This window comes from Dicentrarchus labrax, unplaced genomic scaffold, assembly GCF_905237075.1.
Source record: "Dicentrarchus labrax unplaced genomic scaffold, dlabrax2021, whole genome shotgun sequence".
In the NCBI taxonomy this organism is placed as follows: domain Eukaryota; kingdom Metazoa; phylum Chordata; class Actinopteri; family Moronidae; genus Dicentrarchus; species Dicentrarchus labrax.
Genome location: NW_026136710.1, coordinates 6,715,425 through 7,003,782, shown reverse-complemented (window position 1 = coordinate 7,003,782; position 288,358 = coordinate 6,715,425). Strand labels below are relative to the sequence as shown.

The following is a 288,358-nucleotide window of genomic DNA, read 5'->3' as shown; positions in this document are numbered from 1 at the left end:
TGATGAAGAAACACTCAAATCAAAATGTGTGTGTGAATATATCATGTATTTTTTAAAAGTTTAGATTGGTTTCTTTTTTTTTTCTCTTCCTTTTCTGGTCAGTAAGCCTCCCAGACTACAGAACACCTGTCACTATGATCATATGATGTTCTTTAAACAACCAGATGGGTCCTGAATAAAGACACACATACAGATATACACTAGCACGCACACACAGGCACACACACACACACCAATCACGGTCTCCTAGCAACTCCTAGTTAGTGGTCCTACCTTGGGAGTGATGCTCTTTTCACTTACATCAGGTGTTTGCGCACTAGGGAAACCACAAATAACCTTGGAGTGACCCAATGCTGAAACGCAGACACATTTCACCTCATTCCCACAAACCACATCTAAACCTTTTACCCAGTCAACCCCCCAAAAAATATGAATACCGCAAGATATTCCTCTTATATTTCCACACCCCTGTGTGCTACCACTACTACATTAATAGAGTTTTTAGGTTGACCTCTGACCTTTGTTTGTTGACCTTCTGTCCTGAGAAGTCAGATGGGTGGAAGTGGATGCAGTGGTTAAGGATCCAAAAGAAGTGAGCTGTAATGAGCAGAAATAACACCTGAGGGCTCATGTTTCTACATCACATATCAGTCACTTTATAAGGAGGGAGGACAAGCTGTCGACTCTGAGATTTAACAGCATCTGCGGAGGGCCCAGTTGGTGTCCTGTCCCACACTGGGCCAGCAGCAGAAACACTAATCTGCTGTGGTGTGTGTGTGTGTGTTTGTGTGTGAGAGAGATTGAGCATACAATAGAGGCATTGTAGCGGTGTGGAAGGTGAATCCATGTGTGTGGTGAACTACATTTGTGTGTGCAGGTGCTGTACAGTATAATGTGTGTGTGTGTGTGTGTGTGTGTGTGTGTGTGTGTGTGTGTGTTATGTGTGTGTCAAAGTCACCTCCAGAGGTTTGCATCGATCACTGGATCACATAGGGACACTGAGGAGGTTCAGTCATGCCACGGCCAACAAGCAGAAAGGAGGCCACACACACACACACACACACACACACACACACACACACACACACACACACACACACACACACACACACACATTTCTCCACTCTTCAGCACTGTAAAGTGTCTGTCGCCATTGAAGGTTACGTTAACAAACCCGGACCTCACCCTTTTACTCAATGGATCAATCAATTAGTCATTCACTTCCTCATCCCTCCTCACTCACTCACACATTTGCTCACTCATCAAATGTAAAGTTGCACTCACCATCGCCGGCACCTCCGGTAAATCTCATCGACATGACTGATGCGGTCACTCAAATACTCACACTGCTCACTTACTCATTCATGCTTTGAGTGAATGAGTGAGCTCATTGTTCACTGACTGATTCAGCGTGTTCACTTACGCTCATTCTCTCATTAGTCAATGGCTCTGGGATTTAAGGTCTGGTTTACATATGTGGATGGTTGTACTGCTGAGGAGGACGGTTTCTTGAGATGGATTTTACAGTTTGTTGGTGGTGGTGTACTTACATGCTGTTGTCCACAAGGAGCTTCTGTGAAAGTGCTTCAAAAGTCAGTCACACTCACTTTCAACAATCGTGTCAAGTCAATTTTATTTATTTATCCCAATATCACAAATCACAATTCATCCACTTTTTTTTCCCCTTCCTGCCTCGCTCTATCACTTCTTCTTTTATTAATGTTTGTTAAGTTACTCATTTTAAATCATTAACCAATTTTCCCCTCGGTATAAAATAGTATTCTGATTTCTGATTTACCCACAGGGTGACTTACTTCATTTCACATGACTAATTGCATACAGTATCTTCTATATACTTACTGTTTATCTGGTTTTTTTTTTTTTGTATATCTATTATATAGCTATATTTTTACCCATTTTATCTTTTGACAACAAATTATGCAAAATGTAAGGACTAATCAAGCTGCGACTTAGTTCTGTTAATTCACAATGAGAAAAATATAGTAGTTATTTTTGTTTTCTGATGTTTTCCTGGACCAATTTCACCACCATCCACAATTGTGAACAGCCTCAATTTCCACACTCAAAAGTCAAGTGTTTTTTTAGTACGCACATTTTTGAGTATTCTTTATTTTGCCACTTTTCTTGTGTGAATATACTGAAACCCTGCTTAGAAGTAATATGCTGTACAGTATCGAATTGGGACACAGACTCACTTTCTTGTTTTTTATCTTTTATTCACTGTCTTGCTCACTGACACTTCAGTAGAAAGATAAATTGTCTTTATTCACTGACTAATTCACATGGAAAGATTAGTCAAATTTCAAACATTTCAAACCTTTATCTATCTAACATGAAGCCGGGAGGCTAAAAAAAGGTTGGTCAAAATCACTGTCGACACTCAAAAACACTGGATCCTACATTTCCCACGATGCAACCGCATTATGAGGGTTATTTTTCAAACTTAAAAAGCCCCTCCAGACCCACAGAAGACAATTCACAACAAGTTGAGTAGTATTTCCCATGAGTTGACTTTGACATGTAAAATCAATGGAGCTTTTACTGTACAGACTAGGTCATGGGAGATTTTACAGACTAATAAATTAATGATTATTTTTTATTTAGAAATTAATTCATTATGTTTGCGGTTGTATAATCTCCCCCATCCATGCTTTTGAAGACAGAATATAAAACTCGGAAGAACCTCAAAGTGGGATTTCAAGCGAGAGAGGGTTGAGAAATCCTGATTTCACACTTTAAACTTTTATTGACTCTTTCCTCTTTATGGTGGTGTTTATTGATTTATTCTAACAGTCATTAGATCAGCATTATATTTGTTTTCTTTTCAGCATGAATGAATAACTGCATTGGAAATATTGAATCCCAAAAGTTCATGTAACCAAAGAGGAACACATTATTTGCCATGTGCTAGCGTAGCCACTTACATGCCATTTCAGATTTATAACTAAGGCTTAGCAGCAAATTAAAGTCAGGTCTAGAGGAGGATAAAAGATTTACAGACTATTCACCAGAATGGTCTGCTAACAGTCGTTCAGCCTGCTCACACCATTATATCCTTCATTAAATGAGCTGTAAAGGAGAGAATGAGATTTATCCTGCTGCTCTCAGGGCAAACAGGGCACAGTCTCTTCTTCACACTGACGCTCCGTGTTGACATTGGGGGGGATAAATCCAGCAGGATCAATACCAGCTTTTCGTCTCATTGATTTGCTCATACAACCTCGCCCTCGTCCCACCCAGAGGTTCTTCCTCCATGCTGACCCCTCTCCGTCACCTGTGGACGCCGTTCATTCATCTATCTACATATAGTGCCTATCCATTTCACCCACTGGAGAAAGTGACATTGTACAGCGAGAGCAGCTCTTAGAGGTCTGATGATGTCATGTTTAAAGGGGAGATTAAAGTACAACTCAATAGTGATTGTTGATCTTTTTATTCTATTTTTGTATGTATGGACAATGCAGTTAGTATTTGTAAAACTGAAGAGCTCTTCACCAAAGCTTGAAATCACAGAGCCAAAACTTTACATTAAATTGAAATGTGTTGTTTGTCCTTACCCTGTAGACACCTATGCATTTTCTGATCTGACTCCCCAAGACAAGATCGTTTGTCAGTGCCTTCCTTGACTGTTTTAAATAAAACAGTTTTCTGATCTTATACCACTAATGTGTGTTTATAGACTTCACAGCTTGGTTTTGGTAAAGAATGTAATGGAAGAGCGTTCTGTGCTCCTATTGGTCAACGTTTGTAACACATCGTGGAATATCTCGCGGAAGGCGTTGTGACTGCTAGATGATTGTCGTCCACTATGATACACTACAGGGGATAAAACGATCAACTCTTGTGCCCAACGCTCTGTCAGGTCGGGCCATTATTGGGCCGATATCGTGTAGTCTGAACCCGGCATTCGGGAACTTACATTGTCATGGTTATAATAATGACCTCTTGGGTAAGGTTTGGGAACGACCACAGCCAAGGTTAAAAGAAACCTACCACGACTTTCGATAGGAAACAGGAAACACAGGTCTCTTGTTAAAGTCCAACATTTTGTTTTCCTACTTCTCCTCCATTCTGTGGACTTTGTGGCCCGAATGTGACATTGTGCTACTTCCTCTTTTGCTCCCGACAGACAAGAGTCACTCAAACATAAGTATTTGTCGTTTTTGGGGCTTTTGCTGAAACGGCTGATGCTGTCAGAACAGTCTAAAAAAAACCCTGTTAAATCACTGTGAATTTGGGACTTTATGATTTCTAAAATGTCTAACCAGTTACACTCTAATGATGCAGCACTTGACGGGGATTCCTAGCTCGAAATCTTCAAACATTTAAATTCTACTAATCTTTGACTGTTGATGGCAAACTGTCTCTACCCTATCACTATTACCTCTTTGACACTGAACAGTTCGATATGATATAATGACATGTAAATGCTGTGTTAAGGTGACATTTCTTTCATTATTGAGACAATGTCACAAATGTGATTGTCATTGTGAGTTTTTTATGATTGAAAGCTAGTGGGCACTGAACAGGAAGACGGCCACTCTGACCTTTCGCTGCAGCGGTGTTTTGTTTCCATCACTCAAACCAACGGTGGTCTTTGTTTATTTCTGTCCTTCCTCGGGGGTAAAAAAGACCCCGCTCTGCCTGAGAGAGGAGCCTGGGTAATGAGGCTTGTGTCTTTGGAAGCTCTACATCCAACAGGTCATGGGTCAGCCTCGGAAATACAGGGGAAATGGATATGAGGTTGGAGGAATCTATTTATATTATATTATATTATATTTCTGTACATGCGTATGTGTGTGTGTTATATCCTGTAATAATATCCACGCCCATCGTTATCATCATTAATGCATAAAACAACTTATTTATAAAACAAAATAACAAAATCAACACAACAAAACCTTGTGACAAAGATATGACAAAAATTAGGGTGGGCTTTTACAATTTTTGTGCATATCTTTTCAGGCTATACTATACAGGAAATACAGTAAGATGACAATAAGAGTTCCTTGGTGTAAGTGACAGTAAAATTTCCTCTCAAGAAACACTTCTGTGAACAATATATTTATGATACCTTTGTACACCCCCAAACCTTGTAGCTGACTTAATGGTGCCTTCAAAGGAGAAGAAGAATAAGATGAAGAAAACAGGAAGAAGAAAAAAAGAAAAACATAATTCCCCTGTCAAAATGAGATGTAAACAACTTTTCATCTGACTGCGGTTTCTCTCTCCAAGCAGTTCCTTTAAAGTCTAAAGTCTGACTTAGTAAGCTCTGATGGCCTCGAAAGTTTCACTCTCTGCCAATTTTACTGTAACCTACCCTGCCGTGTTCTTATTGGCCTGTACTCTTAAAGTGGATTATGACCATCTAATGGATGCACAGTAAATTATCAACATCAGGCCTAATAATACTATGTACATTGGTAATTTGATTAACTTTTTTCTCTAATAATACTGAATGCACTCTGTCATTGGTTAAGCCAACATGAAAGGCCTCCCTTTGCTGTTTGGGCTTTTGATTGACAGCCCACTCACTAATCACTAATTATTCTCTTTGTTTTATTGCACAAAAATGCACTCTTTTTACTCTGATTTGTTTCAATCAAATACTGGTGGAAAAAGAAAGACCTAGGGAAGGATTAATGTCTATTACACCTCAGAATTCTGCACTTAGTTTTATAGTGTAACAATATTTATACATTTACAAATTATGAACAATGCTGTGCTTAAAGCTTGTACTGCTGGTAAAAGTAATATTGCTTTAAACTAACAAAAAATGTTTTGTCTTTTCTAAACAAATTATTTAAACTAAATTAAGTTAATGCAACAATTCCATAATGTAAACCCATTAAAACCAATGTCCTATCTGGTTTGGTTTATTTTAAAGATTAATGATTGAAAATAAAATAAAGAGTATTTGCACAAAGTAGTATTATACATCAATAGACAATGTTCAGTTCGACTTTGCGCTTGATTTTACACACAGATTGTTTTGTTGGATGTTGTGTTTTGCACCCCCTAGTCTGATCATGCAGGGTTTTTGTGGCCTTTTGCTTTTTCCTTTCCCTCTTACATCAAAAGCCTTTAAACACCTCTGTGAACATACATCAACAGCAGCTCATCAGGACCCAGTGCCACCAGTGACAGTCTGTGATGGAACCTCTGCTAATTACCAACAGACCCAGCACCCTACAGTAGCTGAACACTGCTGTGGTTCAGTGTATGTCTTCAGAACAGACCAAAGGTTTGCAGGATTTAAAAGCATGTCTCCTGTCACTCTCTGATATCTCCCTTATTAGACCCCAGACAAAAAATTGATTCTCACGCAATTATTTTTTCTGCACCACCACAACTGGATGATTTCCTTCATGCTTTTAAGTCTGTCTTCTGGGGTCATGGCTTGTCAGAGGGTGTGATGTGTTTTCCTGGGCATGAATGATCCTGTATGTGTGCATGTTTCCTCCCTTCATATAGCCTGAACACTTCCCTATATCCGAGTAGCTTCACTTTTCAGTGTTCACCTTTTCTGTGCTGTTTCTATATATTTACAGTCTGTGCTTGTTTGTATGTATGTATACTTTGATCAGTTGGAGGCATTTTCCCACAGCATGCAGACTTGGGGGTGATGGGGCAGAGGTGGTGGGTGTTAGCAGGAGTACCTCCCCTGTCCGCTCAGGATGGGAATGAAGCAGGAAGTGGGTGGAGGTCTGGCCAGAGATTAGCCCTCCTCTGTCTGAGTGATCCCAGGACTGCAGCAAAGGCAGGGCCGGCCTCTCCTCTGCAGCTCCCCACGTAGACGTTAATGCAAACACGATCAATATGTTTGTTGTGAGACCTGCACAACTAAAAGGAGAGAATGAAACCACAGAACCATGAGGTCGGGATCTTGCCTCATTTTCACGGTCTTTCAATAACCCATCATATCCCCATGTCCTTCTTGTTTCGAATGTATTTACTGTACTATATTGTATACTTTGGGTGTCTAAATTATTCTGTTTAAACACCTTTAAGCGCCCACCTGGCTCCCAAGATGCAACCCCTACAGCTATTTTTAAGCAGAGCAGAAGTATATGAAGTCCAGTTCCCTTAATGACTGCTAGATGTTTTAAAGTGAAGAGAAAACTTTTTTTCTCTGAGACTATGAAGTCAATAACAGTAAGAATTTTGTCTTAAAATATTTTTTATTTTACTAAAATTATATGGAAGATTATACCTTTCATAAAAATATGCTAAAGCTATATTAGCTTAGCTATGCAGTGCCGAAATCATGGCATCCTGGCTAGCATCTGTTTCACCTACTTCTGTAACTCCAAACTTTATTCTTTTATTTGTCTTATTAAAAAAAAATGAAATGTGTTCTAGAGAAGAGAAAGAGAAAAAGACCCAGAAATATACTACCCAAACAGCCCTATCTAGAGCTAGTGTTTGGTTTGTCCCTTCTGGGCTACTGTAGAAACAGTGGTTTCTATACAGTTCAACATGGCAACCCGCAGTGTCTGTAGATACAAAGGCTCATTCTAAGGTAACAAAAACACAACAGTTCTTTTTTTTAGGCGATTATGCAGTAATGAAAACATACTGTGAATATGATATTGCATTTCTGCTAATAGACCCTCCTAAATGTTACACACTGTACTTTATGATTTATTAGTTATTTAACTTTCCATTTGTAATTGGAAAAGTCATTTCAACTCCTGTCCTCTCTCTGCCTCTCTCTCTTCCTATAATTTCCTTTCAGTCCACAGCTGTTATTCTTTTCTGCCGTCTCTGACTTGCATGCAGTTCTGATAACCTCTCACCCGGATGAGTTTTCAGTATTTTAATGGCATAGTTTTTTGTCGTCAAGGGAGACCGCAATTCATATTTGATAAGCATTTCACTGTTGTGTCACTTCTGTAGCTCTGTGCTCAAGTTCACAGGATTTCTTTTCACCCAGAGAAAATCTGCTTTTGAAGTTTAGGAGCATATTTGAACCTTTAATTCTGAGCGAGGTTTGGTTGGCTGTTATTCACCCAGTGTGCCAGTTTCTGTATGTATTAATATTCTGTCAGTTCTCATATATATATATAAAAAAGCTAACACGTTTCTTGAAAATTCGTCATCTTTTCTGTTTTTCCGTGACCTCTGCAAGCTTTAAAGAACAGTTTTTGTTTATTTTGTGTTTTGATTAATACATTTGTTGGGTGTAGCTTTTTCTTCTTCTAGAGTAACAACATGTCAACTTAATAATGACAGACTAAAAGAATTTAATCCTGGTATGCTTCTTTTTGTTCTGTCAGACAAAGTGTACTCGGTAAGTTGAATGAGTTACATCTGTATGATTGTCATGGTCACAGCTGGTCTTCTTCTCTCCTGCGGCTTCTGTCTCGGCCATTCCTCACCTGTCCAGCAGATGCCCTCGGTGTGCTCCCTTGTCCTTCACACCTGTGACTCATCCCTAATCAGCCGTGATCCGCTGCCTGCCTTCCCAGCTGCTCCTCATCTCTAATTAGTGTTACAGCCCTTCCTCCTGTTGCCACTACCCTTCCTGTTTCTGACGTGTTACCTGTTGCCTTCCAGTGTCCAAGTAAACTACCTTTAATTCTACCTGCCCATTTGTCTCTGCACACAGTGACAACATTTCTTCTTGGCTTCGCTGCACACAGTTTATGTTTTTGTTTTGGTGCAAAGATTAACTGATGTGTCAGAAATGTATGAGATCTGTAATTAGCCTACACGATCACAGATTCGACTTGAAGTCTGTATGAAATTGAAAGATAACAATATAGAGCTGTCAAAAACTAATTTTGAAATAATAATTGAGAAAAATAATTACTTTTTTACACTTTTAAAATTAAAAAATGTGAAATATAGACATCACATAGTCAAGGTATATACATGCCTGCACTGCTGTTAGAAGAACATAATTACAGATCTCACACCTACAGTGTGACATCTAATAATCTAATACATGTTTCTCTCAGACATGTTGATGTGTTAAACACAAGTGTAAAAATAATTCAGATCCAGGGCCCTATCACAACTGAATGAGTTATTGTTATCACAGCTGTGTTTTTCCTTATGTGACAGGTCTCTTATGCTGCAGATTAACCCTGGCAAACAAATAATGTGCAAAAAGTATTAATCGATTTTCACCTAGATGTTCAGTTATTTCACAATAATGAAAACAAATACAAATTCATATTAGTTCATTTACTGTCAGTTTTATGTATGTATTTATTTATGCACATGAATGTGTCTGGAAATGTGTTAGTCTAGTATTCAGGGATTCTTTAATATGAAAATTCAAATGCCAAATTTATTTTTATAGAACTTTTTCAAAATCGAAAATATTGACATGTCATAGCAAGAGAACCACAATAATAATAGTAATAACATTAATTATGGTTAAACTTAATTAATTCATCGCAGTAAGCCAATATAGTGAGCATGCATGAATGATAGCAGGTTGCTGAAACAGAAAGGAACAGAACCATTATTAAAGTAACATAATGCAACTATACTAAAAACCACTGCTTTCAAATAATTTTGATGGTGACATTGACTTTACTATTACTATTTGGGGAAATTGGATCATATTTTATGAAGAAAACGTTGTCTGTTTTGCCTCTGATGTCCTCTGGCTGCTCTACTTCAATTCCTGGTGATTTATAGAGGTTTCTGATGGACAGATTGCTTTAATTGTCGCTAAAGTAACCGGTAACTGCTGCTAACTGTAGCTGTCATTTAGAAAGTTAGGTCAGTTAACTGTGCAGCTATCTGACTCTACCTGGAACCGACTGGGAACTCGGAGTACCAGGGAAGTGTTGGTGTTTGCGCTGCTAGCACACAAGCTTTGGATGTAAAATTTGCTGGTTTATGATCATACCTAATGTTTAATCACAAATAACGCACATGTACAGCTGTCCATATTAACAATAGTACTGTAAGTGAATTGAACTTGCATGATGTTGCTTTAATGTCAATAATTATACCTGTGCTTTTCCTGCAATTACATGTCAAAATGTCTGCTATGAAAATGGCCTATTGATGAGCTTTGTTGTCCAAAAATCAAACCAAGAAGACAATGAGCATAATGTTAAAAAAAAAAAGGTCAGGAGAATTTTGAATGCCCCAACAGAGAGACTGTGTGGGTGTGGGTGTGTACACAGTCCTTCGCAGTGACATTTATTGACATTTCCGTGACTCTGTTGGTTTTCTTATAAGGCGGGGAAACTAGGTGGGCACACCTGTTTGCATATGCAGTGCCTTTAAACTCAGCAGCATTACCAGTGGTGGAAATATAGGCAGCTTTATAATTGATTTTACTACAATAAATTCCTGGTTTGAACCTTTATCAGCTTTATAGTTCTGGAATCCTGAATTTAACATGCTTTCTGTGATGGAGTACTGAATGCAAGTTACTTTGAATGGCACACTGATATGAACTGAAAGCAATAGATCAGTACCTTCATTTAGGGCTGCATCCCATTTAGTTTTGACACTTCCAGGGTTTATTGCCCATGCTGGCTCATTGGCATTAGAACAAATAAGTCAAAATGTCTCCTGCTTATAAATGTCTGGACTCCAGTCCCAGCGTCCCACCACAACATCTAAGCAGTAGTCTGAGGAAGGGGAGACATATTTTCTAAAAGGTTGAGCTGCTTATCTATGCTCGTTCTCATCGCGTCTTGTGGGGATTGTGCTCTAACAATAGAAGCTCAGAGGAATCTGATGGAGCTGTGGCACGGTCCGATCTTTGTTATGTGACTTGTGGGCCCAGGAACATTTGTTCTCCTTCATCCTTCGATATGTGTGGGATGAACAGATCCTTCCCAGGAGAGTCCTAACTGTTTGTTTGCTTCAACTCTCTCCATCTCTAGCTTGCCATCATTTTCTCTCTCTTGCCAGCATTCTTATTTTCTTTATCTGGTTAATCTCTATAATCTTTGTTTATTTCTATTTTGTTTGATTTCGCTTTTTTCCCTCTTCTCTCAACGCTCCTTCCACCTCCTGTTAATACAGTTTGCCTGTAATCATGTGCGTTGAGTGTACAGAAACACACCCACATAGCAAAAATAATGAGCATTAATATACTCACACATCACAAGGAGATGCTTTCATGAAGGAGTGTGGAAATAAGTGTTATTACATGCCTGCCGTCTTGGATAACTTGCATGAAGCTGCAGAAACCTGAAACCTGAAGCTCTGGAACAATAAATTCTTTTGCCAGAATAGCTGTGTGGCTAAAGGATGATAACATTGGTTGGTCCATCCATCACTTTGGGAAACATGAATGTCAGCACCAAATTTAATTGTTCAAATAGTTCAGTATGGTCCGAACAATGTGCAATGTACTTTTACGATCATTTGACTTTTGATCTAGAGCCATCATCTGGTCAAAATCAAACTTTTCCCAATACAGCCACAGTTGTATGTAGTCCTAATTAGCAAATGTAAATATGTTAACATTATAAACTAGGATAGCGAACCCCGTAACCGTTACCTGCTAAACATCAGTATGTTTTTCAGCATTGTCACCTGGAGCATGTTAACATTCTGATGTTAGCATTTAGCTAACGGGGATACAAAACCAGTAGGTGATTTTAAAAAAAATGACTTTATCATATTTTCTGAAACTTTCAATTTATCCTGACAACAGTACATGATAGAGATTATCTGTGGAAAAAATCAGGTTTCTCTGGCTCCTCCTAGTGTTCCTGTTGGCATTTGCAAGAATCCATTGGGCCCGAACAAAAACAACCAATCAGAGCCAAGAAAGATAGTTGATTGTTGAGTCTCATTCCCAGCATCGATCTTTGACAACCTGGGTTTTTCCACAGATTATCTATTTTATGTACTACTGTCAGGACATAGTGAAAGTTTCAGAAAATATGATAAAAAGTTGCTTTCATAAAAGTTACCTACTGCAGTTTTAACTGCAGTGGAACTAAATTTGGGACATCAGTTTTGTGCTTGGTGAGGAAAGTCTTCCCAAATCAACTAGTTTCAAGTCCAAAATTTGTTCAAAATTGCAATCTTAAACAGAAGCGCACACACACACACACACACACACACACACACACACACACACTCCCCCTTGCTAAGCCAGTGACATTCCTCTGTGCATGTGGTTTTTCTCCAGAGTCACTAGATCACTGTCGGATTAGCCCCCTATTTCCCTGCAGGCAGTTGGGGTGCCCCAAGTGTGTCTGTATTTTTCATTGTGTGTGTGTGTGCGTGTGTGTGTGTGTGTGTGTGTGTGTGTGTGTGTGTGTGTGTGTGCACAGGCACGCTTGTGAGAGAAATGGCAGGGAACATGGTGATTAACACTGGATGTGTGGTTGCTCCGGGCGCTGGCACAGTCATAGGGAAGTACTGAGCCGTGTAAGCACCTGCTTTATTCCCCCCAGTGAGACGACAGAATAAAGACATCAAGCGCACCCCTGCACCCCCCCCCCCATCCGCCTCTCCCCCTTCTCCTTCACACACTTGCATACATATACACAAATATACACACACGCTGAGGTCTATGTCTGAACGGTGTATATTCAAGCTGAATCTCTGCCAACCTGGAGGACCACATTGGGCCTGTGGCTGCACCATTTTTCCAAACATGACCCCCACTGATGGCCGAGTTGTGCTGGAACGGAACTGTTGTACCACCTTAAATGCACCATTACTCAGATCTATGGTCAACTCTGTTCCGGCTCTGTCTGCCACTGGTCCTTGGACCCGGCCAGCAGACTTTCAGATCACAGTGCCTGAATCTTTGGCTTGTCTTGTGGAGTCTGGCAGTGGGTTTTAAGGAATGAGAGTCTGAATCAAACCAAACAAGCAGAGAAGAAAACACAGAACACAGGAAGAAAGTGGTAGAGTAAGACCAAGGGAGAGCTGTGTGGTGGAGCGGGGTGTAATAGCATGTATTCATTGCCAATGTTAGTGCCAAGCTTGTCTTTAATTTTGTGGGACATCAATTTGGTAATATCTACATTTTTAGGAATTTTTTGTAATTTCTTTTACACATATGTCCATCTTAGCTGAAAGGGGAAACATACTGTATTGCCTTCAGTGTCCCTTTCTTATGTTCCAGCTTTAAAATGTACATTCCCTAATCATAAATCTTGGTGCAAGAGAGAAGTCCATGCCAAGATAATTCCTTTCAGTTTGGGTGATTTTGAGTTCTGGTGCGGCTTACTTGAAGGTGATCAAATAAAGGACGTGGAGTAGTCGCTGAGCCAGCACCTCAGCTGGCAGCTTATAAACCCTGACAGTCTGGGATAGCCATTGCAGATTCCTTAACCCCCAGATAATTACCATTATTTTTATGACAAATTTGAGTCAGAAGAGAGAACATGATAGTTTCCCTTAAAAGAACCTTTCCTGATTTTGCCTTATACTCGATTGTTTGAACCGCTTTTACTCACTTATAACTCATGTCTTTTTTCCATTGAGTCAGCTTCCTGACTTCAGAAGCCTTTCAACCCTCATGTTTGGCCTCATTCTCTCTGTAAGGCCAGTGAGGCTGTGGTAGCATCTGGTGTCTGGGCTGCAAAGAATAGAAGGGTTGTACAGCCTTGAAGCTTTACAAGCATGCAATTTAAAACCACAGTACAACAAGGAGATGACATGTTTGAGACATGTATATAAATAAAGGTTTAATTTAAATCAATTGTAAAGTATGATTACAGTTGATGCACATTTCATTCTCTGATGTTAATAAGCTCTTTCTGACAACAGACAAGCAACCTTTTTACATTTGATATGAGATATCAAGAGTACCCAAGAGTATCCTAATTGCTACAGGAACCTTGGCTAATAATGTTATTCATGCTGCTTAAAGGAATAGTCCAACATTTTGGAAAAGCAGTGGTTCAGTGGCATCGGTTGGGTGTGGTCGGAGGTGTCCTCTGTTGCACCTGAAAACACAATTGACAGTGATGTCACCGTTACTGCAGCAAGGTGAGAAGTTTAATCACTGGAGGTCTGCAAAAATAAATTCCTCTAACTAGCCAGGTATTGCTCAGCTTAGCATTAAAACTGGAAACGGGGAAACAGCTGTCTTCTTCTTTCAGCTGCTTCCCTTAGAGTTCGCCACAGTGGATCACCTGTTTCCATCTCTTCCTGTCCCCTGCATCTTCCTCTGTCACGCCAACCACCTGCATTCTTTTCCTCTTACCTGGCAGCTCCATCTTCAGCATCCTTCTCCTGATGTACCCAGCACATGTCCAAACCATCTCAGTCTTGCCTCTCTTGCTTTGTCTCCAAACTGTCTAACCTGAGCCGTCCCTCTAATATACTCATTCCTAATCCAGTTCGTCCTTGTCACTTCCAGTGCCACCACTTTCAAACCATACAACATAGTAGTTGGTCTCACTACCATCTTGTTAACCTTCCCTTTGACTTTTGCTGGTAGTCTTCTGTCACAAATTACTCTCGACACTCTTCTCCACCCACTCCACCTTGTTTCGCTCAGGTCTGTCTGAAGCTCAAAAGTATACCTACCATGTTTTATCTTATTTGTTTCAACCCTACACAAACTGTATTGTAAAGGAAACATCAAGTTGTGGTTTTACAGGGATTTGTAGTGCTTATCGCAGTAACTGCCATGTAAACGAACACGTTTTTGTTTTTTTTTTTTTAGTATTTTTTTGTAATTATTAAGCTTTATAGTTGCTGGTAGGCGGATATTTTTACCTTTGGACAAAGCCAAGCTAGCTGTTTCCCCGTTTCTAGTCTTCATGCTAGGCTAAGCGAAGTTAAAAACATGAGAGTGTTATCTGTTTGCTAACTCAGTAAGAAAAAAAAAAAGCTTATTATAAGTTTATTCCCAAAATGATGAACTGTACTTTTAATTTTGAGAGTCTTGTTAGTGAGTCAAAAACGGCTTTCTCATTTCAACAAAGATAGCTACTCTGACTCTGTCTCTTTTGGGGAGAGTCTCTACTTTATGTTGTTAAAGGTGCTATAACTAAGATTTTACACTCCCAGTGCACAAAATTACCATAAAATATGCACAGGGTATAATACTGGCTATATCATATCCTTCTCATTAAATAAAGAACTATTACAACTCCTTCTTAATCTGAAATATATTGCTTCATTACGTTGTCCTTTTGGCTTTAGACTTCTTTATGCATCTATCCATCTCTGTTTATTTTTGGTGTGCAGATGTGAGACTGCACAAACAAAATTGGTGAACTGCAGGTTATATGACATGCTGAGCAGAGCTCTGTGCAGAAGCGCTGACAGTGACAGGGTCTAGCGGTGTTACTGGGGCACTGGAGGTCTCTCAAGTGTCGCCGAGAGCTATGGCCACATAATTTGATATAGCTGCAGTGGTGAGAATGAAGAAAAACACAAACAGCAACCTTTAATTATGCTGCCCCGGCTACTTCTCAAAGAGTGGAGTCTCGAGGTCAGTAAGTCTCATCATTTTGTACACAAGACTTTCAGGAGTTCATTTATCAGGTTAATTCTATGAGGAACTAGAAGCCCAGTTTTTGATCAACCTTCTCCCGTGTGCATCCTTGCTCTTTAATCAAACATAAGATCTTTCTTCACCTCAGATCTCTCTTTGTAACATTCCTTCAAGGGTTAATTTGCCAACAGCCATCACCGGACTTGTCAGTCTGTAGTCAAATGATCTCTCTTGCGCAGAAACGGTGCTTAAAATTCACTCCATCTCCCCTGTCAATCACTGATGGCTGCATCAGATCAGAGTTTTGTCTGAGCTGAGACTGAACTTGGTGGAGATCAGTGGTGTCAGAGAATTCCCCTGGCCTCCCTCCATCCCCAGAAGGTCACTTTGCCGCAGGCTCTCTTTTCCTTTCTTTTGGCTCTAAGAGTTGCAGGAAAGCTAATGTGCCCGACTAATGAGAGAGAGAAAGACAGGGATAGGCGCAAAAAGCAGCCAGCGGATTAGCTTTAGATTGCGATTTAAAATGTTAATCTGTTGTCTAAAGTTGAACTCTGTGTTTTACAGTTTGTGGCGGAGGACCAATGATCTTTCTGTTTTACTAAGCAGCTAAACATGTTCTTCCACTGTCTGTTTGTGAGGCTTTTTTGTGGACCGGCTTTCTCCTGAAAGCTGATCAAAAGATGTTTATTCGCCTGTGTGTGTGTGTGTGTGTGTGTGTGTGTGTGTGTGTGTGTGTGTGTGTGTGCTGTTGTGGCACCAGTGCGCATATTTCATCTTCATCTTTATGTGTGTGCTCACTCGTTTGTTTGTTTCTGCATTTGCGCACCCACACGCATGTTTCTCTCTGTCACTACTGGCTTTAATCATCTGTAGAGCGAGGCCATGGGCAGAAGTCAGTACTGACCCTCCCCCGCTTATTCGGTGCGTGTGTGTGTGTGTGTGTGTGTGTGTGTGTGCTCTTTATGCATCATTCCCCCTTGTGCTGCAGTCCTGCTCCACTGCTAATGACCCAGCAAAGCACCTTAATGACAAGGAACACATACTCCCTGCTGTTCTGTGAGCCACAACTAATAAGTTGGTCAGTCAGACACAGAAAGTATTGTAACCCCTTTAAAATCAAAAAAGAAATCAATCAGAACACAGTAAAGCATGAGCTGGAACGAGCCAATAAGATTTCACAGCTCAGGCGTTGAGTGAAGAAAGCTCCCATCATTCAGATCTCGGGTCTTTGATGGGCATGGGTGGGAGGATGGGGGGGTGAGGGAGCGTGGTGGACCACTGCTTGATGAGAGCGAATAGTAAAATCTGAATTTGTTTGTTTATTTTTTACTGCTAATTCCTCATTAAAACCAGTCAGAGGCAGCAGGAGCCCTTTGATAAGAAGCAGCACAGTGTTTGCTTTACTTCTCTAAGCGCTGTCATCTGGTAGGCCCACTGTGTGAGTTGGCTGCAGAAACCGAGAGACTGTGTTGATTTACCTTATTTAAAATGTATCGTTTTCATACCACCTTCATTATTATTTTGCGTGGCTAACTGTTTACTCAGTTGTAATCTGGTGAATCAGAGCATTGAACGCTGCCCAGACTTTGTTTTAAGACTTCGTTATTAAACAGCACCCTGTCCGCTTCTATCTCTTCCCTGAAATACTGTTCACGTAATTGCTCCGATGCTTGGCTTGTGCATGTGTGTGCGTAGGATGAAGTATGTGTGTGTGTGTATATGTGTGTGTGTGTGTGTGTGTGTGTGTGTGTGTGTGTGTGTGTGTGCGCAACCCACGCTCTAATTCTACATGTGTGTGACAAGGGCTGCATTGTATTTAAAGGCAGGGCTGTATTTCATAGGTCATTTCCCTTCACTCCTCCAGAGCACAGTACCCGGACCCCGTCCATCTAAAGCCGAGATTGAGTTCAGCTCATTTTTCAGTTCTGCCTCGTGTCCAGGTTTTAATAAAGCCAGTTGAAGGGTTGGGAGAATTAGGGGGCTGTTGGGTGGAGGGGGAGGAGGGGGCGGTGGTGTGAAAGGCACTAATTCCAGCGCTGCTTGGTGCTGGTTTGCGATCTCATTAGTGCCGTGTTGTACTGTCACACATACACGTCCACTTGCTCAATCATGGCAAGCAAAGACCTGTTTAAATCCAAAATGAGTTTCTGGCTACAAAGTCTGATTTATGGGGGGTTCGACCAAGGAAATACCACAGACCTCTGTCTCAGTGCCCCCATTTTTTATGTTTGGAGTTGTTGTTTTTTTTTTTTTCATCTGCTTTGTCTTTCTCTCTTTCTCCCACTATTTTTTCTGTTATCTGAACAACTCTGTCCAGATTTCTTTCCTTGTTCTTCATTGATAAAATCTGAAATTCCAATGACCAAAAACTAAATATAAAAACATTTTCTCACTTATTTACATGATCTAGATCAGTGGTTCCCAACCTTTTTCCTCAAGGGACCATCTTTCCATCATCACAACCCCTGACTCAGTGACATAACATTTTTCATATTATATTCAAAACTGTACAATTAACCCAAATAGTGAACTCAGTAACTGCAAAATGTTTGTCTAAAACAAGTGATTTGGTTTAATTTTGAGCAGATTATTTCCTGTTTAGGGAACTTTTTATACTTTTTCCAATTTTTAACAATCATACAGATTTACTAGGCTTCTTTTTAGTGTTTAGTGTTTTCTTATCACTGACACTTGGCCATTGTTCCATTAGACAATTTGCTTTTCTTCACAAAAACAAACCACATGCTGAGATATAGGCCTACCGTGTGTATTTTTTTAGTTTTCTTCCTTAAAATCAAGAATGCCTTGCGACCCCCAATAAAGCTTTGGCTACCACTGACAGGTCCCAAGATAAAATCTAAAGGGTCTTTTCTCATTTCTCTTTTGAAATACTGGATAGTTCCAACTCCTCAGGCCTCTAAAAATCTTTCAGATTATACAGAGAAGAAAAATCCCTTTTTGGTCACAACAGTTTGCAACTCATGTCAACACTAAGTCCATGGGTCAAGCAAAGAAAAAAAGTGGATAATCCATGGAACACACTTCAGTAGAAAGTACAGTCCTTCCAATGTTAACTGGAGTGAGGTGTTACCAGAGTAACCAGACCACTTTGTCTGAAGTATTTTTTTCAGTTTATTGGGGTGGCAATAGACCTTTTTTTAGACATTTTGACTAATCAAAGCAGGCCAAGCACAGGTGGAATTAACATTAATGATTGCTGCATTCCATTTAGCTGAGCCGGTACAGGTCTGGTGTTGTGCATGCTCACTCACTGGCATGGCTTACTGGGACACTTGGAATGGAGCCATCGTTATCCATAACACCTGTGCTTTTCCTGGTTTGACCGAGCAAAATGTCTGCCGTGAAAAGGGTCTAAACATTAAAGACGTTGACCTCAAAACCTGAAAGTTTTTTTGTGTGCCATAGGTAGCTTTTATTTTGTAATTGCTATATGTTGAAGCTATATCTTGAAGTAGTTGTATAGTAGCTGTAGTATCTTTTCTGTATGTTATCTCACCGTTTTTCTCATCAAATCATTGTAAGTATGCAGGAATTCCTCGCAAAAGCTACGCAGCCAGTGCAAACACTGAAAATGCTTATGCAACACATACAGTGTCCTAAAAAACAGAAAGCTGTAAGATACTGTAGACATTCCACTGCAAGCTTGTCAAATTCATATTAATAAGATGAACTGGGTTATTCCTCTCTCACTGTGAACATGATCTGCTGCTTAAACCATGAAACAGCCTCTCATTTGGCCCTCTCTACTGTACAGTGTGTACCTACAGTATCTCATTTCCCTGTGCACCAGTATCCTCCACACTCTCATGAAGGGGCCTGACTATCCTCTAAATCCGCCAGGGTTTGATCATTAGGACGTACAGGAGGAATCAATCCGGTGAGTGAATTCACATCACATACACCTCCAGCTCTCATCAAATGACCTTGACTGCTGCCTCCGCCGCCGGCATCGCTTGGTTTTAGATGAGAGGCTAAGTATGATAGTAAGATGTGTGATGTGCAGATGAAGTATAGTGCTGCACATTAGCCGGTTCGAAGAGGTAAATTCAAGCAGGCTAATGAATGTGCCATGCTGACTAATTTAAAGTTCAGCTCCCACGTAAAGGTAATGAGAGCTGCTGCACACTCACAGCAGCGTTTCACTACAGGCCAAAGTCGCTGATTCGAGGTTAGACATCTGCAGTGTGTGAGAGGAGGTAACTGTGGTGCAGGCTGTCTCAGAGCTGTTCGTTAACAGTGCATGGGTCCTGATGGTGATTACCTCTGCCTCGTCTCTTGTCTCAGCTCACAGAAAGCGGAGGCCTCATCCCCCAGACATATGGAATTACAAAGCGACACAACACTTGCTCGTGCTGTCACCTCACCGAATGCATACATAGACACTAAAACACGCTGTCACAGTGCGATACTGCAGGTCTCTGCTCCTGCCAGCTCGGCAGCTTTGTTAACATCTTTGCCTACTGTACTACACAAGCTCCCTTATCCATATGCAGTACATCCTGGTAACAAAATGAGTGTCACCTGTGTGTGACTGAGATATTTTTGTAGGTGAAGACGCGATATCCATAGCCAGCAGTTCTGAGAATGCAGGTGGTTCGGAGGTAGAGATGAATGTTCTTCAGACTGGGGCAAATGTCGCTGTTACACAACTGAAGAGTAATAACTGCGAAGAGGGCCAACTCGTGTTTTTTTTCCCTCCTGTGCTTCTCTGTGCAGGAGACTGGGCAGAGTTTCAAAGCCTCCTCTTTTCTCACTCTGACTCAGTCGGAAGGAGAGAGAAGGGAAAAAAAGTGTCCTTCTCCCACATTCACACAGGAAATTCATCATTCTGATTTCTGTATGTGGACTAAAAGATACCACAAGCGAAAGACTATTATGTCCTGTGTTCAGTACACTGTCATCCCCTGCATGTGGTGGCCATTGTCCCTTTCTCACTATTCGCTCACTCTCGACAAATACGCTTACACTGTTTGACATTCCCCAGAGACTCTGATGCCTTGTACGCATCAGTGTGACCACTGTACACACCGTATTCAAAGTACTTGTTTATCTATGCATGCACTCTTCTTATTTATTCACCTTGTAATTTATTTATCCGCACATTTTGTTTTTTGAGAATATGATCCAGGGTTCTCGAGCCGGGAACATGCATGCTGCAGCAAGATGTCAGGTTCGTTTTAACTAGGCTCATTAGCTGCAGAAGGCGGCACCGGTTAATTAAAATAATTCCCTGTTATCTCGGCTGCTTTGGTCAGCCAAACGATACCGGGGGACTGCTATGCAGCACAGACTGCTCTCACTTGGTGAACGGCGCTCCTCGACCACAGCTAGCACCTAATTAGCGCTGGAGGAGGAATATTTTACCGCAAATTAACATGCCGCGCTTCGGCCTGTGCTCTAATTGACGAGCCTCATCTGAGGGCCGGTGGAAGACTGCGGCTGTGCGGCGGCTCAACTCAAGCGCGGGAGAGAAACACGCATAGAATGTTTAACCATTTCATAATTAGTGAGAATCAAAAAAACTGCTTGTTTAGTGGCAGACTTAAGTTCATTTTTATGGGCGTTGCGTACTTACTCAGAGGAGGGCCTCCCTGTGTTCTCCCATGACCTCCGCTGAACTCATTCCAGCATGAAAGCAGATGGATGTTACACAGGTTAGAGGGCAACAGTGGTAAATATCCTATAATCCATGTTCAGATCAAAACTCAAAGGTCCAGCCTAATGAAAGCATTTCGAAGAGCCATAATCCAGAGTAATAGGAAGGGATCCCACAAACACTCCACTCATCAAGTCACTCTGTTGAATAATATTAAAACCCAAACAACCTTCAAAATACATATTTAAAACCCTGGGGGGAAGCTTTCACACATGGCTATGCCAAAAGGAAGTGTTCTGAAAGAAAATTTAACCACACCAATATTTGATTTTCCTGCTGGACAGTCGGATAGCTGCAGGGTAGTTGCTATGACTGTGGTCTTACAGGACAGGTTCATATTTTCTGCTCACATTCCCATATGTACATTAATAGACTCATCGATTGATGCAGTTGTTCTTCCTGTCCATACTGGCCACGAAGGAATCCCATCGTAATGCGATGGCAGTGTAAGAGATGGGGAACAAAATCCACAAAAAACATATTTTGAAATACAGGCAAGAATATGCAGTCAGCAGTCAGAGTTAGTCAAAGCAAGTGAATATCTTCCAGTTTCCAAAAACTTTTGGAGTTACTATCCCTCCACTACAGCTCACCAACAAAACACTGTCCGTGGAAACACTAGGAGCAAATGTTTCACTGGAATAATGAACTATGGAAGATACCTACTTGATTTGGCTAATTCAGCTGAACTTTAGAATGAATTTTATACAAAACAAGAACTGTAAATGTTGTCACCCATCTTTTACACTGTAATCGCACCAGGAAATCTTTTCACAGCCAACATGGAGGAGTGATCTACATGGAATGACGGAAGACTGTTTTTACTTTACTTTTCTAATAAGGTATACTTAAACAATTTTAATTCATTCTGCTCATTTATTAACACATAATAGATAATAATCCATTTGTAATAAACCATTTGTAAGCACAACGTTTGAGTAACCAAAAGGGTTGGGAAGGTATTCCTATATAGCTACTAATTAAAATGTAATCACTATATTGAAGTAATGTAACTTGATACCTTTCCCCTATTTTTGGATTACCTTAACACCAAATAAACATAGAAAATTGATTTTAAAAAAATCTGACCTCTTCTCACTGTATTTTTTTCATTAAGCAAATTCAGGGAGTAGCCTATATACCTTTTTTTACAACTAGAAGGCAGAACTTTATAGAGGATGATAGTGAATTGACAACTATAAGACGAGTTGTGGTTTCACTCGAGACTCATTGTTGTTGTGTGTGCTTGGTAAGTATATTGTTCTTTAATTTCAAATGGATTTTAGAATTGTAATCTTGCTAATAATCCCTATTTCTATTATTTCTTTCTGTAACCATAACTCTGTTACATGTAATCCTCCCCAGGCCTGGTTGCCAAATTGTGAAAACTCCCTCTGGCTGGTGTGTCTTCCAACATAACTTATTTTCACTTCAGTCCCAAATATGGCACAAGCTCCAAAAATGCTGAATCCTCCAATCCCCATAATGCCATCAATAACGTACGATCTCCAACTCTGGTGATATCACCAGTATTACAGTAGTTTTTTTTCTTCTTCTCAGAGTTGCCAAAGCTCCTCCAGAGCCACAGAAGACCTTTTGCAACAGCTGTACAGTACTAACCATGACTTTGGTGTGTACAAAAAGTTTCATGCAGCACAAACACATTTCACTGTGCGTGTATTATAGTGTTTTGTGCAGATTAGTGGATGTTATGCTGCTGTAATCAGTTCATAAAACTGGAAGCATTTGCCCAAAATTCCCTCTGATCATATTTGTATATCTGAGATAACTACTGTGACTAATACATTGCTCTTTCCAGCAGAAAAGATGTCTCTTTTTCTCCCCCTCTGTTTCTCTCTTTGCTTTTTTCCCTTTTGTCTCTCTGTGCAGAACTGTAACAACATTGTCACATTTTAACATATTGGTTGTGAGGAGAGTGGGTGGGAGCGCAGACTCTTCTTAAGAATGTTTTTTTATCTGTGTATTTGTATACAGATACAGTTTGTTCTCGGCATGCTAATCTAGCAGTCAACAGTGGTAAATCCCGAGTTGTGTATTTCAGAGACCCGGGGATCTTTTGATCAGACCAACGCTGCCTGCTGAGTCCCTTTGCAACCCTACCGAGGCTTGTTTGCAGCTGCACACACTGTATGCACAGGCTGCTGCTGCTGGAGTAGTCGCTGACACACAGGGGTTCATACTGTATGCTTTCACACGCACATTTCAAACAACAAGTCTTTGTCCACACTCTGAGAATGAAAGGAGAACCATGAAGGTACACACGGCCAGCACACCCACATACATCCATTCATAGTGGCTTGAAAAAACATACTACGGTTCAACTTTACCATGCACTCTGTGGGGTTGACACAAACATCTGTGCACACACACACACACACATTTGAGCCCACTCACTGACACATGAAAGCAGACACAGAGACGAGCAGCGTCCGTGGGCCTCAGGGAGCTCTAATGGCCTTGTAGAGTGCAGTCAGGGAGAGTGAGGGTGAAGAGCAGAGCAAGGTGAAGGCGCAGAGCTCCACTTCCAGTTAAACACACACACACACACACACACACACACACACACACACACATGAACATCTGTGTGCTTAGACACATTGTACACCAGCACCGTAAAAAGTACAACCACAGAGAAAGCGCACAACTAACAAACATGCCACTACAAGCAGAATTCAGTGCAACACACACTTTCTCTTTCTCTCTCTTTCTCTCTCACTCTCACACACTCATACACACACACACACACACTGCATTGCTACAGTCAAGCGGCCCTGTCCTGATGAAGCTGCTGTTTCTAAAAGGAGCTGAACATGAATTATGCAGGTTCGTCTTCACATGAGGGGGTTTTTCTCCTTCTTCACTGCATTCCTCTAAGCCAGCTGTTTTCTATTTCTCCTCTGACTTTCCTCCACTCTCTCTTTTACTCTTTTAGACTCATCTTCTCATCTCAAACACTTCTATCTTTTTCACTTTAAATCATGTCCCCCAAAAAACTGCAAGTCTCCTTCCTCGCCTACTGCATGCTGCCCCCCGGGCTCCCCATGCTTCTCCCTTTCTGCTCTCTGCTGCACCCACTAACCCCTTTTCCATCTCTTTATCTTTGTCTTGATGTTGCACACACGCACACAAACACTTTTCTTCTCTCTCGCCATCTCTCTGTATTTCTGCTCACTTCATCCCCTTAGTGCTGAGCAGTGGAAGGGAAGAGGGCCAGTGCTGCTCCAGCCGTATCGGATTCTCATAAGTGTGTGAAAGAAGAGAAAGCGGAAGTCTTACAGTTCACACGGCTCACATTTCCCTATTAAAGATGCCTGTGACAAATGTCAGAGTGATCCGCGACTAGGGCTGGGACGATTTGTTGACGTAATCAACGTCATTGATTATGGCAATACGTCTATTTGACACTATTTGGCACTGACGCACCACAATGCTGTCCGAGTGCTGTGCCCAGTCAGCATGGAGTCATTCGGAAAACAAGCTGCAGCTAAAAAACTTCAGCCACGATTATCTTAAATGTGGCTGTATTTTAGATAGAGACCCAACAGCGTACTGCTCTGTAAGCTCTGCAAATTGGAAATGGCTTATCACAGCAGTAGACTGCTGTGCACGAAAACTTCAAGCAAAAGCATCCCGAAGCGCTTTGTCAAAACAACAGCAGCAAGATAGCACTCCTGTTTATTTTTTGGCCTCATCCAAGCATGATATATTACGATTATCAACACGTAGAACATGTTTCTGTTAGTATTAGTCACTCAAAGCAGAAGTGTGGGCCTTGTACATATACATAAATGTCCGTTCCATTCAAGCCTTTGCCAAAGGATTTCACACAATGCTAAATAAGCCGCTACTAGGTAAATCTCTTTATTTCAAGTTTTTAAATCTTGCGTCTGGTGCACCAGTATGGGTGTGTTTCACACCAACCAGCAATGCTGCCATTTTAAACCAAAAAGGGTGCAACTACTCTGGACTGAGAGTGACTGTCAGTTAGCTTGCCAACCTAATTTAAAAATTTAGAAATCAAAATCAATATTCTAATGTGCTTAATGTGTGTCTTTTCCAGGATGTTGTTGATCTTTAGTTTGGGTAAATTAAATGTTATATTAATTGACTAATTGAAAAAAATGATTTTCAGAATAAAGTATAAATTAGTCATTAGATTAATCAATTAAAATAATAATCATTACATGCAGCCATATCCATGACCTTAAAATTGTGCAATGTTTATCTGTTTGTAAAGATGGTGTTTATTTGGTGACAGAGAAGGTGAGAGAAATTACATTTTTAACACCTTCAAGAAACAATGTCCCTGTTGCTCTGGATAATCTACAGAGTAACAAGGACATCTACACCGTGAACAATCGTCACTGGAACTATTTTCTTCAAAGAAATAGTTCCCTGAGAAAACTGTTCACACCGAGTTGTGTGGATTATCTAGAATTACGGGGACACCGTTTCTGTTTAATTTAATTTTAAGTATACGGCTGCCAATAGACTTTATTCTATATTTTATTATTGTTACTATATCCAGCCTTATCCTTAATTGTAGTTTTTTGAACCTGTGAGCTCTATGAACAAAATTCACCTCTGCTGTATTGAGTTGAAGGCAGAATATCTAGAAAGATCAGAGCCAAAAAGGTCACCTCTCTCCCCAGCAGTGTGGTGCGAAGTCACCAGTGGGCCAATCACCAGGGCCATTTTCATCTCTCTCTCAAAGCAGCTGCTTTGTCCTTGCGGGATCGATCCGGAGTGGCATTGTCGGGTCGGTTCTGCTGTGCCCCTGTCAGCAGGGAATCCAGGCGTTCCTAACTGGTGCACGTCCCCGGCTCCCCTTCAGGGTCCAGATCCACTCAGCTTCAGAACACATGTGGTCTGGCCGGCTGCCATCTCTACTGCAGTGGCACACACATGACCAGGGAAGCTGAGTCTGACTGTGTGTATTCATCCAAATTAAGTTTATGACCTTGTTTGTACCTGTGGGATGACAGAAGGCCCTCACATTGGGGAGCTTTTCTGTCACTACTTCCAGCAAAAAAAAGTTTGCCCCTTTTATTCCTCAAGGGCAATATTCGAGTTCGGACACTATTTTTATTCTGTCTGTGCACAGGGGGTTGTTGTTTTTACAACACAGAGGTCTTTTATACAAAGAATGATAAAGATGTTGAACAAAGAGTATCATGAAGAACTGATTTCTGCACTGCCTCCTTAAGCAGGGAGGGGGGTTAAAGGGATAGAGAGATGAAAGACTAGTGAGTGATGGTGAAGATCTCTGCATTGTTAACCTCACGGCACCCTGTTATCCTCTGCTTGAATGCCGACATGCTGCTTCGCACTCAATTGCATTACCTCCGATGTCCTCCTGTTGGCCCAACAATACCCCAACTCATAAAGTCTCAAATTATGGGGGAGACAACCAGAGGTGTTTACATACAGGTTAGGGCAGCTGCACTGATGTACAGATTTTGGAATTAACCCCAACAGATAAAACATTGTTCTGTTTTGTTACCTTTCTCCCCTCTGCCTCACCCCTCCACTGTCGCCCCAAGGCAGCCACAGAGCCTGTTGCGCAATGAGCCATAATTTTTCCAGCTCTTGTTCGGACATCTTTTTGTGTTTAATCGTGAGAGATTGAAGGGATTAAACTGGAGATTACGTATGGCGGGATTACACTGACCCCGTTATCGGGAGGCCTCTGGGAAGGGATGAGGGGAAAGAGGTGCAGTAAGGGAGGTGGAGGAGGGAGAGAACCATGGGACCTGTCGGGGCAGATGAGGGTGGATAAATGACGAGAGAGAGTTGGAAGGGAAAAGGAGAGAAGAGGGGGAGTTGGGAAGGGATTTGGGAGATAATTGTGTGGGATCAGAGATGTGTGAGGAATGGAAAAGATGGTAGGGTAACAGAGTGAAACATTTCAGTGGGTGGGGGCATGAGAAGGGAAAGGAGGGGAGATGAAAGGACAGGAAGTGATTTTTAAGGGGATAATTCTGGTTTATTAAGACTTCTTATTTAAATAGCCCTGGCCATATTTTCAATTGGTTATAATAAGATTATACTCACCAAGTTAACATCACAAACTTTTGACTAAATCCCTGGGTTAACAACATTTATGTAAACTTATTCCCCAAAACCCGTGTTCAGTTCTGGCCCATTCACTGTGTAGTATTGTAGTATTGTGAGCTGGTCCTGGATGGCACTATATCAAAGTTTAGGGAAATGTTAGCAGCTTTGTCCTGCACTATACTGGATCTCCAGAATAAATAAATATCTTTTCTTTATTCCATGTCTTCTACATGGTTCACCAACGGGTGAAGAGGTTAACTGTTTGCCAAAGACATGTTACATTAGCTTTTCTACAGTATTCTCATTTCAAATGAGTCAGCAAGAGACGAGTTAGACAAGTTAACTTATCTTAAAGGGGCTCATTCACAGCTCTATATTCTGGAGACTGAGACTCCACTAGAGTAGCTTTGCATGATTCACTCTTCAAATCATCCTTATTTTAAAGTTTATTGTATTATTATTATTATTAGTAGTAGTAGTAGTAGTAGTAGTAGTAGTAGTAGTATTTATTAAAGTTCCATCTCTAGCACAAGAGCTTTGGACTGCCGGTAGTGCCCGTGGCTCGAGTTCCTAGTCCATTAGCAGCAGCTAGTGGTTAGCCAATAGCAACTCGTGATGTCACCCATTGGTTTGTGGAGTACTGTTCTAAAGCCTCGAATTTGGCATTATGGTCCTCACCATGAAGGTTTGTCGGCGCCAGCAGAGGTGACGTACTGCGAGTTGACCTGCTGCAACACAGTAACAGAATCTTGATTCATATTTGATCAGCACTGCCTAGTTTGACTGTTTGGTGCGGTGCGCTGGATGGACTCACTGAGAATGTCAATCAAAAGGTAGCCAAGCCCTGAAGCATACCCTGCTTTATCGTCTATTTTACTCTATATTGGACGATGATTTACTAAATGAACATCATGCTGTATGGAAAAAGACTTGAAACTAGCAATTGCGACTACAAAAACTCATTAGGAAACTGTTTACTGAGCTAAAAAATCAAGTGAGAAGTTGGATAATTTCTCCATAAGACTGCATGGTATCGATGTGTATCGATTGCAGCCCATGGAGCTGCCCCCTGCTGGCCATTACACAGAATGCAGGTTTAAGACATTTCTGAGTTGGATTCACTTCACAACTTGGAAGCTCTGTCCATTTTATATACTGTCAATAGTTAGTCCTGAGTACTCAGCAGAGCAGTTGGATAACTTAACTAAACTGAGCACGTCACTGCACTTTGTAGGTGTCCTCAGCCTGGAACAAATAACCATATAAAGAAATCCTGTAAAGTAGAAAAAGACGCTGGAAACATTGCATTCAGAGGAGTCTAAATCCTGAGCTTTTTGCTCACAGGGATTATGTTTACAATATTCATTTATTAGTTTTCATTATTTGACATTTTGGCTTCAATTAATATCAACATTTGACATTGTAACATTATTTATACATAACAGAAAGCTGATAAAATCACTGAATAATTTGTCTACATCTGCTAATAGCCATATCATGTTTATATGCCCAATTATATTTTTTCTGCTGGTCTTTTTTCACAAATTACGGGTTGTACCATACATTAGCAAGATTGGTACACGCTTGAAGCCATTAATACAGTTCACATTAATTGTCAGTGCAGTTGGTGAATTTGTGCATGTTCTCATCACCAACACATGGAAAAACACATTCACGCTCTCATGTTCTCACGTAAGGGATAACGCATGCACAGACACTTACATGCACATACAAACACATACGCCCATGCAGAATGGCTTATTACAAACCCACATCCCATATTGAGGGATTTATTCATCAGATTCTGTGTCATGTCTGATTATCCATGTTTCATTCATTTAGAACTGCCAGTTTTGGTTTAACTGGAAGTCAGAACAGATTTATCGGAGTTATGGGAGAGAGTCATTATGATGTGTCTGGACAGTGAGAGGCAAATGGAGAGACACTACAGTAGCAGTGCATGGAGACCTTGAGTCTGCAGCATCATTCACTCACAATTGCCGCATCATGCCACAGTCATTGTTGTGACGATGAGTTAAGAGTCTATTCGTAAAAAGTGGCTTTTAAAAATCTTGTTTCTGTTGAATGTAGTGGATTGATAGGTCAAGTTCGTGTTGTAATTTTTTCCTGATCCAGTTAAAAGAAAAAACATCATCATACATGCATATGGCCATGAGAGAATGTGCACACAGAGAGGCCATCCAGGCACACTGACAGGCACTTCTTCTGCATCCACATCCTGTCCTCCTTGTTTACTCCAGAGGCTCTCTTTTGCATTGGCTACAATACCTTGATGTCACCCATCGATTGTCAGCAGTTAGAGAGACGCGCGCAATGCCCTGATTAGCATACAATTAGGATTGACCTGCTGCCCCTGGGACCGGACGGAGCGAGGGATGGATGGAGGGCTTTAGAGGGAGGGAGGGAGGGATGGAGGGAACAGCAGTCTGACACAGTGGCTTCTCTTTCTGCTGACACGTGCAGGACAGTGGTGGGGTCTCAGAGGGCACCGTGGGCCAAGGTGTGCCAAACCTGTATTGACATCTAGGAGAGGTGTCTCGGCCGCACTGACGGACGCCACTATGAGGGCTTAATGACCGTCCCAGCCAGGGAAAAGATGTATAAATTTGTGTGTGTGTGTGTGTGTGTGTGTGTGTGTGTGTGTGTGTGTGTGTGTATCAGTGTGTGAAGTAGTTAAGAGAGTTAGAGAAGTGATTGAGGACAACAACACTACTACAAAATATAGGTACGTGCTTGTGCACATTTGGAAAATACACTTCAGGTGAATCTAGGGCAGCGAGGAACCATTATTTTCCCTATCCATTAGTCTGTTGATTATTTTTCTGTTTATAAAATGTTAGAAAAAATGTCCTAGAGCTAGAGGTGACACATTCGCATAGCTTGTTTTGTCCCACCAACAAGACAAAAACCCAAATATATTCAATTTACAGTGAAAAAAACCCAGAGAAAATCAGTAAATCCTCACACGTAGGAGCCTGCAAACAGCAAATATGTATTTATTTCTTTATTTTGCTATGAAATGACAAGTCACCAGTTATTAAAATTGCACTTAACAGAGATTAAAAACTCTTTGTTTTAGCCTGTGATGATTAAAATTTTTAGCCATGCTAGTGTTGTGGATCGCAATGCTGGCGTGTCCGTCCACAACTTTAGTCCTGGATGGATCACCATTAAATTGGTACAGACATTCATGGTTACCAGACAGTGTATCACAACAACTTTGGTGATCGCCTGACTTTTCCTCAGGTTGACACACTGAGTGCCTCAACAAGTGCCAACATTATGTCCAATTTTTAATTTGTCTAAAACTTTGGTTTGTGGCCAAATATGTACAAATTAATGGCATCCCCATCAGCCTCAGCTGCACTATGCGTTTAGTGCCAATAAAAGATGGTAAGTTGGTAACCACAGTAAACACTACACCTTACAAACATCAGCATGTTAACATTCTCACTGTAAGCATGTAAGAGTGCTGATGCTAGCATTTAGCTCAAAGCTCTGCTGTGTCTCACAGAGCCACTAGCATGGCTGTAGACACTTTATCTTGTTGAAGAACACTCACATTATCTAAAATAGATACTTGAAATTGAGTTCTTGACTGAGGTGCCCAATCATCGAAAATTGCTCCTACTGTGCAGGCAGTAGTTTGAGTTTTTCTTGTACCAAAAAAAAAATTATTCTGGAACATCTCAGAAGATGCAGAAATATTCACTCAGTCATGTCATTAGAGAGAATTATTTGAACTTTGCCTTTTTGAACTGCGCGTAAAATGGTTGCAGGTGAGTCACTGCAGGGAAGATGTGCAGCACTGACATTGGTTAACTGTCCATGAATTCATATGAGTAGAGCATGATGAAATATAAAAATGTTCCACTAAGATGAAGCAATGCTTTGGGAAACTGTTGTAATTCTTTTGCTGGCCTCTTAATGACTTCCCATGCATTTTCTTTAATGGAGATTCATATGTTTGAAGATTTGACCTTTCTATTATCTCCTCTGGCATGATCTGTTGTCATCTCACTCTTCCCCATTCTTCTTTCCTGACACAGCTAAAGGCCTAGGCCAGCTGCCTCTGCAGCTGCAGAAGTGAAGCCTTAATCAGAGGTGTGTATCAATAATATTGAACCCAGAAATCCCCTTGTGTCCCATGGCGTTTGTTCTGATGCATTGATGTACTATTGACGGAAACAGGACGGCCAACGGTGACAAATTAAAATGTCAGCCGTGGCAAAGGTGAGCCTCGCCTCTCCTCGCTACGTCCTTAAGGTGGGGTGACAGGCCATCAGCTGAACGATTCCTGATAAAACGCTGACACTTCACTCACACACACACACATACACACACCAACAAGGACACCAGTGACAAGGGGAGTTGCATATTGAAAAGAAGTGAGTCAGGTGAGAGAACATGTACCCCTTACTTGACATAATGGTTTAGTAATAGCCTTCTGGTTAGTGATTGTTGTTGTAATGGAGCAAAAACTGTCTGTGTCTTCCGATTCACATATTACAGTCTAAATTAAGGATCTGTTATTTAGCCACTTCTTTACATCCCAGTAGAACATGATCACAGAGTACTGATGAACACTGTAATTACACAAATGAGTGCATTTTCCAAGAATTAGAGAAATTATAAAGCTGGTGCGCAGTTGTCATTTAGCATGAGTAGGCTTGATGCACATTGATTTCATGCAGTGTGTTTGGAGGAGTGAGATGAAATGGAGACAGAGTGACGGAGGACACGAGTGCTAGGCATGCTGTCAACATTTAAATATCATCAGGCATGTGCGTGCGCTCCCACCCGTCTGCCCACACACACGACACACAGATAGGGTATATGTTAACTGATGAAGCTTTGCGAGAACTCCTCGTCTCTCTTCTGACTCTCTTTTGACAGTTGGTCTGGATGTAATTGTGGCTACTTATAAATGTACTCCTCTGCACATTAATCTGTCAATGTCATTCTCCTGATTTTCCAGCTGTTCTCTGGTTGTAATGGTGCTGCATTGTTGATGAGCATAACTCTGACAGCCAACTGTCCAACCAACCCGGGACATCTATGGTAGCCCGGCCTCAAGAGAACCCTCATCAGCCAACCAGGGTCAAGGACTGCCACTGATTGACAGCTCCGTTTACGTTAGATCTACATTAAGCCATTGTGTTTACACGACATGCATCTTAACTTCCAGGGACTAACGAGTGCCTCAGCTGAAGGGGTGTTTGGTTTCCCAGGCCTGAAGACTGCTCTGATATCCTGCTGTTGTAAGTAATGGATGGAAGGAGTGGTACTGTCGGTATCAGGTTTGTTTTATTCATGTTCTCTGTTGCAATATTAAGCCTGCTATCGAGCCATCCTTGACTGACCTGTACTGCCTCTGCAGTATGAACAGACCAACTCCTCGCCTCGCTCCTGTGTAGCCCAGATTCAGCCTGATCAACATGAGCTGTAGTCTAATTTATGCATCAGCATGCGATTTACAGAACAAACATTAGCATAGTATCTGTCAACACAGTCCTATACGTCTTGAGAAATTTTGATTTATATGAGGATAAATCTGCATCATCCTGCCTGTAACTTAAAACTCAAAAGCAAATGGCATTCTAATATGCTTATGCATTTAAAAATAAAAATATGGGCAGTAAAAGGCAAACAGGTCAGCTACTCCTACCACACCCCCCCGTCCCACTGCTGCTCCAATCCCCTCTCTCGTTCTCCGATAGACAAACAACTCCGAGTTTCTGTCCTCTACTGAAAGTCACCTGCCGTTGAAAGTTTGGCATCATCCACATGAATCAATAAAATAAATATCTTACCATCATAGATCTTAAAAAAAAACCTCACTGTGCACATTTTACTGGACGGCCCTGCGCTACATTTAAATGTTTGTGTGCATATGACAATAAACATTTAAAGAACAGTTCTTTTTTCTTTTCAACTCCATGTAAATCAATTTTAAGAGCTCAACTTTGACTGTAATTTTACTGTCCTCACAATGAGCAGTCCTTATTCCAAAGCTAAATCGGTCTTCCAGGAAACACAAGGGGTGACTTTTCTTGGAAATGTATTGAAGACTTACCGCCTATACAACTGGAACAAAAGCACACACTGCAAACAACAAAGTAGGCAACAACATAGATGGATTGCAGCAGGATAAGCGTTGTGCTCTCCGCCATCATCTCTGAGGGGAATTCCCTCCACTAATACTATGATGAATGCCTAGGAGGGAACACTGCAGCACTCGAAAGTCTGTTCAACAGTTTTAAACGCATTTAAACAGAGGGCAGAACGGTCATGAATGATCGCTGTTTGGCCCATTAAGATCAGCATCTAAAATGCCAAAATCAGTGAATTTGCTTGTGGGGGGGCAAAGTAAATCTGCTTTGAATCCATAAATCCACTTCAACTTCGGTGAACCTTGACACCCGAACCTGTGCCGTTGACCATTGACCATGTTGACAGTGCTGACCTTTTAGAGATTGGAGAGCCAAAGAGTCCAAACAGGAGAAGCTCTCCTTGTTAGCTGTGCTGCAAAGTCCTCTTTTATTCAACCTTATCTGCTCCCCAACAGAGACACGGTTTGCAGACAGTTCAGAGACAGTTTATGGAATAAATATGTCTCTTGAATAAACTGTGTGAACTTGTCTCCTCAGCGTCACAGCAAACTAGCCGCTAACTGACATTTAACAAGCTTGCTAGCTCAGAGCTATTGTCACTGACTAACGCTTACATGTGTCCAGCGGGCCAGCTTGTTAGCGGTAAGCTCACCAGCTAGAGTTCACTAAGTAGCCCTGCGAGTAGTCACTATGACAACAAGCCTCCAGAGCCACCTTTATATGAGGTTGCCAGGCAACCAGCAGAGTATACCCCCACATTAAACCACAACATGTAATTTACACTTTGTTTTCTGTCCTAATTAAACAACAAGATGTAACATGTTAATTAGTGAGCTTTAGAGGTGCTGGTTGGAGGATGATGTCGTTGCCTTTGGACATAGCTGGGCTAACTGTTTCCTCCTGTTTCCAGTCTTTGTGCTAAGCTAAGCTAAGCTAACCGGCTGCTTGTAGTAGCTTCATATTTACCATATCCAATCCAATCCGATCCAACTTTATTTGTTAAGCACTTTAAAAATAACCAAAGTTGACCAAAGTGCTGTACAGGAGAATAAATAAGACATCATAAATGTAAACAGTGATGGTGATGATGAAGACCACTGTGAGGAACATAGACAGTGATGGCGACAACACTGGAAAGTTCCCATATGACATAAGAGTGGTATTAACTTTATCTAACTCTCAACAAGAAAGAAAACAAGCATATATTCCCAAAAGTATCATTGTTCCTTTAAAGATATTTTCTCTAAACTGCTTGTGCAAAACAATCATAGACATATCCACAGTTAGTCAGCTAAATCCCAAAACACTGGCTACGTGCAAAAACAACTTTAGGTTACATTGGCTTTTTGGTTGTTTTCCATTGATTTCCAAATGCAAAAATAGAGAAACACAATTTCCATCGCAGAATTGTGCTATCATCGAAGAAGCATGCGTCATCGTTTTTCTTGTGCAGCTTAAACTGTGTGCTTGGGTCTGTGCATTTATCTACACTAAGAAAACCTTCTAAACATTTGGGGTTGTGAAAATTGCCAGTGGGGAGAAAAGGCCAAAATGGAGAGAACATTTCAGAATGATATGGCTACACCAAAGGGGATGTGACCATGAGTCGTTCAGAGACATTCAAGTGTTTTTTATAGTACAAGCATGAACACTTTGATTTCTTGTCCATTTAAAGCACAAACTTCATTGTATGAATTAAGCTCTTCACGTCTCCAACACATTCTGTATCAATGAGAGTATGTGTGTAGGGACAGTCAACAGTTCCCTGGCTCATTTTGGACAGATGTCACAGCTGTGATGGGGACACCGGTCACTTCTATTTCTGTCTCTGCTCTTTGCTCACTTTCAGTCTTTCTCTCCTCCATGTGACAAATTGACGCCACGCATGTCTATGAGTAATTTTTCAACGATTAATTTACACTGTATATTTTTTGCAGTAATGTTTGTGTAACAGTAAGTCATTTTAGCATTTCATAGTGTTGACCAGTTTGTTGTTTTTTTTTTGGCAGCTTGCACACTCACACTCAATGCTGTAATGTCTCTCTGGGAAGCGTCTCAATTCTCATGATTTGATTTTTTTTTTTTTTAATACAGAGGAAAACAAAAAGATTGAACTGAGCGTGGATAAATTACCTGTCAAAACTGTTGTGTTGAAAAAAAATATTGAGCAATGTTTGATTAAATCAGAGCTTAGCTACTTGAAGCTGCAGATAGTATGACAACTTACCACAAAGTGCTACAGTCAAAATGCTGCACAAAGATGTGTGTTTCTTTGCTTGGTGAGGATCATTTGCATGTCTTGCCACAGTTGTTGGGAGTTTTGTATTCTGTCTTTGGTAGACCTGTGAATTTCCATCTTTATGCACTGCTTGCAATGAGGTTTCTGGATCTGGTAGCCTTTAGCATTCAGCATGTCAAACTGATAAAATAAAATAAAAAAAACTTTAGAACAAAGGTAAAACATTTAAATGACTGGCTTAAAATAACTCTACTATAATGTTCAATTATCCAAGAGATTTCTATGTTTCTGTGTTGAGTATTTGAGGTTATTGTTAAATCTTTTATGTATACACTCCTGACACCTCTGGTTGTATACTCTATGGCTGCTCCCTCAGTTGTTCTTGGAGATATGAAGATTAGCAGTAAATAATGGAGGCCTTAATTGTGAGCTACATAGAATTACACTCACAAACATTCACACTAAATAATTTGCAGTGAAGCTGGTCGTCAGTGGTTAGTCAAAGACCATTTCAACATGTCACAACAAAGTGTACTCTCAGCCTTGTTACAGAAAGTCATTCCTCCCTTATTTCCCTTCATCTCCATCATTTCTCATCTATTACCATCTTTCTCTCTCACTTTCTTCTTTGCCTCATCTTCATTATCCCCCTCCCACCTCACCACTTGTCTCTCTCTCTCTCTCTCTCTCTCGTCTGCATCTTTTGCTCTCTACCTACGTTTCCTCGCTGCCTTCCTGGTGGTGGAGCCGTGGCCCAGACCTAGTGGTCGTGAGGTTCCAGATGGTCTGGCTGGCAGAAGGTTCAGAACTGACCCTTCGGCAGCTGATCCTGTCCTACCTCAAACCCCAGGGGGTTCGAGAGGGAACACGTATCTCAAGCAAGATGAGAAGCAGAGGACAGGAAAGGGACCAGGGGCTGGGGGAGAATTGCATAACAGCCGAAACCTGTCGTTTACTGCATCTCATCCTCAAACAGTCTGAGCCTGTTTCTTTCAAAGTGCCTGCACTTCACAGTTGTTTGAAGCACAAGCAGACACACTTTGCTATCACTCAAGTGCTGTGTAACAAAAAAAACTGACTTGAATAGTAGAGGGAGGGAGTTTGGAAAAGAAAAAAATAGACATATCATATTACAGACAGAACTGTGAGAGAGAATTCAAGACAATGAGGGAGGGAGAGAATGGAAAGGAAGACTCAGCGAGGCATGGATGACAGCTTGTGACGCCACATTAGTCATTGTGCAAGAAGACAGAGGTGTCTACGCGGCCTCTTTAGCACTGTCTCCTCTAATGGCTGTGTGTGTGTTTGAGGAGGTGTGTTGCCCACAGCCCATGGTGCGTCCCGCCAATGCTGCTTGTGTTTAGACAGCGGCTGCAGCAGTGTTGATGGAAACACACAGGGGGAGGGAGGTGGGAAGGGTGTGTGTGGGGGGAGCAGGGCAGTGCTAATTGGGACAGAAGATCGGGGTCAGGAAGAAAGAAGGAGAAGAGAAGAGTAGAGGAGAGACAGGGAGTCCTCAAGCCCTCCGGTGGCTCACTCTGCTTAATGATGCGTCTCTCTCGTAATTAGCAGACGGTAATTAACGCTCGGATCACCTGGGTCTCTGTGGGTCACATTCCCTCTCTCCGCCACTCCACATCCACGCCTCGCTACAAACAAGCACCAGTCACATCCCAGTGGTCCAGCCCCGCAGACCTCGCAGCAACCCCTGTGGCTCAGACTTAGCTAATAAAAGCATTCCTTCCATATGGGACACGCATTTTATGGATTTATCTATGGCTCTGTCTAAACCAGCTTGTGTTTATTTTCTTGTGTTTGTGTATTTGTCGCTGCTTCAGCACTGCTCTGCTGCATGTGTGTGTGCGCGGTAAATCGAGTTTATATGGGAGGCAGCCAGTGTTTTGTACACACGGTCTGTCAGGCTGTGTTAGAGTGGGCCTCACCTCCAGGCTGGTTTAAATATTAAGACTGAGTGGTGGCTCAACATGCATATTTTAATGCAGCCCTTGTGTGGATGCAAGAAGTGGCACATTCCTGGTCATTCAACACAGCAAAACGTCACACTCCCAACTTAATTATCATGAGCTGAACCAGTCCGATTGCACGCATGCACCTACCTGACCTTAATGAGCCAAACGCTGTGCATGACTGAAACAGGCGCTTACACGCATAAACACACATTTGGTTGCACACAAACACATGCAAAGAAAAATACACACAGATGGTGGCGCAAGACACAATATGCTTTTGCTGGCTTGCTCCACGACCGTTAATAAAACATGGAGTTGGTGAGACATTAATTTCAGACAAACCCATCTCCAAACAAGGCTTTGTGCTTAATAATACAGAAATGAATTTATCCATATCTATTCTCATCTGTTTCTCCACTTGTGTGCCCTGGGATTGGGTCATGTTGGGTTTTGCCCCCCAGGGGTGGCGACGGCCCGTGGGATGTTCACTTTCTTATTAATTGAATTTTAAAGTGACCTTGCAGTGATATTGATCTCCATTTGATGAAACACACACTCAGACACTTACACACAGAGAGACACACACGCATCCATCCTGCCTTATGCATCCTTCACAAGCTCAAGGTTAGCGTAGAAGCAAAGTAAGCAGCGAGTTAGAGTGCTTCGTGGTGTAGAATATTTGTCAGAGTTCTGTGATGGCTGAAGTTTGGGAGTTGTGCTGATCCGTGCAATAAAGGCGAGAGAGGCCAGCAGAAGAGACAAGAGGAAGAAGAAGGTGGAGGAAGGGGAAAATGGAGTGAGAGTGAGAGAAGGAGGGGAGAGTCTGGGGGGGGGTCTCCAAAGTGCTCTGCAAAGTAAGTGTGATGGTGTGGTGGGAGGTAAAGAGGATAAAGAGGGAAAAGAGAAAGCAAAGAGTGTTATTGTGTTACTAGATTTAAAGGAAGTGAAGAGGAAGCAAGTGTAGGGTACAGCCAGGTGTGAGGGAGAGAAAGACTTCTCTGACCTATTTTAAAGAGTTTGGATGCTGCTTAGCCCCAGCTTCCCCACTAGCAGCTCCCTCTTCTGGTGCAAAATAAGTAGTACACCCAGAAACTAGCTCTATGAAGTGTTTTCATTCCTCATTAGTTGCAATGAAAGCTGGCTTTTTACAAATTGGTTGCTCTCAGCCATCACTTTGCCTGTTAACAACAGCTGTCAGATTGAATTTTGGTTTCCAACACCAAAACCGATGGATGCTGTCTGTGATTACATGGAATGGTTGAGAGATACCTAAATGTCTCTTATCTGGGATAAAGATCTCAAGTTTTCCTTGAAGAAAAGTACTGATTATTTATTCATTAATGCCTTGATTCTGTTGGATTACATGTGAAAACATGTGGTTAGTGTGTTGCATGTTGCTGTGTTACACTGTGTGAGAACGATCGAGCAACTGTGTGTGGGTGTGTACTCGCATGCCTGTATGGGAGGGTGTGAAGGAAGGAAACAGTGGAAACTACCGCATCTCAACACAAATTCAAATTCACTCCTTCTTTATACTTGTCAATCTGTGGAACTCTGTCCAGTCATCTCTTCTGTTCCCACTTTAATCGGACAGACAGAAATATGTCAGACTGCATGTGAAATATGTGCAAAAAAAGCTCAACAAGGAGGCTTTCTGAAGCAAAAATCTCGTCTTTTTTTAACCTTGACAGAGTTTTACTCAATGCAGTGAAGTTTTGTGTAGCGGCAAAATGTGTTGACAGTCATTATGTGCTATTAGTCAAGCCAGATATGTGAGTAGGGTTAAACACAGTGAATCACACATCTAAGCTTTCTGCTTGGTGACATTTACAGAGACAGAAGGATGTTAAAGAGGCTCCAATCATTTCTGGCGTTTATCACACGCATTGACGCTGATTGTCTGCTTAACTGCTACATGCAGGGGTTAATAGCAATTGATTGGATGCTGTTAATCACCGCGATTTGTGATTACCTGGCAGGGTCGTATTGATTGCTCATTGATTAGTGCATCTCGGCCACTTTCACCAGTGTGTCTGTGAGCTCACTGTCATTTAGCGCTTTGCTGGTGCAATATTGTCGTTATGACACCCCAGGCGTTGTGTTGCTCAATGACTCCCTGGTGGCAAATGTCTGCTGCGTTACAGAAGCACCAGTCGGTGGACCAAAGTTTGATTTACATGGAGTTGAAAACCAAACCGGAGAGAATGTGCTACATGTTTTGTCTGTGGCCCTCGGGCACTCCTCAGCAACTCCTTGCCGTGGTTAAAAGGTTTGTTCCTTCACTTCCTCAAAATAATCCAGTATTTGGTCAAGAGAGGCCAGGGTGTGGTGTGAATTAAGAATAGAAGTTTACTCTCACCTCACTCCCTTTCTCTCTCTCACTCTGTCCCCATCTCATTCATTTCTGTACCTCAGTGTGCCTGACTCTAGCCTCCATTAAAAACCTTGTCTAAAGTAATGAGTTTAAAGTCAGGGTACCTGTCTCGGTGAGGGAATAGAAACAGAGAGACTCTGTGTGTGTGTGTGTGTGTGTGTGTGTGTGTGTGTGTGTGTGTGGTGTGTGTGTGTGTGTGTGTTTTGCACCTTGTGTGAGCGTGTTACTGCACACCCAGGATTTTGAGAATAATTGCATGTGTTTGTGTGCATGCTCGTGTGTGTGCGCTAAGGCTTTGAGGTATGCTTTGACAGCTGCGAATTTAATAAGCAAACGTTAAAGGTAGGAGGGAGGGGGGGATATGCATAGGGCTCCTCTTATGAAATATGAATGACTGTTTCTGCATCTTCTTCAGCGAGCTTGATATCGTCTCTGGTTTTGCAATTCCCCTGCTTCGCTCAGAACAGGATGCACAGTCCAGCAGCCTTGTGTGAGGGGATGTTGTACTGTATATAGATATCTTTCTTCAACTTGTCAAACTCAGCTGCACAGATTTTTTAATAGGCTGTGTCATATTTTAACCTAAAGCTATATTTTAGTTTTAGGAGTTTTATATTTTAGCATGCATATCCTGGTGCAACTGCATGAGCAGTCAGTTGCCAATACTAAGTGACCTATCTCTTTAAATTGATGTCACACACTTTGTCTCAGTTTGAGAGCCTACAAACTAAAGCAAGATAATTCAGATGAGTATGTACTTTGAAACGTACCGCAACTTTTACAAAGCTTCTGATTGCTTATTAATCAATCAAAGGTTATTCTTCTTGTGTTTGTAAACCATTACAGCATTACTCACTGTAATCAGAGAATGTCCAGGATTATCTATCGCATCTTGAGGACTAATAAAAGTATGAGGCATGTGAAGTGGTGTGCACAAATGCCATCTTAACTAAATCTGTATGATATATCTGTCCATGGTATTCTTATTGTGTCCTTGACAGTGGTGGGATGTATTTGTGGTACTTGAGTATTTTCACTTTCTGTGTCTTTATACTTTCGACTTATTCTCTACATCTCAGAAACAAATATTGTTCTTTTCACTCAACTAGATTTGTCTGAAAGCTTCAGTTACTTTGCAGATTACAATTTTTCATCCTTCCTGTCCAATGAAAACCATGTATCTCCAAATACAATGATTTGTAATGTGAATTTTTCTGATAAACTGAAGGATTAAGTGTTCCTTTATGGGTTGAGAAAAGCCTCCTTCTTAAGCTAAGTAAACCATTTGAAACCCCTCTTGGATTATCTGGAAAATGCATTGTCATAAAGCTGAAAACAGGGCTGTTTTTCTGAGCTCATGAAAAGTCGACTTACAGAGATACGCGGTTCTCACATACGGCATATTGCATTCACTTGAAAAAAAAAAAAACTCTGGTTTTTCTGAGTAATTTATTTTTTGGTTTGTTTTTTGAATAATTTTTTTCTGTTTTTCGTGGTAATTTTTTTCCTCCTGTTTTTCAGAGTAATTTTTTTCTGAATTATCGAGATACTTCGAACTCCCGCGAGAACCTCCAACCTGCAAGTGACTCCAATGGACCTATGGTGACTCCTGCCCACACATACATGCCCCATCTTCAACTATCTACCGTACCGGGTCAATTTTGCTATTTCTATGTCTAGCAGATCTGAATGGGCTTTCCTTCTGAACAACAGCAAAGTCCTCAGGTGCCTGTGTAGAGTTGACAAACTAATGATAATACCATCTATATTACTTAAAGACAGGACTATCTCCCAGTGTCTGAAACCCAGATCAAAGTAAAACTTGATTTAACTAAACAAGCCGGTCATGTTTGTCTCCGTTAAATCAAGCTCTCAATAAAGGAATTAATGCATCTTTTGTTTCAAATGCTTTCTAAACTCAGAAAAAATGAGTCAGAAAAACAGGGGAAAAAAATGACTCCGGAAAAACAACCATAAAAATAAATTACTCTGAAAAACTGAAAAAATAATTTGTCCGAAAAACAAACCAAAAAATAAATTACTCAGAAAAACAGAAATAATTACTCCAAAAAACAAACCAAAAAATAAATGTTCAAGTGAATGCAATACACTTCCGTAAAAGCGATGCTTAATCAATTTAGTGTTTCCATGGAGTTTGGGGACTTGCAAGAGACAGATTAAAAGATAATGGTAAAAAAAACAGAAGAGGGTGATATATTCTGATTTATAAGGCATCAGCATGATTCAGACTAAGGCCATATTCATATTAGGTACAATTGCCCCTTTCCACTCCCCCACTCTGTCAGCTTTCCCATTAGTAATGTTGTTCCATACTGAGTACACTTGCATCATCATCTTTGTGACATTTGTTTTATGTTGTTGCTACAGTGCAGAAAAGCCCACCAATCACAGGACTCCAAGCCCATATGCCCGCTATTATTTATATTTTTGTCAAGAATGAGAAAGTTAGGCCAGGCGGAACTTAAGTTTCACTTTCATTTTCCGGCATAGATATAACAGTGGCACACCACTGAAGAGAGAGGAACACAAAACAGTGGAAAGTTGGCTCATTCAGTTACTGATGATCACAAGAAATCATTAACAAAGGCTAAGAACTTATGATCTAAATAGCAGTCCATTTCTATGTTTTCATATGGTTGTTGTGTACTTGATGTGAAAGCCAATTTCCACCAGACTTCTCCAGATCTACAAAAGACATGAAGCCTTTCACAAGTGAAGTATTCCTCCCCAGTACAAATAAACACACATTAATGTGTAAATGTAAGTATTATTCCTGGTTAGGCTGGATTTAAAAAAGAAAACCAATATTTAACATCAGCCTTTGCAGAATTGTTGTGTGAATCCAACTTTAGATGCAGAATACATTCCTCTGATCTGCTAAGTTTTTGTAACATATGATAATCAAGTTTGTAAAATAATCCAAACTTTAATAAGTTATTTTTTCCTGCATGTGTTTCTAAAAAGAGCCTCATCTAAGATGGATAAGGTTTTAGATTGCAATACTCCAAGGCGATGCCTATTTTCCACTCCGAACTGTAATAACTTAATGTAACCCCCTCTTTCTCTCTCTTTCTCTCGCTCTCTCTTTATTTCTTTCTCTCTCTCTCTCTCTCTCTCTCTCTCTCTCTCTCTCTCTCTCTCTCTAAACCCCACCCTTGCTCTTTCTACCAGTGTTCAGTTTGTTATCATTTCTCCAGATAATAAGCTTTAGTTGTGCTGTGCATACCAGACAACAACAGTCCTGCATAATGTCTCACTGTCCTGCTAACAGCTTGGTTCTATTCAGTAACATCATTCTTTTATTGACTCAGTATTTATTCAAAAGTTCAGAAATGCACCAAAGGAGGCTTTCTCTTTTTCAGCTGCGCTGGGAAAACTACAAAGAAACAGAAACATTAATACAAGAAAATACAAGTTGAAAATATTTTCAGAATGCTCTACAGTTCAAACTGAGTGTGCAAAGCACAGAGGTAAAACAGTCTTTCACAGCACAGAATACAATTTAGGAACCAGTCTTGAGAGTAATGAGCTTCAACACACACAAACAATGATGGTAATAAATGTGGCATCACATAGATTACGCGCCAGTGGTGGTTGTAATGTTTGTCAGGTAAGATAATAAAATAGCTAATCATTAAAACACTCTTCTTGAATTAGCCTGAGGCCTAAAGTAGATCCCAACCAGCAGGCAACTTACAGTGTAGAATAGCAATGTATGATACAGTTTTTTTTCCACACACACTGACACAGTAACGCAGAGGTTGGCCTAAGTTTTGGGAAGTAACCACTCCGAGTCTGTCTTTAAACACTTCCTCCACACAAGTGAAATAAAGGCAAACAAGGTCATCAGACAATTAACTTTCTTTGTTTTCCTCCTCTATTCCCCATTTCTAATGTATATTAATTCCACCCCCTCAATCTTAAGATTAGATTTCTTCCATCCCAACAGAGGGGTCCTCCCCTCCCTCCTCCCCTCTGGCCTGCAACGCTAAAAGGGTGATGAAATGCCAAAGAAAGGCGTAGAGAAAAATAATTCAGCCTCTGTTTCTGCGCATCACTGTGCAGAGAGAGAAGCCTTTCCTCATCTGTTCTCCCAGATGCCGTGGTTCTCCATAGTATTCAGTTTAACCCCTCCATCCCTCTTCTTCAATCCTAATTACACACACACACACACACACACACACACACACACACACACATACACTCTCTCACACACACACACACACGCACACGCGCACACACACACACACACACACACACACACACACACACATCTTTTACAAGTCCCGTAGCAGCAGAGAACTGACTGCAAGCTCACTAGGCTCAATAGGATAAAACTGATGGGGTTACAGGCGCATACAGCTCTCATTAGCAGTCTCTCACCGATAATATCCAGATGAAAAGACGTTGCACCCCTGTGTGTGCTATGCTGTTTTCTGTGAGCCTACAGTATGTATTACTGTACTGCTGAAGCCTTGAGAGACACACAACAGTGCTTGTGGCATTGTTTTACCTCGCTTTGTGGAGGGGAGAGAGCATTTTCATTCCAGCCAGGGGAAAATACTTTTGTTTCCTTTACAGTGAATGAACAACAGGGATGAATTAATGAATGTTGTATCAGTCTTTGTGAATGATTATTATTGCTTTTAACCAATCTACATATCTTTTCATTTAATTCTTGATATGACCTTTACATACCTCGTCTTTGATAAACAAAAGTTGTAGGATTGTAACTTATGAGTATTGTCTTTATTTATAATCTTATTATCTAGATTATTTAATCAATTGTTTGGTGTGTAAAATAAAATAAAATAAAAGGTGATGTCTTGTTTTTTTTTACTGTCTAAAACCATCAGATATCTTCATTTTACTATCACTTAGTAGACACATAGTATAGTATAGTCGCTGATACATAATTTCACATTCTACCATGCACACGTGTGGCTCCAATTAAACAATCCTTTTGTGAGGCAGAAAAGAGTCCGCTGACACTGTCGAGTGTCCCAACTTACACTAGGCATTACGACCTCTCCATACAAAACACCCCACTTCTATAAAACCTGCAAAAAAAAAAAAAAAACCTCAATTAAAACTTTCAAAAAGACAAGGCATTCCCAGTGGACCAGTGGTTTCAAGCACAGTGTTCAACCATGATGAATGTGGCCTGGGACCCCGTGAACCAGTCCAGAATGTGTATTTGCAAAGTCAAGTCACCTTATTACAGACCAGTAGGCCTATAGTAGGTAGCAGGACTGAAGGAGGCAGTGATTCCCAATCTTTACAGTTGTAAACATTTATAGTCATTTTGAAAACTTGGAAACTATTTGGTATATAGCTATATATCCATACATTTTGATGTAAAAATGATGTGAGGCTGATATTTAATGCAGTTATTGTCACAATAACCAATACTAAAGCATAACTACCAAAAGGTTTGTAGTTGCCATCCAGAACGACACATGTAAACATTTTCTGATCTGACACCTTCCAAAGCACTTGAAAAATACCTGTTGCAAAAATAGAACCAATTCCTAAACATCTATGGTTAAGGTTTGAGTAGGCTCAAGACGACTTGGTTAGAGTTAGGGAAAGACACTAAGAAAGACTGACTGTCGATAGGAAACAGGAAACAAACAGCAGCATCATGTGCCAAAGTCCCACGTCTAGTTGACCTGTCCTTCCACCCCGACCTCTTCCTTGCAGACTTTGTGGCTCTATAGTACCCAAACTTCCTCCTTTGCTCCCAATTCACAAGAGTCATAATTCATACAGCTGCTAGAGGACTGATTCTGATGTTTTGGGGTTTTTTTTACACAAATTCAACCAAACCCTGTGAATCCTGCGCGTCCTTTTGTGTAACTCTGCAAATATGACCAATCAAGTTACACAAGTTTCACCAATCATAGCAGTCCCTGCGCAAACCGCTGAGCATTATGTCCCCAAACTGCATACAATTTTATTCTCATGTGGAACAACAATGTCTTTGCAAAAAATACCTAAAAACACCAACCTGCATCGCTTTTTTTTTTTTTAAAGCTGTAAAATCAGACATTTTAGGCTGCAACAATCCCAAAAAAGGTTAAATCCTAGAGGGACTGACAGAATATACTGAATATATTTATTAGTGTTAAATGACATCCTCTTTATGAGGGCATATGTGGGCTTATCTGCTGGGTTCTCTATGCCCTCTTGAACATCTTTCTTTCTTCCCTCACTTTCTTTCTCCAGTTTGTTTTCTTCCCCTTGGAGATTTATAGTGGAAAAGGTGCTAAAAGCCACTGTGGTGTTGACAGGTTCCACTTTCATTATGGTAGAGAGTAACCTTCCAAAATAACCAGCTGATGAGGGTTTTGGTGGGTTTTTACGACGTGGTTAGGAGTCGGTGTGAGAGTGTTTGTATTTAAATGTGTTACTATAAACCAGACAAACAAATCTCATCATCTCAAACAGGGTTTAAGCAATGCTATAACAAATGGCACGATTCGGGTGTGTTTTATAATTTGGGTCCCTTTTCAAAGCCTTCCGTGGATGTGGGTGGAAGGCGCTTGATCTTCCCTTGTTCATATTAAATAAGTCAGATTCCAGCCCCCACCTCAAAAACCTATACTCACATTTACACTGGGGCTTATTGGATGTGAATATGAGCCTGTGTGTAGCTTTCCTTTCAGCTCAGGCCAGTGAGTTTGAGTCCTTTTGAACAGGCAGTAACATGAGGCAACTATGACAGACAGGACGACCCTTGATCACTGTTAATTATCTAAGTGGACGTGAGGCTCCCAAACCACCAGAGCGATGCAGCTACATCAGGGAGGGTCTGTGCATATGTGCTTTCAAACCAGTGTGAGACACTTTGTGTGGGTGCACTTGCGTGTTTGTGTGTTGCCATCATCTTCGTCATCCCCATATGACATATTGCCCTTCAAGTGTACGTTGTGCTCACAGGAAGGCAATCATTTTCTAGAGCATCATTCAAAAACAAAGCAGAGTCAAAGCTGTCAAACACAAATGCACACTAAGGGGCTCTTGAGTAGCATGTCTTTAATGAAGCAGAGGCCATTTAAGATTTATGAAACAGTTTTACAACCCAACTACAATGGACTGTCATTACACTTGAATTCAAAATGGTTGCATCATCTTTTAGGAAATGATCTGTACTTGGAGTGTGGAGACGTTGCTATGAATTCCCTGGTGATTAGAAGTAAAGAACAGGAGGAGTGCGCTATCAGTTTTATACGTACAACTTTTAGATCTTGTGACATGAAAAGGAAGGAAACTTGAAAGAAATTTGACATTTTACCCAAAAAAAAGAAAGAAAGAAGTTCTTCACTTCAACTTTAGAAGTGTCCTCAGTCCGGTGCACATTTGCAAAATGAGTCAATGTTGTGTGTTACTTAGTCATGACAGTCTAGTCAGTGTAGTGCCCACTGAAAAGCTAGAGATTAGAACATAGATGGTCAAAGCGTCCTTGGACGTATTGACTGGATTACAGCATATCACTGATAGACAGCAGATCTAATCTAGCTATTTCTCATTAGAGAGTATCTGCCAATAACATATAATAATGGCCTGTTTTTCCACATGAAACCAGCAACCTGTGGGCGTTTCATTTGCACTATAAATATGCTGACTGGCTTTGTAAAATACGTTTGTTGATGACTTCCTTTGGTGCCTTTATTTGTGGTTGAAACAGCTGTTGATGTGTATTCGCTTTGTCATTGTTGTCTTACAGCGGCGCTCTCCCCTGTTGTACTGACCATAAAATGCCATGCAGTTTTTAACCTTTAAATCCTCTAGAGAGTTCATGAATAAGTTCATGATAATCTGCTTACATTAAAGGCATGTATGACATTTAGGGAAGTATTAACTTTCTAGCTGACAGTTATTTTATTAATCACGTACAAGACCTCGCATGGCCTGGCCGCTGCATATATAACAGAGTTGTTGACCCCATATTCCAGCTCCCGGCCACTCAGATCATCTGATCGAGACCTTTTATCTGTTCCCCATTTATATTTTAAATCCAGAGGCAACCGTGCTTTTCAGTTGTAGCTCCTTAACTCTTGAATCGCCTTCCCTGTTCCATCAGATGTGCTGAAACTGTGGTTTGTTTTAAGTGATTGCTGAAAAGTAGGCTAGCCTTTGTATAAACGTTCTCTGATTATGCTTTATTGTATGCTTTGATCCTTGTTTATGTATTATGCATATGTATGTATGTACATTTTGTATGTATGCTGGTATGTACGTATGTTTGTATGGATACTTTTTCCTATGTGTATTTTATACTATATCTGAAGCACTTTTGTAACTGTGTGTTCTATTATTATTATTATTATTATTATTATTATAATTATTATTACTGTTGTTGTTTTTGTTTTTATGAGTTAGGTCCCTGCACCAAGCTAACCACTCTGTCAGCTGAATGCAGAGAGACCAAACCCCTAATAAGATAAGCCGACCCCTAAATTGCTGAAGTAAAGGATCATTACTGGGATTAGTCTTTTATTTTATTTTAGTTACTATGATGTAATTACTACATTTTGAATCCCTTACGCTACATGTTACTGAAAAATTTAATCACAATACTGTAACACATTACCAAGAAAGAGCTAGCCTGCACCAGCCCACTTAAATAGTCTAAGCAAATAAAATAATTTTTCTTATATTTCTATTTTTGAATATACTAAGAAAACAAGATTAGTGAGCATTAATTAGTGAGTTTTAGAGCTGCTAGAAATTGCCTTTATGAACTTTACAGATAACCAGACTTGTTTCCCCCTGCTTTCAGTCTTTATGCTAATGTAATGCTGGGTACTCTTTCCTTTAACTAAGCTTATAGTTACTAAATTGAAACTACCTTTGGGTCGTGGGTAAAGCTAGAGCACGGGGACAACTTTATCTGTGTCACCTGTTGCACTTTAATGTCTGCTTCAACAGAAAGACAAATGAATACTGACAGCAAAAGTGATACTTCACCTCACTACATAATATCACTCCACCAATCTTAACCATCAGTAACATTACAGTCATGGTGCATCATATTATGTAGTTCCTCATCTAAACTACAGAGCAAAATACAATATATATATATGCAGTTATAATTACGTAACTTCTGCACATTCTTTCAATAAACCTGAGAAAATATAAAGTAATCTACAAAATAAATATTCACAAAAATAAATCTCATCTCTTCCACTAAGCTAACCTAATTGCTTCCTGGCTCCAGCTCCATCAACAGATGAAATTGGTATAAGGCAAGAGAGTGAATAAGTGTATTTTCCAAAATGTCAAACTCAACTGGTTTTAGAAGCCATAATAAGCTTTTGTAAAAAGTTACAGTGGAATCAATGTGCCGCACTGACACTTTTTTAAGCCAACTTTTAAAGGTAAGAGATGTTTTTTAGTCAGAAAAGCAGCATCCTTGTGGATAATATGTTTGTTTAAATATCACAAAGAAGAAAAATAAAAGATAAGGTATTGTATAAAGTGGTCAATGTATTTTTGTCACCAATAATGCCAATGTATTAGCCATCTCTGGACCTCCCTCACAGAATAGACAGTTGATGTTTTTGGCTATATGTTGAACAAAAATTCCCCTTCAGTTTTCAGCTTATACATAATATTTTTCCTCTTTCGTCTGTGGAAAATCAAAAATCTTACTTTCTTTCTGTCAGCATTAAACAAAAAAAAAAGACATTTAACAAGTGGGAGTTTGTTGTCAGTTTTCCTAAGCAGATACATCCTTGCATTAGCTGTCAGACTGTCTGATATGAAGAAATAAGTTCTGAGTGCCTTTACATTTATTCCCCTAAGATGTGCTGAGGAGAGACCAGAGTAAATAGAAATGCTCCGTGACAACTTATATCTGCGCAGAGGATGCTGAAGGAAGAATAGGCTATTGCTGAGGGAAAATTACATCATGCCCATGGACTTTCCATCTGTCATTCTTTGGGGAAGGAGGGAACTAACTATGCTTCAACCTCACAGTTTCAGTTACAGCATCCACATGCTGGCAGGTGGATCAAAATACTCTCCTCATCTTATCTTGTAAAAAAAAACACGTAACGGGAGTAGTCCACCGCTTTTATTGGAAAATGAAATAAAGAAATCCGAACAAGTAAGTTTTAGGGATTCCTGTTTCCCCTTCAGTTTCCTTTTAAATAGCCCCTGTCCATTTTCAGCAGGTCATCGTTAATGTGTGTGTGTGTGTGTGTGTGTGTGTGTGTGTGTGTGTGTGTGTGTGTGTGTGTGTGATCTCACCATTGTGCAGATTAATGTTTGCAAGCTACATTGTGTGTGGAAAGAAGGAAAAAGCAAGTGAGAGATAGAGGGAGAGAGATGCAGGGGGAGCACAAAAAACAACACTATCAAAGGAGGGCTTCAAAGACTATCAGCCGCGTCTCCTGGGTAATTTGCGATCCTGCATTCTTTCGACTTCAAAGGGCCGCTGTGTGTTGGAATACTGCAAGTGGGAGAGTGGTGGTGGTGGGGGGCGAGGGATGGAGGAGGGGGAGAATCTGATTTCTCTAATAAATGCTGACACCAGGCCTGTTTGATATTAGATTCAGGGAACAGTTTGATTTGTTATCGCCTTTGAAACTCTTCGGACGTCCTTCAGAGAGGCAGGCTGACTACCACCACACCCCGAGTGCAGGAGAGGAGAGCAGGAGAGCGCCAGGCTGCTAGGATAACTGTCCAGCTATAAAGATGACCATTAAGGAGTTATTGATTAGTCTCCCTGTCTGACTCCTTGTCTGTCTCTCTGGCAAGACCCATTGTGTACACACCTTACTACACTATCAACAACTCAATGTACCTAAAAAACATTTTAAACAGCCAATAAGTCGGTTTGCTTAGAGTCCTTTAGAGGTTCAATACAATGTGACTCAACAGTTCTAGTTCGCTTCAGTAAGGCCACTGCTTAGAAAGATATGAACTTTTACATAAAACATAGGAGATTGAACGATCTTCCCATTTTAATGACCATGATAGCATTCTGTAATTAAAAAAAACAACTTAAAATTTGAAATATTCAATGGTCTCAAGAGACTTTTCTCACCGTGCAGGCTGTTAGTGAGCAGCAGGGAGGAACATTTTGATACCTACCACATGCAGGTAAAGAAGGGAAGCGAAAACTCTCAGGGGCTGTCAGAACAGCATTTGTATCAGGATAGTTCACAGCTGCAGTTTTGCATATTTTTAGGATGTTTTCAGAAAGTGGATCTATGCTTGCAGTTTGGAGATCTTTGGTGCAATGTGAACTTGGTGTCCATCATTCAAAATTCTTGACAAAACACTCAGTATAGGGGAGGATGCTAAAGCTCTTTTTGAGTGAGGGTTATATGTCCAGTGTGTAGGATCTATTGGCAGAAATGGAATATAATATCCATAGGTTTTTTTTATTAGTGTATAATCACCTGACAAATTGTAATCAGAAAAGTAACCAGTAACTAAAACTGACAGACAAATGTACCTTTTACTCCACTAAACAGAACAATGTTTGTGTCTGAGATGTAATAGAGTATTGAGTTGCATGAAATGGAAATTCTCAAGTAAAGTACAAGGACCTCGAATTTGTACTTAAGTGCAGTACTTAAATAAATGTACTTAGTTACATTCTGCCACTGGATCCGACCATGTAAATTAGTTCATCCATAATAAAGATGGAAACGTGATTTTTGGTTGCATCTTCAAACCTGGAGGTTGCGGTGGATGGATGGGTCAGCACATGACAACACGACATCGCTTACCTAACCAATCAACTATAATAACAAATATTTTGTCATTTAGTTTGGAGCACTATGGGCTTTTCAATGGAAGAACTTACCAAGATGACAAAGCCTATGAAAAAGGCCTTAGAGTCACCTTTTTTTTTGGACAACATCTCATTTACATTTCGACATTAGACCATAATACACACTTGAAACATGCCCCAGGCATGTCCAGAGGAGGTGGTGAGTGTGAGAGCCGCAGGGCACATTACCTTTTCACTGCAGCATGCAGACGTGTGAGTTCTGACATATTGTGCTCGCAACACACAAGAAAGAGGTAAAGATCTCCAGGTGAAACGTAAGCAGAATAGAGCTCTGCATCCCAAACCTTTCAGAAGATTCTAGCCAGTTTTTGCTTAATTTTTTCATCACATTTTCTTTAACAATTATTGGTTTGGGTTAGATTTGACACATTTATTTTATTTATCATATTTTATTCATATATACATAAATCTGTGGTGCTCCCTAATTTATAAGGTCATCCCTTAACAGCTTATATTACATCTGTCCTCATATTTACTTACAGAAATGTCAAACTACAGCCTGCGCTCTCAGGGCTCTCTGCTTCTGTCTTTACCAAGAGTACATACAGAGCTTGGTGAAAGGGCTTTTATGTGGGCAGCTCCATCTGCTTGGACTGAACTACAAACAAATTTAGATTATTTTAAACTCAAAGTCACAGACATTTTAAGGAGAGAAATAGGGTGTAAGTGTAAAGATTACATTTTTTTCTGTTTAATGCCCTTTTCCTCACTATTTTTCCTCCTGTAGATGTTGGTGCTGTGATGGTTTGTGTGACATAATTATGTTGCCATCTTGTCCAGATCTCTCTTGAAAAAGACATATTGATCTCAGCACACCATCATGCTTTAATGAAGGTCAAATTAAATGTTACATTATTTTAAAAAAAGGGTATTTTTGTCATTAAATTTGAGATGCTTTCATAATTGGTCGGGTAAATAAATCAGTTTTGTGTCAGTGTATTAAAGCATGATGCACTGTGTGTTTGTCTGAGCATATAGATGCAGCATGAGGCATTGTTTTATGTTTTGAGGCTTGGCTTTATGGGAACATCAGACCTGTCCACAGCTTTATAGGAGATACACTATCTACTGGTGTTAAAGTGTTTTAGTTCTGTTATTTAAGCGTTATTTACTCAAGAAGTCATATTGAGATCAAGACAACATCACAGGAAGACAATTTAGTCGTACAAAACAGCCATCACACCCACCAATTAAAACAGTAAAAAATATTATTCAGTATCAGCAAGTGTAACTTTAAAGTGCGTCAAAGAAATCAATAACTCTAATTTAAGTTTGTTTTGCAGTTAGTTTAAGTAGTGAAGCACATAGTAGCCAGTTGAGGGTTTGAATGAGGGACTTATTCTGTGATATGGTGTCATGGCTGTGAGCTTTGAAACCAACTAGGGCTGTCAAACACCTCTGTAACTTTGATACCATTCCCCTAAAATAAAAAGACAGGTATGCCTGCTGGATGTCAGTGATGACCATCAAATCTGTCTTTCTAAATGTCTCTTGTCACATTTTTTTAAATGAGAATAACATGACACAAGTGTAGTTTGTTAATATTGTCCATTTGGACATTACTCTTACTCTTTCAGTTAGATAGCTGTCGTCACTGACTGTATGGCATAGTATGGTCACTGAAGAATCTTTTATCTGAATATCCAGAATATTTCTGGTTACTGCACACATTCATACCTTCATTTCTACCTGCACCTTTTGACATATCTTCAGCTCGCCCCCTCACACACAAACACACGACTGCACATCAAAGTAGATGAAGGGCAGATAACACCTGCGGTATCATCGTCTTGCCCCACATCCAAAGTATTCACCAACCCAGGGGAGGATTGTGGTATTTGATTATCCTGCAGGGTGATTGATGTATCGTACACCACCGTGGTTTGTATGCATATGGAAGCATGCATCCCCATTGATCTATTGATTCATGGGACTGTGTAATGAATATGCAAAACTGCAGCGCACTGCCGCACCTCCGAGTGATTGGCTATCGGTGAGATCATCTCCAAGTCACAGGCGTTGGCTTCCAGCTGTCCAGCCAGGACACTGGAGGCTTGTAAATGAAATGTAATCAGTACATCAGTACTTACACTCCTGTATCTCTGCCAGCTGAAAAACACCCTATCCTGCCACCCCCAAATCTCTCGCCCCTCCTTGTTGCCCCTGCCAGAGTCCCTCCCCTGCTTTTCCCTCTCTCTATCTGCTCATTAGTGCTGGGTTTGGAACAAAGAGCCATCTGGGCACGGCTAGCTGCCAGCTCAGGTGGGCCTTTACACAGAAAAGACAGCTTCTCTTCAACATCTGTCTGCCAGGATCAAAGACATTTCTGTTTACCCCCTTAAACTCACCCTCTCACTTTCTCTCCCTCCCTGCTTCTCTACCTCTTGCTCTTATTTCTGCCGCCAAAACTTTCCATACATTAGATAGGAATCAGACTAAATGCGGCACCCTCCTCCCCCTTCATGTCTCTCTCCGCCTCTTTGTCACTTCCCAGCTCTTTTCCTCGCCCTCGGGGTGTCATGCATTCTCCCAGAATGCTTTGTTTTCTGTTTTGAGCTTTTTTAGATAATTGTTTCCCTGTATGTATAATGAGGGAGACACTGTTCTTTGGAATTCCTCTGTGCTTTGCATCTCAGCAGTCACCTGACAAAACTATCTCTTTCTTTAAATAATTATCTTCTCCACCTAGCCTTAGGTCTTAAGTGCAAACACGTAGAGGAGAAACAAGTTCTTCTCGAGCGCTCATAGAAACTTCTTGCATTAGCAGCTAAAAGTAGTGTTGGCATTTTTTATGGGCGTTTGTACAAGGTATCACAATGTCCACTTAGATCGATAAACATGCTGAGCTATATGTGCACACAGTAAAAAAAGGGTCAGCCAGATTTACAGCTTGTAATCAGATGCAGATGGGTCCCCAGTCCCTCTGTGAGGGCAGCTTATATCATAGAAAGTATTGATGTTTTTTTTCTGCCATCCAGTTTCAGAGAAATGATGCCGGCAGCTATTGCTGTAGGTAACACTCTTCCGTGGTTATGAGATGGTGTATTCAGCTGGCCTGGCCCTGTAGATACAGGGGATCAGGGGAAGTGTTATCCTTTAAGCCAGGTGCTGCTGTTCAACACAGTTGGTTCCTGCTGACTGAAACACTTCCCTGCATGCTTCTGTCTGCTTGTCTGACTGTGCTCTCGCAGGCTCAACGTGTGTGTGAAGAGGTTACTCAGGCCCGCTGTCTGAGCTGCAATTGTGTACAGTATGAATGTGACGAGAGTGTTAGATTGTCGGAGTGGAGACTTTCTGGAAGCCTCTTCAATATAATGCTGCTGTGGCTGTATTTATGTTGTTGTTTCAAGCCCTTTGCTCAGAACTAATAAAGATTGATTAGTCTTCCGTTCAAGATCAATGGCGACGCTATTTTTGTTATGCCTGTTTGCCAGGATGCATTCTGATCAATGGCAAAGCTATTTTTTGTGTCGAGGGCAGGGCCCAGTCTACTTTGGGCAGAATGAGAGGAAAAACGTTGGCTGATGGACCGTTCAAGGCCACAGAAAGCTTCCAGCAGCCTTCTCACCCCTGAATAGTCTCCTGTTCTCAAAGTGTTGATAGTGAATTCATTTTGAGAGATTTCGCATGCTCTATGTCACACACATTACCAGCAGGGACAATTACATCACTGTCAGATTACAATGTGCTACCCACTGTTCTGCCAGTTTATAAAAACACTTGCAGGAAACCAAGCTAAAGTGTTGCATGTGCCCCCTTTCTTTCCTTCCTTTTTTATTTTTTTTCAACCTCTCTACCCCTGACCAAGCAGAGGTTTTCCCTGCACTGACTTGGAACTGAAGGGGGTGGGTCATTGTCCATTTTTGCCCAGCATCATGTTCAGCAGGAGACAGCCAACTGGAGCGTAAAACAAGGCTGTAGTCTGCAGGTAGCCACCGGCTGAGCTCACCTGCCGCTAAATTCACTCTGACAGGTGAGATCACAGCCTCGTGGCGGGGCACGGCACCCGACAGAGAAGCGAGAAGCATGTGGGTGTAGCAGCCCTGCCTCGTAGGACTTATGCCTGCGGGTTCAGAGGGACAAGATGGTTAATAGTGAAACATCTCATGGGTTACGAGGCTGGACTGGCTGTAGTCTTTCTGTTAGGTGGAAATTATACGGTCTGACCATTAATTTCACCTGTGCAGGCTGCAAGTTACGGGTTAAATAGTCACTGGAGTCACTTTAAAAAAAAAAAAAGAGTTCATTTAGTTTTAATAAAAGATAACGACTTTCATTAAAGGTATACCCTCGTAACACAAGCATGAACTAATGCATAAAAGAGGTGGGAGTCATTTAATGAGTTTGAACCATCTTGGGTGGGACAGTATGTTATAATACACAAATTATGTTTGTAGACAAATCTAAATTTTAATGTTTCCTTACATTCTGTAAATTAAAAAAAAAAAGTCATCACACACGTACAAGCTGTTTTTGACTGTAAATATGATTTTGTCCATTTAATTTGTACAGAAGGGGTCTTTAATCTTTCATAACCCAGGGGAAACTGAGGCCTTCTGGTCCTAACAAGATAGGAATTAAGGGTACACTAAAAATAGACTGGATTTTAGGGTCATAGCTAACATTTGTTTGCCAGCAGGAGCCCTACAGTGCAGTGACCAAGTTTCAGCTCATCAGCCGAGCAGAGGAGTCACAGCATCATCTCCCATCCTAGTTTTATCATCCGTGGGCTTTTTCCCCAGTGATTGTTGAGTATTTTTTCTGTGGAGGGTTTTTGTGTTTTTTATGTGATAGATGAGTGAAATGAAACAGGAGTTAAATCAAAAATGGTTTCCCTTTAAACTTTGCCGGGGAAAAACAATAGCGTTCTGCAGAACACCGGTGTGTTTGTGTGTGTCGCTTGTTTGTCACGTTTTCCCGTCGCCAGAGTGTTTTTTATTTCTTCCACTCAGGTGCAAAACACACCACAGGGAAACCACACCCCTACATGCACACACACACACACACACACACACACACACACACACACACACACACACACACACACACACACACACACACACACACACAAAACCCTCCCTACTCAAACTTATCCCAGCTCCACTGCTGCAACTCAGCAAATGTGGCGGGCAGGGTTTAATTTTCTGGCCCCCCGCCTCAGCCCCAGCCTCATGCATTTTTCATCACCACCATCCTGTTCCCAACCAGCCACTGCCGCTGCACAATGGTATTGATTGGCGATTAAGCCATCAAACTGTTATAAAGAGGTTAATATTTTAAAGCTGTTACGCTTTTCCAACCCCCCCCCCCCCCATACATTAATGTGTACCCTTTAGTACAGTTTCAAGGGTTTTTAAGAGTTTCCGCTCTCATGCCAGGTCAGGTTATGAATGTCTGATGGAATGCAGACGCCAGTCCCCCCCCCACGCTCCTATACAATGCTTACTCCAGCTCTGAGGTGGTGTGTTCGATCAGCTGACTGTGCCAAAGGTCGAGAGGGAACAGTGTCAGTCAGCAGGGAGACTGGGTAGGGTCATACTCCGCTAACCCCCTCATGTGGGATATGTCTAGTTGTTGACCAATTTGCTTATGGTAATTCCAATAGATCTCTGGAGGCCGCCTGGCAATATTGAGGGTTCAGCGTTAATTGTGACCACTGGGCAAAGAATTTGCAGTCTCATCCTATTCTAGCAACTGATAAGCATCTTGAGTTATTTTTAGGTGTTAATCCAGAGGAGAGGCTCTTTTTCCCTCTCCTTAAAGTAATGCATGCAAATGTAGCCTATAACACCTCTGGTATACCAGCCATGATATTTGTTGTTCTTGTTCTCATCATGTTTCAGATGGCAGGAAATTAGTAAAAGTTAATAGAGGTTCTAAAAAATGGTGAAAGGTGAAAATTAAATAAATTATACTAATTTTTTTCTACCTGTGGTTCACAGCCTTTTTTATCAGACCGCAGTCTCAAGTCATCGACAAGTCCCGTCATGTTCCAAATGTATTCATTTGAATTGATTGATTGCTATTTTAAACTGATGTCAGCAGTTTGGAGATGTTTTAAGCAACTTTTACAACAACATTAGCTAAATGTAATTTGTTACAGTCAGAAATTCTATCAATCTTTGAAAATGAAACATGTTTTCTAAGGTGTTGTTAGAACTGTAATTCCAGATATATACTTGCTGCTTAACCACATTAATTTCTGAGGACAAGATAAGATAACATAAGATGTTCCCTTATTGATCCCCCATGGGAGAAATTCGAGCTTCCACAACCTGTGGTCCAAAACGGATACGCAGGATACGCAAGGCAGCCATCATGCGTATGCAAATGCTTCAAAAGCATGTATTTGTCTGGCCTAATGGTATTATTAAATACAAAATATATTGGCACTCTATACGGTACTCTACGGTAAGTACTTGTAAAAACGATCCTTCCCTAACTTTAATGAACAATTTTATGTATTCATTACTTTTAGTGAACTATTTAAATTTCCATACTTTTAGCTGTTCAGCCATTAATCCATTACCTAGCTACAGTATTTCAACCATTTACTTTACTTTAAACTAAATTTGAACTATTTGCCATTTATCCACTTTGAACTAACTAACACACACTACAGCTGCACTAAACACAAGAGACTCTTCAATATTGCGGCATATGGTGCATTTAAAAATGTGCTTATTTTCAGATAATTATGTCAAGACAACTTCCTGCAAGCAGAACAGCCGGCGTCGATGAACGTTTCGTAAGTGTTAATACTGACACAAGAGGACATATGTTTTGACACTAAAGCTAGATCTAAGAGTTTATTTATATATGATTAAATCAGTCCATAACCAAACCACTTACTTACTGAAGTACTGACTTCAGTACCTCTATTTGAGCCACTCAAGTCTCAAGTCTCTACTTGGATTGAGTTTAAACCCAACCATGTAACCGTGTAATAACATGTACTCAGATTATATTACATAATGCTGTAATGTAATGGTTTTTGTAATCTGGGTGAACTGACCCATCATTTTAACTCACTCACTGACTGTATTAAAAGTTTTAAACAATGCTTTCTAAAAAAGTCTAAAGATGTTGGAATCAGGCTATTATTTTAAACCTTACAGTAGCTACAGTTCGACAGCACATTTTGAAATCTTGGATGTCGGCGCATCCTTGAATGCACCAACAGGAAGAATTGCTTTCAATCTGCTTGATTTTCATAAAGCAGTGAAATTAAGTCAAGGTAGGAAACCAATGTAAAAATGTATTGCGCTTTGAAGTATGAGTATAAAGGATTTGAAGTTAATGGGTGGAAACACGCAGAACCACCAGTACAGCATGGTCCCGTTGAGGGAGTGAGACAAGGGTCTTGAGGGGTGACATGCGAACAAGGACATGGGTTGAGAGAGGCGAGAATGGACATGGAATGGATTTATTTTGTTAGTGCGCTGGAAAGAAAGGGAGTTAGAGAAACAGGGGGGTGTCATTGGTGTTCATCCAGCAGGATTCACACCTGCAGGTCTTGGGACAAGAGGGTAATAATGTCAGGAAGGGCAGGGTGTAGGTAAGTGTTGAGGAAGAGCGACCCCCCACTACTGTTTTCTTTGACTACAGACTTTTACTATGACTTCAAGCCAAGGTCGTGAACTGAAGGAGCACAATTCTGAGGGACAGAATTCACCTTTTATCTGTCCCCAACTGACACAACTACTCACTGTCCAGAAGCTTAAATCTATTCAGTTGATACGCTTCTTCTCTGCGCGTCAGTCATTTTCTCCCTCCGCTTGACAGTGCAGACAAGTGACTCATATAATAAGAGTGGTGCTCTCCATTAGTGCCAGTCAGTTTGTGCTGTTTAAGTCCTTACATGCTCTCCTCCAGGGCAGAGCTGGATAACACGCTTGAGCAGTGTCCCAATCACTGTGATCACCTGTGACAAACCACACCGTGGCCCAATCAATACACTACTCTCCCGAGGGCCGAGGAATTAATGTAACTCTGCTGCCCTGCATGCCTGTGCATGTGTTCACTGCTACACACATACAGCGGCAACAGAACATTTTGAAACTGACATTATTAAAAAAGTAAAATTCTGGCCGGCCTATAAGTGATAGGAGAAAAAAAGAAGACGCATGATCTTGCCAGAGAGGAAGAAAGAAGAACAGCAAAAAAATTAAAGAATGAATGGGAAACGAGGATTGAAGTAAAAAAGGAAAGCTCAAGAAATTAGATTAGTATAGAAAGTAACAGAGGCACAAATGAAGGCAGTGTGTGGGAGATTTGGTGCAGGCGGGCGGGGGGGAGCATAGAGCTCAGTCGGTGACTCCTAAGGGAGAGTGTTCACAGCTATATTAATATAACACAGAGGGGGTAGTTAGAGAAGCTTTGTTTGTCTTGGGCTAAATTAACACCCCCTTACCATCATAATAGTCATGTCATTATAGGAGGAGGGTGAAGAGCCTGAAGAGTGTTTATGTCAATGTTTTTCCTTCCGCTTAATGAGCTAGGTTTACTCCCTTCAAATAAATTAGCAGATGAGACTATAGAGTTGTTAGTGAGGTTCAGAGTTTGAGGTTTCTTTTGCTCTGTTAGTCCTTTGGTATCAGAGTAAGTTTGAGATGCACAGCCACAAAAATATACAACCACACACACACACATATGTATGTACACAGTGTACCAGATGTCCAGCTGTTCAGTGTCTTCATTAATCTTTTGTGAGCTGTGTTTTTTCTTTTACTCGTCCGTGGCATTTTGTTGCAGGTCTTTGTTCCCCTCTTTCTCTATGTCGCCTCTTCCTCCACCTTCCTCCCGGCTCATGTTGAACCTCCTGCTGCGGTTGCCTCTAAACACCATCCACCCACCGCCACTACCCCCATGCCTGCAAGAGTTTGTCCCTCATTATCGGTCCTTACTGCACCCCAACCAACCTTCCCACCCAGCGTGGTGTCATAGCTTCAGTACAGTATTTTCTCATTATCTCCACAGACACCAGAGAGGCAGGGCATTATGAGACATCACACACACCCCCTCAGTTAGAGGGCTGGGAGCTACTGACAGAGCTGACAGGTGATTAAGACAGGCCAAAGGCTTTATTTGGCCATATCAGTGCACTAAACCAGATGCTGAATGTTCTCCTCCGATTTTGCTTGTACATCCTGATTCACACGTTTGTCATGAGCAGCCCTCATCTGCAATTTATTACTAGCATAAAATGAGTAAGCATCCAGAATTAACGCACAAAGGGAACAGATCATGCTTTAAACCAAAATTTCTGAAAACAAAACTACAAACTGGAGGAGCTAAATATATATTTTCTCATTTTATTCCTCTGGGTTTGCTCAACTCAAGTCAAATTAGGTCGCACTGTCAAAATGTTATTTTACCAAAGACACAAAGGACAAAAAGCAAGGATAATAAAACAAGAAATAGCAGTAGAATTTGGTGCTTGATTGGATTTACTCCATAACCCCCTGCGACGAGTAGTTGCAGGCTGTATTTTTTGTCATTTATGTTTGTCTCAGAGCTCCAGCCTCTGCAGAAATGGCTATGCTTCAAAATTATATTCACATTGGTAAAATATTTCTGCACGACAACCAACCAACCAACCAACCAACCAACCAACTAAAAGGTTCCGAGTTAACATGAGGTAATGCTGGCTTCACTTTGCTTTGATCCGGCTTGTGTTAAAAGAAGCCCTGGGTTTTAAGCAGATCAAGTTTAGATGCAAATTTATCATTTTGGCTTTAGCTTGTATGAAATGACACTGAATAAATTCATCAGGTTCATTTCATATCAACAGATGGTGCTGAGGTGACACCAAGAGGCAATGTAACAGTGAGGTGTGCTGGACAAAAATCTGAAATGAAATATTATGTAATTCGATTTTGTAATAACCTGTGGTTATTGAGCATGAAAAGCGGTTTGTCTCAGATGATGTTAACTTGTTTAAATTCTGTCTTTCTCCTCTTCTGTGCCACCTGCAAACTGGTGCATGATGTATGGGTTTAAATGCACTTGGCTCTCCATCTCCTCCTTGAGTCATCTCTCCAAATTCCTTCTGTCTTCCCTGAGCTCCAAAAAGCAACGCGTAGCGCCCGTGTAACTGTTGGGCCTGTTTTCTTGGTTTCGGGATGGGGGTGGCGTGGCGGAGGAGCGGGGCTGGCGAGGACACAGCGCTGAGAAGGAGGAGGAAGGAGGGGGGTTGTCTGTCCTAGGAGACAGATGGCGCGGGGGGCTGGTCCATGATGGGCTGGTGCTGGACGGGCTCCATGTGCTGTAGTGGGTAACTGGGGCCCAGGGTGGAACGTAGGCGGCACTCTGATCCTAAGCGCCACAGTAGTCCTCAGGCACAGGAGTCCACTTCCCCCGCCCATCTGTTCCTTCCATCGCAGCTATGGCAAACGTTCCTGTACACACATGCACGCACACAAAAATATACACAGGCATTCGCATACACACACATACGTCAGAGACTGCCCCCTGCCAATCTGCAGCTTTGGGTTCAGTTACAGTGCACCAGCAGCTCTTCCCCCAACATTCCTCCTCCCCATCTTACAAAATTAGCCTCCAGGTTTGACTAGATCCCACCAGCTTCCGCTCCCAGTTTGTGTCACACTGGCTGTATCTCTTACTGAAACATTTAAGCTCTCCTGCTCAACCGTTTGTGTAATCCTACATAATATTAGACTACTCCCACACATGCTTCTCAATGGCCACAACCTTTGCTGTAAAGTAAAGCTGACACCTGGGATGTAATTGCTCTGTTGTCACCTGTGAAGGGGGAGTAAGGGGGGTGAGAACAGGTAGCTCCACAAACTGGGAGATAGAAGCCAGAAGGGGAAAAAAAAAAACTGCAGAGGTTGTAAACAGCAGAAAAACATGTTGCCATAAGGTCTGTAATGTATGCCAGAGGATGATGTGTTTCTGTGACTGATGCATGTCTCAGGAGAATTTTTTTTTTTCTCAAATCATAAATGTTTTCATAATCAGTTTGGTAATAAATGTGCTAACACACATGCAGCACTCAGAGCGATAATGACTTGAATGGGGAGGTGACATCAGAGTCACGGTCAAAAGGCTGTTGGTGAGTCAAGGTCAGATGGAGGCAGAGAACAAGATATTTTTTTATCATCAAATGTTACAACATGGTTTTTTTAATCATTTTCATCTGCGCTCTGAGAAAAATGCGCAATGATGTTGTGAGTGGTGAGTCATTCATGAATTGTCTTCCGTTGGTTCTTCCTATTCCAGATTGCACTGCGTGGACAGCAGGGAAACACCCTTGAACAGGTTGTCACACTATTACAGGTTCAACAACAACACTTCCGATCATGTTCATACATACAGCGCGGGCAAGAGTCCATGCGGCTTGTTTTTAAATCGTGAAAGGAAACTAGGGCAACTGGTGGAAACTGAAAAGTGAAAACTTAAAGTGAAAACAACTGGGCTATTTCTCCACTGCTGATGAGACTACAAATATTACAAGTTTGATATTTAAGGAGGAGGCAAGCCACACATGAACTATTACTACTTCTACACAGCCAAATAAACTCTACCTGTCTCCTCATTTGTCTGAATTCTTCTTTAGCACAAAAGGAACCCGAGTTTCCAGAAGTGGTAATGTTCATAGCTAGGTTTCCATCCAAATGTAGAAAATTTTTTAACCAAATTCCAAGAAAACTGGCAAAAGGAAATGTGAATGAATGTGTTTCCCTCCACGACTCTTATGAGAAAACTAGGAGTTGAGTGCACTGAGATTGAAGCAAAACCAGAAAAAGTTAAATTGAGGGAATATGTCTTACATTGCTTATCATTTAATTTTTAAAAGGAAGATTTGAGTATTTCTTCTTTTATAAGTTACATCTTCCTTTAAGCAGACATGATATCCTGCCTTATTCTTTATAAATAGTTAATTCATTAAAAAATATGAATATTTAGCAGCAAATTTTTTACACCAGTTTAAAGAAACCTTTCATTTCTGTACAATCGTATAATTACAATCCTTCACTAGCTTAATAAACATAAGCCATGGCATTTAGAAAGTAAATACCTTAAAAGTCATTAACAATTCTCTTTAATTAAGTAATTTTCTCTTCCCTTTTTACAAAACATTTAACATACTAACATCATATATGACATTCCACTCAGCGCCGGGCTTGACATGCTTTTAGAGAGAGGCTCTTAGCCAGCTGTCTGAATGCCAGTTAGGGAAACATTAGACCTTAAATATTAATGCAGTAATATGGCATTGTTGGAATGCTTACTGAGCTGTGGGCTCCAGGCCTGCTGGGTTATTTGTCACACTCCAGAAAGCTCACAGCAGCCAGAAAAGAAACCTCCATGAAAGCACGAGAGCTTACACAGTACAGACCATAGCCTCTTAAGCTGATAAGAAAAAGTCCACAACCTTTTATAACAAGAACACTGGAATCATGCTGCTTTATTGTTGCTGTTTTGTATCTTTTATTATCATTTGTATAGCCCAAGATAAGTCTCTAATGTTCTCTTTCTTCTGCAAAATGCTCTTGGACTCCCAGCACATTAGCTCATACTTCATAGTTGTCTTTTGTAAGTACAAAATTCAACCAAAGCCCAAATGAAATGTAGCTATTCACTCAGAATCCAATTGAGATTTGTAAAACAGGTGCAAAATGCATTGAGCTCAGTAGTCAAAGCAGCCCACCCCTCCTCTTTCTCTCTCTGTGTGAATCTTCCAGCAACAGATGGCAGATGGAGAAATCAGCAACACGTTTATTTTCTCTGTCCTTTATTTTAACAAAACTGTGTCATAATTGGATGGCTACCCGAACACACATATTTTAGTATATATTGATTCTGTTCCAGTAGAGATATTTTCATCTTACATCATCCAGTGAACTGAATATGCGTGCCTTTGGGAATAAGTCGCTTTTCACCAACACCAGCTTTTTAAGATTTAGTTTTTGTGTAAACAAAAAGATGCAAACATGCATAACCACCACACACACACTGAGCACCGAGGTTGCTCAGTGCTTTACTGCTTATAATGTATTAAGTTAACCTTGGAGACACCCTATGGTGCCATAGCTAGGGCTGGCAGCAATGCCTTAAACTCTGCAGGGAATGAGAAGATGAGAAGAGTAAAGAAAAAAAAGATACGCTAACAACTAGAGTTTAACTTCAGAGAAAGAGTGAGATCATTTTTTGGCATATATTTGTGCACGTGTTCATGTGAGCGTGTTTCTGTGTGTGTGTGTGTGTGTGTGAGAGGAGGATGTCAGAACTCGACATCTGCCTGATAGGATTTGTAAAGAAATGCAAATATAAAATCAGTGATATGCTGGCGCAGGCTCACGACCGGAAGAGAGTTGCTGAGGGTTGCGTGGAAAGGTCGGGGACACGGGGGGCAGGGGTGGGTTAGGGTGCGCATGCGGTGAGAGGGGGTCAATGATGTGAATTCCATCGATCGCAGGCTTCCTGACAAGTGTTCAGTGATTTCCTGTCCCTGGCAGAAATATTGTGCTTGTTAATCCATTTGAATCAGAGCAGCAAGGGGGCTCAGTGAAAGAGGCTCTGTGTGTGTGTGTGTGTGTGTGTGTGTGTGTGTGTGTGTGTGTGTGTGCGTGCGTGCTTCTGCTTCTGCTGCTGCTTGGAAGGGGGGGCAAACAGGATGCTAATGAGTCTGCGCTAATCAATATGTGCTTAATCAGCTATTCAGCTCTGAGTGGCCACGGGAAGGATAGAGGAGGGGAACGGAGGGAGCGGTGAGAGACTGTTGGGAGGAGTTCATGAGAAAGTGCAGGCCCAACCTCTGATTCACTCCCTTTGTTGAGAACATTGGTTCTCAGGAACCCCTTGGTGAATGCAGATTTGCTTTCCTTCAGACAGTAGAACAGCCAGTGTGTTGTTGGGTTTCTGAGTAAACAGCTCTGCCTCTTCCCTCCCCTGGAAAATAACTTAATGATATTCAGTGTTAAAGATGGTGACGTCATGATTATGTACACATATAAGATATTATCTAATATATCTGTGAGAGGGGAAGCACTTTTACAGACAATGAAAGGGTACACATTTTAGCTGAAAAAAATACACCTTAACAAACACCACTGGCCTTTGATCTTTATGAAAAATAATTCTAATTATCCCATTTCCTGTTTTAATATTGTGTCTTGCAGGACCTAAGAGATGTTTTACCTTCACTGGAAAATATTTAATGTTATCTGTTATTGCAGAATGATACAAGAAATGTGTCAACCTGTCTGTCTTCATTCTTGCTTATGCCAAATCGTTTCCTATTATAATAAAAACAATTCTTCTTTCAGCCAAACTACAGTATATTTATCACTTAATTTGCCATTCGCTAAACCCTACCCCCTTAGTTATTTTTTGCAATGCCTGTGAATCTCAGTTTACAGTGACACTGGTGACAGATTTATCACCAAAATGTTTTATTTGGTCGTTCATTAAAGCAAGAGGCGAGATGCTTTTTAAATGCAGCGTATCATGTAGAGAAATCCAAACAGCTTGTTGTGGACGGTTGTTAAGCTATGACTGAACAGTGGCTGTTTAGTGAACTGCATAAACTCATAAAAGAATGTTGCTGGAGTGATTATTTATTCATTTTAAAATGTTGTGTAACACCTGCACTAGTCAAAAACGGTTCCTTTCATGCTCTCACATGAACAGAGCACAAGTGTCTTTCAAAAACCATTTATAATATAGTAGATTATGCTCTTGTTCATAAACTTATTTAACTCTCTCATATAGGACATTTTGTCACCTTTTTTTTTCTTTTTTCCAATGTGTGCGTTTCAAGAGTTACGCATTAATCCTGTTCTTTACCCACTCAGAAAAAGGCCACAACTCAATCAGTCTGCCGTCCTCGGGAACAGCGGCCTTTAAAAAATGACTCCATACCCTGAGTTGACAGCCCAAAGATGGGAAGAGAGGAATTAATCTCACAGAAAGACCCATAATAAAAAAGGGGGGGAAATAAACTAAAAAAGCAGGTTGGGTGTGGAAACAAGCTGTGTGTTTGGTGAATGTGGGGGCAGCTCGGGTCCACTCACAAATTGTACACAAATTCTGCAGCACACAGTGTATGCGCGCACACACATACGCACACCCACACATCCAGTATGTGTGACGTTGGGAAGGTGGGAGGGAGAGGGAGCAGGGATCAATCCATATTACGGTCTAATCTGTATCGCCCTGGGCTGCCGCAGACGCAGGGTTTTGGGGCACCTTATGAAGTGTCAACAAGTTGTGATTTCAACTGGAGCTGGCCCAGGAAAATAGGGCCACTGCATTAGTTTGTTAATACTGTATAACATGCCGGGTCAGTACAGACACTGCGGTGTCTACTTCCGAAGAGTTAACAAAGAGACACATTATTTGGCTACCTTGACTGGCCACCCAAATAGGATGTGACCTGAGGGCAGCAGACAGCTGTAGGGGGGTGGGGTAGATATGGTAAAGTAGTGAGAAGTGGGTAAGAACAGAGAGAAAGAAAGAAGTGTTGATTCCTGGCGAAGGTCCATATCGATGCTCTCATGGAGTGTGTTTGCGTTGGTGTGCGAACTGTATCGGTATTTGGAAGGAGAACAGAGGCAGATAGGGAGGCAGATTGGGGAGATATAAATGGAGAGAAAGATAGATCGCAAAGGACCATGACAGAATCTCAAGCCTAAGGAGGACGGCACATCTCTGAGGCCGTCCATTGTGAATCATAAACGGCAGTAAATTTATCACATCACAGCGTACAACACTCCTCATTCTGTTTCATTGCTCCTCTTGATCATTCCCACCATTCATCCTGTGAGACAGCAGCATGTACATGGTGGTGTCCAATTTATTTACTGTTCTGAAAAATACACGCTAACATGCCTTACAGTTGTCTCATACCAAATCTGTGAATGTAATTTAAATGGCTCAAGTCTGATGTCATGTCATTTGGCTTGTGTTGGAGAATATTTGATAAGGCTACATCATTACAAACCCCCTGTCTATCTATGTATCTACTCGGGTAAATGAGCAATGGTTCTCATTTGAGCCGCAAAGTCGAGCTGTCATTAGTCTGTCTTCAAATACACCCACTAGCTCTAATGATGCAAAAACATGCCTGGCTATGCCTGCGCACAAGCCGTTTGAAGAGTATGAAAAAAAAAAAAAATAGAAAAAAAATAAAAAGATTTGAAGTAAGACGGATGTAGCAACGTGTATGTCTTCAGGTGGATGTAGTATATTTTCACTGCTGAGAGATGAGGAGGATGATGGGATCTTTTCGTGGGGGGTGATATGTGTGTCTATGTGTGTGTCTGTGTTGCAGTTTTATTTTCATTTTAAAGAGGAATGGGCTTTTAACATGCAACTCAGAATGTGTCTGTCTGTCAACCACTCTTTGATGTCCTGCTGCTTCTGTAGCCTTTGAGAGAGCTTGGGTATCATTAAGCACTTCCAATGAGTCCCACGTAGAAAGATGACTGGATCCCTAAAGTTTTTCATCATCAATAAAAAGGAGTCTGCCTCTCCTTTCACTGGGAACTTCAATCATCAACTTTAATTCATTTATTTGTCCATAAATAACCTGCCTGTGATTAACCAAATGATATTCTTTTAGCATTGTTGGAAAATCTATCGCTGCCCTCTCTTTTTTCTCAGAGCTGCTTCAGTGCAGCAATGTCCGGTATGTGGTCTGTAATGATGTGCAGGTATCCGTCGTATGTGAGTGATGTGAGGATAATATGTGGAGAGCTAATATATGCCTGTCACCAGTAAAGGAGAAGCATGAGCATTCCAGAGTGCACCGCATGCTGAATTTGAACGAGGGGGAAGACATTAAATATTCTTTTTGATTGCATATCCAGCTGCATATTCTCACAGAGGGATTTTGCTTTTAACTGAATGTGCTGTACACAAGCACTTTGCAGTTTAACAAATATTTTTCCCCTGGCAATGTCTCAGCCCACCGGTGGTTTAGTACTTAATCCTTCACAGCAAATTCAACTACTAGATTCACCCAGGGGTGGGCGGGGAGCTGCCATCTCTACAAAGGGAATTATTGACATTATTAAGCTATCTGTTTACAGTAGAAAAAGCATTTTGTATCATAAACAAATGTATGGTTCCAATACTTATAAGCCCTCTGTAGGCTATAACTTAGCTCATAATGATGAAAGTGACCTTGCTCTGGAGAGTTGGGTGGGCAGGTTTTACTAATGTAGCTGGGAATACTTAAGGGAATACTAATGTTAGTTGAGGCAACATCTTAGGCCTGCTTATAGCAGCTCTTACCCCAGGTCTCCCCCAGAATCAAGGGTCCTTTTGAAAAAGCCCGTCTTCTCATCTCTGGCTCTGTTCTGAAAGCTCATTAGGACCAGAGATCAAAGAGTGGGGCAGCCGGGCTGTGAACTGGACACTGTGGGCTATTTCCATCTATTTATCACTCATACGGCTATTTTGGCTCTCACTGGAGGTGATCTGCATCCAGATCGCACCACAACTTTCCTCTGTAATCCTGCCATTTTGGTGACATCCATCAGCAGCCATGCACTGCTGCAATGCACACAAGAGGTCTCTGAACTGAATGCCTGTTTCCAACAAATACTGGCCAGCACATGAAAAGCTAATTCACAAGTTCAAGAAACAACAAGCTTTAACTTTGTTCATATTAGACAAAGATGTAGAAGTTGTGCAAATTTTATAGTTAAAATGACACCCAAATGCTTTGTATGATACTCGCAGAAACACTTTATAGTTATATCAAATGTTGAAATTGCAATGTTATTGCACATTTATATTGTCCTTGTCCCTTATTTATTTTTTCTTACCCTGTATATGTGCTTTTCTCTAAGGTTTGTTTAGTTTGGTTAGTTCCCTGAAGTGAAACTACATTATACATTAAAATAACCACAATGGAGGAAACTCAGACAGAAAGCACAGAAATGTTAAATGTGCCACCAACAGGATCTATTTGAGTACATATGTATGTATCTTCTAATAAGATAAACATAATATATCATATGATAACAGTCCTACCCTTATGGACCTTATGTTCCTTTGTTTTGCTTTTCTATAAAGTTGGGACTTGCAAAGTGGCCAAATAGATATATCCTGACTTTTATAAGTATTGGTCAAGCTCCATAGTACACTTAAAGTATCTTATATCTTATCTACGCTCCATAGATACACTCTTGATTAGACCCCCAGCCTGCAAATGTCTTGGGTTTTTCCCCAACCCCGAATTTGCAACACAGGTTTGGCTTTTACATCATCAGAGTTACTTTCTGAGATCTAACAAAGCTCCTCCAGAGCCACATAAGACATTACATAACTGTTTTCAAAGGCTGAAAACTACTAAACTCAATTTAATGTGTAAAATTGCTGGAGTTCCCCTTTAATGCAGATTGTTTTCTGTCTGCTTTGTAGATGCCAGCTCCCTCAGCCTCAGACTAGATGCCAGATGGGAACTTGATCAGCTGAGGATGAAGAGGGCAGGATTAATAATACACTTCCTGCCTCAACCTTTTTTCCTGTTTTTATAATCTACAGACAAACACACCTGCGAGCATACGTGGGCTTAAACACACATGTTCATTCACTTACATCAGTGAATGACCTCAGACAACCCAGAGCAGGTGATGAGAAGGTGATGAGAAGGTGATCCGTCTGTCTGCTTTTATAGTTGTTTAACGATGACATTGAACAACCAAGTCAAACAATAGTGTGAAGACAGGTGAGCTGTGGATTTCATTCACTTAGTGCAACTCTGATCTCCCTCAGTGCACAGACTGGGGGAACACAGGGACATGCAGTATGAACAACCTTTACAACCTTTCTATTCCTTGGGCTCATAGTGTCCATATCACACAGGACTAAAGTAGAAGTTTGAGAAAATGCACAGGTCTAACAGAAGCTAGTCTATGATGGATGAGCCATAAGGGACAGTGTGTGACAGACAGTGTCACACTGCAGTGACCTCTCTACACATATTATACATTATACATGACGAACCTGCACTCCACATGCATTTACAGCCTTTCCACTCGTACATCTCCCCTCATTCATGTCAGAAACATACCAGAACAGTGCAGTGACCCGTTCCCTGGAGCAAGCGTTTTTGCTCTCACAAGCTGTCCAAACATTTCTGCCTTTGAAGCCCTATCTCAGTGTTTTCTGCCTTCGCGTGGTACCTGGCTTCTTTAAAAAGCAACACTCTAACTACTGATTTATACTTCAGAGAGACTAAGACTGAGTGGGAGAGAGAAGGGAGAGGAAAAAGGGAGCGAGTATGTGTCTATGTGATTTGGTGTGTACATCACCCGTTTGTGCGCTTTGCTGCAGGAGAGCGAGATGTTTCAATGCAGGATTTTGCCAATTAAACAGGCACTAATATCCGTCACAATGCCTGAGCTGAGGGGCTTCGGGGTTCCAGGTTGCTATCTTCGCGGTGTGCGGAGCAAACTAGGTTACTCCGTCTACATAAAAAAGTTGATTGCAGCACATCAGAGCTAAAGCAGCCTGAAACACCCCAATGGCTGTCGTTGGGGCTCAACAGATGTAGCTTCCTGCGCTAAATCAGCTCCTGGAAAGTTGTCAACACAGCTCTGCCAGAACTGCTGCTTCTCTTCTTCTTGTCTGTTATACTTGCCTCTTTTCTCTTTGCCTCTGTGTTTAGTGTTTGCTGACTGACTGTGGGAGAGATAATGAGGAGGGTGTTCTTTCTTTTTGTCCCTAAGTCCATGTCCTTCTTTTGCTCTGCCACACACATTCATATCTCAGAAAATTACTATACAGTATGTTTATGTAGTGTATGTGTCTGAACGTTATATAAGTCTTTTGATGCACCTTACAGTAGTGGCATTATAGTATTCATAATTTTGCATGCAGAAACATTTTCATCTACTTTTAAGGACCATGTTAAAGTGTATTTCAAGGGATTATCCATCATTTGAATTTAAAAAATGTACTTTTCTTAACCCTGTTCAAACAATTATTAAGCAATATTAATAGATTTTTGGATCACTTGGTGGCAGCAGAACGAGCTGTAAAAATGTTAGCAAACCATTGCTTATTCACAAATCCAGCAGACAGAGAGCAACATTAGCATTCATTTGTAGTCATGTGTCTGTCCACTGATTGTGTAAATGCTCTACTATAGATAGATAGATAGATAGATAGATAGATAGATAGATAGATAGATAGATAGATAGATAGATAGATAGATAGATAGATAGATAGATAGATAGATAGATAGATAGATAGATAGAATATCAGCTTATTCACTGAAAATAGCTGCCTGTTGCAGCTCGAAACAATGTTGAAACAAAAAAGTGAAAGACTCTGAAAAGCTCAACTAGAGTTGGGTAATAATTCTGTGAGGGTTGTCAATACAAGCGACACCTTTCACATTCCACAAAGTCATTTTACTAATTGTTAATATAAAAATATTGATTAGTGCAGCTTTAAAGGTCCAGTGTGTAACATTTAGGAGGCTCTATTGGCAATATAATATTCATAGGTATATTTTCATTAGTGTATAATCACCTGAATTTATGAACTGGTGTGTTTTCATTACCTTAGAACCAGCTGTATACATCACCCTGATAGCTCACCAGGTAGAGCTGGCATGTGAGTGATAGTACAAATTGCAAAAAGATGTATTATGCAAATTACAAGCATGGAAACATATTAATGGAATAAAAATGAAAATGCTGTAAGAACTAGAAAATAATTAGGTTCTTCTTTTAGTGGGATGTTGTAAACATTTGATTGTCCTGTGTAAAAGCTAGCCATACTATCATACAGCTTTTCTAATTCAAAATAAATCTTATGTCAACATCTCCTTAATGGATAATAGGCATAAACGTAGGCATATAAATGATATATTAAAACTATGATTGACAAGGTTGAGCTAGAGGTCAAGTGAAAAGGGGATTTAACCTCCAGGAATAAATGACAGAGCGTGACACTTTCACTTCACACCTACAAGGTCCCAGGTTTGATCCACAGCCACTGGTGCATTCTGTTTGTTCTCCGTCTGTACATGTGGGTTTCTTTTAGATGCCCGGGCTTCTTCCCACAGCCCACAGACATACAATCAGGTGGATTAGAGATTCTAAATTTCCCACAGGAATGAATGGGAGGGTGTTTGTGTTTATCTGTCAATCTGTGTTAGCTCTGTGATAGACTGGCAACATGTCCAGGGCTTTCCCTGCCTTCTGCAGATTGTGTGCTGGTCTAGGATCCACCCCTTCCCCAGTATTATTAGCCTGGAAAGAAATAAGAGAGAAGAGACAGCACTGCCTTTTTGTCCTCAGAAACAAAACTTGTATCAAATAATTTGGTGCAATAATTAGATTTCTGTTGAGTTGTTCACTGCAAGAAATAGGTGTGTGCACATGTGTGCGTTTGTGTATGTGTGTGTAGGTAAGTAGGGCAGTTCTACATTAATAATGGCCTGTCACAATGTATTTTTTCGAAGCAGTGCGAGCGATTAGACCTGACTTAAACTGTGTCCCACTTTCACACTATATACTATTTTCACTATGTACTACACTTCATAGTATACAGATATGGCAGTTAATGTTCAAGAAATTCATGTACATTGCTGTTTTGTACTAACAATGATGCAAAACCAACGCCAACAAACATCAATCAGACTCTGACACTGCTGCCAGTTTCAATTTTGGAATCTTAACAAAGAGAAAGCAAAATATTTCTTCCCAACATTTAATACTTATTTAATACTCATGGAGCTGTCTCACCACCATCCAGAATTTATGTTTTCCAGCTCCGAGCAGATCCTTCAACAACACAATACTCAGTATTCAAGTAGCATGCATAATGACATATTTGAGTATAATTTTGTCACTTTTCCAGTGTGAATGCACTACATACTTAAATCCTTGTTATAAAAAATGTGTTGTATGTAATTGGGACACAGCTTTGGTCTCAGAATGTGACAGGCTGGGGATACACATGAAATAATTATTTTATTTTCTATTGTAGCACCTCATGTATTTATGAATGAGCACAATCTCTGGAGCATCACCCACATACTGTGCATATACACAGACAAATTCAGTATATCAAAGAACTGTTGGCTTTGGATACCATAAAGTTTCTATCACTTTATGGTGTGTGACTGTTTAATTAGTGACTCAAATCTGTAACACCTATTTTACCCTACCCACAAAACTTACTCATCTTATTCCGTCCAATTCCAGGCAGCTTTAGCTTCTGGCCGCACGATCCTAATTCAGTTACTCACAGTCTTTATCACTGATCCTGTTAAATGGCCCTTGTGTGGATTGTAAGTTGGACAGCTAGGCAGCCGAGCCATGTTGCAGGACATTTTCAGTAACCCCCTTACCCAGGAGTTGGCATGAACTTAAGTGTGACACCCACGGACCAGACTGTCTCACTCCGTACCTAGTTCATAATAACATGCTCCTGTCAGAACTGGGCTGGACTAGTGTGAATAGACAGTGACGCATCCTGGTCAGCTGCCATATCCACTGATAACACCTACCAGTACCACTGACCAGTATTACACAGTGAAGTAGTGTGATGATGAGCTGTGTGAAGAGGCAGTCACCCAGAGGGCAGATGTGACAGAGAGGGCTTTGAAGGTCCAGTGTGTAGGATTTAGTGGCATCTAGCGATGGAATTACAGATTGCAACTAACTGAAACCTGCTTGTGTCTGTATTTGACAGCAAGGGAACGAGAACAGGCTGTGAAGTGTGTACGAGAAACTATGGTGGACGTGAAACACACATACGGCATCTGTAAGTAAAAATGACTCATTCTAAGGTACAGAAAACATAACAATGCCTATATTTAAGTGATACACTTATAAAAACATACCTATACATATCCATACATTCCATTTCTGCCATTAGATCCTCCTAAATATTACACACAGAAAAAAGCGTATGATAAAATAAAGTAATATGTTACTAAATCTTAAGTATAAACCACATACAGTGACGTACCTAAAGAAGGATAAACACAGGAGTGATAGTAAACAAGATGTGTGCAATAGAAAAAAATGTTTAGTGTCACTGAAGCAAAACCCTCAAACACCCATTAAATGTCTCAGACCTGCTGAGCGGAATAAAGGAAAGGATGAACATTGACATTTAGCCCTCTAAAGTGGAAAGTAGAATGTGGAAAGGAAGCTGAGGCTTACTGCTTAGATGATAACCTAAAGAAGTGTAATTGTTCTCTGTGTCACAACATCACAGGCTTGGCCTATACACTCCCGTGCTTTGTGCTTTTACACCAAGAGCCGTGAGCTCACCTCTCTGGCTGAGGGCACCTGCAGACCCCAGAGGACTCCGGCGCCTAATGGAGGTGGAGGTGCGAGATAGGGAGTGGTCAAGTCTCACTGTGCACCCCTGGGGCCAGTCTCGTTTCATGCTCTTTGGCCCTCTTTACCCTGGCCTCTGCGTTAAATGTCAATCAGGAGCACTGGAGGGACTGACACAGTGGAGTGGAGGGTCCCACCACGAAGGCCAGGCTGACCCTGCTGTTTGAAAGCGCCGTGAGAAATAGAGAGGAGGGAGAAAGCCAAAGAGAGAGAGGGAGAGTTTAGGGAGTGAGACCTTCACTGTCATGGTGATAGGACGGAGCGTTCTTGAAAGGCAAGCAGCTGTGCTTTCCAAAAGCCAGGGCCGCCGCCCTGTAGCGCTCCAAAGAGCAGCACAACAATGCCTGTCTCAGCACATAAATAATTCCTACGTGTTAGTCAGTATGCATCCATAAATGTGTGCACACAGTTACAGTATGTGTGTGCCCTGTCCTATATAAAGTCTACTGTGGAAAACTTGTGCTTGGTTTATGTGTTTGTGTTAATATGCACCTTTTATTTTATGTATGCATTGGAAAGAGCGTGCAGAGTTCCTGTCAATGACCCCCCCCCCCCATCTAATTTTCCCGACCTTGTCAACATGTGTCTCCATGTGTTTGTTTGTGGCAGTGACAGAGTGCTCTATTCTCATGCAATATTGAGTAGGTTATGACCTAGACATCTTGTCCTCTTCGTCCAACGCCTCTCCATCTTCAATCTCCACTCACTTGTATCCCCCTCCTTATTGATACCTCTAGCCGTCCATCTTAATTCCACCATGAAAAGCTCACTTGAAAAATCGCTGTATTGTATGTTAACAAAGGGGCCAAAGACAGAGGACCCCGATTGCTGTGGAGGTATTTTTCCCCTCCTTCTCGGTTAAATGTATTCAGTCGTTTAAGCCTCGCTGATCCCCTCCCTCTTCTCCCCAACTCTCAGATGTGAGACAGACGGAGGGGCCTGACCGCTGGCCAAGGTTAACAGAGCCTTAAACTGTGTTTGAGCTCTGCATCACACGCCCACCACCGCCGAGATCAAACACGGTTCTTCTCCCAGCTCCCACTGACAACTCTCGGCTAACAAAACTGTCTTGCTTCTCCTTTCTTTGCCCTGTCTAGCGTGAACTGTCTCCAGCACACAGCAGACCTGATCAGACTCTAAGCCCAGTGTGAAACTTCCCAGTGTGAACCAGTATGAACCTTCCCACATTCATTATACATTTCAATCCTGAATATTTGAGCGTGGCGATTGATTGATGCCTGTTTCGATAATATGCTTCAATGAAGAATAGGTGTAATTTAGGCAGCAGTATGACGTTGTTATATGACAACTTATTAATCATATAGGGATTTAGTTAATAGGTTTGTTATTGGCTTTCCTTGTAGGTCTTGTCATAGTGTAATATAAATTCCTGCTATCAGCTCAGCTTTATCGTTTCAGTGAATCTCATCAAGAACACAGCAGTTTCGTTCTTGTAATGCCAGATTCTGTTACATTAGGCTAATCCCTCTCAAATTACATCTCATCAGCACTCCCTCTACCTGCCCATACATTGCTACAAAAAAGAAAACCCACCACAGGGTGCATAAAGCCGAGCACCAGGATTCAAGAATGATCAGTAGTTCATGAGCACCACTCTGTGGCACAAAGTGTAATGGCAGTGTTTGGTTTGCACTGTGCTATGTAGCCAACAGATAGCAGCAAAGAGCTACATTGGATGACCATGATACCTGTGTGACCTAAATGACAAAATGAAACCTGACATGAAAACTGATGGATGTCAGTCAACTGCCAAACTGAATGCTGTCACATGTGGCAGACATCTAAAAACCTCTCATCATTAATGGATATATTTTCCATCCCACAACCTTGTAAGAGCGAACAAGTGAAGCCTTGTGAAGCCAATATTTTGAAGTCAAATTGTGTGAATGACCTTTGAGTTAGACAGCTGCTAGGCTGATTCAAATTAGACTACTGACATACTGAATGTAGTCTGTCAAGAAAAAGCCACGCAAAACAGACCTACTCTGATTGCACCGTGAGGCCTTTCCTGTCCTGACAAGTCTGCCACTGCTTAGGAGTTCATTGTCTTCACTGTGTGACTTTATCATAGCCTCAGGGAAGGTATTCCACTCCTTCCCCTCAACCACACACACCCACACATTCCCACTAGTGTGCACACACATGCAGAAAGCACTTCGCACTTGTTATATGGGTGTGGTTTCTGCTGTGCAAGCAAGAGCAAGAGGGAGCAGCAGGCGTAATGACAGCCAGTGTAAATATGAACCCTTGACGCTCTAGGCCCTGGGCCCCAGTCTGATAACTGATTAAATGCAGTTGATGATGAGGTAAACTGCACAGGGCTCGAAGGAAGCCTCTAACAATATGTAATGAACTCCTTATGTCAGTGTTTTCATACGTGCCTCTGCTTTCATGAGTGCATCACAAGCGTACAAGCTGACCCAGATCACTCAGAAAATGTAGATCATTTAAGTCAGATCAGTTATTCATAAAAAAGATGATGCATTGCGTGCTTGCCTCGTCTTGATATGCCAGAGACATAATCTACATGGTTGCTCTTTAATGGATAATGTGTAGCACTAAATAGACAAAAGCCATAGTCAGCAGTTTACTAAATCAGAAGTCACACTCCCCCCCTCTTTGCTGCTTCTCTCCTTTCATTTTCCCGTCATAAGAACATGTTGTAGAAGGGGAACAGTAGATAAAAAAAAATAACTGCTGTATCCTATGCATCAAGTCAAGGTCTCAATATGCCCAACAGGGGGCTCTGTGCTTAAATATAACAGTTGGAGCTGATGCTCTAGCTAATATGGCCAGTAATGATATGGCAGAGGTGGACCACCTCACCTTGAACAAAGACCACCTTCACTAACCACCTTAAATTAAACACTTTTATGAAATAAAACATCAGTGTTTTGTTGTTGGTCTTAGTTTCTTATTCATATGTCTATTCCATGAATTTCCCATATAAAGATATATAATAAAATGCAGAGATACATATTTACTAAATGATGGAAACCCCCACACATTATCATTTATGTGAAACGATCAGAGGTGCTATTTCACAAAAAGTCTATTTAATGAGTTTGGCTATTGTTCAGGCAAACTGATCATGAGAAGAAATGCGATTCAAGATCTCAGTGGCTTTCCACCTCAGCTGAACAATTTCCTGTCGAAAACCCTGCACATGCTGAAGATTAAGATCTGAAGTTTCTGAGAGCCTCACACTGTCTTATGAGGAAATATCTTAACCTGACCCTGGACCTGGCTCAAGAAAAACTATACAAAGGACCAAAACAATATTCTTGGAAAGAAGATGTATTAGAGTAATTATATTGCTGGGAAGAAGCTGCACAATGTGCCAAGGTATTATGAGGGACTATAGAATAACTTGGTATGAGCAGAAAGAAAGAATTTTATAAAAAAAAATGTTGGAACATTGACATCAAGAATACCTTTAGTGGAACAACCAAAGATACAATATGATTAAAACAGACACAGGTTTGGTGAGATTAGGGCTGCACAGTTAATAGCAATATTATTCAAATTGCTAAATAAATACAGTACTATAGTGCACAATATGATGGTTTTACTATGTCATGCAGCTCTAGGTGAGATACACAAGGCTTGAAAGATAGGATTGCTTACAGTGTCCATCCAATTGGATAAACCGAGTCTTGATGTGATGTTGTTGTCTAACACTCAAGAGTCTGAATGAGTCCTTTGTTTAATCTCATTTAGATGTGTTTTTTCAAGTTCAGTTCAACAACACAGATAGCAATAAACATGTGAATGAAGGCCAATGTCAGTGGCTACAAGCTTTTACTATAATACACTGAAATAATACGCGGAATATATTATTTTGTAGAAGTCTGCCACATGGAGACACACTTTCTTTCATGAGGATCTGGGTAAGAAGAGATTACATTAACATAACCAATGTACCATAATTAACATTACAATAATAGAGAATGTAGCCTAGTATTGTTGATAGTGTTGTGGAGCATCCCTTTAATCATCAATGTTAAGAGATAGATAGATAGATAGATAGATAGATAGATAGATAGATAGATAGATAGATAGATAGATAGATAGATAGATATTTTTGCAGGTGTCTCTGTGCAGTAGTAGAAATTACATAAGTTGCCTACATTTGTTCAAATACAAATGAATTATGTTTAATTAAAATAAGCGCTACCCAGCAGGAAAGAATCAAAATTAGCCTCACCTCTGCCAGCTGTGACATTAAGGTGAGATAGACATTAACACATCAATAATGTAATATATATGATTCTGAATTGGGTAATTCTGCATACATTTTTTTTTATTATTTTACTTGTGAAAGGAGGGGTTTCCTCCTCCACCACTGTCTATATCCGAATCACATTCTGCACAACTACTCAGTTTTAATGATTGGTAAACGTCCATGGTGTCATTGTAGCCTATTGATGCATAGAGGAGCTTTAGAGTTATGAGTTAACACTTTGCAGCTCTTTGTGAATTTCTCCGTCGGTCCGTGTATGTTTTGGTCATTGGATTTTCCTTCGAAACGGGTATTAAAAACAGAAAACGAGTGCTTATTTGATTTCGTTTTAAAATACAAAAATTAAAAGAAATACAAGGCGTTTTTCTTTTCATGGTCAGAAAGGGATGAGCGAAATTTAAAAATTATTCGATTTCATTTCTATTTCATATAACAAAAAATAAAATTACAGAAAACAGAAACAAAAAAGGCCTGTCATATTCGAGACCGGATGTCATTACAGGACGGTGCGGTAGAAGAAACAGTAGGCAGTAGACGCGGTCAATCCAGCCGTGAGTCCGATCTCCGTGGTCAAATCAGCCGCACTTAAATTTAGAGTGTACAAGTATTCCAGCATTATGGAAATGCGGAGAAACAGCGTATTACTTCTGGTTTTCAAAATAAAGGTATTTAGAACAGTAAGCTATAATTAAAATATGTTACATTAAAGTGTTTATGCCCCCTGATGAATAAAAAACACTTTATATCAAGTATCTTACTGCACCAGTGTGAGAAATGCCAAAATAAAAGTCTCATATTTATGCCTCCAGAGATTGCATATTTGACCATATTTGAGGTACTTAAAAACATATTACTCAGTGTTTCCTGGCTACTGATGGTATATTTGACTTTACACATATGAGAGTACAAACATACTTAATATCAAGCATTTTACTGTACCACTTTGGAGAAATGAAGAATAAAAGTCCCATATTTATACTTCCAGATCCATATTTTCTATATTTTGAGCTACTGTAAAAACATATTGCTCAACATTTCCAGGCTATGGGTGAAGCATTTCATTATACTTCAATAATGCTGCAGTAATCATGACAAAATTTCACACAAATGTTTAACATCTTGATAATATAAACACTAAACACTAAACACAAAACCACACAATTAATTTGTTTACTTTTCACACAAAATGCAATGCAGTCCACATTCTTCTTATTTGCTGCCTGCTGTGCCCATTTGTAGGTAAAAGGAAAAATAATTAGTTTTAACTTCAAAACACCATTGTACCTACTGTCTCTTCCTCACATATTATTTTTATATTATTCAGTGTGACAGCTGTTGCAGGTGGTTCCACATACAGTTTTTTTACAGTAGCTCAAATATAAGAAAATATGGAATCTGGAAGTATAAATATGGGACTTTATTCTTCAATTTCTCCAAATTGGTACAGTAAAAATGCTGATATTAAGTATGTTTGTACTCTCATATGTGTAAAAGTCAAATATACCATCAGTAGCCAGAAACACGAGCAATATGTTTTACAGTAGCTCAAATATGGTCAAATATGCAATCCGGAGGCATAAATATGAGACTTTATTTGGCATTTCTCCACACTGGTGCAGTAAAGATACTGATATAAAGTGTTTTTATTCATCAGGGCCATAAAACACTTTAATGTAACATATTTTAATTATAGCTTACTGTTCCAAATACCTTTATTTGAAAACCTATATACCTGTTTCTCCGCATTACCATAATGCTGAGAATACTTGTACACTGGACATTTAGGTGCGGCTGATTGACCACGGAGACGGACTCACGGCTGATGACCGCAGTCTACTAGCCTACTGTTTCTTCTACACAGCACCGTCCTGTAAAGACAACATCCGGTCTCAAATATGAAAAACAGGCCTTTTTCGTTTCTGTTTCTAGTGATTTTATTTTTGTTATATGAAAAGAAAATGAAAATCGAATAATTTTTTAAGTTCGCTCATCCCTTGACCATGAAAAGAAAAACGCCTTGTATTTCAATTTTAATTTTGTATTTTAAAACGAAAATCAAATAACCACTTTTTCTTTTTTTAATATCCGTTTCGAAAAAAATCCAATACCAAAACATACACGGACCTCCGTCGAGTACACCACCCACCCACAAATGCACTACACTTAACACGTCATACCTGGACAACACAGACAAACCCTGGTTTGTTACCACGACAGATTAAAATGACCAATTCCCCGTGCAAGGGGGCGCTGTTACACTGGAGTCTAGGTTCAACATATTAACGTGTGTGGTGTGTGTATGTATATGTGTGTGTGTGTGTGTGTATATCCAGTGAAAATTACCCGGAGACGGACTGAGACAGTTTTTGGCCGTACCAATGTGTGTAGCCTATAAATATATGATATTAACCCCAGCGGAATCATCTCATGGACACAACAGTATATCGAAAATGAGGGAATAATCGGAGGAGACACACGGCGAGGCTCGTCTGTAGCTAACGTTTTGTTGAACTGCGAGTGGGATCACAGCTGCTGGCTACGAAAATGTCGGGAAAAATAGAGAGCAAGCAAGGTAAGTCCTGCCCGGCTAGACCCAACCACACTGCTCCACCTCGGGAGACTGTATAACGGGATTCCTCACAAGGGGCACGGATGGATCAAATGTAAAAGAGGGGGTCTGTGGAGCTAAATACATACGCTAAAAAATAAAAAAAAAAAGGGGGGGCTTCACAATAACACTATATTCAATGGGAATGGTGGGTTTAATTGGGCCTCATGGATTGTTCTTTTCTCGGCTATCCAGTTAAAATAAAGCGTCGCCCCTATCAGCTAGCTGGATTTAGCTCATGTTACTCGCTGGAGTAAATGGCTCTTTTTCTGTACTGTTTTTCAGCCTCATGCTGACTGGAGATAACTGAGCAGTAATAAATGATTAACGTTGCTTCTACTCTGGCAGTTCAAGATATATATAATATATATATATGTGTGTGTGGCCGTGTTGTTAGCTTAGCCTACATAATACTATTTAAAATGTGCTATCCAGTCTTTAGCTTACATTGTGTTAAACCGGCATTCACTCTCAGCTCGTAAATAAACCAGGGTTTTGATTGTTTTGAAAAGCTAACATTCAAGAACAAATCACGGCTTTTCATCCGGGAAGAAACACCTCAAAGACAATTAAATAAACGAGCGTAATGGTGTTTGATAGTGTTATTATTATTATTATCTCTGCCTCATGTTTTGGCCAATAGCTCAAATATTTTAAGATGGGTTTGTAACGGTGGCTAGCGACAGCTAAAGGTTAGCTTTTTTTTTTTTTTTTTCTCGATAGCCAACGCTAGCTACGTTGTGTGTTACATTTTAGTGCACTGGAGTTGTGATGCGTTCACGCCCAAGACTTGTCGTGTGTATTTGTGTTGTGTTCATTTCAACATTGTGCACGTGGCATTTTTCGTTGCCGTGACCCTCTGTGTGTCTACTAGCTGCTTATTTTTTTATTCAGCTTCAAAAGGCAAAATAAAGCACAGCCGAGCTCACAGGGTATGGGATTTTTTTTTTTTTGGGGGGGGACAGGGTGGTCTCGGGTATGCCTTTGGAAGGAAACTTTATACCCGCCAGCTACACTTGCATCCCACTCCACCAGCTGTCTCTCTGCTTCGCTCCACATACAGTCCTGTCCGGTGATGCCTGCAGTAAATGGACACACACACTCCTACACACAGCTCCCTGTAACAGGCAGGGAGGGAGTGTCATCCACCACTAGCTCAGTCATTCTTCATCGGCGTAAAAGTTTCCGATTCCTTTCGTGTCTTCCAGACATATGACTACATATGGTCACAGCTAAATGAAAACTCAGAGGGAGTGTATTTGGGTTTAATAAATTCAAAGCAAATGAAGGCTACAGTGTATGTGGATAATATGAACCCCAATCCATCACTCCTCTCTTGCATCCATTGTCTTGTGGACCCCCAGGCTTCCCGCTTGCGTGTACCAGGTCACTTGTAGGTCCTGCTCTCTCTGCTCTCTTCCACATGTCCATCGATCCCAAATATGTACCCAGAGGACACGCTGTGCTAGATGCCAGTGAAATGGAAAGAGGGCGCAAAGCTGGGGACTCATTGTAGCTCTGAAAAAAAAAAAAACATGCAGCAGGCATAGCTTCGGTGTCAGCCTGTTAAGCATTTTCCTCAGAGAGAGAGAGAGAATGCGTGTAAGGATTGGAGCAAAGAGCTGGTGTTAAAAGGAGACTGTTGTCTATGTGGGCTTAGGCTGTGGGGACTCTACAGAAAGGGGACCCGTTTTAGACCTTGACAGAAGGAGATTAATACACTGGTGTCTCGAGGAGCGAATTAAAAGGGAAAAGATTTGGAGAAATAAAAGTTCACGGCCATAAGTAGGCATTCCTGCACATGGATGTAGTCATGCGTTACGGTTTAAATAGTGATATGATGCTGCCGAGATGCACCATGCAAATGGTTACCATAGCGTGCGGATCAAGTAGGACTATCAATGCACACATGGACACCAAGCTCCAGCGGGAGACTTATGGCCAGCCTTTCTCCCAGAGTCACTAGCGAGTAGCTGCATCAACATGCTCCCCAATCACCATGGATACTGCCGTCACTGACTTGTCCTTTCCTCGGGAGGGGGGTTGATGACAAGATACTGTTACCTGTTAAAACTTGCCTCTGCACCCAGTTGTGTGGAGCTAAGTTAGGATGCTTCTTGTGTCTGCTTTAACATTGAGCCCCCGTTCTCTGTATACGCACCCATGTGACTTCATCACTCAGGCAGCCCAGCCTGTAATCCATAAACAGATGCAGTGATGGTGTTGCCCAAAAGCCACCAGCAGCAGACAGTTAAACTCATCTCAGTGCATACCTCAATACCTCAGAGAAAATGAACTGGGTGGAGAAGACTGAAAATGTGAGAGTGTACGTTCTTTGTAAGCTCACACTTGATGTACTGTGTTGGACTCAAATACTCTCTCCCTGGTGTTAATGATGAGTTATATTAAATGGTTTGGGTGTGTTTATATTATAGATAGATAGATAGATAGATAGATAGATACTTTATTTATCCCGAGGGAAATTCAAGTTTATTCTATATGAAATATAAAGACTTTATGGACTTTATCTCTGGTATATCATATTTTGATGTAGAGACTTAGTGAAGCTTACTGAAATTAGTAAAATCGCTCATTGAGTGTTAAGTATGTGTATTATAATGCAACACCCTTAAAAGAGACTTTATCATTGTTGACATGATCAGTTTTTTGGGGCATAATTTATGTAAATCGAACATCTTTTAGCTTCATGTTACAGAAAAAAACTCTGCATCCACTTTTCAGGAAAACATTTCTGTAGAAAAATACAGTAGGGATGCACATCTGGTGTGACTTAAAAATTTTTTTGGCTGAGACAAGGGTGTCACCCTGTGTACAAAATCTTCATTCACACGAATAATTCTGAAATTGAATGGCTTGACTACAACTTTGAACAATTAAAGCTGCTCCTTGTTGCCAGAATATATGCACTGTAGTCATTTTACAGGCTTTGAAACTTGTTTTATTCTGAAGATAAGTAGAAGCTTTAAAGCTCAAATATCTGGTGCCTTTTTCCATGCTGTGTTGAAAAAGTAGTGTACTGTGACCCTAGTAATGGCAGATTTATAAAACCATGTGTTAGTGCTTAGGCATGGATCTTGTGCTCACATTTGCCACTTAGTAGGATGCTTCTTTTGCTGTTAACTGTTACATTTGCATCAAAGAAAGAAGTCTTTGAGTGTTGTTATAACTCTGCGTCTGACAAACTTTACAGCAAGAAATGTACATATAAACGCACAACTTCATGACTAAAAGAAATAAGCCTCAAATGAGACTACATTCGTGCTATTGCAGTCTTTGCAGTTGCAAAATTTTGTTTGTCTTTATTTTCCCCATAGAGACTGTGATTGTGACACAATGGTTTTGGCAAGACATTGTTGGTAACAAAGATGTGGGAGTAGCACAGCTTTTATTATTAGCCTGTTGACTCTTCTCTCACTGGGTAGTCAATGGTAGTAGCCGGCCACAGCGGCGGAACTGATCCATCAGTTCCTTATTTTAGCCCCCCCCCCGCCGGCCGCATAGTGTGGGAGTGTGTATTTGTGTATTTGCTTTTGACAGGGTCTGGCTGTAATGCAAAGAGTTGACTCTCAGGCATTCCTAGAGTTAACACTGAAGTGTAAGTCATTTTGATGGCTTTGTGTTTGCTAAGTGGTTACTGCATCACTTCAGACTGAAATATCTTCTTGTCTGGTGTACAGAAATAGCAAGCTCCACATGCCTTAGTCACCAAAACTCTGAGCAAGAGCTAAAGTAGCCATGATTACAAAAGGGTTCCCTGGGTGATTAGGTTTATGCACATTGCCGATGAGTGATCCAAGTGTTGCACAGGGCAAGCTATGGGTCTTGGTTTGACATGCTGCAATTTTGAGGTTTGATGGCAGAAAGCATTTCACCCTCCCTCTTCCACAGAATGAGAGGCTTGCTGTTCCCATATAGGTTTAGCTGTGTTGTAATTAGTTTTTTTTTGTTTGTGTGCTGTGTATGGGAAAAAGCAAAAAGAGGGAGGGAATAGAGCTTAGGGATAGAAAGAAAGAGGGTGGAGAAAGGTAGAGCATTGATGGGAATCGAGTCTCTGCACAGAGGGAGAAACGGAGAGAGAAATGGATGGATTACGTGTTGGGTAATGACTGGATCGAGGCTATCGATGAGCAGCAGTGGAAGGCTCTGTCTGTAAAGGCAATCACGTCTTTGTAACATGAATATTCTCAAGGCCATTCCGCTTTCAACACCTTGGACATCTTCCAAGGAGCTACAAGCTGCAGTTGAGATTGTTTTAGGCGATCACATATGTAATTCAGTACGACTTCCATTTACAGGTCGTATTCATCTCTCCACTTCCGTCTACGCTCTCGAGACTTCTTTCTCAAAGGGGCCTCGTCTTATAAGATGATGCTTCACTTGATTTCTCTGCTGTGTGTTGGCCTACATGCCAGAGAGCAGGTCATTTATTCCTGCAAGTGGCCTGCTCAGTTCCTTGTGTCTGCTCAGTACAACCCCACTCCAGATAACTGCGGGTTGGACCCTCTCCAGGATCACTGATGACAGCTCAGACTTCACTCAGACGGTCTCTCCAGGATTATGTAATTCTAGCCATGTTTATAATAAGAATTATTTAATAAACAATCGATTCTGGAAAAGCACGTTATTTTTCAATTCCTCTTGCCTTCCCTCACTGCTATTTGTGGATCTTTCCTTCTGAAGTGCTGTGTAGTGTTGCTGACTCAAGAGAATCATGCGGACGATTTAGTTTGTGACTAACTCTCAGCAGTGCCATTGAGTGACAGCCGTGAAAATGCTAGCCTGACCAACAAGTCGGCAGTATACAAAAAGCATAGCTAACAGTATCACTCCTGGACCCAGTAGCTGTGTGGACCCAGGCCTCTTGGATGGGCAATATAAGCTGGAGGAGCCAGGCCTCCTCAGAGGACACAGACTCCTCTCTACAGGGGGATCTAGATGAGGACACAGGTAAAGACACACAAAGAGTACTTCTCCTGATGTACCCTGTGTACATCAGGAGGCTGTGAGATCATTTCTGTGCTTGCTGTTTTCTCATTAATGCTGACATAATAGAGTAAACGGGTTTGGATCACTGGAGAAATCAGACTGTTGACTGTGATATTCCCCCAATATGGTTAAATCTTTTGCATTTTATTTGGGGTGTTTAAAATAATAATAATAATAATGAAGAGACTGGATATAGCCTTTTTGAAATTTTGTGTTTTCTCCACAATTCAAATGACACAGAGCCTAAACAAGTCGGAAGAACAGGCATAAATTGAAATGTAAATGAACAGGGCAGAACACTGACTCTATTCGGCAAAAAATACTCTCAAGCACGGGGTTCTGTTGAAGTTGCAAAGTTACAGTAGCCGGTTACAGAAGTTTCTTGCACACTATGCATTTATTCAACAGTTTTTTTTTTCTGTGTGAAATAAATGCATACTTGCATTGTTTGCTTTTTGGGATGTATACTTCTTTGTTTAAGGCTGCTGTTGCGAGCTGTCGCAGTTCTGGTGCTTTCATGTAAAATAGGCTAGCTGGCAAAATGAAATGCAGGGGACATTCCTCTCTGTGCTTTTTGTGTCGTGTGGCTTTATAGAAGGTGCTCATTTCCTCTGCTGAAATCTTGGGTGGACCCAGCCCGAGGAGGCTGCTCTGCAGGGCTACAGCCATCCATCACAGGCTGCCTCTCTACCTTATCACATCTAAAGTTTGTAGACAGAGACCATCGCTTCTCTAATCTGTGCCCATCAGGCGATGATCTGCTGATGTGTTTATGTGCTGTGGTCTTAATCCAGTTACACAATACCAAAAATTGGTATTGGTTACACTGTAATCTTAAAGCCAACCTGCCTGCCTTGCTTCACAATGCTAGCTTAGCCTAGTTTGTTGGCCCATATGTTGGGGTTAACACTGTTTGATGTATTAATGTTTGTAGTGAGTTTCTGCTTCTCCTGTTAAGCTATGTGGACAGATCCACCCTGGTGAGCCGGTAGCACGTAGAGGCTCCATAATTAAGGTAGTTGAGTCCATCATTGTGTAATTGCACAGTGCTGAGTGCCATAATACCTTGTTTTGAGAAAACAGTCTGTGGTACGCTCTGCCTAATAAATCTGTGCATTTCAGCCCAGCGGGCAGTAAGACTCAAGTATTTGTATGGCTGTGTGTATGTCTGCCTCCCTGCCCTGCCCAGTCTCTGTAGCTGTTGTGGGGACGGGTAGAGTGTGTGATGTGTTTCAGACGGACTGCGTGGTGTTACAGATGAGGAGCTCTCAGTTCAGCCTCAGCTTAGATGCTAACTATGTTTTGAACCACTGTAAATAGTCTTGACTGCAGTGAATATCCACAGTAAGGATCACAAAGAGGATGATTCCATTTTCCAATGTCATGTTAGCAGATAGCGACTAGCTGAGGGCAGTCTCAATGCAGAATTCACAAAGGATGTAGCTGTGTCAACTAATTACACCTTCTGCAGTGTCTCTTTAATGTTAACTGCTTAGACATCCAGATTTAAGAATCACTTTACCAGAGCCAAAGCCTCCACAGTATGTATTCATTCTGACACGTTATAAAGTTCTATAAATGTAAGGGAGAAGTACTGTAACTGTAACTGTTGGTACAGGCGTGAATTAATCCTTGATTAGATACTAGAACTAAAACTAGCAAAACTGAGAACCACTACTGAAACTCTGTTCTATGGTGTTTTCTTTAAGTTCTTGTTTTGTAGCGAGATTTCAATTGAGCTCACGTTTCTGCTTGCTGAGATTTTGGTTTTAGAGCTAGAAGTTATGAGTACATGTATTTCCATTTTAAACCAGCGACAGTTATTGTATTTTAGATCAAAATAAGACAGAGTTTTGTCAGTATGCCCTACCTGTGATAGCATGTCGATTTGATTGAAGAAACCCAGTGTACTACATGGTTATTTAATGCACTTGCTGTCCACCATGCATACGTTACATATACAGTTACGGGCACCACTACGAATGGAAAAAAGAAAAGAAATACCTGTCTACTGTGAATGCAATCTTCTAAGCAGCCAAAGTAAAGTGACCAGCAAAGGAGAGAGTCAGATACAGTGAGTGGCCTTGGTGGGATTGAGAATGACAATCTTAATGGCTGAGGGAAAAGATCTCTGAAAAAGGGTTTTATGTCAAGCTGTGTGTGTGTGTGTGTGTGTGTGTGTGTGTGTGTGTGTGTGTGTGTGTGTGTGTGTGTGTGTGTGTGTGTGTGTGTGTGTGTGTGTGTGTGTGGTGTGTGTGGTGTGTGTGTTGTGTGTTGTGTGTGTGTAGTGTGTCAAATCATTCAGACCCCAGGGTGCCATGGCTGGGTCAGGGAGCTGGCATTCAATGAAGGGGATGTCCCACAGTTGCTGCCAGTTTCCGATGCCACTCTAAATCAGGATTGGAGAGAGAAGTTGACATTGCTTGAAAACAAGTCACTGCTGTTGTCAAGGCAGATGTGGGTGTGTGTATGTGCGCGTGTCTGGGGTCGAAAATGATTCAGAATATTTGGTTTGATATCTTTTTGTTATACCCAAACACTATATGACGCACTTTCATGCAGACATATACGATGTTTATTTCATAAGTGACTATGACTGAGCCTGTAGCTATACTGACCCACTTGGATGTTCCGCCTCATACAATGAAACATGCAACCTGGACATATCCTCTCAAGGTTTCATTCAGCACACATTTTGACTTTGTGCTCTTCATGTATCTTTTATTCTAGTTAAAATTGATGGTACCAAGTTTAATGTGAGGTAAAAACAAAAACAGATCCTGTGTTTCTCTTTCTCTCTTGTGCTTCATTATTGTCTCAATAGTTTTGTTGTTATAGTTGTGTGGCAACACATACCGCACATCTAGTTTGCACAAGCATAGCCGTTATAAAAAGCATCCCGACATATTTCATACGGGCAAACTGAAACAAACAGGGAAAAGAAAATAGACAAAAACAAGCAAGACAAAACAAAAACAGCAACCATACAGTAGTAATAAAGGGAAAGACTGCCCTCCCCTCAAGCCCCCTTCAGAGCTACCCAATAAAAGTCAGGCACTTTGTGAATGTGCCAGGACTAAAAAAAACTGTTAGGATTGCATACGATCTCTTTCCTATTACACAAGGGAGGAATACCACGTTTCAGAAATAAGGTCTCCTGTATACCCTTCAAAGAATATCAGATTTTTATTTTTCCAGATGTAGTCTAGTGGTCATTTCTGCAAGCCACTGCTTCTCTGTATGAACCCCTGCTTGTTTCTCCAATATGAGGATGTGTTTTTTAGCTGTAATTAATGCATAAGAGACCACCATTTGTTCAAATTGAACTCCATCAGCATCTTGCACATTGTTCAGTAACAGCTGGAGCTCGAGTAAAGAAAATAATAATAACAATACTATTTCTATAATGCCTCTCAAAACCGGATTTACAAAGTGCTTCACAAAATACAATACCATACAGTGCAATATATGCAACATTAGCAAATTATAATTACACAAAATCTAAAATCACACAGATGCAGAGATAGGATGTTACAGTTACCTCATCAGCATAGTGCTTTCCTTTATTGACTTGTCCTTAATGATTCCACTGACTTTTCATCTTCATTAAAACGTTAGAAGTGGGAAAACTTGCATACACCGAATGGATGATTTTATAGTCCCAGATGCGTTTTTAAAGGGCCCATAATGTCATTTTTTTGGGATCGCTTTTAGTAATAATTTAAATGCACACACATGTGTTGGTGTCTTTTAACACAGACGTTGTGCAGCTGTGATTAAAAAGCTCATTTTGTTTGCTGCAGTGTGTCTGCATTCAGAGGAAGACCAGAGGACAAAACATCAGTCGATCAATAAAATCGCTGGAAGATGATATGCAGTTATGTAGACGCAACTTTTTTTCAGTCTTTTTTTTTTGCTGCATAATGTTAATATATGTAGCCTTTTTGGATATTGATGACATCAAAAATAGTTGGATTTGATGATTCAATAAAATTGTATAAACCTAGACTATATCAATATTTTTTTATACATCTAAGTATAAGAGATTTTCTTTTAAAGACTTACTATCACGCTCTGATCCTCAACAAAAGAGCTCTTGCTGTCTTTGTCCCACCTTTCTTTTAAACTCTCAAATCATGTTCCTCTCAACTTTATGTCCTGCTCCAACACGCTGATCTATGTGGAAAAATGTCAAACCACAAAAAGAAATTTAAAAATCTCAAAGCCCTTTTTATTTTAACCTTTTTCAAAAAATATACACCATAATATACTCATCTCAATAGTGATAGATTGATGTTTTTTGCACGACTACTATAAATATAGAGCTATTACAGTAATACTTGAACACAAGTGTTTCATGGAAAAAAAAAACACATTTTAAATCCCAAAGCAGGAAGATGGAAAGCACTTGGGCTCAATCATGCAAAATGATAGACAAATATACTTTCTATGACAGCACAGAGGGAGTGAAACGCTTTCATTGTTTTGTTTGTGTGCATTGTAATTAAAAGAACTGAAAAAGAAAAAAGTTATTTTAGTGCGTGTTGGATTATTCATTGCTGACATAGTTAAACAACCACTGCCTAATTATAAGTGACTGCTAGGGCGAGTCTTGTTCTTTGTGGCAGACACATGTGTCATCCAAGCCTATTTTTAAGAAACTGTGAAACAATCCAAATGCAAAGAGTTTGGTTTACCACGGTGCATTTAAACTGCAAGATTTATATAATTTAAGATTATTCTCCAATGCAGTGTGTGCGCGCGCGAAGTGTCAAGAGGATGACAAGTAGCCTGCTGTATGGACAAGATCAGCTTTGTGCATCGCTCTAACGCGGAGAGAGTGGTACCACTCCTCGCCGCTTCAGGCCATTTACTCACAAGAACGTTGTTGCTTCTGCTTCTCTGTCTTTCTGTATCTGTCTCTGTCTTGCACTCAGGCAGTGAAGTGATTGGTTCTCTTGTGGCTGTTTGTCTATGTGTAGGATCAGTCTCCTATCTCAAGTGCTTTATAGTGCCTGTTTGCCTCTTGCTCTCTTGCCAAACAGCTGCCGTTCACTGAGAACTCTGAATTCATCTCGCTAGATCACAGGGTTTTTTAGCTGTCGCAGTGTCTCTGTTCTGGTGCTGCTTGATGTTACAGATACTGACAAGCTGGGTATTTATAGCACTTTGTGGTTCTTTAGTCTATTGGTTTCACCCAAGGTGAACCTGCTGCCTGCCAGTCGGGCTGCTCTCACTCTGCCAAAACACTCGGTTCAGAAAGCAAGCTTTAAATGGAATGCTAGAAAATGCAGTAAACCACAGAAGCCAGAAAGGTCACTCGAAGGATCAGACCGAATGTTTCTGTTTGGGTGCTTGTGTGTCGCAGTGAGCTCCTTTGTCTTCGCCTGGGTGTGCGTGCGCTGTGCTATTAGACCTTGCCTGTTTAGGTGAGGTAAGTTGTTAAACAAGGGGAGCTGTAGCTGAAGCGGAGGTTCTGTCTCGGCTGTTCTGGACTGTGAAGTTTGTACAGAAAAAAGAGGGAGCGGCTCTCAATGAGGGAGACAAGGGACAGGAAATTGTGCCAGTGGCCTCGGCGTCAGGGGGGAAGGAACAGGAGGGGTACCCTGGATGGAGTTACGTGTGTTTGCTGTGTGATTTCCCGCTTTCAACCCTCTACCTTGCATGTGCTTGCCCTGCCTTCCAATATATAACTGTGTGTCACTGTCTGACACCTCACTGATTCATGTCGCTCATAAACTCATAAGTCACCCATCTGGATTTCTAGTATGCCTTAGCAAAATGACCAACAATCAATATCAGGGCTACAACTGACAGTTATTTTCATTATAGATTAATCTACTGATCATTTATGAATGAATTGATTAATTGCTTGGTCTTCAAAAGTAGGGCTGCAACTAAGGATTATTTCCATTATCGACTCATCTGTCGATCATTTTCTCAAAATAAGCGTTTGGTATTTGGTCCAAAAGTGTCTGTTTCAGCTTTAAACAGTCAGTTAATCTGTCCTCAAAACAGTAAAATGCAAGGCAGGTTGTTTATCCTCTACTAATCCCTGTTCTCTGAAAACTTCAGTGAGCTGTCTGATTATAGCATTAACAAACATTATTTTGAACTCTGCATTGAGTTATAGGATGTGCTGATCTACTCGAGTCCTTAATCACAGTTTATTATCGTCCCAATGACAAGGATACAATTTCTTCATGTAAACTAATTTAAAACCATATGCAGTGAATTGGCCCATTTGAACGTTATTACTGACCGAGCCAGCGACCGCTGGAGTTCCCTGTTGTATTTGCTATGTTTCTTCTTCTTACCTATTATTTTTAGCGCTTATGACTGCGTTCTTGCCCCCCTGAACATATACGAAAAATTTTATTTGGCAAAGTTGTCAGGCCTGGTGAAAAATTGGATATTCTATGTGCTGCTTTGAGGTCGGCCATTAGGTGGTGCTACTATTATGAAAAGTGCGTTTAGGTTAATAACTTCTGCATAGTTTGTCGCACATACAAAAACCTTATATCCACGCGTTCAGTGAATGGAGCTGAATCTCCCCATATAGGCCTCGCCCACTTTCGCCTATAACTTTTTTTTGTTAGAGTACGAAATGTCCCAAAACTACTTTTTCGTGTTCCTCCTATACGCTTTGTCCGATTCGCATGACATTTTTAACGTAGCACCTGGGGACCGCCCTGGCAAAAAAATGAACTTCCTGTAAATTTTTCGTCAAAAAAGGAAGTGGACCATTTCTCCACATTGGTATGTCCGATTGGCGCCAAGCTTGGGTCCATAGTTCCACATGTCTTCTTTAGGCATCGTGCACAATTTCAGGCCATCGCCACAAGGTGGTGTTCTTTAAAATGAAGAAGTTTATATCTCCGCATCAGCACGTCTGATTAAAATGAAACTTGGTGCGATGCTTGCCCATGGCTCCCTGAGGCTCAATAAAAAATGTGTCAACAATCCGCCACTAGGTGGCGCTCTGGTGGCAGGGTAAATCACTGTGCGGAGACCGTTATAGTTATGAATATGAAATTGACAGGGCACGTGTAGACTGGTGCCTGTAGCTCACATACCAAAAATCGTGTTTGTCGTGTTTGTAGCGCCCCCTACAGGATTTAAAAAAACTAGCCCCGGCACCACGTTTCACCAATATGTATGAAACTCGGTAGGCACATGTAACGTGCCGAGACGTACAAAAGAGCCTCTTGGATCCATACCCCAAATCCCACGGGAAGACGGCCATTTTGATTTGATTTGATTCAAACTTTTCGCCTTGTATTTGAATGAACTCCTCCTAGGGAATTTCTCATATCTGCTTAAAAATTGGTCAGTACAGTCAAAGTATGTTGCTGATTAAAAGTTGTGCTATTTGTGCATGTACATTGAAGGGCGTGTCCGTGGCGTGCCGTCAAAGTTGGCCATTTTGAATTCCGTGGTCATTTTCAGTGAATTTTTCGCCTTGTATTTGAACGAACTCCTCCTAGGGAATTTATCTTTTGCACGGTGTCTGAAACGCATGACGACGTACAGTGGTTTCCCTCGGCTTCTGGCAATGAGGGCTTGGGCTTGGGCAACGTGGTGTGGCACGGCTGCGGCAGGCAACCGCATGCAGGCCCCGACGTGGGGAGATGGCGAGGTGCAGCCCAACGCTGCTTGCAGCTTTAATTTGATATTTGATATTTGATTTGATATCAACTGATTCCACAGTTTTTCCTCCTGCACTGATACAGACTGATAAGTTCACAGTTTAATCTTTCTGGAGGCTGCAGGACTTTTATAGCCTAAGAACTGTTGTAAAACAAGTTCATCTCAGGACCTCTTCCTATTTCACTTTGTTGTTTATTCAACCCCTTTGTCACTGTGCCAAGTAGTGTGTGTGTGAAGCTTTCTAGTTTTTTTTATTTTACAATTGGGCCATCGAAAGCTTTCCCTGCTTATGTCCTGTGGACCATGTTCTATTTGTTGTCAATGCTGTTGAAAACCAGGCCCTGTGGCATCCCCTCTGCAACCTTTTTGCTTGTGGTTGAATAGTTTAGAGGGACTCTTTGTGTGCTCATTTGTTTCTGTCTGGGGATGTGGATGTGCATTGTGTGTATGTGTGTGCCTGTTGTACATAGGACAATCGAGTGACCTAGGCCTCAGGGCTCCATCCATAGCTTTCAATACAATCCCACTGAACTGCTGTGCCAACTGCTCCCATTTACTAGTTCCATTAGCCTGTCCGGTACCCACTATGAGACCTCAACCCATACAAAAAGAGTTACAACTACTGCCACAAAGTGAGGATTATTTGAATAGTCATACCAACTTAAAGGTCAGTTACAACCTACAGTCAATGCGGTGTGGTGCATTACTGTATGTGCTCACTGTAACACTAAAGCTGCCACATGCAGGATCCCTAATAAATTGCTGTTAATGTAGTTGCAATTACACACAGACATACTAGCATAAAAGGGAGGGTGGCCATCAAAAGCAGTGGAGCGGAGGAATGAATGAGTAATAATAATAAAAGTAGCCTGGGGGTGGTGGTTAATATGGCAACTGAGCCCCCAGCAGTCCTAACAGTATATTTGGCCCCCCCTTTTTGTTTTTCCTCAAACACACATAGTGATGCTCAAATGTGGTCAAACAATGCGGTCTTGATTGTCATCACACACTAACTACAAAGGAGAAAATGTGTGGCCCAACTATCAGCTAAAGTGCCAGTAACAATGAAGCATCAGTCGGAGCAGCAGCTGCAGTGGTAAGGAGGAATAGAGCATATGGGAGAAAAGATGCTGTTAACTCTGGTCAGAGAGAGCTTTGGAAGAAGGAGTTTTGTTGGCTTCATAGTTAAACAGAGGAGGCATTGAGGCTAGAGACTTGTAAATGTTTATGCCACCACACAATACACAGGCCTAATGGTCCCACCCTCTTCTAAAACACCACCATCCAGGCTACTGGCCCACATTTGACACATTATATAGAGCCCTGCATCTGAGTCTTATTGGATTGCAAATTTACAGATCTGAGTGGGTGTTTTTTTATTCCAGAGAACATGTCAATATTTCCTTGCGGAATTTCTCATCAGTAATTAAGTGCTTGACCAGAACAGTTCATGGACTGACTCCCTTTGGATAATTACTGTGGTAATATTTCAAATGACCTACTGTAAAGACAGACCTTCTCTTAGTGAGCTTTGAAAAACAACCACAGCAGGGGAAGTCGCCTTCCTTTGTGTGGTATTGCAGAACATGCATCACTGCCATGACATACAGTTTATTTCTGTTGCCCATGCATCTGTAGTCCACTATTTGACAGTGTGCTGGAAGAACACACCGCTTGCTTTACAAATAACATTTCTATATTGACACAGCTCAGCATTGGCTCATGCTGATTAATTACACAAGAGTTTTCTGGAATTAAAGGTCTCCCATCTGGCTTATAAAAGGCAAAAAGCAGTAAGTATTGCTATACTTTTATTATATTATTGAGAAGTAAAATTTCAGAACTTCAATCTTTATTACTGTAGTACTGAATATAAAATAACTACTATAATGTAATTGTATTTGTAAGTGTGAATACACAGGGAAATTCTTCCTTCCTTATTTTTTATCCAACAACCCTTGTACAAGTACTCGGTGACAGAATGATAGCTGAAGTCCTACGCTGTATAGACTGCATTTAAACAAAAAGCACAATGCTTAACTACTCCATGAGTAGTAGCATTCCAGCATTGTCCCTTGTCATTTAGACAACTTAACTTTCAGAGTCAACAACAAGTACTTCAAAGCTTCATACTGACCCACTACCCCCAGTATCTACACACTATCCACCACATCTCATCTCGAAGCTGTGTAATTATGGAACTGTGAATAGTCTGTTCTAACCTCAGTAGCCCTACGTTCAAGCGTAGTAGTTTATTTCGGGCTGTGTTATGACTATAAAACATTATGTTTGTTTCATTCCGCTGTTCTGCCCCTTTTTCTGTCGTGGTGCTACAGCAGTATAACTGTGTCACTTTGTGTGTGCAAAATACTGTTGCAAAACATTGCTTTAAGCCATAGTTGACACGACAGAAGATTCGGATGATGATTATGCATCGTCAGATAGCTGTATATGTTTCACAGTGCCATGAAAATACACACTTATACAAATGGCCTTTAAAATGAAGCAATTAATAAACATTTTCTGATGTACTGAATGATGATTCCCCCCCTTATACTCCACTATAGATGTGATACATTTGGATGTTATGTCATGTTGTCTGACTTCAGCCATTTATCCTGAGTAATAAGAACACCATACAAATAAACAGCCCAAAGAATGCAAGGCGTGTCACTGAGAGATTGGGCTGGATTTTGTCGTTATGTGCCTCTACATGCTGCTTGTTGCTTATTATGGCCTAATGCAACATATTTTCATCCCCACTGATAATTGTAGTTTCAATTCAGTTTGGAGCTGCGTCACGGTGTTGTGCGAGGGCACTTTTATCAGATTGTTTGTTCGATGTGGGATCAGTTCACCTTTGCATATTGAATGTTATTCTCCCCCATCTCTAAGATTTCCAAGATAAAATAACCCATCAAAACGGACAAACATTGAGAAAGTGGATGAGATTACTTTTGACATTCTTTCTCATCTCAGAGTGCAATCTTGTGACTCATAAGAATAATGATGTCTTGGTCACAGAGCAGGAGTTTCCCTGTATAGATCAATCATCAGTTAGTCTTCTGAGTAACTTCTGTGGTTACCTATGAGAGCAGATGGTACTAACACTTGTAAGGAAAGAGACTGGTTTTGAGGTTTTATGGGGGGGGGGTTTGTTGTTGGGGTTTTTTTTTGTAGTTCTGTTTACTTTCACATTCAGGCTCAACATGGGTGACCAAACATGAACTCTCTAAGCAGGTATAGATCTGATTTGCTTTTTTGTATTATGGATCCGCGTTATAGATTGCCTTGTGTTGTGTGCACGCTCTGTTAGCCATGGTTGTCCATGCCGCCTGTTCCCATGCAACCTAGCACGCAGAGCGCCTCCATCACCACATTGATATTCGCTCCTGGCCACTGATCCATGGTTGGTGGGGCTGCTTTTAGTCATTGACATACTGTGGAGCATGTTTGTGTAAGTTATTAATAGCGTAAAAATATTGGTGGAGGTGGATTTTATAGAAGCAACAGAAGGTGTCTCTCACAAACAAAAGGTGTGCATCATTTTCTTTCAGACAAGAATTGAAATAATGGTAACATTCTGCAAAAAGTCTACGAAAGCGTTTAATTTGGAAAAGTGATTTATTTATGATCTTAGAGAGTGAGCTATTTTCTCTTACTTCAGTGTAAGTATTCAGATCAAAAGAGATCAAAATTATTATATAAACTGGCTCATAATTCTTTCAGTTAGAAATGGCTTACAGTTCATTGTAATCCCTGATCTAATTGCTCAGATGCCAAGTTGAAATAATTTGCCCATTATGTTTGTTTTAGGACTTCAGAAGTCATTGTGAAGTGAGTGGCTGAAGAAATCCAGTGTTTGAATGTGTCAGTTTGCATTGATAATTGGATTGTCCACATAGAAACCATCTTCTGTGTCTCGTTTACTCATTTGTTAAGTGAAATACAATAGATGGTAAGTGGACCGAGCACTTAGCGTCCTCTGTACCTCATTTACTTACTTCGGTAAGTGGACTGGATGCTCTCAGTCTTCCTGTGGCTCATTGTTGAGCAGCATGCTCAAACAGCACAGCTGGAAAACTGTAAAACCCACCACTGGACTTGTTCCTCCATTACTTCTCAAATCAGCCATTAACCAGAGCCACGTTCCATATGCAGGCCTCCTCCCTTCCCTGCCATCCACAGACTGTAGCTTGGCTTGTAGTACACACACACACACACACACACACACACACACACACACACACACACACACACACACACAGAGTATGCTGTATACTATAGGGCTGCCTGTTGATAACCGAGGACATAAAGAGGATTCCTATTGAAAATTGAACACAAGCAGCAGGAAGCCAACCACTACAATGGAGAGAATAAATAATTCACTAAGCACTTAACTATTTCCTGTTGAATTTTCCTCTCTTTCCTCTCCATTTTTCTCCCCGCTGTTCATCTCACGTGCCTCAGGCTTGCATTCCACACTCTTGCTCCACAGCAGGTCTTGCCTGTGGAGATATGATACTGTGCAGTTTTGTTTTACAGTGTAGCAGACAGCAAGTCACTCACTACATTGTTGTTTTTTTATAGACAAATAAGGCCTCATTGCAAGCAAGGTTGCTAATAAGCAATGCACTGCCTATTTACATGCATCTCAGGGTGGGGTGTCCTTAAGTATTCTGTATTTTAAATGTACAGTAAATATGTAACACCAGGAGAAATAAAACACCGTCCATTTATAACAGAAGCTGGTGTTAATGATTATAGTGTTTTTCACCCCTTTTTTAGTAAAGAAGGTCAAGTTTAACTTTATAGTCAAGCTAGCGTGTGGCTTTAGGTACAGCTATGTTGGTATGCCCAAATGTTGGTCTGTCACTTTGGTGCAGACTGAAATATCTCAACAACTACTGGATGGATTTCCATTTAAATTTGGTACAGATATTCATAGTCACAAGAGGATGAATCATACTGACTTGGCTAGCACAATCTGTACCATCATTATATCAATTATTTAAACTTTGGTTTGTTACCAAATACCTTTTTTAAAAAAACAATTGTATTTCCATCAGCAAGTGTACTTTCTGTTTAGTGTTAATTAACAGATGTTAGCGTGCCAACAACATTCATTCTCCATGCATCATTTCAACTAATGTTAACTGTACTGTCTTCCTTTTTATAGAGATTATTATTTCAAACATGATTTTAACTATCTCCTGTACACACAAACACACACTGTCTTTACCCCTCTCCAACAGCTGGCAAGGTGACCTTTCTGACTCTTTCAGTCTTTGAGCAGGCTCAACAAGTCCGTATATGCAGGGCTTGCACACTTTCATTGAGCAGTCCTCACTGAGGGGAGTTCAGCAGGAGGTGACAGCTGTGTGTGTAACCTTAAGCACAGCCTCCCCTGTATCCCTTCACACAGTTTTCAACCTATTCCTAGAGTGGGGGGGGCGACCAGCTGTCCTGTATAGATCACACCTGTACTGAACAAGAACCAGATCAATCTGCCAGCCTGTCAGTTTTTCAGGCAGATCCATCTGGACATGCTCATGTGTCACTGGTCATCAGTTGTGTTGTAGGGATCACAACCAGCAATTAGGATCCTGGGGTTTCCTACTGAAATATTTTACTGTATATCCTTTTGCCAAAAAAACATTTTCGTTGTTATTTACTTTGGCAGACCAGCTGTGATATGCAAAGAAATTGTTGGACATACTGATTTAGAATGACAATGAAAGCCTGTAACCATTGTGCTTGAGCCAGTGGGTCTTTGTTGTCGTAGTATGAAACCCTGGACTAGTCAAATTTCAATGGAAGATCTAGTATCTTGGTGGCAGGTATTGATCTGTAACGTTTTTGGCAACAGGATTAAACGTCTATGAGAACTCAGGGTTAAGTCCACACTGAAATATACACAAAAAAGCAGTTGAAGGTGTATTGCATACATTTAACTGTGTGTTTTTGCCACAAGCACCCATAAATCTACACCCCTGAGGTGGGAGTATGTTTGTATTTGTGTAATTAAGCTTTAAGACAATCCCACAACTGGAAGGCTCCTGGGGACTCTGCTATACCACAGAGTTGTGTGAACTCTCCCAGGCTTTGTTCAAGAGTGGTTCAGACTGGAGTGTTTGTTTTCAACGTCCCCAAGGCCTTTTCAAAGCAACAAGTTATTAAGCCATTTAAATGCTGTTTAAAATATGTTTACTTGTTAAATACTTATCTATTTAGCAACCTGATTTTAGTGACTCCCTGATTTATTTTCTTTTTCATACATCCTTCATAGCATCCTGAAAGAAATGCCACTGATTTCATAGAACTTTGCCAAATCAGAAAGAATGACAAACATGAACTGTTAATCATATAATTGTATATTGCGATAATATTCACAGGAACCATAAATTGCAGAGCTGTAAAATCATCACAGTGTACTCAGCGAGTGACTCAGGTTGCAGTGCAGCATAGTGAGGCTCAGGGGGGTTGTGTGTATTCAGTTCTCTAAGGAACTGTTGCAGTTTACAACAGAGGAGACAAACCTCACCCTTTATGGATGCATAACCACACTTTACTGTTTATCAGACTGGCTCTGCTGCTGTGTTGCACTGTATTTTAAAGTGAGCAGGGGGGGAGAAAATTGGGTGGTACTAGCAGGAATCAACAAGTTCAGAAGGTGTTGTGAATGATTTTGGTCCATTCTGGGAATATTGAGGTGTCAGTTTCCAAGGCCTTCTTTGTTCACTACATCTCTAAAAGCAGTCTTAAGGCAGTAAAATCCCAATATCAGCTATAAAGAAGCACCTTAAACTGTCCATGAAATGTTTTGCGGGTGTTTTAGAGTACACAGAGTTTGGGAGGCACACCAGCATAAAGGCGTGTTATGGCAGCTGAAAAAAAAAATAAAGGAAGAAAATGTTTTCACTGTGAGGTTTCTTTCAGTCTTTTACCGAATCCATGACTAGTTAGCTTCAGTGTAGGAGACATTACAACCAACCAATGACATCACCACCTCATAACTGTGGACAGCAGCAGGCAGGCAGCTGGGGGAGAGCGGGAGGGATGGCTGGCCCTTCTCTGGTGGGCGTACATGACTATAACAGAACACTTCACTGTATTCACTGTACTCTCTCTCTCTCTCTCTCTCTCTCTCTCTCTCTCTCTCTCTCTCTCTCTCTTTCACCCTGTTCATTTCTTTTTCTTGATGATGTCATTTCCATGCTGAGCCAGACTTCTAGTGAACTGTAGAGGAAAGGGGGTTGGGTGGTTTTCTGTTCTCAGAACTGAAGAGAGAGAGAGAGAGAGAGCTGAATAGGGAGCAGAGGAGACAGGGAACCAGCCCCGTGTGCATGATAAACAGCTGAGCCACGGGGCTGCGATGGTGTCTGAGGGGACCAGCTGTATCGATCATGGCGGTGACTCATTGTGCTGATGTCACTGCTTCTCAACTCTGAGCTGGGACTCTGGGTTGCAGCTGTAAACTCATTCATAGTCCTTCTGGGCCTGTTCAAGCTGGGATTGAGTGAGAGGGTCCAGCATATTGCAATGTTAGCCACAGGCCCGTTTGCCAGTAATATGGGGGAAACAAGGTCAAACAGATAAGGATTATGTGAGACTAAATTCATAGGGAGGCTGCTCTGCAATCAAAAGCATATGGTCTGCTCTCCCAACTGCCATAAAGTGATACCTTGCCAGAATTGCACTCTGGCTTGTGGCAAAACTGACTAACACAGGTATGTATAGCCTCAGGGTACAAAAAAAATTCTCATACAGTGTCAGCCCTCGCTATGCTATTCAAACTCTATTTAGGTGCACTGGAGCAGCACAGCATCCCTTGTGGCTAAGCTACAGAGTATTGATCCTGACAGCTGTTGAAATGAGCAGGTTGTCTCCCTTCCACAGGGTCTTCACTTTGTCTAGTCACTAGTCTGATCAACTCAAACACTTTGTCTTCCTTCCCTCTCTCTCAGTTGTGCATGGCTGACTAGCTGAAGTTTTATCTCTTTACCCTACTGATGGTGTGAACCGAAGAGGCAAAACACACCCTGATAAAGGCCTGCATCTCTGCTACATTGTGGTTTAGCCTCTGTAGTAACTGGGCTATAAATTACATTTCCACAAATTCTATATTTGTCTTCTTGCACGTCTCCTAACATTAGAGTTAAGTTGTATTTTAAAGGTCCAGTGTGTAACATTTAGGAAGCGCTATTGGCAGAAATTAAATGCAATATGCTGGGTTTTCATTAGTGTGTAACCACCTGAATATAGGAATTGTTACAGGGTTTTTTTTTTAACCTTAGAATGAGCTTTTTATATCTACAGGCGCCATGGGTTGTCTTTCATGGAGTCCACCATGTTTCTACAGACCGTAGAAGTTTGTACAAACCAAACTCTGACTCTATATAGGGGCATTTGCATTTTTCTCCCATTTGGTGGCCACCGTAGATACTCCTTTGCACTGTGGAATCTGCAACTGCACCACCGGATGCCACTTAATACTACACACTAGACCTTTAACAAAGCTGATTTATTTATGTACGAAAATAAAGTTTGACCTGTTTGGATGTTAGGAAGTAGGTCAAATATAGATTAAAGGTGACACAACTGTCATGAGATACTCAGTAGCTTATTGAATCAGCCACGCACCATTAGTAACTTGCAGAACAGCCAGTGTTGATTTATGTTTGCACAACATTGAGATAAGGTTTTTTAAAAATGCTGTGTTAAACAAGAGCCTGAGGGGTCATGCATGCCTCATCACATGCATCTGTATCGGCAGGAAACTCCACTGGAAGCGTTTCTCATCAACATTTTTAATGAGACACGCAGTCGTCCTTGGCTGCCTCAGCAAACTTTGGCTTTTGCTCGGAGTAAGGGATGATGAGGATTAGGGGTGGAGAGAAAGAACAGTAAGGTGGATATGTGCGCGGCATGTGGATCAATGGTGCAGATGAAAGCCCCGCCCGGCTGGACGTCTAGTTCGTGGCGTGTTCCTGCTGTTGATTGCTATTCAGCGTTCAGTGTTTTTTACGCTGATGACCGTGGAATGTCAGACCCCGCCATCCCCGAGCTGAGGGGAGATTACCCCAGATAGAGTTGTAATTTTGTTGCCAATGAAACCCACACTTCCCGCCGACTCCCACCTCTGTTATTAGTATTTATCTCCCGATTCAGCTTGCTTTGGAGATAGAAGGAGGGGACATAGAGGTGAAGGGAGACGGTGAGTGAGCAGTCAATTGTGCTTGGATTAACGGATTGGGGGGGACTCTCCTCTCCCCAGATACAATCAGCACTCTCAACAGTGAACAAGTGGAATTCTGCTAAATTACTCTGCTATTATAAAGCCTCTCACAATTATGTACCATAAAACAATTTTCATCTCAGCACAAACCAGAGTATTTTATTATAACCACACTCTTCTGCTCTGTCCTTTTCTGTCTTTGTGTGCACTCGCATGTGTGCGCACATAATGGACTGCTGGAAGAGGCTCTATTACTGTCTTTCAGCTTTATCGTTGAGAATAAAAAGAACATGTGAAATGCGGATGTTACATATACCTAACACTAAATGTACAAATAAATCCCTCATGTTCTCCTTTGCTTAAAAAATACCAGTCTTGTTCTCATGGGTGTTGATCACTTCAGATGAGTGGCATTGTGTGATAGTGACATCAACACTTCACTGTGCATGTGCCATCTGTTTCTATCTAATTTCTATAACCCCCTGAGAGTCTCTCTTGCTCCACTGACCACTCAACTTTCTCTGTTTTCCCTCTGTCCATAGACTCGCAACGGTCCCATCTGTCCTCTTTCACCATGAAACTGATGGACAAGTTCCATTCTCCCAAGATCAAGAGGACTCCATCCAAGAAAGGGAAGCAACTGCAGCCCGAGCCGGCAGCCAAGAGCACTGAGAAACCTGCTAACAAGGTGTGTGCACGGCCATGTGCCAGAAAACACTTGTGTGTATTGTGGGAAATCCACCTCTTTCCCACCTATTCCTTGTATTTGTTTGCCTATTTGTGAGACGATTGTTTTCCTGTCTTATGCTTTGTGCTCCCATACTCCATTGTGTCTGTGTGTGTGTGCGCGAGTTTTCCTGCTGGTTCCCACAGCTTCCCAGTCACTGTGGCGGCTGGCTGCACTACAGCAGGTGTCTAAACCTATAAAGACATGAATGGAACTGGGCCGCTTCCTGAATGAACTCCTCCGCTCCCTCTTAAGGCTTTTGGTGTAATGAGTATATTCCCCAGAAGCCCTGCTGTGAAAGACTAGGGAAGCTGAAAGAGCCCGTTGCTGTTGTACCAAGATGGCTCCAAGCCACATCACTTGATAGATGGTGCTTTGAACTGCGAGCAAACCATAGAAATAATAGAACCACAGCAGCCCAGACTGTTGTGATGGTCCAAATACTAAATGGGTTGTTTAATGAATAAGTATTTCACTTCATACTGCTTTTAAAGAGCTTGTGAGAAGTTCGTCATCATAAAAAGTATTTTTTTTAGTACAAATCTAAGCTACCTTTCTGTGTCATTGCTTTGCTTGTAGAAGGTTAGCCGGCTGGAGGAACACGAGAAGGAGGTGGTCAGTGCCCTGCGCTACTTCAAGACAATCGTGGACAAAATGGTCGTGGAGAAGAAGGTGCTGGAGATGCTTCCGGGCTCGGCCAGCAAGGTGCTTGAAGCCATCCTGCCTCTTGTTCAGGTAGAGGCCCGGATACAGCACAGGTGGGTCACATGTTTAAAAGAAAAAATGCTAGATAGAAAATGTATGTCCATATTTAAAAGCCTTTCAATCCTACATTATTACTAGTTTGAATTATAGCACAAGATAGAGACTTTAATGTATCTTCTTTAATGCTTTAAAATATTTTAAATCTATTTTTTGACACAGTTTTCCAAAATGTTTGTTTCCCACTATAGACGTAATAATTCACAGTGAACCATTTGTTGATTCACTCATCATTCTTGTCTCTTGACGTAACTTATAATGTAGCTGGTATGCATGCAGGACATGTCGGAACTAGCATTATAGAGGCTACCACTCGCTGAGTACCTTGTGAAGATTGATAATATGTTGTGACAGACAACATCCCTCACCTCAAGGCTTCCTGCACTTGGCGCCTGAAGCCTTTAAATTTACGTTCATGTGTTACTGTTGATGTGGCACATTATCGCAAATGTTACCTTGGAGAAAGAAAATTGAAATTCACCTTTCAGATATATTAACCAATTGAATGAGTCTGTTTGTTTTAGTTCCCCTCTGGGTAAAGTAAACCCTCTCTGTGAAAGTAATCTTAGCTGCAGTTGTGTTGGACTGTTGAGACATGTTAGAACTTCTCTGTCTTTGTCTTCGTCCCAATCCGTCAGTACAGATAAAGGCATGGAGGTCAGAGAGGTGACAGATTTTGTATCTCACAGCCCTGTGTTTAGAAGCGATTGATGGATTGTTGCTGCAATATTGAGAAGTAGCCATCTCTGTGGGTTTGACCTCAGTCTAATGGAGTCAAACCCTGATAGATCACAGTAAAAGTTTAGGTAGTTTTTTTTTGTCAAATAAGCTACTGTACATCAAGTTACTATTGTGTGACAAACACTGAAAGTAGAATTTTACCCGTGTGTGTAAATAATGCTAATTAATTAATTGATTTTGCCATCTGCTGAACATGCACAGAGTAGTACATTATTAGATTGTCTGCAGTAATTTAAATCAATATTGGTCAACTAACTAGGTCAGCAGAGGGTGTAACTCCTACCGCTGCCCTGGCACACACTATTAAGTTGATTAAAGTGGTTATTTGCCAAAAGGTTAGTGTATCAATCTCATATCTGCAAACTGAACTCATGCTGACTTGTCACTCATAACTGCAGCACTTTATTCTAATTGCACTATACCTACTTAGTTCCAGCGTAACCTACGGCCCTTAGCTTGCTTTCTGGGTCAAACCTCTCCACCCGTCCAACTGCTCCGCCATTCCTCAAATCCTTCTGTTATCCCCCATAGCTGTGTAGACACAGTGGATGGATATTGCAGCACTGTGAATCAGCTGCAGCATGTTGGTACAGGCCCATGCCACACCTTAGTGCTGGGTCTGAACGCACCATTCACTGCAGGCACAAACAGCACCCCGCTTCCCCGTATGGTTACACATTCTTCTATCAGCGTTGGCTAGCTTATTCCAACCTCCAATCAGCTTGTAGTCAGGCGTACCTGCACTTCCTCAGTAAATGCCCCTTAAATATGTATTTCAATAGATAGTAGTTAGATGGGAGTGTAGATGATTTTTTGTTATATTTTGTCACCTCCGGTCTAACATGTGCTTGTCCCATTGTTTTTTTTCACACCCCTCTGTTGTGTCGTCTTGAATCATTCTCCTTTCTGCACTTCTGGTTTCTGCATCATCCTCTTTTTATTATCTGTTCCACATGGCACTTTTCTCCTCACTGAATCCCTCGGCCCAACCCTATTCTCACACCCTTTCAACAGTTCGGCGCTGTCTTCCTGCCATAACCGCGTGTACCAGAGTCTGGCAAATCTTATCCGTTGGGCGGACCAGGTGATGCTGGATGGCATTGACTTAGAGGATAAGGAAAATGTGGCATCTGTCACCAGTGTCATCAAAGCAGTGCTGGATGGAGTAAAGGTAGGCCCTTCGCTGATAGAGGAAATGCTGTGGATAGTGCTTTCTACGTCCTCCTGTGGTGTTGTTATCAGAGGAGCCACTAAAGCTGTCTGTGTTGTCTTACTATAAACAGGAATTGGTGAAGCTGACCATAGAGAAACAGGAGCAGCCGTCACCGACCTCCCCTAACAAACCAGCGCCACCTGCCACTACCGCAGCAGAGAGGTGAGTACCAAGCACGCTCTCCAGAATACAAACGTGCTCATTCAGGCACTCAAGAGTAGTTCATTCACTCAGACAGCTTTTATCTGTGTAGCAGCGTGTCATCGGAGATGCCCTTGATAGATCGAGAGCAGGAGGTCTCAAATAAGACGGCTCCAGCAGCTACTCCTGCAGAGGCTGCCTCTGACATACCAGATGAGGACGTAGCCCCTCCAAAACCCCCCCTTCCTGAAGCCAAAATGGCAGAGCTCAGGTGAGGACGACACACACACACACACACACACACACACACACACACACACACTCTCTAACTGCTGCTGTAATGTTCTATATAGAGATACTTTTTTGCATTTAATGGATCCTACTTGGAAAATCCTGTTTTTGTTTTGGTCAAAATGAAAGTTAATAATGGGCTGGGATATTAACTCTGTTAGAGTTTCTAAGCCCTGTCTGAAGCTTTCACTTTGGCCAAATAGCGCTGCAGAAGTACTGGTACCTTATGTAGCTCCTCGTCGACGTCATTGAGTCTTAAAGGTCCTGGAGTATGAGTTTTTTTTGGCTTGGTGATGAAGTGTTCACAGAAACAGTGTGACCTTTTGTACTGCAGTGACAAAAGCAGAAGTGACCATTCTGCATTTAAGTTATTTTTAAACATTTGTGAAACATGTTTCACAAATAGGAAATGAGGAATAAAGAAGGCTTTTTTTAGGATGTCTGTATGTAAGGTCAGAGTTTCTATAAATGTCTTTCATTTACAAGAACTAAAGCCTTTTTTGAGTTTGATAATCAAAAGCATTTTGGTGTGTAGTGTAGTCTCTGATGTAGTAGTCTTTTCCCATGTGGTCCAGCTGCAGACCCATCAATCCAAATGCTTGAAATTCCACACTCTTTAAAGTCTTTCATCACTTTCACACTTAAGGCTTTGAATATGGCACACTCTGGTTTGTTTGTTGCTCTGTGTCTTCCTGCCTTACTCTTTCTACTGTCTCTCTCAATTTGTTCCATCTTTGGTTTCCCTTTGGATTCTGGAAACAGAGCACAGTTGAGTGCTGACGCTGGCCAAAGGAGACCCTCTCAGAAGGAGAAGTATGTTAGCCCATAGGATCATCTGTCTCCATTATAACATCCCACCCTAGACCCCCATAAAGCTTCTGGATTGGATGTTTTTGACTTGCATGGTTGCATTATCCCAAAGTTTGTGTCATCCTGGGCATTCGCTGAAGAGTTCATCATCCAATCAGAAGACCAGTGCAATGCATGAGAGTGTGTGACTGACCTGTGCAGTGTCTTTTTCGCTGGCTTCCTTATCATGGTGCCTTTATGTTCCGCTCTTCGTCCCCATTTTGACCTGGTATTAACTCACTGAGAGAATTTAGGATTGACAAGCAGGACTTGTCATAGCTGAGAGAGGCTAACATGAAACACCCTCACGTTCATCTCACTATTCCACAGGAGGGATGATAATGTGTGTGTTCATGTATTCATACATGGATTTGTGTGAGCATACATGTCTGAGAAAGCTGTGTTTTCCGTGCTTGCCTGATTGTTTGTATTGACTTTGCCTCAGGGACAAAAGCATCCAGCATTCCTGCTATTTTACTCTGCTGTTTCTGTTTATCCTTCAATAGCCCTCCACCAGCTCTTCCCCCTAAGAAGCGTCAGTCAGCCCCTTCGCCTACGCGGGTTGCCGTGGTTGCCCCAATGAGCCGTGGCTCCAGCCTGCCCTGCAGCGTCCACAGACAGGTGAGGGATTATGGTCCACCATGGGGTACTTTCGGTTTCAGTTTAAGACCATATCAACATGCAGGAAATAAACAAGTGCAAACTATCTGTCTTTGTCTTTGCAGCAGCAGGACTATGAGCAGGATTTCCTTCAGAGGCGTTTCTCTGGGGGGAGCCAGTCCTATGGGGGCGACTCTCCACGCCTGTCTCCATGCAGCAGCATGGGGAAACTTAGCAAGTCTGATGAGCAGCTCTCCTCCATGGAGCAGGACAGTGGGCAGTGTTCTCGTAACACCAGCTGCGAGACGCTCGGTAAGACTACAAAGATATTCAATAGTATTTTATCAAAGCTGAATCAGGCATCAAATCCGCCTATCTAATCTGAATCCTTTTGAATGGACTCAGACGTAGCTTTTATCATTTTCAACTCACTAATGTTATAAATTATTAATATCATAGATTCAGTTTAGATCTGTAATCAGCTTTTGTTGGCTTGGAAGTTAGACGCACACATTTTTTATTGATTGGTGATCTTCACAGCATATGTGTGTGTGAAGCAATATGAAATGTTGATCAAATGTGTCTGACACAATAAAAATATTAGGTTGAGCCTGCTTACCTTCACATCTTATTTTCACAAGCTTCTTGCTCCCATTGATCCCAATGCATGACTATTTGAGTTTAAAATACTGATGACAAAGGTTAAATCAGAAACTCAGCTAATGAGCTGATAATTTCTCTAGGAAGGAGTCATCCTTCTGCTGATCTCGTTGATCCACTAAAATACAAACATTTGCAGCCCTATAGTGGTATTATAGAGTGATGTTTCTTTTCACTCACAAACCACACAGACCCTGGCTTACAAAGAGCACCTTGACCATTCAGACGCAAAAGTTTTCATATTCTGTAATATAATCATGCATCATCTGGTTAATATAATTTTGCTAGTAAAAAAGAAGAGAGATAAAAGCTTCGATAGGAGATTTGTTAGTGTCTGAGTTTATAGAATCTGGGTATTTTGCAAACAGGGAAACCAACAAAAAAAATGTAATGTGTTATTTCATTAATGTTTTTCATCTCACCTGTTACGAATGTGCTAAAGTTAGTGGCTCCACTCCAGTTGATGGTTCAATCTGAATATATGCTGCTTGAAATATAATTTGTACATTTTCTTTACCTTGTCAGACAATACAGAAAATTACGACCCGGATTATGACTTCCTCCACCAAGACTTGTCAGCCGGGGAAAACCTCCCCCCGATACCGGTAGGAGGGTGCCTTAGCCCCCTGCCTGAGTCTCACAGCGAGTCCTCTTCCCCGGTCCCCGGACAGCATCCCTCACATCCCCGCTTCAGTGCTCCTCCACCCCAGCATCCGCCAGAATACTGGACCCCGCAGCCCAATCAAACCAATCCCTTACAGTCCTCCCGCATCAGCGCACCCCCCGCCCTGCCCCAGAAGAAGCGACGCAGCACCCAGACATCGCCCTTCCCTGACGCAGGATCTAGGGTGCTGTATGAGCGCTACCCCTCCCAATATGACAACTTGTCAGAAGAGGAGCTGCACCCAACACCGCCATTCCCTCTTTTCACACCCATCTCGCCCATGCCCCAGACAAATGGGGGCGTGTTCGTCGCCCAATACATAGCCAGCGAGAATGCAGATGTCCCCGCCAGCCCACCGCCACTGCCAGAAAAGAAAAGCAGACACAGTAAGTGAGGGGAAAGAAGGGGATGCGGGATGTAATGAGGGAGCGATGAAGGCCAGGAAGAAGAAAGACCTTTTAAATGAGATGACTGAGTAGAGGTCACAGAAGAAAAGGAAGAAACAAGGAGTCTAATGTAGGAAGAATAAAAGAAGTCATGAGGTTGAATTAGGAAGGGACAGTGGGATATTGGCTGCACTTCTTCATCAGTTAATTGAAGCATAGCTTATGTCAAGGAAATATTTCACTGTGAATAGAGACCGGAAGTGAATACCAGGATGTGCTACAATGGGGGCACAGAGGGCAACGTTTGGTCATTTCCTGACACACCTGCTACATCACTTCCTCTCAGGCTACTGTGTTATGTCATTCCATACACTCGCCCTTTCCTGTTAGTTCGTAACTGTCTTGAAGTCATTTTAAAATGGCATGCCACACATTTTTACAAATCGAGTTCATTTCACTGGTCATGGTTGACTGGTTGAATACTATTTGGCCTGTAAGCATAGTTCAGGGTGATGTCTTCTTGGGCTTGGAGAATTCTTTATGGGAAATCCTGCTTTACACACTGGGGGTGTGGAGATTGAAAGACATGGGTGTTTACTGGGTAGGGAGGGTCTCATGAAAAATGATTTTGAGCATGGAGAATAGGAAATGTAGAATCTAGTTTTTTTTTATTAGGAACAAAAAGTCACGATATCTCTGCCTTTGCTGCTTTACCATTCTTTTAAAAATATGTCTCTTGTAATTCTCCAAACCTTGTGGAAGTGCAATACAAAATCATTGGATTGCCCCTTTAATGAGATGTGAGGTGTAATTTAATCCATAACGGGATATATGAACAAAATGTCTTTCCTTCCATGCTTGACTGGGTTGAGTTCAAAGTTGGAACTCTGAGCAAAATAAACAACAAATGTTATACAATCTATCCCTCCTCCAGTCCTCCAGTACATGCAGTTTGTGGAAGACTACTCCGAACCACAGCCCTCCATGTTCTACCAGATGCCACAGAGCGAGAGCATCTACGAGCAGCGCAACAAGCGCTTCCAGGAGGTCTACGGCATCAACGACTCCTTCAGCAGCACCGACTCAGTCCATGAGCCACTGCAGCCTCCAGCGCTGCCCCCGAAACAAAGGCAACTGGTAAGGAAGTGTGCAAGTATGATGACCGTGACAACTTTTGAAGATCCAAACCCCTGTTAATGTGCATTTATTGGTAAACTACCATGGTTAAATTTAATAAGTGTCTTTTGCGAGAAATAGTGGGGTTCAGTAATTAGGACTGTGAGTGGAGCTGTAATTTTAATTCCTGAAATTGCTCAGTTCATCTTCCTCTATTTGAGACTAAAACTTTGAGCCTGTTGACCCTTGATTGCGAAAGCTTATACCTGGAATCACGTGACAAAGAGTGCTGTGAGGACAGGGTTACTGGCACTTGTGAGCAATATAAACACCCCTCTGCGCTCGAGCTTGGTGCTAGTTCCAGTGCCTTCATGTTAAATGGCTGGCTGCGAAGGAAAGAGTGGGAAAGAATGCAGATTGCATTCTGGGGTTAAAGTACATTCCAGTGGTAATCCTCATCAATTTTCTCTCAAGCCTCCTCCTATCTCGTTATCTCTCTCACCTCTTCAGCCCCTCCTCCTTACTATATCTTCCCTCCTCGCTGTTTTTGTAACCAGCGAGGACGTCCGCGCACACACGGAGGTGTTTGGTTGTTAGTGAGAGATAAGACCGGCCTTTATCAGCACCGCATCAGATCCAGTCCGCTTATCTTAATCTGGGTCGGCGTCTGGGTTAATTGAGACAACTGTCTGACAGAGAGTCAGTGAGGAGGGAGAGGAAGAGACACGATAGGATAGGCCATAGCTGGGGAGGGAACATGGTGATGAGCCATGTGAGTTTAAAATTAAACCTTTAAAAGCCCTGAAAAATTACTTGTATTACTACAGTGTGTGAGTGATGAGGTCCTACCAGTTAGAACAGTTTATTATTCACCATCAGACATTTGTGCATTTCTTTTTTGTCAGTGCTGTTCTCAAGTGGGAGGGGCTCAGTTAGAAAAATGTGATGTCACTACTTCCGTCCACCAATCACAGTTTAGCAGCATTTGAATTTGAATCTGATTTAAGGTTTGCGGGCTGTTTGGTCAGAGTTAGTCAATCAAATCTGTTCAAACCATACCCACACTGCTCTAATGAAGCAGATAAACTGAGTTATTGAGTGTTAAACTCTTAATAAATACAACCTACAGATGTTTTATAACCTTGATTGCTGTTTATGTAGTCATGAATAGTTAATGTTTTGGAGAAATACTTACATTTTGGAGCCAAGTTGTAAGAGTTTTAATGTAACCTTAATAAAACCTTTTTGAAAGGAAATATTATTTCAACCTGGTGTATTTCCCATAAACATGATCATTGTGACTCTATGGATCGTGCTAATTTGGGGGAAAATAGGAAACAAAAACTTGATTTTTGCATGGATCATTACAAATGCTTGCCTGTGAGTCTGACTGAATGTTAGGCTAACCGAGGGGGAAACAACCCTTAGACAACCCCAGGTTGAAATAAACTGAAATGTCCCTTTAATGTCTCTTTAATCCCTCCAGAACCAGCAAAACATTGCATGTTCAGTAGATGGTTCATGGTTTGCCAGATTGTCTCTCATGAGACACGGTGTTCTTAAAAGAAACACCCTCGCCTATTTTCCCTTACGAATGCCTGCCATACATATTTGAAGGTGACAAATTGATCTGTGGTTGGTGTACAGCTTTGAAGTAATGAAGACAGTGCATTTGTGGACAGTAAGCAGATGGCACTCTTCTCCAGAGTATAGCTGGATGTACAGTATCATAGCCGAGTGAAGAAAATAGACTTTGTGGCTGAGTGGCAGTCTACCCGGGCCACCTCAGAGAGTCTTTCTTCTTTCTCTTTGTCCATTGTCCTCACTCTGCCACCACAACTGTGTATTTGGTTCCCTGTGCCCAGCTTTTATTTTTATCATTCTTTTGTCTGAGCATACAGTCGAACTGCACTCATCTCCACTCCCACCGCAAGGCCTAATCTGGCCCCATGTTTTGGACTTGATGAGCTCGTGGCCCAGTGGAATAAGCCTGTTTGCCTCCTCCATAAACCCATGTTCCAAGCTTACACGCTTTGGCGACTTTACACGGCTTTGCAAAAAAAAAAAAAGAAGTCATTTCAGCTGCTGTGTGGATAAGGAAATGGGTGAAAAAAAAACACAGAGCGGATAACATTGGCCCGGTTTAGGACGCGTTGTTGTCGGCCTGGTTTCTGTATATCCCTTAAAGCTCAGGACATTAAAAGAGAGTTTATTGGACTGTCACATTCGGCATAAACGTGTGTAACCTGTATGTTTCACATGACCCTCTAGTAATTAAGTCTTTCTAGGAAGAGCTCATATTCAGTAACACTAAAACTGCAGTAGTCTGTTCAGTATTTATGTCCACAGCCTGTAAGCTGATGCTTCTCAGCTGAACTACCAAAATCCTCCTCAGCTTTCACCCCTTTGACTTTACTACTCTGCTGCTGAACTTTGATTAAATCTGCTCTAATTCAGTCTTGCTTACTAGTGTAATCAACTGTCCACTTTTTTCTTTTTTCTCCCTTAACACCCTGTTTTCCCTCCTTTTGCCTTTCTTAACCCCCATGACTCTCACCCTCTTTCTTTTCTATCTTTTCTACCTTTCTTTCTTCCCGTCTCAGGCCTCCCACTCCTCCTCCCCCTCTTCCTCCTCCTCCTCCTCTCTCTCCTGCCACCTCCAGCCGTCTGTAGCGGCCATGGAGGAGGCGGGCTCTGGGCTGGGCCTCAGCATGTCCGTTTCTAACTCCTACCTGATTGGCCAAGCATCCTTGACCACACCCACGGTGAGTTCTCACCCCCCCCTCCCTGCTTAAACCCCATCAATCCACCTCCATTTCTCCACGCTGGTGTGGGTGCTGTGTGGTGTCCAGGGGCGGCTTGACCTGTGTGTGCTCCTCATGTGATACCGTCTGTTTATCTACCCCTGGCCCTCTGAGGTTTCTGACGGGGCCATCCCTCAAGGGTCTGTGATTTGGTTGCTGTGTGGTCCGTGATTTTGTTCATCCACCCATCTGTGCGTTCATTTGTTTTGACAGTGTGAATTTGTTGTTTTGTTGTGTGTTTTTTCTTCTTCTTTTAGCTGAAGCATTAGATATGGTGTTATTAATGTGTGCTTTGAGCGTGTGCACTTATTTTGTTGTGGTTCTGTGCAGCCTCTGGCTAGCCAAGTTTGTGTGTGTTTGTGTGTCGCACTGAAGCATTCTTTCACATGACAGGTAATTATTTGGCCCTTTCCTTCTTTTCGGTTGGCCTAAGAGCTACAGTGAGTGAGTTTTGTGTCTGGAGCAGCTCATCCAAATATCACAAAGAGACTAAAAGGCATTTTTTTAATTAAACAAAAAGCCTTTTGTTGATCTAACTGGAACGTTTCAACCAACACTAGGTTCTTGTTAATGAATTGGCTTGTTTTTAATCAATGCTATATTCTGGTAACTTAGGGTCTGACCCCATAGTGCACTATGAATTACATTGGTTTGTCAGTATTTTAGGGGGTGGAGGTTGACCCATGATGATCCCATGGTGTGCGAGGCACCCTAAGAGACATAGTGTGGATCTCCCTCAGGATATCTCCAGTGGAATGCAGCACCAGATGGACCTGATGGAAAACACATTGCTCCTATTTCTGCTCCTCTTCCTTCCTCTCCTCCTTGTCTTTTTCATCCTCCAGTCTCTGTCCATGCTCTCTCTCTCTCTCTCTCTCTCTCTCTCTCTCTCTCTCTCTCTCTCTCTCTCTCTCTCTCTCTCTCTCTCTCTCTCTCCCCCCTGTCTCCTATCTGTCAAGTCTCCCCCTCACCCTTCGCCATGCATTCACCTCCTCATCCCCCAAATGCGCGCACACACCTCCACACCTCCCCGTTTGTCAGTTTCTGTGGAATGTTTGCATTCCTCAACTCATTGGGGCATGGTGTTTTGTTTTTTTTGGGGGGGGGGAGGCATGCCAGGAAAGCTGCTTTACATATGATGAGTGGAAAGAGAAAGAAGTATTCAGTAGTTCATTTTTATGAACCCCCTCCCCTTCGTGTGTGTTGCTGCTGTTAGCCTAGACAGGATTTCCCAACTTCGCCAGTATTTTTTGAGACCGCTGCTACAATGTGGTGGAGAATAAGGGGCCTTGATTTCCAGCTGATCCTGCGTGTCTGTGCATGAACACGTGCATGTGTTTGTGTGTATGTGTGTGCAGCGTTCATCAGTGAGCTGTGTATGGGCTGCTCTGTGCTGGTATGCTGAAACAGAACTGATGTGTGCAACGTGTCAAAACAGGTTACCACTACCTCCCCTACAGACAGGCATCTTCTCAGCTGGCCACACACACACCCACATACACACACTTACACAAACTCACGGATATTGTTAAGGCACCACATGTCGAAACACATACACATACTCAAAGTTGATCTTAGTTTATCTACGTGTTAACATGTTAAACATTTCTGTCCTTTCATCTTCCATGTTATGTCACTGGAGATGTTTTTGTGGCCATTGGTTCCAGTTTTGCTTTTTTTTTGGGTGCCTGTATGTGCATTTCATGTTCAGGCACATCACTCTCATAGTCCAGGCTTAATGGAGGTGTTGGAGAATGAGGTGAACACTTTTTCCCCTTATGCTTCCGATTGTTCAGCTTCTTTTTCTACTCTGCTCTGCCTTCACCTCTCTGATCCTTTAGTCCTGTCTTTTTATTTTCCTCTTTTTTTTTTCTTTCCTGCTTTCGTTCTTTCCACCAATCACAGAGCTTGGACCAGGTTGCCTTGACCAATGCCACCATTCTGGATGGCAGCGGGGGTGGGCCCAACGGTTCCCTGGCTGGCTCAATGGGCTCTGTGGCTGTCTGTCTTCCTTCTGAGTCTTCTCTCACTGACTCTCTCCACACCTCAGCGGTGAGCTTTACAAAGGATAGATTTTGGAAGCACAAGCAGGACACTTACACAAACCAGCTCTCTATGACAGATTATAAAATGTGATACTGGACCCCCTTCCCCTGGCAGATCGGTGTTAGATTACAACAGTTCGGTGTGCAGTATTGTTGCTCAGATGATAATATAGTGACTCATTCACTTAGTGGCATCTTGTTGTCATTATCACTGCCCACAAACTGTCTGCTGTCTGATTATTGGTCTTAAAAGAATCCCAGTAGAGCATGTTGCACTGCATGTTCTTTTTGCCAGTAAATACTATTACCTTTAGAAATGATGCACTCCAGTACCACCTGGTGGTCGTGACGATGCTGAGCTGGAAAACACACCGCTCCCTGTACAGCACCGAACCTCGGCTAGCCGCTATCCCTCCTCCTTAGCCACATATTCCCTTTAGCTCCCTTACGCCTGGGTTTGTGTCCCTCCTCTCTTCCCGTAGAGCGAGAGCGCGAATGACGAGGGCGGGGAGGGGGAGTACGTCAACTTGTACTCATCCAGCCAAGCCAATGGAGAGCTGCCTCTCTCCCTCAGAGTAAGTAGCTGACCGCCACGGGTGAAAGGTCAATTCCATTCACACGTCCCATCACTTCAGGATATGAATCAATTTGAAATGCGGGATTTGAAGTTAGGACTTCTGTTGACTGGCAGATATCACTCGCGCCACTCATCTGTTGCACCGAGCAGCCCTTATTGATTCATCTCTTGAACTGATGGCGCTGAAATGGAATGTGAATGCAGCCAAACCTGACTGCGCATGACTTCAGGTTCACGGGTTTGCCTGCAAGGGACTTCTGTGCTGTGGTTGCTGTCTGTGGAGAAAGATGTCCATCTGTATGTTGTTCTGACTGCCTGGCTGCTGATTGATGTCCCTCTGGCTGCGCTTCAACTGTAACGAGCATTTAACCTTGTTCCAATCTAACACCTGACATGTGGCTTCTCCAAAAGGGATTCTCAACGGTTCACCGGTTTTCAATTTTCCAATAACATTCCCCATAACAGCCTATGTGCACTTGTGCATGTGTGACAGCGTACGTGTGTGTGGTTGTGTTTGTATTCCCTTGGGCCACCATGTGTGTTCGTGGGTGTATTTTGGGCATGTTTGGGTTGCGGCGTGTGTTTAATGTAAGTGAGAGTGAGAGCAAAAGAGCTGTATGGATGTGTGATTGTATTTATAGTTTTACATTTAGTGCAGTTTGAGCGTGAATGAGTTCTACCCTCTGGTGTCTTTCTGTTTTGGGTCTCATCTCTGTTGGGTTACTGCGGAAAAGCTCCATTTTACCCATCATCTTTAATCCAAAACTAAGTCAACACTACTTCGGATAACATCCTTTGTACACATAGTGATGCAGACATCCATCCTCACCTCCACCAAAAGTGTAGCATGTACTGGTGGCTAATACAGTCTCATCAATAGCCAGCCAGTCATTACATGGAACCATTCACCTACGATGTTCCATCTAACCTACAGGACAGATGTCAATTGTTTCTTTTCCCGTCATTGATTAGGAAACGATCACTGCTGACGATGTGCTTCAAGACCCAACCCCTCAGGTGCCATCCACCAACAGCAAAGAGGCTTTGGACAAGGAAAGGTATGGATCGTAATGTTCTATAAGTGATTCATACTACATAACAACTCTACTTAAAACTTACTACTGTTTTATATGGCCAACAGTCCAAAATTAAAAAAAAATTCTGAAACACTTTATTCATTCTCAGAATAGCTGCCAATTAATGTTCTGTCAGATCAGGTACGCAGTATGACCTTGGACACAGCTATAGCCACTGGTGTTTCAGATAGCTGTGAGTGTTTCTGCGCTGATGACAGGTGTGTGTGTTTGTTGTAGGAGGCAGAAGTCGACTGAGTCGGCCGGGAGCGACGAGGAAGACGTGGACGAGCTCTCCCTCATAGACCACAAGGAGATTATGAGCAGAATAACACTAAAACAAGAAGTAAGACAACCACCATCTCTGATGCGCCGTTCTGTTTTTTTTTTTTTGGAATTCGCTGTGACAGATCTGCACAGCACCAGCATACAAAGCACATTTTATCCTGTTAGTCCAGCACAGGCTAAAGGTCACTGTGAGTCACTCAGATGTGAAATCAGATCCTGAGATCCACCACTGATAGCCATTGCTGCCCTCTGGAGTTAACTCTCTGAAATTGCAGAGCTGGAACTGACTAAACGCCCTCCTCCTACGCTGCCTCCTCCTTTGTCCTGTGTGGTGCAGTCTGATAGACAGATGTGTGAAAATGCTGGCCGCCACTCTGCAAGGTTAGGGGCAATGTGACAGCAGTGATTTACAGAAGGAGATAGGGAGAGATCAGAAATGGAAGAAGGGAAGATTCACTGCCTGTGATGACATTTAGGGCTGTTACAGAAGACATATTGCAGTGGCGGTGCTTTTATCAAGCACAAGTCTGACTTTTTCTTCGTCATCAGAGGAGCTGGTGCAGGACAGGGAGAGGTGGGGGGACTTTTAGAGGGGGTGGAAGCAAAAAAAAAAAAAAAAAAAGGCAGAAGAAGGGAGTGCAAGCTACATTTTGAGCTAGACTGCATCACTCCACATCAACTCTAACCACTCTTTTCCTCTCTTGCTTTCAATCTTATTCACCTCTCCCCATTTGTCTGTCTGTCTGTCGTTCATTTTCTCTTAATTCTTTGCACCTCGCTTGCTCTCCTTAATTTTCCCAGAATGATGATGGCCCTGACGTCCGTGCAGGATCAGGAGACATCCTATTAGTCCACGCTACAGAAACAGACCGCAAAGGTACAGTAAGACACATCAAGACTAATACTCATACCCTCTGTGTTTTATGTAGACTACAGTATGTTACTGGGCTTCGGGGTCACTGGAACAGCTTTGTTTTGCTAGCTTGACAGACCTGCAGTCATTTCATATTCAAAGACAGATTTATTTTTATTTGTAAAGTGTGATTCTTTAGTGTGACTGATGTGTTTATTACATTTTTCTAATCTCCTCATCTGAGTAGCATTGTAGATAGCCTCAGTCTCTTTCTGGCTCAGTTATTTGCAATGTGTCTGTCTTGGTATGTAGCCCTTCACGTTTGATCATGTGCTTTCAGCTTTAATTGGGAACTCTGGCTCCACTTCAACTGAAATGTGCTTTTTTTTCCTCCTGTGTTTTTGCTCGACAGATCTTGTTTTGTACTGTGAAGCCTTTCTGACTACATATAGGACTTTTATAACCCCTGAGGACCTCATTAAGAAGCTGCACTACAGATATCCTTTTCAAATCACTCAACGTGTCACTCTGAGCGTAATCGCTGTTTTGTTTTGTTGGCAGAAGGTTGTTTTTCTTGCGTAGTATTTTTAGTGATCTTTATTTACCAAGAAAGGATTTGTTTATCATGTTTGCTCTGATTTAGCTGTTTCAGATGCGAGCATCCGTAGATGGAGATCTCCAGAACAACCATAATCCTCTGCTGATGGATACTGAAGTCTAAATTACCTGAAAATATTGGGGACTGTTGTCATTGACACGGCACACAGTGACATGTCAAGAGAGCAAGTGCCATGAACTTTCCCTGCTGTGATCTAAAAAGCTGGCTCTTCAGTAGCAAACTTCCATGTGTAATGTTTTGTCACTGTTTGTCAGTCCACCACTTTGGTCCAGGCTGAAACATCTCAACAAGATTGAAACTCGGTACAGACATTCATGGTGTCCAGAGAATGAATCCCAGCCCCTTTCCATTTTCATCTACCACTACCAGTAGATCAAAATGTATTCTGTTACATATCTCGATATCTACTAGATAATTTGGCACAGTATTTGGTACAGATACCTCTTAATTACCTGTTCCCCTGACTTTTCCTTTACCACCACCCTGACATTTAGGTAAAACATCTCAACCACTGCTAGATGGATTGCCATGACATTTGGTACAGGCATTCATGTTCCCCTTTCAGGATGAATTTTAATCACTTTGGTGACCTCTGACTTTTCATCTAACTCCATTATCAGGTCAAAATATCAGAACAGAATTGTTCTAGCAAATGTTAGCATGATAATGCACTGAACTAAGATGGTAAACATACCTGTTAAACATCAGCAACATGACAATTTAGTGCATTTAGCTCAAAGCACCACTGTGCCCAAGTACAAGCCTCACAAAAGCAGCTTGCAGGTTGTAGACTCCGTAGCACTGACAATGATTGCTATGTAAAGATGTATATTTGCATGCATTGAGGCTGAGAGAGGAAATATATTGCTTAAAAGAAACTACAGTTTTTCACCAGGACTGTGTTCCCTAAGTTGGAGTCGTTTTCTACCCAGAAATTGTATTGAAAATAAGTAAATGTGTCGCTTTAACGTAGAACCACAAGATGTCCTTATAGTGGAGGGATGCACTGTATTTTAAAAGGGCGAAACTTCACCCTTTCATCACTTGATGAAGCATCATAAATGTGCAAGAGCGTGCAAATCTTTAGTTAAACATGCTGTTATACTTTGTAGTCCACATACAGTATTGTTTTTATTGTCCTTGACCACAAAGCACATACACTAGGTTCTGCCACAGTCCGGACACCTTCAAGAAGCGAGTCAGCAAGAACACGTTCTTTGTGCTCGTCCGTGTGGTGGATGAGCTGTGGTGAGTAGGACTCAATATTTTTTGTCCTGAATCTTGGGGAAGGCCTTTTCAGAGTGTGTGGTGCACATCCTGAGGGATGTTTCCAAGTAGATGTGGACTATGGAGAGGAAAATGAGTCCCTATGGATATTGCTGGTGCTTTAAATAGGTCTATGTATCCCATTATATTGGCTTTTCATTAAGGAATGTTTTAAAGAAACAAGATGTTTAACAAGAATAACAAATCATATTTATGTTGCACAAATTATTTACCGGTGTATATAATTATTCTTCAGGTGTATGTGTATGTGTACATGCATATACTAATTCACCTGCTTCATGTATATAAATGAAGCAGTATTTATTCCAACACTCTTTGCATTCTGCACCCTTGCACTATTAGTATGTTGTTGTTCATTGTTGCTTTTTATATTCAATCTATTTACATACATATCTATTTTATTCACCTACTTGTGTACATTATAGATAAATGTTTATGTTAGCCTATCTTTGTTCAGCTTTGTTTTTTGTTGTGTAACACCGAGAGCAATGAAAAACCGGAGCTTGTATGTGTACACATAGTTGGCCGATAAAGCTGATTCTCATTTTATAACAATAATTCAAATGTGGGGAACCGGTGTACTAAGAGATGCTGGTTATTGAAGTCCTAAGTGATTGATTTTATCCTGGGATGTAATGATCATGATAATGAGTAATTCTTCAGTCATATTACTCTACTAACAATACATTTCAGCCTTTTATAATGTTTTTTTATTTGAACTCAATCATCCTAAGAGCTTTACTTTATTGTTCTTCTGAAGGCTATAAAGAGAAAATATGCCCCTATTTCCGTAAGAGCTCTCTCTTTGTTCCAAATCTCCCTTTAATTGACGTTTTATCAACAACAACTGATTGAATTACCTTCTTCCTTCGGCTCCTCTGTTTATGTTTACCCCATCACAAATTTGAATCATCATTTAATAATTTCCTTGTTCTCTTCCTCTGTCCTCCAGCTTGGTGGAGCTGACGGAGGACATCTTGAAACAGCTGATGGACCTGGTGTTCACGCTCGTGTGCAATGGCGAGCTCAGCCTCGCCCGCGTGCTCCGCAAGAACATCCTGGACAAGGTGGAGCAGAAGAAGCTGCTGCGCTACACTAACTCCCTCAAGCCGCTCGCTGCCCGGGGGGTCTCTGCAAGGTACTGTGGGGGTCAAGAGTGTTAGAATGACACAAGCCAATGGCGTGCGTCTGCTCACATATTCTTTTTTAGGTTTACATCACAGCGCTACGATTCACCACACATACAAAATCATTCTTGTGGTCTGAAGGCGCCTTTAACAGGTTAAATTTAAATTTTTCATTACAAAGCAACAGTTTTTTTTTCTCTTTTAACCTCAAATCTTTTATGTTTCTTAACATTGGTGGATAAATAATTTATTTTAAAATAATTTAAATTAGTAAGTATTCTATAACAAGATGAGATTCAAATTCTGAGCTCATTTTTCTTTTACAACACTTTCTATGAAGCAATTTAGCACCACAGTGAATTACCACGATAGACTGGAAAGAGTCTTGTCTCTGTCCTTTGGCTACAGCCAGTCTACAATGTAAAACTTTGAGTTGAAGACATCATCTAATAATCTGTGTGTCCTAACAGGCCTGGAACTCTACATGACTTCCGAAGTCATGAAATTGCCGATCAGCTCACTCTTCTTGATGCTGAGCTCTTCTATAAAATTGAGGTACAGTGACTTGTATTAGTCCTCCCAGCGTTTTCTGACGACGATTGTGATTATTTTTTGACACTGAGCTCCGTGGTCAGTCAACACAGACTTCTCTTCCTGTTTTCCTTCAGATTCCCGAGGTGCTGCTTTGGGCCAAGGAGCAGAATGAGGAGAAGAGTCCGAACCTGACTCAGTTCACAGAGCACTTTAATAACATGAGCTATTGGTACGACAGAAAACCGCCATGCCTTCACATCTCACTGTTTGTCAGTGGCATTCTTGGCTTCTCTCTCACACAATCTTGCCCTCATAAATGCTGACACCGCACTGTTTATTTCTCTTTATCCTGCAGGGTCCGTTCTTTGATAATCCAGCAGGAGAAAGCCCAAGACAGAGAGAAGCTGCTTCTCAAGTTCATCAAGATAATGAAGGTTAGATACAACCTTAAATACTTTCTTAAATATCCTAATTGTCATATATTTTCCTTGCTTTTTAACACTATAACATTTATACAAATTTCTAATTTACAGCACTTAAGAAAGTTGAATAATTTCAACTCCTACCTGGCAATACTGTCCGCCCTGGACTCTGCCCCCATCAGGAGATTGGAGTGGCAAAAACAGACCTCAGAGGTGAGAGAATTGTGACAATGTTTCTGAATCTACACATCAGCTCTTATTGATTGTGGAAAAGTATCATGATTGCTTACGTTTATCACATTTCTCTCACATCACACTCATTTCTCCTCTTTCTTCTCTCAGGGATTGGAGGAGTATTGCACGTTGATCGACAGCTCCTCCTCCTTCAGAGCATACAGAGCTGCTCTGGCTGAAGTGGAGCCTCCATGCATCCCTTACCTGTAAGTGTGAATAAAGTGTTTACACGTACGTTTGAACTCATACAGATTTTGGTTAAGCAGAGAGCCACAGCTTGACACAGCTCCTCCTTTCTTCCAGGGGTCTCATTCTCCAGGACTTGACCTTCGTTCACCTGGGGAACCCCGACCTCATTGACGGGAAGGTCAATTTCTCCAAACGCTGGCAACAGTTCAACATCCTGGACAGCATGCGGCGCTTCCAGCAAGTGTAAGTCCACTGGGATGAATTTAAAATATGATGAAAAGTAATCGTGATATATTATTAGAGAGCTTTGTAAACATCAGTCACAGTAATAAATGTCATCATTTGTTTGCCACTGGCAGGAAATACCATGTTAGCCTTCTTCGTTTTTTCATTAAATTGCAATATCATAAAACATTGCTGCCATCTCCACATGCGCCGATTGTTTTTTCTCGCTAATGAATTAACTGCATTAATCAAAAACTCCACCCCCTTCTCATCTCAGGCATTATGAGCTGAAGCGCAACGAAGACATTGTCTGTTTCTTCAACGACTTCAGCGACCACCTGGCGGAGGAGGCCCTGTGGGAGCTGTCGCTGAAGATCAAGCCCAGGAACATCACCAGACGCAAGACGGACCGCGAGGAGAAGACCTAGGGGCCCCCGTGGGCCTTCACGAGACTGACCTCCAACTGTGCTTCATGACACTAACTCCACTTTACTACAGACTGAGAGAAAGACGAATGGAAGCTATCCGCTGGAGCTAATGGGAGACTCATTGTGGGGAATGCAGAACAAACTACATACAACTGAAGCGTGGCCGAGGTTTACAAAGAGCTCTGCTGCCCTGGGAGATTATAATTGGGATTACTGTGGCTCTGGCGTTTAGACGGGAAGAGATTCAGTGACTATGATGAAATGAAGAGGAAGCCTGGGTGCCAAGGAGGAGTGAAGAATCACACAGAGCGGACAGGGAGACACTACAGAAATAACCAAAGTCTGCTCCCTGGGCTCTCTGTTTTAGAGTGGAGCTGTTGCGTGTGTGTGAGATTGAGCTGAATGGTCCATTACTCTCCAAACTGCTCCTTCCTCTTCCTTTATGTATGTGCCATTTGTTGGTCATCTTCTGCGAACCCTCTCCCTGACTGATGAGTTCCCCTCTCAAACAGCAGAACCTCGAGAGCCGCCTGCCCCTGAACTGTGACGTCAACGCGCAGGCTGCTTACCCGAGGATCTGCTGGGGAGGGGGGAGGGGGCGTGGGCGGGGGGGGCGTGAGGGTGTTTGGACTTGAAGAGAGGATGACCATTAGAGACTGAGTTTGTTTTGAAACATTTTGTGTAAGAATCATGTATGGTTATGAAATGTATTATATACAGTGCTCCTTTTGTTCTTAAAAAGGATGTTTATGCTTATGAGAAGAGCTTAGCTTCTCCCAAGTGCCATACATATGTGCACTAAAAAAAGCAAAGCAAAAACACAAAAAGATAAATTACTAAAGATGCTGTGATCTATGTATGTCATACTGAATCATTGTGTGCCGTGTTCAGGTGTAGAGATCCATCAGGCAGTCACAATCACGTCCCAGTCATGTCGGTGTGTGAAAGAGTGTTTGTGTGCGACTGAAGTCCTCAGTGACTTGTGTGTTTGTCATTCCAAAATGTGCTGTAGTAAATCATTTTGATTCCTTTTTGGGATAATGGTCAAAACCAACACATCACACTGTGCTATCAAACTCCAATAAAACAAACAGCTCTGTTTCTATACACACTGTGTTATTCAGAAGCTTCATTTTCAACAAAACTTTATAATAGAATTTCCATTTATTGTTGTACAGAATGGTCAGTGGAAAATGAACTTTAAAAAATTAAGGCATGTATCCGACTGTAAATAATCCAAAAAAAAAAGAAGCACTCTGTACCAGTCTAGGTGTGACACTACTAAACCACACAGCCACCAGTCCTAATTTGATTTAAAACAAACAGGGAAAGCAACAAGACAACTACAACAGATGAGTATTAATATAAAATAAATATAATAAACTCAATTTAAAGCAACAAAGATGCACATATAAATAGAAGGTCAAAGTGCAAAAGCATGACTGAAATCAAATATTTTACCCTCCAGATCAGTAACAGGTCATCTAACCACAGTTAACACTGAAAAATCTAACCGCGTCATGGAAGACAAAGCATTATCTATTAGCATATTGGTTGTGCACCAATGATTACTGTAAAATTATGAAGACGTTGCAGCACTGAATGCTTGCACTGTGAGATTTGTGGGTAACCTTTTTTTAAAAAGCTGCTGCAGAAGGTGAAATCGGCATCGCAGTCGCCGACCCATCCGGCACAGATCAGTAGCAGCAATCCCAACTCGAAGCTCGTATCGTACAGTCCGAATACATCCATTCACACAGTCTCAGTGAGGCCGACAACTGGGCTCTAACAGGACCCTCTTTCCTGGAGGATTAGCGACTCCGTTCTGCAGGTCGCTCTGCTCAGAAATGGCCCGTTTTAAGCTGCGCCCGTTAATGGACCCGCGCTGCCATTTGCAGATGTCACCGTTCAGTATGTCTTGGATGTGCTGCACGATGAGGTTGATGGCCACTGTTGAGAGAGCGAGAGAGAGGATTTGTCGAGCATTCATGTTGGAAAGATTAACAGGAAAGCATCTTTTCAGAAAGAAGAAACACTTACCCATATTGTCAACTCCCCTTGGAATGATGACATCTACATACTTCTTTGTCTGAAAGAGAAAAGAGGTGAGGTAGTGCTTTAAAATGTCTGCTAAAAAAGGAGGATTGCTGACAAAATAGGAACACAATTACATCACACTTACAGGCAAACAAAACTCTTCAAAAGCAGGCTTGACAAACGTCGTATACTGAGTGAGAATCTGTTCCAGGTCCCTCCCTCTGTTCATGTCTCGCAGAACTACAGGGAGAAATTAGGTCAAACTATTGATATACTGTTGCAACATCTGGAATATTGCACGTGAGAGAGACACTGATACCTCTGCGAGACAGTCTGACGTCTGAATCTGTGTCCACGAAGAGCTTCATGTGAAACATGTCGCGCACTTTCTGGGTGTAGAAGACCAGGATGCCTTCGAAGAGGACCACGTCTGCTGGGTAAACTGTGATCGTGTCTTCCAACCTGGAAATACACGCAGATATTCATACAGAGGCAATGGTGATAAGCATTATTAGTTCTGTGAAAGACTGAAAGGAGATTGTGAAATGCTTCCTTCCTACCTGGAATGGGTGACGAAGTCGTACGTTGGCACTTCAACCACCCTTCCCTCCACAATGTCCTTCAAGGTTTTGTACATCAACTCGTTGTCAAACGCCTCTGCAGAGACATTTAACAGAAACAGAAATTTTGAATGCAGCAAGTACTTGAAGTGATTTGGAAACAGTTTTCTAGTACATAGTTCTGCTTGTGCAAACTGGCCAGTAAGCCCCCAGGGTTAATTCTTCAAAGCTTTGGCAGAGTAGCATATCACAGCTAAATAGATGTTAGTGCAGAGTCTATTAAGAGCAAGTTTAACTGCAGAATTCGCTGTCATTGTCAAAAACCTTTGTCGCTGCAATTTAACAACCAAAATGACAGTGACAGTTTGACTAAATACCACAGACTGCACATAAAACTCTTAATACACAGCCAATTGTATATACATAAATGGAAAATAATGTATCGTATTATGAGAGATACTGTATGTATAATTCCCAAACATCAAATCACATTATCAAAGCAAGACAGTCCAGTCCAACCACAGTCCAATATGGTTGTTTTGTGATCTCAGGTGAGGTTACATTTAATGAAAGTTGAATTTGCAACAGAATAACCTCTGCACAAATTGGTAATAACATTATAACAGCATGGAAAAACTAAAATAAATGCATTGGTGTTGGTTGGACATTCCAGGTGGGGGAAACACTGGCATTGTTATAAAAGTTCTAATAAAGTAATAAAGTTATAAAACATAAGTGCACCCTGGTGTACTGATGTGAAGAAACTCTTTGGCTTACCTGGGTGATCAAAGTTGTACTGGCCCTTCAGCGCTTTCGCCTTCTGATCTGGAGTCAGGACTCTGTAGAAGCTGTCCTGGCTTATAATAGCCACCTTCCTCTGGCGGTGGTCCACCTTGTTCTGGCCCAGGAGCTCCATGATCTTGGCGCAAACTGTCGACTGCGGCAGAAAACTTCACTTAACTCACTCAACTATTGATCTTTATGAGCTGTCACAATGCATTATTGGGTTAACATAGCTGGGTATGGTGGCGGTGTCGGGAGGAACAGAGGGCAACAAAAGTTCTTAAGTGGGAAATGAAGTGTGGCATCATCAGTGACCTTCTGTGTGTGTAATGTTTGTCAGCTGACTCGATCTGGTAACATTTAATACAGCGGCTAGTTAGCTCTGTGAGGCTCTATGAGGCTCTTTGGGGCTAAAAAGTCACCCCAAAAAAAAGTGTTAGCAGTAAAAAAAATTAACAGAGCAGAAATGTAGTCACAGTTCTAGTGTGTTATTAAATAAAATAAAGATTAACTAAGCAAGGGGGCGTGCCAGCTGGTTTGACAGCGCGCTTAATGCTAACGTTGACCATGCTACCGAACCGAGCTAAGCTACGCGGGATGCAAACTTCCGTCACCGGAAGATCCTCCGGTTGAATAACAACTGACCTTGCCGCTTGCGGTTCCCCCGCTGACCCCTATCAGGAAGGGGCTATGCCGTGGCCTCGCTGCCTCGTCTAGGGCTCCGAGGGCATCCATCGCAGTCCAACAGTTGAGGAAGACTGCGGTTATCTAGATAGCTTGGCTAAGTGCTAGTTATGCTGTGCGCAGTTCTCGCGAGAACTTAACGGCTTTTCCACCGATAGTATGAACACGGGACCGCTTAGGGCGGAATTGCGTTTAATATTTACATAAAATAAGATTAAATCACTACATATAAACATCTGGAGCGGAGCTAGATTAAATGTTTCAATGAAATAGAATAAATTAGAATCTATATACATCATCGGCCGTTTAGTTCATTGTTCAGAATCCATGAGAACAAAATACAGTAGCAATCAAAAGCATGTTTATTAAGAAATTAAATATATACATCTCACAAAAACACATATACAGTATTTAACAAAGCCTCATTGTTTTTCTGGGTCATTGCCGGATTTCTCTGTCTCTTCACCACACTGTGACTTGTCCTTGCCGGATTCCTCCAGCACTATCTCCAGAGCAGCACTCCCTTCAACCCTCTTCACAGTCTCTCCTTTGGCAGCAAGGATTTCCTCAATGTTTCTAAAGTGTAAAGAAACACAGCATGAGTCATTCAGAAATATACTGTACACACTGATATTGATGAATCAAAGACTCTCTGGTGCATTCTGAACAGTTTCGGCTCCTTAAGACATCCTGAAGCCCCAACCACAATTTAAAGCTCATGCTCCACTTCAGTATACTTTTAAAAAAGAGATGTAGCCGCTTTGTTAAACACTGGCTAAGAACATGTATTCACACAACAATGTTATCAATGTGTATGTATATATGTGTATGTATACATCAGGCTTATTACAGATATACTGGTATTGGCATGTATGTTGGTGAAAAAGAAAGTTGTAGACCAGAAGTTTAAATATGTTTGAGGTGATTAGGAAACAGTAAGAGTTCACTGTTTAACTTTCACCTGTAAAATGTTACACACAGTATATAACTTTGAATTTAAAACAAAAAAACAAACTAACCTCTAATCATATGACACCAAAATACTGCTGCTATGGTTGGATCCATTACACATAAAGAGGAACACCAACATCAGTGCAACCACGCCACTAATAATTTCGTTTTAGAATTGATTTTAAACTTTTGTTGTTTGTTTTTAACACCATTAACGGCTTGGCCCCCTCTTACTTGTCAGAGATTTTAACTTTTCGCAATTGTGGCAGAGCCTTGCGCTCTTCGGGTCAGCTTCTGTTAGAGGTCCCTAGGTCCAGACTTAAACAGTGGGGTGATCGTTCTTTTGCCGTCGCTGCTCCTAGACTGTGGAACAAACTGCCCCCTGACATTCGCACCACTACTGATCTCGGCCTTTTTAAATCGAAGCTTAAGACCCACTGTTTTAGATTAGCATTTAATTCTGACTAGGACAGTACTGTCTCTTAGGTGTACTCTTTTTATCTGCTCCTCTCTATGCATTTCTGGAAGGCTTTTAATACCCTGCAGTGCTGCAGCACTACAGCACTTTAAATTGTATCTGTATATTATATATGTGTTATGTATTGTTTCATGGCTTTGTTGTAAAGCACTTTGGGTACCTTTCGGCTATTGTAAAGGGCTATACAAATAAACTTGATTTGATTTGATTAATAATGCTTATTCATGGTGTGGATGTTGTTATATATAAATCAATGATATTCTGTCTTATGTTCAACAAACCTCTTTCCCTCCAGGTCAGAGAACCAGCTGAGGTTATCGGCGATGATGTGGTGATTCTCACAGCCTGGACAGGTCACTATCACAACGCCTTTGTGATAAGCCAGCTTGGATATCTTCTGCGTGGACCTGGTGGAGCAAACCTGCAAAATAAAAATAATAATAATAAATAAAAAAAGACCCGATTTTTCACGTTAAGATATTTAACCAATCATATTCCGATCCTGACAGAATAAAGCAAAAGCAACGACCGGACCTTGCACGTGTACACGAGCTGATAGTGTTTGGACTGAATCTGTCCGATAGCTTCACTCCTGACACCCGGGGAAGGTGAGCATCCTCCGTGACTGCAACCACGAGCTTCCCACCTGTGGACAGGTGACACAGCACGAGAGAGAAGCCCCGTGGCGGTGTGTGGTCGACGGACACTGGACAGCGCTGAACGACCGGGGTGACACCGGGACAACCGGCGGACAGTCAGCGTCGTCCTCGAAGAAACTGGCGGACGTAAAGTAGTGAGACATTTAGTTATTAGAGCCAACATGACGGCGGCTGTTTCGTGGGTGTGTCGTCGTCAGCGTGCGCGTTTGTCGCGGTTTGATGCCGTCACGCATGTTGACATTTTCAAGCAACTTTTTTTTTTTTTTTTTTTTTTTAACAGGAAATTTAAAAATGAGCACATTTCAGCAAGCTAACATCATTCAACAGCCACATAATAAATATTAATAATAATAATAATAAATAATAATAATAATAATAATTAACTTGGAAGTGAGTTTCTTTTTGGCTGAAAAATATATGAATTAACTTATTTGTTTCAGTAAATGCATTTCTGTGTATGTACAAAAAAAAAAGTAAATTAAATATTTCCTCAAATACGGAAAATATGTATAATTAATATTGAGGTACTTTTGCATGAGTATTTGCATTTTATGCTACTTTAATCTTACAGGCTGCTCTTCCACATTTCAGAGGACTTTAAACGCATGATCAACAAGTATAATATGATGCATTACTATAGGTTAAACAACCCAGATGTATAGGTAGATAAAATGAGTCCAACCTGACCACCTACCAACCTTAAAATGCTGCTTACACATTCATGTATCACTAATAATAATAATCCTGTAATATAATATAATAAAAAAACACTCTAAAAAGGGGCCGCTGTGTATTGTGAGTGCTTTTACTTTTAATGCTTTCAGTAAATATCCTTGTGTGGCCTGAAGTTATTTATTTAAACACAACCACCAGAGGGTGACATAAAAGCTTTGATATCACCTCTCAGATTCTAATTTTCCTTCCAATCTCAAAAATAAACTTTGGATCCATCCTCTTGTATATTAGTAATATTGTACTAGTTGTGCACATATAGCCTTGTTTGTAAGTGTTTTAGAGGAAACATTTGTGGTAGGGGCAGATTATGCATTTATGACAAAACAATTTATGCTATTGTCCCAAAATCACAAATTACAGTTTGCCCTATGGGGTTTTACAATCTGTACAACATTCAACACCCTCTGTTCTTAGACCCTCAATCATGGTAAGGAAAAACTCCCCAAGAATCCCCTTTTAACAGGTAACAATGGAAGAAACCTGGCTAAGGCTGAGCTGAATGACAATCAGCACAAATGACAAATTGGGTGAGCTGGTGGTGACTGAAGAGTGTGTTGCTTAATCCTGCTTGGAAATGTGGTGGGAAGGTTCCCAGTGCTGACACACTGCCTCTGTGGTGAGTCCATGTTCAGTTTTTGTGTCCTGTATTCCTCTGTTACAACCTGAACAAAAAGTGATGTTAACATAGAGCAAACACTCATGATAGACAGAACAATCATTATACCTAATAATAAATGACACGAGGTGGTCTACCACAAATCACATGATCCCCAAATGCTGCTGGTTTAATAGCATACTCTCCATATCTGATATTCTGCTCAATTAAAATTTACAGGAAGCATTCATTCCTTATTTATAAGACCTTATTTTAAGCAAACATTTATTATTCAGTGGGAACAGTCCTCCCTGAAATGTAGCCTTTTTGAAAGTGTATGTGATATTTGAAATTAATTTGAGAGAACATTTTCTACAATACTTTTGGTCATGATGATGAGAATTTCTTTTAAATGCTTTGAGCTGAGGAGTTAATGTTGGCTACAGTTCATTTCATTTCATGCCGTGTGTGGCTTTTGATCAACACAGTCTCCAAAATGATCTAGTATATTAATGTCAGACACTTTGTGTTGGTTTAATGCACAGTGAAATCACTTTTTTATTGATCGCAGATACATTTTTCTTAGATTCTGATTAAGAATACTTACATTGTAAACCTTGCATATCATACTTGTGTAATACTGTAACTAAGGCCATGCCAATATAGCACATTTAATTTGATTAACAGTAAACACATACAGATGTCAAGTAGTTATATGACCACTATAAAGTCAATATAGTGCCACACTAGCAGAGAAATGTCTTGAAAATATACTTTTTTTATAAACCTTTACATCCCCACATCACCAAAAAAAAAAAAAAAAGAAAGACAAGAAAAGAAAACACTGAAAACAAATATGAAAGCCAGTGTGGCAGCCCCCTTAATTGGTAGGCTAATTAGGTCAGAGTCTCAGACTGTCTCAGCTAATTTTAGTTTACTTCTCTCAAATGGCAGTTTCATGGCAATTGGAAAATTGCCATGTTTACATATTTTTGGCGTTATGTTATTTTTTTGCTATTTCCTTGTTGTACGTGTTTTCTCTTGGGCTTATACTAATGTAGTCTGACCAGACTTACGTGTTTCAGTAACTATTACAAGTGTTGTAATTAATTTGCAGTGTGGGAAACTGTATTTCCCATGTCTAATAACTCCTACTAATAATTCTTATTGGCTGATATTAGGTGGAGAATATTTACCAATAGTTGAACTCTAAGTGAGCCAATTACTTACTTTATAAACTTATTTTCTATTATTATTTTAAAAAAACATGCACACATCTACCTACATAATGAAAATATAACCCATTGTGATATCTGAAATAAAATCATCTGACTCTTTGACTGGAGCTATTCCATAATATTGCCAACCCAGACTAGTCTAACTTTAGGCTATTAATTCAACATATATCAATATATTGTTTATCCATAATAATTAAGCAGCTATACTAAAATTTCTCCTCCACATCATTCCCGATTTTTTTTTTTGTATATATATATCATAATAGCTGATTGAGGATTTTTTTTATTTTTTATTTCTCTCTGTGGGTATGACAGTTGATTACGCCAGCGCCGTGCTTTTATCTTGATAGCGGCAAGCGTGTGTCAACACTTCCGCCAGTCTCGTGTAGAAACCCAGGCTTCGTGAGAGCGAACGAGCACACTCGGCTCACGCCTTCGAGTCGGCTCCCCCGGCCCGGTGTCCGCCACAGCCACACCACCCGCCGAGGAAAAAACGTTTGAGAAATGTGTCACCCGTGTGCGGAGGTGGCGAGAGACACCAGCTTTAATAAAACAGGTCGGTTTTTTTTTTATTAATTTTATTTCTCTAACGTGTGTGTGTGTGTGTTTCAGGGTGATTTCACTGCCGCAGTTTCGCAAACTGGGCATCGGTATGAGGACATCCTTTCCCGTCGCCACCCGGCCGCCTGTTGTTGAGGAGAAGCCCATTTTATAGGGGGAAAAAGGTCGCTCACTGGGTTAGATTTACATGTTATGTTATTAAGACTGCGCTGCTGTCAGTCTCTTATTCTCAGATGAATAGCTGATGAAATATTCTTGATTTTTTTCAGTAACGTTTGGTCCACAGTTGGAGGCCGGCAAACGTTACATTATTCTGGTATCATGACAGACAGTCGTACCGTTTAACAATGGATTTTAATTTTTTATATATATTATGATCTGTCTGATACTGTAGGTCGTGACAAACAATGAAGCACTGTTTTTATATTTTTGTGAATTAGTGTTTTTTTCCTCACGGTATTTTCATTATGACACGAATATTGCAGTAGTATTGTAGGACATAACATGCTTTTACGGGTGTATATGGCTGGCGTGACATTTGTATTATGTCCCTGTAAGATCCTTTTTATAGCGTTTCTTTTTATAAGGGCTTAATGTGCCCTTAGTCAAATTATATTATCAACATATGCTTTTGCAAGGGGGTTTCGATTGACTCTTATCTGTGTGTGTTGTGAGCATGTGTGTGTGTGTGCAAATGTGGCATCACCAGTGCTGTCATTAAAAGGGAATTGGCTTTTTTTGTGGGCTAGAACCAGTTAGACCTGGATAAGACTGAAAACAATGTCCTGTCTGCTCCATGTCTTGATGTCACAACTGTACTGTTGCCAGAATTGGGCAGATGGGTTGAGAACAGAAGCTATCTCTCATCTTCTACTGGTGGCCCGAGGAGAAGGTTTTTTTTTTTTTTTTCCAAGGAACAGGAAAATGGTGTTTGTGATCTCCTTATCAGCTGCAGAGAACATGAACCCTTTTACCTACAGTACGCCTGTAACGTCCACACAGAATGGGCTTTAGTTAGGACCCAGCAACAGGCAGATGGATAGAAATCTAAATGACATTCACTTCTTAGATGCATTTATTTGTGGAAAGGTTATTTATGCAGAAGAGAGAAGAGATTCAATTCCTATAGTCAGGAGTTTTGTCGAAACTTGTTGTATTTTCAAAACCATAAGAGACTTCCTTGGTAGGGTTGCACAGATTTGATTTGCAGTATTGGCATGGAGGCCGACATTGACCATATTAAGGGGATCAGGTGTCAGCCTTGCATAGCCACAATAAATATAGTTTCTTTGTCGAATTCATTTTACACACAGCATCCCGCACACTCAGTGTTTAGCACCACAACAATCCCTGGCCTCATGTTACCTTACATAAAATGGGTGTCAATCAGTTGCACGCAGTGTGGTGTTGGAACAGTAATTGGGATCAGCAGATATCCTGAATTAAGGTATCAGAATCGCATTGGGATAGAAAAAGTTGGAAGTGTGCTCTCCTTTTTCAGTTTAAGTTGTGCACTAGTGCTGGAACTGTCAGTTAATCTACTAATCGTCTTTTTAATTAATAATCTATACAGAAAATCCTGATTATAATTTCTTAAAACCCAATGTGATGTCTTGTCCAGTCAAGACCCAAAGATATTCAATATACAGTGATGTCAATTAGGAAATGATTACTGTCAAATGGCAAAATAGTTGGAGATGTCTTAATCATCTAATTATGTCAGCTCTCTTGTGTTCCCATCAACAGCAGACGTTCAATATGAGATGGTCTGAGACTCTTTTGGTCCTGTCTTAAGCTAGTGTGAGACTTTTGGTTTAGGTTGAATATTTCCCTTAAATCTAGACCAGTGTGTGTTAAGCAACAACCACAACACTGGAATCTGGATATAATGGTCTCAACAACTAAAAGCTGGTGAAAGAATCCCCAAATGTGTCATTCCCTATTGATTGCCCATCCATGCTGTATCATAGGGTGTGTACTGTCAGGACAGAATTACTCAGTAAATGTGCAAGGCCCTCGTGTTGCTAGCACTGAAGATCCTTTCGGTGTATTCTAGCCCTTAAATGGGAATCTGAAAGTTGTTTCAGGGAGAATATTGAGAGATATTCCAAACACAAAAAGCACATATCAAACTAATGGGATGTAATGAATGTTTGGAGCCAACTATTAGCGGTATGGTGATGCTGGCATTCATCTATCTTTCCATTCATCTATTTCCTAAGCCACTTATCTTCTTAATGGTTGCAAGGGATCTGGAGCCTATCCCAGCATGGATTGGGCGAGAAGCAGTGTACATCGTAGACATGTTTCTAGTCTAACACAAGGCTAACACACACAGAAGAACAAGACTACGGGTTGAGTTATGCTTAAAAATAAGTAGTTCTTATGATGTTTTGTCCAACCTCGTCGGGAATCAAACATGCTGGCGGTAGCGGCGCACAGTGTATCCTTGAAGACATTCATGGTATTGAAAGCTAGCGAGAGATGTTCAACCCCTGATTCCTTCCTCACTTCCGCACAGCTGGCTTCGGTGTAAAGTGGGTGTGAATGAGGGATTGTGGGTTTTGGACAGAAATGGTTGGACACAGAAGCCGATGCGAAAGCAAATGTACCTAACCTCCTTGTCTTAAGACCCAATTGAAGGGGGAACGACTGCAAAGAGACATTTCAGTCAGTTTCTTTATTTTTCTGTTCGACTGTAGCTTTAGTTGAGAGACACTAGTGTCCTTGAGTGAAATTAGAGTTGGCTCTGTAATATATTGGCTCCCACAGCGACCAGGTTCACCTGCACCTCTCTCAGCCCATGTGTCAGAGCCTCATCAACAAAGACCGCCTACACAAAAGCAGCTCTGTTCAGGGAACAGATTCAGGAGAAAGGTAACGGAGTAAGGATACAAGCAGGAAGTGCAGTCTCGCTGACCTCCTGTTTTTTTAATTTAGGACATCATGGTATGGTGGTATGGTGAGAGTGATCTAATAGCTGTATAGTTCATCAAAGTGGAAGTCCTTGGTTGAAATTGTGGAGTCTTTAGGGGAGATGGGTCAGTGGGATGCATAGACAAGATAAGCTGCTTGCAGACTGTTGTTTATTTTCCTGTGCCAGGATAATAACAGATCTTGGACATTCTTTTAAACTAAAGATATTAGGGACTCTGATTATGTCACAGGATCTGGACTTGGTCTGGAGTGAAGCTCTTCTAAAGCTTGAAGCTTTTATTTTAAGACATGCTACGTGAAGTTTGTTCTGACAGTTTATCTGATCTTGTCACTTATCAGTGAAGTCACGAGACAGGCCAGTATCTATAGTTTGAATTGGGGAAAACGCCTACTGCTTCAAATATGTCTGCAATCTGTGTTTGGCAGGAAGAAAAAGTGGAAGTGAGCAGGTTTTTCCTTTAGTGTGTGTTGTATAACCACAAGGTCACACTTTCAGCCTAAGCATATTTAATGTACTGTTCTGGTCTTGGAATGGTCACATTTAGAGGTGGGCAGCTGTTAGGGTTACTGTGTGTGCTGTAATTTCTGAGTTGAAGTAAACAGCAACCTAACAGAAGAGGCCCACAGCGACTGTACTGCCATTCTGGTTTGAACTGGATAAAACAAGGCTTTCTTTTTTAGCAACTTGACCAGCTATCCTCTTTCATCATTTTCCTGTAAGTAAAGGGTAATCTGAGTGGACAGGGAGAGGATTTTTTTTTTTTAAATTAACTCCTCCCAACTTTGTATTAAACTAAGAAGCAGACATGATAAGACCATGATATTTGGATATTCTCTATATACTACATGATTGGGTTTGTCCACATCAGACTTATTCTATGGTTAACATTAAGTGTTGAAACACATAGAATAGGGGAAATAAACTGCTTAGATTGCTGTATTTATTGCATTACTGACACATTTACTGTATGAGGAAGTAAAATGGTGCTTTGACAGATGCACTCAAGTGTAAATAGACGTCTGGGCTTTTGGTTTTATGGTGTATTTGTTACGTGGTCAGCAGCCTGGGCTTTTGGTTTCGTGGTTTATTTGTTACGTGGTCAGCAGCCTGAGCTCACTTGGTATCGCTTCCATTTTGCAGAGAGTTTCACAGTCAAAGTTCAAGTTGTTGTTCTTGGCTTGATTTCAGTATTCCCATCCACTCTGATACTTTATTCTCTGTACTTTTAAAGGTCCAGTGTGTAACATTTGGGAGGATCTATTGGCAGAAACTGAATATAATATACATAGGTATGTTTTTATTAATGCCTAACTACTTGAAAATGAAAATTGTGTTTTGATTTAATATGCCATTTTTATCTACAGAGGAAGCGGGCCGACTTCTATGGAGTCCGCCATGTTAAACCGCCATGTTTCTGCGGTAGCCCGGAACAGATAAACCAAATACTGGCTTTGGATAGGACCTTTCGTGTTGTTTGCAAGTTTTGCAGCCACTGTAGTTTCTCTTAAATGCTTGGAATGGGAGGGTGAGGCAAGGGTGTTGCAATTAGTAACTACACTGCTAGATGCCAGTACATACTACACACTGGTCCTTTTTAAGAAGTGAAAAATACCATTTCACAAAGCTCATCAGGAAATAGTCATTCATGTTTGTATGTTTTTTTTAGATGTTGAAGTGTTATTTGACATTATTACTCTAAAGAAGAAAGTGTGAAAGCACATCAGAAGATTCAGAGAAACAGTGACTTGTATGAACATGCGTGCTGTGTCAGAATTTGTGGTCCTTTTGCTTCTGGCTTGCTCTGCAGTCTCTGAACAACAGTGTGCTGTCGGCACATGCAGGAGGCCCAGGATATCCTGATGCACAGCAGATACACAGCAAATGTAATGACTGTGTCTCTTTGTGTGCAGCTAGTCTGGTATACTCTTGGCCTTAAACATGCTGACCGGGGCTGTATGTATGATGATGATGAAGATGATGATAACTGAATTGAGAGTTCAGTCTCTAAGTATAGGATTTATTGATTTGCCTGAACCAGAACATAGAAAGATCTGTGTGTGAATCTGTAAAATATTTAAAGTTACAAGCAGTTCTATTCTTACAATATAAGAAACAAAGGGAGTCAAAGAGGTTAAACAAGGCTTACTAACTCCACTGCATTAGATGTAAAAGAGCAGAAGGGTGAATGTCTAAACATTATCATTTTAGCTGTAACTATACCATACTACACTCAGACATTTAACATTTTAGATCTAGTCTTGCATCATTGCTCTCTACATTAAGGCTGGTGGTATACTAGGGTGTGAGGTGTCAATTAGTCCATCAACAGAAAAGTAATTTGAAACCATTTTGATTTTTGATTCATAGTTTCTCATATTCCAAGCAAAAACTTAAAAGGTTTGCAGGTTTCTGCTTCTGAAATGTGATTATTTGTTTTTTTTCCTGTTTTTATATAACGGCAAATCATCAGGTTTAGTGTTGGTTGGGCAAAACAAGTCATCCCTTCGGCAAGTTTTTATGGGGGGTCATTTCATCGAATAACAAGAATCATTTGTTGCATCTCAAGTTGTGTTAAAATACCTGAATAAATCTTTAAACTGCTTGTTTTGTCTGACCAATAATCCAAACTTGACATGTCGCCAACTAATTCCCTGTTTTCTTTGTCTTTTTAGATAAACCATCATGATTCCCATCACAGAGCTCCGGTACTTTGCTGACACCCAGCCAGCATACCGTATCCTGAAACCATGGTGGGACGTTTTCACCGACTACATCTCAGTCGTCATGCTGATGATTGCGGTGTTCGGTGGTACGTTGCAGGTCACACAGGACAAGATGATCTGCCTGCCTTGCAAGTGGGTGGTCAACAAGTCATGCGAGACCATGCCCTTCCCAAATGTGAGCACCACCAATGCACCAGAACCCAAAGGCATCCAGTATGACCTCGACCGTCATCAGTATAACTATGTCGATGCTGTCTGCTATGAGAACAAACTACACTGGTTTGCCAAATATTTCCCCTATCTGGTGCTACTCCACACCCTTATCTTTCTGGCCTGCAGCAACTTCTGGTTCAAGTTCCCCCGCACAAGCTCTAAACTGGAGCACTTTGTCTCCATCCTCCTCAAGTGCTTTGACTCTCCATGGACAACAAGGGCTTTGTCTGAGACCGTGGTGGAAGAGAGCGACCCCAAACCTGTGGGAAAAATGAACGGGTCAATGGATAAGAAGGCCTCATGTGTGAGCGAGGACGTCGAGGCTAGCGTGCCCATGCTTCAACGAACAAAGTCCAGAATTGAACAAGGAATTGTAGATCGCTCTGAAACTGGGGTTTTAGACAAAAAAGAAGGGGAGCAGGCCAAGGCTCTTTTTGAGAAGGTGAAGAAGTTCAGGATCCATGTAGAGGAGGGCGATATAGTGTACCGTCTTTACATACGTCAGACCATCATCAAAGTAATCAAGTTTATACTGATCATTTGCTACACAGCCTATTATGTACGCAACATCAGGTTCAGTGTAGTGTGCTCTGTGGACATTCAGAATCTAACAGGGTACAGCACGTTCTCTTGTGCCCATCCATTAGCAACTCTTTTCAAGATTTTGGCCTGTTTCTACATCAGCTTGGTGGTGGTTTATGGTCTCATCTGCATGTACACTCTTTGTTGGATGGTCAGCCGCTCTCTCAAACGCTACTCCTTCGAATCTATTCGCGAAGAAAGCAGCTATAGTGACATCCCTGACTTGAAGAACGACTTTGCCTTCATGCTACACATGATAGATCAGTATGACCCTCTCTACTCCAAGCGCTTTGCGGTCTTCCTGTCAGAGGTGAGCGAGAACAAGCTGAGGCAGCTGAACCTGAACAATGAGTGGACGTTAGAGAAGCTGAGGCAGCGCATCACCAAGAACTCCCAGGAGAAGCTGGAGTTGCATCTGTTCATGCTCAGTGGGATCCCAGACACAGTGTTTGATCTGATTGAGCTGGAAGTGCTCAAGCTGGAGCTTATCCCTGATGTAACTATCCCACCGATCATCGCCCAGCTCTCCAACCTGAGGGAGATGTGGCTCTATCACACACCAGCTAAAATTGAGGCCCCAGCTCTTGCTTTCCTGAGAGAGAACCTAAAGTCTCTTCACATCAAGTTCACAGACATCAAGGAGATTCCGCTGTGGATCTACAGCCTGAAGAACCTCAGTGAGCTGCACTTAACCGGGAACCTGAGTGCTGAGAACAATCGGTACATCGTCATCGATGGGCTTCGGGAGCTCAAAAGGCTTAAAGTGCTACGTCTGAAAAGCAATCTGACTAAGCTGCCACAGGTGGTGACAGATGTGGGCGTGCACCTCCAGAAGCTCTCCATAAATAACGAAGGCACCAAGCTGATGGTGCTCAACAGCCTGAAGAAAATGGTCAATCTGACAGAGCTTGAGCTTGTTCGCTGCGATCTCGAACGCATTCCACACTCCATCTTTAGTTTGCACAACCTGCAGGAGATTGACCTGAAGGACAACAATCTGAAGACAATAGAGGAGATCATTAGTTTCCAGCACTTGCACCGGCTTGTGTGCCTGAAGCTGTGGTACAACCAGATCGCCTACATCCCCATACAGATCGGAACACTTACCAATATGGAGAGGCTGTATCTCAACAGGAACAAGATAGAGAAAATCCCCAGCCAGCTTTTCTTCTGCCGCAAGCTGCGCTTCTTAGACCTGAGTCACAACAACCTGACCAGCATCCATGCTGATGTAGGCTTCCTTCAGAACCTGCAGTACTTCGCTGTGACAGCAAACAGGGTAAGAGGCAAAGCTTCCCTTGAATTTGTACAGTCCATGTTTTCATTTTAGTGAAAGCTAGAAATGTAATCTGTCTCCACCCCTCCATCTTTCTATCATGTGTGAACAAGATTAGCTCAAAGGCCAGATAAGGTATTTACAAAGGTCAGCGCTTAAAAATGCTTAGATGTTCATAGATAGATTGGGAGTTATGGCTTTAAAGATAACCACATGACTGAGGGCTTTGGTAGTTGTGTCATTGTGTATTGTCAACAGATACTTTGCTGGATATTTTGGGGGTTTTAAAAGTGTCCTGGACAGTTCAGATTTTTGGTCCATGTAGAAGTTAAGAAAATGTTGAAGATACTAATATAATCTTGGTCTGTTTATCTGCTTCCTAGAGACTGAAGTGACAGAACACATGATTCAGTAGCACACAGCAGTCAATTCAAATTTATGCTAACTGCTGACACACACTGTTTTTTTTTTTTTCTATCAAGCTAAGACATAGATACATTTTTTCTCTGAGACCACATTATGATTCTTTGAGCATGATGTACTCCTTGCCCTTCTCACAGTGTAATCCAGCCTCTCCGCTTTAGAGAAGCAAATGGCTGATAAAACTGTTCCCATCTCCTGTAGACTTCCTGAGAAGTTAGCTAAACCCTCAAAGTGGGCTTTATTTAGGATGTTGTTTATCTCAGTTGCAAAGATATTCACCTTAAATACTTGCTGTGCCAAATCCTGCCATCACACTCAAGGCTGGGTTAGTCCATTTGGCTTATTTAAATTTGATCATTCTAGTCTTTTCAAAATGCTGTTATGAATTTTATTCTGCTGGCTGTGAATAATTTGAGAAACCGCGTTCTTCTGAAAACAGCGCCAGGATCATGTGTTTTCAGTAAAGGCTACTATTACTGCCGTTTTATTGTGTTTGCTTGTACACCGAAAATAGGTTCCAGCAGGTTTGTGTGCGGCCAAAAATAGCTCCATTAAATGGGACCCTTCTGGTGTCTCTTGTGTTTTTTAACCCTCTTTACACCGTGGGCACATTATCAATTCAAATGAGTTGTGTAATTGTGAAAAATGTGTCTATGTAGGCGTTTTAATAGGATGTGATTTCAAACAAAAAGGAAATATAGGAGAAGGACTTAATGGAAAATAAGCACACAAAAGGTACAAGAGTACATGACTGATTGTTGATTTTAAATGATTTGTTGACACCATGTAAGCCATTTTTCTTTTCCAGTATCCTACATTTCTAATGAGACTTTTCGACTTGACAGCAAATTCTTACTGCCCTTTAATCTTATTTAGATTTTATTCCAGCGTTGAGGGTTGTGTTGTGTTATCTTTTTTAATTTGGTGACATAGAGCTGAACCATTCTCCAGTCACTACAGTGGAGAATCATTTCCTTTATGCCCTTTGCTCACCTCTCAAATCCCTGCCTCATTTGGCCAAGGCATATGGATTAAAAATTGAACAACTGTCTGATCATTGTTAACTTGACATCCTCCATTATTCTGCCTCTTATCCTCTCCAATTCAGATTGAGACTTTGCCCCCAGAGCTGTTCAAGTGCAAGAAGCTGCGTACGCTGAATCTGGGAAACAACTGCCTGCAGACGCTGCCGTCACGCTTCGGAGAACTCACCGGGCTGACCCAGCTGGAGTTGAGAGGGAACCGTCTTGAGTGTCTCCCAGTGGAGCTTGGTGAGTGTCGGCTGTTGAAGAGGAGCGGTTTGGTGGTGGAGGAGGACCTGTTCAACACGCTGCCATCGGAAGTCAAAGAGCAGCTTTGGAGGGCCGATAAGGAGCAAGCTTGAGCCTAAGCTCAGTGGAGAGCTGCAGAGGAGAGAAGTTTGATTGGAGAAATAAACGAGCAGTGATTTTGTTTATAAAGGCAGGCAAACATTGAGAGGTTTGCAGGAGTGATGGCCATGCCAGTTCAAAAAAAGTGACACCCTATTGTTTGGTTGGTGCTTGGGGCGTCCCTGGCTGGATCTATGAATGGCACGGATGTAAAATTTCAAGACCTCCAGGGATGTCTTTTTGGAAATCACTAGTATCATGTTCGCCAAGGAAAATTCTCATGACTAAGCTTGGTGATTAAAGGTGGTGCAGTAATGTGGCTTTTCTGTAATCATGAATATAAAAGCAAGGAAGCAAGCAGGTGATGTCGAATATGCATGTGACAGTAGGACCTTGCTGAAGCAGACCTGTTTATTAGAGAGAACCAAAAAAAATAAATCAAGAAAAACTTTGCACGATTCAGCCTTGCCGGTGGGCTAAAACTATCACTTCTTTGCTGATCATGTGATACATGCACAAATTGAACATGCTCAAAGCAGTGTTTGCCTGACCTTCCTCTGGCCTTGAGACTCAAAATTTTACTTTTGAAATTTTTATAGTTACATTTGCAGTTGCGCTGCAGTGTGGCTCAGAATACTGACAGATGTTGGTGAATAAATTATAGTGCCACTGACAGCCAATTTGTTGAGGCATGAAAGTTTGGTCCTGTGGTTTTCTCCAGTGTTCGGAGACATCTTTTTATGTGAACAAAATGACTCTGTGATGAACATCAACAGATCATCCCACAGCTGATCTCACAGCTTAGGCCTTAACTCAGAGGACTGATGAAACGGCATCAGTGACAAGCTGTCAAATATTCAGCAGGAACAAATGGTAACAAACTCTACAGTACAATGTCTAAATACCCTCCAGTTGTTAATTTATAACGTCTGCCTGTGCGGCAGCATTTCTTGGCTTTGTGGGAGCTGTAATGGAGAAATGCACCATGTGAAACAGGCGTTACCTTATTTTGCATGACTAAACATAATTTACATTACTGGTGTGTCTTGTTATCGGTTGTGTGATTTGGCCACTTGAACAAGGTACAGAATTTAGCTTGACTTCAGACGTTACCATACATTGGTATCATGTTTGAGCCTGTGAAACTTTGATTCAACATTCAAACAATGTGATCAAAATCCAGTGAGTGAGTGAAAGCCAGGAATCCAGCCATTTATTTGTTGTTTTGTTTGAATTTATTTTAAGCGTCTTATGGAACATATATCTGTAGTCGAAGATCTTAAGTGACCTTTGGTCGATTGAAGGCTAATACATGTTGCTTCATTGACTGGATAGTAATTACACAAGGTGTTTGCGCTTCCCGTATTAAAGCTACAGGCTCACAAACATTCAGAAAACTCCCTGTCAGAGTTGATTTCTTTGTCTGTATTAAATTTAAACACATGCAAGCTTACACAGTGCTAATCTCACAACCATTAGATGACCAATGAAACAAACCAGAATCAAGGTACTTTTTTTAATGATCAGTATGATTTTGAATTATGAGCTCTTAGATTGATTATTACCTCTATGGCACCTCCAAGTGGATGAACTCCTGCAGATAGGAGAGTCTTAACTAGCTGCAAGGTACTGCCAGTCTCCAAAAGCAAAGTGTTGGTGACTCAGTTGCACAGCTGTTTGTATACTAGCCCTTCTATTTATCATGCTCAGTTTACTCCAGGGGAAACTGGACATTCGTCAGTGCTTTGTTTATCCGAAAATAAGGACAAACAGGAAATTACAGAGCGAAGGAAACTGGTTTTGACCGACCTACACAAGGGAAACATTTATTCGCAGAGAGAGTATGCAGAATATGTGATTTCCACATCCATGGTCCAAATTAGTGCAACATGCTTTGTCTGCTTGAAACACTTTTCTTGTTAAGACCTTGGATTTAATAGCATCATTTGGAGTAACCCTGCTATGTTTACTCCAGCCAGGCATCTTGTTGCTAATATATGGCCTTATCTTTTACAAGCTGTATGCCCTGTTAATGATCACAAACATCATGTTCATGACTTGTTTTTTTCACGTGTTGTAAAATGTATGGCTGAAATGTGTAATGTCTGTTGTTTCATACATATCAGTCATATGGTATGTGGTCTTATTGTTACCAGCTGTTTTCTTTTTTTCTTTTAGCTTTTTTAAGCGATTTCAAAGGAAGTTTCACTGTAATCATACAATTGCACCTTTGTTCACAGTGAATTTTGTTTCACTGAGGCCTTTGCTGAATCCAAATGCCCTTCTAGGGGTCATTAGTGAATTTCTCCCTACGCAGTCCTGTTCTGAAAGAAGAGCCTCATTCTTGAATGTGTTGACTAGCAAACAGTTTTAAAGTTGGAAGCAAAGGTCACAGAAAAGGAGCAGATGACACCGGAGAAAGGCGGTAATGCAAAGGAAATCTCAGCTTGTCTAGCTTGTGTAACATTTTTAAAACATAAGGAATGTATGAAGTTGTATGTCCACCTCACTCTGGTTTAGTTTCTGTGGTGCCAAGAAAGAGCAAGAACATGTTTTGCACTACATTTTGCAGATAGTGACCTGTTGGATTCCAAGCTTTGAATGCAAATAGGCAAGTAAATCGAGCACTAGCGCATTAAACTGCAAAAAGATTAATCTTACAGTGCAGTAGCTGCCGGTGGATATAGGGACAGGTCGTAGGACAACTTTTACGTCACTCCAAAGTAAATTTGATATAGTAACATGGCTCCTCGTAGTGGTGCAGTGCAGTTGTCAGTGCTGCTGACACTAAAAGTCTCCCTCCTGCAGTGCACCACAGAGTGTCAGATTAGGACGTTCAAACAATGCCTGTCAGTTATTGTATCAAGTGTCCTTAACCTCATGTCATGAGAGGTTGGATAGTCACACAGCTAAATATACCGTTAGAAAAAAGGTCTGAGCTTTATCTAACCTTAAATTCAGTTCTAGTCTATTTTACTCTTGAAGTTGAAGAGTGCCATAGAAGTCTTTCTCAGGGCATCACTGGGAAGTCATTCAAACCTTGGATTTGCTCTAATTGCAATATACATATAGATTGGGTCATATATCTGGCCTTTCTCCACTTCTGCTTCAGCAATATGACTCAGCCAAATGTTTCTGAGTGTCACTTTTTCCTGCTAACATTTGGATTTATATTCGCCCTAGTCATTGTTTCTGACCTCCAGAGCTGTGACTACGGCCTTGGCAGCCACTTCCCTATTGAGTCACAAGATGAGCACATTTAACCTGCGGTCCCCACTCCCTTTCCTGCGTGTTAGCGTCAGCGAAGGACTGAGATGAGGTCAGTCAGCCATTTGCGGAGCACCAAAAGGAAGGAAGTTTTCGTGACTAATACAAATTCCACTTGGTTACGTGAAAACTGTTATGCTAGCACTTTAATTAGTATCATGTCAGAAGCAAACCATTCTCATCCAGACACTTTAAATAATCCTTTTTATTCATTCTGTGCATATGCGCCAAAATAGTTTTGCTTTGAAACTTTCTCTGTTAAATGTTTTTAAAGTACAAAATATCAAAAATGGTCTTCTGTTTTTGTTTTTATGTTATGTATGCCTTAAGTAGTGTAGCGTGTGAGGCCGCATGATAAGGGTTTTACTGCATACAGTGAATTTTTTTTTTTTTTTTTTCTTCTTGTTTGGACTCTGCTCCTGTCCCCAAAATACAAGACAGGATTTCACAACTGAACAGGAAGAACTATCAACAGAACAATCTTATATACTGTAAATGGAGGTGAGCTCACCCTCCAGTGTGGGCATTGTGTGTAGCAGTACACATCATTGTACTGTTAATATCTGTAATATTTCTGAGGTGTGTACATTGTTGGCCGGTCACATACCATTTCAGTTGAATCCACAAATCGCATAATTCAACAAAAAAAAAAAAAACTGCCATAATTGCATTGACATCTAATCTCTACCTATGTATAAAGACTTTTTTTAAAATCCATGATTGTATTTACTATGTACGATTAATTCATCTCTGTATTCTGATGCCTGTAGATCAGGGATATATGAAAACAGTTCCCTTTTTTCCGGGGGGTTCACATCCATTACATCTTGAAGCGTGAGTTTGTTGATACTGAACTTGTGTGCATTATAGCCATACAGAAAGCCACCAACTTTAACCCCCTAACAACAGTCATTGTTGAATATAGACTGTAAGCTGGATGGACAGTTTTAATCAGCACCGTCTGTATCACACGTGATAAGGCCTTTATTAATGAATCGTTGCCAAGTGGACTGAACACTGGCTTTTTAAGCAGGACGTCTGTAACTATGGACAACTGAACTTTGATTTCCTAATGTTCAGACCCTACTTTTGTACCATTCTGACACGTGATAATAAAATAAACACTTAACACTAAATCCTGTTGCAAAGAGTGGTAATTGCTCATCTGGTGGATGGGTTCTTCTTTCAGGGGAAAGTCTTGAGCACATTGCTGAGAATTTGATTTTAAATACTTAAGAAGAAGTAGGCTAATAGACCCGTTTCTCTGCTGACATTTTGACTTGTGGTTTAATTAATAACATTAACCATGGCTCTGTTCTATTAGATGTCCCAGTAAGTAATTGGAGTGAGCCAGTCATGTTATTAATTACACCTGTGCTTTGCCTGCTGTGATAAAGTTATCGAGTTTTATCTCTTTCTTACAGGGATTATTGATGACACTGCTCCTCAGGAGCAGTCGGGGTATCAGGTCAAATTAAGTAATTCAAATTTAGAATACAGACATTTCTAACTAGAATAAATCCCAAACTATGCTGCCATCCATAGAGCCACACTAAAAACTTTGAGGACAATGAGACATTTATGATAAAAGTTCTTGAACAACGTCTAATATCTGGAAATAATACAATTACATCAATATTTCAGGATGTCAGGCTTAAAAACTAAACATGAGCTCCAGATAATTAAGTAATAATGAACTGTAGTCTTCAGGTGCAAAATATTAGAGACAGACACTTATTCGCGACCCCTCATCACAGGTTGTGTTAATCTACTAAACAGTGAATTGTAAAAGGTTAAATTCATATTAATTTGCAAGAGGGGGGAAAGCAAAGATTAGAGCAAAGTCTCACAAAGTGAACATCATTTTGTGTTGGTTGGGAACCTCAATTTAAGATTACACTTCTGTTTTTAATAAGAAATCAAGGGATGACAGCTCTATAGTGACTGGTGGTACCTGGTGGTCAGATACTAGAATGACACAATTACTTTACCCCCCTTCTTTTGTAGTATTAATAAGTATAGTATTTAACTATCAATAAAAAGTTAAAGTCCATTATGTGTCCCTTAAGTAAAAGTATGAGTATTATTAGCAAATAGTCCTTAAAATATCTATATAGTATTGAGTGAGTCTTATACTATAACAGATTATATCATTGCATTATCAGTATTACTGATGCATAAATGTGTAAGTACTGTAGCATTTTACTGGTGTCAAGGTGGAGTTCATTTGAATTATTTTATAGTCTGTTGGGTATTTTAATCCATAAGTGTGAATTATATTTGTATAAACTCATCCTATGTTTGGTTTGTGAAATCTTAATCTGTAAAGCAACTAAAATGAAGTGGAGAAAAAAAAAAGTACAGACTTCACCTCTGAACTGGGATGGAAATTGAATTGGCCACTAGATGGTGCTGTAGTTAATTTGTTTATTTCAAGATTACAGTAACGACATGAGCGACCTCTAGAGGTCACCCTGGGCTACTACAGCACCGCCATACAGGCTTCTGCGTTGCAACGAAAGAGTTAAAGTCCAAAATCCTATTAGGCCTCTGTATGGTTACACTTTAAATGATTAAGACAGGTCACATGGTCGGAAATCAGTTGCTGCAGGCTGCAGTTTACCCGGATGGTACACATCGTATCCGTCCGATGAGCTGGACCTCTCTCCGAACAGGCCACCATGGATTTTATGACAGATCGGGACGTGCAAAAGGTCAGCATTATAGATAACTGTTATTGTCTACTGCATCACAATCCTGCAGGACTGTGTTGTTTATATCCATGTAGTGTACATGACAGTGTTTGTCCGCGTTTCAGGCTCATTACATAACATGCTGGAGCCACAAGTGGCCTTTAAATCAGGTCTGCACGACCAAATGTACGTTTATTCTTGCTGTGTAAAACACCAAAAGCTGCCTTTTAGTGTAAATTTGCCATTTGCATTAAGACATTGATGAGAATTTGTTAATTATCTCTCTTATTAGTGTGACTAAAAGTAGGAACACAACCATACAAGTATGTCCTATACTGAAATATCTTTCCTTTTTGTTTATTTATAAAAACAAAGTCACAATGTGCCTCATAATGAAATGAAACTGAGCAACTGACATAAAATACAATCAGTAATGAATTGTAATTGAATTGAAAGTATGTAGTATGTGCATTTTAGCATACACTATACCTATATGAATTGCATTGTGTGAAATTGTGGTGAAGACCATTTTAATAATCAATGAATAGCTAAAGCCAATTCTTAAGCAGAAGGGCCAAATCCTTCCATGATCCTTTCTTATAGAGCACAGCAGTGATCGTTGCTACATTTTTGCTATTTCATGTGATAGTAAAGTAAATATCTCTGGGTTTCTGTAATTTAAAAAAAAAAAAAAAAAAAAAAAAAAAGCTTTGGATTTGGAGATTGTGATCACTATTTTCTGACATTTTATAAACTTTTTGTTTCTTTTTTTCAGTCGTTTTCAGCGCAGTCTGATTTGAAAAATCTTGCATATATATTTGTGGGGAAAAAGTGAAAACATATATGAGAGAAAACTACCGAGGACATGTCCTGACTCCTCAGTGATAGCTTCAGCGCTGTGAAATTGACCCTGCAGCTCTTTCCTCTCATTTGACAGTACGTGGAGGATGGGTATGTGGTTCTGGAAGGGCTGTTGAGCTCTCAGGAGTGTGACGAGCTGAGGCAAAGGATGGCAGAGATAGTGGACCAGATGGATGTCCCGGAGCACTGCCGCACCACCTTCTCCACCTATCACGACGAGCAGCTCAAAACACAGGTGACTTAATGCGCGGTACACCTTCAGATGAGTCTCAAACACTGTCAGTGACTCACAGATTCATCCCACAATATTTCTTCCACATGCTTTCCATGATATTGCACGTAAAGATGCAGGTAAGGTTCCTGCTTATGTGCAGTAAGGCAGTGTGTGACCCCCTTCATGATAAAGCTCACGTAGCCTGTAGGTGCATTACCCCTGCACTGATTCACAGTTTTTACCCCGACCCTGAATGCCTCCTCTCAGGCTAATAGCAAACTCTTGTGTCAACAGTCTAGTCAGTGTCAGTGAGGTGTCTCTCTGCTCTGTAACGCAACCATTCCCTGCTAGATCAAGTGACTGATGTTAACCTTTCGACCTGCAGGGAAATGCTGACTATTTCATAACCAGTGGAGATAAGATCCGCTTTTTCTTTGAGAAAGGAGTTTTTGATGACAAAGGTGAGCTCTATAAAAATTCTCTCTAGCCTTTTATACACAGTGCTGCTTTAAATGTATGTGAACCTCCTGAAGATTTTGCAGTTTTCTATTGTTTCACCATTATTTCTTTATTTGATCAGAGCCCGTATTTTTCTATATCAAACAACAGGCACATGTTTATCAATTCCATATATTTTTTTAAGGAAATCAATTGTGGATTGAAAAGAAAATTAATTGTAAACATCAGATGGCACCTGTTATCACCCTAAAAAATACTGGTTCTGATTAAATAAAGAGATAATAGAAAACTCCAAAATTCTTAGGAGGTTTACACACTTTCAAGCAGCACTGTATTGGCGAAAATGACAACTTAAATGGGGATTATGTCTTGCAGGGGAATTCATCGTGCCAAAACAGCGATCACTAAATAAAGTCGGACATGGTAAGATTTCAAATCGCTTTTCCCCAATGTCATGCGCAAAGGATTTTTCCAAAAGTCCATAATTAATTCAAGTCTTTCTCTTTCAGCACTACATGCCTATGAACCATTGTACAAAAAGGTTACACATTCACCCAAGATTCAGGTGAGTGAGCTGTTGTGCAATATCAGAGAATGATGTCCCGAGTCACAGAATAACCAACACTCACATTAAATGTTCTCTTAGGGCATAGCGAAGAAGCTGGGGCTTGCAAGTCCTGTGATACTGCAAAGCATGTTCATTTTTAAGGTAATATCTATATATTTACGTGTCTATGAAATGCTTTATAGTGTCAGATGAGGCTATAAAGGAAATTCAGGATAAGATATAATTTTTATTTCTCTCTGTTACAGCAACCAGGGAATGGTGGGGAAGGTAAGACAACTAAATGTATGTAAAAATAGACTCAATGCAATAAACATTCTTGCCATGAAATATCCTCATAGCCGAGTTTTGTCTGTTTTTTAGTCACGCCGCATCAAGACGCCACATTTCTGTACACAGAGCCTCTGGGCAGAGTTATGGGGGTGTGGATTGCCCTGGAAGATGCCACTGTTAACAATGGCTGCCTGTGGTTCATCCCGGGGTCACACAATAGTAAGCTCACAATATAACTAACCTTGCACTGGTGCTTCTAAAAGTAGTTGCTCCACTCAGTACCAAACACTGTATATGATAATCCTACTTATATTATACATCACACCTTTTCCCAGGTGGTATTTCTCGACGTATGGTGCGCACCCCACCGGGCACCTATCCCCTGACAGACTTCACCGGTCGAGAGCAGACCTACGATGATGAGAAGTTTATCTCCGTGCCTGTTAAAAAAGGTAATTCATTCGTGTCTTTGAATTGAAGTAAGTAAACAAGAGGCAAAAGGAATTTGTATTTTCAAGCACTTTCTTAAAGGCTGTGGGTTCGGTCAGCTGTCACACATTTCCAACCAGTCCTCAACCGCTCTGTGTTCAGGTGGTGTAGTCCTGATCCACGGAGAGGTGGTGCATCGCAGTGCTGAAAACACCTCCGAAGACTCCCGCCACGTCTACACCTTCCACATCATGGAAAGTAAGGACACCCGCTGGAGCCCCGACAACTGGTGAGAGTTTACTAGAATTGGGTAGCATTGTGAGGTTTCTTCTATTTCTTATTTTTATTTACTTTAACGTGTGTTGTCTTATTTGAAAAATGACACAGCCTCAATAAGCTGACGCCATTTCTTTGGTCTTTAAAGGTTGCAGCCCACTGAGGAGCTCCCTTTCCCGCCTCTCTACACTAAATGAAGGATGTTTTTTGGCATTTGGCGCAGCAGTTTATGGAGAGATACTCAATCCTATCCTAAAGAAGGACCAAGATACAGAAGGACCAATATGTATGAACTGTTTTAACCATAGAAAATGTACTGCCATTCTCATGGCTTGTTTGTGTCCTGTATGGAACCATTTGTGGTACGTAGCCTGATGTTACTGCGACAAAGTCAATACTGAATTAATGGTGACTAATTCTTATTTTTGATGCATATAACAATATTTTTTAATGATATTTTTTAATACAGTGAAAAATTAATTTGAATAAACATTTTTAAACTTTTTGACCAACTTTCCATGCACACTCCACAACACAACGGATATTTAGATGTACTTTTATTCAGCAACTCCTCATCAACATTGTTACCAACCAGCATTATTATTGTTCAAGGTTTTTTATTTATTATTTAAATTTGTGTCAAAATGAGATGGCAGATCCCGATTTTTACAGACAACAGTAATCCTTTTTTCAAGTACGTTCATTTTTAAGACATAACTAAAATGAAACAAAACAACACAATTTAGTGTATGAATGATTATTAACCACAGCATCCAAACCTCTTATGTTAATTTTAAAAATCCAATTATGAAACCAAAGGGTTAATGTCCATGTTGTAAGTCATTCGGTCATTCGCTGCTTCTCAATCATCAAGTGAGTGTCAAACAAAAGGACTAAAATAGGAGGCAATTTCTAGCTTTCTTTGATGCACGTAACATGCAATATTATTTTTTATGTAAGGATGTTCGCAAAAACAACATACAAGTAGGATCATGCTAATAAATTGTACATAAAAGGAACCTTTACAGATGAACGTAAAGCTATTCATGGATTCATGCTGAAAACAAGTTTCAGGTTATAAACCGTAGCATCCTCATCTAAGAATGATGAGATGAAACCTGAAAGCAAATATTCAATAATATGGATAAATTGTTACGAAACCAAGTCGCTCAAAACAAAAAGGGCTCATCATTTTGGCCCAAAAGCATATCTACAGACTCCAAACATATGCAGGGTTTGTAGGCTCAGTATCACAAGGAAATGTGTATAAATATATATATATATATATATATATATATATATATATATATATATATATATATATATATATATATATATATATATTAAGTTTACCTTTAAGGGGTCCCATTAAACCTCAGAAATATTAAATAAAGTGAATTTACAAAACAAAAATATACTGTAGCATACCTGTGTACATGTTACAGTACTGAATTTCACATTAGTGTCATGCAGGAGCATAGAGAGTTTCTGCCATGTAGAAGTATAAATCAGCCCTTATGAAGAAGAGTTGAGAGGGGCTGCCATGCTTTCATCTACAGAATGTACAATAGTAGGTCATGTGTGATAGAAAATATACTTCTTAAGGCAAATATTTTCAGCAGTAAGTACTTCATATTGCCATCGGGGAGGCAAAATAATCTGATAACAAAAACGTTGATTAAGAAAAAGACATATCAATAAGCTAACTTTTAAATAATGTTCTTCAAAGGCAATACAAAGGCATGTATCCGTTTGGGACAAGATAGGAAAACCTCATTGATGATCAGAATGTGCCATTTTAGCAGCGTCTCTATTGTCCAGAATTCTGTGTTTAAAAGGACATTTTTTCCTCCCCACTTAGCTAATACTATCTCCTGTTGCATAATTCAGGAGTTGTTGGTGTCAGTGGTCGAGTACCTCGTCGTCAGGACGGTGACACGCAAAAGAAACCATACACCACCCCTGTCACTTTAGACACAGCTCAAAGAATAACTCACATTTCTTTATAACTTATTCTGAAATGATCGTCTCATTGCTCAAAGCAACTGATACTGAAATGATTTGGGAACGCAGCAGAGTCTAATGTCATGCTAACATCATGTCTGCAGCCACACTGGTTTGTTGGATTACCCAGCTTGATTAAGCTGTAAGCTTTTAATTATTCCTTTGTTGTGCTAGTGAAAACTGCTGAAGTCCAGTGATTCCTAAAAGGGACTTCTACTATCATATTTTTACACTTTTTTCCAAATTCAACATTCTTCTCGTCCCCCAGAAAGAGCAGAGGACGGCGGGAGGGGTCGGTTTTTGTTTGTGCCATCTGTCCAGTCAAAGCAACAGCAGGATGAAGAGGTAGAGTGGGAGTAGGAGGTTGTCTATTTGGGAGGTGTAGGCTTCCAACATGGCCACCAGAGTGATAGAGCCAACAATCCATGAGTAGGTGGAGTTCAGATTGATGCTCCCATCGAAGATGAGAAACATGGCCACGGCGATGATCTGGGCGAACACAGATGTTGCCGTCCCCTCCATGGTTTTCTTAGTACCGGGCCAACGGATCTCGCCCATGGTGCTGCCGAACACAGACGCCACAGTGTCTCCGACCCCCACGGCGAGCACACCTGCATACGGCACCAGGCCACCTGCACCAGGAAGTATCCCCTTGGGGGCGCAGGGCCCGGGGAACAACCATATGGGCAGAGACATGCCCAGCAGCAGGTAGACGTGGGTCAGAATAAGAGGCCCAGAGTCCCGCTCATCCAGGAACAAGGTGAGCACCTGCCTGAGCAGCTGACCCAGCGGCCTGATCCGAAAGTAACGCACGTACTCCAGGATCAAGAACACCGCCAAGCAACCGACAGACGCCACATGGAGCAGCTGCCTGTCGTATATCAGCCCTGGAACGTATGTGGCCACTACAATCAGATGGAAGTACTTCCTGACAACAGTCGAGGCCTGGTGCTTCTTGGACCCCGACTGGCGCTGGTAGTTCTGGTGTAACACAACGCAAGTGGCCACGACAGCCATAAACACCCAGTACCCGAGCAGACAGAGTCTTCTGTCATTTAATGTGACAAAGTCCAGCAGCCACATGATGGGGTGCCGGCCGATGAACAGGGAGAGCCACGGCATGAGGATCCCCAGACCCAGAACGGCCGTCATCATGTGAAAGAAAAGCGATGACACCCAGGTCTCGGACTCCATGAAGCAGAAGAGCAGGGCAAAGAAAACACCCAGCAACAGTGAGCCCACCACTACGACCGGCAGGAAATAGTTCACCGGATCACCTTTGACCTCTGCCAGGTTCAGGGAGCGCTTGATGAGCTGGTTCACGATGAAACTGATTCCGCCGACGATGAGGAGCGCCTCTCCCGGTGTGAAGCAGCGTGGCAGCAGGTAAAGCACAATCAGGCTCAGATATACGAAGATCAACAGCACCTCTAAGACCTCGATGACCTCCGACACCGTCAGCGTCTGCTTTGTCGTGTAGAGAATCGCACTGCCAGCCATGCCTGCGATCACGCACGTGTTGGTGGGCACAGGTCTTGTGATGCCCAACGCAATCAGGGAGAGAAACAGAGCCAGCATCATGCCTGTGATGGTGACTACCATGGAGAAGCGCTCGAAGTAGACGTTCCCTGAGGCGGAGCACTTTTCTTTCAGCGCCAGGCCCAGTAAAGGCATCACCATGGATGCCGGGACGATGCCACTGTTCGCCGCGGGACGGAACTGGAACACGGCGCCCCCGGACCTGAGCAGACGGTCCCATTTGTGCTGTACATAGAAGGCCTGGATGAAGAGAGCTATGCTGCACCAGGAGTGCTGGTTCCACACCGCCATGTGGACACACAGCACCACGGCGAGAACTACAGAGGACTCCACGAGCACTGGATTGAACTGCATGGCTGCAGGGTGGAGGCTCGCAGGGAGGGAGGAGGTTTTGATCTGAACAGATGGTCTGCGACGATGAAGGCCTTCTTCTGTCAGTTCCTCTCTCTGGCACACTTCATCATTTGGCAGGCATATTTCACTTTATAAGGATGTCTAATAAAAACAACAAGAAAAAGGGGGTAAATTAGCGAGGTTACCATTATTAGAAAATAAAAATCACCACAAAATAGAATAATAGAAAGGATTATAGGCATTCAGCAGTAGTTCAGAGTCTATGAGTCATCCTAACAGTGATCCTTGCTCATGCTTTATCTGCTCTGTCATGAACTATGGCCATAGTGAACATTCACCCAGTCAGTGTCAGAGCCACACAGCTCTCTAAGCATGCGAATTAGACTCCAGGAACTCCACAAATGGCATGCTCTTTCTACATCAGCTGCAACCTTTTGTTCCTGTGGTGGAGGTTGAGTTGACTACATCTGACGACTATACACGGTGCAAAACAGATTTAAAAAAAAATGTGTTACAGCCGTGCTAAATACAGCCGAGTGGGGCCAGCTGACCGTCACTGAAGCGAGAAAAAAAAAAAAAAAAAAGCGTCCCTATGCAAGCCAAGGATGCTGCAACCTCGGGACAGCATCGAGCTAACAACGGCAAAATACAGCTGACTGTACCGAGTTAGCAGAAGAGCACAGAGCGCTGCACTGCTGGCGGACGGCGACATAACGTGCAAGGTGACAGAGACAAGCGTACGTAACTTACCACATTGGTGCAGTGTTATCTGGACGAAGGTGCGCTGTGATATGAGTCGGTGCCGGACAGATTTCTTCCCTTTGTCAGCTGTCGCTTCTCTCACACCCAGAAGGAAGGGGCCATATTTGACAGCCGGGTCACGTGGTAGAGCCGTAAAAAAAAAAAAAAATCCATAAGAGGCGTGTTTTTTATTTTATTTTATTTTATTTGTAATATTAAATATATTGTTATGGTATCGTGTTGTTAAGAAACCGCATATTTTGTATTTTAAGTTTTTTTTAAAAATAAATTATTTGCATTACAGGAAGTTCAGTAAAAGACACGAATCAAGAATAAATACTGGATTACCGGGAAAGTCAGAAAATAAAGGCAGAAGTTGATGCTTTCATTTTTGCTTAAAATATGGTAATGAAAGAGCGTAAGTTAATAAATTATTTGTAATTCGACGGCGATTATTATTATTATTATTATTATTATTATTATGACTCCAGAAGATGGCAGTTGGTTCACGGAAAAGAAGGCGTCGGCGCCGACGAAGAAGAAACTGCCTATGACGGTAATGACAAGGCAGCACAACAACCAATCACAAGGCAGGAACGAAGATGGCGGAATCCGAGATGAGCGTCAGGTAGGCAGATAGCAACCAACTTTAGTTAACGTCTACATTGTTGTTTCTAAGTAGTTTTTGCAGCGTTTGCCAGTGACCAGACATTTCTGCGCAACCTGGCTGTTTGTTAAGTCGTGTCAGCGGTACCATTTATATTTGACAGTGTGTCTTTTGAGCGGTTAGCACCACGCTAACTTAGCTTAGCATGTGCTAGCAGTTGAACATTTGAATGGCTTTACAGCAGCGCGGTGTGTCAGCCGCATGTCAACAACAGCATGTTGACTCTTAAACTGCAACGCTGATGATTTAACTTGACGACGACCCGGCGCTTGTGTTTGTGGTTATTACTCCTCTCACTTGGCTCCAATAACCGACTGTGGTTAGTGGTGATAAAGGAGTAAGAGGCTGATGTTAGGGGGGTTTTGGCACCGGGAGGACAATGACTCGTTGACTTAACTTAGATTATTTGAATGGAAAATATTTCCCTTCATGTGTTTAAAGTTTGAAAATGGTCCCAAGAGCCTTCACAGAAACTACTTTAACCTTCGACTTGTTAATAAATTAAATTATCTAGATTTTTACCGTCAGTTAATATGAACTGACGATTTTCATATTAAGTAAAACATTTAATGGAAATGCAACAGTATTGTAGTGTAGCAAGTCAACCACAGTCAGCCTTATCAACCTATGTATCTATGTATTTATGTTTTATATTGTTCTGTCTAATTTTTCCCATTAATTTGAAACCTTTGCACTGTCAATATCAGCTGATAACTGTTTCCCAGCTGCTACATGGAACTGCCTTAGGAGTCAAACTTTATCACGTTACATGTAATTTATACATATTTAAGATTTTCTTAAAGTTGAGGAACGGCTTATATATAGATATACAATCACTAGACATACATACATGCATGCATGCATGCATACATTTTTATTCTGTTTATTCAGTACCTGTCAAATACCTGACAGATCAAAAGACTTTTCTAGAGATATTGAATGAAAAGCACCACGGTGTAAATGGTAATAAAAAAAGACATTTGACAAATGTTTACCATCTTAATGTTCCAGGTAGATCAAATTGTACTATTGTGCAAAGCTGCTTTCCTGTGTAATGTGCTTTAATGTCAGTTATCACTTTGCTAAAATATAATATATTATTCTCTCAGGAGCTGTCGAGAATTATGGACCATACTGCTAGGAAGATCTGCACTGCGAGAGCCGGTATGTCTTCTTTCCATATGTACTATTATATGCAGTGTGCAGAGTGTGTGCAGCTACCACAGCAGTATGTAGTTTGAATGAGAGTTTAAGGTCAAATTGTCCCATTAGTACTTTGACTCTCACACGTTTAAGTGTTTGTGTTTGGATGTGCCAAAATCAAAGAATTGTTAATATTAGTCAATTACTATATAATATGTATGAAGAAAATATATTTTTATTTAGATAGTACAGAATATGACGCAAGTGATTTTCCCTCATCTTATTGTGGAATGTTTGATGGGAACAGGCTCAGATAGAGGCCGAACTTGACAGACATTGGGACAGACTGCATCAAGGACTAAGTTACTACAAGCCACCCAGGTATGTCACAGTACAATCCTCACATCAAATACACTATTATACATAACAAACAGAAGGGTAATTGTCAGCATCACTTGTTCTAGCTCATCCTCTGCTGGGAAAGTGAAGGAAAACAAAGAGGTCGCACAACCATTGAAGGACTTTGGTCTGAGGATCAGTAAACTATTGGTAAGAGTCAGAAGTTTCAGTTTTCCGTAAAATATATAATTTGCTATCTTCATCTGGGGGTGCATTTTGAAATGATTTGATGATGATTTAATGCTTTAATAATGTCACAGGGTCTTGATGAGCAGCAGAGTGTACAGCTTTTACAATGCTACCTACAGGAGGACTACAGAGGAACCCGCGACTCGTTAAAGGTGTCTCTTCCCACTTTGATTTTTTTAATTGTTGAAATTTGTGTCTGGTATCTTGGTGCACTTGTACAGCATACAAAAAGTACCTGCCATATGTAGTTTTTACTGAAAAATAACAATACTGATACATTTATCACATATGTAAAAGATGTGATTATGAAAGATATTGAGATTGTGGCTGACTGTGGCTTCTGAACAGGTTGTTCTCAAGGATGAGCGACAAAGCCAAGCACTGCTTCTGAAGGTCAGTACAGATACCTCAAACCATTTACACCTGCTGTATAGTTACGCTTGATTCAGCATCCAATCCGTATATCTGCATATGTGTGTTTATTTACAGATCGCTGACTATTACTACGATGAGCGCATGTGTCTACTCAGATGTGTCCTGCTCTTGCTGACATACTTCCAGGATGAGCGACATCCATATAGAGTGAGAAGCAGTTGGATTTCACATCAGAAAAAGTTTATTTGTTGTCACTACTGTAAAAATAACTCTGCTTGTGTTTGCTTTTGCCCAGGCTGAGTACTGTAACTGTGTAAATAAACTGGAAAAAGACCTAGTGAGCAACTACCAGTCGCAGTTTGAAAAGCTCTTCAAAGCAGAAGCACCAACATGGGAAACTCACGGAAACCTCATGGTGATCATTTGGTTCATTTGGTTAATACAGTGTATTGCAACCTAGATCTAATGTAAATATCCCATGTTAATCACTTTTTTAAGACTTTTTTTTGACTCGGTCATAACTGATAGTGATGCTTGTCCATCAAAGGATGTAAAATAACTTTTATCTATTTTTTTTTTTTTAGACTGAGAGGCAGGTGTCACTATGGTTCCTGCAGTGTCTGAGAGAACAGTCTCTGCTGCTGGAGATCATCTTTCTATATTACGCCTACTTTGAGATGAGCCCGTCGGACCTGCTGAGCTTCACCAAAATGTTCAAAGAAGAAGGCTTTGGTTTGCGGCAGACCAACAGACACCTAGTAGACCGGAGCATGGACGCGCTGGTTGAGCGCATTGGGTAAGAGCGCCTTGTTATATTTGAGTGTATGTGTTATTCATGTTTAAAGTGAGCTGTCCTCCAGGAAGTCTGTCTGTTTGTGGTATTGGACTTTGATTACCGCAATAAGCATTTATCAGCCAATATATCGAATTCATTGTTTAATAATTAATTCCCTGTAAAAAGTAGGAAGAAAATATAATTTATTTCTCCCTGCATCATCTTTAATGTCTGTTATGTTTCTCTGGGCTGCAGATATTTGAGCTCGCTCATCCTGGTTGAAGGAATGGACATAGATTTTCTGCACAAGTGTGCCCTGGAGGACTGTACAGAGCAGCATCAGTTCTCCAGTTCTCCTGACGTCATCAAGGTTTGACCAGAGTTAATTTCAGCACAATTAAATATGCTGTGAGGCAACTCTAGATGAGTGAAACAGTGAATGTGCAGGCTTAAAAAAAAACTAAAGAACTGACTAAATTAGGCTCAAAGTTATGCAGAACTACAAAGTTGAGTAAAACAATGATTCAGGTTTTTTCTGGAAAAACATTAATTCTGTATTTCAAGAGGAATAGTGGATCTACTGGATTACTTAATTTTTCCGATGATGATATCTAACATTAATTCATTCAAATGACTTTTTCTCCTCCAGGAGATGGATCAGCTGCTGCTGACATTTGGTGACATCCCTCATCACGGGCCGGTGCTATTGGCCTGGGTCCTGCTGAGACACACACTGCGACCAGACGAGTCCAGCCCCGTGATCAGGAGGATAGGCAACACTGCCCTGCAGCTTGGGGTGTTCAAGTATATTTCAACCATGCTGAAAGGCCTCGGGGTCTCGGGAAATAATGTAAGACAACACACATACACACACTGATTTGGTCAGGTCAAACCTAAAAGTTCTTAAGGTGGAAAACTATTTATAACTTTTAGTTAAAGGAAAACAGTCTCTTTTACTTACTGTCTTGTTGCAGCTACCTAAACCATTTCTCAGTTTTAGATACTCTCTCTGCTGCTCCCATTACCCAAACCTGCTTAAATGAGATCCTGTTGCTGTACACTTCTCTGTAGAAATACATCAAGTTAAGGAAATCCTTTTACAAGGTCTTAACCTATGATTGAATCATGGCTATAGAGCCAAGGGTTGTATCCTCAGCGCTCAGAATGCTTCTGGTTTTCTCTACCAGGTCATTAAATTTAATCATATGGGGCATCAGACCTAAATCAGTCTCTAATGAGATGTCTAGTATGACAACCACTTGGCAGTAGGGAAACATGCTGCACTGTGGATCACTATGGCTTTAGAATCTGAGCTAAATCAGACTTCTTGTTTTATAATTATGACCCTCAAGCTGTGGTTTGGATCTGCACTGAAGCCTGATGTTGAAGTGAAGACAATCCACTGAAAAAATGTATACATTGCATTTTAAAAGTCAACAGCTTTGCTAAAATTGACCACTGAAAATTACAAGTTTCACTAACAAACCCTCACAACACAAACATACACATACCAGTAGATACCACTGTATATTCTCAGATACAGATACAGTGTATTCTTATACTGCATTAAATTCTTTCTCTCCAGTGCACAGCAAGCACAGCAAAGATGTGTATCTACGGTCTGCTCTCATTTGTGGTCACTTCTTTTGAAGAGGAAAGCCTACAGGTATACACCCAGATTTTACGTGTGTATATGTTAACCTTCCTTACTCGCATCCATATTTTTAACCTGTGCTGATAACTTTCCTTACCATGTGACAGACTGACGGCGTGGTGACACAGGGCTCCCACCTGATCGATGCTGCTTGTGAAGTTCTCTCGGCTCCCAGTCTGGCTGAAGTATTTTGGGAAATGGTGAGGAAAAATGAAGACAAGAAGGTTCTATAGAGATAAAGCTGGATAAAAGCAAATTTCAGCGGTCAATAATCTATTCTGTTTGTCAAACTTTTTAACCCAGAAGCCAAACATGGGATTGGGAATGATCCTGGACAGTGCAGTTGGGATGTTCCCTCATAAGATAGGACCACTTTTACAGCTTCTAACTGCTCTTTTGTCAAACAAGTTGACCGTTAAAAAGGTAGGTTTCACACATACACAGACATATACACACTCAACTTTGCTTTATCTAAATGGTTTCTATTTTTGTAATGTGACAGGTGTACAACTTTTTGGATAAGATGTCCTTCTACACGCAAGTTTACAAACACAAGCCCAATGATATCATCTCCAAGGATGATGAAACACTATGGAGGAGACAAACACCAAAACTCCTCTACCCTCTCAGTTAGTGTTTGGTTTTAATACAGATACAAAATGTCATTCTATTTAGTGTGGCCAGAAATGTCAGAATGTCTGAATGTTTGCATATTGAAGATTTAAGATTCATCGTGATGTACTTCCACTATAATGTTTGGTCTCCATCAGGCACAGGGCAGACCAACCTGTGGATGCCTCAGGGAGTGCTGGGCCAGGTGGTGATTGGAGGCGAGCAGGGCTACGTGGTTCGCTGGGACTACTCCTACAGCTCCTGGACCCTCTTTACCTGTGAGGTGGAGATGCTGCTTCACGTGGTCTCAACTGCAGGTACACAACTGGTTGTTCATATATTCTCACAAGCAGATTGTTAAATCCTTTAAAGGGTTAGGCTATCAATACTGAAAATTGTTGTTATTGTCAACAAGAAAAGACCAAAACCAACAGCCCAGCTGGTCTGTGGCTCTCAGCCCATTTGTTCCTACTGAAGACATGATTAATTGAACATGTCTGTGTTTCTCTGCTTTTTCTTGCGCCAGATGTACTAGCTCACTGTGCACGTGTGAAGCCCATCCTGGATCTGGTCCATAAGATCATAAGCACAGACTGGACTGTGTCGGATTGTCTGCTGCCTCTCACGTCACGCATCTACATGTTGCTGCAGAGGTAATATTAACTTTACAGTGGCACTTATCAAACCCTTAAGTATGTTGTTATTTTGTTCTTCCTATTTGAAACAGTCTTGGCTAGAAAGAAACCAGGAGTGACTTTGTCTGGTGTGTTTTTTGTCTGTCAGGTTAACGTCAGTCATCAACCCTCCAGTGGATGTGATCGCCTCCTGTGTGAACTGCCTCTCCGTACTCGCTGCAAGGATGCCTGGGAAGGTGGGTTTGCTGGATACTTCCCGTCTGAGCAGGAAGTAAAATTATGATTTAAAGTCACTGTTCTTGAGTCCTCCTCTCACACCTCATATATTTTTCTACCTTCAGGTGTGGTCCAGTCTGCACCACACAGGTTTCCTCCCCTTTGCCTCCAACCCTTTGACGAGCATGGCTCAGTGTGTAAGGTAAAGTAAAAATCTCAAAGTGTGTACTGCCTCATGATAATTTGCCTGGAGAATATCAGACTTTTATTTTTTGGGAGAAGTAGGAAAAAGTATTGAACAAAACTGTGCTTTTTGTCTAGTGCTGAAGGGATGAAGGCAGGCAACTATGGCAACCTGCTGGTCCAGATTGAGCAGCCCAGGGGGGAGTACGCTGTTACCATCGCCTTCCTTCGTCTCATTACAACTCTGGTCAAGGTAATAACAGTTTTCATCAAATTAGATATACACAGCTGTTTTCTGGCTGTCATTCTGTTGTAGTATCTGAACAGTGCCATTTTATATGAAATGAATCTATAAACGTGGTGTCTTGCTGCCATAACATAATTCTTGTCTCTCTTCTCTTCCTGGTGGTTAATTTCAGGGTCAGCTGGGCAGCACTCAGAACAAAGGGCTGATCCCCTGTGTGCTGCTGGTGTTAAAGGAGATGCTGCCAACGTATCATAAGTGGCGTTACAACACCTATGGAGTCAGAGAGAGGATAGGTAAGGGCACATGTCTTGACATTACAGTGGTGCCATGTTTCTTCTTTCCAGACTGCAAAATGGAAGACTTTCCATTTTGACACTTTCTGTGTTGCTGCAGGTTGTCTGATTTTGGAGCTGATCCATGCCATCCTCAATCTGAGCCCAGAGGGAGAGGATCAGGGCAGGTAAGGATAATATTTTTGTTTCCATTTTTATTGCCTACACATTTTTTGGTGAATTCAGTCAGGTGAACCTTCAAGTTCTACGAACAGGCTGGTAGTGATGATAATTATGATTAATTAATTTAGTTAACAATTTTCTTATTTGCACTGTTAACAATAATGTATGACTTTCTATTTAAGTTTTCTCATTGATTTATACTGATTTTATAAGGATTTTTGATTGCTACCCTAATTAAATAATTAACTAATTAATTAATTAATTCTGTCTTTTACTCTTTTCTTCCTTGATGCAGCACCCCCACCCTGCAGTCTCTGTGCATCTACAGCCTGGCAAACACTGAGGCTGGACAGGCAGTCGTCAATATCATGGGAGTCGGAGTGGACACCATAGATGTGGTCCTGGCTGCACAGCCCAGCAGGTGAACAGAGAAGTGTTCATACCTAGTTTCATATAATTAGCTCAAAACCTTCCATATTTTATTAACACAGACTAATTGTGTTGTCATCTTTGGAAATTTCAGTAGTCATATGTTCTTGTATTTTCTCTCCGACACTGTCCAGCTGTGGCTCCGAGGGTCCAGGTCAGATCCTCATCCAGACAGTCAAACTGGCCTTCTCCGTCACCAACAATGTCATCCGCCTGAAGCCGCCCTCGGATGTTGTGTCTCCTTTGGAGCAGGCCCTGACGCAACATGGTGGCCATGGCAACAATCTCATAGTTGTCTTGGCCAAGTATATTTACCACAAACATGACCCAGCGCTGCCTCGCCTGGCAATCCAGTTGCTGAAAAGGCTCGCCACAGTAAGGACTTCCAATACCCACATACAGTATATGTTGTATGCGATGGGTTTGTTTTAGACTTGATGTTTTGTACAACAGCCAGTGTTGATGTTCAGCTTATATTTCGTCTGTAGGTGGCTCCCATGTCAGTCTACGCTTGCCTTGGTAATGACGCAGCAGCCATCCGGGATGCGTTCCTCACTCGGCTGCAGAGCAAGACAGAAGACATGAGGATCAAGGTCATGATCCTTGAGTTCCTCACCGTTGCCGTGGAAACCCAGCCTGGACTCATTGAGCTTTTCCTCAACCTGGAAACCAAAGATGGAAGCGAGGGGTCAAAGGTATGAACTGCCGGGAAATGTGCAGTAGTGTAGTTGTTTTTACATTTTGTGCTGCTACATCTGCATTCAAAATATCTGTGTACTTTTTTTTTTAACCTGTAGGAGTTTCTCCTTGGCGAGTGGAGCTGTCTTCATGTGGTGTTGGACCTTATTGACTCCAAACAGCAGGGGAAGTATTGGTGTCCTCCGTTGCTCCACCGAGCGGCCCTGGCTTTCCTTCTTGCCCTCTGGCAGGATCGCAGAGATAGCGCCATCTCTGTCTTGCGTAAAAAGTAAGCACATTATCTCAGACACAATTCTTACTCTAACCTGGATGTTTTGAAAGCTTAAATAATGGAGTATAATAAATATATTGTTGCTTTTTTACACAGAGAAAGGTTTTGGGAAAATCTGACAACGCCTCTCTTTGGAACCCTCACTCCACCTTCAGATACCACAGAGGTATTTAGCTCTTTTCTACACTCTTGTAATGATTACATGAGTAACTAGATTTCAAGTATGTCAACTCAAGAATTGTATTTTTACCCTCAGCCATGCGTTCTGGAGACTTGTGCTTTTGTCATGAAAATCATCGGCCTGGAGATCTACTATGTTGTCAGGTAATTTTAGAATCCCTAATTTAATAAATGTGTTCCCAAAATTATCACTGTCATTTACAGACGACAGCTCATAATCTCAAATCTCACATAACCGGTGTTAATTGTGTCTGTATTCTTGCAGTGGTTCCTTGGAGCAATCTCTGAAAGATGGGCTTCAGAAGTTTTCCAATGCACGACGATATGAATACTGGTCCCAGTATGTCAAGTCTCTGGTGTGCCATGTAGCGGAGATGGAGGAAGAAGGCATCTGTTACTTCCCCGAGACCCAGATGTTGATCTCTGCCTGGCGGATGCTGCTGATTCTTTCCACTAGCCATGTATGTTACAGCAAACACAATCATGATTTTAAGGTTTTAGGTTCTGATATAAGGTATAATCAATCAGAATCAGTTTTTACGACTAGTGAATAGAGAGGGGGTATGAGATGTTGAATATGGGGATATTCATAGTTTTGCCTTTTTTTTGTTTGTTTTTCTGTTTATATGAAAAGTGACAACAATAGTTATTTCAAAAATGAAAAATAGACCAGAGAAAGAAGTTAAAAAATGCTAAAAAAAAAAAAGATGGTTTATATTTTAATTATTGTTATTGTTTTCAGTCCGATGTGATGCAGCTAACAGACGATTCGACCAAACTGAAGCTTTTCATGGACGTCCTGGATGAGACCAAAGCTGCTGTAAGTTATCATAATGTACCATATTCTCCTGCAATTTATGTTTTCTCATTTCTTGTTTTGCACTTCTGTATCTCTCTTCCTTTTATTGCTGTTTTACGCTCTAACCACTTTCTGTCTTTTTCAGCTGACTACACCCATGTCTGTGCCATGTCTTCGTATTGGGTCCATGATGGCCACTCTGCTACTCATCCTCCTCAAACAGTGGAGAAGGTGTGTATTCATGCATTTGACAGAGAAAGTTGATAGGCTTCGTTAATGTCATCCTCAACCGTGCACACTTGACATCTCCTAACTCCTTTACCTCTAATAAACTCTGTTACTGCTGTTTTCTGGTCTCCAGCGTGGTAGCAACAGCCCCTGACATCCTGTCTCCCCTCTCCCTGATCCTGGAGAGTGTCCTGCAAGCTGACCAGCAGATGATGGAGAGGACCAAAGCCAAAATCTTCTCTGCACTCATTTCTGTGCTGCAGATTCAGGGACTCAACGGTGAGAGGCGTGTGTGTCTTCTGTTGTCTGTGTTTGAATCTAATGTTTGCATTGGTCTGTAGTTCAATCTACATATTGATTAATTAATTTGTCAACTAGGTGGAGATATTTCCCAGCTGCCCCAGCTGTTGCTGTCTGTGTGTGAGACGGTGAAAGACGAGGCCCTGGCGCTCATCGACAATACTCGTCACATGAGCCAAACGGGAGAAACAGCGGAGGATGAGGACAGCATGGAGACGGAATCTCCCCGTGGCCCACGGAAGGACCAAAGAGATGGGGTGAGCGGAGGCAGGAGTGACGGACAGAAGAGTTTGTTTATTTGTTTGGAGATGGTGTTTTACACAACTCTCCTTTCAGGGAAGTCCAAGAGTCAGTTTCATATTCAAGCCAATGAGCTCAATTTTCAGCATTTAACTTCTCTCTTCCTAGAGGACAAATGTTTCTTTAGGTTATTTAATGTTGAAGCACAATGTTGAGGGAACAGAAAGGCTTTGGAAAATCACTGATCTTTTACTGATACATTTTGGTTAGATATTAAACCTACAGTCAGGATTTTTTGGCCACTTGGGGGCAGCAGAAACAAGTCGTGAACACAATTTACCCTTTTAAGATGATTTGGCGAACTTGTTAGCTACCAACTCCTGAGGGAAATATCTGGCTCTTTAGCTGCTGTCCATGGTCCACTAGTGACACATTGTCTTCACATTATCACATCTCTTTGGCAGATTGTGTACAGTAAATCCAACATAAAGTTGATTTAAGATTGTTTCTCACTTCTTTTTGTAGGTGTGTGTGCTAGCACTGCATTTAGCGAAGGAGCTGTGTCGCACCGATGAGGATGGCGAGCACTGGGTCTCGGTGATGAGGAAGGTCCCAGTCCTCCCCTCAGTGCTCAGTGCTGTTGAGCTCAGCCTGCGATCAAAACACAACCTCTACTTCACTGAGGCTGCACTTCACCTGCTGCTCACACTGGCCCGCACTCCTCAGGTAGACACAAAAACGCTTCTCTACTGTGAAATGTAAAGTCTAAGGCTTTTGTTATTTTATATTTTTCTTATTGCCAATTACTGCTGTGAAAAGACCAAAATGAGCAATGTGTTGCCTTTGTTGCTTCTGAAGAAATAAATCTTCTGGGCATTCGGTGCTCTAATTTACGGCAGAATGGAGGGATCATGGGATTAATATAAAGAAAAATATAGTATTTAACAGTCTCATAATTGTAATGTTTTAAGATAAATCCTTTAAATCAATTTAAGATGTCAAATGCTGAGGGTGTGTTCATTTGTCCTCCAGGGGGCAGCAGCTGTTGCTGGAGCAGGAGTCATCCAAACTATCTGCCTCCCTCTTCTGAGTGTCTATGAGGGGTCTTCAAATGGAGCATCACAGGTAATAAAAATTAAATGATAGTGATCCATTTACAGGAATATTTCTCTGTCACATAGCATTGCTTAATGACAAAGACACAGCCCTGCATTAACATGATATAATAACTCAACATATTCGTGTCTCTGAGCAGAGTTTCTCCCGAAAGTCCCAGGACTCCGCCTGCTGGCCGGGGGTGTACCGCCTCTGCATGTCTTTAATGGAGAGTCTGCTCAAGACTCTGCGTTACAACTTCATCAACGAAGCACTGGACTTTGTCGGAGTACATCAAGAACGAATTCTACAAGTATGACTGTGATTGCAGAAGTTGTCTTATTGCATTAATTACTTAAAATTACTCAAACAGCTTGTTTTGTCCGACCAATATTCCAAGTACAGAACGGTATTTAGTTATGGATCACTTAAAAGCACACTACTACAATCAAAGATTCGCATTCCCATATTTACAGAAGTTGGAACCAGCAATTTATTTTTTAAATAATTATTCATTATAAATAAATTATTAATGTTCTGTGGACCAAGTAATCGACGATGTTTTTCTCACTTTAAGTCCTTACATCAATCAACATTTTTAACATTCATTTGGCATTATAACCACAGAAATGAACAGTTGTAGTGTCTTTCACTGAGCAATACAAACTAGTAATAAGATAAAATGGCAGGAAAAAAAACTAGATACATTTAACACACCTGCATTCACCACTATTGTTTTTCTTGTTGACCATATTCTTACTAATCTTTATGTGTACCTTTTCTCTCCTGCTCAGTGTCTGAATGCAGTGCGAACAGTGCAGAGCCTGGCGTGTTTGGACGAGGCGGATCACACGGTCGGTTTCCTGCTGCAGCTTTCCAGCTTCTGTAAGGAGTGGCAGTTTCACCTGCCTAAACTGCTCCGAGATGTTCAGGCAAGTCCAAAGGAAAGCTCCTCAGTAGAGAGCTGCCACAGCTGCACTGGTGCAGTTACACTTCAAGGATTCAGTCATTCAGTATTTTTCTCTCTCCATGCAGGTCAATCTGTGTTATCTGTGCCAGACCTGCACGTATCTGCTCCACAGCAAGAAGATGCTTCATCACTACCTCCAGGTCAGAAACTGGGACATTTTCTACCATCACGATTTGATGACAGGCACCGCAGCATCATTAGATTTCTATTTTATTCTGTATTATAACCCATGTGACTTACGAGTGTGTCTTGCACATAAAATTGTGATTGTAAGCAGCCAAATAACAGTTTTATGTGTGTATTGGTTTATTTTCAGGCTAAAAACGGTGAGGCGTTGCCCCCTGGTCCCCTTTCCAGGACGCAGCGGGCCCCCCAAACCCCGTCTAAAGAGGCAGTGGGTGGAGGGGAGAGAGAGGAGGCTGAGCAGAAGGCCCTGCTGGCTGTGCAGTGCAGTCTTCTGAAGATCCTCAGCAAAACCCTGGCAACTCTGCAGCACTTCACTCCAGACTGCTGCCAGATACTCCTGGACCAGGTCAGCCTGCTTATTCTGCTTAAACAAGCATGCAAACTTAGTTTAAATATTTGTCTTTATCCTGATTATTAGCATCATATAAACCTGTGCCACACGTTGACATAAGAGAATAAAATGCTGATGTGGGTCTCTGCCTGTTTGTCTGTGCAGAGTATGGACTTGGCAGAGTATCGAACCCTGTTTGTGCTCAGCTTCACAACCCCGGCGTTTGACCCTGATGTGGCGCCTTCATTTGGAACCTTGCTGGCCACCATCAACGTGGCCCTGAGCATGTTGAGCGAGGTAGATGTTTCATGCAATCATGAGCAACCTCAGCTGCAGTCGACTCACAGTAGATCACTGATTGCCTATGTGCCGTTTGTTCATAGATGGAGAAGAAGAAAGAGCCGGTTTCCTTGAGCATAACTTCACTGGCCTCATCGGAGGAGATCCAAGCTCTGAAGTGAGTAAATCTTCCTCCTGCTACTTTATTTTTAATATTATTTGAACAGGACTTTTATCACGAGGTTCTGATGCAAATGCACTTAAATGCTTTCTTGCCAAGATAGATGAGAAGATTTATACCACTAGTTAGCTTAGCATAGACTGTAATCAAAGCTCTGTCTAAAGGTAAGAAAACCTGCCTACCAGTTCACACATTATATTTATCATATATTTTTAACCTGTATAAAGGTTTTACCTTCAGACAGAGCCAGTTTAGCTGTTTCCCTCTGCTTGCAGTCATTATGCTAAGCTAAGCTAATCATCTGCAGGTTGTAGCTTCATTAGAGTATCAATCTTCTCATCTAACTCTAAATCTAAAGCGAAAAACTGCATTCCCCAAAATGTCAGAATATTCATTTATGAACGCATGTGTTCTTTATTTCTTCAGGTCATTGCTGATGTTTACCATGGAGAACTGTTTCTACGTGCTGATCTCTCAGGCTGTTCGGTGTCTCAAAGATCCGTCCATCCTACCTCGAGACAAACAGAGGCTCAAACAGGAGCTCAGCTCTGAACTGGTCAGTCATCACATTTCTCTTAGCCTGTCTTTGTTTAAGAAATTTTTCGCAAATTGGCGCAAACACCCTGTAATTTTATTGTCAAAAAATCCTAGGAAAAGACCAAAATCAAATCAAAACCAAAAAAGTATTACTAGTGTATCCAATGCCTGTTATAGCTTATTCCTCCTTGCCACAGACCTTTTATTGTTATCCACGAACTATTTACTGAGCATTTATGTTTAAACCTGAAACTATATATATATTTGTATCTCAATAGTAGGAACTAATGGACTCTATCTTATTGTCTACTAGCTGTAGACAAAAATAACTTCAGCCTTATGCTTTGTGATATACTAAATATAAAATATTAAACTAGATTTTTTGTTTCTTCCAGAGCACTCTCCTCTCAAGCCTGTCCCGCCACTTCCGCAGGGGCTCTCCATCATCCCCTGCCAGCGGCATCCTCCCCTCCACCCAGTCCAAACCACCCACGCCAGGCTCCAAGGCGAGCCATGAAGGTCAGGAGCCGTTCATCCAGCTTGTTCAGGCCTTTGTCAGACTTGTGCAGCGATAGATGTACATTTCCAGAAGAAGACTCAATTCTGAAAGCCAACATTGTTTTTGTACCTCCAGTAGTGCAATCAGAAACAACTCTCTGGTGTTATGCCTCATTTTTACATACCGTTATTGCAGTAGTTAAAATAGCACAAATGTGTGACCTGGAGTGAGTGTGTTTATTCTAATATAATTAATGATTGGAGCCATAATTAGTTGAACATTTCATTTTGCCAAAACTGCTGTTAACTTAGTCCAACCACAACCAAAGTGTTTACTTTAAAAGGCCAATGAGAAGCTGCCGGATTGTCCGAACAAACATGTATTATGAAGAGATCTTGGTGCTACTAAACATCAGTCACTGACTGTGGTTTATCTTTCCAAGACCTAGTTTTATAGGTCACTTTGACGATACTTAATGACCAGACACGTTTCAAGTGCTACTTAAGAAATTAGACCTTTCAAATATAATCCTCTCATGTATAATGACTTAATGTAGTATAACATCTTACTCTGTAAAGCAGCACTATACTTTTTCTGATCTGAACTTTGCTATTTTCTTATCTCTGCTCATCCATGTACACATTTTTAAGTGGCTGCCAACATTTGTACTTTAAAAAAAAAAATGTATATGCTAATAAAGGGACTTTTGTACCACAGTTGGATTTCGTCATTAAACTTTTGTCTTTACTGCATTTGCACATAATTCCTTTAACACACAGGAGGCCTGAACCAATTAAAGTAAAAACAATAAAGTCAGTAATAAAATACATTTTCATGTTCTTATATGCATCATATAAAAAGAATAAAGGAAACTTAAATCGCAGGAACTACTATTTACAAAGGCATTTTCTTTTAAAAAGATTTTTTTACAACTTCAGTACCTAAAATAAATCAAATTATAGGCAAGTCATGTGCAATTGTAGTACAAAAAGGCTTGATATCAGGAGAATAAGGTGACAGTTTTACAGCAGGACAGAAAGGCAGGAGAAGGCCTGATGAACATTAGGTAGCTAACATTATCAAAAGCAGTGTAGCAGCAGATTTAGTAGCTGCAGTGTAACGAAGCATCACTATTGTGATCCTCTGAGGATTCAGAGTGTCTGCCAGCAGTCCGTTTACAAACAGGGACATTTATCTGCTCAGGCTGTGGGTCTGTAGTGTCCCCTACTGGCCATTTACTGGGACCTCCTGAAACAGAAAAACACACAAGTTGACAACACACTGTAAGATCAGCCTGCAAACACTGAAAACAGACACAAGCAGTCACTTTACATGCAGGGCAAAACCAGTTGGTGCTGAAGGCAAAAAAAAATAATTAAACACAGTGGTGTTTTTACAACTGCCTGCAGACACATGCATCTTACATCTTGTTTAAAAGAAATAGTTAGACATTTTGGGAAATGAGCGTGTTTTTTTTTTTTTGCTTTCTTGAGAAGGTTGATAGATCCAAGAGATGGTTAGCTTAGCATAAACACAACTAACCTGGCTCTGTCCAAAGCTCAAAAAATCAACCTACCAGCACATTTTATATCTTGTTTGTTTAATCTAAACAAAGTGTAAAGGCATAAGTTGTGTGCTCCAGGCAGGTCGCCTTTATGGAGTCTTGTCGTCAGCCAACCAGCGCACAAACGCTTTGGTTTTTGTTCGAACAAACAATAATATGTTCATTAGTGAGCTTTAGAGGTGCTGGTAGGCAGATTTTTTGTTTCCTCTGGGAAGCCTGGCCCGCTGTTACTCCTGCTTCCAGTCTCCTCGTTGTGGCTTCACAGCTATAAGAGCATAACTCAACAAGATAGCAAATAAGCGCATTTCCCTAAATGTCGAACTGTTCTTTCACAGATGCCTCACACAAGTAGAAAAAGCTGATCATGCATCATAAATTCAGATTTTTCCTCACAGTCACTCAAACACAATAGGATTCATTTACAGTTTAGTACATATGGCCAACTAAACCTTAATCAAAGTGTCCAAAATAGACACAATAGTAGGATTTATTAAATCATTATTATTACAAAATAAACTGGAAACTCCGAGTATCTTATGATACATTCATATTTTGGTATTTGCTTCATGCAATAAAGGAAACCAAATCAACAGGGTCTCATGGATCTCATGCATCAGATCACTTTCAAAGCCTGCTCCTCAACCCCACTAACCTTCGTCTGGTCCTCCAGACAAGCCTTTCAGGCCAATGAGGGTACAGTAATTTGTCTATCATTATTTTAAAAGAATGAGAAGGAAAAGAAGAGTGATTCACTGAAGCAGAAGTCACCACTGCGGACAAAAACACAAGTTTGACATGTTATGGGGCTTTTTAATTTTTGGTTAACTCACCTCTAAATTCCCCCTGGCTTTCTTCAAGACTCCGTGGGTTAGACACACTATACAGAGGAAAATATAAAAGTCAGATACCTCAGTTTATTTACATACTGGTATACAGTCGAGCTGAAACTGATTTATTCTTCTGATTTATTCTTTTGTCTACAAAATGACATGAAAATGAGAAAGAATCCTAAAAAGATGTTTTCAGATTGTTTTCACGTTAGAGAAGCAGACAGTGTTTGGCACGATAAATGGCTTATCAAAATAGCTTATCACAAACTGCCTTCTGCTTGCAGCTCTGTAGTTGAGTATAAACTGTCTTAAGTAAAAGAAAATAATCTTACACTGATCGATGATGACTCTTTCCATTCCCTCTTTGAGCTGGTTGGTTGTTCGGAGGCGTTTAACGGCTCCGCTCAGCATCCTCTCCTGCTGTGACAGCCTGCTCTTCAGTCTGGCTATCTCGTTTTTCAGCAGCTCATCCTGATATGGAGGATGAAAAGATTAAGATTTGGTTTCCGTAGATACTTAATGGGATTGGGTTGGACACAGTATATGTGTTTGTGCACGTCTACCTGCTGGTTGTTGCCGCTGTCCCCTGCCGTGTTACCAGCCGGCAAAGAGACCCTCCACACCAGTTTGAGCAGTCGACCAGCCTCATCCAACACGTGCTGCATGGTGCTCATGCTGCCGGACAGACTCTTCAGATACTGCTGTTCCATCACCTATGAAAGTATCAAAACCTTAGTTCACCCTTCACATTAACAAATTATCAATCAGTGCAACACTAACTGCAACTGAAACATCTTAAACGTGGTAGCTGTACCCTGTTGTCGGAGCCCTGCTGACTGAATGTGTGCAGACACTCTTGCAGTTGTGCGTCCATGCCGTGTGACAGCTTACGGCCCTCTGAAATCTGCTTGCGCAGGGCACTGTAGTCCTCAATCAGACCCAAAATATGGCGGCCGTTGCGATTGGCCCACATCCTGTGGCCTGGCACCAGGCGAGAGGGGGCACCAGAGACGCTTTCGCCGGAGCTGCTGCTGACGGATCCTTTGTCAACCTCCGAATGAGCGCGACGTTTCTCCTCTGAAAAGATTGAAGCACGTTCAGGTGTTTTTGAAATGCACACACACTGACAGTCTGTAAAGGCTCGTATTTGCTGCTGTAATTAAACATCGTGATGAGGCGTTCTTACCGTGGAGGACACTGGTGTACTCGTGACTCTGAAATGAGTGACGGAGAGGATCGCAGCCTTCCCGCCCTGGTGACCTGCCTCCTTCGTCTAAGACAAAAATAAAACCAACACTGACGTGACCTGGCAGTTTCCTGTGTGTGTGTGTCTAAATGCCTCTGTATCTGTCACCTGTAGTGAGCGTGTGTTTACCTGGAGAGGACAGCAGGTAGTTGATGTTGATGGTTTCAGAGCGGTTGGGTCCTCTGAGCAGCTGCTCCTCCAGCCTCTGTCGCAGGGCCGTGTTGGTCTGGATGCTCCTCTCCAGCTGCAGCCTCAGGTGTCTGATCTCCAGCAGCAGCTCATTCAGGTCCACTGAGCCGGAGGGAGGGACGGAGACGGGCTCCTGGGTCGACTCGCCGGATTCTGGAGGAACAATGAAGGAGAGGGAAACGTGATCTTATTGGTGTTACACAACAGGAAACAGGTTCAGAGCAGGACAACGCCAGTGTTAACAAAGAGTGCAGGGATTTTTACTCTGTGAGATGCTTTTAAAAAGTCATTACTATTTGGGCACAGTATCAGTGGTTTTATATTATACACACAGCTGTAAAGGAATAAAAACAGAGCCCAACTCAAAGGTAGAAAGGTAAAATCTGTTTGGCTGCAAAGACTAGGCTAAAGGTCTAAAACATTGTAAAATTCTGATGATTTGTAGTTGTTGCTGAGTCATTCTTGTCTCACTCTGTTGCTATTTAAACAGAACACGTCAATAGGCTCTTTAATAACTTGCAGTACCGTTGTGTTTCTGAGATTCGGTCTTGATCTTTTCGTAAACTTGCAGCTCCACCCGCAGTGACTGCAGAAGATGCTGAGAGTCAGACAGCTGCTGCCTCTGGAGCTTCACCTCACACTGCAGCCTAGACAGACAGACAGACAGACATACACCGAAATTCAATGAGAAAAAAAAGATTTAAAAATGTAATCTGTTATATCTGTAATTAGGAAATAGAGAGGGTGGTCTACTGTTAACCTATTTGTGTGTCTATGTATGGTTCCTTAGTTTATTATTATTTAAAAAAGGGTGACAATTGGGTTAAAAATATTTGTTGGGGCATCCTGGTGGCAATGCAGCTCAAACTCTCCTAACTGTAACCTATATTGTTAAAGAGATGTATTTGAAGAACCGTTACATAAGCAGGAAGTCATTTGTGTTTTGCCCCAATTTTTCTTTTCTATAACCGCTTCAATTTTCACTTGAAAAGAGTTTTCTGAACTGTCCTCAGTCCATTTATATTAAAGCAGATAGAGAAACACCATTCAGTACGAGTAATAAAGCTGAATCAACAGCTCTCTAAAGCAGCTCCAACAAAAACTGAGCACTAAAAGCTAATGAGTTAGATTTTACTATTCATTAGTTTTAGTCAGGTGTACTTAATAAACTGGCAACGGAGTGTAAACTCTGGGTGAAATGTATCATTTTAAATTAAATTAAATCTCACAAAAATACAACAACAATAGGCCTTGTTTATATAGTAGTCCACAAAACCACACACACTGAGGACACAAGGAAAGGGAGAGGAGAAGTGATCTGACAGTAAACTAGACTCCAGGTTTCAGGTGTCAGCCTCACTCAGCTGTGTTAGTAGGACCTGGGGCAAAAGGTCACGTACCATCATTACGGTACGTATGCGTGTGTGTGCTCATGGACGAGCCTCCAAATAATAGACTATCACGTTTCTGAGTTGTACAAATAGTACGGAATAATAGCAATAGTAATGACTCTTTAGAATGGTAATTAGCAGCCTTGTGTAGGTTCAGGTTGCATGAAGGAGAGTAGTAATGATAGTGTGTGTGTGTCTGTGTGTGTGTGTGTGTGTGTGTGTACCTGTGGAACTCCTCCTTGCTGTAGTGCAATGTGTCTTGCAGCTGTGCGTTTTCTTGGCTGCTGTGCTCCAGCCTCTCCTGCAGCCGACTGTTTTCTTGCCTCAGAGTTTCGCACTCCTTCCTGCTCTGCTCCAGTTTGGCCGTCCGCCGTGCCAGAGTCTCCCGTAGCTTCTCGTTCTCCTTCTGCTTGTCTGGAGAAAAATGGAAATATCAGGAAGTTAGCACTGTATTAGTGAGAGATTCGGGCAAATGGGTATCTGGAAAAGTATTTTCTCTCTACCTCTATTGCTCTACAGGCTAAAAAGGTGTGTATGTGTTCCTGATTCTACGTTAAAGTGAGCTCGTGTGAAAGTGTGTGTTTTACCTCTAGACCCCATGTTGAGCTGATCCTTCAGGGCTTGGTTTTGTCCCCAGAGGAATCGCAACTCATTGGCCAGCTGACCCTGCTCCTCGTTGCCGTGGATGAAGATGTTGGTGGCTGCTGAGCACGAGCACATACACACACACGCTGGTCAAGTCAACAGATAACAGCACGACTCATTTCTAATAAATCACTCTGACGGACAGTGAGAAAGAAACAGATGCAGGTGATTTCGGGTGCGTACCTGGGTCTTTCTCCACCTCGGCTAGTCTCTTCTCCAGCTGTTCCCTGAGACGGTCGTTGGTGCGAATGCTCTCCTCCAGCCGCTGCCGCAAAGCTCGGATCTCCTGTAGGTGTTCTCCCAGCAAGTCTGACAGACACATGCACAAAGCTGAATTAAAAGGGGTATTCTAAGCGGATTTATATTGCACTTCTATAAAAAAACATGGCTTAAAAGACAGATTAAAACTGGAAGAGACAATATCTAAGCAGAAGAGTCCCAGATATCCCCACTGTTTGTCCCTAGCATGGGTAAAACTACAAACATACTACACCCCACATTTCCCATAATGCAACCTAATAACTACTATTGTTAAACCCACAGTTGATGGTAAATGTCCTTGTCTTTCTTTTCTCTCCAAGCCCAAGCTGAGCTACACAGTGAACATACAAAGCACAAACCACAATTAGCTTGTTTTCAAATAACAAAAGCCGAAGTCTACACTTGTTTAAGTGCGTTATTAAATGGAAAGTCTAACTAACATTATCTACCGACGCCCCATAGTTACCTGAATTCATCGCGCAAGGCGGTTCAGCAGCGTTTTTCTGTGAGCCAGCGTCTCCGTCTCGTTTTTGAGTGTCCGTCTGGGGCCCTGATCTGTCCTGGTCGTGGTTGTGATCCTGCTCCTGATGGTGGGAGCTGGTCTGGGCCATAATCGAGCGATGCAGGTCCAGTTCACTGCGCAGGGTGGCGTTGAGCTCCTCGCTGCCCCTCAGCTGCTCCTGCAGTCGGCCGTTCTCCCTCTGCAGGCCCTGCAGTCTGCTCGCACTGGACACACCTTCCTCCTGAGCTCCTCCTACGGGAGGGACAGCCGCTCCTGTCCAGTCGGTGAGGTGTCGCTGGCCTAAACGTGTACAGGGAACAGGTGAACGTAAAATATAGATATTCACCATCCTTTCCCGTGGTCTTTTAACATAATTTATGTGTGAAAAACCTTTGTGTTACTCCTCATTACTCATTATTAAATCCCTAAATTAACATTAGGTCATGACTCCACCTTCCACAGTATCTTCTACACTAACACAAGTAGCAACAGAACAAGATAAACCACTGCAATGTAAAGGAGCCAAACAGGTTAAGTGTCTGCAACTACGGCGTTGTAGCACTAACAGTAAGGTGAGTTTGGGCCCCTCTGCAAAACCTCTCGCGTATCTACATGCTTCACTTGTCGCTGTAATAGCCTCCACTGTCTCTTTTCCCGAGGGAAACACAATTTGAAGATTGAACCGGATAGGTGCCACTGAATAATGCAACTTTAAGTGGAGGTGGATTGAAACTGGACACCTGCTCTGCCCTTGGCCGGCATGCTTTGTCCTGCGGGACGCCTCGCTGCAACAGAATGGATCTGAGTGGAAAATAAGTGCCATTACAGGCTGTGACTAGGCTTGCCGGGGCCCGCGGACAAGGATTCAGATAATCTCAATATACCACAGAGGCAAGATAAGGGAAAAATATGCATTTTTAATGGAGCAAACTGAGTTAATCCTAGTGCAGTCTAGGACACACTGTACCTGGCTGGGTACAGCGTCTGTGACACTTAAGACTATAATTTGACTTGGTATTAGTAAGACTATATTTAAAGTATTACATCTAGTCTGAGGCTCGTATGAACATACAGTCTTTGTGCTTACTGTGTGCTCGACTGCCACCCTGTGTGGTCGGGCTGCTGTAGCAAGAGGAGGAAGTCCTGTCTGAGTGGTACAGATCAGAGTGAGAGCTGTGGTGGCTGCTGGGACTTTGGCCTCTTAACTGGCTCTGCAGGCTCTGAATCACACGGTTCTTCTCCTGCAGCTCTTTAGCCAACCTGGGGGGAGGAGGAGGAGGAGGAGGGAGGAGGAGGAGGGGAATTAGTCATGTTAATACTTCATCTCCCAGAGGACCCAACAGCTGGATTTCATCCATTACATCATCTCGCTGGGAGCTGGAGAGCGAAATAATATGAATGTGAATGAATATGATAAAACGTGTGGAATAGCACCCAAAAAAAAAAGAGACAAGTGAAGACGTCAAGGGAAATATGTTTTTAACCAGAGGACTTTGAGCAGAAACACACAGCTGGAGAACATGAAATAGGAGTTTCACAGCACACGTCATGCTGTCTGTCCGGATCAAACCCACTCACAGGTCCAGCTGCTCCCTGGTGTATTCAGCCAGGGCGAGGTTTTGCTGGACGAGGAGGCCGATGTGCCCCTGCAGCAGCTCTCTCTCGCCCTCTAGCTCCACACGCAGATTATCTATCTCCTGCTGGATTCTAGCCGGGCTGTCAGGAGGATGTCTCATGCTCTCCTCATGGAACAGCAGTGACTGTGATCCCTGCTGAAGCTCCCCATGACTGCCCACATCAGTAATAATATGGATGAACGCATGTCATTGTTAGCAACTTTAGTTTCTAATGACACAAGAGTACTACAATGTTACTGTAAATAAATAGAAGTTAAATAAAAGTTTTTAGATACTACAATTTTACTTTTATTCCCAATTGAACCTAAGAGAAAACTGAACTGAAGACTTTTTTTTTTTTTTAAGTTTCTGAACTGAACAAATATAGTTACCTTGGTGATTTATGCAAAGCTTATATATATATATATATATAATAATGAAATTTGCTTTCTGGATGATATTGATTGAACTGTGGGGACATAAATTGATAAACATTGACATGTGTTGTGCCCCTCCTCTATTTTCTCAGAGACACCAGTGACCCAGTTAGGGGCAATGTAACCTTAATGTTTTGGCTGTCACAGAAAAAATTAGGTCAACAGCAGGACGCTATTCAAAACCAACACACACACGCACCGCCCAGGGTCATAAGGCAATTGGCTGGGTGGAGGTGGGGGGTGGTCTTTAAAAAGGGTCATGAGACAAACACTAAAACAGTTCAGCCAACGACACTTAAATCTCAAACAGTAACGTATAATGTGACCTAAAAAAACAGAACCGTACAAAAGAAAGACACAAAACTAGTAAAATATTCACAGCATTGACAGTGATTGGTAAAAACATGTTAGTAGAGTGGCAACAGCTCATTATTACATATAAACGTATATGTAAGTTTATACTAAAGACCAATACATACTGGTGGGGTTTTAAGGGCAGTAGACTGCATAAAGGCTCATCTCATGAGTAACAACCATGTCATTAAAGGAATAGTTTGGGAAATATGCAAATTCGCTTTCTTGACAAGATTCAGATGAGAAGACTGATGCAGCTGTCACATCTAAATAGAAATCTACAGCCAGCAGCTGGCTAGCTTAGCTTAGCACAATGACGGAGATCAGGTGGAAACTCTGCTCTGTCCAGTGAAGTGTAAAGAAGACAATTTGCAGTTTAAAATATTGTGTGGACTTTCTATGTTGTTGTTTCTGTTGGACAGAGCCAGGCTGATTCAAGCTGTCTCCTACAGTGGATTCGGGCTCCAGTCTTATATTTACAGAACAGACATGACAGTGGTATCAATCTTCTCATCAAACTTTTTGCAAAAAAAACCCTATTGCTTTTTTTTTGGTAAAAATATAAACACAGCACAATTTTTCTGTATTTAACATTAGAGTTTGAGAGTTTGAGAGTTTGAGACGTACCTGCGAGACAATTCCAGAGCTGCCACATCCTCATTATCCAGATGAGACTCTCCTAACAGACAGAGGAAAAGATGCTGTCAAAGACCTGTCTGTAAAAATCACTTACGAATGACTGCTCTTTTGTGTTCGTCTCTCTCTGCTTGTGGCTCTTTCTTGGTTAAAGCAGCAAGACATTTGTGCAGTACTGTTTTAATATGACTCAAACACAGATGCTTTTTAAAACTTAGTACCTGCCTTTAACTTTATTAAATATTTATTAACTTTTATTCTTTATTTGCATGTGTTGACTGGAGTTTTGTGTGATTTGGCATAGTGCTGTATCATGAATCAAATAATTAACTGTGTTGTGCAGTTTGTGTCTGATTAGCTCCGTTTCTCAAGGCACACTTCACGGCAGCAGCTACCTTTGTCCAGCCGTCCCTCAAGCTTGTCCAGAATGCCCAGGCTCTTGTCCAGCTGCTCTTTGACCACCTCTCCCATATAGTAGTCAACTTGGCTGTCCTGCAGCAGCTCCTTGAAGGCCTTGCTCAGCTCCTCCAGCTGCCGACGCTGCAGGGCTCCCAGCCTGCGGCTCTCCTTGATCTGCTGCCTCAGTTGTGACAGCTCCCTGGCCTGTGACTGCACCAGGGAGTCCAGTCTATGGAGAAGACAGAATGGGGGCAATTGGGGGGGGGGACAGACAGCATGAGTCAAGATTCGATTATAAAAATGACTGTGCAGCTTTTACTCTAAAAATAGTATAACATTGATAATGCACTGAAAAAGGCTGTTGACCTTGCAGGTGAAGTAGAGCGGCTGCGGGTCTGCTGCAGCTGTTCACTCATGTTTCTGTTCAGTGTCCTCTCTCTTTCCAGTTCCATACTCAGACGTCTGGTTTTATCCTTCATCGCCTGGCTCTCCCCCTCCTTTTTCTCCCTTAGCTGCCCGCTTCTGTCTTGGCTGTGGTCCTCTCTCTGTGTCCCTTCTTGATCCCGGACAGTTGAGGGATCAGAGGTGCTGGCAAATAGGTCACTGGAGAGAGAGTTCCTACGCAGAAGACTTTGCATTTGGAGGATGAGTTTGGTCTGGGTTTCCAGCTGGACCTTCAGCTCTCTGACTTGTCCCTTTAGCTGGAGAGGGTCCTCAGAAACGCCGTACTCATCATAGACCTGCAGGCTTTTCAGACTGACCTGAAAACAGACAGGAAAGGGTTAATAACATTCAACTATCAGTTTCTACTGATATTTTGGGTTGCACGATTTTTACAAATTGTAATTAAATGCAACAAAACTAACTAAAACTAAAAATAATGCTGCATTTCCCAGCCAAAAAGTCAACACCCTCACCAGCAGATGATTGGAACATTATTGCCGTGGACAGCTAGTTAGTCCCAGTATTAGTATGATAGTATGATAAGGAAAAATATAAAATCAGTACGTTATTTTGTTCCAACATAACCTTGTTTGGCTGCTTACCTTGCATACTTTGTATTTTTGAACAGAATTCTTTCACTTTTTCTCACAGCAAGAGAAGAGGATAAGGACTAACCCGTTTGTTTGGCAATCGAAACGGGTAACGTTTGCTGGGGTTGCTGGAATGTAAACTTCCTCAGCTACAGTAAAGAGGAAGACAGAGCTGCTAACATTAGCCTACACTGTCATGTGTTGGTGGCATGCAGGGCAAAGGGGAAATACTACACAGTGAACGTGGCAGTTGTGAAGAACAAACTAATGTAGTTAATTAGCTACTAATGTAGGGAGTAAGCTAGTAAGCCTTACACGCTAACGATCGCAGTGTACAGTAGACAAACACACACCTTAATGCATTTCTTACACTTTTTTTTTACTATTTTCGGTTTTGGAAGGGCTAAACACCCCCCCTCCAACCCCTTTAAATAGAGAGTATTGGTCTTACAGCCCCAAGCTTGACAGACTTGTTCTGCCTCCTTACAGCTTGTTCAAGGGAGGGGTTTGGTGAAAGTAAGTCAAATACCTTGGCTGAGCTGAGCGCTGGGGAACTTGGGTACGGGGTGCTGGAGGTTGAGTCCAGGTTTTCAGTAGAGGAGAATGTGGCCTGCTCGTGTTTCAGCAAGGAAGGCAGGCTAGAGGCACTGCAGCTAGGTTTCACACCAACCTCTAGATCTGGAAACACAAGGGACACAGAAACAATCAACAAGGGAACAGGAAAACATTACAAGTTGTGGAAAACAAATGGTGATAGTGAATGGTGATAATCATTTGAGATACAGTCGGACTGTGAAATAAGACAAGAAATAAAAGTGAATGTTAATGAGTGCTCGAAAGACATTCCCAAACTTCAGAGTGGAAACATGCAAGAATTCGTCAATGTCAAGTATTGACGGCCCATTCAAATTTGGGAATAGTGCAGAGAAATACCAGATTAAAACCAGACAGTGTGAGGTTATGAGACCCAAAGAGAAAACATTTCTTAAAAAAGGTAAGACACAGTGTGTTACAGTTGCACCTGTTCACTCCTCATGCAGACATATAGAGAGAATCTATCCACATTTGAGATTAGTGTCCACTCAGCAGACAGACATGCAATGTCTGTCTAGAAGCCGTCTACCTGTGCTACTGCTCTCTTCCCTATCGTTCTCACTCTTGCCACTGGTTTCGTAACCCAGGTCCTGCAAATCCACCTGCACGCCTTTGTCATCCTGATCCAGAGCTGGCAGTGGAGGCAATATACGTTGGGTTAGGAAGAAATCATTTGACATGTACAGAATCTTGTCGCTCTCCTTAATCATGTTCCTGATCAATTTGGATTAACTAAAGGGTTTAACTTTGACACACACACGCCTTTGCAGAATCACAAAATGTATGACAAATCTGAATTGTTCATGCACAATTCAAACAGAAACAAACAGCTCAGCATGCATTGTCTTACCTTTCCTAGCAGTTTCAGGGGAAGATGTGTTGGTAAGAGCAGTGGCCAATTTCTCTTCCAGGCTCTTACATGCTTTCTTCTTTTCCCTCAGTGCCTTGTGGAGAGTCTCCAGTTGGACCTGAACACTCGGTGGTAATCCCTTGGCATCCTGCACTGTCCTGTGGTCCTTGCTCTCCTCTCTACGGCCCCTGTCTTCTTGTAAGGAAGCCTGGAGTTCAGAGATTCTCTGACAGTGATCACTGAAGACCTTGTAGAGGCAGCAGAGGTTGTTATGGAGCTCTTGGTGAAGTTGTCCCTTTGTCCCAGATGTTGCGGCGGACTGATTGCCGCTGGATATGGCGGTTGACTGGGTGGGTTCTCCCAGTTCCTTCCTCTCCTGCAGTGCTCTCTGAAGTTTGTCTAAATTAATTTGCAGGTCAGGGCTGATCTGTGATGACCTGCCAGAAGCTAAGGAGCTGGTATTTGTACAGTGTGCTGCCAGAGAAGCAACGGCAGACTCTGCTGCACTAAGACAGTTCAGTAGAACTTTGGTCATCTCCTGATTTAAACTGACATTATCAGAACTTCCCACTCCCCACTGGTGTTCATTTGACTCCCTTTCCTTAAGTGACTCTGCACTGTTACCGTTGTAGCCATGTTGAGCAGCAGCGTCTGCAGCTCTCAGTTTTTCTTGCAGCTCAGCATTAAGCCTATTCTGCTCGCTCAGTGCCTCCTGCAAAGAGTCTGCATGTTGTTGCAACTCCTGCATAGAGTCCTCTGTGCTTCCAAAAACACCTCTTGGTCTACTTGAAGACGCGTTGACCTGCGTCAAGGCCGTCTCTATTTTCAAACATAAATCACTGGTTTCTGGATTTCTTTCTTGGCTGTCAGGGGAGGTGATGGATTTCTCCACCATGTTAAGGAGCTCTATAAGCTGGCTGTTGAGCTCTTCCTTCTCCTGCAGTGCTTTTTGCAGCTCTGTGCATCTGCTGTACAGGACAGCATCTGAACCCAAAGAGCCAGGACCTGTGCACGAACTGGTGTGCGATCCAAATCCTCCCTGGCTGTCCAGACTGCAGGCGGTCAGGTAAGCAATAGTGGATTCTGCAGCCTGCAAGGCCTCCACATACTGGCGATTTAGCCTTTCCTTTTCCTGGATCTGAGCATGGAGCTCTTCCCAATCAGCTAGCTGCTCACTTAGCTTATGGATCAGGGTCTCTTTCTCCTGACACTCTTGGTGGAGAAGCTCCAGTTGAGTGAAAAGAACGGAGTCGTCTTGGGTGTGATCCAGTGTTGTTATGGCTTCAGAGGCCTTCTCTGAACCAACCGGACTGCCGCTACGATGTGCATACCTCAGTGTGGAAGAAGGGGAAGTGCTGTGCTGGGGTGACATGGGGGAGTCAGAGTCGATGTGCAGTTGCTGGTCAGACCCATAGACATCATCCAAATGATTGTGCTGAAGTGCATGAGTTTTCAGATGGTCAGACTGCCTGCTGCTGCTAGACTCCCCTCTCGGCCTCAAAGGGACTGGGAGGCGAGATCTGACACCAGCCTTTAATTGAAACAAATGGAACAGATATTAAAAACACTTGACTTGATGCAGAGAGCAATGTTTTACTTCTTTACACTCTTCCCATAATACAAAACTTACCCCATGCCTTGCGACATGCTGCACTGTACTCTTGCTGTGTGACTGGCCTTTAGTTTGTGGACTCCCAATGTCCCCTGTGGTGCTGACAATTAGCTCAGTGGTGACAGGCGTCTCCTCATCTAACACCTCCTTCGACAGACTGATGACCTTAGAGGGATGATTTGACTCTGCCTGCAGGGTTTCCACACTCTTTCTCAATTCAGCCTGTCCATCACTGCTGTTCCCTGAGGCATCTGTGCTCTCTTTCTCTTTACATTCGGTAGACTTTTGTTCTTTCAGGAGACCCCGCAGCTCTGCATTTTCTGATCTAAGTCTGAGCAGCTCCTCTCTGCAATGAGGGAAATTTGATCAGTTTACTGTTCAGGCAACTGACTCTTAAGTAAGAATGAGGAATGAGGAATAAGGAGTAGGATTTGGACACTGCTGAGGAAAATACCTACCTGAGGTGTGAGACGGATGTAGCCCCACTATCAGTCAGCAGAGATTTAAGTGCCATTGCATCTGTGTTCCTCTCCCTAGAATCTTTATCTGCAGTGTCCAAGGTGTCATTACCAGACTGAGCATGCTCTCTACTCTGGCCAAAGCCACTGTCCATACTCATATCAACCAACATCTTTCCAGACACCATCTAAAAAGGGATGGTTGAGAAGTTAAGTTGCATGAAAAGGGGAAGTTCGTCTTCAACTATTTTAAAATATATTCCTCAGAAGATATTAAATGATTATCTATTTCATACCTGTCCTATTTTGATGTCTGTCTGACTCTCTTTGTCCTGACCACGGTGATGCGTCCTCTTACTGTGAGCCACAGGCTGCATCTCCTGCGTCTTCTCAAGCTGCTAGAGTAATGGGATGGGAGGCGAGTATGACACACATGGCTTGGTAAAAGAAAACTTAATGAGGGAACAGAATCCATAAAACACTGCACAGCAACAGCAGAATGGTATGACGTGTCTAATGTGGTATGGCGAAGAGAGACCATTTCATGGGACACAGAGATAAAAAAGAGGGAGTGATTAGGAAAGATGAAGGAGAAAAAGAGGGTATCTTCTACTACAGACAATAAACATACTTGTTAGAGAAATAGGACATACAGTAAAGAGACATTAGTAACAGGCTAGACAGAGCATAGGTTAAGATGTAGGTTCAAAGGTTAGAAAGGAGCTAAAAAAGGTGGATGTTAGACAATGACTCAGACATGATTTATCAAGTATTTGCTAAATGTGGACAAGCTGTACAAACATTTGCTGAGAAAAGACAGAAAGGGTTAGAAAATAAACCTTGACAGCTCAATTTGAAGTCTATCTTCTGTGGACTCTAACCTGTTTCCAGGGGCTACTGCTGGCCACGTCTTTGTGGTCTTTGTCGTAAGCGTCCTGGTCTGACTTCTCCAACAGTGACAGCCGGTTCTGCAGCTCGCTGTTTAAAGTCTGCAGTCTGCTGACACAATCCTGCAGCTCCAGCACCTGAGGCCCAGAAGGACTCATTTTTATCCATCTGCATAATTGTTTTCCTAACTATTTAAAGTCTACTGTTATATTCATTAGACAGAGACAATACTTATATTTAAACATAGTGTTCACCTTCTGCCTGAGCTCCTGTGCAGACAGCAGAGACAAGCTGTCATCTTGCCCCTCTCCCACACAGATACTCATGTAGGAAGTCTGATCTCCAATGAAACTCAAAGTGTCACCTGAAAAACATTAGAGTCCCTTGTAATGAAAAGAGGCCCACCTACAGAAACTCAGGAATAAGACATGAAGTGCATTTTTGCACTCTTACCACCATCAATGGCTCCACCAACCCCTCCTCCACGGTTCTGTATGGCTCCTAAGCGAGCCTGCAGAGAGGCATTCCAGCGTTGTGCATCTTCCAGCTGATGTCTCATGCTCTCCAGTTCTTTAGGATCAATCAGGTCCATACCTGGACAGACATACAATAGTTAAGACTTTGTCTGACTTTATGTTAGAGGTTAGAAAGTAAAAACTACTGTACATCTATGCCTTTATGCATGTAAACTAAATCTTATTTATATTCTTTCTTGAGAAAAATATATATTTTTAGAATGCATTTGATGTATCTTGGTATGCTTGTTAAATACATATGAACATATACAAGCAATATATAGACTAAATAAAATAAACAAACTAATTTAATTTAATAAATATTAACACACTATAATGTATTTGTAAGCAGATATATGGCTTGATGTAGCTGTTGACAATTTTAACCCCTCCTGTGGGCACCCGTAAGTGGAGGATGGTGAATAAACAGACAATGAATAACAATACAGTTAAACACAGTTATAATGTGAAATGTCTTCCTGTGAGAAGTTATACTTGTTGATAAATACTGTGCATTAATGAACACTTAAAAATGTCCTTATAGCTGCATAGAACTGCATTATTAAACCCTTAAACCACAAAAAGGGTGGGTCTTAAAATAAAGTATTACATATATAAATAGAATCTACATGTATCATGCACACGTTACAATGTACTATTGTATTTTAGAATAATTACATAAGCAAAAACAAGAAATATGGAAATTGAATCAGTGGTGATTACTGAAGCTACATCTCTCTTGGATTCAGTGTGAATGTGAGCCATAGGCTTGTTACTTACAGTTGACCTATTTATACACCTGGGTCTCTTTAGACAGGGGCAGGGGATGAGCATGCACACATAGGCGAGCACACATAGGCGAGCACACACATGCATGTAGACAGACACTGAAGTAATTTGGCTTAGATGACTACCTAAGCGTATAGTGACACTTTTAATCAGTCTCAAGGCTGCGTCCTGATGTCACACTACATCTGAAGCATTAAGTGTGCTAAATTACATTAACTAGGTGATGCTGTAAGATAATAAACTCACAAATTTCTTCTTCTAATTTGGATTTTCAGGGAAGTTACTCTACAGTACGAGATCATGTGGGCAGTGTAAAACCCTTAATACCTTTCTTAAAGTTGTTATATAATGTCATGCTTATGCAATGAAATCTAACTCATATGGCAGATGGTTGGATGGGCTGGATTAATAACCAGAGGGGTGATAGAGAGGTGATGCAATCAGCAAACAACCAAATGTTTTAATGGGGCAGTCAAAAACAAGCAGACAGCATGTTAAGAGTGAGAGACAAGAAGACCGGCCAACAGCAGCCTTTATTCATTTTGTTACAAAGGACAGACAGAGAGTGGATTAGTGTGAAGCCATTACATTTAAAGAGTGACAGAGACAGGTAGCAACCATGCTATGGACAAAACATGCAGATGAAGAGGTGATGATGTAAAGAACAGTGAACATAAAGTGCACAAAGATGAGGAATGGAGGGACCAGGTGTGCATGCTGAATCATGTGACAGATAAAAAGAGGATGTGAGCATGTCAGCGGGAGATATTAGTGGAGCAAACAGACAGGACAAAGACGACAGGTGTGTTTGTGTATGTGTGTGTTGTCTATGAGCTATGGATATACGTCGCCCTGAGCTATACTTCCCTAACTTGAATAACAACCTTAGCGACAAATATGCTCTTTCCCTTTCTTTTTACTTTCATGTTTTATCATTGGTTCTTTTCTTGAATTGAGTCCCCATCGTCATTTACCACCCAGTGTGTTTGCACTGCACCTTCTCTGAGTTTGGCTCTGTGTATCTCTCTCTCCAAGTCATCCCTTAGCTCCTCATTAGTTTTGATGCTGTCCTCCAGCTGCTGCCTGAGGAGCTGCACTGCTGCCAGCTCCAGTTGCAGAGCATGGAGACGCTGGGCACTGCAAAAACATGCATTCATAGACACAGATCAGAATTATCAAATACATTAACCTAATCAAATTTTTTCATTTTCACTTTTAACTGCAAATATTTCTTGTTACTGTGACCATTATCCCTACCTGTCCTGCTCCTTTACAGTCCTGACCAGGCTGGAGTAGAGCTGTTGTTCGGCTCTCAGGGCTTTGTTCAGAGCATCGTGCTCCTGTTGCAAGGCTATAAGGTTGGGCAAAGCCTTAAGGAAGACAGAAAATTAAAAGGAAATGGTTTTAATATCAAAGCATTAAGAGTAAAATATGTTGTTTTCTGGTATCATTGAAGTGAAAAGGTTTACTTCTTGCTGACTGTCTCCACCAATCATGGTCCTCTCTCTCTGAGGGAGCCCAGGGAGTGATCTCTCCATGCCATGGCCAATGACCTGATCCTGGGTATGATCAGCCCGACTGTCCCCTCTCTGACCGAGGCGCTGGTGGAGAACCTGCTCAGAGACACAAACAAAACATGGGAAACTCTAGAGGAGTAGCCTCTGAGTGCAAATGCAGTCAGGTGAAAAGCTCCTTATCTAAAGTTGCTGAGTATTTCATTGAGTGACAAGAGTCTGATTCTGGGAATGGGGAAATCCTTACATTGATAATCTCATCCTTGGTCTTCAGAGTGGCAGTCAGGGACTCAATATTAGCAGCCTGACCTTCATTGTGACCCTCCAGCTCAGATAGCAATGACTGTAGCTCTGCCAAAGTTATCTGGATATTAAAAAAAAAAATAAACCAGGGGATTATACAAAAGGACACTTGTTAGCAAAAGTCCTGATTAGTGACATAGTAAAACACTTATAACCAACTGACCTTCAGTTCATTCTCCCTCTTAAGTGCTTTGTTCAGTGCTTCAGTTTTTTGTGCTAGCTCCTTCTTCAGGACGACCACCGTTTTCTTGGAGAGAGGAATGTACTCCACATTATCCTCGCTGCTCCTCCTGGACAGCTCAGCTTCAGCACAGACAAAATAGAATCAAATGTAGGACCGACATGTACTCTTGACTTATAAATATCCAGTGAGAGGGTTTAAAGGTCTAAAAGGTCTCACCTTCCCTCTCGTCCAACTTCTCCTGCATTATCTGGATAGTTTGTCTGAGCTCCAGCACATGTTCTGGCTCCTCCCTCTGCCTCATCTCTGCCAGGAACTGGTCTCTCTCCTGACCGCGCTGCAGAAGCTTCTGCAAAGTTACAAACACATAACAACACAGCCATGTTTAAATGATCCAGAAATCAAAGATGATGCAATAGGACACCAAGTCATTTGAAGGAAGAATGAAGGAGATGAGCATTGTCGCGCGACAGTTGGTCTGCGTCGAGTATACCGGACGCTTTAGTGTTTTTCTCTTTGAGAGGCTTGATTCCCTCTCCTTGTTAGGCTTCTAAGTCAAGCTCATTTTGCAGCTGAGTAACTGCGTTGTATCCCAGAGGAACTTACATTGATGATGCTGTCTTTTTCAGTGAGCAGGGCTCGGAGCTCTGCAGTCTCTAAATAACCCTCCTGGGCTGTTGTGGAGCTTTGCTTCTCAGCAGAGGCAAGCTGTTGCTGCCTATCAGAAAGCTGCCTCCTCAGTTCCTGAATCTCCTGAGTGCGCTCAGACAGCATGCGGTTGTAGTGCTCTGCAGACTCCTGGGAAAAGATGAAAGTAATGAGAGGTGGTGTTTAGTGAGAAGACAATGCACACTGTATGTCTTTTCTTTGTAAAAAAAAAAAAAATAAAAATAAATAAATAAATACCCTGCATGCATGCTGTAATTCATGTTACTCTTAATTAATTCTCTCATTTGTGTGTTACTTTATACGTTTTGCTATTATGTTTTCTTTGCTATATTCTATCACTATTTGTTGCTAGAAAGACCAACTTTTCCTAAGAAACCATTGGAAATGTTTTCAGAATAAAATATTGACCTTGAGGAGCTGGTCCTTGCTGCTGATTGTAGCCAACAGTCCTTCCACAGCACTCTCATTGTCAGCGACCAGTCTTTCCCTGTCCTTAACAGCCTCAGCCAACGCAACCTCTGTGACCTTTAACCTCTGGCCCATCTGTTCAGCGAGGTCACGGGTCTGAGTCTGTGACTGGCTCAGCAATGATTCGGCCATTTCCTACAATAACGAATGACAGTTAACAAATCAATAACTGCCCCTCAGAAACATCCAAGGATGAGTTTGTAAATGTTTTGGGCCAGAATGATGAAAAAACATTGCTGAAAATACAGAAGAAGGGGTGCTGAGGGGACTCTCTTTGTTAACTAACCTCCATATCCTTTCTCTTGCCCTCCAGGGAGAGCTGAAGCTGGCTGATGATGGAGTCCTTCTCCCTCAAAGATCTGTTTAAGTTATCTTCTACATCTTGCTTGGCTCTCTGAAGGTTCTTAAGTGTGTTTGCAAGATGCTGCAGCTCCACATCCTTCTCTTTGATCAGACTGTCAAAACTCTGGAAGGAGAGGAATGAGCAGTCCAAAATTCAACAATTCCATTACCAACTAACAGAAAAGTTCTCTTTTTTTTTTTAAATAAAACATGGTCATAGCTGCTTACATTAATGGTTTCCTCATTGTGAGAGAGCAGGTTATTGAGCCTATCAAGGTCTCTTTCCCTCTCCCTTAGGGACAGCTGCAGCTGGTGTATCTCATTGTCTTTCTCTTCAATGGCAGCAAACTTCTCATCCAGCGCTTGCTGTGAGAGAGCAAACAGAAGACCGTCAGAATCAAATTATAGTCACTGTGGTGAGAAGATTACACAGAAGGAATGTGCACCTCAAGAGCCTTCTCCTTTTCTTTCAGCCTTTGCCGCAGCTTGGAAAGCACATTATCGTTTCCTCCTGGGCTTTTGCTTTGCTCAAAGTCTCTGACCATATTTATGTACTCCTGATGAACACAGAGAAAAACAATGTAGGAAGTCAACTATATGAATAAATTCAATGGCAAGATTTCCTCTTTTTGTCTAGAATCTGTCTGTATATGTTCAATGTTGTGTCACCTGTAGCTGCTGCTCTTTATCAGACAGAGTGGATGTGAGCCGCTGGATGGTGACCTCATGGGCCTGCAGTTTTCTTTTGGTTTGATCCAGCAGCTCCTGATACTGCTGCTCCAGAGCACTCTCCCTGTCCCCAATCTCACCACTCAGCTTTTTGAGCTGATTGTTCAAATCCTGGGGTGGGGGGAATGATAATGTGGTCACACAATAGACAATAACTGAATGGTGACAGAAAACATAAAAGAGGATTTAAAATGTCAGATGGCTTTGGTCTGGAGACAATAAAAAATAAATTTTATTTGAAAATATTTACTAGACAACCACTGTCCTCCAGCTGTCTTACATTCAGGGCTTTGTCTCCTTTCTTTTTCTGCTGTTGCAGGTCCTCCAGTTCCACATCTAGCTGGTCTTTTGTCTGCTGCAAGTCAGCCAGCTCTTGCTCCTTCCTGTCCAGAGCGCGCTGTAGCTTTTGGGCTTCGAGCACCTTGGCATGGTGTTCCCCCTGGAGTTGAGCCAGCTCGGTCTGCTTTTCCATTAATAGATTTTGGTGCTCCTCTACTCCCTGTGGGATATATGCAAACATGTTTATATTTACTGCAGTGAGTATTTGTCAATGAGACAGAGTTATAAAATATTCACTTTACTGTTTCTTCAAAGTTTGGACTGTATAAAAAGGTGTAGGACTTGCCTGGTATTTCTGCAGTTGGGCTTTGTGTGCTGCCTCTCTAGCCTTGGCCAAAGCATCATCCCTGTCCTCAATCTCATGACACAGTTCTGCAATCTGTGTGATACACAGAGAGAAAGACAGACAGGTTGGTGTTAGACGATTGCATAACACAGAATAGTGAGAGCATACACTATTTTCACAGTTGAACTTTCATGATCCCTAAAATTAATAAAAAAATTTTTAATAACAGTATAAACCTTACCTCTTTTTCCTTTTCTCTGAGGACCTGAGTAAGCCCCTGGATTGTTTTGTCTCGCTTCACAGCGTTTTTCTTCTCTGTGTTGAGTTCATTGCCCTTCTCCTCCAATTTCCCTAACAGGTTCTGTTTACACAAAGAACTTATCTTATTAAAAGAAACCTCTCAGTCTAATTAAAAAATATTCAATAGAGCAAAATGTCACCTCCATGTACCTTGTTTTCATTCTGAGTGTCCTCCAGTGTTCTAGTCAGGTTCTCATTGGTGCTTTTTGTCTGGGTGAGCTCTTCAGTCAGCAGCTTGTTGTAGGACTCCAGTCGACTGACCTCATCCTGCTTCTAAGCAAATCCAGAGAACACACAAAACAGTAAAGAAAAAAATAAGTATTTATACCAGCAATGTTAAGCGGCAAAGCTGTTGTCTGTCACAGCTCATTACTGTTGCTACAGCGTTTTGCCCAGCTGGCATTACTGAAAACAACTACCTTCACTCTGACAGGAGTGTATTCATCATCAAATTCCTCTGTAAGGTCATGCAGAGACTTCCATTCTGCTTCTCTGTGTCTGCGCTTGACTCGGGGGTTGTGAGGGCCAGTATTTAACCTCTTTAGGACAGGGATGTGGCTCCCTGCAGGGGCAGAGACTTGCTGCTTGGAGATGCAGCGCAGGAGCTGGACCAGGTCAGAGATCACAGAAGGCTGACTTGAGGAGCTGTGAAGCAGCGCTCTGGCCTGGTCCTTCCCTCCTGGATCATCAATGGAACCATGTCTGGCAGCAAACACCTTGGGCTCTCTGAGCTTAAGTTTGGGTGGAGGGTCTGGAGGGGCATCTGAGGAAAAGTCTCTGTTGAGGGACTGCAGGGATGTGGAGCGACCTTTGACTCCAGGTCTAGGTAGCGTACCCTTACGCTGGACCAGGTCAAGATACATGCTCTGTGAACATTGGCGGGTGCCTCGCAGACTTAAGCTCTTCATAGAACCATCGAGCCCTACTGCTGATCCCACCCTGCTGCTCCTGAGGCCTGAACGCCATGGGAATGCTCCTTTACTAGCAATTTGATCCAGACTCACACACCTTTTCATGCGATTCTCCACAAGACCACTTCCACTCTCCCTGAACTGCTGTCCTTCAGAGACCAGCTGACACACAGCCTCATCATCAGGACTGCCCACCCCAGAGGACCTGAGTGGAGCCTTCCAGCTAGTGCTTTCCCCATCACTCTTGTCCGGGCTTGGGTTGTTTTTCTTGTAGATGTGGATGATGCACTGGATCAGGTGGTCTCTCTCTGCATGCAGCTTCTGAATCTGACTGTTGTGTTCATCCTGTAGCTGGCTGATGTCAACATCACACTGTACCACCTTCTCCAACTGGAACACACATTTCCCACAGAGGAACTCTCCACGACCATCGCGAGTCACCTCCCAGCCCAGCACATGGGACAAGATGACTTGTAACTTCCTCTGTGCTGCTGGGCTGAAGATCCAGCGACACTGGCTTCCCACCGCACGGACACCACATATACGACACGGGTCCCTCATGGCACCATAGATCTTTAGATTCCAGACTCACCCACTTAAAACAAGTCCAAAAAGCCTCTCAATGACACACAAACTGTGCAGTGGCCTACAGTCATCAGCCTGCCAACAGTGGAATAGACATCTATCATTTTCTCTCACTGCATCAGCAAGAGGAGCACAGAAGAGAATGACTGAATGCAGGGCACTATAAGCCCTAAGCCTTTGATAATCCCTGCTCCCGCCTCTATTCCACTCTCCCCCACACATTCAATCAAATCCAATCGTCTAGGACTGCTGCAGTGATCTGTGTTATGGTTGGTGCCAGGCCATCTCTTGAAAACCTCCTCCCAAATGTCCTGACACGGACATGAGGTATGAAGTCCGGCCACAAGTACGGGTACGTCTTCAAGGGATTGGTAAAGATACGACAGCCAATCACTCCTATAGAGTGCATCCTGCCTGGCAGGACACCTAAAAATCCGCTTTAAGATTAGAGGAAGTTTTTTCTGGCAGTCACTGCTGTCACACATTCCATTACACCTCCTGAAGAGGCCACTCAACGTCCTGTCACGCCCCAAAAGAATCCCTGGTAGAAACGTTGTCACCAATCTTTCAAAATCTTTTGCAACACATTGGTTTATCCGTATCTGACAAACAGAGACAGGTTACACTTTTTCCCTTTTGATAAAGAAGGATGGACATAAATAACTCTCAGAGGAACTGTCTCCAGACAGCCTGGTAATCCAGTCTTAACTCTGTGACCTCCGACGTGAGTCCAGACGTCATGGCCTGATGAGGAAACTATGGACACTGCCCAACTAACAGCTTTCTCCTAGGAACGTCAACAATACAGTACTTTCACCAAGAGGCTGCATAATGTTTTGATGACCACATTCAAACTGCATGTCATTATCTCTACACTATCTCTACACACAGCTTTCTAACGTGAGGAACTATACGCTATCTTAGATATTCAACTGCCATCTATCAAACATTAAAGTACCACATATCAACAGATCAACAGGGTTCAGATTTAATATTAAGCATATGGGTCCCACAGAATGTAAAACCATATACAATAGCTGGTATAGAGAATATAGATAAGAGAATTTTAGGAAGAATCCTCCAATACAGGTTTATTTTCATTTAAAGGGTTATGGTAAATTGAGAGATTACTCCATAGGGTTAAGCTTCTGATTGTAAAACAAACATTAAGACAACCCATTAATGCCCCAAGATTACCACAACAAAGAGCATCCAGCCACTTTACTGAAGCAGTGAACAAAGATAAAACAGCACCAGGAGGCACACAGAGGAAAAAAGCAAGTCATAAAACATGCCAAAGTATATTTCCTGTGGTTCAACAGAACAAGACAGATAATCCTCAGAAGTTTACAGCAACTGCTTTGTGCGCACAGCAAGAGCATAGCTTGTGTGCATCATAAAAAGTCTCCCGGTGGGCAAAAGACAACAACAAGGGATCTCAATACATGGATAGATGCACCAACCTGATGGTCCGGTGTTGTTTGCTCCTTCTCTCTATGTAGCTCGTCCCTTAGTGCCTGGGAAATAGAAAGACAAAGGTCACTCAAATGTCTTTTCATATTGCAAGTAGTGCTGAGCCTAAGTTGTAGTTATTTACTGCCAATAAATGTAATAACTCGAAAGAATTCTTTCTTGTATATGACAACAGATAACACAAAACATTTTATTGTTAATCTAAATTAATTTTATATGTTTGGGTATTACTAGAGATTGCTAGAGATGGAAAGCTCACAACATTCATGACATATCTTTAGCTGAATAAGAAAGTCATACCTCAAGTTCCTGATCTTTCTTGGCAATGAGATCTGATAGCTGTTTAACACTGTCAGCTGATGGTGCAACTGTCTCTGGGTCAGCACTTTTCTTCTGCTGGATCACAGCTTCCTGGTTCTTTAAAGTGATCTTGAGCTTCTCAATAATACTGGCGTGAAAAAATAAATAAATAAAAAAAGATTGGAAACACACTACAAAAATACAACATATTAACGTGTCTGTGCTTCTCTCTTGTGTCCCTACTTGTCTTTCTCTTGCAGGGCCTGCTGCAGGTCTTGGACCGGGCTGGGGACAGGGGTGAAGGTGCTCGGTGGACCATGGGTTTGGAGCTGCTTCTCCATGTTAATATTCTTAAGTTTCTCCTGCTCAGCAATGGCTGCCATCTTCTCAACCTCTTCCTCTGCCGTTCGCAGGCTCTGACATGAGACAAAAAGACCAAGTGAGCCAACTCAATACTGATTATTATGAGTGACCAACACTGGATACCTTTTTACTGTACTGTGTAACCCTGTATAACTACGGTTTTACATCATCATTTAAATCTTATCTAAAGACATGAAATAGGGTTATTGTCTAACTTTATAATACCGACTTTAGTGTTCAACAGACTGAAATAACTCACCTGTTCTAGGTCAGCTATCCTCTTGCTGAATGCATCCCGAAGTGCATCCATCTCTCTTTGAGCTTGCACTCTCAAACGCTGGGGTTCTCCTGATTCTCGACCAGCCAGACTCTCCAATGCTTTCCTGGAAAGCAGTCACAGGGGAGTTTAACGCTTTTATGTACATTTTGGCCACTGGTCTTTCGTAAAATCTTCCAGCCAACTAAAATCTTGTTTTTGCCAGTACAGTAGGAATGTATAGGGAACAATGCTCACGATGCAGACACAAGTAGCTCCTGTTTCTCTGCCAGCTCTCTCTTCATAGACTCCAACTCCACCTTCAGCTCAATGTTCTATAAAACAGACAACATTCAGTTGATTATAGCACAATTTGCACATCTGGAGTCATTAAAAAAACACTGGTAAAAACAGAAATATTCTAGATATTCTTAAACGATCGACCTGACAGTTACATTGTTAATATGACCAAATGAATCAATCTCAAGGTTTATCTTGGAGTGTGTACATAAAGATAACATTCTTAGATGACACAGAGAAACACGAGCACCCCTAATGAGGCCAGAAGATTCCAATGTGCTTACATCTCACTTACAGAACAATGAAATGGCAAGATTGCTGTTCTAAGATCATAAATGTGGGATTGTGGTTAAACAAAATCCAGCTGTTGTTGTGGCTAAAGCTGTGATCTCAATTAGTCATGGTAGGAAACACTGAGTCACACGCAACATTAAGGCACTGAGGGGCCACATAAATGCATGACAAAGAGACAGAGGGCAATTTGCATTTTGCATACTAAAGTAAAAACAACACCGTTTTGAATATGTCCTCAGTGGAGTCGTCACATTTCTGCTGCATGCGCTCCTCCATGAAGTAAATCCGCAACTTCAGGTTAAAGTTCTCTTTCTTCAGAGCTGTGATTTGCTGCGGGTGATTGACAGAAACGTTTTAATATACAGGAAAGTAACTGAAACACAGAAAGCATTTTATTGAAAAAGTTGTAGTCCTTATCCAGCCCAAAATTAACTCTGTGCATTTACTTTACTTTAATGCTAAGAAGACAACCACATTGGGTCAAAGAAAAACACTTTAATCTGTGGAGAAAAGCAGGACAGTGTGTTTACGTGGCAGAAAGGGATAATGTGTATGGTTATTGTTAAAATGCAGGGAGGCCTTCATGCTTGTATGTGTGTTTGAGTGCAAATGTGTGTGAAGTGGACTGTGCATCATTGTGCTCCAGGCTCAGAACGTCATACATCTGGTAATGGGGGTTGGGTAGACTGTCAAAAGGAGGAGGCAGAAGTCTGGACCCCTCTGTAAACCTCTAATCATGCAGCCAGCCAGGCAGCACGAGCCAAAAACTCTGAGCATGCATTCCACCCAAATGCTGAAATATATGCTTCAACTCACCTTAATCCTACTCCTACACACATACACACACTTCATCACTGAATCTCCATAAATGGTCAGCGTAGCTTGGTTTTAATCAGACTGAGGATCAGGTTTAATAAATCAAAATACCCTGTTTGTTGTGGTGGAGTAAGTTTGAGTGAATAACCTCATTGTATCACACATGCCATTTGATGCAAATCACTCACATTCTCATAGTCCTTCATGGTGAGGGCTTTGATTGGGGACATCTTGTCAGGGAAAGAAGGAGCTGTAAAACAACAGAGTGATACACTTTTACTCGTTTGACTCAGAACTCTACTACGGTCTCTGTAGCCTAGAGAATCTTCTCTGCTTACAAGAATAACTCTCAGCTGTCAGGAATCGGTTTATTTTATAGAGATGAAGAGAAAGAGAAAGAGAAAGAAGAAATGTTTTTTTTACTGCGGAGGCATCAGAGGTGAGGCAGCTTCTGGAGAGCTGCCCTGTTCAGACCAGTTAAAAGCAGCCAACAGCTGATCATGTAACACTAGTCAACAACACATTTCACAACACTAACTCCAGATTCACAGTTTGATGGCTTGGCAGGAAGAACTCCATCACCCCTTACACTTGTATTAGTGGCTTGCTTATGCACATATTATGTCTAAATCAGAGACATTGACATTGCTTATGTCCTAGTTGCCTTCAGTGTATGCTGTCTTCAGTGTAAACATGAATCTAGATCTCTACAGATGTAGTCATTAATTCATTATTCTCTTAATTCCTGGACCTGGTATCTGACAACAAGGAGTGTGCAAAGGTCAGAGACAGGTAGCGAGACAGCAGCAGGAGACGTTGCAGACATGGCTGCTGCAATGGATGGAAACCTTACAGTTTGGTCAAATTTATGATTAAAGCATAATTCAGGTTATTTTCAGCATGTGCCTTATTCTCTTTAAACCCAATCTTTTTTATCCCCCCCCATCACTGGCTTCATTGATTTAAAGTATGTGGGGGAAGAAGTACAAGCAGAGTTCAGTTATACATGTCAGTTTCTTATCCCGACCTCATTGCAAAAGTAATGTCAGTGCAGTCAGTTAGAGTTAAGAAACCCATTTTGGAAGCACAACACATCTTCCACTCTATGTTGCTCTATCTTTACACATTTAACAAAAAAAGCCTACGTCTGAAATCGCTAAATGTTGTTTACAGTACGCTAACTGAAAGCTGCAACTGGGTTTTGTACTGTTGGTTAGACAAAATAAGGAACACAAGACATCTCATTGAGCTCTGGGAAACTGATGAACATTTTGTTTTACAATTTCTTGACATTCCATGCACTGAATAATTAACTGAGAAACCGATTGGCAGATGAATTCATAATAAAAACAATCATTAGTTGTAGCCCTGGTTTAAACACACATGCAACAACTTTACCTGATTGAAAGTGTCTAAAATTATTATAACTATGTCAAAATGATCATCTGAATCCAGTAAAGAATGTCCTCAGGTCTAAAAATATTGGCTAATCAGATCAGGGGAAAGCAATATTTGAGCACTGCCCAAAATAGCCTAATACACACAGATATATGGTATATATCATTATATCATCAAACTAGATGTCTCTGTGCATTTGTTCACACGACCAACATGACAGAAGGCCACAGCTGCTGACCTATATCTATAAATCAGTTGTTTACTAGCTTGAATATATTGTTCTAGCCCTAAGTATATTGTTGGTAAACTACAGGAGCTTGACAATAAATCAGAAACAGGATTAGCTAATTAACACCATCCAGCTAATCCCTTATCACAGCTTTGGAGACACAACTGTGGGAGGTCACAGCAGCGATTCAACAGCAGTATTAATTAATACACAGGGGGGGACACAACCTGAGCAGGGGGGAAAAAAATGAAGAGAGAACAAAAGAAAGTCTTACTGTACCTGTCATGCTGTCTGTGGAATATTCTCCAGCATCTATGGAGTCTGGCAGTCTGCAGCTGGGGACAGAATCATTTTGTTAGCGATGCAGTCTTGTCACTATGAATATATGGAAAAGGGATCACTGCTACATATTCACCACATTCAACAAAAGACAATTTTTTTTTTTTTTTTTTAAATCACAGGAACCAAAGCAAACTCTGCACTCTATCCTTGCTCATTGTACACATATACACGTATTATTATGGTTTTCGAACAATACTAATGCGCTGTGTTAATGTATTACTCACGCTGGCCTGTTCCACTAAGCCCGAAGAACGCTCCATAAATAGCTTAAGAATGACTCTCTGCTTCATTTACATCCACTCTGGCAGAAACCCCTTCAGTGTGTGTGTGTGTGTGTGTGTGTGTGTGTGTGCATGTGTGTGTGTGCACGAGTGCATGAGAGACCATGTGCCAGTGGCAGCCTAGCTCTCATGCTTAGACAGAAAGGAGGAGAGCAAACAGAGAATCCAGTGGATGGAAAAGGCTTTCTTTTGCAGACAAGTAGACTACTGTGACTCTGATCAGCTAAGCATCACACAGTGATGGGACAGGGGCAGCAGTCACAGACACGGCACAATGCACCAAACATCAGCAATACACATCTGGATCACAATGACACGAAAGGAACCGGGGTTGCATCGCCACAACACAAATGTATCGCTCGCACAATGTTTTTTATTAAGCATTAGTGCAAACTTCTACAGACAAATCTGGTTTTACCGAGGATACGTCACTTGCATAAACAAAAACATGAAGTATCTGTGTGCAAGCTCATGTTCCTCCACCCTGACCTTTGTGTCTAATAATATAATGTCCCGCATTGAATGACTTCCTCCCATACCTCCCCTGGCACTGGAAGCACCACCGCTCTGCTGCTTCTCTGTTATATTCCTCAGCAAAGATCTACGGTTTCATGTTTCATGTTTTATGTTATTTGTATGTAGGACTTAAAAGACTGTGATCTAGCTAAACATTATGAGAATTAAAAAATGGCAAAAGCATAAAATAATAAAAAATAATACAGATTTTTCATAAAACAGGGCTTGCTTTTGTCTTGCTGTAATTACTACTTCAGACTTTTTTAAAACAAGGACACTGCTATTAGATTTTTTTTCTATTTCTATAGAAAATTAGATGACTCATACAAACATGACTCTTAATCCATTTTGTCAGGTTTCATTCCCTTATTAGGCTTTCAGTGACTCTGGGAACTATATAAATTAATATCTACAGATAAATACTCTTTGTTTACAACTTCCACACTGTCAGGCTCAGACAATAAACCATAATGACACTGCTCTTCTCCATCTTTGTTTTGTTTTGACACCCGACACTACAAGGCAACCAACATCAAGCAATATAAACCAATATAAAACAGTACATTACAGTGGAGATAAGAAGATACAATGCTACTTGAAATTACTCAGTCCCCCCCTGACTTCCAAAACATTGAATCACAGCAGATGTAACTAGGCTTTTTTTTGGACACACATTTGACTCCTTCATGTCAAACATATACTGTGGCACAATGTGAAAAACCACATGAAGAATATGAGCAGCAGAAACGCAAAAAACTTTTCCCAAAACACTGACGATCAGTAAAAATGTGTCGACAATTGTTGCATCACTGAGGTTTCACATGCCAAGCAAACCTCTTCCTGTGTTAATGGAGAGGAAGCACTCAACAAGAGCCACGATAAGAGTAAAAGCAGCAGACATAAACATGGTAAAACAACGTCCATAGAAATCATACAAAATGAAACCCTCTGATCGAGAATAGATGACATTAAAACGCGTCTGTGTCAGTGTTGCTCAAACAGTTTTGCCAGTGCAGCACTTGTAGTAACCCCTCCAGCACCCAGTGGAAACAATGTAAGAGCCTGTAAACACTGACTTCCTCTTTTCTTCTCATTTCGTTCAGCTGCCAGTGACAAACGTGAAAGCAGCTAAGCTCACAATAATATCACCTACAGTAGTTAATGAACAAACTATAACTGAAGCGACTAAGAGTATGCAAAGCCATATGTATTTTTTAAAAACTAAAACAGTAAAGTGAATCAGGTTTCAGAATTACCGAATAAGTAATTCACACCATAGATATCAGCTATCGTCTTGGATTACTGAGGCACGTTTACCAGCTGGATGGACGCTTTATACACAGGACACAGCTGGGATAGGACATTTTTTTAAAAAAGGAGACGAAGAAAGGACACTACAAACCTAAAAACAACACAGAGATGCTTTAACTATCTTATCGGTGGAGCATTAAAGAGCTATAGACTAGCTATGTTCAGCAAAGCGTACAGAGCAGAGCTAATAATGCACAGTTCACCTACCACAATCACACTCTTCTCTCGTGTCACGGAGAGTACGCGGGAAAAAAGGCAAAACAACAACAACAAATATGACAGGTTAGCTCCACAGTCCACATTTTGTCTTACAAAGAGTGCAGACAAGGGAGACGTCTCTGCTTCACAGCCTGAAACCCCCCGCTGAAAAAAAAAAAAAAAAAAAACTGGCTCTGATAATTTCCGCTTTCTTTCACTCTCTCAATGACAGGTCAACAAACCGTCATACCAATCGCAGTAATATCACAGCAGCATCCAGTGAGCTGAATAACATTTATACAAAGGACATAAAGCACTGGTTTATGTCGAGGCATGGCATGGCTTACTGCACTTTTGGTGTAGTCGTTTTGGTTTTGGGTCCTCACATTTGTTCTTACTTTGGTCTCTGTTTTAAATCCATTTATGTAAAGATGTTGCCAAGTTTGATAAAAAGCTAAATACCGTGCATTGGTCAGAATAAGTGTTTATATTCTATTGCCAGTACTATGTAAGATAGTCTAAAATATGTTCCTGCAGGAAGATCCCCCGTCTATGTAACGTCACCTATTAACTTATCACCAGCTCGCTAACTTCAACAAATATCGATCAAAACCGACAGTACAGTTATCTAGCTGGTATTTCAACATTATGTTAAGTTACATGGTACATTTCCAGAACCAGAATCAGAAATACTTTATTTGTTTACCGGGGGGAAATGTGTTTGTTACAGCAGCTCAAGGTGCTCGCACAATGTTTATGAGTAGAAATACTATTATATTACAATATCTAATACAATATATATATATAGAGAGAGAGACAAAGTAAATGTATGCCAAATGAAATGAAATGAGTATTAGAGTTTTACAGATTGTAGTATCGCAGAAGTTTATTAATTATTACAAAGAATGACGGAATAAACCAGTGTATTGCACATTTTATATTGTCATCATCCAAATGTCAGATTACTAATTTACCACCAGAAAATGAAACAAAACTAACCTCGGGTTGGTTTTCATATGTATGAAACCTAACGTTATTAAAACTGCAACTAATTAACTGGTGGTACACCTGGCGTAACGCAAGGTAAACCGCGTTAACATTATATCAAAGATAGGACAACTTGAGTGTGTCTCCAGTGTTGTTCCAGTTAATAGTCTGGGCCCATGTAGCGGTAACTAGTTACTGGATTAAGAGGTTAGCTTTAACGTACAGCAGTGCCCTTACAAGCTAGCGTTAGCTCGCTAGCCGTCGTTGCTAGGTTTACCTTCCGTTGATGTCAACGGGGAGCGTCAAATCCTCCCCGACGACGGAGTCCATAACAGCGGTAGAGTTATTTAGTGTCCTCTCCAGAATAACAAGACATTTTACTGACTAGACGTAGTATAAACTTCGAAAAGCGGGACGGGATTCAAAATAGTCCAGGCTACCGCCATCATGATATGGTAAACGTCACCATTGTGCACGTTGGAAACTGGTGATGCATTCAGGATGTGTAGGAAATGTTTTACTGAACAACTAAAACACCGCAGTTGATGCCTTAAAAACACGTAGTCTGTGTTGGTATAAGTTATACCAACACAAGCTATGTGTAATGATTATTATTAGGCATAACTCAGTATTTGTTCACAATGGTGCGAGAGTGCAAGGTCATTGTTTAAGACTGTAAATTTGAGAATTTCCGAGCAGTGGGAAGGCAGCATGGAACTGGGTGGATAGTGGGACGAAGCGATTGGCCAAAACAAACACTTTGGGGAGGGACATGGAAGCTCAAAAATAAAGACAAATTTGCTCCCTTGGTATCCAGCCATAGTCATGTTACCGCCTCTGACAACAGACAGAGAGAGAGTGACTTGCTTTTATTTAGTGGGCCCAAAAGTCCATCACCATACTGTCATATAAAGTCATCAAACAGAGGAACATGAATACCAAAACTGGGATTATAAATCAGCAACACAATTCCATTGCTTATAGTAGAATGCAATAGATTTGTACCATGTGTTTGTCATGCATCCTTAAGTAAAAGTAACTAAATAAATACTTCATTTTCTGACTGAAACTGAAGCCGTGTCAAAGTTAACTTGTGTGTGTGTGTGTGTGTGTGTGTGTGTGTGTGTGTGTGTGTGTGTGTGTGTGTGTGTGACAGTCATCAAAGAGTATGCTTTAGGCTTAAACATAATTTGTATGTGTGTGTTGGGCGTGTTGCATGGCGTTGCAGAATAATTAACAATTCCTCCAGTGGGTTAATTATAACATCTCGTGGGAATACATAGTCTACAGTAATGACTACTGTCTCAGTATTTTATCACCCATTTTCGCTAAATTCAGGACACGGCTGAGACGTCTGGCGTAAACAGCTGGTTCACATGACATTTATCCAGACAACAATAGCGACATCAAGCGGTGAAACTGTTTATTTCAGCCGGGATAGAGTACAGCTTCACATAGCTGTCCTCTGTACCTGAAACCTTTGTGTGTTTGCCACACACACACACACAAACTAATTTGTAATTTGTAGTAATTAAGTAGTAATTTTGGGCAACTGCCCTATGGCCCCAGGCTCAAAGGTCCCCCCGAAGCCCCAGTCTATTGTGTATGAGTTGTTTTTGTATTCCATTAACACATTTATTAAGGTTTGCACAAATAAAGTACAATATTAACTAAGGAGGGTCCTGTATTGTTAGCTAATTTTAATGGACCTATTACGGAGAGAGGGCCCCTGAGTCAAAATCTAGGTTTTTTTTGTATATTGTGCTCACATGTTACATATTTCTAGTCTTATTCCAGCATACGTGTTCTGGTTGCACATACATATTGCAGACAAGGAAGTAGGTGTAAGGTCAGAAGGGGCCCAAAAACAAGTTAACAGATTAATTTGGCCATGAGATCAACAACTACTCAAACCCCAACCAGGCAATCTTCTGCTTAACTCCTCCACTGTTTACTGCACTATATTTGGACAGGAGCTTTCTGATGGATCTTGGCGGTCTATATGGTTCTATTGAGACAGAATGAATCAACTGGAGATTCTGTTTATCTGTCATCTGGTGGGAAAAAGTTACACCTGTCTGCAGTCAATCCAGCAATGTTAAAATCATGTGCTTATATAAAAGTGCCCATATCATAATTGTGTTGCAAAACCATTGGCCATCATCACAACTCTTCATCTGGTTACATTACAAAATTATGGGCTATATGTGTAGAAACAGTTGCATCCTTTGAGTCACATTTCAGACCATTGAACATTAAAATCTTGAGTGAGCAAGAATGTGAAATTATGTTGAAGGTATGCAATTATTAATTGTACCTTTAGAAACTTATTAGGATTTATTAGGATCCTTGTTTCTTTCTCAATCTGTCTTCAAATACTTACGTAAAGTAATTATCGACACACAAATTGAAAGTATTTATTGAACAAATGGACATTGAACAATGTAGACAGATAAAGGATGTTGGCACCAGAAATGGTCTTGTTCAGAGTTTGAGGACTTACTGTATTTGGTGGATATTTCCAAACAGGCTTTAATTATAAAGGCAACAGAAAATCTTTGCTCCGAGTCATGTGTTCAAATGTGAGGTATTCTTAGCTCGTTTTAATGTCTACAACAGATTTACAAAAACAGGAAACAATTTTCACATATTTGCATAATTCTTTAAAACACAAGTTATAGTATAGCACAGAGTCCTGGTACAGTACATGGTTGATTATCATAGAGGAAAAACAACAAAAAGCAAAATGACAAAATTAAAAAAATAAAAGATAATTAACATTGCAATAAATTTGTTCTCTGGAGCCCCAAATTTACACATTAAAAAAAAAAATCTATAAACTCCAAGACCAGTTGGGCAAACTGATATATAAAGTTGTCAGATAGAGTAGTATTGCTTCAACCAACAGAAATTTGCTCAGTCTGCAACCACGTTAACAACATTAAATAACATTAAATTAGCAAGAGGGGATCCACTGTATACAGCAAGGTTTGCACAATTATACACACTTGTGTCCAGCTACAACAAAGAAACTTTTATTTTATTATATCTCCACTAGTTGTGTTTCTAAAAATATTACATACAGCTGTGGGGGGCTTTGTACAGAGAAAAAGAAAACTTTATTCTTAAAAAATACTTCAAACCCTGTGATTTATACTGGATATGAAAGGAGAAATCAGATTTTAGTTTTTATAGTTATCTCTAAAATAGTCTGTAAAATGCAGCAATAAACAACAGATGGTTGACTATGTAATGGGATATTACCATTATAGTGCATTATGGAAGCTATGTCAATATATTACATGGACTTTTTTAATTAATCTAAGCAAGCATGCACTATAAACATCAGAATATTTTAGCAAAGTGGTGTAATTACAGCACTATGGTTAGCACCTTAGATCATTTACTTAGCACCATGCATTAGAGAGAGGATGGGATAGAAGATGGGGGTTTTACTTTGACTCATGGACCCACTCTCCTCTCTGCTGTGGCTCAGTTCTCCTCTAAGGAATGCCCGTACCTGTAGTCTGTCTACTGTAAGTGGGGTAGAAGAAGAGACTCCTGGTCCCATGTTGCGCCTGGTAAATAATAACTATTACCCTCGTATCTTTTATCATAAGTAAGGAAGCAAGGAACTGATACGCCTGATTTCACACTCCACAGTTGTAGAGAATTTAATAAAACACTACTGAGAACTAGAGCTCCATACTCTTCTTAACTCTGACCTCTAATCTCCACAACCGCAGATATTCTCCCTTATCATCAGTGGCATCCGGTTCAATAATGTAAGAGCAGTAAGTATAGCGATAAGTATTTAATGCACTGACTTTCCATGTGGACGGCTTACATGCATCAGTGTGTGGCATCAGACGTTATTACTGAGAGCTGACTGGGTGCCACTGGTCTTCCCGCATTTGGGAGCAAACTGAAGGTCATGATTTCCCATCTGGAGCACCAGTAAATACAGATGTAATTTCTGCTCAGTTTAAGCAAATGCCTGCCTGCCTCTGGATTAATTCACATGGGCAAGATCACAAAGAGACGAGCACCAAAGGCAAATAAAATGGCACCCCTGAAAAATCCTTCCATATAAGTTTAAAATATCAAATTATCTTCTCATTTTCTATTGCACTTGAAGATTATTTCTTCACATAAGATATACATGTATAAAAGTTAATAATAAGCATACGTATTTATATGTACATTTAACTGATCCCAATTACTTAAATTCCTCTCTTCTAACAGAATTGAATTCCTGGTATTTCCAAAAAGTACACACAGTATACAGACTGTATACAGTTAAAAAAATAAGTTACTCTATTGTCCACTGATTAACTTGGCCTTGGTCTCCCTTCACTTAGCAATGTTCAAGAGAGATTGTGTGGCATCGAGCCTTTTTTTCTCCTAGCGGGCGTACATATGGAGATCCTTTTTGAGGAGCGTGAAGAAGCTTTTGCTTTATGGAGAAGATTAGTGCAAGAACTCCCCTGCTCCTCCTCAGCTCTTCCTCCCTCTGTGTCTGCAGTCCAATGGGAGTTTGGCAGAGTGAAGCAGGATCTGTCTGGAGGGAGGCTTGTACTCGCTTGGATTGTTTGCCACCGATTGGAAGAGACTGCCCCAATCTCCAACGCTTGCATGAGGGTGTCACGTAGGGGTGATCCTTCCCTCCACGCTCAGAGGACTTACACTGCAACCCTCACAGGAAGCAAACAGGACCTACTTCTAGGTGGTAATGTGAGCCAGGAGTAGTATTGGGAAGGTTGTAGATGTCGACCACAGGGAGCAGGGTGGGATCCAGGGAGTGGAACACAAAATGGGTTTGGTGCCAGCGGCCATCTTTTATCTGAAACCCAGATAAACAAGACATTTTTTAGTCCATAACACAAACTGCACAATTAGGGTGTGAAAGTCAAGTATGATGTCAACTGAAGGGCACAAAGCCAGATGATATCATGTTGGTCCTACCCAGCAGGAGTCTTCTATGACTTCTGGCTCGAGCTCTCCTCCCACCTCGAACACCTCCCCACTCCAGGCCTTGAATCTCACAGACTCCTGGGCAGCCAGCCGATCCTCAGCTGACCTCCAAACCGAGATGTTCAGGCAGTGGATGACAATGTGCTGCACTGCTTCTGAGCTCAGCAGGTGCAGGAAGTTCAACTGGACGCGGCCAACGGTGATTGTCGGCTGCTCAAACAGGCAGAAGAAGCTCTGGTTAACAAGTCTGGTATGTGCTCATGTGTATAATATTTACAGTCTTTTAAATTTTACAATCTTAGAGACTTTGCTGATCTCATTGTGTTTGTTATTCTGTATTAAATACCTTGGATGCTGTTATTGGTTTCAGGCAAGTCTGTCCACCTCCAGTAAAGTTACAGGAGACTTCTATTGTATCTGATGAGCAGCCCAGGTTGGGGTCAATCCAATAAGTGCCTGAAAAAACAGATTTAGGATAATTAGTCAATCTTAAGGTAAAATTTATCTTTGTCTCCAACACAGCAAACACACACACACACACACACACACACACACACACACACACACACACACACACACACACACACACACACACACACACATACACAAACACACACACACTTACCATCATTTAACTTCTGTTCACAGCTGTGCAGGTCCCTGCAGATGCGGGCGGGGTTGTCCCGAGTGCCCAGTGGGTTCTTCAGGCTCTGGATCAGGTTACTGAGGTAGTGGAGGGTCTTAAAGATCTCTGCACCCTGGTCCAACATCGGCAGGTCCATCACTGGCTTATTCTGGAGGACATACAAAAAGATGAGCCTGTGAAGTTTGCAACACATTAAAAGACTTAACATTAAATAAGACACTAACTCCACTAACCTCAGTCCTGAGTGGGGTGTGTGAATCCATAAACAAAAGACCATCTTCTTTCTGCGGAAAAAATATCAAAATCTTATTTAATCAGTGCTATTGTATCTTTCTGGATAACACATTACAGTTTATTTTAACTACTTATTGGATGTAATAAAATAACATGACTTACAAATGATAGAGGGATACCCGGGCGACCCTAAGAAGAAAAAGAGTTGTTTAGACAATGAATCACGCAACTCAAATTGGACATTATGTTTGTTTGACCTATAAAACCATGTAGAGGTTTAGCTTAAACCTATGAAGGTGGAAAACTTACTGGAAGTCCAGGTGGTCCACGAGGTCCAGGAGATCCCTAATAAGGTGAAAAAGGTTGAGGTTATATGCTGTCAATCAAATGTCAATCAGTAAAATACAAATTGCATGTAACAACAAAACAAAAGTACAGTGCTGTGCAAACATACCATTGGTCCTTGCAACCCCTGTTCAGAGAGAGAAAAGACATGTTTTCAGCCTAGATACTGTCATCAAATCTGCTTTTCTCACAGTAGACAATGTAAACAAAATGGAAAAAATTGAAAAGAATAGATGTGGGAAGAACTTACACTCTCTCCACGATTGCCCTTCTCTCCTCTAGGACCCTGTAAAGAGACGTACATAGTCAGTTGGCTGAAGAATAACAGCAGAGAGAAATGTCTAAGAGTATATCAATCAGTATAATACATACTGTGCTTCCATTGGGACCAATAATTCCCATAGGGCCAATAACTCCTCCTCTGCCCTGATGGGGAGAAATAGGAGAAAAAGAATGAAACAAGAGGTTCAGTGCATTTCGACAGTGTAATCTAGATCACTAGTCACCATTACTAGTCAGTACTTACCATTGCGCCCTGCGGCCCCTTTGGTCCGCGTGTGCCCTTTGGCCCAAAGTCTCCTGGAGGCCCCTGAAAACAGCAGAGATAAAATGTTTATACACACTCGTCACCCACTCTGTATACCTGTATACTTGATGTCAGTTTTGCAAAATGTCTTTTCACACACCAACTCCTACTATATCTATGACTATATCTACATCTCATCATGGAACATCTGACATCCACTAACTGTTTCCATATTGAAGACAGTGCTTCCAGCTGTGCTAACAGATTTTGGCTTTCGGTTCTGTTTAGTCATTTCAATACAATAGAAAAGACTTTTTTTTTACTCGACTAACTCAACCAGACACAGTTGGAATGTGTTTATGGTGCATGATTGGAACTTTGCTTCACACTAGCAGTTATTGTGGCGCTATTGTGTTATTGTTTAAAACCATACAAAATGACACACATGCTCTTAAAACCGGTGCTTGTGGGATTGTTCCAGAAAGGAGCAACACAAACAAATCATGGGCAGGAAGTGAGAAGAAAATCTGGTGGCTTGCTTCAAAGTGTGCTGTTTGTAAATGGGATCTGGTGATAGCAGAGATTACTGAAGAACACACACACGTGCGAGCAAACATGCAATTACTGTCACCATCACAAGCTCTGCCTTGCCTAGGCCAGGTGTTGCAGCGTCCAGACTACACCTAAGTCCCAAAACAAGCCATATTTGTTCATGTTCAGTACTTAGAGACTTAATCCACTTCCTGGAGAGACGGCCAAGGTTTTATTATTAAGGGGGGAGTGATAAGCAAACTGAACTAAACTGCTCATCCAAAAATGGCTTAATCTAACAAAGCCGTTTCTAAAGATACACCAGTGGCTTATTTAATGTTCAGTAGCCCCTCAGTGACGATAAATAGATTTTTTGTGTGTGTGTTTGTGTCTGTTTACCCATGTATTAAGTCAGATTTATCATCAAAATGTGTTTGTGTTTATGTGTGTGATTTATGGGGCTGGGCAACACACAGCAGAGAGGACCATATAATAGTAAAACAGCTATATTCGTTTTCATTAACTAATTTTTACTGTTGTATGCGGTGCCCCTGAGGCTGAGTTGAGTCTGAAATGTCTGTGGCTATTGTAGAATCACATGGGCGTTGCATTTCTACAGCCATGTTTTGTCCTGTGCACACAGACTGTGGAAGATGTGCTGCTGTTTGGTGCTGAACATACCCTTGGTCCAAAAACTCCCAGAATTCCTGGAAATCCTGGTTCCCCAGTATCACCCTGAAGAAGAATTAACAATCAGTAACTCAACATTTTCGGAAATAGAATATCATGAAATCATATCATTCAATACTGTGCCTATACATATGTTATACATATCATACATATGTTTAGTTGTACGTATTGATGGCTGATACTCACAGGTTGTCCTTTTGGTCCTTGGTCTCCCTGTGACCCTGGCAATCCCATTCCTCCTCTAAAGCCTCTTTTTCCTGGAGGTCCACTCTGGCCTCGAAGACCCTGCTCACCCTGGATTGACGAATAAATGATCAAATGACTGAGTACAGTCTTTTCAGTTTTTTCAAAATCATGTGATAAGGCCATCATACTAATATTTCCCTTGCAAGGCAGCACATTATATCTAAAAGTTATTCTACTTTTTCATGCATTGTTAACCTGAACACTCATACGTCATTCTATGTTTCCTTCCTACCTTTGGTCCAATGCTCCCCTGATCTCCTGGGAGTCCTGTAACGCCAGTTTTTCCACGTGAGCCAGCTTTGCCAGGAAGACCAACCTCCCCATCATCACCATGCTCTCCCTAGATACATATCATAAAAGCAGGATGAATGAGAGTCATCTTAAAAACAAATAATAAACAAAACGTTCTGATAGCACTGGGGCCTTAAAATGTCAATAATAGTTTGCCCCACTGTCCGTCCATTACTTTGGTCCAGAGATGGATATCTACAGGGCAGGTTTCCATTAAATTCACTTCATTCATTCATGCTCTCCAGAGGATGAGACCACTCTTAAGCATTGTTGTAGCACCACAATAATAACACACAATACAGCTTATTATCCAATAAAGAACCATTCAATTTGCTGATTACATTGATGGGTCCAAGTGGATAAGCCACTTGTTGTTTGGTCTGTCCAACACAATTGCATTGTGGTAGCATAAAGAATATTTGAGCCTCTAGTGCATGTTAGCAAAGCTGAAGTTGTGTAAATAGAAAATAAAAAGGGTTTAGAGATTTTTGTTGTTTGTCTCACCGGCATGCCTTTACTGCCATCCTTTCCTGGGACTCCATCCACCCCGGGCACACCCTCTTGTCCCTCTCGGCCCACCACACCTCTGGGACCAGAAGGACCACCGCCACCCTGGGGAGAAGAGAGGACTTATCAGAAATCTGTTCCTGGCTTCGTTTTCATCTGCCTTGACTTGAGTGAATTAGCACAATCAGTTTCCCCTCTCTAGCTTAATCTATTTATGATGTTTGTTTATGCCTCGTTTCCAAGAATTCTAGTCATGAATACAAATTTCCTAAGAGAGTATGTGAAACATGTGTCTTTTGTAATGGAATACTGTAAGTCACTGTAGCAGGTGTAGACTTACCTCTGGTCCTCTGGTTCCTTTTTGCCCTGACTGACCCCTTTTGCCTTTCTGGCCCTTAAGAGAGAGAAACGTTTCAAAGGTGAAATAATATTATTATTGAATATTACTGTCCCACATCTGCTGGTCATGGTTTGTGATTGCCACTAACCTACAATAACATTTTACCAAGTTATAGTTGTATTACTGTACTAGTGTATTATTACAGTACTTTCAGATGGATTAATTACCTCTTTAGTAGATGTTTCTGTTGGATCTCTGCTATATTAGCTAACTTTCTCACTTTGCCAGAGATCTGCTGATGTTGTTATAACCCCTAGATTGGTCACACCATATAAAAGCCTCAACAAACTGTATCTAAAACTCTCTTGAAAGGTAGAACAATACAAACAGCCAAAGGTTTGGACCGAAGCTAATGCAACACAGACAATAAATAATGCATATAAAACTATATCTTTCCAAACATGCACAAAGAGGCTCAATCACCCTCTCGTCTACGGCACACAGCAACAAATCTTTTATTTTTTTTGTTGTGTGTGTTTTCGTTTTGGCATTCTTACTTGATCTCCTTTGGCCCCTTTTGGTCCTTGTTGTCCACGAGGTCCAGGCTGTCCCTGAAATTGCCAGTTATGTTAATGGAAGCATATAAAGAGGACCTGTGTGAGCGTGCCTGCTGGTTGTTTATGCAGACTTAATGACAGAACTACGCATGGAAATGAAATGAAAAAGTTTTGACACTCACAGGTTGTCCAGGGGCTCCAGACCTTCCTCTCTCTCCATCCACACCAATCTGACCCTGAAACAGAAAAACAGAACGTAATTACCAAATACCCAATACCCAAATAAATCATTTTAAAATCACTTGGAGTGATGGTACGTACTTTGTAGCCTGGATCTCCTGGTTCCCCTCTCTCTCCTCTATCACCTGGAGGACCCTGATAAAACAAAAAATATATGAGAACAACAAATGTTTCCATTTCTGCAACCTTATAGCAGACAAAGAGTAGAAGGAAGGAAAAAAAGTAAGTCAGGTGTGACTTACTATGTCACCTGGAGGACCAGGAGGACCCTCTACTTTCCCATCATCTCCATGCTCGCCCTGCAGATGAAAATCAGAGCGGTTAGATGTTTTATATAAGACACGCACCCCTGATGTTTCAGTACACTGCATCTAGCTTTTGAAACATCTCCTAAAATGTTACATATGTTGGAAAGTTTACTTTATTTACTTTTAGATGTGTTCACATAACTTATTGTGATCTGTTAGAGCAAAAAACGAGCTCCCCGTGTGTATAAAATCAGTTCTCTCTGCCCTTGTGTAAAATAAAAGCTGTGACATATTAACAATGTGCCGTCTTTTAGGAAGGAAGGCACTGAGGTATCAAAACAAGGCTGATTACTACGAGCTGCTGACAGAGGGAGGTGCATTTTGAGAAAGACTGTTTTATAGCTCAATGAAAAACATTTTGTGTTATCGATCCACTTTCAGGTGACTTGCGGCCAATCCAAACTGGTGCTTGGATAAATACTGGGAACGGACTGAGATAGTGACGGAAGGGAGGCAGAATAAAAGATCAGTATTACACATAAAGTAAATGAGGAGTACCTTTTCACCTTTTGGTCCTGGAGGCCCCATGGGGCCCTGTGATCCCTGATGGCCCTGCAAAGACACACACAAGAAATTATATCATGTGAAATGATACACCAAATGCAAATACCCGTAACAGGCTTGTTTAATGTTTGATGTCCTTCCTCATACGGACAATTCTAATAAGGTAATCTTACCTCGTAACCTGCTAGACCAGGTTCACCCTGTTGACCCATTCGACCAGGAGCTCCCTACAAGGAACAAATGTTGTGTCTTCAGTCACACTATATATAATTTAGAACATTAGCATGATTCATGGCAAATGAATCATAAATATCTGAATCATTACTGTTCCACTTTACCACATGTCCAATTGTTCCTCTGGACCCCTTCTGCCCAACAAAACCTGGTGGTCCAGTCTTCCCCACCGGCCCAGTCTCCCCAAGGTGACCTTGATGACCTTTGGCCCCCTAAACACACAAAGGATAAGTTACAGAGTAGCTGACCACACAGCATTTCTGTGTCATTGTGTGTGAATCCTTTTGGATCATCAGAGGGGAACTGATATTAATACCTTTGGCCCTAGTTTGCCTCTCTCCCCAATTTTGCCAGGTTTCCCCTCTGGACCCTTTAGAGTGAAGACAAAATTAAGAAACAGTTTAAGGTTTGGTTGGAGAATCAGTTTGCAAACAAATGTGTGTGTATGAACTTAACCATAAAGATAGACCACTTACTCTGACGCCAGTGAGTCCAGGACTTCCAGTTGGGCCCTCCTTTCCCTTTAGCCCAATTTCACCTTTTTCTCCACTGTCGCCCTCCTGACCCATGTCGCCTTTTTCACCCTGAGAATAGGTACATGAAAACAAGACATTACGTTTTTTCACCAAAAGCATGCAAACAAAGATTAAGATTAGGATTACTGGGGCAGTATATGGCTGTGTTTTGGAGTTGATGTCAAGGACATTTTGGGAAAACACGTTACCTTGGATCCATCAGGACCAGCTGCACCAGCTTCTCCCTCTAACCCTGGCTCTCCCTGTTATCACACACATACAAAGGTTAATTAAATGATTAGCTCCACCTTAAACTATTTGATAGTTTAATGCTAATAAACATACCCGCTGTCCTATTAGTCCCTGCTCTCCGATGTTACCAACAGGTCCAATGGCTCCCTGACACAGAGACACAGATACAAACACATCAGGGCACAGATAATATTCTGTCTGTCTTTCTTGTGTATTTGTTTGATATTAATCAATGTAGTTTGGTCAAGTTAGGCATGCAATTGTTTGTATTAAACTTTATGGTGAACCTAAAAGCTGCAACAATATATTGTCTCACCTTCTCCCCTGGCTCCCCTGGTAGTCCTGGTTCCCCCACCTTGCCTGGAGGACCCTTTATAAATACGCAGAGGAAGGAGAAAGGAAAATGCTAAATGATTTTGGACAAAAAATGAAGGGCTAATGACTCTTTGGCATTAGATATAAACAATATGTCAGGTGTGAGTCCCATTACGTATAGTCATGAGAGAGGGGAGAAAAAGAGAAAGAGGACACCTTTCGTAATGTGGGTTAATTAGTTTAATTTGACCGATTACTTCAATCAGATAGCATTATTGATTCACTGGTGTAGGGTGAACAGCAGATGTCACATACTTAATCATTTAGTCTTCACAATACCCTTTGTGTGTGTGCGGAAGAACGCCAGTGACCTCATCCATGTGGATGCATTGTGTTTGCAAGTGTGTGTGTGTGTGTGTGTGTGTATTGGCAAAATCTCTCACCTTTTGACCAATTTCTCCCAACAATCCCACAGTTCCTGGTGGCCCAGGTGGTCCCTGTAGATGGCAACACAAATACTTGAATGATAACAGCATCAACATCAGATTTCATTTAATAAGCACAAAAAAAAAAAGGAAATCTCTGGCTAATGTTGACTGTGGATGAGCCAGCGGCAGATACATCAGTAAACCATCTGTACACAGTTTGGCTCTGAATGCAATGACTGCCTGTGTCACTAATTATGTTTCTAAAACATTGACGCTTTGCCATGAACACTTCTTAATCTCAGTGCATATGAATAATGTTTGCTCCCTGGTTGACTTGCATCCAGTCCAAACAATAGTAATGGTATAACTGAAGTCACATGTGAGATCTTCAATTCATATTACAAAAGAAAAGCATTAACAGCAGGGCTCAGTGTGAGTGTATTTATATTAACGAAAGCAGCTGTGCAGCATGAGAGATGAGACAATGGAGAATGAGCAGAAGGGAGAAAGGTGATTTGGAACAATGTACACAAGAGAGGATCCATATTTATAGATGGTTGCTAGGAAACATTACTTTATCCTAGCACTGTGTTTGAATCTTTCTCTATAGGGAACCATAAGTAAGAAGTCAACAAACTGTTAATAACTCACAAAACTAATGTAGCTTGTAGTTGATATGACCACGCAATTTTAAAGTACATATTAAAATGTTAATTACAGCACTGCAAACGAAAATACATTTTAAAATCAGTCTCTCACATAATATTTGTCTGTAAAACAATAGGCATAAACAGTCAGAGTAAACTGCATTCAGCTCCCCTGAGATAGAAAGATCCATGCTTTGTTTAATAGGAAACAGGAGAAAATCAAGCTGTAATTTATTCATACCAATGAAAACAAAGAAGGACTGGGCACCTGTCTCTAATATTGGTCAGTTGATGCCTTTTTGAATCCGTCTTTTACTGTTCTGCTTAAAAAAATGATGTTCCCTACATGTTAAGCAATTTAGCATTTCTATTAATAATCTGTTTCCTTTTCAAAAACCAATCTATCAGTCAAGTCACCCAGCATGCTCACAGTTCTCTCTCCTGCCACTACAGAACAGATGTGTCAAGGATGAGACAACTATTTGGCTGCTCTTGAGGAAACATTTAATACAGGCTAATATATTCTTAATAACTACTAAAATATGTCTCATAAACTTCCTGCTGGTTGTTATATTTTGGAGCTAACAGAGCTGGGCAGAGAGGACCAGTGTGCTGCTTGTTGCCAGAGAGAATCTAATAAAACTAGTAAGTATGGTTATGAATAATGGAGAGGAACAGTATGATGATCTAAAATAAGAATACTGCAAAAGATTGGGCCTCAACAAAAGATATAGGAGACAGAGAGAGGGAAAGACACTGATGCTAATAAGGGTATCAAGACATGTCAGGGAAGGTGTAAAGATGCAAGGAAAATGAGGAGACGGAAATAAATAAATAAATGATGGAGAGAGGGTTAGAGGGTCATACCGGCTCGCCTGCTATTCCCTTGTCCCCTGGAGGTCCTGAGGGTCCTTGGATACCCTGAAGACAGAAGAGTAGTTGAGTTCAGAGTACCTGTACATGCCCAAACATCATCTCACAGATACAGTACATGAAAAGCATTTAATGGAATCCCCTTATGCATTAAACTATAACTACAATTAAACTATATAACACTATTATACAGCATTTATATACAGTATACTGTGTGCAGAATATAAAGCTTATTGTTTTGGGGTCCAACTGTGCATCTAAGTCATTTAAGTACTATTTCTATGTAGTGAACTCACAGGAAAACCTTTAAACCCAGTTTCCCCTGGCTCTCCAATCTTCCCCTGTAGAGACACAATAAAAAGAGGAATATGTGAGATCAGGGTTAATTAGCATGTGATCTATGATGCTCACAAAACCAGAGTTCAATAATGAAGTTAACAAAGAAAGCACATTAACACATGGGGCTGGATTCACATAGGGTTTGTGCTTTGCTGTAGAAATATTGTGCATTTAAAGACATATAATTCATGTATAAATGATACATAGGAACAATATCTGACGATTGTACAACACTAAACAAAGTGTTGGCAAGTGTGCTTCTTTGATAATATACTGTAACTAATATTTTTTTGTAAATACAATCTTTTCTCTTGCTTCTTTCTCCACTTCTTTCTGTTTGCTCCAAAGTTATGTATTGACCCAAACTACATTAGATTTACAAACCTTGCTGTACATAAAAATCATTAGAATTTACGCGCAAATCATTTTCAGAAGTTGAGTTTAATTGCAGGCTGAGTAAATCTCAAATCCCACCAATAAACTTTGCGCTGCTGTCATGTGTGTAAATCTCGCCTAGCCTGCAGAAAACCTTCCAAGGACAGTCCTCTCCTCCAGTATGTTTTATCTGACTGTGGGCCTTCACACTGCTGGTACCATGTAGGTCGTCTAAATCATTCTGCTTCCTCGCCTCTCCAGAGGAACATAAGTACCAACAAAATATATGAGAGGAAGGAGTGGAAGAGTAGAAAAGTTCCCCAGTTCCCCCACTTTACCTGTGGTCCAGGGAAACCTATTTTTCCAGGAGGACCGTCGGAACCCTGCGGAGAAAGGAAAGGATGAGAGATAGCCATGCATTCAGTCATGTGAGTTCACTGTATATTCCCTACCTCCTGAGTGGAAGGAGAAGATGTGCTACTACTATTTTTGGTGCACAAGATCCATTTTCCCTCTTAAGAATCCGTAATGTATGCAGGAGGATATTACTTCTACACTATTAAATGCTAGTTTATGGTCATTTTAGCCTTTTGAATGTTTCTATTAATTATAACAACAAGAAAATTTCAGTAAATGCATGCAATCAAAGCAGATTTCTTACCGCCTTGCCCTCTAACCCCATCTCTCCTGTTGGACCGTCAGGCCCTATCGCTCCCTGAAACACAAGACAACTGTCACTTCACCAATAGAGGTCACTGTAACACAGCTAGACAGCCAACAACATACTGTAAACAAACATCATACAGTAGTTCAGTGATGCCAATAATGTCACGGGCAGTGTGAGGGTCACTGTGCCTGTGAACAAACACTTTTCAGGGTAAATAAGGAAGTAAGTTATGTATAACTGTGTGTAAAAGTGAATATGTGCATGTGTTCATGTAGACATAGCGACAGGCCTCCCTATAGGGTGTCACACATGGCAGTAAGAGTTACGGGGGTATGACTTGTATTGTTTTAATACTAGAATCACGGCACAAGTCGGGGTAGATATATACTGTTCACACTTTAAACACACACACACTGTCAGAACAGTCTGACTGTTTAGATTACATGGGTGCAACTGTCAAACATAATCAATCTAAAGTGCTTAAAGGCCTGCTCGTCCAGTGAGCAGTGATAATGAATAGGAGCCAGGCAGCAGACCAATACAGTCCATCTGCTCTGCACCTGCACAACCTTTCTCATCTATACTGTGGAAGATATTGGCTCACTGACACTGTGAAGATCCTCAGCGGCTGTTAATATCCTACTATATGGGTCCATCTTAGATACAAGTGATTATAAATAACAAACGCTAAACAGTGATTTTTCTCAGGATTATTAATTATTTCAAAGGAGAAAGCAAATATAACATGACACAGCCACACAGGAGTGTGAGTGGTTGATGACTGAGCACAGCAGGAGTTTGGCCCATGGAGAACGCCGCTAGGTGAAGTGCTATAAGCCTATTATACACAGAGCTGGATAAGCAGTGCTCATTAACATTCCTGTCTGGGGTACCTGCTACCCACTGCTTGCGTTTACATAGGCGGATTAGCTGATGTGTAGGAAAAAAAATATTTCACCCCATCAGGCCCCTGGAAAAATGGGTTCACTCAAATATTATGCTTCAAAGTCAATCAATTACACAGAGTTACGTTAATTTGTAACACAAGTGTCTGACCCTTTTCAAACAAAGGCAGAAAAGGAGCACCAGGAGCATGATTTCAAAACAACCAAAAACATCTATTTTACAATAACCACCGACCACCGAGAGGGAGGGCTGATGAGATTAATGTGCTCTTCAATATGGAAAACATTAGCTGAGGATTGTAGGTCAGGCGTCATGAGGAGTTATTAAATACAAAGCATGATTAGTCAGACTGGTGATTCCTCATGGCTGACATCCACTAATTTGAGTCCCCGAGTTCAAATAGGTTTTGTACATGCAAATGAAACACAGAAAGACAGAGAGGCTATAGTGGTACTAGCATCCTAGCTGCTCTGATGCCAACATGCAGTTTCATGGAGTTTTATCTCGTGTCTGATTCCAAAATATTTTAATGTTAGAAAACAGACCAGTGCCAATGTCTCTGAGAGTGAGGCCAGATGTTACACTGCAACATTAAGGCCTTGTACCTCAAGCCAAGTAGCTAATCCTTTACAGACATACAGTACGGTGTTAAAAGCATACTGTCAACGGTTAAAGGTCTTTGTAAAAGTTGCGTACAGTCTCATTTAGCTCTACGATGTTTGATTCAGAGTTGAAACCATCTTATGAATGACACAGTTGGACATTGAGAGAAAAACATACTCCATTTTGTTTTATCAAGAGAGATGTCAAACGAAAAACTGTCTTAACCTTGACTTTACAGTGTTTATTTTTATTTTTTTACAATGGATTAGCATCTCTGAAATGATGACTAAGGGATACATGAAATCTTAAATTCTAAAAACTGCTGCATTTCTTGCGGAGTAGGGGGGTAACATGAGTATGCATCTGTGGTTGCACATATTTACAGTCTGTGAGAGAACCACCTCTATGTCTTCTGGTTTGCAGCACTCAAGTTTCTAAGCGTGGGCTACCCAACATAAGTCATGAAGCAGCAGGCAGATTTACTGGCAGTGGAAGCTGCTGACATTAGTATTAATTGAAAACACAGCTTGAGACATGAGAGGGTGTCCAGGACAACCTCAGCGAGGCCTGTCTTCCATGGATGCCTCAGATAGAGAAGCTCAAAGCTGTTTCATCCAACTCTCCAGCTGGCTCAGTGGACCATGGTGATAAAAGACATCTTTTAAAAACTCTTGAAAAGGGTTGGCGACAGTGTCTGAACTCAAAGAGAGCAAATAAAGAACAGAGGATGTTACTATTTACTGTGTTTTGCGTCACTGACATATTTACAGCCATCTTTCTTACTCTCAAAATTAATTACTGTCATTAATTACTGCCACTACATTATCTTGGAGTCCACTTGAGTACTCTCTGTGAACAAGAGTTTATTTGGTTATATTTATTATAAGTTTTTCCAGTAGTCAAATTTTATGATTTCATATCATATGATTTATGATCAATTTCATCATTTTATTTTATTATTTATCTGGTCCAAAATAATATCTGTTATTTCTGCTAAAAGTTTAGCTATTATCCCTTTGTTTTCTCACAAAACACTGTGGAGTTGTAAAGCAGAGCTGTAATTTGGCAAATCTCAGGTGATTGATTCCTGGCATCTTTATCTACAGTACATTCGTTTTCTTTTTGTTGAACGTTCTTCAGTTATTTTAAATTTACGTCCATAGAATTTTTCCCCACAGGAAACTGTTAAATGTTTTAACGGGAATAGCACAGGTGTATATATAACACTGATTGCTCCAAAAAAATTAAGGAATGCTAGTGAATCAACTAAATGTAAGTTACACCTGTCATTGACAACTCAAAATTGCTACATTTCTTCATCTTAATTCTCATGTTAAGTTAATTAAATCATCATATTAGTGCGGAAACTGTAACATACAGTGATGTACAGCACAGCGGTGGTTCTCAACCCTTTTGGTGTCCCAAAATAAATACTTATCAGGCCGTGGACCAGTATTTGATAAGATTTTGGCTATGTTCACACTGCAAGCTTTAGCACTCAATTCTGAGTTTCTTGTTCAGATCTTATATTTTTTGTTTCAGCTCTTCACATTGTTTTTTGAATGTGGCCCGTATCATTTTCCAGTCTGAATAGGTCATGACACTGAAGTGACCCGCATTATGAATGTCGATCTAGAGTGAAGTCAAAGTCACATTAATTCTTATATGATTTGGGTTACTTCAGTCTGCAGTCTGAACGCAGTCTCATGGATCCTGATGTGAAAGACCTGCCCACCGGAGGCTTTTAGACATTAACTGTCTGCCTCAGGAGTATACCACTGTGATGTGATGAAAAATGTCATAAAAATTCCGCCATTATCGAATAGTGCTTTTGAAAGTTTATCACATTTTGGAAAAATATAAAACTGACTTGTATTTTCCATAGCTGGTTCTAAAAATGTTACAGTTCTAAAAGCTGCTATTGTCTTTTATGAGTTTGAAACCTTCTGCTAACCCAGAATCATTGAAAAACCCTTTGCTAATCCCCCCATAAATCATGTTTCCCAAGTTTTTCTAAATTTATCTGGGAAGTAACCTCCAGAATAGCCACAGAAAGCGGGGTCACATTTTCCAAGACAAATGTCATGTAGCTGGACTGATGGCAGGTCTTTCCTACAACTAGTAGTCATTGTTCCATTTATGTGGAATAAAAAAAAAAGAGCTTTTTGTTTTACATTCCTGGTGCTCTTCCAGAAGTTATAATGAGCACTGACTTCTGAAAAGGATGAAACAGACTCAACGCTTTGACTCCGAATCTGAGATTGTGTAATGCAAGCAGCCATGTCCATTAAACATACATGACCTCAGTTCAGAGGCAGTTCCATATCACTTCATTATGTTCACCCACTAAAGTTTTTCCAATGGCTCAACAAGAGCAGTGGCGCATGGCTCCTACACATGGCACACACACACACACACACACACACACACACACACACACACACACACACACACACACACACATACACATACACACACACAGCATGCACAAAAACAGCAAAGTGATGTGTACACTCTGCAAAGTTTATGATCTGTTCTTAACTCTGGGTACTGTGATACACTGACGGCCGAACAGCAGTCAGCAACTAAGCTGTGAAAACAACAGGTGTGAAACTTCCAACTTACCCGTAAGCCTTTGGGTCCTCTGGTACCGGCTGGCCCAGACGCTCCAGGAGGGCCCTGATGAACAAAGGGAAAGGGGGATGAAGAGGAAAAGAGAGAGGGAAAAGGAAAAAGGAAAGGAGAGATAAAACAAAGGTTTACACTGACAGAGCACAGAGCCCCCTGGTTGTTGACCCTGGGGGGGCAGCCTGACCTCGGGAACACACTATGGGGTTTGTTGTTAGATCTGTCACTCACACCAATTAAAGGGTCTGCTCTGGAATCCCGTCCTGCTGCACCTCAGAGCCCCATATTTATGTTTGTTTTGGTGGCTCAGTGGCCCCCACCTTCAACCAATGCTCAGCCCGATCTCTGTCAAACCTGGCCGTGGCAAGGACGGAGCAAGGGGAAACGAAGGGCAGGGCCAGCTTCTAATTGGTTATAGGTGTTGGGCTTTTGACTGACAGGAGGGTAATGCAGGTTCAGCAGGAGGCTGCCAGCTCTCATCATGCTCAGAGAAACCTTTGCTGCAGACGGTGGGTTTTTAACACTACACACTACTATCATCTACAACTGCTTTTAGTTCACAGAAACTACTCAAAGACATCTTTGTTCATTTGTAAGCCTTTCAGTTAATATTCTTTGTGAGCTTTCTCTGACACAGCCATACATTCTACTCTAAGCCTCAGACTAAACCTAGATGGGGCCCCTGATGTTGATAACCATACGTATATTTATCATCTGCAAAAATTGTCGAGTGAAAAATATGGGAGAAAGTGCAAAATGAGCAAAAGAGTGGTGACTTACTGATCTTCCTGGTGGTCCTGTAGGCCCGGTCTCACCTGGTGTCCCTGGGTGACCCTATCATATAAACACACAAAGCGCACAGATTACAACTAACACAGAACAGGGTCTTATACACATGATTAACTACAATATACAGTAAGAGTAAGAGTTTTTTTATTTGATAGCACAGCTGAAGATGGACAGAAAAAGGGGGGACATTCAGCAAAAGGTCACAGACTAACCCACGCTGCTGCAGTAGGGACTCAGCCTTGCTACATGCTGTGTATGCTCAACAAGGAGAGCCACCTTGGAGACCCAATGAGTATGTTTTTGTCGCAAAGTCACTGTTAATTCTCCCATTCTAAAGTCAGGCTTCTACACGCTGCACATACAGTTTGAATTTGTTTGAGGTAACAAACTGCATTTCAGTCATGCACACACACGTCAGCGTAAGTACAAACATACATCTGCAGAAATGCTCCGCACGCTGGAAACCACATCTACTGCGACGATACGAGACAGTGGGGAAAAGGGAAAAACAGAAAGCCTGAGGAGGTGATTTTATATCTGAAAACATACTGCTTTTGGCTGCTTTTCTTTCTCCTTTATTGGACCTCACTTTTTGGCCGGACCATTTGTAAAAGCATAACTATGTAATGGGAAGTATTTTCAGTCAGACCACTCGGATCAGCTGAGTGCAATAAAATCCAACCAATATGTAAACCTATAGCACAGTAGGCCGCTCTGATCTCACGCATTCACTGGAATAAATCATAAATGCCTGCAGTGTGAGCTCTCTGTCAACGGCTATAGATGTCTGCTGGTCAGATCCCTTCACTTTGTATGATGCAGTCTTTTCCAGAGGGTCTGTTTCTGTTTTGCAGCTGAGAGAGTGGGACAACAGAGAACTTCCTTATAAGTGTGTGAGTGTGTGTGTGTGTGTGTGTGTGTGGTTAAGTCCTGAAAGAAATCCAACTGGCTGTCAGCCAGCAGGAAACTTCTCTCTGTTGCAGCAAGAATGATGACTAGATTCTTATCCACTCCAGCCAGTCATATCGTATACATTAGACGGTTCATATCAGATAAAAACACAACATGACAGAGCAGCCACTTGCTCTGTTTGAAAGAGGAAGGTAAGGTGTGTGACAGCAGTAGAGTAGGGCCCATGAAACACAAGACCTCTGGGGGCACTCGGGCGTCCTGCAGACTGAAGACAAAATATGGATGTATGAAAATGGATCACCCTCCTTCTTTGTTTCTTTATTATTTGTAAATCCCTGTAGCATTGCAGACTGAGAAGTCAGCACTTCCTGTGGCCATTAAATACCGTCAAGGAGGTAAATCATTGAAAATGATCTGTTGGAATGGTTTCCTCCTTTGTTTAAACCAATGTTACGACTTTTTCCACCTTAAGCCCTCCTGCCAAGTGCCAAACCACTGCTTAGAAAACATGGTCCCAAGTCGTCCATGGGGCGATGTGCCTCCTTTCATATTGGCATATTTTTGTGGTATTGACCTAATCCCACACATCAGTATATTCCCATGGGAATAACACTCACAGTTTAGTTCAAGATTACCATTTTGTAGGATTTTTCCTAATGACACCACACCCAGAGGGTTCAGCACTCAAATGTTACTCTTTATCAAGATTAAATCCCTCCACTCTGTCTTGTTTTGTGTGTCTTACCGTTGATCCCTTTTCTCCAGGTGGTCCGGGAAGGCCCATCTCCCCTCGATCCCCCTAAGTATATAAGAGCACAACATTCAGTCTTCAAAGTCACCTTGTGAAGACTATCTAACAATTAATTGACAAGGAAATAACAAGTCATTTTACCTTCTCTCCTGCCAGTCCCGCCTCTCCCACAGGTCCGATGAAACCCACCAAGCCCTGAAAAACAGAGACTTAATGTTGGACAGATGAATGGATAGACTTTGGAAAAATGGAAGTGGCTATGTCAGCGGTTCTTACTCTTTCTCCCATGGGTCCAACATTTCCTGCGATACCAGGCTCTCCCTGCAGAGACAAATATATTACTAGTCATTTGTGTGCAATAATCAAATTTATATCTTTTATATTTTGATAAAACAAATCATATGTGAGTATTGATTTTTTCACCTTAACTCCCTCTTGCCCAACCTTTCCAGGAAATCCTTTTCTGCCCATTCTACCCTGAAAAAAGACAAAGCACAGAATAATGAATAGTGAATTACAAACATACACTTGCTTCTTAACGCATCATTAACATTAATCACAAATTCTCGATGAATATAAAAGATCTGCATCCTACAAGATGACAGTTTGAAGAGGGAGCTGGGAAGTAGGCTGCAGCTGTTGCGGCTCACTGTACATGCCGCCGAAATATGCAATGGCGTGTACAGGTAATGCTGACAGTAGATTTTGGCAGGCTGTGAAAGTGTTCAATGACTGTAATGTTCCTCTTGCACAGACAGTAATTCCCGGGGTTAAGAGGGGGGCTAAGTGCTTTTTTACCAGCAATAACTCCAGGTCACAAATGTCTAAGCCAAACTCCTAAAGACTGAGTGACTCAACAATTCCAAAGTTTGACTCCAGAAAGGTTGGCGGCTTTCATAAGACAGTACTGGCTAACACTGTATTTTACTCAGAAGCTCACAGTAAAAGCAGATTCTTGTCGTAACATGAGAATTAATATGAGCAGTCCGGGATTTGTGACTTCTTATCACCTGATTTAGATTTATGTCCGCGAGTCTGACTAACCGCATTAACAAAGGAAAGAAATAAATACTTAGAGACATTGCACCAAGAGAGATGGATGAAGAGCAACTGAGAAGGTGTGGGAGATGGTAAAAAAGGAAGATAGAGGTAAAGAGAGGGTGTCATTCTGGGCAGAGCAGGGGAGCTTAAAGACAGCTGGCTGAGGAGAAGGATGAGGTGGAGCTGTGGGGGGACATGTGGCACCTGGCCAGAGATCAATCACAGCTCCTGAAGGAGTCATACACCACTTCCCCTCGATAGAGGTGAGAGGGGGTTAGAGAATGAGACAAGCTAGTGGGTGGGAGACAGGGGGAGTGTGGAGAGGGTTAGAGTTGAGGAAAGTACAGGGCGACTGGGAAGAAGAAAAAGATAAACTGATGAAGAAAATAGGTAGCATCGGGGATAAGGAAACATTTTTAAAAAGTTAGAAAAGTAATGGTCAGTTTTCTTTGTCATTTAATAAAGCATTTGAGAAATAAAGTCAACAAATCTTATATTTCTGCAGTGGCCTACTAACATCAAGCGCTTTATAGCAGCTATAAATCTTGCCACCTATAACCATGGTGATGGCAGTTATCACCCCCTGGTGGCAAAGAATATGGATTGCATGCAGACAGGACTATCGTCCAGAGACGAGACACACAAATCTCGAATACAAACCATGGAAAATCCATAATGATGACCTATTTTATAACTTTAAATAAATTTCATATCAACTCTTACTGTGGCACAACAAACTTTGGGATGCATAATTAAAATCTAGCAATTAAATTATACTGCATACTGTATAGAGACAAAAAACGAGTTACACATGATTTAGATTGAGGGATATAGTGATCACAGTAGGCTGATATCACACATCCAATGCCTTTTTCTGTTCACTAATGTAGAGTTGCATTAGTCGGCTTTCACTGCAGACCGGGTGGCAAACACCATGTAAGGATTTCGCTGCAAACTATAAGACAGTGAATTAGTTTGTTGTGCTGTACAGCAAAGTATGCAAACAGATTTAGCTTCACATTGCAGTTGAGTTTCCACAGGCTCAGTGATATTCCAATCCCTTCCTCTCTCTCTCTTTTATTTGTTTACCACAGACATACATAGTATATGGAACTAAACCACAACAATGCACATGGTGGATGGTTTGATTGTCCTGCATGGGATACAGTTTAAACAAACGTGCAAACTAACATGAGCGTACACACACACACACAGACTCAGTATTTCTCCACAACAAAACACACATGAATGTCAGTTGTTCACATGCTATTCTGGTCACAGCGATCCCTGTTATCAGCGCTCTCCTTCCTTTCCACCAGCCAGGCAAAACCAGGTGTTTATCTAATAACTCACCTCGAGTCCTGTTGGGCCTGGTGGTCCGATCGGGCCCTCATCTCCCTGGAAACGGATGATATTGATCTTAGCATGAATTATGTTTGGGGACATAAAACAGCCCTCAGCAAAAAGAAGGCTTGTGTCGTAAAAATTTTAATGTCTTTTGGCGCTATGGGGTCGTTCGGATGTGGGCGGTGTCTTACCTCCAAGCCAGGCACCCCTCGTGGCCCCGGTAAACCTCTGGCCCCTGGCTTTCCCTGGATAGGTAAAAAGCAGTCAAATGAATGCCAATGTGTTAAGGTAAATGTAGTATTTACACATATGTTTTTAGCCAAGAGTAGTGTGGCTCTAAGGAAGCAAATGTTGGTCCACCTCCAGGCTGAAATACCTCATTGGCTGGATTACTGTGAAACGTGTACACACATTCACAGTCCCCAGATCATGAATCTGACATTTCCTCCAACACCGACATCAGATCAAATTTTCTAATTTGTTAAATACTTTTGGTTAAACCTGCAATACTACTGATATTGCCTTCAGCCTGTGCTCTACCTTTCTTTTAGTGCTAATTAGCAGGTAAACCTGGTAGACATTGTATGCTGAATATCAGCATGTTAGCATTTTTATTGTGAGCATGTTAGCATGCTGACATTAGCATTTAACTCAAAGCACCTACCACCACCTGCTGCTAACTAAAACCTCACAGAACTGCTAGCATGGTTGTAGACTCTTAGTCAACATAGGCCAGTTGATAGACTGCTCAACCAAGATGATGGTTTTTCTCACCTTTGGTCCTTCAAGGCCGTTCTCTCCCGGTGGTCCCATGTCACCAGGGAAACCCTGTCATGATCAATGAAAAAATATAAATACTATTGTCTGTCTGGGGATACAGCCTCATGCATTCAGGGCAGTAATGTAACAAACCTCAGGGCCTGGCGGTCCAGGTGCACCATCAGGGCCTCTCTCTCCTATCTTTCCCTGTAATGAAGACAAACAAGAACATGAGAAATTTCTGAAAGAAATAGTTGGATATTTTGAGAAATGTGTTTTCTTTCTGAGAGTTAGGCCACTTTTGCATATCTGTCCATTTAATATAAGGCTACAGCTTATACAGCTATAGAAGTGCTAGTAGGTTTTAACTTCAGATCTTTCCCCATGTTTCAAGTCTTTATGTTAAGCTAAGCTTACCGGCAGCTGGCCGTATATAGTATATAATGATAAGACAGATATGTGAGTGTTGTTGATTTTTTCATCTAACTCTATGCAAGAAAGTGGAATCGTGCATTTCCCAAAATGCCAACTTAATCCTTCAGGTGAATAGCACTACATCCACATTTGAACATTTTTATCGATTTCTGTTCATTAAAACCAAAACTAACCTGTGGTCCTGGTTTCCCACGGATGCCTGGTAACCCTGGAGCCCCCTGGATGCCCTGTCCAATACAAAGACAACACATAAAAACTAAGACAGACAGTCGGACAGTGTTCAGAAGCAAAAAACAGAACCCTGACTTTTTTTCTGGGGAAACAGACATTAGACATGCATGACTCTGCTCAGTATTTCTGTTATCTCTTGAGACCACTCTGTTCTATGATGCTAAAAGGGTTGATTTTGCTTACACACAGACAAATGAGGAGGGTTTACATAAGAATTTCCACAAGCTGGACAGCACATCTGGCTAAGTCATTTAGCAAAGGCAAAGTTCTGTAACAAAGCTTGTGTAACTCTGGATATATGTTGGAAGCAGCATGCAGGGCAGGGGTAGATGAGCGGAGAGAATGTGGGGTTAGAGGATGAACATTTATAACATGTACATGTTGCAGTGGTAACCTACCTTGTCTCCATTGTACCCAATTTCCCCTTGCTCGCCAGGAATCCCAATTTCACCCTGACACAGGAATATGGAAGGTATGGGTAGAAAGAGAGAGAAATGAAGAACATTAGGGGGAATGGTAACTTTATATCACATTCAGCTTTTTCAACACACAATAGCAAATAGCAGTCTGTACATTATGAACCATCACACACAATGAATCTAGTTTGTTGCATTAGCCAAGTTCTTCATGTGGTGTCAATCTGTCTTATGAAAAGCATTGATAACAATCACACCGTTCTGTACACCGGCATGTTTTAGAGAATAGGCCGGTGTTCAACAGATTAGTAATTACAGACAATGAATTACTTTAACTCTGCTCTGAGTAGCCTGCTAACAAATGTACATCGAGAAGTGAATAATGTTGGCAGTCATTACAAGCTCAAGTAATCTAAGTCCAGTCATACTTTATTCAACTATGGCACATCACTAAGCTGTTTTCTGTTGTTTGCAAATCTGGGATAGGTAATTTCTTCTTCTATCTACGCCAGGCGCAATTGTAATTGTACATTTTTCTGGTCTGGAAACATCAACTGACTACAGCTAATGCAGAATGATTTTTAGATTTTACTGCTGGCTTAAATCTGTGATTATATCGATGAGTCCGATCATTTCTTGAGACTCTGTTTGAAAAGCCTTTCAAGCTTTCCCAACACTTGCCTTGTAAAGTTTGAACAGGCTTTTGCTGTACAGGTCCCTAAGTTGTGTCAGCAAAATGATTCCTATTTCCAATCTTCTGTTTCTATCTTCTGGCATTGTACAAATTCTTTGAAATTCTTTTAATGATCATTTTAATATTTTATAGAGTTTTCTTTTAACCCATTCTAATCTTTTCTTTTTATCTATTTGGTTATTATTGTACACAGTAACAATTTGTAACAACAACATTTTGTGAAACACATTTATTCACTTTCTTGCCATGAGTTAGGTGAGAGGATTGATACCATTCTCTTGTCTGTACAGTAAATATGGAGCTCGAGCTAGCAGCTGGTTAGCTTAGTTTAGGTTAAAGAGCCTGGCTCTATCCAAAGGTTATAAAAATCCACCTAACACCTAAAGCTCATTAACACTTTGTATCTTGTTTGTTTAATTGCACAAATACTGAAATGTACTGCACTATTTGCCACTTGCAGTGACTTTGTAGAATTGTCATCATGAGGTTAGAAATAGTTCTGCACATATCCCAATAAAACCACAAACAGTCATTTTTACACTTGTTTCTTTTTGTACATTAAACAAATAATATATAATGTGTTAATTAGTGAGCTAATAGGTGAATTTGTTAACTTTGACAGAACCAGGGTAGCTCTTTCCCCTTGTTTCCAGTATTTATGCTAAGCTAAACCATGTGTCTCTTGGCTCCAGCTTCATACTAAAGATGTGACAGATATGAAAGCTGTATCGACCTTCTCATCTAACTCTTGAAAAGTTTAACTTTTCCTTTAAGTTTATTCTACAGACAGCCTCCCTGCTGACAGAGAAAAAGACAATGGATTTCATAGAAATTATAGGAAGGACTCTACTATATTAGTTGAAATTAGAGAAACCTGTCAAATCCCATGCTTTATATAAGTAAAATAATTAATCTGTTTAATCAGTTTAATCAATTAAACCATGCTTTATGTCTAAAGGTTAGACAGAGACATCTACAGTAGGATGCAAAGGAATACATATCCATCACATGCTGCTCAAACACAGGCCAATAACAGGAATATTCAGATCACCTTATCACCTTTCAGTCCTGGTTCTCCTGGATTCCCGGGCACCCCCTGGAACAAGCACCAACAAAAGGATTAGAAAGAGACCCCACAAAAGCAAACCTCATCTAAAATCCACCCACTTGAGGGAATTTGTCCCTTATAAGCTTTTTCAGACATCTCCATCTAAGCTTATTGGCGGTTCTCTTGTATTATATAACACACAATTTAACTAAAAGGCAGTCCAAACAAGACAATAAAAGATAAGACAGTGAAGGTAATCATTTCCATCTGAGAGTGTGTGTGTGTGTGTGTGTGTGTGTGTGTGTGTGTGTGTGAGAGAGAGATTACCTTCAGTCCATTAGGTCCTGGAAGGCCCATCTCTCCCACAGGTCCCATATCACCCTGATGCCAGAAGAGGGGACAAATAGGAAACATATTCGTATTCAGTTTTTATTATGCATGAAATACAGATAAACACATGGCTCGGACGCCTTTCATTCAACAAACGAACACGCAGTATGAGTGCACTTCAGTTCACTTTGGTATTGATTAAATATAAGAATAAGCTTCATTGTCTAGCTTCCAGATTGTCCTCGCAGCCATCCCATTGCAATACAAAACAATGGATGATAATATACAACCAAATTCCAGAGACAAGGAATGGATCCTGCAGTCTGATGCCAAGAGTGGGTTTTATTTGAAGCCTGAAGCAATTGATTTGAAAGTAACAAATAAATGCTTGAGGTAACATCTGTTTACTGGAAAAGGAACCAGTGGCGGAATTCACGCTCCAAAGAAGAAGAAAGACAGAGCAAGATCGCAGTCGCACTGGCACAGTTTCATTTCATTCAGTGACGACCAATTATGCTGAGCGATTAAAGACTAGATTGGATAATCTTGTGATACGATTAAGAGAGACTATATTGCGGCAGTATTCCTGAATTCGCTCATGAAACGTGTCCTCTCCACAGAGGAGCATCCCAGGCTGCTAGTAGTTATCTTATTTTCATTATCTGCTGCTCTGCACTTTCTGCTTGTAAATAGCTACAGGGTGGCCTTGGCTCAGTGTATCAAATATCTGTTTCTCCATGAATACTGTAGTATCTGCATGTGTGACAGAGGATGTTATTGAAGGCAAAAAAGTCCCTGACAACTAGTCACTTAATTTGGTGTTAGGAGTTTCTGTCTGTTCAACAATGAATATCTAATGCATTCCAATAAGTGACGATAAAGCATTTTTTTCAGGATTCTGGAACTGGAGTGATTTGCCTCTAAAGAACAACAGTATCGGTTCTATAGCTCCAGAGCCACAGGCCTCTAGAGGGTCCACTGACACTTAACTGTCCCTATCAACCTCATATTTCCTGCTTACCTGTCCAAATTGCAGAAATGCATGAAGAAATACAATATATTTTACTGTCTAATGCTTTTAATTGAATTCAGATTCAGGCTTATTTATTGATGTGTGCCACAGGGGGCGCCCCGGTTCAATTCCAGTACAACAACCTCTTCAACCTCCATCATATCAAAGCGGGATAAGAAGAGGACGGCCACCTCAGTTGCAGAACTATCAAAGTCCGGAGCGAAATACATTTAGAAAGATAAACAAAAAAATACAAATTCAGAAATCCCCTCTATTTCTTCATGATAAGTCATCTACATGCCAACACTTTCCCTTCTTCAAAAGTGGCCTGCCTTCACCCTAAGCCTGCAGTCTCCTGAGAAGGGTGTTTGTATATTTATATCTTTGAAGTGCAGCTCAGTGCTGCTGGTATGTACTGTACAGTATGCTGTCGGGTCAGATGGATGCAGAAGACACAGAGCTAAGAGCAGAGCTGTAATCAGAGAGTCCTCCAATTACAGGCCTACTACCACCACCGGTGGCCTAGAATAGACCGGGAGGAGCGGCTGCGACGGGTGAAGACGGGACACGACAAGAGAAACCAGGGAGACATTATAATCAGATACAATTATGTGGCTGTCGGGCTGGGCAGGCGTGGAGGGCAAGGTGATGGGTGGGCAAGGGGGTGGGAGTTCCTGTTCAAAAATAGTTAATAAGAGAGAGATTCAAGAGGAAAACAACATGCTTTGTTAAGGTCTGTTTGATTGATCAAACAGTGGATCATGTCATGTTTGTCATGAGAGGAAGTGGGAGGTACAAACTGCATAATTCAGGCTTTACAGTCAAAATAGCTTTGTCTTCTGTCTTGGATTCCAAAATCCACCCATTTTCACTATTTTAAATATGTTAACAGTGGTAAAGAGCCTATGGAGAATGGTTAGTTTCCCACAAAAGTGTCTGGCAGTGTAAATGAAGATGAGAGCTAATTGAGAGCATTTTTTCAATTAAGCAGGCATATTCTGTTTCATTTAAATACAGTTCTTTACAGTTATGTATTTATGGAATAAGTGTCTGGGAAAAAAGGATGTTTAAACTGAATAGAGGACAGACTACACAGCGAAACACACACAAACTTCTACTCACAATAAGTCCAAGAACTCCGTTTGGACCGGGGGCTCCCATCTCACCCTAGTCAGAGAGGAGGAGAGAGAGTAAGTGAGATGAAGGGAGAGGGAGAAGGAGCAAGTTTCTGGGGTTAGTGGCTCTTTTTTAAACAAACATGCACAGAAGAGTGGCTCAGTGTTCATCACAGCTTATGAGAGGGGGCTGTGTGTGTGTGTGTGTGTGTGTGTGTGTGTGTGTGTGTGTGTGTGTGTGTGTGTGTGTGTGTGCATCTCTGAGGTGAAGGTGGAGGGGGATGTGAGCCCATCGTCCCACTGAGGCTTTTTCACATCTGCAGGTTCGTTCTCCCTCCAAAAATGAGATAGATGGACAGAATTTTGAACAGACATTCATGGTCCTCTGAGGATGGATCCTAATGACTTTGGTGAACTGAACTGGGAACTGAGGTTTCCCACAGCGCCACCTGCAGTGAAACGTCTCAACATCTACCACATGGATTGGTACAACATTTAAATATCATGCCTGCTTAACATCAGCATGTTAGCATTGTAATTGTGAGCATGTTAGTATGCTGATGTTCGTATTTATCTCAAAGGTCTGCTGTGCCTAAGTAGAGTCCGCCTCACAGGGCCGCTAGCATGGCTGCAGACTTTTGCTTGTTAAGCATTCATGAGAAAACAGGGATTTTCCGCTTTTTTCTATTTTCTTCCATTTTCAAAAAATAATATTAAGAGACATAAGGCCTCCTCCCTCTCAGACACCTTCACCCAGAGTTCCCCTATATGTTTTGAAGGAGAAGTAAAAAACACAAAACTTCATTTTGTCAAATGTAGAGACAAGAAAGATGAATATATGTAAAGTATATAAGCCTTGGATTTCATAAACCTACTGTATAGATTATTCTATAAATATGTAACATCTGGTGCAATCAATGCATAACTCCTCACTCGCAGGAAAAAGAAAAGCAGCAAGGCTAAGAAGGATTTATTAGGAGCTGCCTGATCTACAAGGCTGTACAATCGGAAAAATCAGGGCAGTGTGAGGAAAGTGTTTCTTCGAACATGAATGTGCTTTATGTTTATTATGTATTTCAGAGTTTGTTAAAGAGCAACTTGCTGATGTGTTTATGTTTTTATTTTAGAGCTTTCCACTCTGACTGATGAAGTGCTACATTTGTCAGAATCACAGCGAATATCCAGAAATAGTGAAAATGCTAAGACCAAATAATGTGATGCCTTCCATATGGACACAGACATGCGACAGGCTGGCAAACAACCTTTTGCTGACCGATCGTTACTTAATTGGGAACAATCACTCAAAATGACGTTCTATGACATCATTTATTATTCTTGGATATCACCTCCTAATAATGCTGTATGTATGTGTTGATGGCCAGTTTACAATGTTGAATGGAAAGGGCTGCATTTCAAAGCCAGGCCAGATAACTCCTTCAGTACAGCAGGTTTTTGAAAACGATTGCCAAGTAAAATTATCTACAACAGAGGAAAGCATGGGATGAAATTAAATACGGCAGTAAAGTTTGTCCGGAGCGAAAAACTAACTTCAAATAGAACAGAAAAACAGAGGCAAACTGCTGGCCTGCCAGATGATCTACCCACCAGCGCTGCCAAAATGTCAGTACTAAAACACCAGGGGGGTGGGGGGGAAGGTGAGTCAAACCACTGCTCTCAGTTTGTGTGGGCTGTGTGTCTGTGTGTGTGTGTGTGTGTGTGTGTGTGTGTGTGTGTGTGTGTGTGTGTGTGTGTGTGTGTGTGTGTGTGAGCGAATGGATTGGTTATGTATTTAGGTGTGTGACTGTTTGTGAGTAACAGAGTGTGTGACATACTGGCTCTCCATCTGGTCCAGGTGGTCCTCTCTCCCCAAAGTCCCCAGGAAACCCCTGAGGACAGAGAGAGTCGCTTTAAAGTTCTGCTGCACATAAACTGATAATTAAGCTCAGACATCCTATACATTTAGTACTCTCTGCTTTATTAAATCTGTAATAACAGGGTTTTTAGCCACTTTGTGGGGCAGCAGAAACAAGTTGATATATCATCATCTTCTGAGTTGATATGAATTTCTTAACAAACATTGGCTTATTTATAAATCCAGCAGATGCATTAGAATTAGCATTAGTGACATTACATTTGAGTCGTATCACTGGTCACCTGATGAATCGCTACACAATTTCCTGGGGCAAATATCTGTTTTTTTTTAGCTGCTAAATTCTCCACTATGTTCACCAACCAGTTGCTAGCTGTATCTGTCTGCTGTTTGATGCTAAGCAGGTAGTGTACAGTTGTCTTTTTAAGAGCTTTACTCATGAAAACAGCTGTCTACTGAAATTGAAAAAGTAAAGTAAAATCATGGACCAGAAAACCAAAACAATGAGCTGAAAGATGCTATAAATATAAAATTATTGTTGATAATATCAAATTATTTTGGTCATAGCCACATTAATTTACATTAAAGATAGTGCTAATTCTAATGCTATTTGCTGAGTATGCAAAAACTCATAATAAAAAAATAACATCCAATTACAGAATTAAAGAAACACATAAAATATAACAAAAAAATATTTTCATTGAAGGAGAGTGTGTAAATTATTATGTTTTTAACCACAGAGTCAAATTTACATAAATAGTCTAACAATGACTTTTACACAACCAAGAGTGCTGCTACTGTAATTGCACAGCAATTTCACTGAGTCAAACATCACATTAGAAATTAAATAATCTGAAATATGTCAAGAATAAGAGCATAATAACCCCATTATACGCATTAAATCTATCAGCTGTAGGGTGTGGCCAGCCAACCGCTCCACTTAGGGTGAATGCAACAAGAGAGACCAGCAGCCAAGTAATTACTCTGTCCATTTAGCGGTAAACGGGATGCTAATCTGAGCTATGCTAACAGTTGGTACTGCTCCAAAGAGAAACCACATCTGCAGAAAGCACAAGAGCCACTGTATCTTAAACCTTGACCATTCAGAAACACACATAATGGCTACGTTCTGCTATTGTGGCCCCCACACATTGTTTCAAAATGTTAAATACTGTAGATACTTCCAGAAAATGGCAGTCATTTTTGTAATAGTAGAGATGTTTTAGATATACAGCAAGCATATTTATTTTAATCTCTGACTCACTTTGGAAATAGAATTTGCTGACTTAATGTAACTCTTTGTATTTGAGTTTGCAGTTTATTTTTTCAAGAGAGCCAGTCTGGGATAATTTTGACATTTAGACTTCATATTCAAACAATAATAAATCCTTGACTGATGGTATGTAAATGTTCAGCTACCCTTCAACCTGCTGACACATCCCATCAGGTCAATGACGCAATCATAACTGCACTAAATGCTGCAATTATATGAAAAAGCTCCTTTCTGTTCCTACTAAGCTTTTGGAGGACTGCATGGGATTGCTTTATAATACTAAGAAATTATGCGCACAGGGGGAAGCACAAGTGCAACAGAAATCTATGAAGCATGACAGTTACCCAAAGGATGAATCATACAAGCTGTCACCGCTGTCATACAAACTAAGGACAAATGTGGGAAACGTAGCTTCGCCAAGAACAGCACTTGAAAAAAAGCCTTTGAGGAGAGTCACATGAGCCTTTGGTGAATCTCTGTTTTTACATGATGTCAGAGAACCCTTCAGTTCTTCAGCTTCAAGATTAAATAGTAACACACAGTAGCTGCACTCACTGTCAGATACCGGGTTGATGTGAAATAACTGCAACTGATGAGCCTGATAAAGGCAACCTCAAAAAGACAAACAAAGGCCAAACCCTAAACAGCTACATGCAAAAAAAACAAGTTAAACTGAAATGCAGAACTGTTGGCGATGCACCTCGGAAAACTTTTTATGTGCTCCACTGTTTTAGATATATCTGCTCCCTCATCTGTCTTTAGTAGATGGCGGAGTGTGTGTCTGTGTGTGTTTCCTCGACAGAGTACAAGCGCTGTGGTTACGGCCATTAAAATGTCTGGCCCTGGTTCAGGTGCTTCTTCTGTTCTTTCTCCTCCATCGGGGAGGAGAGGTATGATCTCTCAGGGATCATCTTATAAGTGTCCTAGCTTTCCATTTTCCATCTTGGAGAACTGAAATCAGATGATGACCACGACAATGATGATATGTGTGTTTTCCAGTTACGTTTACAGGTCAGTTATAAGGTCTGCAGCAGCTAGAATAGCCTTTCACAGAATCTGTAATGATTAAAATGACCGGACTCCTCTCCTACTCGCTTCTCAAGACAATGCTGTTTGGTATGAATATGCATAAACAATGTTTCGGATTGTGATACATTGCCATTATTTTCTTTTTGGCCTTGAAAAACAGAACTCCAGGATGTGCTTTGAGCAGGAAGAGACCAATCTGGGAGGACATGACAGCCCTTTCATATGAATACTGTGAAATGGCAATAACAATGTTTCTGTTGCGGAAAAATATCTTAAATTGAATCAGCTCATGTCTCTTACAATGCAGCTCTATTTGAGTCAGGAAAACACACACACACACACACACACACACACACACACACACACACACACACACACACACAATGCAAAAATCAAATGCAAACATGTGACATGAAGCCTCACTCATGGCAAATTTGCATCCACAGCTACTTCCTAAACATTTGTGTAATTACAGCATAAACTGTAGTTCTCAAAACCTCACACTAAGCGGACACTGGCTTGCGTGTGTTCAGACGTTTTGGTCTATAAATGCCTTATTTACTGAAAAGCGAATAAGCAACAGCTGCAGAATGATCTCAGCAGTGAGTTTCAGAGTTACACACTATTTCTGAAACACTCTGTCAAACTGACTTTGAACACTATCTGACACACACAACAGAACCAACGGCTTCCTCCAAATGGCTTGGCTCCATGCTGGGGTGGGGGGCAAAAGCCCTTTATTGCAACAAAAGTCTTTTTCTTGTTGCATCCAAGACCCCGACGTGCGGCTGGTGGGACTCCACAGTTAACCCTTCCAACAGCCATGGAAATACTGAGCTGACTCAAACAATGACGTAAATGCAGACCTTATAAATTTTCACATATGTAGGTGTTGGAGTCTTTGCACCAAAAGCTTTCAATATGACCCAAATAGAAGAAAGAATTCAAAGACTTCATTGTAATGCTAATTTATATCGCTGCCTCATTTGAGTGGGGTTGTGAGCATGCAGCATTAAGATCTATGATCAAATTAATAATTTCTTTGGGGGGGATTTCTTGAATGCTCTTTGATATCTGTCGTTGTCTCTCAAACTCTATCATATCATTCAAAAGCAACTAATAACAGATGATACATTACACACTCCCAGCACAATTCATCACACTTTGGAAAGATTATCTGTAAAGTATGTTGAGACAAAACTTTACCGGCCTACCCATCTTGCCCCTCTTCCCTGGTTCGCCGGGAATGCCCTGAAAAGAGAGAGCAGAGGTGGAATAGAAAACAAAGCAGAAGGGGGAAAGGAAAGGGTTCGAGAAAGACAGAAAAACAAAGAAGACAGAGAAAGACACACATTATGTAAAAGGCATATCAAAAGCAAATCATAACACTTGTGGGCATAACTGAATGAAGCCCAAAACACACAATTAAAAAGCCATAACCGAGAGCTTCTCTCAACTCCTGCTTCAACAGATGTGAGAAACAGCTGACTGCAGCCTTTCCAACATTTTCCCAGCTTATTATGAAGGATTTAGGCCTCCATCTCATACATGTATATATGTTAAATAAACACCAGTTTCTCCTCAGAGAAGACAAGCAGACATCGTCTGTTGTGTGCAGCTAAGGTGTGAACCATCTCACTGGCTGGGTGGCTGGCTGGCTGGCTGGCTGGTTGGTTGGAGAGGTCCTGATTACAGCCTGCCCCATACGCTGACACAACCCTCTGGAGCATGTCATAAGTAGGCTAATCGCTTCATGTTTTAGAGGCTGTACAGAAGGAGGAGGCCTTGATGAGTTCATGCAGTTCAAAGGCTCTAAGAGGGGGCTTTTATCATATGAGTCATCAACACTCCCACACAGCCTTATACAGCAGCATCTCAGACAGCTGGGGACTGTTTCCCACATTATAACAACAACAAGACAGCTGAATGAAACAGCAGGAGATCCACTGTTGTCATCTCATAGGGCCATTAGTTGGGTTCAGTTGGTCACTCAGCATTTTTGCAATTATTGACTGTACTTAAGAGAAAATTTTACATTTGACAAGAACTCACTCTTTCGCCATCAGGCCCAGGAAGGCCAAAAAGCCCCGGGATTCCAATGAAACCCTGCAGGATAGGAGAGAAGAGAGGACGACAGGAAAAAAGAGGAGAGAAGAGGAATATAAGATGTGAGTATTTGGACCGTGTAAAAGCAGCAGGAAGAACAGCAACTCCCATCGGCTTAGGACTGGGGTTCAGGGGCCGATGGTCCAGCATGGATAGGGTGGGATTCCATGAAGAACCAAGCCATGAGGCAAGTGTATATGCCCATGGACTGCATGGTGCTGGCTTCCACGATGTAGTCCAAGGGCACATACCCTCACGCCAGGGATCTCTGTAGATAGCCAGGACATCAGACTGAGCTGTCGGTACAGGGTGAGACATACACAGAGGAAAAAACGCACAAACACCACAACAGTTGAACACCGGAGGAACGGTTAGACGCTAGTTTCAAGCGAGCACAAGTTGAGCGTGCACAATATGGAGTATGCTGAAAAAGAGAGTGCAGAATATTTGGAAAGGTGGCTCAGTGAGAGAGAGAGAGAGAGAGAGAGAGAGAGAGAGAGAGAGAGAGAGAGAGAGAGAGAGAGGACTAGAATGCCTCCTTAAGACAGCAGGGCCTCATATGGAGCTTAAACAGGAAATTCCAGCCAGTGGGGGCAGGGGAGACTTTGGAGCAGCCAAGGGGAGCTGATAAAGAACCTTTATTGGAAAGCAACACAAAAATCACTGTTTGTATCCATGAGCGTGTGTTTCTTTGTTTGTGTACCTGAAGGGTGTGTGTGTTTGCATACTGAGGCTTATCATCAGCCAGCCCTTCAGTAAGTGTCTGTATACAGTAATACAATGTTTACATTACAAGTAAAGGCTCCTAAGTTTAGCACACTATTATTAGTGACACACACTGGTTGAGTGAGTGTGCGTATGAAAGTGTTTATGTGTGCAAAAATGGATGCTGGTGCATCTAAGTGCATGCATACTTTCATACATGCACTTGGATGCTGTTAATTCTAGGTGCACATACCTGTTCTTATGCAAGTGTTTTACAGCAGAAAATACCAACAGTTTGCAGCCTTTAATTAAACAACTTTCTAAGTGCTTTAGCTGAGATTTACAGTCTGTTTCTATAAATACTGTGTAATAAAAAGTGTCAGAAAGCTGTCAGGTCTTGCCTGTGAGCATACTCACTGCTCCTCTCAAAACAGCAGTGATAAAAAAACTGATAAAATTAAATTTGAGCAGCGAAGTTGAAGAGAAGAAGTTGAGTTAACTTACCCGAACGCCTTTGGGCCCTATTGGTCCTATAGGCCCTGGTAAACCCTGAAAAACAAAGAAAGGCTCTTTATTTCCCCGGTTCAACACTCTTACTGGTTTGCACCTGAATTAATGTTTTCCCAAATACACTGTGAATGTGTTTGTCATTGTGCATCATGATGGCATTAAGAAGTGGGGGGCTAAAGACAGCAACTTATAGTCATTAGAATAAGGTCATACAATACATCCATATAGCTTGAAAATACATTTAAAATGCTATCAGATTGTCCAAAATGTAAAATTACATTAAAATAAATTAGCAAATAAATTATTAGTCTAGACAAGTATGCATGTACAATATGATACATTCCAATACAGTAGCAATAAATGTACCCATTCAACTTATGGGAATTTCTGAAGATGTAGCTTATGTAGCTTATTTTCATTCCAACTCTGCTAAACAGTATTTACCAAAATATTTTCCTCTAAGTCAGCTGTTCAACATAACCTAATTCCACTTGGCCCTCTGCCCTTACTATGTCCCTGACTACAACTGTACCAGTCACAGCAGAGGATTTACTGCACCTGCCTGCCAGGATAACCTTTGGCACCTGGGCTTCCGACTGGACCTTGCTCTCCCTGCAGGGAAGAGAGAGAGAGAGAGAGAGAGAGACAGAGGGGGCCGAGGGGGAGAGGGGGGAGAGAGATGGAGAGTGAGATGGGGAGGGAGAGAGGTGGGGTGGGTGATCAAAAAAACTCACAGGCAGGCCATTCTGCACAGTGGCAGAGAGGGAGACAGAGCAGAGGGGATGGACTGCAGTTAAAAAAGCCACCAACTGTATGTGAGATTAATGACTGTACTGCTGTCATATGAGTATGTACATTATTTACTGGAATGGAATCCTCTTATTATTAGAGTTGTGCGATATGGAGACTGTGAGGCAATATGCTTTTGTTAAGAGATGTGGCTAAATCATTCATGTTTACAGGTTGCTATCCATTTATTATTATCTCCGATTGTATTCAATCAGCAAGGAAAATGCTACTGATCAAAATGCACGGTTTTAAAAATCTTTAAATCACTTAAACTCTTAATTTATCTTTTTGCATATACCATAATAAAGGCCTTTATCCATATTGTCAGTGGTGGAGGAAGTACTAAAATACTTTATTTGAGTAAACGTAGCAATATCACACTGTAAAAATACTAAAGTAAAAGTCTTACATTGGAAATGTTACTTAAGTAAATGTATGTAACTATCAGCAAAATTAGTGACTGTTATACATTATATTTCATGTACAGCAAGGCGCATTTCACAGATGTTGTTTGTCAAGGTAGAGTTAGCATTAAGCATAAAATAAAAATAGTTAGGTAAAATACATGTACTTAGTAACTTGAGAAAAGGTACTTGGTTACTTTCCAACACTGGAGTCTATCTGTTGGTTACCAGGACTTATGGTTATTGCTACAAGTTTTTTTTTTGTCTAACACACTTCTCAGATATGCTCTGTGTATAGACCATAGAAGTTAATTAGGACTTTGGTTTGTGTGTGTGAGTAAACATAACACACACACAGAGGCATGGAGTTTCCCAAATTCACAGTGTGCACAAGTGTTCATGTATAACTTCCTTTGACACACTCCGGACGTGCAGCCATGTGCACTGCCTGCCATTCCCTCTCTTGGATAAATATAGTGCATAATGTAGCCAGTTAAAACCAGACAAGGTTTTGGCTTAGTGAGGTTTGGATCTTTAACTGGCCAGCGGTCAGGAGGGGCTCCGAACACGGCCCTGTGGTGTATTACAGTAACAAAGAATCATCAACACTAGCACACCAGCTGGCCTTTGCTCTTAATAACCGGAGAGTGCCAAACAGTTGTGCTTATTGCTCTATTACTGGTGCTACGGTGATTCAGACTCAAGGCTAAAGCTGGGATCATCATCAGCAGCTGCTCTGTGGGAAAGAGGGGGGCGTTTGAGGATGGACAGAGTGGAAGGACACAACAGTGAGAGAGAAATAGTACTCCTTCTCTGCGATGAGTAGTACGGGAACTCCCTGTGCTCGTGACATCACCAAAAGAACGGGGACTTACTGAAAACTGTGTGACAGTGAGGAGAATGTTCCACTCTGCTTTCCATGACTAAGGCCTTTCCTTAATACCAACAGTAAGTAGTATGACCCAGCCCGACTGAAAATAGATCCGGACATGAAGCTCGATGCTCAACACTTAAAATAGTCCTTTTGGGCTGGACTAAACAGCCAGAGCCATGTCTCCTCCCACTTGTAGCAGTGAATAAAAGAGTATATTGTGATGTCAAGTGATATCAAGATAGCACTGAGGTAAAATGCGGCATGAGAGGGACCAGAACAGTCCATAGAAAGAAAGTCAGACAAAGGAAAACTTTCTCCAAAACTGTAGTGTAACAGCCGTGAGTGTGTCACTGTTGGCCTAGTTGGCTTGTTCCTGTTTCTCTTCTCTCTATTTTCTCTCTCTTTGGCATCACTTTCTGATATCCTGGAGAGCATCGTTGCAGCACAGCACTTTGGCCAGATGTCTGTCCTCACCAGTGCTTCATAACAGGCTAATCTAATCTGGCAATGCTGCAGGCATGCTCAGTGCGTGCCCACAAACACTCACACACACACACACACACACACACACACACACACACACACACACACACACACACACACACACACACACACACACTGAGTGGATGATGACTGAGTTTTTAAAGAATGAGGTGAGACGTGAGAATATGAGGGATTAGTCATTGATAAGGTTCTTGATGGTGGACATCATCAGAGCTAAACAATAAGAGAAATGGATGAAGTACAAGTAATGGGGTGTGTAACAGGAGCTGATAGGAATCTTAAGATTTGTACTTTATAATACTATAGAAAAACAATACGTCCTGTTGGCGTGAGTTGCAAGATATGGGAATATGACTTTTTTCAAGTGTGGGATTAACAGAACTGTGAAGAACAGCACAAGCATTGGAGGATGACATCTACGATAGGTATCTATGAATTAGAGAAAGATACTTACAGACTCTCCAGGGAGTCCAGGTGGACCAGGGTAACCTTTCTGTCCCTAAAGAGACAAACACAAAACACGGGAGGTGAGGTGAAGCATAAAATAATGGACAAGTGAAAGAAAACACACAAATTCTGAAAAAATTCACAGACGAGGAAAAACCTAACAAGCATAAGTTCTTCCTCTGTGTGAGAATGACAAGTGGTGTTTTGTGCAAAGTAAAATATGCATGTTAACAATAACAGCACCGACAGACAAGTTCAGTGCCATATGCAAGGAATCAATCTGCCCTCCTGTCAAGGGATCAGACTTTCCGCTGGCTGTGTTCACTGAGAAATGGTGCTGCGGAGGCTGTGCCAGGATCATGGCATGTTGAGGATATAAATGCCTTCCTGTTTGAGTCAGATAGCAGGTCCCTCCCTCTGCCTGCAGAGCAGACTACAACACAGCCTGACATAGTGATTTTCTACAGTTCTGCTGACTCCAGCATCACAGACCCCCAACAAAGAGCGGAGACAAACTAAATCAAAGGTGAAAAGACATGCCTTTCCAGACCACAGTTTGATAGAGTGAGAGAGCAACAGAGAAAGGAAAGGAAAGAGGGGAAAAAAGAAAATAAAAACAGAATAGCAAAGAAATGAAAGACTCCTGATGTCCCGTTTTCCTAAACCACAGCTCCAGAGTAGCAGGCCAAGACTCCCTAAGTTCCTGTAAACCATCCTTAAGTCCCGTCATCTGACTGCAGCAGGGGAAGAGGACACAGCATCCCTCTTCTTATTATGTTACATGATTACTCTCACTGGCCTACACCTCCATACCAGCACTTTAAACTGCCATCGTCAGCATTATACTCAACTGCGTCAACAATATTAAAGTTAAAATAAAATAAATATACTTGTACATGTTATGTATGTTTTTAGTTAACTTTTTCATTACAAACCTAACCATTAATTGTATCATCCAAGCTTTCTTTTGGAAAACTTCTCTCTCTTAGTATGACCTCACATCTGTTGCACATCATCAAAAGACCACTAGGAGGAGATGGCTGGAGCTGGGATGAAAACAGTTCCCATAATTCACATTAAATAAACAGAGATGTCACCAGGTGCTGACAGACCGCTCCAAGTACAAACGTGTGTGTTTTCCATATTTTTGTGAAAGCTCTGTTGGTAAGCAGTGTTGTGGAGAGAACAGGGATGGATGCACTTACACATGGTGCCTGTGTGTGACCGTTTGAATATTTCCATTTGTTTATTAACTATTAAAAGAAAGAAACACATGTACTTTGGTCCAGCACCTATTATTTATCGCTTTCAGATTGTATGGTATTTTGTACACTTACGATAACTATTCTATTCTATTCTATTAACTGTGTTGATGAATTTATGCCTGTCTGACTTGCCTACATGTGTCTGAATATGAATGTACATCTGTTGCCATTAGCCTGATTATCTATGTTAGGCTGAATTCTGTTTTTCCATCTATATGTGTGCACGTGTGCATGCAAGCAAAGACGGGCAGGGAAACACACACACATTAACACACAAAGATACATGTACACCGTCATCTTATTACATGGCTTACTTATAGTACAAACATGTGTAGAGGCTTATGTTCCCAAGCTGTGCTGTGAGGTCCACAAGCCACACACAGACACATACACATACACACACACACACACACACACACACACACACACACACACACACACACACACACACACACACACACACACACACACGCACACACACACAGACACACACACATACATGCTGTGGGTCCTGGGTATTAACCATAGCCTCCCAACCGCAGCTAGACCATCTCAGATCCTTATCTCACTCATTATATGCTTACTAATGAGAGCGGCCAGTCTCACTGGCCCTCCTGTGTTTACAATGCCACTTGCTTAACGAGCATGTGTGTTCAATCAGATAAACCCACCAGAATGCTTTTCATTTACAACAGCTCCCCGGTAGCACCATGTAAGCAACCCCCCCCCCTTTCCCACTAAGCCGAGTGCCCCTGGGAACTTTAAGCGCATTTTGGCAGAAATAAAATAAAAGACACATTGTGTCTGCCGATGACATGTCATTCCTCTGACTGGTTACCAACCTACTCTGTACACATTTAACTTTGTGGGTGTTCAAATGAGCACAGGCCCCATGTCTGTTAACGACTGTGCGCCACAAATGATGAATGTGTGTCTTCCACAGTCTGCCTCCACTGGACAGCGCCCTGGTAGCAGAAATGTACCACTCACCTCATTAATCTTTGCTTTCATCTTTCCACCTCTCTCCAAATTCCCTCTACAGCATGGTGCCAGATGATTGCTTAGGGCAATCGTCTGGCTCCATGCATGTGTTGCATGTACAGCAGAAGAAAAAAAAAACTCCACATGCATGTCTGGCGGGGATGGAGATAACAAACAACTGCATGAAGCTAACTGGACAATTTGGTTGAAATCTACCCGGCGGAAAAAAACATCCCTCATCTCATCCCTGTCTGAACCGCAATTTCAGCACTGTGCTTGCATGCAGTATTACTATTAAACTACTAGCATGGTGGAAGACGGAGCAATGATTTGTTGTTCTTCCTGTGAAACATGCAAAGAAAATGATGGTTGATTTGAATTCTCCCATAATTACAATGATGATGAGCATGTGGATTTGTTAGTTTGAACAGTGGGCAGGAGCTAAATGGAGAGAGTTTGGTTTGGAACAGGTCTTGGGGAGCTTTAGACAGATTAATGTCGTACAATAAACTGCCTTGCATAAATGAAGAAAATCTGTTTGATTAATACACTGTCTAGCCCCTGTAGAGGAATTACAGTATATCGTTCTACTTTGTATTCATAGGATGTTCTTGTAGGGAGAACTATGGTTTGGATTGGAAAGGAAAATTATCTGCATAATAGCAACTGGACTATGAGGATTATCGTTGGCGCTACAGTCCTCACATGTATATGTATGGCACATATGTGAAAAAATGCACATGTAGGCACATTATATAAACAAGGACCTAACATATTGTATCTCAAGGCAGTAATATTTTCCTAGAATAGAGCAAGTCAGAAACTGACTCTACACGTGAGTGTTTATGGATTAGCTGACTCTTGTAGCCTTCATATCTGCCTGCAATTCTGCCATTATAAATTTTTTTTCAGACAGTCCTCTTCTAAAAAGCACGACTACATGACGATCAACACAGATATGTTCAAGTTGACTGATTTATTTAACTTACACTCTATGCTGATGACATGGTAATGTTTCACCCACAGTAGTTCAGCACCAATATCTGCAAGGAAACTACAGCCAAAACAGCGCTGAAACAATACCAATGTTATGCCGATAAAAAAGATATGTCAGCATCATGCTATACCATGCAATACTGTATGCTTCCATCTCGCAAAGTTGTTCAATACAAGAAGAACAGCATTTTGTTATGCACACTGTCCTGTTTGGAAGTATGGTTCTGGGTCTCTTCAATAACCAGAGCTACACTGCAAGCAAGCAGATAAAGAAAACTTTGAAGCTTTAAAGGAATAGTCAATAGTTAATATGCATATTTGCTTTATTGCCAAGAGTTAGATGAAAAGATTCAAAAACCACTCTTAAGCATGTTTGTTAAATATGGAGCCCCAAACAGGAGGGGATTAGTTTAGCATAAAGACTGTGAGGAAGTGGAAACAGCAAGCCTGGTTCTCTTCAAAGTTGACAAATGCACCTACCAGCACCCCAAAAGCTAACATGTTATATTTCATTTGTATAACCCCTACACAAACAGAAATGTAAAAATGTAAATTTTTGGTTTTACCTGCTATTTCTTGGAGAACAACCAGCCAGGTGCAGGGACCTCTTTATGGTAATGCTGATTGTAACTCTGTACTTAAAGGATCTTATCTAATTCTTGGCAAGAAAGCGAACAAGCATGTTTTCCAAAGCTGTTCTTTTGCACTAAAACATCTACCAAAAATACAGACATAAGGTTAGATAACCATTGATAATTGTGACCCCGCAAAAACTCTGAGACAAAGTAATATATTAACAAATACAAACACAAACTCAGACCTGCAGCATTTCTTTTTAAAGATATGAAAGTAAAGTAGATTACTGGAAACTTTAAGAATGTGCATTTAAAACCCTGCAACTGATAGCTAAGTTGCAATGCTACTGTACATTATGGCTTGGCCTTAAGGGAGAAAAAGAAGCCAGATGTAGAAAAGGCTGACAAAAGAAGAGACAGATCAACCAGCATTGGGAATAGATATAGAAGAAAGCACGATGGAGGCCGTAAGGTGAGACGTGTGGTTTGTAATGCGGCCTTGTAGTTGAGGTTTGGCCCTGTGTGTGTCCCCTCTCCCTGACCCTGCCTACCATACTGAAAAGCCATTCAGAGTCTGCTTGGTAGAACAAATGTTGTACAGAGCGGAACATGCTTGGCTTGTCTGACGGTGTAAAATCACACTCTCCCATCACGCGTTCAAAGCACCACTGCTTTCTCCATTAAAGTTTCCCATGGAAAACCAGCAGCCAAATTCTTGAATTCCCGGCTGAAGTGTCAAGCTAAGGCTGATAAAGAGCCTGTATGTATGTGTGTGTGTATTTGGGTGTGTGTGAGAGAGACAGAGAAGGTAGAAAGGAAAAATTCAGAGGAGAACAGAGGAAAGGCTGCCGTTGTCCCGTTTTCCTAAACCACAGCTTTAGTGTAACGAGCCAAGCAAGCGAGACAGAGCAAGTCAAACAGCTAGAGAGGTATGAAGAGGAAGAAACAGCACATGGGTGCTTCAGGGTGGCCCACCACTGCGTTGTAATTGCAATGAAAGTCATCATTGCTTTTTAATATTGTATTGACCTTGCTGCAGGCCTTAGTGTCTCAGTGGAGAGACCTGCATCAGGACAGGACACGCCTGGGTATTTCCACCTGAGCTGACTGAAAACGAACAGAAGAAAACAAAGAGCCTGTTTCTAGACAGCTTGAGCTACCACAGAACAGTTTGAACATTGACTCACATCTCTGTCATAGCAGTGCAATGTGTAGGCATGTAGAATCAACGGTGTGAAGCACAGCTGAGACCTGTGAGAGGTTATTGTACTCTGTAAAGCGCAGGACGAAAAGGGGTTAATTATCCACTCTGTGTTTGTGTACGGAAACGAAGCTGACTCCTTGTGGTTAATTTAATGGGTTTCCTCTACAGTCATCATGTCTGTGGTTCATTGACCAATACCTGAGGCATGAGATGTGATGATGCCAGAGTGTGTGTTGATGAAGTTGCCGTGGCAACAACTTCCCAGACGTGAGGATGTCATTCTGATAAACTTGTAAGCAGCTATAACGTACCCTTGGGCTTCATTTACTGAGCATCTGCACTGCTCATCTCAGTGTAGACAGGTATGGAGTGTAGGTATGTGTTCTCACTTTCTGCCAGGTGATCTTATTTTTATGCTAAACAACAATTTGCGGCTAATCACTGAGCAGTATAAGAGGTCAATCAGCTGCCTGTCTTGGACACTGTACACTCTCACCTGCAGCTGCTGATTCACATGTCACTGTCTAACTTTCTGAGAGGCCGTCAAATACCTGCCAAGACTCATTTAGTGTGAATGTTTTCCGCCAGCTTTACATTTTCCATCCTGACTGAGTTTGTGTGAAAGAGAGAGAGACAGAGACATACAACTTGGACACAGAGACGCACACAGAGAAAAGCGGACTCCTAACAAAAGCCATATGCTTGAGCTTGAGGCAGCCATCCAACTAGAGTCCGACACTCAGTTACGAAGCACTGTAGCTCTGGGAAGACAGTGAATACATGCAGAGGCACCATGCATATAGTCCACCTGCTATATTCAATTACTCAACCAATTCTTCTACTTTGTTTGAGATAAGTGCATGGCTCAATTCTATCCAGTACATAAAGTGACTGAAAGCAGTTTATGAGATTTTCTTCTGCCACAATGAGCCATGTGTTTACATCTGATTGTTTAAGAAAAGGTGAACTGATTAGGTCTATTCTACTTCAGACCTCAGGACCCACTAGGCACCAGGAAAGTTGTAGTGATCACATCTTATATTGCAGTCCAGATTCCAGAACCTGTCAAATTAACTTCCTTCATTGGCGCCATCTGTCATGTCCAATTTATTGGAATCTGCATGTTATTAAACACTATTATCTTATACTTTTAGCTAACTATTAACCCATTATTTGATACATAACACTAGCTGCTATTTATGCTTTAGTTTAAGCTAACTATTTTAACCATTTATCTATTATGTTTAGCTTTATTTCCAACATCATGTGCATTACTTTTTTGCAAGTTTTTAATTCTTAGCTTAGCTTAGCGAACTATCAACCCTTTATTGGCTATATTTAATGCTAGCTTTTTTTAAATGTATGAATGCTCTCAGCTAATTTATCCATTACTTTCAGCTAACTATTTAAACGGCTCCTACTATTTCAACTATAAAAACATTAATTTGTTTACTTTTCTACTTTGTTTACTATTACTTCTCTGCTAGATTGCTAATTAAATAGTTAGTACGCTTGCAGTTGATTGATAGAGCTATGAATTTTTCTGCCAACTACAGAATTTAGTACCCCTTTGGGTACAGATACCCCTGGTTGGGAATCACTGCTGTAATGTATCTAATTGATGTCTGTTTTATGCACATCAGCATGCTGGAATATATATATACACAATTGTGTGCATAGACACATACACAAGTCAAGCATTTTTTCCCTTGGACATACTCTTGGTCTAAGCTTGTTCCACTCTTGTACAGCAGAAGCTCTGTCCCACTTTTTCTTCCCTACAGTACAATCATGAATCACTCAAGTTGCGACTGAAGTAACATCTAGGACACTGGCAATTTTGTGTTTGAGTGCATGATCCCATCCCATTCCCTGATGACAAAAGCCTTCCCCTTCATCCCTCATGACATCCTTCCTGCCAACATTAAGACCCCTCTGTGCTGGATCCAGCAAACACAGATGGAAGAAAGAAGCACAAAAACACACATACACACACACACACACACACACACACACACACACACACACACACACACACACACACACACACACAAAACACAAACATCACAACAGACACAATACAAAAAACAATGGTTATGAAATGCTGATAATGACTCATGCAAGCTTTCTTTCCTGGGCTGTCACAAACCTTTCAAGGGTCTTACTATTCAAAGTTTGCACATGTAAGCACTATGCTTTCTCACAACATCAATTGGTACACTTATGGTCAGCTTTAATAACTGAATTTCATTTAATTGGAAGGAGTTTGGTGCAAAGACATTCAGAGGCTTTTGGGGGCCCTTCGCTGTTCAGTCTTACCTTCCGACCTTCTTGGCCAGTCAGTCCAACCGGGCCAATAATCCCTGAGTCTCCCTAGAACACAAACGAGAATGTCAAAAGGCAGTTATTCAACAATGACTGGTTGTACAAATAGCAATCATAAATGTGCTCAGACCTTGCCAAACAGGACGTTATTACAAATTAATGTAGCGTGTAAGAGGAAAAGGAGGGACACAATACCTTCTCTCCTTTAGGTGCTGGCCCAGGTGAGATGCCAGGATCTCCTTTTTTCCCCTGATAAAAAGAAACACAAAGGAGGACTTTGTATGGGTAAAATGGCCCAGCTGCACTTCCATGATTCCAATCTCTGAAAGTATCTGACGAACAATCGTATTAACAAAATAATTTCACTGACCAACACCTTTCATTTGAGCTGGGGAAAAGGTTAAAGCCACAGTACATAAGTGTGCCTCTCTAAATCCCATACTAGATACAAAATGTGAAATTCACATAGAAAAATTGGCACAGATGCTTTTCTTATAGCTGCAAAGCATTATGTGCCCCTCCAGTCACACACACCAAGCTTCATTGTCAGCAGGTAACAATAATGAGGTTTCAGCACATCAAAGCTATGGATCGGAAATTATGCTGAGCGCTGACTCCTTCTCTCCCCATGGACCCCTGCTATTTACAACTTTGTTTCATTTATTAACGATGAAAGAGCAAAGACTGCAGTGAACCCCAAGACATCAAACACTTCAGACTCATTCCCTCAACACACCTGCCAGGTAGAAGAAGCCTGCTCTGCACCACCTACAGTTTACTGAAGTGTTCATTCACTGAAGCAAGGTTTCCGTGTCTACATGTGTCTGTTGTTTGACTAGAATTAGGGACTTTTATATGGTTATATGATATACATTTTAAAGGCATAGTTCAACCGTTGGGGAAATATTAAAGAAATTCACTTACTAGCGTTGGTGCAGTTACTTCCTATTGACTTTAGGATGTCACTGCCCCCAGGCAAGAAATAGTCAAGCACATTACCCCAGAGAAAAATAAAAGTTTTTTATATGCATTAAACAAATACAATCTAATGTATTAATTAGTGAGCTTTACATATCTGATACATAAATATTGTTACTTTTGGGCAGTGCTATGCTAAGCTAAGCTAAGCTACTGCTACTGTAGCTTTAGATTTACCATACAGCATGAGGCTGGTATCAATCTCCTTGTTTAATTCTCGTCAAGAAAGCCAATAAGCCAAAAAATTTCAAGCTATTCCTTTAATCAGCAGGCCATTGGATGCCCTTAGCAATGATCATTTACCAAAAGTGGGTCTACATGGGGCTTGTTGGTCAAAAAGCAGTGGCTGGGTCCACCGATAATCTTTGTCTTCACACTTATTGTCAGAATTAGACTATTGAGAACAATTATGATGGTGGTTAATATATATAGTTAATTAGTTTGCTTAACATACAAGATACACTGAAGAAGATACACTTTTTGTCTCAACAAATAAGTGTATTTTCCAAAATATCAAACTATTCCTTTACTTAATTAAGAGATAAGCAGATGAGGGTGAGAATTAGGTAGATAATGTTGGGAAGACGACTGTAAAAAGTGAAGAATGCAACCAGGAATAATATAAATTACATCAAGGAGACAAGGACAAACACAGTCCATTTGGGTGACCTGAGGAGGTCACAGCTCTGGTGATGGGGGTGGGCAAGGCGACCACATGCAGCTGCAACTGTGCCGTATTTATGCAAGGCATTTTTATAATGCACTTTCAATACAGGTAGTGGTCCTCACTATATACTCTGAGCACACAGTGCCAGAGGTCAAGGGTGTTTGCTAAGGCATACATCAGTCCAGACAATCAGATGAGGGATGCAGAGAATTTGTCTTAGGGAGGGTCATCTCCTGTTCAAACTTTAAAATTAGACAGATTTATTTGAAGTTCTCACTTTCTAACTCGTAATGTTTTTCCCTGGAGCTCTGATAAATCACTTCTCCCTGGTGTCCAACTATCCTTCTCTCTTCTCTCTGCTCGAGTTGCAGTGTTAGCACATAGACTGACATTCATTTTACATGGAAACAGCATTTTAATACATAAACATTCACACATTAGAGCATATTTGGAGCTTAGATTGAGCAGAACTACAAGAATATGAAAAATGTTTAAATATAAACGAGACTCCTGAGATTCACCTCTGCAGCACTCATGTTAAAGTGATACAGCTCTTCAGTATTAAGTGCTTTGGTGTTTGGTTCAAACTGCCAGGTGTGGCTGCACTGCCGTGAACTTAGGTGGCCCTGATTCTTAAGCCATAAAGCTCCATTACCCTTGTTGCACTTTATGGTTTCCAGCTGATACAGAAAAACTGAAAATTTATCACATCCTCATCTTCATAGCATTGTCATTCACGTTAGAGGCAAGATAAATTTGTAGTGGAGGCAGGCATATAATCGTGTAATGGATTCATGTGGAAATATCAACATAGCTGCTGGGCTCTTGGCAAAAGAAGAAAAGCCTCACTTGTGATCGTGAGTTAGTCTAAGAGTGTGTAAGATACCTTGAGTCCGGGTGGACCAGGTCGGCCGGGGTTTCCATGGGGACCAGGGGCGCCCTGTGGAAAAGCCAGAAAGAGGAAAACATAATCAAACACTGATCGAGATCTCAATCAATCTTCATATTGGGATAGAGCTGATGTAGACTGTGGCTTTGCTACTGTGAATAAGACCAGAAAAGGAGGGGTGTCTGGGGGCAAAGTCTGTCTGGAGAACCTCAGCCTTCTTGCTACTTTAACCTATTTTCCTATACATCAGCTGTGTGTGTGAGAGAGTTGGGTGGTGAGGTATTTGGGGTTGGTGTTGGGGGTAGAAGCTTATGGAAAATGGGGCTCTGTGGAGCTGCTTCACCATATGGATGTGGTTTTCCTGCCCCCTGTTGCCTCACACTCCACAACCTCCCAACTCCACACACACACACACACACACACACACACACACACACACACACACACACACACACACACACACACACACACACACACACACACACACACACACACACACACACACACACACACACACACACCATTTGCCAAGCATCTTAATGAGTAATGCAGATCATCTCGTATCATAACATTTTGAATTCCTCCGCTGGTGTGTGTTTCTGTCCGCATTAGCTGTTGCTGAGGAAATGAACACAACTGTGTCTGAAAGCAAACAAAGTGAGATTTACAGTAGCAGCATATTGGTAATGTGAACCATTTCGCCCCATCCAGCAGCCCCCATGGGAAGGTTTAGCAGAAAACCATTGGAAGCCAGAGAATGAATCTACACCAATTTTCCTTTGGTATAAACAGCAGCCGCGAGACAGAAGCACAGGGGTTGTTGCTATATCTCCGGCATTCATCCACTCGTCTGTCTGTCTACCTTCTCTTCCTCTGAGTGACTTTTTCCTGTGGATCTCTGACCTCACTCCTGCTGCTCGCGTGGTGGTGGCACCCTTGGGCCCCTAACCTACCCCCGTAGTGGGTCAAGGGTCGAGCGAGTCAGAGAGGGCGGAAAAAGAGCCACAACTGCTTCATGAGTCGGGTCAGCAAGTTTCACTGAGGTGAGTCAAAACAAATCAGGAAACCATTATGTTAGCGATCTGGTCTGCAGCATCAAAAAACAACATTTAGCGACACCCAGACAGGCTGCTCTCCATAATCCCACAGAGCAGAAAAAAGTAATCTGGGGTTTGAGCTGGGTTATACAGCTCAACAAAAGCCCTTTGAGCAAAGTTCAAAAACAGACATACTGGGCTGGTGCAGACATGACAACATAAATGCCTTCTGCTGTAACTGCTCTTCCTGTCAACGGGCGCTTTGATGACCATCATGTCTGATTCACTTGAGACAGAACTTCTCATGAATGAACAGGACATTACTAAGCGTGTGTAAAGGTGTTCTCAAATCTCTGATGGGAAACACAGAACAAGCTGAATCACCAGGACTTAAAAATGTGGCTTAGATAAGATCTGGAAAAAATTATCTGTTTTTAACTTGTTATGCTTTACAAATGAGATATTTTCATTCCAAGGATTCTTAAGTTTAAAAGATCTTGCCTCTTTTCCTCCCACACTCTCTTCCCCTTTCATTTTCGGTTTCTATTCAGCCGGCGTTCCCTCGAGAGATGGTGTGTCCAGACAGTGTTAAGGGATGCTGTTGTGCCCTAAATAAACTTAAACAAACCAGACATGTTTGAATTACATGCTTCAAAATTAACCCTGTGGTTTACCACAGTTTGGGCAGTACACTAGTAGGCACAGGCTGGCACCAACATTTGGTACAGTGCTCTTGCTTCCATGTCGTGTCCCCTTCTCGCACAACAGGTGTCTAATTAGAGAAGACCAGGGTGGGGCACGCATAAGCTGAGGGCTATCAAATGAAAAACCACCAACCTCTGAACAGCGATGCAGGGCGTTACTGTGGTTCCTGTGGTAATAATCCTGCTAGCTCTGCACAACTCATTTTAAGTTTAGAGAAAATGGTTCAAATCTAAACAAATGATAGCTCCTAATGTTTCATATTATGGTAAAATGCGTGCTGTCTGCTCTGAGGTATTTAAATAAACGTCCTTGAATCTACAAAATTCAATATCAACACCATATGTGCAACTTAAAGCCAAACATATTGTATATGTACTTGTGGATCTTAAATCTGGATGCATGACATCACTTCCAAGGTTACATTCCCACACTGAATATTTTAGACGAGCCGTTTTAATTGGCTATGCTGTAAACATAGTCGGACTTTCAACACAAGCTTGTAAAAGACAGTTTAAATGTATATACAGTCACCATATTAAAGATAAAAGAGATTCTGTATGATGCCGTGCCAAATGAGAGCCGAAGGGGCAATGCCTGATAAACTAACATTAGATGAAGAGCATGTGAAACTGCCGGACGTCTTCATAATTAAAGATCACAGCCAGCACACACACAGTAGAAACCTTGCCTCTAAGGATTCAGGAGAATATTTCACTGTTCGTTAAAGTCGCAGTAGCATGCTTACCATTGCTGAGTGAAAAGAGCAGAATTTGCAGACCAGTGCCACATAGAGTAAAACTCCATAATAACAGAAGCAGAAAGGTGAATGAATTAAGCTGCGCTGGTAAAACGCCAATCATATAAATCTTTTTGCTTGAAAAGCCAAAGTTTTTAGAGCTAAATACATCATGCAGTGACCAAAGTATATGAAAAAGGAAATAGAAAGTAATCCAAAGAATTATTTAGGCATTTACAACAATAACAGTAATAGCTCATAATGGCCATGACAAGTTTGAAAATTACGATGGAAACCTAGAACTTTTTTGCCAAACATCTAAAACTGGGTATTAAAAAATGTATAAAAGTGGCCAAAAGGGGATCGCAAAAATAACGAATTAAAGCATGGTCTGTGCTTTTACTGTCCTGGAGCTTATTACAGTAATGTTCCAGAGAAGAGATCCATATACACAATTTACACAGGGGATTATACAGACCCTTACAAAGCTGATCTGTCGCCTGGTGTTACCAAAACAGCCCAACACACTACCCTAAGCAGAGCTCAACACCTTTGCTCATTTGAGAGTTCTTTTATAGTCACAATTTTCCAGGTTTCTATATGAAATGTCCATCTGGGATGTGAGTTAACTTCGCGTACAGGTGAAGCAAGGTGGGGCGAATTTCGTTTAGTGGCAGAGGAGTGGTTTCGGAGGAGAAGCATGAGGAAAGATGGGCGACAGAGATTTTTTTCCCCCCTCAGACAAAGACCCTTTTGACCCAGCAGACTCCAGACAAATACATGCAGCCAGTCTTCAGAGAGATACATGCCTGTGTACCCGCGATGCATCCACCACATGTTTCCTCTCACACCCTTCTACCACCGTCGTCATTATACATCTACAAACAGACTCGAAAGAGCTCACCCTGACTATTCACGGACACCTAGCGAAGGCTTCTGTAATGCAGCAGCGGTTGCCATAGCAATGGCGTCTCACACTCACATGTGTAGGGTCAGAGGTCAAGGTTCATGGGTGGTGCTTGGTGGGCTCAATGGTGCTCTGTGTGTCATCATACAGACTTCCAGTAATCCACGGCTACGGAAGGTCATGCAAAAAAACTGCGAACCGCTCTCTCAGCAGCAAAAGCCTGTCACTGGAATTTCGTTTTTCACATAAAGAGATGAGGCTTATGATCAAATCACGCTATTCCACCTGTGAGCCTGCAGCCTATAAGCAACCTGCAATGGAAATTCAGATTCGGAGTTAATTATTCCAGTGATCAACAAGTGAAGTTCTTTCCCCAAATTGAAACCACACTCTTATCTAGCCAAGAGGGGGGAAACATGTGTTTCTGAGTGCATGTTTTCGAGTGTGTAAGTGTGTGTATATGTGTCTCAGTGTTTGCACACACACATGGCAGCAGCAATTAAACTTGATAAATGCTTTTGTTTACAGGAAAGCTCCATAATCTGTCTCACTCTTTATATAGGCAGGCCATAAACACAGCCACATATGTCTGCGCTACACGGCGTGGGATTAACGCTGTAGCGTGTATACACTCACACAGACACTGGCAGCGTGTTTGCGAGTGACCCCCTTTAAAGTGGCATCAAAACCAAAGGCCTTTACAAGTGCTTTTTTATTGAAGCAGCTTGTTTTCATTGTTTGCGCTTTGCAAACCAACCACTTCCACTGACAATGCCACTGGCAGTTCAACAGCTGGTTTGCTGTGGTTGACAAAGGCCACGTCTAAGCCATCAGGATGTAAATCAGTATGAGGTGATCGGTCGATACATACCGCTGACGAATGAGGTTTGAAACAGGCATAGGGGCTTTATCAAGGACAAGTTTGAGTCAAAACCCATCCACGGTCCGACTTTAGCTGGAGGAACTGTGTAGCATATTTGTAACAGGTTCTTTTCTGTTAATATGTAAGAGAATTTGATTAATTACTTGCTAGTCTTGAAAAGAAAAAGACCCTCAAGTTAAATATGGAGCCTATATTGAGAAAAGCTGCTACTTGGTCATACAAAAATAGTTCCACTCAGAATCGTATTTATATTATTCTTGGCTGTGCACGTTGCTCTGTGCTTAGAAATGTAATGGCCAAGGCTAAGCCCAAAGTTTGATTCCAGGTAGGTTTGATTTGAATCATAAGAAATTGGCCTAAGTGGGGCTGATGTTGTGGAACTGCTACTAAGGACGGGATGGGAGGTGCTGCTGGGGCCTAAATAGCTTTAATTAGAGCCAGACAAAGACCTCCTTATACATCTATAGCTGTGGGGGATCACAGAGACTTTAGCCTAAGAGTCTCTCAGTCACAGACAGACACAAACACTAAGTAATAATTAAAAAAACACACATAAGACACAAGCACATGCATCCAAATATATCTGCATGCACACATGAACATCAATCACTGACTGTATACTTGATGCATTTGGATGATTCTGTTGTCTGGACTGGGTAGTGTTTGTCCATTAATTAAACATTTAAAACAAGGAGACAGAGGGTTCTGTAGTCTGTAATATATTTAAAAATCTAGACTAACAGTCTACAGCCATGCTAGAACTGTACTTGTGTTGAGCTATATGCTATATGTGCACAATGATAAAACTAACATAGTGATATTTAGTAGGTATAATGTTCACCATGTTTGGTATGTTACTTAGTTAGCCAAATGGTGCTATAGTGTATATATCTGTACACACTTGTACATAAGTGTAGCTGAGGCTGATGGGAAAGTCATTACTTTTACAGGCTAATCAAAATTCTGACCGAATGATGGCTCTAAGAGATCACAAAAGTTAGTACAATTCCTCCTGAGGGGAGCATGAATATGCATACCACATTTCATGGCATTAGTTGTTAGGACATTTCACTCAAAACCATAAATGTCAACCTGCTGGTGGCGCTAAAGGTACAAAGTGGGATCACCAAAGTTAGTGCAAGTCATCCTCTGGGGACCATGAATGTCTGAATAGAATTTTAGGACAATGCATCCATAAAATTGTTTAGATATTTTAGTTTTGACCAAAATGATGGACCGACTAACTGACCTGGAGCCAACTTGAAAGCGTGGCTACAAAACATGTCTGTATCTATACATCAGAGAGAAAAAGAGGAAGTAAAAGACAATTCCTCAAACAAGACCCACGGATGAGACTATATCTATTTAACTGCCTTGGAGAAAGAGGCCTTTCATTAGTCCAGAATGGGACTCCAATGAAGTGTCAGTGCAGCCTGCTGCAACAGCTCAGTGTGGAGAAGAAAGTCCAGTGGAGCCATGTGTTCTCTCTCTGTTTACAGTGCTTTTATTAGGCATCCTGTGGCACAGGCAGCCTTTTGAAAGGCCGTCTTTATAGGAGCTTTCCTGTTTATGCTTAGGGGTGGGAGGTCAGCACTCGCAGCCCTGTGCTGAATATGGTCAATCTGCCTGCATAGGAAAACTTTGTGTGCGAGTCTGTGTGTGTGTGTGTGAGTGTGTGAGTGTGTGTGTGTGTGTGTGTGTGTGTGTGTGTGTGTGTGTGTGTGTGTGTGTGTGTGTGTCAGCTGGGTGATGGGGAGGGATTGGATTCTGGCTTGGCAGGTTATTATTGTAACTGCAGAAAATGGTCCAGAACACACAGATGCAGTCCTCTCTGTCCTTGTCTGTCCTTGTTTGTCTGTCTGTCTTATTGATTCACCTAACTGCCGAGAGGGTTATTTACTGTCTGTTTCTGTTGGAGCTTTCAGTCAACATGTACGTCAGCAGCAGTAGCAAAAACACAAACAAACACACACACACACACGGAGTTGCCACAATAAATCTAAATAAAGACACGCTTATTAACACGATTCCAGAAAAAACAAATCCTGGGGTCATACACCATATAAAATCATTTCTAGGAGGTTACAAATGGAAGTATTTTTTATGTGACAGGAGATGTTTGAGAACGACCAAACCACTTACCCGAGGACCCCTCTTGCCTGGCAGGCCTGGCTTCCCTGGAGGTCCTAGCAGCCCCTGGAGGGAGAGACAATTCAATCAGTGTTGCATATTGACATATACGATACAGATGATCTTATTCAATACCTAAACAATCTTCTATCAAAACCTTCAAGTCATTAAGACTGTTTTGCGTGTTTCCTTGACAGGCTGCACAGTGGCTGCATAGTAAAAAAGTGACACCTTTTCCTTCTGAAGTAATTCCATCTCAAGGTGATGAGAGTTCAGTCTTATCCATCAGGAAGTTCTGACGGATTCCTGTGTGGCAGGAAACACTAGAAATAACAGGTCATTTCCTGCACCAGTCAATGCCCCTGTGTGACTTTATCAGCCTTGTGCTCATTCGTTTTCTTTTAATCAGAAAAGAGGAAAAGGAGAAGTGAGGAAAAACACAGGGCCTGCGGTTGCCGTCGAGTTACACATAAGGCTCTGGATGCTGATGTGAACGTGAGTGCATTTTTAAAATGCCTGCTTCACTGTAAATGCATTACCGTATTTTTACAATGTTGTTAAATTCGATGCCTGAGATAACTTAGACATGAACATCTAGTAAAAAAGCGGCAGCATCTAAAATATAGCACAGTTAGTGTAGTGTGAAGGTTGTACCCTTCCTGTAGTTTCCTCATCTCAGTTTTCACAGGTCTATGAACTTTAAGAGACAGAGTACAACTTTCAACTTCAAAACAACAACTAAAGATTATAATTGGCCCCCCACCAACTCTTCCAGGACGACCTCCATGGTTGAGACCACCCCCACTGTTACAGGTGGTACACTCTATGGTGGCCTAAGGACTTGTCAACATCGACACACACTCCTGTCCATCTTTACACTTCCACCCCCTGCTTTGGCCCTCCTTCCTTACACTTGTTTGTTTGTTTATTCCTACTGTCATCTCCTCTTTGCACCTGTCTTTCTTTCACATATTTCTTTCTTTCTAAGAGCTTGTTGCCTGCTGTCAGGCCACGGATGTATGTCCCGCATCAATAAGCTTTTCCAATCACCACATTTCAAACACAGAGTGATGGCAAATGCTGTTTTCAGTTATGAGATTAGACTCACTGACTGTGCCTATGAGGAAGTTAGGGAATGATTTGTACCACCTGACAACTGCATCTGAATTATTAATTGAGAGATGTGCTGTGATCTGTGAAAACAGTTGTTTGAAAGTCTAAAAACTTGAATTTACCTCTTTTACTTTCATGAAACATTCCAAACTATTTAAAAGTACTAGAATACACACAGTGCAAATTTGCAAATCAAACCGCTTAAAAGCTTTCAAATTGTGGCTACATTTAAGCACTCAAGCAGCTTGCAGGTACAATTTAACTCAATACAAAAGCCTAGATATGAGAGGAACAGTCAGTTCAGGTCTAAATTAAATTTTAACTCACAACCAGTTCCATAGCTCTGATTAAAAAATAATCAGATTAAAACTATCGCTTTCAGCGATAACATAAAAACTCTGAACATATAAATCACATTCAGGTTCACTGTGGAACAGATCTCATCTCAAAGTCACTTTTAAAGCAGCAGTGAGGAGCCAAAGGTGCTTCAGATGGGGAACCGTTGCCATGTCTGCGCCTGCAATGGATGTTTCTCTTGGTAGCCAGAGTTCAGAATCTGCACCATGGAAACACAAGTCTAGATCACGGTTCTATTATGTCTTTCAGTAGAAGAGGCTTAATGCTTTAAGCAGCAAGAGTGATGAATGACAAAGCTGTTGGCTGAAACCTCAATGAATGCAATGCTTTTCATTGGCTTCTAACTTTCATATATGTCAGAATGTGTGTGCATGTGTATGTATTAGAGATATGTAGTATGTATAAGAGAGAATATGTGTGTGTAGAAGACTCTGCTGTGAGAAGGAGTACAGTATGTACATGTGTGTTTATGAAATCTAAACTATGCTGAAAAGGAAGCATGACTAGGTTTATCTGGGATCTCCCAAGGCACCACATGGCAACACAGAGACACATACACACACGCATGCATGCATGTGTGCACCCACACACTTTGGCAGGAAGTGCCTGTTTAATCCCTGATATATTCTCAGGGTAAACAATCCACATGTGAGTCTCAATTTGTGATCCTGACAAATGACAGCATTTAAGGCAAATTTATTATCATTTCATACTCACAGCAACAAAACATTTAAGTCAGAATTCAGACAAAACACAGATTCTCTAATGTAACGTAAAGCTTGGAACATTTAATAGATATTGAATACTCCTGAGCATGGGTATAAATTATGGCAACAACGGTGGGGATAGGTCCTACCATTTATATGATGACCTAAAATTGTCCCCACAACTAATTTCATATTTATTGTAAAGGCATTTAAATCAGATATTATTTTCATTTGCACTACATATAACTCCATTATATTCCCACTGGTTGAGAAGAAGAGCTTATATTGGTGTTTATTTGCTTTCTTCCTGACTCCTTTACATTTATTCTGGATGATTCAGAAACAGCGCAGTCCACTTAGTCAGAGGAGAAAGCTCGAGGCTAGAGCACAAAACAATCCAGGTGTTCATGTTGCACGTAGGCAGCTATCAAACTCAATGGTGTGACATTGTGCCGTAGGGTGTATTTGTGCTTTTACTTTTGACTTAGCTAACAGCTGTTCTTGTTCTTCTCATGTTGGCATTATACTTGTTGGCCAAACGAGATGAGCATTAATAATTCTTCTAGGATTGCTAGTTTACTATTCTGTCTTCCCTAGTTTCAAATTCAATCTGTGTGGCTACAGGGTTAGTTAACATTTCCTTAATTCACTAGTCTGGATTATAATCATGGACGTCTTATTTATTGGTTAATGTAAATAGCTACATAGCTTTACAGTTATCAGCAAATAACATTTTCCAGTAAGCACATGCTTGTAAGGTATAGCTTGTAAAGCATATAGGAGCTTACATCAGTGAGAGATAGATGAAGACAGAGAGAAAGAGAGGGACAAAGCAGGCAGAGAGAGGAATAAAATATGACCAGGTAAGCATTTTAATTATGAGCTTTGTGGTTGTCTGAGGGTTTATTCCTGCTTCAAATATTTATAAAACATTATTAATAGGATTAAGAAATCATAATAGGTTAGTCATAGTCTATTGTGTAGAATTGCAGAATATGCAATGGAAAATTCTTACATTTTCTCACCCTGAGACCCCTTTGTGCCTACCACTTTCCAAATCAAACCGTGACTGGAGAACATGCTACTGTTTTTGTGCTGATCCTTTTGAGTTTAGCAAGGTTGGACATTTAGGCAGGCTTTGTGTTGAAGGCACTGCTCTTAGTTTAGAATATAACAAAAGCTTTTTGGCCTCGACCTCTTATCAGCACTTGTGTCAGGCAGTCCTTCAGTAAATTACCTCATAACTTCCCTTAATCCTCCTTCTACAATCTATTTTCTGTGGGAGATTACAGCACTCCATATTGAGATTGCAGGTACTGCTTTCTAAATGGCAGTAATTTGGTTTACTGTAATGTCAAGTGTGGTGTGGACATCAGTACAGATGTAAATTAGCCAACCCTTGACACGCCACACTCTGCAATCTACAGCGGCAAATTACAGACCACTACAAAGAAGAAGCAAGGCACACGTTTCAAACACACAGGCCTTGCTCACACTCTACACTAACATGACTCAATCACAAGGGCAGCTTTAAATACAAACACACCCAGAAGGAGCTGACGAGACACTGAGGTCTGATTACTCAGGCCACGTTTGAAGGTGAAGAACTGTGTAGACAATTAGGCATAGCTTATAACATAATAAAACTCCCTAACACATTTTATTTGTCTATGCCAAACAACTTGAGATTCAAAAATCTGAACTAAATCTGCTACCAAGTAGTTAACAAACAAACTTTTCTTTGCTCTGTGGCCAAACACAAATGTGAGTGTACATGTGTATATTTTATGTTAAGAGGCAGTTACACACAAATAAAATCAACTATGGAGCTAAAGTTGGTCCCCAGTGGTCAGTCAAGATGCAACGGAGCATCTGCCTAACCAACACAGCCTGTCACAGTGTTCCCACTCCAAGTGATATACTATAGGCCTGGCCTACCTTTGTACCTACATTGGGAAGCTGAATGATGGTGTTTACTGACTGCTTTGACCCTTGACCTAGCTTTGAAAGAGGGCCATGAGACCTCCACCAGCCCTCTATGACAGAGGAATCTGGTGCAGAGACGGCAGGGCGTCAGACCTGACACGTCACACCCAGCCTGGAGGGCTCTGTGCACAGAGGAAGAAGGACAGGCTTGAAGAAAAGTAGGGTTTCTAACCTATGTGGGAAAGGAGATAGCTCCTCATTAACCTACATATCTCTGTGGTTTCTTATTTCTAGCCCCAGAGCACTAGAATCAAATTTGGTCTTTCACTGGTGACAAACTGGGTCCCTACTGGAGCGTACTTCACTCACTTTCAACACTTTCCTAACATAAACCATCAAACTCACCACCAACAACTGCCAACACAAACAGCTGCATGTTTCTTCATCTTGGTTTTGCAGAACCTTTAGTGCTGCACAGTCTTATATGTGTGTGCTCGGATGTGATCTCTGTCTTGACTTCAGCTTGTAGAAAATGCTACATCCAGGCTAATGACCAAAACCAAAATGTGAATTTAACTATTCTACACTGGCACCTTGTCAGCTTCAGAAATTATTTTATAATGCTCTTTTATATTGCTGCTTTTTTCTATAGTTATCTATAGCCTGGGCCCCTTTAATATTTCTACTATTCCCCAACAGTCCATCAGATACCTTACAGACTTAAAGCATGTTGCGTTAACCAGCCCTAGATCCAAGTCAAAAAGGACACACACAAACACACTCACAAACCAACCCAACAGTCCAGCGGTGCTTACCGGTGGGCCTGGTTCTCCTTTCTGTCCTATAGCTCCATCCAGCAGGGAGAACTGAGTAGGTGGCACCTCCCAGCTCTGGAAGCCATCAGTAGCAGGTGGTGTTACTGGGTTGTATGAACGTCTGGTTGGTTGCGGGATGACTAGAGCCTTGGTGGTTTTGGCTTGACTTGTTGGTTTGATGACCTTTTTGGAAACTGGTTTGGAGGTTTTAGCAGTTGTAGTTTTGGAGATTGTTGATTTTGAGGGTTTGACCTTGGATATTGTTGGTTTAGAAGGAACAACTTTGACAGAATTTGTTTTGGGTTTGGACAGAGTGGCTTTGGATGGCGTGACTTTAGGCTTGGGAGATGTTTTCTTGGCTGTGGTGGGTTGTGGTTTCTTTGAGACTGCACCTTGGTTTGATATGGTAGGGTCAGCCTTTGTCTTGGGATGTTTGGGGCTGGTAGTGGCTGGAATAGTAAGTTTCTTCTTGTTGTCTGTTCCTGCAATCGTCTTTTTGGAATTGTTACTGGGACTGGCCTTTGTGGGAGGGGGTTTGGAGGGTTTTTGATTTGAAGGATTAGAGGTGGTGGGTCTTGGGTTTGGTGGTTTTGTCGGGGGTACTCTTGTCCTGAGTGGTGCTGTGACAGTTTCAGTCCTGGCCTTGGGAGGCGGGGAAGCCAAACCAAGCTGGACTGTTACTGGCATCACAGTTCCAAGCATGGGTGTAGGAATGGTCCCAGGGCTGGGCTTTATTGTTTGGGTGGGGGCCACATATCTGACAGCCGAGGCAGCAGCAGCAACACTCCTGGCAAGGCTCAGCCGCGTGGTCTTCTTGGCTGTTTGCAGGCCACCACCTTTAGGTGTAGCAGCGGTAGCTGTGATGTTTGTTTCTCGTGGTAGGATAGGCAGCAATGGAGGAAGGTTAGGCCTGTATGTGTCAGCTTCCCTGCACTGTTTCTTAATGTACCTGCAGTAGTTGTGAGCTGCCTGTGCAGAAGGGACCAGGTCAAACTGGCAGATGGCTCCTTCAAAGTGTGCTGAGGCTTGCTGCTGGCTTGTCCGCCCCAGCAGGAAGGAGCCCTGGAGTTCTGGAGCCAGTCCCTCCTCACTGTCCCACCCAAAGTCTGCATGAACACTCTGCTCTCCGCAGGAGGCATATAGAGTCACTCTCTGTCCATTAATTCCCACCGCCAGCTGGTGCCACTGACCATCATGGGGCTCATAGGGCAATGCCACTGAGGTGTTTGGTCCTGTGTGAAGGACCAGATTGCCCGGTACAAGCTGCAGACCGAGAAGGAGCTTCTTGTGGCCTGAGAGCAGGGTGAAGAGGAAAGCACTGTTGACACGGTGTGAGCGCACACTCAGGACCAGTGCCAGATTGGGCCAGATGGCCGCTGGGAAGACTGAGCGCAATGGAGTTTCGATGTGCGCTCGCTGGTTGAGGATGATCCCCGATCTGAATGGAATGACCCCTGCTGGCACCGAGCGTGACGGCTTCTCTGCCTTGAGCCCCAACTTTTGGAGGATATCCACATCTAGATAGAAGAGAGGGTTGTGTTAGAGGTGCAAATAATTATATCAGGCTTCTTAAAGGTTACACACCAGTGCAGTTGACAATGAAAGCCTATTATTGTCTATAGGTCTTCAGTACCTGGCAAGTATTTTTTAAGACTTTACATTATCCCTCTGAATACATCTGATTGTTGATCCCTGATCATTCCTTTCCTATTTGTCTATTTGTCTTGAATGTTCTGCTCTATACAGAGAAGACTGCCATATACAGGAACCTTTAAATACATGATCAGTAACAAGTTATATCCTATATTACATTTGCAAAATGGCTACATACATAAATGCCAAGGGGAGGTTTAGTATATAAAAAAATACACACCAGGACAACAGTAGAATAACTGTAAGAACAAAGGAGAGCAAACAATCTAGACTGATAAGAAACTTTTGCTAATGTAAAACCAACCCAAACTATTTTCCCCAAACACAACACTAACTGGGAGTGAGACACAGGGGTAATGAGCAGAGTTACTAGTGCCAGTTTTGTTGATGTAATAACACTTAGATACATGGCCACTTGAGCAGCAATTACACACATGTCAACAGTTGACAGCTATGGATTAGAGAGAAGAGAGAAACTGTTAAACATCTTAAAATTGTTAATAGGACATTCTGGACTCGTTGTGAGAATTTGCTCTTCCTGAAACAAGTGAGTAAAAACACTGCAGGGTGATGAGATGGAAAAAAAGATGGTTGAAGCAAAAAAAAGAAATACAAAGAATAATAAACACATTGGGTTTTGAGGCCAGCAAACTGCTTCTAAAGGCTGTTTAGTGCAACTTTAGGCAAAAACAAATGACTATGTATAGGTCCAGACAGATATAAAGCTAGACTGATGATAGGGGAGTATGGAGTGACCTTGATTGGTCAGTTCGGTGATGCTGCACACTGTGGTGCTGTGGTTTTTTATTTCAAATGTCAGTGGTTTGCAGCCTCACGCTTCTCTCCAACATGGAAAGTAGTGGCATCGTTTTGACCATATGACTGTCTAAGCATGCCCACAACAAATGGCCTCAGAATATAGCATGTTTATTGCTATACAAGCCTCCAAATTCTTAAAAGGAGCTGCTCACCCCAAAATGTAAGCCCATTATGGCAATATCTTCACAAAAATATCATCTGAGGTTTTAAAGGTCAGACCAAAGCACTGTGGTTCCAAATGTATGATCTTTACCTAATTTTGCCTTCCTGTCTTTGGTCGTTGAATTGGTGGGTTTTGTTCTCTAAAGTGCCATAGTGACAGGTTATGCTATTTGAGAAGGCTGAATGAATGCCCTACAATCTTTAAATGATTATGTTTTTTACATGAAGCAGAAAATAAATAAAATATGAATGTCCCTTTAATGAGAACTTTGACTTGCACTTGAAACAGATACCCTTTGTGCTTTTAAAAAAAACTGGTAATCAAGTTACATAAATTCACTTTCATCCCAACGGTCATGTAAAGAGACAAGACTTTGTCGCTGGTGTTCACCCTGTGCTGATGGAAACATGATGGCTGGTGGAGGTAATTGTGAAGGGAGCTCAGTCAAGGCCAAAGCAGTCAGTACCAGGAACGTGCAATCAGGCTAAAGGACCTAATCCTCGCTTAGTAACCATCTGGCCAACGCACTCCCCTACAAAGGAAAGAAAGGATTGGATAATGTATGAAATGTGTTTTAAGGCGCAAAGGACGGAGTTCAGGTTCTAAATGTACATTTGGTGGCAAAATTATGTAAGATTCCACACCAATTAACACATATAAGTGCTTGCTCTACAGCCTGTTGAAGTATAGGACATGTTTGCGTTTGCTCGACTGATGTCAAGGCATGGCCTCTTTGTTTTAAAGCTATAGGGGATTAATGAGCCAATGGACATCGGCATCATCAGACAACCACCCCTTTTCCTTTCTCCTCTCATCAATAGAGTCAGTTTGGAAATTCAGAACATGACCACAGTAACCACAAGTGAGTGTAGCATCTCCCTGCCTGGAGGCAGAATACAGTTTCCAGCCTTTCAGCCAACTTTGACTCTCTGTTCAGCGTTTCAGTCTCAGGGGTGCCGGCGCGCATTCTCCATATGACCTGTGATCTCAGACCCAGGCCCCTCAACATTTTTATTGTCTCTGGGCTCATTCTGACCTGTGGTCACTGGGCCTTGTCTAATGGGGACATGTGTATAGAAGCCTTGCTTGTGAAAAGATAGAAAAGTGGGCAAGCAATGTTGATGAGATGACAGAAAATGGGAAAGATGAGGGGAAAGACAGATGGGATGTCCTAACAGTTGCTGTACTGGTAAGCTATAGAAAGCAAGGACTTCAATGAGATGCTTGTCTTTCTATAAAGGCTTGCTTCATTAGACAATTGACGGGGGGCTCAGACTTTGGAAATATATAATTGCACGGAAAGAAAAAAAAGTTACGAGCGGGAATTTGATCTCCTAGTAATACTGGTAGAATTAGACCTCAGGAAGGCGGCAGATCAAAACTCAAATGTTTTTTGCAAAAAGTTTTCATGATGTTAAACAAAAACTTCACATATTAAATAATATGTCTAGGAATTATTGAGTGCTATTGATGCATACCTAGTTTGAACACATTTTGTACTCAGTACAGTTGTAAAGTTTTCTAAACCACTTTTTTTTTGCACAGTAAAAGTAAAGGTAGACATGCCTCTCCTAATATAGCCAGTCCTTTATGGTCTTTCCACATTCTGTATAGGGCTGTTAGACTTTCCCTTGCCTCAAAACATTAGGGATTTATAAACTAGCCTGAGGAACAAGACCTACATGGGGTAGACAGTATACCCATCCACACAGTGAATTCTCCTCTCTGTGTGGTCTCTTCTGCAGGAAAGGACAACAGGCAGTCAGTTGGCAGTGAGGCAGCGGGTGCATTACATGTATCTGTTCTGTGCATAGACTACTGTCTCCAACTTCTTTATTTAAAAACCACTTGTAGTATTACTGGGGCATACATTAGCCATGTGGTTTTAGATATACAACATACTGTATGGATGTGAACACACACACAGACAGACTTGTGTTTAACACATGGCTGGAGTTCATAGCCTCGCTCTGTGCCAAGTCACTCAAGTAGGACAGAAAGAAAGTCCAAGGCTCTTCATTCTGTAATGTTATCCCTTGTAGAGGATGAAGTCACCGATTCATTCAAACACACTCAAAAGATCTCTCTTTGGCTGGCCTTCGCTGGTCTACTGTGGGCTATTTAGGATATCTCTGAGCGGAAAAAATCATCCCTACAGCAATACATTACATGTATTCCCACAATATCAGATTTGGAGTCATAATTTAGGAATCATGATTTAAATGAGGGAAAAAAACAAGGGAAACTTCTTTATATTTGACTTTTAAGAGTAATCTTTTGCCATTTAGACTTTATCAAACAAGGAGAGATGGAGGTATGACATGCAGCAAAGGTCCCCTTAAAGGTCCCTGGCCATAAAAGCAACCCCCCAAAATGACAATTTTCCCAAATGAATGATTTGTGCTAAAGGGATTCTTAGGCAAGCATTTGGTCAGCACTAATGATGTCTGCCAAGGGCTCTAAGAGTGTTCCTATGGCATCCACTGATTCTTAACAGTCTGATCTGAGGGAATTTTGGCCTGTCCTTGACTTTTGATTTTCCCTGAAACCTACTGTGCATGGTAGTGGTGGTGTATGGACAGCGAGGCAACTGTTTCAGAAAATGGCACAGGAAAAATCTTTAAAAGAGAAGACTCCACTGACAGTTTGGTCAGAGATTCAGGTACATTACACTAGAAACAGTTACTATAGCCTCAAGCCCCTAGACTTACGCAGAGATGAGGAGCAACCTACAGAAGTAAACTGACTTCTTTCTAACTCCACACCAACAATGTTTTGATTTTCAAACTTGTAGCTATCAAAGCCACTAAAGGGTTTACTCAACTTTTTTCACATCTTTGATGTGCAGAGTTGGTGGAGTTCCCCTTTATGTAAAAATAGGCAACAACCTCAGCTCTCAAGAAGATACATCATGGTTGAGCAGGGAAAGGATCAAAAAGATTCTCACTCCCCACTCTGGCCTGTCTGGATGCCTGTGAGAGTGTCTCTATGAGCAGTTACACTCAACAATCAGTCCAATTGTGACTGAAGATTGTGTGACATGCTGATTCTACTTCAGGTATGAGAACATGTTCATCATCAGTGTTTTTCAGCACAGACGATGGACAACTTTGATGTTGACTGCAGTGGAAGCCCCTATCTAATGCAGAGAGAAATGTATAACTGCAAAAACTATTGAGAGGCTTAAAACCATACTGACTGATTCAGTGTTCAACCCCTCTGCAACAGTGATGTTGGTCATAGACAGTGTTGCCAGGTTTGACAGATGCCAAGTAGCCCAGTCAGAGCCTAAAATCAGCTATACTGCCAATTTTGGTCTTTTAAAGTCTAAACTATGAGGCTGAATGATGAATGATATTCTGAAACTAACACACACACACACACACACACAGCTTGGTCACAAATACCTGCATCTAGATGAATCTACATCCAAAACCAGATACGGATATTAAAAATTATCTCCACCAAATCTTAGGATAACATTATATTTAATATTTAAGATGTAAACTTTTACATCACTTTCATTATAAAGCTTTGACTTTGTAACCGAATGACAATTTGAATTGGAAAAAAGGTTTCAGCCTTGTTGTAATGAACTAAGATGACATTTGGTTTCAGTGACTGCATGTCGGATCTATTGAACTCTGCGCCCTGTCAGTCCCAATCATTATAACTGGACGAGAGAAGGGGCCAATTCACTGGACTGTATCTATAACTTTTCATCAAGAGAAACCGCCATATAGTACAAGAAATAGCTCAAATGATCACAAGCCACTAAAAACAATTTCTACTTGCCCAATCACATTAAAATAGCTCAATTTAGTGGAAAAGAAATGCCTAATTGTGGAACTGTCAATAAACACTGAAACACACTCACTGTTGCACATAAGACAGAAAATTTCAATAATACCTAACCTACCCTGCATCTTCTTAATTAAACCTGCAATAACTGATTATTTTATTATGTTTTGGTCACTTGGGGGCAGCGAAAACATTGTGAACATAACACTTAACATATCGTCACCTTTTAAGCTGATGATGATTAAGCTGTTGAACTTGTTAGCAAACAGGTGCAAATCCAGCATTTATGAAACATTAGTTTAGTGTATTTCCAGCCACCTGATGAATGTAAGACCAATATTAACTCTCTTTTAGCTATGTTTTTGGTCTCCACCACCTCCTGGGGGAAATATCTAGCTCTTTGGCTGCTAAATGCTTCACTATGTTCACCAGCGAGTCTCTAACTGTGTCTGTCTGCTGTTTGGTGCTAAGCAGGTAGTGTTATGTGGGTTTTTATAGCTTTTTTAGCTGAAAACAGCTGCCTGCCATGGCCGAAAATTATTCAGGTGATAACTCTCTGGAGGTATCAGTATGCGCGACTCCTTTCACATTGTGACAGTGCTTTTACATTGACAGTACACTTTCTTTATTATGGTCAACTTTGAATCTATGATCTGATCACTCCTTTGCTCACTCAGCTTACTCAACACCCGTCGTCATGGCAACGGCTGGCCCAATTCTCATAGCAATGTGTTTACGTGCTTGGGCAATGACCAAACAGGAAAAAGAATAACTCCAAAATCCCCCCAGTGCTCCAATAACTTTCACAGTTTTTTCCACTGGTAAAATTTCAGTGAAGAAGAAAGAGGTGAGAGAGTGAAGTGACTGAATTGATGACATTAAGTCATGTCTTACCTTCAGAGTGTACTTGTGTAAGTCCCAGGTAACAAGTACAATATAAAACTGTACAGAGCAATAGGGCTCTCCTGGGGGAAGAGAAGAGAGCATGTTAGAAAGAACCAGCAGTCACACAGTACTCAATTATAAAAGCGTTTAACTCTAAAATAATTTGGTGCCATTTTCTATTAAGGTAACCTTTTTAAAGCTGTTTATGAGTTGTAACGAATGGCTTCAAGCCATTCATAGGAGCAGATTTTGGGTTGCCAGGTTGTTAAAAGTCCTCTTGGCTGGTGTATGTTGTTTCTATTTGGTAATAATGCAATTATAAATATAGGTTCATGGGTTTTTCACTTTCTAATGATCCATTAATTGTATACATGTTAATAAGTCATTAAATAAGGGTTTTAATGATCAAATCTGCAGTTGTAGGTGTCAAACAGTCAAGTTGAAGATAATTTTTCCCAACCTAGCAATGCAAAAGTAGCTTAAAGCAGATCTAAAAAGCATTAGGAAATGATTCATCAACCAGTGATAGAAGCATTAGTTTTAACCCCTTCATAATGTGTACCTTGTTAGAAAGTGGTACTAATAATTGAAATTGCTTGCATTTGGCCCAAAGTGGAACATCTTAAGGCATGCTTTAATACAGGTAAAACAGCTGTCATTAGGAAATCTATGGCATGTGTCTTAAAAGACAACAAAATCATTAAAATTGACTTAAATTACAAAATGTTGAAGTATCATGAAATAGGATATAACCTGTAATCATTGTTTATGCATCACACAAAAACACTGATTCAAACAAACCCATACACATTTGAGCTACTGATATGTGAACAACAAATGGGAACTGGATTCTGCAAAAGCACTTACAACTCAGAGCAAAGGCCTCTCTCCAAAACACACACACACACACACACACACACACACACACACACACACACACACACACACACACACACACACAGCTTCAAGTTGTGGTTAGTAAGACAGAAATACTATAGTAGACTTATCCATCAACTCTCTCTCTCAAAACCATCACGTGTATGCACACACACACACACACACACACAGAAAACAAAAACGAAATGGTCTCTCTCAACACCCTCACCACATCCAGGTGTGCAACAGAGCTGAAGAGACTGATTGGCAAGTGGACTGAGATCTCAGTGGGGGACTGAGATCTGGTGACAGGCAGGGGAGCCACTGTTTACCGCTGGAGGTCATCCAGACACACATGGTCACACACACACATTGAAGGGAGGAAATGTGTATAACAGCTGTAGCTGGAGGGCTAGAGTGGAGCAGGCAGACGGGGGCGGGGGCCAACGACTCCAAATACATAAATGTGGGAAAGAAGGTAACTGTTGCATATTTACCTTCATTGCAAATATGTGCCTGTCTCTCTTTAGAAATATTTCTGCTAACAACCTCCGCACTAACCAGTGGCTGCTTCCCCCGCTGGCCTGAATAATTATAATCAGAGTGTGTGTACATATATGTGTGTGTATGTGTGATGGTGTGCTTACATGTGTGTTTGTGGTGTCTATGTCTGCCTCTCTCCCAGTTCATGGTTTATAATAAAGCTTCATCACAATCAACCCCACACACAGCTGGTTGTGGTTACTCAGGATACTTTGTGTGTGTGTGTGTGTGTGTGTGTGTGTGTGTGTGTGTGTGAGTGTGTATCTCTCAGGCTCCCAGCTGGTTACAGTCTCATTCAGTGTCTTATCAGCTGAGGAGGGATCAGCTTTCTTAAAATGAGTCATGAATGCTGAGATTTTTTTTTACTGCAGCAAAAAATGACTCTCATTCTGTCCCCCAGGCTGTTTACATCTGTGCAAACTGGACCAGGTTTCCATGTTTCCTGGGAAACAGCGCTGTTTTCTTTGGCTTTTCACATTAAAAATTCTCAGTAGCTTGTTTAGATTTTCATTAGGGTGCTTTTGAAGTGTACGTGACAGGTTGGGATTTTTCTTCTGAGGTTGCACTGAGGGGGATTTGTGCAGTGTGGCCATTTAAATCAGTGGGGCTGACATTTGCACACTGACCCTGTCTGGTGCGGTTTTCATACTGCAACAGGGAGCTAAGACACGACTCCCTGAGGGAATTCTCAGCAAAGCTGAGTGGACAAAATACACGCCCGATGAACAATACCTCCTCCTAAGTCATCCACTAAACCAGTGTAATCTATATATTGTGCTGTGAGTCACTGTACTCACATTTCAAAGGCAGAAGGGGGAAGAACGCTAATCTGTTCTGCTGATAACATCTTTCTCTACTCATTGAACTTCTGCTGATATTAACTGTGATTAGTTCACACCTCTCCTTTGCTGTCAAAAAGTAAAAAAATTTGGCTAGACAGATAGATGGTGATAAACAAAGCAGTGTGACTGAGCAATAAATTGAAATGAGTGAGTCAGAGGATCTAGATGTTGGACAAGGTTTGCAGAGATATCTGGTGTCCAATCTGCTGCAGATGAAAACCGTCATATTTGTGACTCAAAGCCAATTTTATCTTTACTTACGTAATTTTCTGGCATCATTGTCTCTTTTCCTAAAGTCTAAACTCTGATTCTAACCTCTCGACCCCCCCAAAACCACCTCCCCCTTCCAGACACACTCTTAAACAGCAGCCCGTCTGTAGGCCACCAACCAGTCAAAGGTTGAGGGGGAAAAAAAACACTGTGAAGCCTGTATAGTTTCCGTTTCTTTTCACAAGTGTGGACTACTCAATGATTCCCTGAAAGGATTTCCCAAAGGCGATCCTGCTCCCTGAGCAAGCAAGCGGGCACGCACACATACATACAAACAGAAAATACTCACACCTCCACACACACAGTGGAAAATTCCTATAGATGAGCTGACACTAATAGAGGGTGACTGACATCTAATAAGACCAGTGTTGTATATCCATTAACTGTTTTCTTTGCAGTCAGCTAATCTCTTACTTCAGACTGTTTACTTCCTGACTTATTTTCTACAAATGACTTGCATCCATTTTATTTCCAACTACTACTGTGCCTAATAGCAGATGAAACATAAAATAGTATGTGACTCATTCTTATAACCCGCTCTGCTTGGATTTGATGGCAACTGAAACTAATTATACAAGTTAGAGCAAGAGTGATCGACTCAGAAATAGTTACATTTTAAAAATTAACTCTATGGTTGTTTTTTTCAGCACAATTTAACACAAATATACCAACACATTCAATAATTGCTATTGAAAAGCCAGGAGTGAGACATAAAGGGCGACACCATGTGGACATGTGGTGAATGATGCTCCAACACCTCGCAGGTATCTTTAAATCGCAATCCATTTTCATCTTAAATGAATAATGTGGTAGCAGTAACTGTTGGGGCACGTTGATCCATTTGTGATGATGGAAAGTGTCATTTCTTATTTTTCTTTCCAGGGAAGTCTGATAAATAAAGCTGATACTATTTTGGCCAACTTGTTTTAAATGAAAAACTAGGGGACGGTAGGTCAAATCTCCAGACTTTCCTACTCCCTAGATGACTGCATCCCCACTATCTCGCCACTGATCCATTAACTATACCAGATGTTCACTGCACAATAAAACATATCTAAGGTAAGAATGACCCATGCATGCATAAATGAATGACTACATAAATGCATGACTTTTCAAATGTAATTGTGCAACAGCTGGTGGCTGCATGTACTTCTTTAGAAAAAAAAAAAAAAAGTCAAGAGCGAATATCTCGGTCGATATATTAAAATAGCCCGGTTTGATTTTCACTGTCTGTGTAAGTCTGTGCTGTAAACACATGCATGCAACATCTGCATTTTATGTCATAGACGAGAACAAATCACGTCAGTTGCAGATGTTTTCTTAAACAAACTGATAAGTGGATGTTGTCGGGAACACTATTGCCCAAGCTGATGTCATAGTTTTAGCTGACTAACTGTAAGAGCATGGGTATCTCCTTAAAACAATATATTTTAACTACCCTGCGTAAATACGGCTGTGCGTAAAAGGGAAAACATGGAAAGCATCCTAACATAACCTAGCAAACGCTCCAGTGGATGCTGATGAACCTCTCATGAAACTTTATGGGTCTGAATAATTGCCTGCTTTGCTTCTTCTATCAGATGAGCCGGTTTAGTAAACACAATATGGGAAACTTCCTGCATGTACCCATTGTCTATTTGCTACAAAAACTGTCAGACACTTAAATGAACTTCACTGAGAATCTGTGTTAGAATACGCAGAGAGGAGGGGATATTACATGTAGCCCACACAAACTGCTTCTAAATTAACCTGGTGGTTATTTTTCTATTCTTATTGTCCAGTTGCAATGAAAAAAAAAGAAGAGGGAAAACAAACATTTGGACATATTGATTGATTTTGGCAGAGTTATGATAAATGTCCGGACGCCTATGGTTCAAACAGATTCCATACAGCCTCAATAGTCCCCCAGCGGACTCCCCTCCTGCATGGTGAGCTGGACCACAGCCAGCCGGCACATCACAGGTACGCACATGGAGGCAAACAGCCCCAGCCGGTGATCCGTCTCACCTCAGCTCTTTGCCACATCCTCTCATCAGAGCACACAGACAACAACAGAATAAAAGAAAAATAAATGATACTTACTTTGTGTCTAGATGAGAGGTTCTGCAATCTCTCCTTCGGGTGCCTAAATTCATTTGTATTCATTTGTCCTGGCAGTCAAAAACCTGACCGTTAATCACAGCGTGACTCCTATGCAAGGGGGGGCAGAAGACACCGGTCGCCGTTTTACACATTTGACAAGCTTGAGATGAAGTTCCAGAGGAAAAAACTCATGTTGATTTGCCTGTCAAGCCCGACATAAATTCCTTCTGGCAGGCTGGTTTGACAGAGAGTTTTCCTGTGCGATTGTCTGTCGATATTCCCCTGTGTTTCATTCATTTATGCCGATCCAGATTGAGGGACGCGCAGCCGGAGAGAAAGCTGGGTTCTTTTGGAGGGGGGTTACGGAGTCAGGAGCGTTGGACTCATCCCTTTCCTTTTTAAATAGGCTTTCTGTGGGTAAAGCGATGGCAAACGCACCGCACAGCCAGGTGTCAAGTTACAAACCCAGCGGTTGCATAGAGCAACTACACGCCTTCTCCAGGGGGTGGCCACATGGATCTTACCCAAAACCCCATGCACCGGTAAACCATATGAATGAACCACGGTGACACTCGGTGGGCAGCGCTTCACAGACTTGAACTGCCAAACAGGGACGCCTACAGCTACTCCAGAAACTCCCCTTTGTGTATCCACCTTATTATCCCTCAATGCGTGCAATAATATGGGTGATTAAAGCCAATTTTTTGGAGAAGATATGGTGTGAGAACTAACTAAAAGATAACTTTTTACTTCTCTAAAAACTTGGAAAGTGTGTATCATCTCCAGTTGGAGTGAAAATGGTGAATTATATGGGGGAGTTTTGAAAAATATATGAGTAACCTTTTGCAAAGAAATGTATGTCTAAGATGTTGAGTCATTTTCTGGAAAGAGCTCTCTTATTTTGTAAGACACACACGTAGTCATGATGTAGTTTGAACACAAACAAAAAATCTTGGGCCAGTTCATACACATATTTCAAACATTTCGCAATGTGACACACCAGCATTGACAGAAGTGTTAATGGAGCAGCACCTGGATCAGCTCTCATTACCTTAAGAGGGGTCATGGCCTGGTGCAGGATAAGGTCTACCAAAGACCTCCACACAGGCACAAGAGCCAGTAATTACCATCTGACATCTGTTTGAAATGTTTAATGAAGGGTGATAAGACATTTTGTGTTCCTTCAAAATGTGTGCTGAGTTACAAAAGGGGGAGTCAACAGTTTTCACAAGGACTTTTTCTTAAGTTTAACGTCATTCAGGAGAAAACTGCAACCAGGAAGGTCTGTGGAATTTACAGAGTAATGGGAACTTTGCTTTTCCAGGGAGATGTTGTTGTTGAATTTTATAAATGGAAATGTATAATGCTGTGAGCACCACAAACAAATTATCCTATACACTATACTATACTACTACCATATATACTATCATATTGGGCTAGTGCCAGAAATCTCAGAGACAATAATCTCAAAACCTGTGAAAGTAAAACAAAAAACTAGCGGCATGGCAAGATAACACTAATGGTAAGTGGGAAAATATGTTTTTTTTGTGTGTGTGCTTTCTTTGTAACCTGGATGAACAGGTCCTTTGATTGAGAAGGCAAATGCACAAAGCCAAATTACCCTCCTTGGGCATGTTTAAGAAAAACACCTGCTTGGGCCTCAGCCCATCATCTCTTGGATAATTTAAAATAAGGAGGACTAGTAGTTTTAATCTTCTAACCTAATCTTGCTTTGATTGTAATTAAACTAATTTGAAGTGAATAACTGGAATAATTTCTGAGATAAAATAAGAGGGTCTTATCACATAAACACCACCTGAAACTGAGTGGACAAACAACTGGCTATATGGAGGCTACAGATTAAGAATATTAGGGACTTGGGTCCATTAACGTTCACTCACTCTTGGAGCTGACTGGCCAAAGGCCTCTATCACTGAAAGGTCGCCTCGAATGACACTCTGTTAGGGCTGGGCAGAATGCGTGTGTGAGTCATGGCAATCTCTCTGTATTTCAGCTTAAGGCCGTTGGTCACCAGCCTCAGGGGTGGGTGCTAATGGATGCAAGTCATTAACATCCTCTTTACAATCTCCTTCACACACTCTGTCCCTTGTGTTTCAGCACTTGGTGCCACCCGACCCTCCCATATACTTCCAATGAGCCACAGTGACTCTGCCCCCTTCTTCCAAATTACAAACTCTGCGCTCGCTAGCGCGCTCACTGCCACCCCTTAAAGCTGCTTAATTATGGTCATTGGCACCAAGTCTGAAAGCTCCCTTTATCCCCCCCACGCTCCAGAAATAGGCCCTGCTGAAGCACACAGGCAGCCCAGATCAAACGTTCCCCATAGGGAAGGGGTCATTACTGGTACGCAGGGCGGACACAGCCCAATGGGTGCTGGGCCACGCCTCGAGCCCAAATTGCAGCCTGGGCCTAGTGAGGACACAAGACTGTTCTTTGATGCACGGCAAGAGTAACAGCAACACGGGCTGTTTGGATATCAGTGTTTACAGTGAGCTGTGTACTGTACATACACATAAACAACCAATACAGTGGTTTGCAGACTAAAAGCTAAGAAAATTGGGCGCTGGGCTTGGTTGGGTGTTCACATGTTTCTCATGATTTATATTTATCCGTAATTCACTGCTGTTTTACGTAAGTAGCATGAGTACAATTGTTTCCAAGACCTTAAGTAGTAGAAATGACTGAAATTATGCAAAAAGTACAAAGATTTTATTCAACTTATTACATTGTCCATGTAATTTTGTCCATTTAAAAACACCTAAGGAAAGATGCTAACTAAGTAACGTAAACAGTGGTGTTTTTCAGAACACGTGTCGACATAAAATAACCTCATGTCACCCAACAAATAAATAGGCTGTAAAGACAGTCACCTCTGTGTAGGTGTGTTTTCACGCTGGGCAGTGGCAGAGGTTATGGAGGTGGTGGCGGTGAACCAGACAGTGCTGTCTCTCTCAGCTCCACTGCACACAAGAAGACTGTTCATACAAGGAATGTGTGTGAATGCACACGTGCGTGTGTGTATGTGGAGTGTCTCTGTGGTTTGTGTTTTTCCTTTACAGGTGGTTCTGTTCACTTGTTTGTGTTCCTGGTTCTGTCTCCTTCCTGTGCTGGGATGGTTTGGTGATGGACTGGGAGGTGGAGAGTGGTCAAACAAGCTGTCTGTCCTGTCTGCTGTGCCCTCTGTCACACTCAGTTCCACATTATGGTCTTTCTCTTTCTATTTCCATTTCTCTTTGTATTTTCCCCTTTTCATCTGTCAGACCCTCCACGCTGAATTTCTAGTTTCTTCACTTTTGTCTGCTAAATCCTCTCGATCTCTCCCTGTTTCCTTTAATCGCCCCTCTCTCTCTCTCTCTCTCTCTCTCTCTCTCTCTCTCTCTCTCTCTCTCTCTCTCTCTCTCTCTCTCTCTCCCTGTCATTCCTTTACCACAAGCATTTCCAGTGCTGGCACACCAGAGTAGACAGCCACCCCGAAAGCAGTGCCACAACCATAATGAGCATGTTGAGTTCTCATAATAACACCAGAATAACCTGCTGGGGGAGACAAGCTCTTTTGGGGGCAGTCTCTCAGACCTGGCTACCCTGAATTGAAAGTGTCAACACCTCACAGACCTGCACTTGTTGAAGTGTGAAATATGGAGTCGAGTTTACTATGTACTGTTTTTAGATTGATTTCTGCAGTGTTTGCTTTTTTCCTACTGTATTTTTCTGTTCGGGGTTGAGATGTTGTTGTAAGGTGCTAAATTGATGCACATTTACTGTCATTGTAGAACAGTGCCTTTCACACCTTGCTCTCTGTTTAGGGGCCATACAAAAATCATTAGGGGGGTAGAAGGTTTAGAAAAGGGGGAAGGTTTTGTATTTTTTCTTTTCGCTTTGGTTTTTAAAGCTTTTTAAGTGAAAACAGCTGCCTGCTGCAGCCAAGAACGATACAATGAGAGTGGTGAATGTCTGTATATAAAGATGAACCTTGTGTCTCCACTCCACACAGTAGTGATTGGGGTTGGAGCCACGCTATGGAGGTCCCGCCCATACAACGGGTTGACTGAATCACAAGCAAGGCTCAGCTGTCTACACTGAAACCCTGTTTTTATAACATCAAATAACTAAAACCAAACTTAGTAGAAAACTGAACACTTAAATATACTTCAGCATTATAAGAACTACCTAAAATGACAGAAACCAATGTTGGGAAAATGTTATTTGACATGTGCTTTGATTTTCTTGTTTGGCCCATGTCCCATCTGTTAACATGGAGGGGGCGGGGTTTATGACCTGTACTGCAGCCAGCTACCAGATGTTTTGGCTTCACTTTTGTGGAGCTGCCATGTCGTCCATCTTTATATACAGTCAATGGTTCATCAGTGCGAGTGCCCTTTCACATTGTCACATTGTTTTCACCTTTCAACATCTTCAAATTCTTTGTGCAATTTTGATAATAAATGACAAAATGAATTATACAAATTCTTGCTTTGAGTTATACTATGGTCTTGGGGAATATTAGATTCTGATTGGCTGCTGGGTGACGATTTATACCTGATGTCGGACATTTACTAAGTAGTTCCAGTGGAACTGTCTGTTTACTATTCTAAATTAGTGTGCTGAAATGGATTGAATGAAAATAAAATCTGTATAAGCTGATATATATGTTATGTATCATAACACTGAGTGTAGTGCCTCATCCTGTGAACACCACAGGATGGCAACTGTAACACACAAGCTCCTACACTACCCCATTGAACTTACTGACACTTAGTATAAGCAATCCTCCCACATCCCGCCTGCTATTCAGTTAGCCACTACAGGGTGCGGCTGTCAGTACACATGCCCTAAAATCTTGATATTGATTTGGGGACAATGACATGGCTGGATAGCTAGCTTGTCTTGTTGTTGAACATAGAGTCATATTTTATTTTTAGCATTTGACGACCATACGCAGTGTTATAGACTTTGAATCTTGCAAGCATAATGTTAGCTCTCCGGCTCGTAGCAGAGCCAATAACTAGAAATACCTCCTGTTGCCAGGTAGTATCTATCGTTCGTCCAATTTACTGGAGTAGTGAACAACGTTTCCATTGCATTAGAACATTATGGGATGGTAATGATTCTACCAGGTATTAGGAAGGACATCAGGTGTTACCAGGGAAATGGACTTGTAAAAAACTTTTTTGATCGCAAAACGCATGAAAATGTAAAATAATAATCTTTTTTTTTTCTTTGGCAAGCGACTATAATGCCTGATGACGACCACGGAACCCCCTCCCATTTACATATTCCCCTCAGGCAAGGGGAGGATCCAAAGAAAATGTAAATAACACTAGGGAGAGCCTTGCTTTAAAAAACATAAATGTTCAGCCACCCCCCCTCCCCACCCTGATAATTTCCATACAGTCCCTTACACTTTGCAAGATAGACTTTATGAATACACACAAGTTGCAGGAGAGGCTAGCCTGCAGAAGAAATATCTTCCAATATGTAAAAATATAGCAGAAGGGTCCTGTGCAGTATAGCTTTACCTTCTTCTCATTCCTGACACATTTTTTGGCAGTCAGGGAGAATATTGACACAGGACCAACTTGGCACCATCAGAAAGGCGCAACACTCTAGGAAGTAAGTCCACACCTGTGTGAGTATAAGCATAGAAGATGTACTGTATATACATACTGTAAGTGTGTGCACAGGTATGCAGGGTCTTAGATGTGTATGTGTGAGAGAAATTGGCTGGATTGGGTGCTGTGAAATTCCACCTTTCAAGTTCCTCCCTCCATAAACAGTAGATCCTGACAGCATGTACAGTAGGAGAAACCCTTATTTTAAATTCCAGGCAAGTTTTTATTCAATTCACAGTATAATGAAATCCCACCTCAGTGTGCAATTCATCTCCTGATTAAATCCAACTGCAATTTCCGATTCACTACTTATCATCTGTCAAACAGAGCCACAATTCATTCTTATTCTGGACACAAGCCTCTGTATTGAATTTGGATTGGGCCACCAGAGACCTGGGTAGCCTAAGTGGAAACAGCAGCGCCTAGCGAAACTGATTTTATGCCAGAAAGAGCCTCTGGCATAAAATCAGTGTCCAGATTCCAATGATGCCCTAAAAGGACTTCATTATGCTCTCAGAATATGGACTAGACAAATATTTGGCTTGGTCATTATGATGCTGTATCCACTCCCCCCATGGAACCAGGTCCTACACCAGGCTCAGTGTTTCTGCATCCTAGAGATGGCTCACCCCTCCCCTCCCCCCAACCCAACCCCATCACCAACTCTCTGTCTCTTGCTAACACGAGCCAAATGGAAAGAAAGGAAAGCAAAATCCTGCAAGAAATACAATACGTTTTTCCACTGAAATATTAAAAGAAGAGAAACAGAGGAACAGAAAAATGTTACTGCCACCAGGGAATCGTACAATATTAGGAGTAGAATATTTTGATAATCATCATCTTCTGTCTCCATCATTCTGACACAATTCAGAAGTGGTCAGCAAGTGGCACTCCCTCATATCCTCCAAACAGATGGTCCTTCACTCACTCAGATTTCTCTACTTCTCCACTACTCCCTTCTCTACCCTCACTCCCACCTTCCTCTACACACACACACACACACACACACACACACACACACACACACACACACACACACACACACACAGATATCCCAGATTCCATCAATGACTTTTTTCCTACCTGAACTGTTTCCCTTTCACATCGGATAGGCTCTGTATATATCATTGATGCAGCATCTGTAGCTTTTGCTGTAGATTTTAAAGGGAGAGTTCAGGGCATGTTTTTAGTGTCTGATAACAATGGCGCAACAATTGTTGTAAGGAGTGTTTGAACTTTTGTCTCTAAACTCTTTTTTCATAACGACTAATTCATGTTTTGAATACAAAAGAGTGCAACTATGAATGCCTAGTAGAGACAATGTGCCACGTTATCGCCATATTTAGATAGATTTTTGCATCTCACCCTCACTATGACGGATATAATGGATATATATTTTATATTTATTATATTTTTAAGCATAACCAGGACCTTATATTTACTGGACACATTCACTGTCTTCTCTTCGCCAAATTAACTGCATATGTTCACAAGGATTGGAGACCAGATTGGTTAATATAGATGAATGTTGATTCTTGAGTGCGTGCTACCTTGGCATATGCGCTGTTTGTGTGTGTTTGTGTCCAACCATGCTGTACATATGTACAAAACTGTGTGTGTCTGTGTGTGAACTTCTGCCGTTATCTGTCCTGTAAAGCAAAACTGTTCCAGGCCAGTGGCCGTGCCTAGGAATCACTTTCAGATGGTTCTGATAGTGGGATATTATCCATCTCACTGTGGCCGCAGTGACTGCAGGAAATTGGAGAATTTTCCTATAGACACGAGTCATAGGGCCATATGACCCTGTGTCCTGTCCACACCAGTGAGATAACTTCCTCTTCCGGATTGTGACATAAGCCATTACCATTAATATGGCCAAGCTAAATGTTTCTTCTTATTAAAGAGACCCAAACTTGGAGTCTAGAGTCCTTACACAGCAAAATGTGGCTTACTGTAACTCTGTTAGCCTGAAGCACAAGGCTTTCCACCAATGGCATCTCAAACATATCTTATATGTTTACAGATAAGAGGACTATATTTTTTTTAAATCTGCTGTTGAGAAAAATAAATTGGATTTCCTGTAGGAAAAAACGGCCTTAGGTAAACCTTCCTCGTCCACTCCTGCTAAAGGCATTTCTTTTTGAATCTTTCAGCTTGGCCTCTATTTATCAAAAGCTCTATAGGGTAAGGGAGAGATTGAACAGATTTAGGATCTAGCCATCCAAATTAAAGCCTCCAAGCTGGGAGGTCACAAGGCTTTTACGCGCAGCAGAGCTGTCCATCTTGTAGGTCAAGGCCCATGCAGGAGACTGGCAGAGCTCTAACTTTGCTGCCAATCTTAACTCCTTTACCCCCTCTTTCCTGCTCTTTCATTCCTCATGCTGATTCTCCCTTACTATTTCTGTGACCCTACCTCTACCTCCTGCCTCTCATATGCCACGAGAGGAAGCCAAGTTTGGAGGGGAGAGAGGAAAAGCTTATCCTTTCTTTAAGTCCACCAAAACTCTCTCTGCAAAAGCCCTCAGGGCTATATAATAAACATTTCATTTCCTCTGGCAAGCAATAGGAAGGCTTATATGATGTAAAAGAGCAGAAATAGCGACTGAAAAATGCTTGTCATTCTGTGTTTCTCGTGCCAGGTTCATTCCTCCAGTTGAAGGGCTGGATCAGTGTATGAAGAGGCTTTTCATTCTGAAGGACATTTAGTTATCTTATTGCAGAGGGATAGAACTGCTTTACTTTAAGCAGGGTAAATAAAAAAGGACATGTTTTATTCAAAGAGACAGGCACAAAAGATTCACACAAGGAATGTGTTTGTGACAGAACAGCTGTTGGTGTACAATTAAACCAAAAGCAGTAAAAAGTTAAAAGCTCTTTCCATCAGACTTCTTCGGTCAATAATCCAGTCATGAAATTCAGTCAGTAACAATTAGCAAAACACTTCTTGAGCAACTGCAATTATTTATGCAATATCGCAATCAAGTTTGACATGTTGAATATTCATCTTTTGACATTTGTTCCTAAAAACTGTTTCAAAAGACCTTTTAAAAACCCTTCACTTATTATTAAATATTATTACAGAGTTTGGTTGGCAGATGGGATTTTTTGGGATACTGTAAGTTTTTGAAACTGTACTTCTGTACAGAGTCCAAGCCAAGCCACACATCCCATAGTGGTGGGAGCAAATAAATCTATCCTTTTAGAAGGGGACTTTGAAAAACTTGGTGATAGAAACCTTGCTATATGCTTTTTTCCAGTTGTCTTCCATCATCTTGACACCAAGATCCTCCCTCCATGTAGTTTGAAAAATATGAAGGAAGCCACCCCATCCCATAAACATGCCTAGTTCAACTTAATGATCCTAAACTGTAAAACTGTAACTGTGGGGCATGTATATAAAAAAACAAGGTATTTTCCCATCAAAATCAAAGCAATGTGAACAACAGAGATCGAATAAAAGCCAAAAATTCTACCAAAACATGGGAGAAGGTAGAACAAAGCTACTTTTGTCAGTGATTTTTCATGCCTGCGAAAAGATGCTCGCTTGCAGTTCTGTGACAAGCTTGTATTTTCCTGACTGTCGAGTGTTCATTTGGCAACCTTTGCCTGCTCATTTAACATTTTTGTGCCCTCTGAAGTGGGCATGGCATAGGAGTGGGTGGTGCATGAGATGCAACCAAGTGGGTTCCAAGTAAATGTGGTAGCCCGAGGTGAGGTGTCAGCTATGGTGAGAATTGAATTTGACACTATATGAGGACCACGTGTGTGCTCAAGTCAGCGTCATTCAGTTAATTATTTAATAGCACTTTATTTGTAACAGGTCCTATATAAATGTGCTGCCTCCTCTCTGGCTAGACTAACACAGGGACCCTTCACGCTCTTCTCCTAGTGCCAGACTGATGATTATTCTAACAGATTGTTACATCTCCCTAGCCAAAATAAATACTTATAATGATAATACTTAGGTTTTCCTGCGTATACCTGCAGTGTATTTAGGTATGAAAGACTGACATCTTCCACGCTGCTGCTAAACCATC

General features: G+C 41.4%; 9 protein-coding genes across 35 annotated transcripts; 4 read left to right on the top strand and 5 right to left on the bottom strand.

The window, feature by feature from the left end:
* The first annotated feature begins 81,610 nt into the window (after positions 1-81,610).
* On the top strand, positions 81,611-125,800 carry rapgef1b (Rap guanine nucleotide exchange factor (GEF) 1b). 14 transcript variants are annotated; one of them, XM_051413036.1, is made up of 27 exons: positions 81,611-81,907; positions 104,381-104,526; positions 105,145-105,323; positions 107,083-107,239; positions 107,352-107,443; positions 107,535-107,693; positions 108,476-108,526; positions 109,069-109,183; positions 109,288-109,474; positions 110,348-110,872; positions 111,807-112,009; positions 114,592-114,753; positions 116,698-116,844; positions 117,320-117,412; positions 118,387-118,472; positions 118,728-118,833; positions 119,577-119,652; positions 120,041-120,128; positions 121,406-121,495; positions 122,487-122,672; positions 123,132-123,216; positions 123,330-123,424; positions 123,551-123,629; positions 123,729-123,830; positions 123,960-124,057; positions 124,155-124,283; positions 124,543-125,800. In XM_051413036.1, the coding sequence occupies exons 1-27, from the start codon at positions 81,880-81,882 to the stop codon at positions 124,691-124,693; spliced, it is 3,615 nt and encodes a 1,204-aa protein (XP_051268996.1). In that variant the 5' UTR covers positions 81,611-81,879; the 3' UTR covers positions 124,694-125,800. The 14 variants fall into 14 exon arrangements, with proteins under 14 accessions (XP_051268996.1, XP_051268991.1, XP_051268992.1 ...); XM_051413031.1 differs by lacking the exon at positions 81,611-81,907 and adding an exon at positions 86,014-86,911 and having other exon boundaries at positions 107,538-107,693; XM_051413032.1 differs by lacking the exon at positions 81,611-81,907 and adding an exon at positions 86,014-86,911 and having other exon boundaries at positions 109,291-109,474.
* Positions 125,801-125,838: 38 nt separating this feature from the next.
* uck1 (uridine-cytidine kinase 1) lies at positions 125,839-128,886 on the bottom strand. The gene is made up of 7 exons (XM_051413049.1): positions 128,719-128,886; positions 128,068-128,227; positions 127,291-127,387; positions 127,050-127,192; positions 126,876-126,970; positions 126,734-126,782; positions 125,839-126,643 (listed from the first exon to the last, which is right to left on the bottom strand). The coding sequence occupies exons 1-7, from the start codon at positions 128,806-128,808 to the stop codon at positions 126,456-126,458; spliced, it is 822 nt and encodes a 273-aa protein (XP_051269009.1). The 5' UTR covers positions 128,809-128,886; the 3' UTR covers positions 125,839-126,455.
* Positions 128,887-129,096: 210 nt separating this feature from the next.
* dnlz (DNL-type zinc finger) lies at positions 129,097-131,048 on the bottom strand. The gene is made up of 3 exons (XM_051413050.1): positions 130,721-131,048; positions 130,468-130,607; positions 129,097-129,333 (listed from the first exon to the last, which is right to left on the bottom strand). Exons 1-3 carry the CDS (start codon positions 131,006-131,008, stop codon positions 129,180-129,182), a joined length of 582 nt encoding a protein of 193 aa, XP_051269010.1. The 5' UTR covers positions 131,009-131,048; the 3' UTR covers positions 129,097-129,179.
* A 2,748-nt stretch (positions 131,049-133,796) lies between these two features.
* On the top strand, positions 133,797-147,902 carry lrrc8aa (leucine rich repeat containing 8 VRAC subunit Aa). The gene is made up of 3 exons (XM_051413044.1): positions 133,797-133,969; positions 139,585-141,709; positions 143,238-147,902. The coding sequence occupies exons 2-3, from the start codon at positions 139,595-139,597 to the stop codon at positions 143,511-143,513; spliced, it is 2,391 nt and encodes a 796-aa protein (XP_051269004.1). The 5' UTR covers positions 133,797-133,969; positions 139,585-139,594; the 3' UTR covers positions 143,514-147,902.
* Positions 147,903-149,259: 1,357 nt separating this feature from the next.
* On the top strand, positions 149,260-153,041 carry phyhd1 (phytanoyl-CoA dioxygenase domain containing 1). 2 transcript variants are annotated; one of them, XM_051413047.1, is made up of 11 exons: positions 149,260-149,480; positions 150,397-150,555; positions 150,920-150,995; positions 151,369-151,416; positions 151,503-151,558; positions 151,640-151,702; positions 151,807-151,828; positions 151,922-152,050; positions 152,167-152,283; positions 152,423-152,549; positions 152,685-153,041. In XM_051413047.1, exons 1-11 carry the CDS (start codon positions 149,448-149,450, stop codon positions 152,731-152,733), a joined length of 879 nt encoding a protein of 292 aa, XP_051269007.1. In that variant the 5' UTR covers positions 149,260-149,447; the 3' UTR covers positions 152,734-153,041. The 2 variants fall into 2 exon arrangements, with proteins under 2 accessions (XP_051269007.1, XP_051269008.1); XM_051413048.1 differs by having other exon boundaries at positions 149,338-149,480; positions 151,958-152,050.
* A 35-nt stretch (positions 153,042-153,076) lies between these two features.
* Positions 153,077-157,338, bottom strand: dolk (dolichol kinase). 2 transcript variants are annotated; one of them, XM_051413046.1, is made up of 2 exons: positions 157,180-157,338; positions 153,077-156,560 (listed from the first exon to the last, which is right to left on the bottom strand). In XM_051413046.1, exon 2 carries the CDS (start codon positions 156,431-156,433, stop codon positions 154,862-154,864), a length of 1,572 nt encoding a protein of 523 aa, XP_051269006.1. In that variant the 5' UTR covers positions 156,434-156,560; positions 157,180-157,338; the 3' UTR covers positions 153,077-154,861. The 2 variants fall into 2 exon arrangements, with proteins under 2 accessions (XP_051269006.1, XP_051269005.1); XM_051413045.1 differs by having other exon boundaries at positions 153,077-156,574; positions 157,184-157,338.
* A 354-nt stretch (positions 157,339-157,692) lies between these two features.
* nup188 (nucleoporin 188) lies at positions 157,693-172,664 on the top strand. 2 transcript variants are annotated; one of them, XM_051413028.1, is made up of 43 exons: positions 157,693-157,802; positions 158,951-159,005; positions 159,292-159,365; positions 159,449-159,533; positions 159,644-159,724; positions 159,921-159,965; positions 160,062-160,154; positions 160,243-160,362; positions 160,532-160,743; positions 160,978-161,092; positions 161,372-161,572; positions 162,308-162,388; positions 162,484-162,576; positions 162,680-162,799; positions 162,879-163,005; positions 163,147-163,305; positions 163,515-163,641; positions 163,772-163,859; positions 163,965-164,041; positions 164,161-164,275; positions 164,442-164,562; positions 164,663-164,729; positions 165,020-165,145; positions 165,288-165,528; positions 165,642-165,848; positions 165,951-166,120; positions 166,220-166,289; positions 166,380-166,447; positions 166,569-166,764; positions 167,046-167,123; positions 167,248-167,333; positions 167,464-167,609; positions 167,709-167,887; positions 168,396-168,596; positions 168,903-168,995; positions 169,126-169,278; positions 169,760-169,897; positions 170,001-170,075; positions 170,252-170,467; positions 170,618-170,749; positions 170,836-170,909; positions 171,339-171,468; positions 171,845-172,664. In XM_051413028.1, the coding sequence occupies exons 1-43, from the start codon at positions 157,777-157,779 to the stop codon at positions 172,022-172,024; spliced, it is 5,241 nt and encodes a 1,746-aa protein (XP_051268988.1). In that variant the 5' UTR covers positions 157,693-157,776; the 3' UTR covers positions 172,025-172,664. The 2 variants fall into 2 exon arrangements, with proteins under 2 accessions (XP_051268988.1, XP_051268989.1); XM_051413029.1 differs by having other exon boundaries at positions 157,696-157,802; positions 162,683-162,799.
* Position 172,665: 1 nt separating this feature from the next.
* Positions 172,666-204,922, bottom strand: cdk5rap2 (CDK5 regulatory subunit associated protein 2). 11 transcript variants are annotated; one of them, XM_051412996.1, is made up of 51 exons: positions 204,727-204,922; positions 201,094-201,149; positions 199,376-199,437; positions 198,591-198,701; positions 198,036-198,112; positions 197,781-197,904; positions 197,402-197,574; positions 197,159-197,306; positions 196,849-196,902; positions 194,040-194,162; positions 193,831-193,950; positions 193,586-193,682; positions 193,245-193,459; positions 192,905-193,075; positions 192,682-192,792; positions 192,464-192,601; positions 192,180-192,359; positions 191,834-192,028; positions 191,363-191,554; positions 190,976-191,105; positions 190,739-190,878; positions 190,520-190,636; positions 190,228-190,371; positions 190,016-190,128; positions 189,756-189,895; positions 187,908-188,048; positions 187,709-187,818; positions 187,448-187,591; positions 186,863-186,964; positions 186,567-186,754; positions 186,127-186,454; positions 184,497-186,027; positions 184,176-184,277; positions 183,582-183,730; positions 182,385-182,779; positions 182,015-182,247; positions 181,611-181,662; positions 179,664-179,836; positions 178,541-178,876; positions 177,997-178,122; positions 177,756-177,872; positions 177,393-177,582; positions 176,303-176,424; positions 175,718-175,930; positions 175,529-175,615; positions 175,157-175,419; positions 174,906-175,055; positions 174,675-174,813; positions 174,343-174,389; positions 174,165-174,219; positions 172,666-173,196 (listed from the first exon to the last, which is right to left on the bottom strand). In XM_051412996.1, the coding sequence occupies exons 1-51, from the start codon at positions 204,777-204,779 to the stop codon at positions 173,051-173,053; spliced, it is 8,823 nt and encodes a 2,940-aa protein (XP_051268956.1). In that variant the 5' UTR covers positions 204,780-204,922; the 3' UTR covers positions 172,666-173,050. The 11 variants fall into 11 exon arrangements, with proteins under 11 accessions (XP_051268956.1, XP_051268957.1, XP_051268958.1 ...); XM_051412997.1 differs by having other exon boundaries at positions 194,040-194,159; XM_051412998.1 differs by lacking the exon at positions 204,727-204,922 and adding an exon at positions 203,472-203,638.
* Positions 204,923-206,852: 1,930 nt separating this feature from the next.
* Positions 206,853-279,198, bottom strand: LOC127370503 (collagen alpha-1(XXVII) chain A-like). Its single transcript, XM_051412624.1, has 61 exons — positions 278,692-279,198; positions 274,088-274,158; positions 266,758-268,274; positions 261,852-261,905; positions 255,439-255,492; positions 253,103-253,156; positions 252,902-252,955; positions 245,569-245,613; positions 243,102-243,155; positions 242,538-242,582; positions 241,275-241,328; positions 240,429-240,473; positions 236,883-236,936; positions 235,058-235,102; positions 232,921-232,974; positions 232,597-232,641; positions 230,834-230,887; positions 230,378-230,431; positions 229,923-229,976; positions 229,785-229,838; positions 229,202-229,255; positions 229,017-229,061; positions 227,046-227,099; positions 226,899-226,943; positions 226,764-226,817; positions 226,617-226,670; positions 224,951-225,004; positions 224,168-224,221; positions 220,028-220,081; positions 219,705-219,749; positions 218,949-218,993; positions 218,647-218,700; positions 217,148-217,201; positions 216,706-216,759; positions 216,483-216,536; positions 216,347-216,400; positions 216,099-216,206; positions 215,939-215,992; positions 215,727-215,834; positions 215,562-215,615; positions 215,383-215,436; positions 214,819-214,875; positions 214,658-214,711; positions 214,519-214,572; positions 214,337-214,390; positions 213,780-213,833; positions 213,437-213,544; positions 212,874-212,981; positions 212,582-212,689; positions 212,387-212,440; positions 211,175-211,237; positions 211,021-211,074; positions 210,899-210,934; positions 210,758-210,775; positions 210,613-210,648; positions 210,466-210,492; positions 210,303-210,353; positions 210,049-210,217; positions 209,770-209,879; positions 209,415-209,633; positions 206,853-209,292 (listed from the first exon to the last, which is right to left on the bottom strand). Exons 1-61 carry the CDS (start codon positions 278,742-278,744, stop codon positions 209,146-209,148), a joined length of 5,301 nt encoding a protein of 1,766 aa, XP_051268584.1. The 5' UTR covers positions 278,745-279,198; the 3' UTR covers positions 206,853-209,145.
* Between the last annotated feature and the right edge of the window lie 9,160 nt (positions 279,199-288,358).

Excerpts from the sequence above, each read along its gene's own strand:
- dolk (XM_051413046.1), bottom strand. The coding sequence starts at position 156,433 with ATGCAGTTCAATCCAGTGCTCGTGGAGTCCTCTGTAGTTCTCGCCGTG.
- lrrc8aa (XM_051413044.1), top strand. The coding sequence starts at position 139,595 with ATGATTCCCATCACAGAGCTCCGGTACTTTGCTGACACCCAGCCAGCA. Across the intron at positions 141,710-143,237 it reads TCGCTGTGACAGCAAACAGG|ATTGAGACTTTGCCCCCAGA; the intron begins GTAAGAGGCAAA and ends TCTCCAATTCAG.
- uck1 (XM_051413049.1), bottom strand. The coding sequence starts at position 128,808 with ATGGATGCCCTCGGAGCCCTAGACGAGGCAGCGAGGCCACGGCATAGC. Across the intron at positions 127,388-128,067 it reads GTACAACTTTGATCACCCAG|AGGCGTTTGACAACGAGTTG; the intron begins GTAAGCCAAAGA and ends ATGTCTCTGCAG. Across the intron at positions 126,783-126,875 it reads TTGAAGAGTTTTGTTTGCCT|ACAAAGAAGTATGTAGATGT; the intron begins GTAAGTGTGATG and ends TTTCTCTTTCAG.
- cdk5rap2 (XM_051412990.1), bottom strand. The coding sequence starts at position 195,361 with ATGAGGGACCCGTGTCGTATATGTGGTGTCCGTGCGGTGGGAAGCCAG. Across the intron at positions 193,683-193,830 it reads TCAGAGAAAAGGAAAAAGAG|ATTGCAGAACTGTGTCATGA; the intron begins GTAAGGTTTATA and ends TGTATCACACAG. Across the intron at positions 186,965-187,447 it reads GCAGTAGCCCCTGGAAACAG|CAGCTTGAGAAGACGCAGGA; the intron begins GTTAGAGTCCAC and ends CCATTACTCTAG.
- rapgef1b (XM_051413030.1), top strand. The coding sequence starts at position 86,830 with ATGGGCAATATAAGCTGGAGGAGCCAGGCCTCCTCAGAGGACACAGAC. Across the intron at positions 86,912-104,380 it reads GGATCTAGATGAGGACACAG|ACTCGCAACGGTCCCATCTG; the intron begins GTAAAGACACAC and ends CTCTGTCCATAG. Across the intron at positions 124,284-124,542 it reads ATGCGGCGCTTCCAGCAAGT|GCATTATGAGCTGAAGCGCA; the intron begins GTAAGTCCACTG and ends TTCTCATCTCAG.
- nup188 (XM_051413028.1), top strand. The coding sequence starts at position 157,777 with ATGGCGGAATCCGAGATGAGCGTCAG. Across the intron at positions 160,155-160,242 it reads ATGAGCGACATCCATATAGA|GCTGAGTACTGTAACTGTGT; the intron begins GTGAGAAGCAGT and ends GCTTTTGCCCAG. Across the intron at positions 167,124-167,247 it reads TGGATGAGACCAAAGCTGCT|CTGACTACACCCATGTCTGT; the intron begins GTAAGTTATCAT and ends TGTCTTTTTCAG.
- phyhd1 (XM_051413047.1), top strand. The coding sequence starts at position 149,448 with ATGGATTTTATGACAGATCGGGACGTGCAAAAG. Across the intron at positions 151,559-151,639 it reads CACATTCACCCAAGATTCAG|GGCATAGCGAAGAAGCTGGG; the intron begins GTGAGTGAGCTG and ends ATGTTCTCTTAG. Across the intron at positions 152,550-152,684 it reads CGCTGGAGCCCCGACAACTG|GTTGCAGCCCACTGAGGAGC; the intron begins GTGAGAGTTTAC and ends TGGTCTTTAAAG.
- LOC127370503 (XM_051412624.1), bottom strand. The coding sequence starts at position 278,744 with ATGAATTTAGGCACCCGAAGGAGAGATTGCAGAACCTCTCATCTAGAC. Across the intron at positions 213,834-214,336 it reads AAGGGGCCAAAGGAGATCAA|GGCCAGAAAGGCAAAAGGGG; the intron begins GTAAGAATGCCA and ends CTCTCTCTTAAG. Across the intron at positions 212,690-212,873 it reads AGGGGAGCATTGGACCAAAG|GGTGAGCAGGGTCTTCGAGG; the intron begins GTAGGAAGGAAA and ends TCGTCAATCCAG.
- dnlz (XM_051413050.1), bottom strand. The coding sequence starts at position 131,008 with ATGTTGGCTCTAATAACTAAATGTCTCACTACTTTACGTCCGCCAGTT. Across the intron at positions 130,608-130,720 it reads AGCTCGTGTACACGTGCAAG|GTTTGCTCCACCAGGTCCAC; the intron begins GTCCGGTCGTTG and ends TTTATTTTGCAG. Across the intron at positions 129,334-130,467 it reads TCTGACCTGGAGGGAAAGAG|AAACATTGAGGAAATCCTTG; the intron begins GTTTGTTGAACA and ends TTTACACTTTAG.